Source organism: Phocoena sinus, chromosome 4 (genome assembly GCF_008692025.1).
Source record: "Phocoena sinus isolate mPhoSin1 chromosome 4, mPhoSin1.pri, whole genome shotgun sequence".
NCBI classification, from domain to species: domain Eukaryota; kingdom Metazoa; phylum Chordata; class Mammalia; order Artiodactyla; family Phocoenidae; genus Phocoena; species Phocoena sinus.
In genome coordinates this window covers 75,678,999-75,900,060 of record NC_045766.1, presented here as the reverse complement: position 1 = coordinate 75,900,060, position 221,062 = coordinate 75,678,999, and the positions used below count along the sequence as shown (strand labels likewise).

Sequence of the window (221,062 nt, the reverse complement as noted above, 5' to 3'; positions counted from 1 at the left end):
AGGGGGGAAAAGCAAGACCAATGAAACTGGAAGGAAGGGTGAACAAATTGCTGTTAGTATAAAATTTGATTCTTGAACTTCTTGGAAGTCAAGGCTAGAAGAAGGAAAACAAGTTTTGCCTTGATCTATATTCCATAAGTCAAAGCGTGTTTCTCAGAGGAGACATCTTCCTGATGAATTCAGGTAAAAATGTTTGCTCTTGGGGGTCCTGTGAAATGCTAAAATGAACAAAATCCTCAATTGTTTTACACACATTTCTGTGTTACGATTGTGCCTTGGATCCTCAACTTTGTACCAGCTTTCAAAGGCTTTCATTTCAAGGTTTTTTTTGTGTGGTTAATAGAGGATTTTGTTCCCATGAGGATTCTGCTCCTAAGCTAAAGACAAGTATCTGTGTTAAAGCTTGAAAATCCATTCAAGACAAATGCCTTGAGACATGGAAAACCTTTACCCAATTTTATAATTTTATAACTTATGTAAAATGAATCTGCTGTCCCTGGGTTAGCACATTTATTTGGTATTAAATATGGTCTTTTTCATAGTGGAATGCAGTCTGGAGAAACACATAGCTCCGTTTCTGTTGGGCTATGTCTGGAATCTCATTAGATTGCTGATTTGTCAAGGCTTCACAGCGACCAGCTTTGTCAGGTGAGTCTTTAACCCCCATATCACAAAAGGGCTTCCTCCTGGGGTTAGCTACCTACCAAAAAGGCAGTCGCTTGGCCTTTATTCCAGAAGGTTTACTGAGTAACCCAAGGACCCACTCCAGGCTGTTGGATTTCCAAGAGACACAGCAAAGTGTGTGTGTGTGTGTGTGTGTGTGTGTGTGTGTGTGTGTGTCTTCACTTTTTGTTATTTTAACAGACTTTCTGTTCACTTTAAAAGTTAGAGCTATAATAGTGTATGTGGTAAAAGAACAAATAAATTATTTCAAAATCAGCCACCACTCAGGCCAAATTGAACACTTAGCTTTACCACACATTATGGGTCACTCTTCAGGGCTGCATTCTTTGTCTGTGGTCAATTTGTATTTTTCTGCTTTATTATCTCTAAGGAAATGGAGTCTTTCTACCTAAAAATACTGTGGTAAAATCAAACCTGATTTTTGGTTTAAATTGGCTTTAGGAATAGCCAAGCCTAAAGTTAATGGAAGAAACCCCTCCAACTCCAAGGGTTATGAATGAATTGTGTATAGAAGCCATGTCAGCTGAGGATTTTACTCTTCTAGTCTTACTGATTAGGAGTAGAGGTGTCTGCTTATCTTCATCAGTGTTCTAAGACTGCTGTTGAATGCTGGCAGCCTTCTGTTTGAGCATTGAGCTTTTCAAAGAGAAGTGGTATCTGTGGCTGCCACTCTTGTAACATCCCTTCCTTGGGTGGCCAACCTTTCTAGGTTTCTTTATTCAGCAGATGAAATCACAGTGTTGCAGCACTGCATGGTTGGAAGCCACATGGCTTGTATCCTCCTTGCTTGTTTACAGTGAGTGGCATTGACACGTGTGCACACGTTTTCTTCTGTATTGGTGGTGCTGGTGTGTAATGAATAGTCTAAGCACAGTGGAGTCCGTAGGAAACTCAAGGAGAGAACAGGCTTCATTCTCAGAGTTCTTGAAATCAGTACCGTAGCCTTATGAATTCTTCCTGATGTTTTCTTGGCAACAAACGGTATTTTCAGCCCAACCCCACCCACGGTTCACATTTGCCCTTTTCTCCTACATCCCACAGTACAGCAGCGCAGCATCGCCTGCAGAAGCACATTCAGGCTCCATCTAACAGTAGGAAAATAGGGCTCGTATGTTTTGTTTCCTGTCGGGTCCCAGCAGCCCCTTCCCAGCTCTGCCTCGGTCACCTGCCTCCTCTGGGCCAATGCTTTTCTTTAAGGCTGGGTTGTCAAGGGGACCTTGCCTGAAGGTGAACAAAGAATATTTTGCCCTTGCACTTTGAATTCCTCCGTACCTAGGACTAATGTTGTAAGAAAGCTTGTTAGCACCTTTTGCGCTAGTGAGGACCTCCTACATAGTAGTTAATCCTTATGGCAGCCTACGGTGGCAGGGATGGGCACTATCTCATGTTCACTTGGGGAAACAGGCTCAGGTTCAAACCTGGGATTCAGGATTAAACGACTCGAAAATTGGTGCTCATTTTTCCATGCCAACAGAGCCTTTCAGAGAGAAAGTTCTTCGTGTGCTGACAACACTGGGCTCTTACTGTTACAGCAGCAGAGAGAACAGATGAAGCCATCAGGGAGGGGAAGATAGCACTGTGTATGCTAAGCATCCTCACAGGAAGCTTTATGAAGGCTTCTGTTTTATAGATGAAGCGCCTGAGCCCTACAGAAGTTAAGTGACCTGAACACAGTCACAATCTAACCTATGTGGTGGCACCAGGATTTCAAGCCAGATCAGTCTTACTCAGAACTCAAACTCTTTAACCACCCTGTAAATATTAAGCTAGGAGATATGTTGAGATATATAAGGAATATATATATACACAACACACATTGCTCTTAAAAGAGATCAGGTCACTGCTAATTCCTGCAGTATAGATGTCCTAGACTGAATAAAATTGTTTCCTAAAACTCCTACATCTGTAACAGTCACATAGGACAGATGGCTGCCATAGGTATAGTGAACCTTAAGTGTGCCTTAGATTTTAGGGCAAGGAGGTATAAAGTTTAGTCTTTCTCATAAAACTAACACGAGTTAGTGATTTTTTTTTTTTTTTTTGCGGTACGCAGGCCACTCACTGTTGTGGCCTCTCCCGTTGCGGAGCACAGGCTCCGGACGCGCAGGCTCAGCGGCCATGGCTCACGGGCCCAGCCGCTCCGCAGCATGTGGGATCTTCCCGGACCAGGGCACGAACCCACGTCCCCTGCATGGGCAGGTGGACTCGCAATCACTGCACCACCAGGGAAGCCCAAGTTAGTGATTCTTGATATAGAATGTTAAAGCTTCATTGGTGATTCATGTGTTACAAATATTTACTTTTTCTAGATGAAAGCCAGCATAGATTGGTTCTTTAATATGAAGTAATTTCATGGGAATTCTGCTTTAAGTAGTCCCTATATCTGAAAACATTAAACAAAAGATAGAAGGTAACTATTTGCTTTATCGAATAGTGATTATGAGTTTAGAGCCAGACCCCTGGCTCTCCCTGCCACTGGCATTGTGACCTCGACAAGTCATGTAACCTCTCTGCCTCAGTCTCCTCATCTTTGAAGTAGAGATAATAGTGCTTTGGGCAAAGTGTTGTGAGGATTGAATGAGTCAATAAATGTAAATCACCTAGAGCCTGGCGCAGCAAGTGCTAGGACAGCATTTGCTGCCTCGCTGTGGTCTCTCTGGTTGGTGTTACTATTACTTCCAAGATAATAGGAGTCTTTTAAATCACAAGTGCCCCCAAATATATCATTGCACATAGCTTTTTGGAAATTGTGAATTAAGAGAGGATCCTATTGAAATATTTAGTAGGCGGGTGCCCTGCCCTGGCAAGCTCTTGTGTGAAGATTTCTGGGCAGTGCACTGGGGATGCATTCAAAGACAGAGAAGGGAATTGAGGGATTGACATTTGCCAAATGCCTGCTGTACATCAGGTGTTTTACATACAGGCTTTATGTGAGCTTAACAAATTCCATTTGAGGTAAGTAAGCAGGATTAAGTTGTCACTTAATCCAGTGTCACTCAGCCTGGAAGAAGTAGACTGCTCTCCAGGACCCTGAAGTCTCCTAGGTACTGGAGCACTGCTGTCAAGCGGGGAAGGTACCTCTGGGAACCTCACCTTATACAGTGTGGCACCGGCACTATGGCCCCATCATCCTTTGCTTTGAACATCCAATTTCGGTCTATCGGGTATTCCTGGATGGCCGCCACCTAATATCCACTACTCTATAGGGCCCCCGTGGGTGTGTAGGTGCATGTGGTCTGTGTATGGATGAGAGAAAGGGGTGGGGAAGACAGCCAGCAGCCCTCAAGCGCAGTATGGAAATATACAGACGCTCAGGACATGAGAGCTCAAGGCACTCTTAAAAAGCGCAAATGCAGTGTGGCTCTTGAGAGTAATCGGAAGAGAATGCACCCCTCGCCCCTCCAAAAAAAAAAAAAAATCCCATGTGAGCCAGGGAAATGCCACTTTAGCTAACAAAGTCAAAGCAGAGAAGCAAATTTTGCAAAATTGGAAAATAGTCTAAGTTAGAATAACCAGAGATGCTGACAAACTAGAGATTACAGGCGGGTCTAAATTGGAAATTGGCTGGGAGGGAAAAAGTGAGGAGGCTCCCGATAGATTCTAGTGAAGTTTATTTTTTTGAATTTTATTTTTTTATACAGCAGGTTATTATCTATTTTATACATATTAATTATTTTATACATATTAGTGTATATATATCAATCTCAGTCTCCCAATTCATCCCACCACCACCACCACCCCCTGCTTTCCCCCCTTGGTGTCCATACGTTCTCTACATCTGTGCCAGTGAGACTTCTTTAAATTCACAGGCCTAATAGACCAGCAATATGAAAAGGGCGTTGGGGATGAATATGCACTCACCAAGGGAGAGGGTAGCTCAGCTCTGCTCACTAGAAACAGACGGTGAGGTTTGAGGCAGGCAAGCCAGTGGGGACAGGATGCCTACTTACCCCTCAGCCCCAAAGAATCCTTTTCCTTCTCTTTGTCTTCTCACCATCATCCTGCCTTTCTGGACCTCTGATTGCTCTGTGAACCTAGGTTGACCTCCATCACCTCTCCCCACTCCGTGGATCAGGGCTTTTGATAGAAAAGGGCATCCATCATGCATCACTGGTGCCGCTGCTGGGTTGGCAGGAGGAGGATAGAACAAAGGCTGCTTCCAACTTTGGTTTGAAGGTGATCTTCCCACAGAGCCCCCTTGGCAACATGCTTTCATCCCATTTTTGTCTCTGCTGTTGACTCTAGCATCTTAAAATCCTAATTGGACTGTGTTTTATGTTTTCACCATCCATGTAGTCTGGCACATGAAGATAGGCTAAAGAGTTGCACAAATATTTAGAGTTAGGGAATGCCAGAGGAGGAAGAAACCTTGGAGGTCAACCACTTTAATGGCCTCACTTGGCTTTGTTCTTGTGTCTGTCTTGTGAAGCAGTGACTTTGCCGGTAGGAAGGAAAGATAGGCTAGAGGAAGAGAGCAAATATATTTTTCCTCCCAAGACAGAGAGGAAAAAACCCACCATAGGGCCTTTTTGAAAGTTTGGAAAGATAAGAAAAGCTATATGGTACCACACAGTAATGGGATCTCATTTCACCTACTGTCAACCTTGAAGAGTGGCGAGCCCTCTGTTCCTGCCAAGATCATCGGTACTTAGCCAGGTGGGCCCAATGAACAGAAGTGCCCCTGGGCTAATGTCACAGCTTTTGTCCCCAAGTGTCCAAGCCACTGCAGGAGCTGCACCAATTTCTCCCACTGCCTCCTAGGCCTAGGGGGAAGCACAGTGAGAAACTGTACGTGAAAGCTCTTTATTCACTGTGAAGTTCATCCAAATGAGGGGACATGGTATTCTCTGGTCGTCTGTCCCCTCACCCCCCAGCCCCACAGATAACACCAGCGCTTCCAACTCTCCTCCTGACACCTGTGTTCCATGCTGCTTGCCACAGCCAACATGGCCCAGCCGTGTCACTCCTCCCTTCTGGACATGATGATCTGTACAGTATTCTCTTCATTGTGGAGTTGTTTCGATCTAGAAAAATTCAAAAGCTGTGGATTTTCATAGTGTGCTTGTCCCTACCTGTGCAGTTCTCTTGTTCAGGTGGCAGTGAGTCTGCTCAGCACTACTTTTGGGTGTGTACATCTTGTGCCTAAGAATGCTTTCTTGCCCTATGACAACATGAACTCAACGTCTCTTGCAGGCTCTGGGAAGCTCATTTTCTGTCGATTAGCAACTCATGGCCAGATTGCATATGGAAACACCCATGTTTTATCTTGTAAAGACTACAGTTCTGAGCATGATTTATCTATGTGCCACTCAGGTGAAATTTGCTTTAGGAAAAGTTCTGTAAATGTATTTGAAAGTCTTAACGTAACATGGCTACCTGGTGAATATTTACCTTCATCTTTCTCAGTACACCAAGGTTCACTGTGCCTTCCTGCTAACATTGCTACCTCCCTACCACCATCAAGTCATCCCCCTGTTGGGTGAAGTCAGATCATGGTTTTAGCAGTGTTTCCTTCTTTGCTGTCAGTGGGCATTAAAGTGGTGTTCAAAACTCACTCTACATAATAATGGTGCCCTTGCCAATTAACATTCTAGGTATGGATGTGCTTTTGAAAAAAAAAGTATAAACCTCTATGGGAGAAACGAACATGTTCTCTGAGATTAGCTCAATGGAGATGGGGATGGGAAGGTCTGAGATGTGTCCTTTGTTGTCGTGGTGTGCCCTGGGTGTGCACATGCCTGCGTGCATGGTTTCATGGGCCTGCCTGAGGCTTGGTCTCCACTACCCACAGCAGGGCGGGAGTGTTAACTGAACCAGGTTAATTTTGCTGGATGTGCAGCAAGACAAAATGCTGTGATGCTGAGGTTTGCAGCAAAGACAGGGTTTATTCGCAAAGCAAACAAGGAAACTACAGAACAAATCTCAAATCCGCCTCCCCCAAAGCAAGGGACTTGGGGTATTTATGGGATAAATAAAGAAGCAGGGCGGACTGTGGCATGGGGAGTGTGGGGAAAGATGATTGGAAAAAGGTGTGGTAATTGACGTTTTGTGCAGGCATAACTAGGCTATAGTCCTCTGCGTTTTCTGAAGATGGAGTTTTCAGCCCTCTGATGTCAAAAGGTCACTGAGAGGAGGCTTGCACGTGCCCAGTTGAAGGATTGGTGGTCCTACCTAGTCTTAACCAGCTCAGCTTGAACTGGACACAGCTGACTCTTGGCTAAGCTGAACTAGACACAGCTGCAAACATCTTGTTTTTTAGGCTCTGTGCCCCTTGGAAGGCATGCAAGTCTTAAAACTACCTTGATTAATGAAAGCAGGTGAAATGGATTTAACCCATGGTTTCAGTTCCCCCTAGCTTTTGATCATTCCTCAGTCATGGGGGAACAGGGGCTGTTACTGAACAGAACTTAGGTCTGCTAGCCACAGCACAGCAAAGCCAATATACTGACACCTGGCTGTGGTGGATAGTACAGCGTTTATTGAAGGGTGCCCCGTAAGGAGAACAGGCATCTTGTGCTCAAATGACCCAAACTCCCTGGTGGCTTTCAGGGGAAGGTTTTGAAAGGCAACATTTGGGGTAAGGGTTGCAAGGGGCATGACCTTCTTCTGATTGGTTGGTGGTGAGGTAACAGGGTAGTGTTTCAGGAATTTTAATCATCAACCTTCTGGTTCCAACCAGTCTGGGTTCTACTGCTTGTGGTCAGCATGTAGTCACTATCCTCAACCTAGGTGGGGATCTTAGTTTCTGCAGAACTCAGAGATATGCATCAGATCGTTATATATATATGTCCCTTGAGGAGGAACTAGGACTGTTTTGTTTAAGCTATCATTACTTGCTTGACTGCTTTTCTTTGGTTTCTGCATTCTCTCACTTCCCTAATTAGTAACTGCTTGAGTCTGCTCTTTGGAACTCAGGGAAGGCCTAGGAGACTAAAACCTTTTTTCTACAAACAGGAAACAGAGAACACAAAGGGTCTTTTGTACCTGGAATGGCCCTGCAAGGTCCTGCTCAGTTTCAGTCCCCCCTTTTCTTTGGTACTCCTCAATCCTGAAGGGAACAGGGGAGGGATAAGAAAGGGAATACAGTTTGGGATAGAGAGGTTAATCATAATCTTGGCAAAGGAACTTGGTTTTAGGGGAGCCCTGTTTCAGGGCAGTGACCATTCTGGCTACATCCTGCTGATAAGGGATGTAGACTAGACCTCATGAGGGCTTAAGGAATGAGTCTGTTTAGCACTCATTTGAAAATATTCTCTTGTTCCCTGCTTCAAGTTGACATTTTGACCCTGTTAACTGAGGAAAAGCACACCACCTAAAAGTTGTGAGTTAAGTTTAATTTGGGGACCTTACTGAGAACTATAGCCTAGAAGACAGTCTCTCAGGTATCTCTGATGAGCTGCTCTGAAGAGGTAAGGGAGGAGCCAGTATATATAGGATTTTTTGCTGGAAAAAAAAGTGTAGTTAACCATCAAAACATTACTCCTATTCACAAAAAAACCCAGACATCTCAGGTTAATGATTTTAGTCTTTTTCTGTGTATGGGAAGATGCAAGAGTCTGGGCTCATTGAAATTATTCCTTTGATATGCATCTTAATTATATAGGGCCAGTATTCAAAATACAGAATGCTTCCTGTATTGCTCCCTAATGGATTCCCCTCAGGGTGCACCAGCAGGGGGCAGCAGTGGCTGTTGGCTTGATCCTTGTAGAACTGGAATGGCAGGCAACATTCCCTTTCCACAGGGCCCCCTCTTCGTCATAAATTTGACCAAGGTTTGGAAGGCATTTCATGACTTATTTATCCCATGGTGCCAAGAATTTTCATTCCTAGGACAGATGAGGATTTGGTTGATAGTCCATGCAATGTGTTATTTTTGTTTTGCTTTTTCAACTTTTTATTTTTAAATTTTTTATGTAAAGGTTACATTTCTATTTACAGTTATTACAAAATATTAGCTATATTCCCTGGGTTATACATCCTTGTAGCCTATCTTACAATAGTTTATACCTTCCACTGCCCCACCCCTACAGTGCCCCTCCTCCCCCCGCCACTGGTAACCACTAGTTTGTTCTCTATATCTGTGAGTCTGCTCCTTTTTTGTGATATTCACTAGTTTGTTGTATTGTTTAGGTTCCACATATAAGTGAAACCATACAGTATTTATCTTTCTCTGTCTGACTTATTTCACTTAGCATAATGTCCTCCAGGTCCATCCACATTGCTGCAAATGGCAAAATTTTGTTCTTTTTTATGGCTGAGTAGTATTCCATTGTGTAGATATACCACATCTTCTTTATCCATTCATCCGTTGATGGACACTTCCATATCTTGGCTATTGTAAATAATGCTCCTGTAAACATTGTATCTTTTCAAATTAGTGTTTTTGGTTTTTTGGATACATACCCAGGAGTGGAATTTTGGGGTCATATGGTAGTTCTGTTTTTGTTATTTGAGGAACCTCACTCCTGATTTCCACAGCAGCTGCACCAATTTACATTCCCACCAACAGTATACCAGGGTTCCCTTTTCTCCACATCCTTGCCAACATTTGTTATTTGTGTTCTTTTTGAGGATAGCTGTTCTGACAGGTGTGAGGTGATATCTCATTGTGGTTTTGACTTGCACTTCCCTGATGATTAGCAATGTTGAGCATCTTTTCATGTGCCTGTTGACCATCTGCATTTCCTCTTTGGAAAAATGTCTAATCAGTTCTTCTGCTCATTTTTTTTTTTTTTTTTGGCAGTACGTGGGCCTCTCACTGTTGTGGCCTCTCCCATTGCAGAGCACAGGCTCTGGACGCGCAGGCTCAGCAGCCATAGCTCACAGGCCCAGCCGCTCCGTGGCATGTGGGACCTTCCCGGACCAGGGCACGAACCCGTGTCCCCTGCATCAGCAGGCAGACGCTCAACCACTGCACCACCAGGGAAGCCCTCTGCTCATTTTTTAATCAGGTTTTTCTTTTTTTGATATTGCATTGTATGAGCTGTTTATATGTGTTAGAAATTAGTCCCTTATCGGATTATCATTTGCAAATATTTTCTTCCATTCAGTAGGTTATCTTCTCATTTTCTCAAAGGTTTCCTTTGCTGTGCAAAAGGTTTTTAAGTTTAATTAGCTCCTCTTTGTTTATTTTGCTTTTATTTCCTTTACTTTAGGAGACAGATCCAAAAAACAACATTACTGCAATTTGTAAAGAGTGTTCTGCCTATGTTCTCCTCTAGGAGTTTTATAGTGTCCGGCCTTACATTTAGGTCTTTAACACATTTTGATTTTATTTTTGTATATGATGTTAGAGAATGTTCTAATTTCATTGTTTTACATGTAGCTGTCCAGTTTTCCCAGCACCACTTATTGAAGAGGCTGTCTTTTCTCCTTGTATATTCTTGTCTCCTTTCTCATTGATTAATTGACCATAAGTGCATGATTTACTTTTAGGCTTTCTGTTCTGTTCCATTGATCCATGTGTCTGTTTTTGTGCCAGTACCAAACTTTTTGATTACTGTAGCTTTGTAGTGTAGTCTAAAGTCAGGGAGCCTGATTCCTCCAGCTCATTTCTTCTTTCTCAAGATTGTTTTGGCTATTCAGGGTCTTTTGTGTTTCCATACAAATTTTTAAAATTTTTGTTCTAGTTCTGTGAAAAATGCCATTGGTATTTTGATAGGGATTGCATCGAACCTGTAGATTGCCTTGGGTAGTCTAGTGTGGTCATTTTAACAATACTGATTCTTCCAATCCAAGAACACAGCGTATCTTTCTGTTTGTGTCATCTTCCATTTCTTTCATCAATCTCTTACAGTTTTTGGAGCACAGGTCTTTTGCTTCCTTAGGTAGGTTTATTCCTAGGTATTTTATTCTTTTTGATGTGATGGTAAATGGGATTGTTTCCTTAATTTATCCTTCTGATAGTTCATTGTTAGTGTATAGAAATGCAACAGATTTCTGTGTATTAATTTTGTATCCTGCAACTTTACCACATTCATTGATGAGCTCTAGTAGTTTTCTGGTGTTATCTTTAGGATTTTATATGTTTAGTATCGTGTCATCTGCAAACAATGACAGTTTTACTTCTTTTCCAACTTAGATTCCTTTTATTTCTTTTTCTTCTGTAATTGCCATGGCTAGAACTTCCAAAACTATGTTGAATAAAAGTGGTGAGAGTGGACATCCTTGTCTTGTTCCTGATCATAGAGGAAACGCTTTCAGCTTTTCACTGTTGAATATGATGTTAGCTGTGGATTTGTCATATGTGGTCTTTATTATGTTGAGGTATGTTCCCTCTATGCCTGCTTTCTGGAGAGTTTTTATCAGAAAAGGACGTTGAATTTTAGTGAAAGTTTTTTCTGCATCTATTGAGATGATCATATGGTTTTGATTTTTCAGTTTGTTAATATGGTGTATCACATTGATGGATTTGCGGATACTGCGTCTTTGGGATAAACCCCACTTGATCATGGTGTATGATCCTTTTAATGTATTGTTAGATTCAGTTTGCTAGTATTTTGTTGAGGATTTTTGCAACTATGTTCATCAGTGATATTGGCCTGTAATTTTCTTGATTTTTGATATCTTTTGTCAGGGTGATGGTGGCCATATAGAATGAGTTGGGAAGTGTTCCCAATTCTTTGGAATAGTTTGAGAAGGATAGGTTTTAACTCTTCTCTAAATGTTGTGTATCATACACCTGTGAAGCAATCTGGTCATGAACTTTTGTGTATTGGGAGTTTTTAAATTACTGATTAAATTTCATTACTGGTAATTAGTCTCTTCATATTTTCTGTTTCTTCCTAGTTCAGTTTTAGAAGATTGTACCTTTCTATGAATTTTTCTATTTCTTCTAAGTTGTCCATTTTATTGGCATGTAGTTGTTCATAGTAGTCTGTTACGATCTTTTCTATTTCTGTAGTGTTGGTTGTAACTTTTTCATTTCTGATTTTATTGATTTGAGCCCTCTCCCTTTTTTTCTGATGAGTCTGGATAAAGGTTTATCAGTTTTGTTTATCTTTTCAAAGAACCAGCTTTTAGTTTAATTGATCTTTTCTATTGTATTTTTAGTCTCTATTTATTTCTGCTCTGATCTTTATGATCTTTTTCCTTCTACTATCTTTGGGTTGTGTTTGTTCTTCTTTCTCTAGTTGCTTTTAGGTGTAAAGTTAGGTTGTTGACTGGAGATTTTTCTTGTTTCCTGAGGTAAGATTGTATCACTATAAGCTTCCCTCTTAAAACTGTTTTTGCTGCCTCCCATAGGTTTTGGATCATCATGTTTTCATTTTCATTTATCTCTAGGTACTTTTTAATTTCCTCTTTGATTTCTTCAGTGATTCATTAGTTGTTTAGTAGCATATTTGTTTAGGCTCCATGTGTTTGTGTTTTCTTACAATTTTTTTCTTGTAGTTGATTTCTAGTCTCATAGCATTGTGTTTGAAAAAGATGCTTGATAAGATTTCAGTTTTCTTAAATTTACTGAGTCTTGTTTTGTGGCCTAGCATGTGATCTATCCTGGAGAACGTTCCATGTGCCCTTGAAAAGAATGTGTATTCTGTTGCTTTCAGATGGACTGCTCTATAAATATCAATTAAGTCCATTTGGTCTAATGTGTTATTTATGGCCTGTGTTTCTTTATTGATTTTCTGTCTGGATGATCTGTCCATTGATGTAAGTGGGATGTTAAGAGTCCCCCACTATTATTGTGTTACTGTCAATTTCTCCTTTTATGTCTGTTAATATTTGCCTTATATATTGTGGTGTTCCTATGTTGGGTGCATATATATTTATAGCTTCTTGGATTTGTTACAGCTTCTTCTTGGATTGATCACTTGATCATCTTGTAGTGTGCTTTGATTCTTATAACAGTCTTTATTTAAAGTCTATTTTGTCTGATATAAGTATTCCTACTCTAGCTTTGATTTCCATTTGCATGGAAAACATTTTGCTATCCCCTCACTTTCAGTCTGTATGTGTCTCTAGGTCTGAAGTGAGTCTCTTGTAGGCAGCATATATACAGGTCTTGTTTTTGTATCCATTCAGCCACTCTTTGTCTTTTGAGTTGGAGCATTTAGTCCGTTTACATCTAAGGTAATTATCATTATGTATGTTACTATTGCCATTTTAATCGTTTTGGATTTGTTTTTCTAGGTCTTTTCTCCCCCTTTTTCTTTTTTTCTTTTCTCTTATGATTTGATGACTATCTTTAGTGTTATGTTTGGATTGCTTTTTCTTTGTTGTGTGTATATATATTATAGATTTTTGGTAGGAAGTATCTGTATAGCTGTCTATGTATATATATGTGTGTGTGTGTGTGTGTGTGTGTGTGTGTGTGTGTGTGTATGTATATATGATTGTTTTAAGTTGCTGATCTCTTAATTTCAAATGCATTTAAAAATCCCTTTGATATATTTTACATCTAATTGTGTTGTGTATCCCTTCTTATTGAGGAGATAGATGATTTTTACTATTTTTGTCTTTTAACCTCCCTATTAGCTTTGTATATTGATGATCTCCTAACTTTACTGTATGTTTGCCTTTACTGGTGAGCTTTTTCATTTCATAATTTTCTTCTTTCTAGTTGTGGCATTTTCTTTTTCACCTAGAGAAGTTCCTTTAACATTTGTTGTAAAGCTGGTTTGGTGGTGAACTCTTAGCTTTTGCTTGTCTGTAAAGATTTTGATCTCTCCATCAAATCTGAACAAGAGCTTTGCTGGGTAGAATATTCTTGGATGTAGGTTTTTCCCTTTCATCATGTTAAATAATCATGCCACTCCCTTCTGGCCTACAGAGTTTCTGCTAAAAAAAATCAGCTGATAGCATTATGGGCATTTCCTGTATGTTATTTGTTGCTTTTCCCTTGCTGCTTTTAATATTCTCTTAATCTTTAATTTTTGTCATTTTAATTACATGTTGTGGTGTGTTCCTCTTTGGGTTCATCCTGTATGGGACTCTCTGCTTCATGGGCTTGGGTGACTGTTTCCTTTCCCAGGTTAGGGATGTTTTCAGCTATTATGTGTTCAAATATTTTCTTAGGTCTTTTCTCTCATATCCTTTTGGAACAGCTATAATGCAAATATTAGTGCGCTTGATGTTGTCCCAGAGATCTCTTAAACTGTCCACATTTCTTTTCATTCTTTTTTCTGTTTGATGACAGCGATTTCCAGTACTGTTTTCCAGCTCACTGATCTGTTCCTTTGTATCATTTATCTATTATTGATTCCTTCTAGTGTATTTTTCATTTCAGTTATTGTATTCATCTCTGGCTGGTTGCTCTTTATATTTTCTAACTCTTTATTGATAATTTCTAACTTACTGCTCTGTGCATTCATTATTTCCCAAGTTCTTTGATCATCTTTATGATCATTACTCTGAACTCCTTCTTGGGTAGATTGTCTGTCTCCCCTTCACTTTGTTGTTCTGGGGTTTTAGCTTGTTCTTTTGTCTGGAACATGTTCCTCTGCCACCTCATTTTGCCTAAGTTGCTATTTGTATTTTTATGTATGTGTAGGTTAGTTATGTGCCTCAACCTTGGAGAAGTGGCATTCTGTAGGAGACGTCCTATGAGCCCCAGCAGTGCACATCCCTCTCATCACCCAAGGTATATGCTCTAGGGGTTCCCCGTAAGAGGGCTGTGTGGGTCCTTCTGTTTTGGCAGGTGACTAGGTGGGCATTCTGGTAGGCTTGGTTGGCCCTTAGGCTGGTTGGTTGCCAGTCCCTTCTTTGGGTGGATGCTGCTGGCTGCTGCTTAGCAGGACCTGGTCACAAGGCAGCTGGCTGCAGAACCCTAGGGGGCCCTGGGGCTAGTGCTGGCTCAGTGGTGGGCAGAGTCAGGGTCTGGAAGACTCGGGCTGTTGTCCACCCACTGGCAGGTGAAGCCAGATCCTGGGGTTAGTGCTGGACTGCTGGCAGGTAGAGCTGGTTCTTGGAATCTGGCTGCAGGGCCCAGGGATCCCAGAGCTCATTTCAGATTGTTGGGGTGGTGGATACTGTTAGGGCAATTTCTAACACAGTTGAGTGTGGGGTCTGGAGTGTCCTGAAGCTTGCATTGGTCTGCTAGTGGACAGGGCCCAGATGGTCACAGAGTAGGGTCTGGCCTGCTGTGGGGTAGCTGGGTCTACAGGCTGCTGGATTGTAATTTTCCTGTGTCTGGTGTCTGACCCCTGGTGGGTGAGGCTCATTTAGAGGCTAGTGAAGGCTTCCTCGAGAGTAGGGCTGGTGCCTGCCCAATAGTGGGTGGAGCTGGGTCTTGGCCCTCTGGTGGGCAGGGCTGTGTCTAGGGATGTGTCTAGAGGTGGCTATGGGCTCAGGAAGCCTTTAGGCAGCCTTACTGCTAGTGGGTGGGACTGTGTCCCTGCCTAATTGGTTGTTTGGCCTGAGGCATCACAACACGGGTGCTTACAAGTTGTTGGGTGGGGTTGTTTTCTCCACATTCTTGCCAGCATTTGTTGTTTGTGTTCTTTTTGAGGAGAGCCATTCTGACAGGTGTGAGGTGATATCTCATTGTGTTTTTGATTTGCATTTTCCTGGTGGTTAGCGATGTTGAGCATCTTTACATATGCCTGTGGGCCATCTGTATATCTTTTTTGGAACAATGTCTATTCAGGTCTTCTGCCTATTTTTTAATTGGTTTTTTTGATCTTGAGTTGTATAAACTATTCATATCTTTTAGATATTAACCCCTTATTGGACATATCATTTGCAGGTATTTTTCTTGCATTCAGTAGGATCTTCTTTTCATTAATGGTTTCCTTTGCTGTGCAAAAGCTTTAATTAGGTCCCATTAATTTTTGCTCTTGTGTCTTTTGCCTTATAAGACAAATTGTAGCAAAATTTTTTCCGGATTTATGTTACAGTGTTCTACCTATGTTGTCTTTTAGAAGTTCTGTGGTTTCAGGTCTTACATTTAGGTATTAATCTATTTTGAGTTTTTGTAGATGGTTTGAGAAAATGCTTTCATTTCTCTTACATGTAGCTGTCCAGTTTTCCCAGTACCACTTGTTGAAGAGACTCTTTTCCAGTATGTATGCTTGCTTCTTTTGTTGTAGATTAATTGACCATAGGTACGTGGGTTTATTTCTGGGCTGTCTATTCTGTTCCATTTATCTGTGTGTCTGTTTTTGTGCTAGTACCATACTGTTTGTTTTGATTGCTGTAGCTTTGTTGTATAGTCTGAAGTCAGGAAGTGTGATTTGAGTTGTTCTTTAAAAATTGTTTTGGATGGATTGGTTCAAGATGGTGGAGTAGAAGGACATGCTCTTACTCCCTCTTGTGAGAGCACCAGAATCACAACGAACTGCTGAACAATCATCGACAGGAGGACACTACCTCACTAAAAAAGATACCCCACATCCAAAGACAAAGGAGAAGCCACAATGAGATGGTAGGAGGGGTGCAATCACAAAACTACTGGGTGGTGACTCACAAAATGTAGAACACTTTTATACCACAGAAGTCCACCCACTGGAGTGAAGGTTCTGAGCCCCATGTCAGGCTGCCCAACCTGGGGATCTGGCAACAGGAGGAGGAAATCCTAGAGAGTCAGACTTTGAAGGCAATCAGGATTTCATTGCAGGACATCAACAGGACTGGGGGAAACAGAGACTCCACTCGTGGAGGGCACACACACAATAATGTGCGCATCAGGACCCAGGGGAAGGAGCAGTGACCCCATAAGAGACTGAACCAGACCTACCTGCTAGTGTTGGATGGTCTCCTGCAGAGGCGGGGGGTGGCTGTGTCTCATCGTGAGGACAAGGACACTGGCAGCAGGAGTTCTGGGAAGTACCCCTTGGCGTGAGCCCTCCCAGAGTCTGCCATTAGCCCCAACAAAGAGCCCACGTAGGCTCCAGTGTTGGGTCACCTCAGACGAAACAACCAGCATGGAGGGAACCCAGCCCCACCCATCAGCAGACAAGCAGATTACAGTTTTACTGAGCTCTGCCCACCAGAGCAACAGCCAGCTCTACCCACCACCAGTCCCTCCCATCAGGAGACTTGCACAGGCCTCTTAGATAGCCCATCCACCAGAGAGTAGACAGCAGAAGCAAGAAGAACTACAATCCTGCAGCCTGTGGAACAAAAACCACATTCACAGAAAGATAGACAAGATGAAAAGGGAGAGGGCTATGTACCAGATGAAGGAAGAAGATAAAACCCCAGAAAAACAACTAAATGAAGTGGAGAGAGGTAACCTTCCAGAAAAAGAATTCAGAATAATGATAGTGAAGATGATCCAGGACCTCAGAAAAAGAATGGAAGCAAAGATCGAGAAGATGCAAGAAATGTTTAACAAAGACCTAGAAGACTTAAAGAACAGAGATGAACAATACAATAACTTAAATGAAAAATACACTAGAAGGATTCAACAGCAGATTAACTGAGACAGAAGTACGGATAAGTGACCTGGAAAACAGAATGGTGGAATTCACTGCTGCAGGTCAGAATAAAGAAAAAAGAATGAAAAGAAATGAAGACAGCCTAACTGACCTCTGGGACAACATTAAACACAACAACATTTGCATTATAGGGGTCCCAGAAGGAGAAGAGAGAAAGGACCTGAGAAAATATTTGAAGAGATTATACTCGGAAACTTCCCTAACATGGGAAAGGAAATAGCCACCCACGTCCAGGAAGCACAGAGAGTCCCATACAGAATAAACCCAAGGAGAAAAATGCCAAGAAACATAGTAATCAAATTGGCAAAGCTTAAAGACAAAGAAAAATCATTGAAAGCAGCAAGGGAAAAACGAAAAACATACAAGGAAACTCCCGTAAGGTTAACAGCTGATTTCTCAGCAGAAACTCTACAAGCCAGAAGGGAGTGACATGACATATTTAAAGTGAGGAAAGGGAAGAAGCTACAACTAAGATTACTCTACCCAGCAAGGATCTCATTCAGATTCGATGGAGAAATCAAAAGTTTTAAAAGCTAAGAGAATTCAGCACCACCAAAACAGCTCTACAACAAATGCTAAAGGAACTTCTCTAAGTGGGAAACACAAGAGAAGAAAAGGACCTACAAAAACCCAAAACAATTAAGAAAATGGTCATAGGAACATACATATTGATAATTACCTTAAACGTGAATGGATTAAATGCTCCAACCAAAAGACACAGGCTCACTGAATGGATACAAAACAAGACCCATATACTGTCTACAAGAGACCCATTTCAGACCTAGGGATACATACAGAATGAAAGTGACAGGATGGAAAAAGATATTCCATGCAAATGGAACTCACAAGAAAGCTGGAGTAGCAATACTCATATCAGATAAAACAGGCTTTAAAATAAAGAATGTTACAAGAGACAAGGAAGGACACTACATAATGATCAAGGGATCAATCCAAGAAGATATAACAATTAATATATATGCACCTAACATAGGAGCACCTCAATACATAAGGCAACTGCTAACAGCTATAAAAGAGGAAATTGACAGTAACACAATAATAGTGGGGGACTTTAACACCTCACTTACACAATGGACAGATCATCCAAACAGAAAATTAATAAGGAAACACAAACTTTAAAGGACACAGTAGACCAGATGATTTAGTTGATATTTATAAGACATTCCATCCCCAAACAGCAGATTATACTTTCTTCTCAAGTGCACATGGAACATTCTCCAGGATAGATCACATCTTGGGTCACAAATCAAGCCTCAATAAATTTAAGAAAATTGAAATCATATCAAGCATCTTTTCTGACCACAACACTATGAGATTAGAAATCAGTTACAAGGGAAAAAACACAAACACATGGAGGTTAACAATACGTTACTACGTAACCAAGAGATCAGTGAAGAAATCAGAGGACATAAAATACCTAGAGACAAATAACAATGAAAACACGACGATACAAAACCTATGGGATGCACCAAAAGCAGTTCTAAGAGGGAAGTTTATAGCAATACAATCCTACCTCAAGAAACAACAAATATCTCAAACAATCTAACCTTAGACCTAAAGGAACTAGAGAAAGAAGAACAAACAAAACCCAAAGTTAGTAGAAGGAAAGAAATCATAAGTGGAGGGGAAGATGGCAGAAGAGTAAGATGCGGAGATCACCTTCCTCCCCACAGATACACCAGAAATACATCTACACGTGGAGCAACTCCTACAGAACACCTACTGAATGCTGGCAGGAGACCTCAGACCTCCCAAAAGGCAAGAAACTCCCCACGTACCTGGGTAGGGCAAAAGAAAAAACAGAGACAAAAGAATAGGGATGGGACCTGCACCAGTGGGAGGGAGCTGTGAAGGAGGAAAAGTTTCCACACACTAGGAAGCCCCTTTGCAGGCAGAGACTGTGGGTGGCGGAGGGGGGAGCTTTGGAGCCGCAGTGGAGAGCACAGCAACAGGGGTGCGGAGGGCAAAGTGGGGAGATTCCTGCACAGAGGATCGGTGCCAACCGGCACTCACCAGCCCAAGAGGCTTGTCTGCTCACCCACCCGGGGCAGGCGGGGCTGTGAGCTGAGCCTCAGGCTTTGGTGGGAGCGCAGGGAGAGGACTGGGGTTGGCTGCGTGAACACAGCCTGAAGGGGTTAGTGCACCACGGCTAGCCGGAAGGGAGTCCGGGAAAAGGTCTGGAGCTGCTGAAGAGGCAAGAGACTTTTTCTTCCCTCTTTGTTTCCTGGTGCGCGAGGAGAGGGGATTAAGAGCGCTGCTTAAAGGAACTCCAGAGATGGGCGCGAGTGGCGGCTAAAAGTGCGAACTCCAGAGACGGGCGCGAGCCACGGCTAAAAGCGCGGACCCCAGAGATGGGCGGGAGATGCTAAGGCTGCTGCTGCCTCCACCAAGGGGCCTGTGTACGAGCACAGGTCACTATCCACACCCCTCTTCTGGGGAGCCTGTGCAGCCCACCACTGCCAGGTTCCCGGGATCCAGGGACAACTCCCCCAGGAGAATGCACGGCGCGCCTCAGGCTGGTGCAACGTCACGCTGGCCTCTGCTGCCGCAGGCTCGCCCTGCACTCTGCACCCCTCCCTCCCCCCGGCCTGAGTGAGCCAGAGCCCCCGAATCAGCGGCTTCTTTAACCCCATCCTGTCTGAGCAAAAAACAGACGCCCTCCAGCGACCTACATGCAGAGGCGGGGCCAAATCCAAAGCTGAGCCCCTGGGAGCTGTGAGAACAAAGAAGAGAAAGGGAAATCTCTCCCAGCAGTCTCAGAAGCAGCAGATTAAATCTCCACAATCAACTTGATGTACCCTGCATCTGTGGAATACATGAATAGACAACGAGTCATCCCAAATTAAGGAGGTGGACTTTGAGAGGGAGATTTATAATTATTTCCCCTTTTCCTCTTTTTGTGAGTGTCTGTTTCTGTGTGAGATTTTGTCTGTATAGCTTTGCTTCCACCACTTGTCCCAAGGTTCTATCTGTCCTTTTTTTCCTTAATTATTTTTTAATTTAATAACTTTATTATATTTTTATTTTACTTTATATTCTTTCTTTCTTTGTTTTTTCCTTCCTTCCCTCCTTCCTTCCTGCCACCATCCCTCCCTCCCTCCCTCCCTCCCTCCCTTCTTTCCTTCTTTCCTTCTTTCCTTCTTTCTTCCTTCCTTCCTTCCCTCCTTTCTTTCTTTCTTTCTTTCTACTTCTACTAATTCTTTCTCTCTACTTTTTCTCCCTTTTATTCTGAGCCATGTGGATGAAAGGCTCTTGGTGCTGCAGCCAGGAGTCAGTGCTGTGCCTCTGAGGTGGGAGAGCCAACTTCAGGACACTGGTCCACAAGAGACCTCCCAGCTCCACATAATATCAAACGGGGAAAATCTCCCAGAGATCTCCATCTCAACACCAGCACCCAGCTTCACTCAACGACCAGCAAGCTACAGTGTGGGACACCCTATGCCAAACAACTAGCAAAACAGGAATGCAACCCCACCCATTAGCAGAGAGGCTGCCTAAAATCATAATAAGTCCACAGACACCCCAAAACACACCACCAGACGTGGACCTGCCCACCAGAGACACAAGATCCAGCCTCATCCACCAGAACACAGGCACTAGTCCCCTCCACCAGGAAGCTTACACAACCCACTGAACCAACCTTAGCCACTGGGGACAGACATCAAAATCAACGGCAACTGCGAACATGCAGCCTGCAAAAAGGAGACCCCAAACACAGTAAGATAAGCAAAATGAGAAGACAGAAAAACACACAGCAGTTGAAGGAGCAAGATAAAAATGCACCAGACCTAACAAATGAAATAGGCATTTCTAGGCATCTAGGTCTACCTGAAAAAGAATACAGAATAATGATAGTAAAGATGATCCAAAATCTTGGAAATAGACAAGACAAAATGCAAGAAACATTTAACAAGGACCTAGAAGAACTAAAGATGAAACAAACAACGATGAACAACACAATAAATGAAATGAAAAATACTCTAGATGGGATCAATAGCAGAGTAACTGAGGCAGAAGAACGGATAAGTGACCTGGAAGATAAAATAGTGGAAATAACTACTGCAGAGCAGAATATAGAAAAAAGAATGAAAAGAACTGAGGACAGTCTCAGAGACCTCTGGGACAACATTAAACGCACCAACATTTGAATTATAGGGGTTCCAGAAGAAGAAGAGAAAAAGAAAGGAACTGAGAAAATATTTGAAGAGATTATAGTTGACAACTTCCCTAATATGGGAAAGGAAATAGTTAATCAAGTCCAGGAAGCACAGAGAGTCCCATACAGGATAAATCCAAGGAGAAATACACCAAGACACATATTAATCAAACTGTCAAAAATTAAATACAAAGAAAGCATATTAAAAGCAGCAAGGGGGCTTCCCTGGCGGCGCAGTGGTTGAGAGTCCACCTGCCGATGCAGGGGACACGAGTTCATGCACCGGTCCGGGAAGATCCCACATGCCACGGAGCGGCTGGACCTGTGAGCCATGGCCGCTGAGGCTGTGTGTCCAGAGCCTGTGCTCTGTAACAGGAGAGGCCACAACAGTGAGAGGCCCGCGTACCACAAAAAAAAAAAAAAAGCAAGGGAAAAACAACAAATAACACACAAGGGAATCCCCATAAGGTTAACAGCTGATCTTTCAGCAGAAACTCTGCAAGCCAGAAGGGAGTGGTAGGACATACTGAAAGTGATGAAGGAGAAAAACCTGCAACCAAGATTACTCTACGCAGCAAGGATCTCATTCAGATTTGATGGAGAAATTAAAACCTTTACAGACAAGCAAAAGCTGAGAGAGTTCAGCACCACCAAATCACCTTTACAACAAATGCTAAAGGAACTTATCTAGGCAAGAAACAAAGAGAAGGAAAAGACCTACACTAACGAACCCAAAACAATTTAGAAAATGGGAATAGGAACATACATAGCGATAATTACCTTAAATGTAAATGGACTAAATGCTCCCACCAAAAGACACAGATTGGCTGAATGGATACAAAAACAAGACCCATGTATATGCTGTCTACAAGGGACCCACTTCAGACCTAGAGACACATACAGACTGAAAGTAAGGGGATGGAAAAAGATATCCCATGCAAATGGAAACCAAAAGAAAGCTGGAGTAGCAATTCTCATATCAGAAAAAATAGACTTTAAAATAAAGAGTATTAGAAGAGACAAAGAAGGTCACTACATAATGATCAAGGGATCAATCCAAGAAGCAGATATAACAATTGTAAATATTTATGCACCCAACATAGGAGCACCTCAATACATAAGGCAAATACTAACAGCCATAAAAAGGGAAATCCACAGTAACACATTCATAGCAGGGGACTTTAACACCCCACTTTCACCAATGGACAGATCATCCAAAATGAAAATAAATAAGGAAACACAAGCTTTAAATGATACACTAAACAAGATAGACTTAATTGATATTTATACGACACTCCATCCAAAAACAACAGAATACACATTTTTCTCAAGTGCTCATGGAACATTCTCCAGGATAGATCATATCTTGGGTCAAAAATCAAGCCTTGGTAAATTGAAGAAAATTGCAACTGTATCAAGTATCTTTTCCGACCACAACACCATGAGACTAGATATCAATTACAGGAAAAGAGCTGTAAAAAATACAAACACATGGAGGCTAAACAATACACTACTTAATGACGAAGTGATCACTGAAGAAATCAAAGAGGAAATCAAAAAATACCTAGAAACAAATGACAATGGAGACACGACGACTCAAAACCTATGGGATGCAGCAAGAGCAGTTCTAAGAGGGAAGTTTATAGCAATACAATCCCACCTTAAGAAACAGGAAACATCTCGAATAAACAACCTAACCTTGCACCTAAAGCAATTAGAGAAAGAAGAACAAAAAAACCCCAAAGTTAGCAGAAGGAAAGAAATCATAAAAATCAGATCACAAATAAATGAAAAAGAAATGAAGGAAACGATAGCAAAGATCAATAAAACTAAAAGCTGGTTCTTTGAGAAGATAAACAAAATAGATAAACCATTAGCCAGACTCATCAAGAAATAAAGGGAGAAGACTCAAATCATTAGAATTAGAAATGAAAAAGGAGAAGTAACAACTGACACTGCAGAAATACAAAAGATCATGAGAGATTACTACAAGCAACTCTATGCCAATAAAATGGACAACCTGGAAGAAATGGACAAATTCTTAGAAATGCACAACATGCCAAGACAATCAGGAAGAAATAGAAAATATGAACAGACTAATCACAAGCACTGAAATTGAAACTGTGATTAAAAATCTTCCAACAAACAAAAGCCCAGGACCAGATGGCTTCACAGGCAAATTCTATCAAACATTTAGAGAAGAGCTAACACCTATCCTTCTCAAACTCTTCCAAAATATAGCAAAGGGAGGAACACTCCCAAATTCATTCTACGAGGCCACCATCACCTTGATCCCAAAACCAGACAAGGATGTCACAAAGAAAGAAAACTACAGGCCAATATCACTGATGAACATAGATGCAGAAATCCTCAACAAAATACTAGCAAAGAGAATCCAACAGCACATTAAAAGGATCATACACCATGATCAAGTGGAGTTTATTCCAGGAATGCAAGGATTCTTCAATATACGCAAAATCAATGTGATAAACCATATTAGCAAATTGAAGGAGAAAAACCATATGATCATCTGAATAGATGCAGAGAAAGCTTTTGACAAAATTCAACACCCATTTATGATAAAAAACCCTGCAGAAAGTAGGCATAGAGGGAACTTTCCTCAACATAATAAAGGCCACGTATGACAAACCCACAGCCAATATCCTCCTCAATGGTGTAAGACTGAAAGCATTTCCACTAAGATCAGGAACAAGACAAGGTTGCCCACTCTCACCACTATTATTCAATATAGTTTTGGAAGTTTTAGCCACAGCAATCAGAGAAGAAAAGGAAATAAAAGGAATCCAAATCAGAAAAGAAGAAGTAAAGATGTCACTCTTTGCAAATGACATGATACTATACATAGAGAATCCTAAAGATGCTACCAGAAAACTACTAGAGCTAATCAATGAATTTGGTAAAGTTGCAGGATACAAAATTAATGCACAGAAATCTCTGGCATTCCTATACACTAATGATGAAAAATCTGAAAGTGAAATCAAGAAAAGACTCCCATTTACCATTGCAACAAAAAGAATAAAATGTCTAGGAATAAACCTACCTGAGGACACAAAAGACCTGTATGGGTAAAATTATGACACTGATGAAAGAAATTAAAGATGATACAAATAGATGGAGAGATATACCATGTTCTTGGATTGGAAGAATCAACATTGTGAAAATGACTCTACTACCCAAAGCAATCTACAGATTCAATGCAATCCCTATCAAACTACCACTGGTGTTTTACACAGAACTAGAACAAAAAATTTCACAATTTGTATGGAAACACAAAAGACCCCAAATAGCCAAAGCAATCTTAAGAACGAAAAACGAAGCTGGAGGAATCAGGCTCCCTGACTTCAGACTATACTACAAAGCTACAGTAATCAAGACAGTATGGTACTGGCACAAAAACAGAAAGATAGATCAATGGAACAGGATAGAAAGCCCAGAGATAAACCCACGCACATATGGTCACCTTATCTTTGATAAAGGAGGCAGGAATGTACAGTGGAGAAAGGGCAGCCTCTTCAGTAAGTGGTGCTGGGAAAACTGGACAGGTACATGTAAAAGTATGAGATTAGAACACTCCCTAACATCATACACAAAAATAAGCTCAAAATGGATTAAAGACCTAAATGTAAGGCCAGAAACTATCAAACTCTTAGAGGAAAACATAGGCAGAACACTCTATGACATAAATCCCAGCAAGATCCTTTTTGACCCACCTCCTAGAGAAATGGAAATAAAAACAAATGGGACCTAATGAAACTTCAAAGCTTTTGCATAGCAAAGGAAACCATAAACAAGACCAAAAGACAACCCTCAGAATGGGAGAAAATATTTGCAAATGAAGCAACTGACAAAGGATTAATCTCCAAAATTTACAAGCAGCTCATGCAGCTCGGTATCAAAAAAAACAAACAACCCAATACAAAAATGGGCAGAAGACCTAAATAAGCATTTCTCCAAAGAAGACATACGGATGGCCAACAAACACATGAAAGAATGCTCAACATCACTAATCATTAGAGAAATGCAAATCAAAACTACAATGAGATATCACCTCACACCAGTCAGAATGGCCATCATCAAAAAATCTAGAAACAATGCTGGAGAGGGTGTGAAGAAAAGGGAACCCTCTTGCACTGCTGGTGGGAATGTGAATTGGTTCAGCCACTATGGAGAACAGTATGGAGGTTCCTTAAAAAACTACAAATAGAACTACCATATGACCCAGCAATCCCACTACTGGGCATATACCCTGAGAAAACCATAATTCAAAAAGAGTCATGTACCAAAATGTTCATTGCAGCTCTATTTACAATAGCCTGGAGATGGAAACAACCTAAGTGCCCATCATCGGATGAATGGATAAAGAAGATGTGGCACATATATACAATGGGATATTACTCAGCCATGAAAAGAAACGAAATTGAGCTATTTGTAATGAGGTGGATCGACCTAGAGTCTGTCATACAGAGTGAAGTAAGTCAGAAAGAAAAAGACAAATACCGTATGCTAACACATATATATGCAATTTAAGAAAAAAAATGTCATGAAGAACCTAGGGGTAAGACAGGAATAAAGACACAGACCTACTGGAGAACGGACTTGGGGATATGGGGAGGGGGAAGGGTGAGCTGTGACAGGGCGAGAGAGAGTCATGGACGTAGACACACTAACAAACGTAGTAAGGTATATAGCTAGTGGGAAGCAGCCGCATGGCACAGGGATATTGGCTCGGTGCTTTGTGACAGCCTGGAAGGGTGGGAGGGAGGGAGACACAAGAGGGAAGACATATGGGAACATATGTATATGTATAACTGATTCACTTTGTTATAAGGCAGAAACTAACAGACCATTGTAAAGCAATTATACCCCAATAAAGATGTTAAAAAATAAATAATATAGAAGTACTACATGAAAAAAAAAACAAAAACAACAAATAGAGCTAGCATATGACCCAGCAATCCCACTACTGGGCATATACCCTGAGAAAACCATAATTCAAAAAGAGTCATGTACCAAAATGTTCATTGCAGCTCTATTTACAATAGCCCGGAGATGGAAACAACCTAAGTGCCCATCATCGGATGAATGGATAAAGAAGATGTGGCACATATATACAATGGAATATTTCTCAGCCATAAAAATAAACAAAATTGAGCTATTTGTAATGAGGTGGATCGACCTAGAGTCTGTCATACAGAGTGAAGTAAGTCAGAAAGAGAAAGACAAATACCATATGCTAACACATATACATGGAATTTAAGGGGAAAAAAAAAGTCATGAAGAACCTAGGGGTAAGACAGGAATAAAGACACAGACCTACTGGAGCATGGACTTGAGGATATGGGGAGGGGGAAGGGTGAGCTGTGACAAAGCAAGAGAGAGGCATGGACATATATACACTACCAAACATAAGGTAGATAGCTAGTGGGAAGCAGCCGCATAGCACAGGGAGATCAGCTCGGTGCTTTGTGACCGCCTGGAGGGGTGGGATGGGGAAGGTGGGAGGGAGGGAGACGCAAGAGGGAAGAGATATGGGAACCTATGTATATGTATAACTGATTCACTTTGTTATAAGGCAGAAACTAACACACCATTGTAAAGCAATTATACCCCAATAAAGATGTTAAAAAAAAAAGAAATCATAAAGATCAGAGCAGAAATAAATGAAAAGGAACAAAGAAAACAATAGCAAAGATCAATAAAAGTAAAAGTTGGTTCTTTGAGAAGATAAAATTGATAAACCATTAGCCAGACTCATCAAGAGGGAGAAGACTCAAATCAATAAAATTAGTAAGGAAAAAGAAGTTACAACAGACAATGCAGAAATACAAAGCATCCTAAGAGACTACTACAAGCAACTCTGTGCCAATAAAATGGACAACCTGGAAGAAATGGACAAATTCTTAGAAAGGTATAACCTTCCAAGACTGAACCAGGAAGAAATAGAAACTATGAACAGACCAATCACAAGTAATGAAATTGAAACTGTGATTAAAAATCTTCCAACAACAACAACAACAAAATCTTCCAACAAGCAAAAGTCCAGGACCAGATGGCTTCACAGGTGAATTCTATCAAACATTTAGAGAAGAGCTAACACCCGTCTTTCTCAAACTCTTTCAAAAAATTGCAGAGGAAGGAACACTCCCAAACTCATTCTTTGAGGCCACCATCACCCTGATACCAAAACCAGACAAAGATACTACAAAAAAAAGAAAATTACCGACCAATATCACTCATGAATATAGATGCAAAAATCCTCAACAAAATACTAGCAAACAGAATCAAACAATACATTAAAAGGATCATACACCATGATTAAGTGGGATTTATCCCAGGGATGCAAGGATTCTTCAATATATGCAGATCAATCAATGTGATACACTGTATTAACAAATTGAAGAATAAAAACCATATGATCACCTCAATAGATGCAGAAAAAGCTTTGACAAAATTCAACACGCTTTTATGATAAAAACTCTCCAGAAAGTGGTCGTAGAGGGAACCTACCTCAATATAATAATGCCCGTACATGACAAACCCACAGCAAACATCATTCTCAATGGTGAAAAACTGAAAGCATTTCCTCTGAGATCAGGAACAAAACAAGGATGTCCATTCTCGCCACTATTATTCAACATAGCTTTGGAAGTCCTAGACACGGCAATTAGTGAAGAAAAAGAAATAATAAAAGGAATACAGATTGGAAAGCAAGAAGTAAAACTGTCACTGTTTGCAGATGACATGATACTATACATAGAGAATCCTAAAGTTGCCACCAGCCAACTACTAGAGCTAATCAACGAATTTGGTAAAGTCACAGGATACAAAATTAATGCACAGAAATCTCTTGCATTCCTATACACTAACAACAAAAGATCAGAAAGAGAAATTAAGGAAACAATCCCATTTCACCATTGCAACAAAGAGAATAAAATACCTAGGAATAAACCTACCTAAGGAGGTAAAAGACCTACACTCAGAAAACTATAAGACAGTGATGAAAGAAATTAAAGATGATACCAACTGATGGAGAGATATACCATGTTCTTGGATTGGAAGAATCAATATTGTGAAAATGACTATACTACCCAAAGCAATCTACAGATTCAATACAATCCCTATCAAATTTCCAATAGCATTTTTTTTTTTCTACAGAACTAGAACAAAAAATCTTAAAATTTGTATGGAGACACAAAACACCCTGAATAGCCTGAGTGGTCTGGAGGGAAAAAAAACAGAGCTGGAGGAATCAGACTCCCTGACTTCATACTATAGTACAAAGCTATGGTAATCAAGACAATATGGTACTGGCAGAGAAACAGAAATATAGGTCAGTGGAACAGGATAGAAAGCTCAGAGATAAACCCACGCACCTATGGTCAACTAATCTATGACAAAGGAGGCAAGGACGTACAATGGAGAAAAGACAGTCTCTTCAATAAGTGGTGCTGGGAAAATTGGACAGGTACACATAAATGAAATTAGAACACTCCCTAACACCATACACAAAAATAAACTCAAAATGGATTAGAGGCCTAAATATAAGACTGGACACTATAAAACTCTTAGAGGAAAACATAGGAAGAACACTCTTTGTCATAAATCACAGCAGTATCTTTTTTGATCCACCTCCTAGAGTAATAGAAACAAAAATAAACAAATGGGACCTAATGAAACTTAAAAGCTTTTGCACAGCAAAGGAAACTACAAAGAAGATGAAACGACAACCCTCAGAATGGGAGAAAATATTAGCAAACGAATCAAAAGACAAAAGATTAATCTCCAAAATATATAAACAGCTCATGCAGCTCAATATTAAAAAAAACAACCCAATCCAAAAATGGGCAGAAGACCTAAATAGACATTTTCCAAAGAAGACATACAGATGGCCAAGAAGCACATGAAAAGCTGCTCAACATCACTAATTATTAGAGAAATACAAATCAAAACGACAATGAGGTATCACCTCACACCAGTTAGAATGGGCATCATCAGAAAATCTACAAACAACAAATGCTGGAGAGGGTGTGGAGAAAAGGGAACTCTCTTGCACTGTTGGTGGGAATGTAAATTGATACAGCCACCATGGAGAACAGTATGGAGGCTCCTTAAAAAGGTAAAAATAGAATTACCATACGACCCAGCAATCCCAGTACTGGGCATATACCCAGAGAAAACCGTAATTCAAAAAGACACATGCACCCCAATGTTCATTGCAGCACTATTTACAATAGCCAGGACATGGAAGCAACCTAAATGCCCATAGACAGACAGATGGATAAAGAAGATGTGGTGCATATATACAGTGGAATATTACTCAGCCATAAAAATGAGTGGAATTGGGTCATTTGTAGAGACGTGGAGGGATCTAGAGACTGTCATACAGAGTGAAGTAAGTCAGGAAGAGAAAAACAAATACTGTATATTCAGACACATATGTGGAACTTAGAAAAATGGTACAGATGAACCGGTTTGCAGGGCAGAAATTGAGACACAGATTTGGAGAACAAACGTATGGACACCAAGGGGGGAAAGTGGTGGGGGTGGGGGTGGGGGTGTGATGAATTGGGAGATTGGGATTAACGTATATACACTAATATGTATAAAATGGATAACTAATAAGAACCTGCTGTATAAAAAAAATAAAATTCAAAAAAAAAATTGTTTTGGCTATTTGGGGTCTTTGGAGTCTGGGCTCAGTCAAATTATTCCTTAGATATGCATCTTTACTATATAGGGCCATCATCCAAAGCACAGCATGCATCCTGTTTTTCCATACTGAATTCCCCTCAGTGCACACCATGGGAGCAACAGGCAGTGGCTGTCGTGACTGGTAGCTTGATTCTTGAACTGGAATGGCAGACAACATTCCCTTTCCACAATCCCAGTAATCAAATACCACCTATGTGTCAGCTGTCAAGGCATTCATAGGCCCAAGACTGGTAATCAAAATTTAGACAAAAGACATATCGTGAGGGGGCACACAGAATGCCAGACCTATTATTAAGCTTTTAGGACATGGTCAAGCTAGGGATCAGTGTCTTACCTTTACAAATTGGACTTTCTCAGTCATTCTTAGTTTGGCTCAAATACTTTGATATTAAATATGGAAGTGACGTACGCTGGGAAATATAGGTACGCAAAGGTCTTTTTTTTAAATCTGAGGGCCAAATTTCAACTTAGTCAAAAAAACAGGGGACAGGAAATTCTGTTGATTAGCCTAACCTGATATGTTACAACCGAGGACTTTTTTTGTAAGTCACAGTGACGTTAGGGATGGTTGAAAATTCATGAGAGGCACAACCCAGGGGTCAGCATGTCAAATACAGAAAATAGTTTTGGATGACATATCCAACAGTTAGAGAGATTACCTGCTTTTGCCAAAATCTGAGAAATCCTCATTATTGAATTGTTCTTCCAAGCTTGGGAAGTTAGAAACAAAGCAGAAGCATAATAAAAGAAAACAATCATTCTGGTAACTAACAAGCTATTGATATTTAAATTGCCTTCCGAAAAGTTTTACTTTACAAAGTTACCACTGCAGCAATTCTGTTCACCTCAGTTTCTTTCTTGCAGCTTCCTTCTGAAAAGCAACTTAAGAACGGTTAGAGGTTCACTTGCCCACTTGGAGAAGCCTGTGTCAGGGTCTGAAACCAGCCATGTTTTGCATGATCTGTCAAAGTTCTCTCCTTCCACATGGTTTCCATTTCCTGTAGACAGATGTGTGGCTCTGTTGATCTCTGCAAGATGAGCTTACTGCGAGTGTGATGAATCCATGTCTTAATTCCGTTCTTAATTCCCTTCACTGAGGAATGGGTCACAAGTAGCACCTCATAAGGTCCAATCCAGCAAGTATGGAACGGGGTCCAGGAAGCGCAGAGAGTCCCATACAGGATAAACTGAAGGAGGACCACACTGAGGCCATGTTATTCAAACTGACAAAAATTAAAAACAAAGAGAAAATATTAAAAGCAACAAGGGAAAAGCAACAAATAATATACAAGGGAATCCCCATAAGGATATGAGCTGATTTTTCTGCAGAAACTCTGCAGGCCAGAAGGGAGTGGCATGATATATTTAAAGTGAAGTAAGTCAGACAGAGAAAGACAAATACCATATGATATCACTCATATGTGGAATCTAATTTTTTTTAATGATACAAGTGAACTTATTTCCAAAGTGTAATAGACTTACAGATATCAAGAACAAACTTATAGTTACAAAAGGGGAACCATGGAGGGATGAGAGATAAATCAGAAGCTTGGGATAAACATACACACACTATTATATATAAGATAACCAGCAAGGCCCTACTTTATAGCACAGGGAATTCTACTCAATATTCTGTGATAACCTATATGAGAAAATCTGAAAACAAGTGAATATATGTAATATGTATAACTGAATCACTGCTGTACACCTGAAAGTAACAACATTGTAAATCAACTATACTCCAATAAAAAAACAAGCAAAACTAATATATGAGTAAGGGGTCAGTAGAGTGGCTACCTTTAGGGAGGGAGATTAGTTGATGGGATGGTATATGAGGTCAATTTCTGGAGTTTTCTTGTATTTGACTAGGATGGTAGTTACATGAGTATGTTAACTTTGTATAAGTTCTTTGTACATTCATGATTTGTATGCTTTTTGGAATACGTTATATTTGAATTTTAAAAGTTTATTAAAAGGGAAACAAAACCCACAATGATCCAAAACCTATGGGATGCAGCAAAAGCAGTTCTAAGAGGGAGGTTTACAGCAATACAACCTTAACTCAGGAAACAAAAAAAATCTCCTGTCAACAACCTAACCTTTTACCTGAAGCAACTAGAGGATGAAGAACAAACAAAACCTAAAGTTAGTAGGAAAGAAATCATAAAGATCAGAGCAGAAATATTAATAAATGACAGATGAAGAAAATGAAAAGGATTAAACTAAGAGCTGGTTCTTTGAAAAGATAAAATTGATAAACCTTTAGCTGACTCATCAAGAAAAAAAGGAGAGAACTCAAATCAATAAAATTAGAAATGAAAAAGAAGTTACAACCGACACCACAGAAATACAAAGGATCATAAGAGATGACTGCAAGCAACTATATGCCAATAAAATGGACAACCTAGAAGAAATGGACAAATTCTTAGAAAGGTACAATCCTCCAAGACTGAATTAAGAAACAGAAAATATGAACAGACCTATCACAAGTACTGAAATTGAAAATGTGATTAGGAAACTTCCAACAAACAAAGTCCAGGACCAGATGGCTTCACAGGCGAATTCTATCAAACATTTAGGGAAGAGTTAACACCTATCCTTCTGAAACTCTTCCAAAAAACTGCAGAGGAAAGAACACCCCCCAACTCATTCTATGAGGCCACCATCACCCTGACAGCAAAACCCGACAAAGATACCACAAAAAGGGAAAATGACAGGCCAACATCACTGATGAACATAGACATAAAAATCCTCAAGAAAATACTAGCAAACCAAATCCAACAATACATCAAAAGGATCATACACCATGATCAAGTGGGATTTATCACAGGGATGCAAGGATTTTTCAATATTTGCATATCAATCAATGTGGTATACCACAGTAACAAATTGAAGAATAAAAACCATAAGATCATCTCAATAGATGCAGAAAAAGCTTTTGATGAAATTCAACACCAACTTATGATTTAAAAAAAAAAAAACCTCTCCAGATAGTGGACATAGAGGGAAACTAACTCAACATAATAAAGGCCATACATGACACACTCACAGCTAATATCATACTTAATGGTGAAAAGCTGAAAGCATCCCTCTAAGATCAGGAACATGACAAGGATGTTCACTCTTGCCACTTTTTTTTTTTTTTTTCTGTATGCGGGCCTCTCACTGTTGTGGCCTCTCCCATTGTGGAGCACAGGCTCCAGACGCAAAGGCTCAGCGGCCATGGCTCATGGGCCCAGCCGCTCCACGGCATGTGGGATCTTCCCGGTCTGGGGCACGAACCCGTATCCCCTGCATCGGCAGGTGGACTCTCAACCATTGCACCACCAAGGAAGCCCCACTCTTGCCACTTTTATCCAACATAGTTTTGGAAGTCCTAGCCACAACAATTACAGAAGAAAAAGAAAAGGAATCCAAATTGGAAAAGAAGTAAAACTGTCATTGTTTGCAGATGACATGATACTAAACATAAAGAATCCTAAAGATGCTACCTGAAAACTACTAGAGCTCATCAATGAATTTGGTAAAGTTGCAGGATACAAAATTAATACACAGAAATCTTGCATTCCTATACACTAACAACAAAAGATCAGAAAGAGAAATTAGGGAAACAATCCCATTCACCATCACTTCAAAAAGAATAAAATGCCTAGGAATAAACCTACCTAAGCAAGCAAAAGACCTGTGCTCCAAAAACTATAAGACATTGATGAAAGAAATTGAAGATGACACAAACAAATGGAAAGATACACTGTGTTCTTGGACTGGAAGAATCAGTATTGTTAAAACGACCATCCTAGACTACCCAAGGCAATCTACAGGTTCAATGCAATCCCTATCAAATTACCAATGGCATTTTTCACAGAACTACAATAAATTTTAAAATTTGTATGGAAACACAAAAGACCTTAAATAGCCAAAGCAATCCTGAGAAAGAAAACGGAGCTGGAGGAATCAGGCTCCCTGACTTCAGAGTATACTACAAAGCTACAGTCATCAGAACAGTATGGCACTGGCACAACAACAGAAATATAGATCAATGGAACAGGATAGAAAGCCCAGAAATAAACCCATGATCAATTAGTCTATGAAAAAAGGAGGCAAGACTATACAGTGGAGAAAAGACAGTCTCTTCAATAAGTGGTGTAAAACTGGACAGCTACGTGTTAAAGAATGAAACTAGAACATTCTCTAACCCCATACACAAAATAAACTCACAATAGATTAAAGATCTAAATGTAAGACTGGATACTATAAGACTCTTAGACGAAAACATAAGCAGAACACTCTCTGACATAAATCACAGCAATATCTTTTTTGGCCCACCTCCTAGAATAATGAAAACAAAAAACAGACAAATGAGACCTAATTAAACTTAAAAGTTTCTGTACAGCAAGGAAACCATAAACAAAATGAAAATAGAACCCACAGAATGGGAGAAAATATTTGCAAATGAAGCAACTGACAAGGGATTAGCCTCCAAAATATACAACAGCTCATGCAGCTCTATATCAAAAAAACCAAACAGCCCAATCAAAAAATGCACAGAAGACCTAAGTAGACACTTCTCCAAAGAAAACATACAGATGGCCGAACAGCACATGAAAAGATGCTCAACATCACTAATTATCAGAGAAATGCAAATCAAAACTACAATGAGGTATCACCTCACACTGGTCAGAATGGCCATTATCAAAAAGTCTACAAACAATAAATGCTGGAGAGGGTGTGGAGAAAAGGGAACCCTCTTGCACTGTTGGTGGGAATGTAAATCGGTACAACCACTATGGGGAACAGTATGGAGATTCCTTAAAAAATTAAAAAATACAACTACCATATGACCCAGCAATCCCACTACTGGGCATATGCCCTGAGAGAACCATAATTCAAAAAGATACATGCACCCCAATGTTCACTGCAGCACTATTTACAACAGCCAAGACATGGAAACAACCTAAATGTCCATAGACAGAGGAATGAATAAAGAAGATGTATGTATATACAATGGAATGTTACTCTGCCATAAAAAAGAATGAAATAATGCCATCTGCAGCAACATGGATGGACCTAGAGATCATCATACTAAGTGAAGTCAGACAGAAAGACAAATACCATATGCTATCACTCATATGTGGAATCTAATTTTTTAAAACTGATTCAAATGAACTTACTTACAAAACAGAAACAGACGTACAGATATTGAAAACAAACTTATGGTTACCAAAGGGGAACCGTGGGTGGGGGAGAGATTAATCAGGAGTTTGGGATTAACCTACAGACACTACTATGTATAAGATAACCAGCAAGGACATACTGTATAGTACAGGGAACTCTACTCAGTACTCCATGATAACCTATACGAGAAAAGAATGTGAAAAAGAATGGATATATATATATGTAAAACTGAATCATTTTGCTGTACACCTGAAACAGAAAATTGTACATCAACTATACTATAAAATAAAAATTAATTTAAAAAAGACTTGACACAGTTAAAGACTTGATTACAATGCAACTATCAAGGGAATTTGGGTATTTCTGTGCCATAAAATATTTCAGATAATAAGACATTTATATTAATGACATTTACCCATAAAATGTAATCAAATGTTTACCACTCATTTGACAGTGCTTCCCATGTAATTTAACATGTCATATAATCCTAATTAGTTCAATATCTTTCTTTGCTACAGAGAGAAAAGAAATCTCTTGAGGTGTTCCAGGGACCTTCTGGAAAACGCTAAATAAACTTTTGCTAGAGGTCAAACAAACTTCAACTGGAATTTTATTCTTTGGAAGTTTATTAAAAATATATCTGAGAAAAGCTTTAAAACGGTCAAACAGGCTCATAGTTCACTGTGAAATTATACTTATTCACTTAAGTGACAGAGATTTCAAAGACTTCAAAGACAATATAGAAAGTTACAACAGATCACTTAAAAAAGGTAAAGAGACATCAAATCTGTTATCAATAGCAGCTCAGTATTCCAAAAAAAACTTTGTTCTCCTGAGAGAGAAATCAAACTCCAGTCTCATTGGTTTTTAATAAAAATTCATTCACCATTGTATTCAATCCAATCTAACCAGCCCTGACCATGCACAAAACTCATCAAGGTTCCTTTTCTACAAACTTCTCATAAATTTCTGTATCTGTTAATTAATCCCTTATTTTCTTTCCTATTTTGAAATAACCAGCTTTAGGACAAAATTGCTTTCTTTTCCCTTAACACAATAGATTTTCATTCCTCATACCTTTTTACTGAACACATACATCCTACTTTCCTTGCATACTGAACCATTTCCCATATTTCTAGTAGTTTTAGTTACAATTTAACCCTTTAAAACCTTCATCTCCAGCAAAAAACAAGAAGTAATTGTGAACTGTCTGTCATACCAGCATTTCCTGATTAACCAACTTATGAACATATTCTATAGCCTCTAGAAACATTTTCTCACAGCATAATTTCTTTCCTCAATGTGGTATAAGAGGTGTGTCTAGTAAACCCAAACACCTTGAGTTCCTCTCTAGTAAGAGGACAAAAAGTAAACTTAGACCTGTTTAGCAATTAATGTTCTAACGGTTTCTTATTTGAAATAATCTGGATATTTAATGAATTTGTTTAATTTAGCAAAACTCTGAAGCTTCAAGTTACCAAAATCTGAAGAGACTATTTTTAGACATTCCAAAAACATAGTTATTCCTGAAGAGTTCACCTAAAAACCTCTTCTCATTTACATTTAACTTACTTAAGTTTTATCATACCAAGTTAATTTTCTTATTGAAACATTTTGTAACAAATATGAACTTGACATAGTAAATCTAGGTACAATGAAAGTATTATACTTAATGACTCTAAAGATATGTCTGTATTAAATCAACAACTTAAACTTGTTATTCATTGAAGAAATCCTAGATCGTGTGATCCTTTTAAAAATTTAGCTTAGTTTTTGTTGTGTTTTAGGATTCATATAAACTTTAATTCCCTTTAAGCCAATTAAATAGAGCTCACTTACAAGTTAATTTTGGTAAAATCCAGAGGTAGAGACATATTTATAATTGTACACATAGACATACATACATCCCTATAGACAGAGACAGATCTCAGTTTTCCTCCTTGAGTTTAAAAAGGCCTCTTTTTCTTCTCTCATCTCAGGACTTGGAGATAGTCTAAATAAGAGTAAGATGGGAGTTCCTGAGAGTCCTGGTTGAACACTGACATCTCAAAGGCACAGGGATAGAAATGCAAGTTCTTCCTAAAAAGATTTTCCTTTGGGTCAGAATTCTGAAAATGTTTTAATCAAGCCAGCTTTCTCTAACACATACACAAAACCAGTTTTGGAACGTCAAAGGAGCCCCATCTTGGGCATTTTTCTCTGGACTCTAAGGAGTATTGTGGCCATGCACTCTTACAAAAAAGTTTTTCCTTTGAAAGTCACCCAATTGTGGAGAATGCTCCAAGGGGAAAATCGAATTAAACCTTTTTTTTTTTTTTTTTTTTCTTTTGCGGTACGCGGGCCTCTCACTGCTGTGGGCTCTCCTGTTGCGGAGCACAGGCTCCGGACGCACAGGCTCAGCGGCCATGGCTCACAGCCCTGGCAGCTCCGCGGCATGTGGGATCTTTCCGGACCGGAGCACGAACCCGTGTCCCCTGCATTGGCAGGCGGACTCTCAACCACTGCGCCACCAGCGAGGCCCAACATTTCTCATTTTGAAGAGGTTTTTCCTCCAGGTGGCCACAGCAACAAAGTTTTGCTACTGTTGCAAAGGAACTCAGGCCCCCAACAGACTTTTTTTTTTTCTTTTTTTTTTTTACTTAAACAACAGAAATTTATTTCCTCATAGTCCTGGAGGCTGGAAATCCAAGATCAGTGTGTCACCAGGTTTGGTTTCTTTTGAGATCTCTCTCCTTGGCTTGAAAATGGCCACTTAGCGCTCACATGACCTTTCCTCTGGCTAGACAACTTTTTTTTTTTTAATTATTTATTTATTTATTTTTGGCTGCATTGGGTCTCCCTTGCTGTGCGCGGGCTTTCTCTAGTTGCGGCGAGCAGGGGCTACTCTTCGTTGCGGTGCGCAGGCTTCTCATTGTGGTGGCTTCTCTTGCTGCAGAGCACGGGCTCCAGGCACGCGGGCTTCAGTGGTTGTGGCTCACAGGGTCCAGAGCGCAGGCTCAGTAGTTGTGGCGCACGGGCTTCGTTGCTCCGCAGCATGTGGGATCTTCCCGGATCAGGGCTCGAACCCGTGTCCCCTGCATTGGCAGGCAGATTCTTAACCACTGCGCAACCAGGGAAGCCCCAAGACAGCTATTAATAACTAAGACAATGACATAGATGGACATGAACAAGACCAAAACAAGCAAACAAAACAATCCAGAGGCCGGAGCCTTTAACCCAGGTACTGAGTACCTCAGCAGCTGTAACCTTTCATATTATCTGCCAAACTCTCACCAGGTGGACCTCCAACCCAGGACCTGGACAGGACTGCCAAACAATCTTGGCACAGGGACATTTCTTTAACGAGGTTACTCACCCAAAAGACACCTTCCAACCCAAACCCCAAGCTGTTTTTTCACTGCAAAAGAAAAGTAAGTGCCAGAAGTCTGCAGTGCCTCCCTGGGGAATTCCAGGGGATGGTCCCTAGAATCTGGGAACAGCTGAGACTTGTCCACAGGCTCTCAATACCAGCAAGGGGCCAACAAACCATGGGCAAAAGCTCCATCTGGAGGTAACCTGGCTGGCTTGCCAAATTTGTTACCGAACTAGGTTTGTTTTGCCTGTCACACAGCAAGCCAAAATGCTGAGAACTGTTTACTTCAAACCTTGTTGATTCACAAGGCAGTCAGGAGAGGTGATGGGAGAACAAATCTCAGATCTTCCTCCAGGAAGGCAAGGGGTTCAGGGTATTTATGGGATGAAGAATAAAGAAGCAGGGCAGTCTGAAGCATGGGGAGTGTGGGGAAAGGTGATTGGAATAAGGTGTGGTAATCCACGTTCTGTGCAGGTATAACTAGGCTACAGGCCTCTGCATGTTCTGAGGGTGCAGTTTTAGCCCTCATGTCAAAAGGTCACTGAGAAGATGCTCGCACATGCCCGGTGGAAGGGTTAGTGGTCCCATCCAGTCTTAACCAGCTCAGCTCTATCTAGACACAGCTAACTCTGGCTCAGCTGAACTAGACACAGCTAACTCAAGTTCCTGGAAAACTCGGGCAAACATCTTATTGTTTAGGCTACATGAGGCTCGGAGGATATGCAAGTCTTGTAGCAACAATTAGAATGACCTTGATTAACAAAGGCAGATTACAGATGAAATGGAATTAACTAATGTTTACCTACTGTTTCAATCCCCTGAATCTTTAGATTATTTTTCAATCTTGAGGGAAGAGGGGTTATGACCACTCTGGGCTACTTCATGCTAAGTAGCATAGCCCTAACAAGGGCTTTAGGAATGAAACTCATTAGCATTCATTGAAAATACTCTTGTTCCTGGTTTCAAGCTTAACAAGTCTTGGTACAGCATTTAAGAGCACAGTTTATAGCTAAATACCCAAACAAAAGGATGAGAAGTATAAATAAACCAAGTTTTAATAGTCTCTGACATATAGATCTAATCTCTTGGAGAATCCAAGAAAATAGTCCTGAAAACCAGTCTGGACCCAATACTTCTGGGGATACTTATAGCCAGTTGCTGAATTGTCTATACTGTTTTCTGTTTCAGCAGTATCACCAATAGCATAAATCCTACTCTCTTGGGCCAGAATATAATCTAGAGCTATGCAGTTCTCTAGGATTACTTTGGCTAATGAGTCAATTTCTCTTTGTAGGCCAGTCATAGCTAAAGCATTTTCATTTGCTGTTTCAGCTAGCCTAGGGGTAAGGTTTCTGATCATGTGATGAGACTCCCCAACGTGGCAAAATTGCTCTAAGGAGCAATTCATCTTCTTGATACCCAAGCAAGTAGGTGGTCCTTTTTATTCTAGAGAACAATTTTAAAGACCTGGTCCAATGTTGGGTCTCATTTGGATTGTGGACAGAAAGGAGGTGACTAAGTATCCCAATAAACAAATACTACCTATGTACCAGCTGTCAAGGCATTCACAGGCCTAAGATTAGCAATCGAAACCACAGACAAAGATGTAGCCTAAGGGACACAGGATGCCAGATATATTGTTAAAATTTATGCTATTTTTAGGAATTTTATCTAGGACACAGTCAAGCCAGGGATCCGTATAAGGCAACATCCGCGAGGAATCATTTAATTAGCAAATAGGCAGAGGTGTGTGCGGCCCTTGAGAGTACGTTTTTTCTTGTTTTACCTTTTATATATTGAAATGTCTTTATCAGTTTGGGTGAAACACTCGGATGGTATGTATGGAAGGGACATAGACTGGGAAAAACAGTCCTGCTTCTACAATATCCTGACCAAGTAGAATTTTGACAAAGGTAGACACCAGGGTTTTGTTTGTTTTGGGGGGGGGTTGTTTTTCTTTGTTTTTTTTTTGTTTTGTTTTTAGGACAGGAGAAGACCAAATTTTGGCTTAGTCAAGAAAAAAACAGGGGGCAGGAAATTGTTGATTAGCCTAACCTGGTTATATCTGAGGGCTTTTTATCCTAAGTCACAGTGATGTTAGGGATGGTCACAAAATTGACAATTTTGACAAATTGACAGACGCGCAGGCTCAGTAGTTGTGGCTCACGGGCCCAGTTGCTCCGCGGCATGTGGGATCCTCCCAGACCAGGGCTCGAACCCGTGTCCCCTGCATTAGCAGGCAGATTCTCAACCACTGCGCCACCAGGGAAGCTCAAGAGACTAGTCTTTTTAAGGTTATGATTCATCTTTTGTTTTGCCAGTAGATTAGAAATTACATGCTTCATGGCAACCCCAACGAAGGTTTCAAGCTCTAGATGCTTGAGTTACTATAAAGGCCCCTCCACTGTCACTCTGAATGGACAGTTAACCCAAACCTAGGAATTATTTCTTTTAGTAGGGTTTTTACAACCTCAGAAGCTTTTTCAGACCAACAGGGAAATGCTTCTCACCAGCCAGTAAAAGTGTCCACAAATACAAGTTAAGTACCTAAGGTTTCCAGTGGCTCTTGGCATCACAGTGAAGTCAGTCTACCAATCTCGGGGTCTAGCACCTACAGTCTCAACTCCTTTGATTGGTGGTAGCCCAGGTTTAGCATTATTTTTAGCACATACCATGCATTTCTGTATCACCTTTTGAATTGCCCTTTGCATGTTTGGTCCTATAGTGAATTTCTTAATCCACTGCAGGGATTTTATGTAAAATCCCTGTATATAATTTATTATATCTTCCATAAAGTACTCAGGTACAAGCACCTTGCCTTGTCTATTCTAAACCCACCCTTCCTTGGTGTACCTACGTATAGTCAGCCTCCTGAGAACGGACAGGACTCCAGTCAAATCCCCATTCACTGGCCCTTTCTAAGTCTTCAGAAGACTACTTTGGATAGCATTTTGTCAAATCCGTTATCAGAGGTAAGGGCCAAATCGGGAACCCAGGTGTTTTAGTCCTGACTGTTAGCTTTGCCACTTGATCCGCTAGATTATTGCCTCAAGCAGTCAGACAACCAGATTTCTGACGTCCTGCACAGTGGACAACAGCCAATTCTTTTGGCTCCATGACAGCTTCTAATAAGTTTAAAATTTCTTGGCATGTTTAGTTTCCTTCTTTTCTGCAGTTAACAGTCCTTTTTCCAAACAGCCCCATGGGCATGGACCACCAAGAAAGCATATTTGGAATCAGTGAAAATGGTTATTCTCTCATCCTTACCTAGGTGGAAGACTCTCATCAGGGCTGTTAAGTTCCACCTTTTGTGCAGAGGTGCCTGGGGAAGGGCTTCAGCTTCCAGTGTCTTTTGATGAGTCAGTACCACATACACAGCTTTGCGTTGGCCCTGGTCCCTAAAGCTGCTTCCATCTATGAACATCTTGTCAACTGAAAAATTCACAACCTGAAAGTTGAGAATTATGTCTTATTTGGGGCATTACTGAGGATATAAGCCCAGGATACAGCCTCTTGGATAGCTCTGAGGGACTGTACTGAAGAGGTAACGGAGGAGCTAGGATATAGAGGAGTTTTTTCAGAAAAAAACAAAACAGGTAGTGGAACATTACTGCTAATTAAAGCAACAGACATCTCAAGTTAATGAACTCAGCGCTTTTCTTTGTATGGGAAGATGCAAGAGTCTGGGCTCACTGAAATCACTCCTTTGATATACACCATAACAACCTATCCCATTTTTCTCCATCCTGAATCCCCTCAGGGTGCACTGTCAGGGGCCGCTGCAGTGGCTGAGGGCTGCAACATTCTTCGCTGATACAGCAGGTGACATTCTGTGTCCAGAGTAGAGACTGCTTTCAGAGAAACATTAGGATTACCCAATCATATGGCCTGCTATTTTCCCCATCTTCCTGAAGTTAACCAGTATTCTCCCTTCTGTTCTAGGAGGGGAAGTACACAGTGAGGGGCATGCACAGTGGTAAGTTCTCCTAGTGTAAAATTCTCTGCTTCTTTTATAAGCTCATAGGTAGCTGCTGTGGCCAGAAGGCAAACCGGCCGTCCCTTAGTGACTGTATCTAAATGCTTTGAGAAATACTCAGCAGGCCTCCTTATGCTGCCCAGGTTCTGAGTTAGGACTCCAAGGCCGATTCCTTGCTTCTCAATAATAAGTCAAAGGGCTTTATGATATCTGGAAGACCTACAGCCAGGGCAGTTAGTAGTTTCTTGACCTGGAATGCCTTATGGCATCCCCAGTACAGTTTAGAGGTTCACTGTCTACTCCTTTAAGAGCTTCATAAAAAGGTTTTGCTATAAGTGTAAAGTTAGGGATCCAAATGCAGAGCCCGGCCATTTCTAGAAATCCCCACAATTGTCTCTTATTAGTGAACTACGAGATCTTCCCTTCTGTCAAAGATTAAGTCTCTGTCCTTGTGAAAGTTCAAAACCCAAATATTTAACAGGAGGCTGAGAAATCTGTGCCTTTTTATTAAACACCTCATAGCCTCGTTCAACCAAGAAGTTCAAAGTCAAAACTGTATTTTGGTCTGAGGTGTCCTTTGTCTTATAAGAAAACAGACTATTATCTACACACTGGAGCAGGGCTCCCTCATTTAATTGAGAGTCCCTCAGGTCTTTTGCCAAGATTTCTCCAAATATCATGGGGATTTTTAAATTCCTGAGTGATAGGGACAGAGTAGGTGATCAAATAGTTAATTCCATTAGGGGACTGTACGTAGAGAAAACAGTATGGGAGACCCCTGTAAGTTAATGACCACTCAAGAAAGGAAGCTTGCTTAACAACTAAGCCAAGCAACAGAAACACGAGACACGCCCCCGAACAAAACAATTGTGGAATGAGACCCACATCCTGCCCAGTGAAGTCAGCAAGTTAATGAACGTTGAGAAGGCGCTTTTGTTGCATGTACTAAGAGGAGAGATATAAGTGAAAGGTGACATTATACTGAAACCTGAGATGATTTACCATGTTTTCATACATGTTACCGCCTTTTTGCTCATTTCCTTAGCGCCCTGACAGTACCAGTTTGACTATGTAGGGACGAGAAGACTCCCCTGCCCCACGTGGAGGAGGGGCTGATGCTGGAAGTTTGACATCTACTCCAGAACAAGGAAGAAGGTGGTCTTCTCCCCCTCCCCACTTTTCCTCTGATTATAAACCTATAGCCCACTAAGTTCTCGGGGTGGCACTCCCTTGCCTGCCTGTTTGTATCTCTCACAAGCATCTTATACTAATAAATCACATCTTGCCTGTCCCTTTGCCTCTCGCTGAATTCTTTCTGTGCCGAGACAAAAGAACCTGTGCTTCATTAAGCCCTGAGATGAGTTCTGAGTTTTCAGCAACTTGTGCCCTACTGAGTCCCAAGACAAGTTGTACGGTTTCATGAGGAAGTATTGTCCAGCAGTACTGTTTAACTTTTGTATCTAGATCTTCCCATTCGAAAGCAGACAACTCTTGTGATTCAAAACTCAAGGGTACACCCAAAAATGGCATCTTTCAAATCCAAAATGGTAAACCAACAAAAATCTCCAAAGTAGTGAGCAGAGTGTATGGGTTAGGCACTAGATAAATATCTTCTACAGTCTGTTTTTGGTTTGTGCACAAACCAGTATTCCTCTGTGTCTGGTTTCTGACTGGTAAAATTAAGAGTACTAGAAGGTGACAGGCAGGGGTGTATTAAATCATATTCAAGGAGGGCCATTAGCAGGGGTTGATTTCCATGCTTTCACTGTTTCTTTAATGGGTAATGCTTTTAAGTTTGGAATTTTTGCCCCAGGGCAAAGCCTAACCTGTATAGTATAACTGTCTTTGTTCTCCCCGGTCTCACATCCACCCACACCTCTGGGCCTCCCACCTTCTGCCATATCTCTCCTCGGACAGTTGCTGGATGTTCTCTTCAGGGTCAGAGCAATAGAGCCTGCAATGTGTAAGCCTGCTCTGGTGGTATTTTAGTGTCCATTCATCTAGGTGCAAAGGTACCTTTGGCATTTAACTTAGTAAATCTCACCCCAGAAGGGGATGGGACCTTCAGGCATGTATAAAAAGCCATGCTTTAGATGGGTGCCCCCCATCTGACTGTCTAGCATCTGGAGAAAAGGCTTTTTCAAGGTCTCTCCGGATACCCTAGTCTCAGAAGACAGTTTAGAAAGCCGGGTATTTAAGACTTAAGTGGCCTCGGTATCCATTAGAAAGTCCAGAAGTTGACTTCCCACCTGGGGTTCCATATTGATGGATGCAGGATGTAAAGGAGCCCCTGGTCCCTGTCACTCTCAGTCACTGTCATTCTCAGCTTGCACATCTGATCTAACTCCTGTTTACCTTCAAGAGTCTTATTTAGGGGCTTCCCTGGTGGCGCAGTGGTTGGGAGTCCACCTGCTGATGCAAGGGACATGGGTTCGTGCCCCGGTCCGGGAGGATCCCATGTGTCGCGGAGCGGCTGGGCCCGTGAGCCATGGCCGCTGGGCCTGTGCATCCGTAGCCTGTGCTCCGCAGCGGGAGAGGCCACAACAGTGAGAGGCCCGCGTACCGCAAAAAAAAAAAAAGTCTTATTTAGGATGTGACAGTCTCTTTTCCAGTGTCCCTTCTGTTTGCAATATGCACATTGGCGGGGTCCCACTGTTGAGTCCCCATTCGAGTGGGAGTTCGGGACTTGAGGCCTCCTACCTTTTGCCGAGTCCCTTGTGAGGGTCCTCGATTTGATCTAGCTCTCCCCTGTGTTAAGGCAGCGGCCTATTTTGCTCTCCACTGTTCCCTTTTCTCCTGAACCTGGTTTTTGCCATGAAAAACTTTGAAGGCAATTTCAACAAGATGAGACACAGGCAGCCCTAGAGCCCCTTCCACCTTCTGCAGTTTCTTCTGTGTATCAGGGTTGCTCTCACCAAAAGTCATTAAACATCTTTTAAATTCTCATATCCACCAGGGAGCTACCCAAACTCAGGTAGGGCAATCCCACCTGGGTCTTAGGGTCTATATCTGCATGTTGCATATAGGCTTTAAAGACCCTTTCTAGAAATTCTGAAGGATCCTCATTTGGTTTCTGTTTTACCTCCCGTACTCTATTAAGGCCTCTTTGTTTTGGCACCCTCTTCGCAATCCTGCAAGAATGCAATCTCGATAATGTTCAGCATTCTCGTCCCAGTTAGGGTCCGTTGTTGCTATAGCTAGCTACACTTGCAGCAGCCTGTACTGGGTTACCAGGGGCTTCTGTGTGAAGCCCATCTACTTCCTCCCTAGCTTTATCCAGCACCATTCTATGTTCTTCTGAAGTGCGGAGGGAATTTAATAAACTTTCAACAACTGCCCGGGTTGTGGGTTTCAGAAATCAGAAAGACACTTTCCATTTTCTGGGGGTCATCTCTATAAATTGGCATACTGTTGTTTTTGTTTTCTTTTGGCTGCACTGTGTGGCATGTGGGACCTTAGTTCCCTGACCAGAGATCGAACCCAGGCCCCTGCAGTGGAAGCAGGGGTCTTAACCACTGGACCACCAGGGAAGTCCTGGCATGTTGTTCTTCTAATTGATTAAACCTGAAGTTGAAAAGGGGACGTGGACCCAGATCAATGCCATCGGCTGCTCAGTCTCAGCCTTTATACCTCCAATGGGGATTTGCCTTGACAGTGGGATTGCCCTACCAGAGTTTGGGTAGCTCCCTGGTGGATATGAGAGGGGGAGACCATTCCTATCTCTCGATCCTCAGAGACAGGGGGGAAGGGGGCCTGAGACTGTGGCTCAGGCACTGGCAGGGAAGGAGCAGCAGCCTCATGATATGGGGGTGGAGGAGGAGCAGGCAGAGTGTTCCACTGAATTAACAGCAAGTCGTCCTCCTTTTCATTGGGATAAAGTAAAACAGGCTTCTTTGCCTTCCCTTCCTATTGGATTGTAATCTTATTTTCTTTGTACAGGTTTACTCTGATACAATGACATAAAAGACTGTACATAAGGTATTTCATTCCACTTTTCTTCCTATTTACAAAATAAATCTAGCTGCAAAATTGTAACATAATTTAGACAGAAAGATAGACAAGATGAAAAGGCAGAGGGCTATGTACCAGATGAAGGAACAAGATAAAACCCCAGAAAAACAACTAAATGAAGTGGAGATAGGCAACCTTCCAGAAAAAGAATTCAGAATAATGATAGTGAAGATGACCCAGGACCTCGGAAAAACAACGGAGGCAAAGATCAAGAAGATGCAAGGGCTTCCCTGGTAGTGCAGTGGTTGAGAGTCCGCCTGCTGATGCAGGGAACACGGGTTTGTGCCCCGGTCCGGGAAGACCCCACATGCCGCGGAGCGGCTGGGTCCGTGAGCCATGGCCGCTGAGCCTGCGCGTCCGGAGCCTGTGCTCCGCAACAGGAGAGGCCACAACAGTGAGCAGCCTGCGTACCGCAAAAAAAAAAAAAAAAAAAGAAGATGCAATAAATGTTCAAAGACCTAGAAGAATTAAAGAACAAACAGAGATGAACAATACAATAACTAAAATGAAAAATACACTAGAAGGAATCAATAGCAGAAAAACTGGGACAGAAGACCAGATAAGTGACCTGGAAGACAGAATGGTGGAATTCACTGCTGTGGAGCAGAATAAAGAAAAAAGAATGAAAAGAAATGAAGACAGCCTAACAGACCTCTGGGACAACATTAAACGTAAAAACATTCTCATTATAGGGGTCCCACAAGAAGAGAGAGAGAAAGGACCCAAGAAAATATTTGAAGAGATTATAGTCAAAAACTTCCCTAACACGGGAAAGGAAATAGCCACCCAAGTCCAGGAAGCGCAGAGAGTCCCATAGAGCTTAAACCCAAGGAGAAACACGCCGAGACACATAGTAATCAAATTGGCAAAAATTAAAGACAAAGAAAAATTACCGAAAGCATCAAGGGAAAAACAACAAGTAACATACAAGGGAACTCCCATAAGGTTAACAGCTGATTTCTCAGCAGAAACTCTACAAGCCAGAAGGGAGTGGCATGACATATTTAAAGTGAGGAAAGGGAAGAAGCTACAACTAAGATTACTCTACCCAGCAAGGATCTCATTCAGATTCAATGGAGAAATCAAAAGCTTTAAAAGCTAAGAGAATTCAGCACCACCAAAACAGCTCTACAACAAATGCTAAAGGAACTTCTCTAAGTGGGAAACACAAGAGAAGAAAAGGACCTACAAAAACAAACCCAAAACAATTAAGAAAATGGTCATAGGAACATACATATCAATAATTACCTTAAGTGTGAATGGATTAAAGGCTCCAACCAAAAGACACAGGCTCACTGAATGGATACAAAACAAGACCCATATACTGTCTACAAGAGACCCATTTCAGACCTAGGGATACATACAGAATGAAAGTGACAGGGTGGAAAAAGATATTCCATGCAAATGGAACTCACAAGAAAGCTGGAGTAGCAATACTCATATCAGATAAAACAGACTTTAAAATAAAGAATGTTACAAGAGACAAGGAAGGACACTACATAATGATCAAGGGATCAATTCAAGAAGAAGATATAACTATTATAAATATATATGCACCCAACATAGGAGCACCTCAATACATAGGCAACTGCTAACAGCTATAAAAGAGGAAATCGACAGTAACACAATAATAGTGGGGGACTTTAACACCTCACTTACACCATTAGACAGATCATCCAAACAGAAAATTAATAAGGAAACACAAGCTTTAAAGGACACAGTAACCAGATAGATTTAATTGATATTTACAGGATATTCCATCCAAAAACAGCAGATTACACTTTCTTCTCAAGTGCACATGGAACATTCTCCAGGATAGATCATGTCTTGGGTCACAAATCAAGCCCCAGTAAATTTAAGAAAATTGAAATCATATCAAGCATCTTTTCTGACCACAACTCTATGAGATTAGAAATGAATTACAGGGGAAAAAACGTAAGAAACACAAACACATGGAGGCTAACAATACATTGCTACATAACCAAGAGATCACTGAAGAAATCAAAGAGGAAATCAAAAAATACCTAGAGACAAATGACAATGAAAACACGATCATCCAAAACCTATGGGATGCAGCAAAAGCAGTTCTGAGAGGGAAGTTTATAGCTATACAAGCCTACCTCAAGAAACAAGAAACATCCCAAATAAACAATCTAATCTAACCTTACACCTAAAGGAACTAGAGAAAGAAGAACAAACAAAACCCAAAGTTAGCAGAAGGAAAGAAATCATAAAGATCAGAGCAGAAATAAATGAAATAGAAACAAAGAAAACAATAGCAAAGATCAATAAAACTAAAAGCTGGTTCTTTGAGGAGATAAACTAAATGGATAAACCATTAGCCAGACTCATCTAGAAAAAGAGGGAGATCAATAAAATTAGAAAGGACAAAGTTACAACAGCAATGCAGAAATACAAAGCATCCTAAGAGACTATTACAAGCAACTCTATGCCAATAAAATGGACAACCTGGAAGAAATGGACAAATTCTTAGAAAGGTATAACCTTCCAAGACTGAAGCAGGAAGAAATAGAAACTATGAACAGACCAATCACAAGTAATGAAATTGAAACTGTGATTAAAAATCTTCCAACAAGCAAAAGTCCAGGACCAGATGGCTTCACAGGTGAATTCTAACAAGCATTTAGAGAAGAGCTAACACCCATCCTTCTCAAACTCTTCTTAAAAATTGCAGAGGAAGGACCACTCCCAAACTCATTCTATGAGGCAACCATCACCCTGATACCAAAACCAGACAAAGATACTACAAAAAACAAAAATTACAGACCAATATCCCTGATGAATATAGATGCAAAAATCCTCAACAAAATATTAGCAAACAACACATTAAAAGGATCATACACCATGATCAAGTAGAATTTATCCCAGGGATGCAAGGATTCTCAATATACGCAAATCAATCAATGTGATAAACCATATTAACAAATTGAAGGATAAAAACCATATGATTATCTCAATATTCAGGAAAAAGCTTTTGACAAAATTCAACACCCATTTATGATAAAAACTCTCCAGAAGGTGGGCAGAGAGGGAACCTACCTCAACATAATAAAGGCCATACACGACAAACCCACAGCAAACATCATTCTCAATGGTGAAAAACTGAAAGCATTTCCTCTAAGATCAGGAGCAAGACAAGGAGGTCCACTCTCATCACTATTATTCAACATAGTTTTGGAAGTCCTAACCATGGTAATCAGAGAAGAAAAAGAAATAAAAGGAATATAAATTGAAAAATAAGTAGTAAAACTGTCACTGTTTGCAGATGACATGATACTATACATAGAGAATCCTAAAGATGCTACCAGAAAACTACTAGAGCTAATCAATGAATTTGGTAAAGCTGCAGGATACAAAATTAATGCACAGAAATCTCTTGCATTCCTATACACTAATGATAAAAAATCTGAAAGAAAAATTAAGGAAACACTCCCATTTACCATTGTAACAAAAAGAATAAAATACCTAGGCATAAACCTACCTAGGGATACAAAAGACCTGTATGCAGAAAACTATAAGACACTGATGAAATTAAAGATGATACAGATGGAGAGATATACCATGTTCTTGGATTAGAAGAATCAATATTGTGAAAATGATTATACTACCCAAAGCAATCTACAGATTCAATTCAATCCCTATCAAATTACCAATAGCATTTTTTTTTTTTTTTTTTTTTTTTTTTACAGAACTAGAACAAAAAATCTTAAAAATTTGTATGGAGACACAAAAGACCCTGAATTGCCAAAGCGGTCTGGAGGGGAAAAAACAGAGCTGGAGGAATCAGACTCCCTGACTTCATACTATAGCACAAAGCTACGGTAATCAAGACAATATGGTACTGGCACAGAAACAGAAATATAGGTCAGTGGAACAGGATAGAAAGCCCAGAGATAAACCCACGCACCTATGGTCAACTAATCTATGACAAAGGATGCAAGGATATACAATGGAGAAAAGACAGTCTCTTCAATAAGTGGTGCTGGGAAAACTGGACAGCTACACGTAAAAGAATGAAATTAGAACACTCCCTAACACCATACACAAAAATAAACTCAAAATGGATTAGAGACCTAAATGTAAGACCAGACACTATAAAACTCTTAGAGGAAAACATAGGAAGAACACTGACATTAATCACAGCAAGATCTTTTTGGATCCACCTCCTAGAGTAATGGAAATAAAAACAAAAATAAACAAATGGGACCTAATGAAACTTAAAAGCTTTTGCGCAGCAAAGGAAACTACAAAGAAGATGAAAAGACAACCCTCAGAATGGGAGAAAATATTAGCAAACGAATCAATAGACAAAAGATTAATCTCCCAAATATAGAAACAGCTCATGCAGCTCAATATTAAAAAAACAAACAACCCAATCCAAAAATGGGCAGAAGACCTAAATAGACATTTCTCCAAAGAAGACATACAGATGGCCAAGCAGCACATGAAAAGATGCTCAACATCACTAATTATTAGAGAAATGCAAATCAAAACGACAATGAGGTATCACCTCACACCAGTTAGAATGGGCATCATCAGAAAACCTACAAACAACAAATGCTGGGGAGGGTGTGGAGAAAAGCGAACCCTCCTGCACTGTTGGTGGGAATGTAAATTGATACAGCCACTATGGAGAACAGGATGGAGGTTCCTTAAAAAGCTAAAAATAGAATTACCATACGACCCAGCAATCCCACTACTGGGCATATACCCAGAGAAAGCCATAATTCAAAAAGACACATGTACCCCAATGTTCATTGCAACACTATTTACAATAGCCAGGACATGGAAGCAACCTAAATGCCCATAGACAGACGAATGGATAAAGAAGATGTGGTGCATATACACAGTGGAATATTACTCAGCCATAAAAATGAGTGGAATTGGGTCATTTGTAGAGACGTGGATGGATCTAGAGACTATCATACAGAGTGAAGTAAGTCAGGAAGGGAAAAACAAATACTGTATATTCAGACACATATGTGGAACTTAGAAAAATGGTACAGATGAACCGGTTTGCAGAGCAGAAATTGAGACACAGATTTGGAGAACAAACGTATGGACACCAAGGGGGGAAAGTGGTGGGGGGGTGTTGGTGGTGGTGAGATGAATTGGGAGTTGGGATTGACATGTATACACTAATATGTATAAAACGGATAACTAGTAAGAACCTGTTGTATAAAAAAGTAAAATAAAAGTCAAAAAAAACCTATCAATTTAAGGATCCATTTTCAGGCCATTTTGGTCTTAGGCCTAAAGCCATGCAGTGTTACCAAAAAATAGCATCTTTTTCTTTCCCGTGGATTCATAACTGAGATCTCCTCAGTTTTGGAGAACGCAGCCTAGAAGGCTGCAAGAGGGAACTGAATTAACATTTCCGATTTTGAAGGGGCTTTACTGCCAGGTGCTCACAGCAACAAAATCTTTCTACCAGTCCTTGCTATGGTCACCAAGAAGCTCAATCCCCAATAGCCAGTTCTTAATAAGTAAGACAACCCAACACAGACATGGACAAACAAGACCAAGACAAAACCAAACCAAACCAAAACCACGGGAGTCCCAAGCCTTTAACCCAGGTACAGGGTCCCTCAGCAGCTGTAACCTTTTACCTCATCTGCCACAATCCTGCCAGGTGGGCCTCCAGCCCATGATCTGGTCAGGCTTGCACAGGTGTTTCTTTAACAAGGTTTCTCATCCAAAAGACATCTTCCAAACCGTTTCTTCACTCCAAAATGAAACTAAGCACCGGAGGTCAGCGGCACCTCCCTGGGTAAATCCCGCGTGGGGTAGGGGGTGGGAGACGTCGCCCCTGGAACAAATGGCCCAGGCAGCTACTTGGACTTGTCTACAGGCTCTCAATACTGGCAGGGGGCTGATGAACCACGGGCAAAACTCCGTTTGGACTTACCTTCTGGCTAGCTCACCAAACCTCTTACGGAACCAGGTTCATGCTCACCGAAGCACAGCAAGCCAAAACGCTGAGACGCCAAGGTTTGCAGCAAACAGAGGGTTTATTTGCAAGGCAGCTAAGAGAGGAGACGGGAGAACACACCTCAAATCCACCTCCCCAAGGCAAGGGGCTCGGGGTATTTATATAGGATAACCAATAAAGAAGCAGGGCGGTTTGAGGACCATGGAGTGTGGGGAAAGGTGATTGGAAAAAGGTGCAAAAATCCTTGTTCTGCGCAAGCGTAACTAAGCTACCGGCCTCTGCTCGGTCAAAAGGTCACTTGCGCATGCCTAGTTGAAGGGTTGGTGGTTAAGAGTCTTAACCAGCTCAGCTTGAACCAGAAGCAGCTGACTCTAAGTCTCTGGAAAACAACTCGGGCCAATGTTATTGTTTCGGCTACGTGCAGATTGGAGGACACGCAAGTCTTTTGTAGCAACAATTAAAATGACCTTGATTAGTGAAGGCAGGTTACAGGTGAAATGGAATTGACTAACAATTACCCACGGTTTCACTCCAGCCTGAAAAGATCTTCGAATTAAACTTTAGCTCTATGCAATTACATCCTTCACCACGCACATTTGAATTCCTAATGTCTATTCTCTTTGGGGCAGGAGACCTGCCTAGGACCAGGACTACCACATCTGTGTCCCCATGTGGCCATTGTTGCAATGAACCCCAGTGAAGTGTCTTTCAACGGTTCCTTCATTTTCACTTGTGTTCAATTTAATTTCACCAAGCCCCTCTGGTTTTATTTCCTGAACCCAAATATAACCCTGCATCTGATGGGTGCAGCAGCTGGGAATTGCTGAAAAGTGTCCCCTGGCTTCCTACCCCCCCTTTCCCTTCCTCTCAGGGGAGGAGGAGTCCTGGACACACATGAACTTACTTCCCTGCCTGGGCTTACCAGACAGGCCCGCTTTAATCTCATCTGTTAATTACCAGCTGTGTGGACTTAGGCAAGTAACTCAACCTCTCTGTTTCTTCATCAGTGAAATGCGGTGGCCAGGATGATTAAATGACGGCATGTTTGTAGGGTGCTTATCCCATGCTCTGGCACACAGAGTGCCTAATAAATGGTAGCCCTTGTTCTTAGCTATCCAGGTCAAGTCAGTTCACCTCCTGCCTACATCTCCCCCACTGCCACCTACTTGGGCCCTTTCGATGATCTGTGTTCCCTCTTGTATTTTCAATTTTCATTCCCTTAGCAAAGAAACATGTTTGGCTCACCTGTTTTAAAACATCCTCCCCTTGACCCTGGATCTTTTCTGGTTCCATCCTCCATCCCTTGTCCCCTTCACCCCTGGCCCCTCTCCTCATCTCTCCATCTCTCAGCCTCCTGCACCCTGGCATGTCAAAGGTCACCAGTCCAAGGTCACCAGCGTTCTCCCACCTGTTGCTACAATGACTGCAGTCTTCAGCTGACATTCTCGCCACAGCAGTGCACTGTGCCCACTCAGGGGCACTCTCCACCCTCTGAGGCTCCCTCCGCAGTGCCTCTCCTGTGCTGAGTGCACTGTTCTTCCAGCTGGAGCCAGGCCCACGGCCCACGATGTAAATCAGACCAGGACACGTTACCAGTGAAAGTGTTTAATAGTTAAATTAGTTAAATAGACTTTTCAATTTCCATGGGAAATCATAATTGTATTCATTTTTGCAAGAGCAGGGATAAAAAGTGTGCACACCCCTTGGAGGGAATGAAGAGCTAGCACTACACGTTGTCACCAGTCACTGCCGGGATGGGGAGGATGGGTCCCCACAAGGCCAGGGAGGCCATGACCAACAGGGGAAACACAGGAGAAACTCAGCACACACATTACTCAGGTTGGGAGCAAAATGAAAACCCAGCACCACTGGCGGGCCATATGGAGGGGTCAGGGACTTGAATACAACACCAGGGAGAGAGCCGGCCCCTCATGACAGATGCAAGAGGCGTGATGCAGAATTCAGAGGCTGGAGCAGCAAAAGCACAGAGAGACTAAGGCTGCCAGTTTTAGGTCCATAAGCTTTGCTTCTCAGAGCTGTGTTCAAACTGGGGTGGGAGACAGTGTGTGGAAAGGGGAGGGTGGTGCTAGTGTCCAGTGAGAGGTGGTGCAGGTGGGCATCAAAGTAACACTTCGCAGCTGGCACATAGCTGCCTCCTCACCTCCTTCAAGCCCATGTTGGAGGTAAGAATAATGCTGCCCTGAGAAGCAACGAGAAGATCTGGGCACAGGACCAAAGGATTCTGTTTGAATATGTCTCTATAATAGTATATCATTTCCCAAATGCCTCCCTCATAGGGTATAAAAAATAGAGCTTTTTCTTGGTATATCTGACTGCTTCCTCCCCCCAAAACAAAAATCAGACAAAACGAAATTTCTGCTAGCTTTGCCCCATGGACTCTGAAGCTGGCCTCTACTCTTTCCTCTGTCTGGTTTGCAGGTGGAGAGCAAGGCCACCGCCCTTTCCTTGCCTGAGAACTGCACATTACATCCCCAAGTCTGAGGGATCATCTCCCGAGAGAGCCACCTGCACCTCGGCCAACAGAGGAGCCAGGCAGGCGAGGTTTCCTCACACCCCCAACACCAGCTGAGCTCTCAGAGTTGCAGAAGCTGCCTCTCTGCAGGCAGCAAACGCTGACATCTCAGGGAGTGGAAGGGTGGAAGGTGGCCGAGCTGTCCACGGCAGGTTGAGGCTGCTTCCCTTGATTCCGACTTGGCCTGAGATGGGAAAGAAGCTTTTGTCTTCTTTTCATTTTGTTTGCATTTTACTTAGGCGAAGTGATATGTGTGTGTGTGTGTGTGAAAGAGAGAGAGAGAGAGAGAGAGGTGGGGTAATGTGTGCATGCATCTTCCTACCTATGGTACCCCGAAAGGACATGCTCACTGTTCTGGTTGGACCTGGGGAAATCTGAAGTGAGGGAAACAGGTGTCCTGAATGAGACCAGTTCCGCAGCATAAACACACACACACACACTCCAGTACACTGACATACGTACAGTACAAATGAGCACAAATGCCCTGCTGTGCACAGCTGTTTTCTAATATAGAGAATTTACAAAATATAGAATTTGGTATATTTGTTAGATCTCCAAGGTTTTCAATAATACAAAGTAAAAAATACAAAAAGACAAGTTGGGCTCCCCGCCCTCCCTCCCCAGTGGCATCCTGCTTTACCTGTGGGTTTCTTACACGCATACAACTAGCATAGTCTAAAGAAGGGCACAGAAACGTGTTTTGTTTTATTTAATAAATATTTTCTTTTTCTCAGAACCGCCACTCCTTGCTCCGGGGCCTCTGGCCTCCCCCTCGCAGTTCTGCCCCCTCCAGGGGCACCGGCTGTGTGTGTGGGTGTGGGAGGAGCCCGCGAGGAAGGCCTCGGTCCCTCCAAAGCCAGCACTCCTGAGCCGGGCCCCCTCCACCACGGAGCAGGGCCTCGGCCTCGGTCTCGGTGTGAAGTTTAAAGGTTCACATAGAAAAGCAGCCCCAGGGCCCGAGGTCAGGTGGCGCCGCCTCCCGCCCGCCGAGGCCGTGCTCCCGCGGCCCCGCACACAGAGCTGCCGCGCGCCCAGGCCCCTCCAGCGGCGTCTCTCCGCCCGCGCACGCGCCGCAGCACCCGTTAGAAAACGAGATTCCGACCGAGTCTGGCGGCATCTACTACAGGGGGAGACATCTTTGGTCAGCTTGGTGCTCGCAGGACGCTGGCACCCCGGGGCCTGGGACGGAGACCGCCCGCCCGCCAAGGCAGAAGCTGCTTCTGGAGTCAAAGTGGAAAATCTCAGGGCGGCTTCGTGGGCTGGAGCGAGGCTTCCACCGTTTCTCTGGAGGCCAGGCTGCCTGGCGTACGCAGCGGCTGCTAACTGGGCGGGGGCCCTCCGTTGAGGAAGTATGTCATCATCTCGCCTTTGCCCTTGACCTTGACCACACCCCGGCACTCCAGCTGGTACGTGTTGGCGGCCAGCACCTGGTACATGTCTGTGGTGACCTAGGAGGCAAACGAGGAGAGAGGACAGGCCATTCATGACCTGAGCCCTGACTGCCTCCGACTCAGAAGGATGGGCAGCGTGCCCCTGCGGGGCGGCTCGTGCAACGAAGGGCCTCAGAAACCGGAAGGGCGGCAGCACCCACCCCTGCTGCCTGGCGTGGCGAGCACCTCGTGTGTGCCTGCGGCCCGCAAACTGCCTGTCATCGTCCACAGTGGGAGAAACGCAGACGCTGAGGGGAGGCGCTCAGGAGCTCACAGCCGTCTGACTCCCCACAATCACTGCCCAAGGGTTTACCGAAGTCTCACTCCTGAGTGATCAGAAAGTTCTAGAAACCAGTTTTTCACCACAGACAGTTGTAGAACCACTGGTGATCTCATTTCATCCTTCTGTGAGGTAAGAACTATGACCTCAGGCTCATAAAATCTAAGTCACTTGCCCGATGTTACGTAGCTAATAAATGCTAGAGCCCGGATTCACTTCAGATGGTACTGCCTGTCTGCTTTGGCTTTTGGAACAAAGAGGAGCACTCACAGGTGGTTTCAGTAATGACACAGCACTACTGCAGGGCGAAGGGCCAGAGCAGGGGGCACAGGAGCAGGAGGACGACGAGTGCCTCACCCCAAGGTGATCCAAGAGCCATTTCCGAGCATAGCCAGCACCCGCCCCCCGCCAGCGCCCCCATCACACGCCTGCTGTCGGACCAGGGAGGAGGGGGCAGCATGTTCCGTGAAAGGTAAGCCCCATGCAAAGGCGAGGTGCTGGGTTGTCGTGTGGTTACTGACTGAGCCCCTCACACCTGTCTGTGGCTGGGGTTGGAGGCTCTGTAAACACTCATCCTGTCTCCCCATCTCCCTTGAGGACCCCCACTCCCATCCTGCTGTCCGTTCCCCCGCCCCCCGCTTTGGCACAGGGATGGAGGTGAGAGAAGGCCATCTGGCCAGGGCCCTCCGGCAGCACCCACAGGCCAGCCAGGGCTGTGCTGGGGTCAGCCCCTTTGTTCAGAGGCCCCCCAGGGGAGAGAAGTTAGGGGCCAGTTAAGCAGCGTCCGTGTGAGCAAGGACCTTAACAGTGGCCCCCGAGGCCGGGGAGGCTAAATGACTGGCCACAGCCTCACAGGGACCTGGGGGTGCCGGACTAGAGCCCAGTCCAGGGCCTCTCTGTGTCAGATTGGAGCAGAAAGAATCAAGGAAGGCCTGAGAAAAGCAAAGAAAAGAGGCTGAAGAGCAGCAGGCCTCGGAATCACAAGCACCAGACGCAAAGGGTGAAGACGGGAGAACGTCTCCAGGCCTCTGGCCAGGCGCCTTGGCTCCTGAGGCTGGTGGGAGCGCCATGCCGGGACCAGTGGCCTCGTCTGGTTCTCAGAGCTAGGCCCTGAGTGCTGTGGGCTCCATTTGGCAAGACCCTGCTCGTTGCGGCCGCCTCGTGTCCGCTCTGCGTGCCTGGTGGCCTGGCATCTGCAGCTGGCTGCCCTCATCCCCCCCAGTTCCTTCTGTGGCCAGTAGAGGGCTTGCACAGGGTAGAAGATCTGTCCAAGGTACCGACGGACCAAAACACAATTGTGTTCTCCAAGCTTCCAAGATTACCAGCGCCAACTGCCCCATCACCCTCAAATCTGGCTGCGGAAATTCTGACTGGGCACAGCGGGCGGCCTGCGGAAGACCACTTAGCATCACGCAGAGGTCCCCACAGGGGTGCACTCACCTGGATGCGGTCGGGCACGCCGGTGCTGTCCATGCGGCTGGCCACGTTCACTGTATTGCCCCAGATGTCGTACTGCGGTTTGCGGGCCCCAATCACCCCAGCCACTACGGGGCCGATATTGAGCCCTGCAGGGGACAGAAGTGAGAGTGCTCATCAGGGTTCAGACTGACGCTTGCCCTGCCTGCCCTCACTACCGTTCTCGCTCCCCCCGACTCTTGGCCTGAAGACACCCAGCGTCCTCCCGCCCTGAGGCTGTGCTAACCCCACAGCTGCCACTGCTCTGCTCCCATTGCATGCTTGCTATCTTGAGACCACAGGAACCCAATCACATAGCCGCTGCCCCTGTGTCCTCGCCACCCAGGCAACGTTCGGCTCCTGCAAACCCACCGCTAGACTGCCCTCTTCAAAGTTTCCGGTAACCTCTGCGTTGTCCGATTGCCTTTCCTTAATCCCCCCTCTCTCGGTGGCATTTAAGTTTTCACCTTCAACTCGGACTCAATATACCAGACTCGCCATTTTCTTCTTCCTTGCTCCTCTGTTTGTTTCAGGGGTGCCACCATTCTCGTTCTTAGAACCTACCTCCTAGCCCACCTCCCTGCCCCCAGAGTCTCCTCTCTCCAGGTAATCCTCCCTCAGGCCTCTGAGCCAGGGCGGTGATGCCACAGCACCGTCCACATGGGCTCTCCCTCTCCATCTCTCTCCTACACTTCTGCTCTGGTCTGTCTGCCTTCCCAGTCCCGCCCAAGACAACACTGAGCAACCCTGCCCCTGAGCCTCTGCCGTGCTGGTCTCCACCTCAAGTGTCCTTCCTCCTTCTCTCCTGGCGAAGTCCTTCCTGGACACATCTGCCTCACCCGGCATTCGCTAGACATTTCCTGCCCCATCTCCAAGCCCCAGGGTGCTCCCTCCTATTACATAAACTGTCTCTCACACTGGGCCTTATTAAGCCTCACTGCTGCTTAACTCTTGTGTGTGAGCGGCAGGACCACAAACCCAGCAGAAGCTCCCACATACACCCCTTGGCCACTCACTAAGTCAGAAATGTCATCAGTTTTCAAAACTGTTCCCTCCACGACCCTCCTCTTTGGTTCCATCAAACCACATGTAGCTTTTTACCTCACATGCTATTCCCAGGCTGGACTGTCGCCCTCACTGGCCAAAAGCCACGCTCCCCAGGGAAGACGTTCCTGAGTCTGTAGGACGGGATCTGCCACACAAGTCTCCCAACTGCCTGCCCAGCTACTTATCTGCCTGCCACTCAGTCCCCAGTCCTAGTCCAGTGAAGGAGCTGGGGCGGCTCACAGAAATAAGTACACACTGGGAGAAAAGTGCAGATCAGTGCGGATGAGGGAGATGGGGTGAAAGGAAAATAAGAATGGCAACATCTCAGGAAACCAAGAGTGACATTAACATAGAAGCACAGGCTGCCCGTCAGTTAAAGCAGGCCCCCAGCTGGCTCTGGTCTGGCTTTCCAGCAGCCGATGCAAAACGAAAACCTGGTCCAGTCCATAGGCATGTGTCCACGGGCCCACACGGCCAGCTCCTCGGGGAAAGCCCAGTTCCCAGCACTCGGGCCAGAACGAAAGGTCTCCTGAGGACATTCATGATCACAATATTGATTTTTAGGAATCCAATATTTCAGTCTAATGTGCTAATTTTTAGAACTGAAACACCAGTATTTTTGTTGGTGAATCTCTGTTCCTTTTTTACAGAATTTGAAACCTGAATAATTTTTGGCCTGAGATATTTCTTGGAGAGGGGGTCGATCATACAGTAAAATTTTGACAGGAACAAAGGCCTGCTCTTTTGGAAAGCATTCTTTACCTCCACCATCCTCAGAAGGAGGAGAGAGCAATGCTCGACAAAGCAGTTTCTTCTGAAAAAGGAACTCTTACTCTGAAAGCCTGGGCATCCTTGGCAAGACACATGCTAAAAAAACAAACTGCTGAGACACCTTGAACCTTATCAAGCAACACAGAGTTGTGACTCTGAGATCATTTTGTGGATATAGTAGGGGAGCGAACAGGCAAGTGTGCTGATGTACGTGGGTTTTCTCTGCGCTATTCTTTCAGCTCTTCTGTAGAGTTGAAACGTGTCAGAATAAAAGGTTGGGGTAATAAAATAACAAAATTGAATACCAAAAGGTGTACGGCACAGGGAATATAGCCAATATTTTATAATAGCTTTAAATGGAGTATAATCTATAAAAATATTGAATCACTATGTTGTACATCCGCAACTAATATAATCTTGTAAATCAACTATACTTCAATTAAGAAATAAAGTAATAAAATTAATACAAATAATGAAAAAAAACTATATAGGGTTTTGGTTCAAAGATTTTCTGAACAAGTAGAGTATGGCTCTGCCTGTTTTGAAACTGACCCAGGGCCTCTGCTCAGAGCTCCCCACTCTCTCCCGCAGCGGCCCTGCCTCCAGGACACCACAGCATCTACGAAGCTCCTCAAAGCCACACAGCGAGGGCCAAGGCATTTGACAAAGAAGGGATCCAGGGAAGGATATGTGGACTTGACTTATCTCCACATCCTCACCATTTCTTTCCCCAGTTCGCGTAGACCAGAAGAGCTTTCACGGCACCTAGAAGATCGTGCTCACGTGTGCACGGAAACCACTTGGAGCTCAGTGATAACCTCTCTCTGAGTTCCTGCCTCTCCCACTGGGTGCCCCTCTGCCCTTGGCGCACAGCATCCCCCCACAAAGCCTTTCTGGCAGGCACAGTGAGTGGGAGAGGCAGGAACTCAGAGAGAGGGTGTCCAGTGCTTACCACCATGCAGAGGAGGCACCTCCAGGCCCTGGGAGAACTCTGCTGTGTGATGGGGGCCTACCCCCACCCCTCGGGCAGGGACACACTGCAGTGTTAGCCTCTGCTCGGACTGGGTCATGGTGGCGGCATGGGGGATGGTGGGTGGGAGTCCCAACAAGCCCTCAGGACTCCAGGCTGGGCTCACCAATCTTCATCTGGAAGTTGTTGAAGGAGTGCTCGTTGATGTATTTCATTTGGTCCATCAGCTTCATGGCGAAGTCAGCCAGAGCTTTGATGTGGGTCTTGCCCACCTTGTCATAGGTGGAGTCGTTGAGGCCCGAGGCGGCCATGTAGGTGCTGCCGATGGTCTTGATCTTTTCCAGCTGCCTGAACCGATCCTCACTGATGATCTGGACAGATGGAGGACAAACTGGGTCACCCCCAAGTTGGGCACTGAGGTCTGCAGGGAAGTGCAGCAGCACGGCCCCTCTTGTCTCCTCAGTTCACACAGGGGGCCCATTTCCGTCACCAACTCAGTGCAAAGCCCTGGTGCTCCCCAACAGTCTGGTCTTCTCCGGCACTTACCCTGTGGCTGTCTAGTGGCTGTGGGCTATCTATGAGCCCAGCCCCGTACAAGAGCCCCTGGGGCCAGGTCACTAGTCACCTCTGGGGCTCTGTCCTCCGACAGGGATTGGCAGCCATTTTCCCCTTTCCTGGCTCAGGTCTCCATCCCTCCCAGGGAGACCTCCTCACCGTTGTCCAGCAGGACACTCTCCTCCTGTCTCCAGGACCTGCCGGAAGCCTGTCCACACCCATTGCAGCCAACTCCAGTTACCCCGCCGCCCGGGAGTCTCGGGGCCTGCTTCTGACACTGCCTGGTCCCAGCTCCACGCCCCAGCCCCTGTATTCCCGCTGGCTCGTCCCTCTCATGCTCACTACGCGGTGAGCTCCCAGCCCCGAGACTGCTCTACTGGTCACAGCATCCCCAAGGCCTGGCACACACTGGGTGCTCAACAAGGGAGTAAATAAACCAAGAAGAAAATGTCTTTGTTTCTGCCTCTGCTGTTCAGGGGTTTGCATCTTTGTCCTGTCTCCTCCTTTAGCCTGGGAACTCCTCCTCCCTCGGACTCTCTCAAATGCTGAGTCCCAGCCTGAGCCCCATCCAGTCCTAGATGGCATGAGAGGAACGGCGGGTGATGGGGGCGAGTCAGCCAGGCGGGGCTTCGATGGGGCAGCCAACGTGCACAGACTGCGAATTCAAACAGCTGGGCTGGAACTCCAGCTCTGCCGCTTGCAGGCAGTGACCCAAGGCAGGACGCTTAACGTGCGGGGGCCACGTCCTCCCCATCGTGACATGGTGATGGGGAGGAAATGTATGCAGATGCCTGGGACAGTGCCTGGGACACAGAGCGCCTGACGCCCCTGCTCACATCTGGTGATGGGAAAGGGGGCGTCGGGGCCCGGCCGCACCTCGTCAAAGTCGGCGATGATCTCGTTGAGCAGCCTCAGGCACTCGACGCCCTCGTTGTTGGCCTCCAGCTCCACGTAGAACTCGGAGAAGTTGGCGATGGAGGCGAACATGACGGCCACGCACTCACACGACTGATAGTAGAGCTCATCGTTGCGCCGCTCGCGGGCCAGGAAGTGCGCGGCTACGTCCTTGGGCAGGATGTTGTGCAGAAGCCGCCGGTTGTAGGCCTGCAGCTCCTCCATCTCCTCCTTCTCCTCGGTGGCCTGGGGCAGAGGACTCGGTCAGAGGGAGGGCAAGCATCGTGCTGCTCAGAAAAAGGCAGTGCGATCCGCCCACGCGCCAACGCAGGCCCAAGATTTCAGCAAGGGCTGACCTTGCATCCTCGCTGCTGTCTCTGCTTCCTGGTTTTCTATGAAGAGCATCTCTTACTTTGACCAACAGAAAAGAGAGATCTGTAGGTAGCTAACTCTTCCCGCCTACCTCTTGGAAAGCGACACCTATGAGAGCATTGATCCTGAAGGAGGGAACCCTGAGTGGACACAGGCCCCGGAGGAGAGGCCGGAAGGATCCTGTCTGCCCCAGATGAGGAGAAGGCAGGAGGGTAAAGGGATGGTCCAAAACCACACCCAAATGGCCCTCCGGCCACCCAAAGGCTCCTCGACTTTGCATTTTCTCCTTCATATCGGGAAATGCGATCGGAAAGGCGGTTTGAGAAAAATCACTTTAGCAGACTGACCACAGAGAAAAGGGCTCGAAGCGCTGCCCGTTCTCCCTGGTTCCCGGAGAGCTGCCTCATCCCAGGGCCAGACGCAACCCGCAGGGCCAGGAGGTGCACGTACCCCGAGGTTCCCACCTGGGCGGGACAAGGACATCACTGATGACTTTGGTTCTCCCCTAGCTTGGGTCCTGGGTCTGGGACAAGCTCACTCTCCAGGATAAAGGGGCAGTGCAGAGCCCTCGGGTCAAGAGGCCAACAGTGGCCCACAGGCTGAAGCACAGAGGTAGTCCTGCACCTCGGCATGCGATGAGCCAGATGACCAGAGTGTTCAAGGGACACGGGGGTACAGACTGGAGTCTGCAGGCTTCCTCCCCTCAATGGCAAACAAAATGGCCTCCTGAACTGGGGGTGGCCGTGTTGGTAAGGCAGGCAGGCAGGCAAAGGATCACTGGCAGGGCTGTTTAAAGGATCCAGCCAGCCCGCCTGGGCCTTCCCTAACTACACATGGAGGCCCTTCTATTCACTGCAACTAGAACATCCAAAAGGGCCAGGACTATTTCTCAGGGCCCCGGATCTCCCGGTAGGCGGTGGCTGCCTACAGGGAAGGAGCTGGCACACCTGCAGGACTGGGTCCAGCAGGGAAGGAGAAAGCTCAGGGACCCTAAGGCTCAGGGTCTAAGCCTTGCCTCTGAGGTGAGAGGACCCACTTCATTCCTGGAGCCACTGGAAACGTGGCCACAAGGATGGGGATCACACCCGAGGAAGCTCCTGGACCCTCAGGTGCCTGGGGGCGGTCCAGCGGGCATGTGCTGTCTTCCTGCCAGGTGACCTCTGCTCCTATGAGGTGGGACAGTCTGACCACCGCCCTCCCCATAAATAAGTAGCACCTGCTCCTACTCGGGAATGGGTGTGCCAGAGGGAGAAGGCTGGAGTGGGAATCCCGTACTTCTCGCCTGCTGTCCCGTGGAGGAGCCCCAGCTGGTCCATCTGCCTCTGAAAATGCACCTGACTGCCCCCACCCCTGCTCCCCACATGTCTGGGGACGCTGGAGCGCCTCAGCTCCTCGGATCAGCCTGCAGGTGGCAGAAATGTGACACGTGCCTTCCCAGAGAGCCTCTGCCCAACATGGCAGGCAGGGTGGCTGTGGAGGCTGTGGGTGGGGACTCAGGGAGCAGAGACGCGGCTGGGGACGCACGCCAAGCGCAGAGGCCCTGGCCAGGTATGGCTGCCACATCTGGGGAGCTCTGCCCAAGACATGCAGCACAGCCAGCTGCTTCTAGGGCTGGGCTCTGCCCAGGCAGGATAGCTTAGGGGTCCACAGACGCTTGCTGGCGCTAGTAAGTTCAATGCTGTGGGAGGGGGACAAGAACGGGCTCTCCCGAGAGCTGAGGCCGAGTGGAGGGGGCCTTGCGGGTTAGGGTGTGTTCCTCGTGCAGGTGCTTCAGGGAAGCTAAGAACCTCAGGCTCCCCACCTCCCCGCCAGCACCGCACCCACCCATCATGACCACAGACCCGACAGCTAAATGGGCTGCTGCATAAGACTGGGCGTGCGGACTGGACCATCACTCACCCATCCCGAGGACCTGCGTTCAGGTTATTGTTTATCCCTCCCCAAAGCCCTGGAGCACGAGGGGAGATGGAGGGAGGTGGACGCATCCTGGGCCTGTCAGAGAGCTTGAGTGGAGAGAGGCTGACACACCTGGAGCAGGTAGAGACACGCTCACCACCCGCCCGCAGACACACACCGTGTGCATGGCCTTCTTCATTGTTTTCAAAATGGGAAGTGCTCAGCCACTTCCCTTCCAATTTTCCCTTCCTTCCCGCCCTTGTGCAGAGCCCTTGGTGCCTGAAGAAGGAAGTGATCAGAGGAAGGGGTGCCACGTGCGGTATGTCCAGTGTGCAAGGAAGCAGGGCAGTGAGGGGGAGAGGGCATGGTAGGGCAGAGAAGGGGGCTGGGGTGGGTGGGAGGTCGGGTCCGTCGAGCAAATGAGTAAATAGATGAAAGGAATGGAAGGGGAGGTTCTCACTGCCAGAGATGATATTTGCATGCATGGAAGGGAGAAGGCTAGAAAGAAGCCTGAGGTGTTGCATTGGCAATGGGGGTGCTGCTATAAGCTCACGGTTTTAAATATCAACAGACAGATATTGGAGTAGTATCCATCTGTATGTATGTGTGTATGTGTATGTTGGTTTCTATGTTCCTCTATACATACATACATTTCCTGGCTTTGTCCACAGAGAGGACCTAGAACGGTGAGCACACGGAGTGCCCTGATCTGGGTTTCTAAATACCATTCTCCACTCAAAAGAACTGGGGCACTTTGAAGGGAAAGTACGTGACAAGCCCCAGACATCTTCTTGTGCCAGAAAGTAAGAAGATGCTCAAAGAATGATGGAGCCGACTGAAGACACACCGACCAGAGCCAGGACAATTAAAGCATTAAAATAAGTGGGAGGAGCAGAGTAAACCCCACTGAATCCGATAGGAATCTGGGAGTCTGTGCTGATGCAGATAAATGAATGACCAAGTAAATGCGAGGGGGAGGAGGAGAGCTCTGCCTTACAGGAGAATGCCGATTAACACATGCAGAAGGAATGACAGACAGAGGTCATCACTACCTGGCAGGCAGGAGTCAGCAATGGATGCTGAGGCTGGTGGGTGAGGTTTGCTGGAGATCAGAATATTGGCGTAATACCAGAGTATCTTTCCACAAAATGCTAATTGAGTACAAAGGGGAAGATGGGGACCTGACAGTGGAGAAATCTGGCAGACGCCCACTTGAGTGGGTGATCAAGGTAAATGTCACCACGGGTGGGACAGACCAACATAGAGGAGTCCCCAGGGTGATGCTCTGAGAAGTGCACAGTGTCATTTCCACGTTTTCCTCCAAGAAGGCATGGCCTGAGTCTGGACATGGGAAACATCAAGGGCTCTAGACTGAGGGTCACAGAGTAAGGACCTCTTTAAGACTGGCAAACATGAGAGGAGAAGAAAGACAGGAGACATGACAACTAAATGCATAGGGTACACCAGATGGGATCCAGGGCCAGAACTGGGACAGTTGACACAACGTGAACAGCTCTGTGGGTGGGATGGCATTGTGGGTGGACGGTGTTGATTTCCTGACTGGGAGTTCGCACAGGGATAATGCAGAGTGTCCCTGCTTTTGGGAGGTAGACACTGGAGAATTTAGGGGGTTGATGGGGCATCGTTTCAGAAAAGAGAGAGACGGGGTGACGGAGCAAATGTAGACAAATGGCTGGGGAATCTGATAAAGGGACTGGTGGAGTTCTTTATACTGTTCTTTTAACTATTCTGTAAGTTTAAAGTTATTTTTTAAAACTTCCATAAAAGAAGGTAAAAATGGGGGGGTGCATGGGTATGGGGTAGGAAGTCAGGGAGGAAAGATAAAGAGTGGAAATGACCTGCTTCTGCAGCCACATGTGGAGAGAAACACTGACAATACAAGTGCCTGACATCAACTGGGTCTCCAAACCTCCCCAAACCCTCAGCACAGCTGGGGTCGGTGGGGGGATGGATGGGGGCAGGCTGCAGCCGGGGACGCAGGAGGCAACGGGAGTGCTTTGGGCAGATGTTGGGGCCTCAGACCAAGGGGACTGGAGGAAGTCTTGTCCACAACACACCCCTTTTTCCCTGGCTGTTTTGGTTCAGGGGGGTTCACCCTGGCTGAAAGCTGGAAGGCTTCAGCTCTCTGGGAGAGACAGGCACCCCGCCTCATGGCTCCTCCAGGTCTTCCGGGGCTACAAGAAAACTGCTATTGCCTGGGCACCGGGGAGTCAGAGGTAGGGGCTCCGGGGAAGCTCCAGGCTACTCTGCTCAGCAGACAGGCGGCCTCGGTTTGACCCTGTGCCCTCAGGAGCTGGACAAGGCCCCGAGATGCGGGTCAAGGGGCAGCTGGTCACAAAGATGCGGAGTGGCAGGCTCACCCTCCCTGGCCTCCGCCCCCTTCTCGGGGCCTTTGTAACACAACAGGGTCACCCAACAGCAACCACCTTGGGAGGGGCTCCCTGGGGGCTCCTGGGGGGAGGCGGGGGTGTGAGCAGAGAAGTGGAGGGGCATTGGCCCTGGACCCCACAAAGCCTGGTCAGCCCCCAGGAGAGACTCGGGGACCTCCTGGGAGCTTCCCCAAGAAGAGAGGCATGAGTAAGTCGGGAGGAGGCTGGGAGGCTGCCCTCTGAGAAGAGAAGGTGCAGCCTCACACTGGGTAACCCCGAGGCCCCTCCCAACCCAGGGCATTCCGCATGGAAAACATGCTCCCCCAGCCTCAGGGCAACCCCACCAGAGACACCCAATAGCAGGGGCAGCCAGATGCCCCCGTCTTCACTCAGCATCCCGTGAAAATCCAGGGCCTCCTGCCCCAGCCCGAAGACTTTAATCTCAACGTTACTAGGAAGCAGAGGATGGAGGAGGCCTAAGCGAGTTGCAGATGAGCTGAAGAAGTGGTCTGCACACAGGGGCCAGGCCAGGGGAGGCAAAAAAAAGCCGGGCTAAGCTAGGCCTTGCAGGCGGCTGGGCTAGAATAACAGGTCTGAACCCCACCTTCACTCCCATCTAAGACCAGGCTTTCTCTTGGGGCTTCCCTGGTGGCGCAGTGGTTAAGAATCCACCTGCCAATGCAGGGTACATGGGTTCGAGCCCTGGTCCGGCAAGATCCCACATGCCGCGGAGCAACTAAGCCCGTGCGCCACAACTACTGAGCCTGTGCTCTAGAGCCCGCGAGCCACAACTACTGAGCCCGTGTGCCGCAACTACTGAAGCCCACATACCCAGAGCCCGTGCTCCGCAACAAGAGAAGCCACCACAATGAGAAGCTTGCGCACCGTAACGAAGAGTGGCCCGCGCTCGCCACAAATAGAGAAAGCCCCGGCACAGCAACGGAGACCCAACACAGCCAAAAATAAATAAAATAAACTAAACATACATATATATATAAAAGGCAAGACCAGGCTTTCTCATGGGCCCTTGGGTGCCCCCTCCTGCATCTTTTGAGGTGGTCCAGCAGGTCGGAAGGGGCCATAGGGGCTGCTGCTGTAGCACCTGGAGTACCCTGTGCATGGCCCAGCAGCACCCCTCCCGCAGGTGGACACAATCACGGCGCAGGGCACAGAGCCTGGAGGGCAGAGTGCTGGCTGGGTTCCAGCCCCACCGGGGCACCCAGCACCTCTGCCCCTGCCTGAGCCACCTCTCATCAAGGCCAGGGCACAGCCACCTGGCTGGACTTCCTGTCGACGATCTTTGATGCCCCTTCCAGCCATCTTCCCCTGGAGGGGTCTTCAAGCCCAGTTTAGGTCACATCGAGCCCTGCTCAGAAGCCTCTGGCACCAACTCCTGCACTAAGGCCTCCGCGGCCCCGGGAATGCACTTCCCCTACTTCTCTCCTCTCCTCCTGCCACTGTTTTCCCCCTGCCCTCCTGACTCCTTGCTGCCTCTGCCACAAACTGGGCCTGTCCATGCCTCCCCTCTGTCCCGGCATCTGGATGCCCACTGTCTTTGTGACTGAAGAGCCTCTCTCCCAGGCCCATCAGAGTCCCGGTACCAGGTACTGTCAAGGGTGGGTTTGTCAGGAGCTCCAGGGTTTTGCCTCTTGGCCCCAGAGAGCAGGGAGCAGACTCGCTGGGACGCGGGGCACCGGTCAGCTGCTGAGCAGGATGCCTTGTCAGTGCAGACCCCCCGCCCAGCCCAGCCCAGCGGATGAACTGCTCACTCACAAAGTGCCATGAGGCCTGGGGGTCCCGCCCCACCCAACCCCACCCCCGACCCCCAAGCCCGGGGCCACCCACCTGCAGTTTCCAGAGGAAGTCGAGGCGGGCGGTGGACTCCACCTGCTGGGCGTGCAGGTACAGGGCCAGCACAAAGACGGAGATGATGATGGGCGTCACCACCTTCAGCGCCACCTTGGTCGCGTGCTCAGGGCTGCAGGCGGGAGGTAGATGTCCTGGCACTTCATGCCGGGCTCTGAGTCCCCTCAGGCCTTTGTTTCTACCTCCCACTCCAGCCCCCCCTATCCTCACCCTCCTCCTCTAACTGCCTGAGGTGTGCCTCCTCCAGGAAGCCTCCTCAGTGGGCAGCCCCTGCTCAGCCCCGGCTCAGCCTGCAGCTCAGCAGCCAGCACTCTTCTCCTGATGGCTCCCTCTCCCCCATCACTGGGGCGCTTCCCTCTGGTTACATCAGGGGATGAACGAGGCCCTTGTAAAAGGCAGCATGTACATCTCAGTTCTTTCTCAGTTGACAAGACAGGGGTTGTAACAGGGGAGCCAGGCAGGCCATACTGACCATCTTTGGGCAACCTTGGGCAAGTCCTCTTAACTTCTCTGAACCTTAGTTTCCTAATCTGTAAAATGGGATAACACCCATATTTCAAGATTGCGGCAAGAATTACAGACACTGTATGCAAACTCCTTGTACAGTGTCTGACAAACAGTAGAAAATCCCAAACTGCTAGCTGTTATTGTCTGACTATATTTCTGTTAACATTATTAATCCTCCCAATAAAAACAGCTGTCCCCGACCCTGCTCCTGTCCCAGCAGAGAGCCCAAACCTTGAAGGCTGTGTAGACTCCCTGCCCAGGAGCATCCCCGAGGCAGGGCCTGACCTACACACCCTGCAGGCCTCTCCTCTGCTCCTCTCCTCTGGTGGCAGAAGGGGCACCTGTTCTCCTGCGCCCAGGATCTCATGCATGCCCCTGGGGAGAGCTTGAGGCCTGTGGAATGACGTGTGGATCCTGATGACCTTGGTCACTGAGTCTATAAATCATTTTGGGGTGGTAGGGAGATCATAAAAGAAGGGCACCTACCCAGTGAGGCCCCCTTGGTACCTAGGGAGGGGAGGGCCTCCTCCTCTATCACCCACCTTGCCACCAAGGCCCCCTCCCACCTGGGTACCGCTGGTGGCCTCTGGCTGCTCGGTGCCAAGGGCAGGCAGGGGTTGTATCAGGACACTCGGAGAAACAGCTTCAACTCACCACTGGGAGGTCCCGTTGTTGTTGAAGTCTCTGTGAACAGGAGTTGGGGAGGGCTGTTCAGGGCTGCTCCCTGCATCAGTAAGTAGTCTCCATGCCTGCTCTGCTGCCCCCCAGCCCCTGCTGTGCCCCTCGACACCCAGCTCTGCTTCCCCACGCCTCGTACTTCCGCCCCCACCACTGCTGCTCCTTTGCCACCCCCCCCCCCCCCCCAGCACCCCTCTTCCCAATCCAAGGTCACTTTCAGGATGGGAGGCTTGCAGAAAGGCCAGCCCCAATTAGCATCTGGTCACCACGACCACAAATCACCCAGCCCTTACCTGGGAGCCTGGGGCCCCCCCAGCACATCCACCTGGGCTGAAGCCTGTCCCCTCTCCTACCCCAGCCAGTCGCTGCCACCCGGAGAAGGAGAAACACTACACCTGCACTGTCCAGTATGGTAGCCACTGGCTACTGAGCTTAAAATGTGGCTAGTACAGTTTAAAATGTCCTGTAAGTGTAAAATAGATACTAGGTTTTAAAGAATTAGTGTGGAAAAATGTCAAATATTCCATTAATAATTTTAAACTGACTATATATGAAAATAATACTCTGAATATATTGGTTAAATAAATACATTATTAAAATTGCTTGTTTTGCCTTTTTAATATAGCTACTAGAAAATTTTAAATCACATCTGTGGCCTGCATGATTTATCTAGTGGACAGTGCTGCCCTAGAGCCACACCAGGGTCTCCCAACCCAGAAAGGACCTCCATTCTCTGTGGCTGCTTCAACAGGAAGAGTGGAGGGGCTCTGGGGAGGGGCGGGGCAGGAGAGAAGGAGGAGGCAAAGTTCCCAGCTCCCGCCCTGATCCACAGGGAGAAGGGTCGACCTCCTCCCTCTCCTGTCCCCAAGGGACTGCAGCCTGCACCGCTCACGATGCGACAGCGTCTCCCTGTCATCTGCCCACAGCCCTGCACAGCTGTGGAGAGATTCTTCCTTGCATCTGACTTAGATCCTTCACAACATCTTCCTTTTCTCAGGCGATACTCTGCACAAGAAGGTAACATTTCCGACCCTGGAGTTATTGCCTATTTTATCCATGACTGTACCTTCACTGCCAAGCTCAGTGCCTGGAACAGGGTAGGCCCTCAATAAATATTTTTCAGTGAATGGACAGATGGATGAATGGATCCCTTCCTCTAACTCAGAGAAAGTACAGTTCACTGCATTTTCTCAGGGGACACAGACCTGTCACTCACGTGTTTTGCTCTTCCTGATGTATGTGTGGGGGGGGGATGGTAATGGGAAGAAAAAGGTACTACATATCAGGCACTTTACATACATCTTACTACTGTAGGTATTATTATTCCCAGTTTACCGGGAAAAAATAATGAGGCTCAGGAAAAATAGCCAAATGTGTGTCTGAGGCTGAGATTCAAACTCAATTTGACCCAAAATCAGAGCTCTTTCCCCTCACGGAGCTACGTCCCCTGGAAATCTGACATCTGTCACTATATGACCAGGCTGACTGCCAGCTAGATAGCCTGGGGCACAACCCCCATACTTGTCACCTCTGGGCTGTAGGATTTAACTGCTCACCACCACAGCCAGGAGCCTTTGAGCAGTGCACAAACTACCCAACCGTCCAGGGTGGCCCTGCCTACTTTGCTGAGTTGCTATGAGGATGAAAGGGATAACGTACGTCCAACTGTCTGGTTCGAGGCAGGACAAGTGCCTACGAACAGCAAAGGTTGTTCCTTTGCTTGCACACACCTTGCTTTCCAGCTCTGTTGGACCTTAACCCCTCTGGGCCTGAGGCGCAATGGCAGTTAGGTGAAAATAGGTCATCAAAGGCTGCCCTGGACAGAGGAACAATTCACTGAAGCCTGAGGTCAGGACTGAGTAGGAGGCTGGAGGCAGAGGGACAGGGGACCTAGTAGCTCTGAGGCCACCCTCACCACTGGGGGAAGGATGGAGGGAAAGAAACAAGACACTGTGTTGCTTTGCCCCGGTGGTCAGAGCTGGGAGCAACAGAACACCCCCCTGGCAAGCCCCCTGCAGCCCAGGAACCCAGCCTCCCGCTCTTCCTGCCTCTCTGCAATGCCCCAGACCCCGTGCAGAGTGCGAGGCGGGTGCCACCTACATGGCGTTGGCTGTGACCAGTAGGTCGGCATTGTCAAAGAGCGTGACACCGGGCACCTCAACGACAAGCACATAGATGAGCTCGATGGCCAGCATGAGCACCAGCTTCCCGATGCAGCTGATCTGCAGGAACACGGAGCAGGCCAGCAGGCTGAGCAGCACGCTGTAGGTGAAGTACTGTGGAGAGAAGGTAGCGGCTTCAGCGCCCCGGGCCCGCCCCCCAGCATCCCTCCAGTCTTGAGCTGTCCTCAGGTGAAACCGGGGGTCTGGGTATGCTTCTGCTGATGCAAACTTGTACTGTGGTGTGAGTGGCCCTGGGTAGGAACCAGGAGGTGGGGCTCCAGGCTGAGGAGGACCACTACCAGCGGTGTTGCCTAATGGTTAGAGCAGGGCTCCAGGCTCAGGCAGACTTGAGTTTCAGCCCTGATTCATTATGGACTGTTTGTGTGACTTAAGCCATTTATTCAACCTAAGCCTCAGTTTCCCCATATGCAAAACCTTCTATCTCATGGGCTTACTGTGATGATTACACAATAGGAAGCTCCTGGCACAGTGCATGGTGCCCTCCATTACTGTGGGACCGCAGGCCTCAGCCCCTGATCTGCAACATAACATGTGGTGGCAACATCTGAACTGACCTTATTTGGTGGCCAAACTGACCTACTGATGTGATGCGAATTATCACCTTTGCCCTGCTTCCTGTGACTATTCATACATTTTGCTGCAGAATTATTTCTGTGTTTCATTATCAGGTGCTGCCCATACTGCACTGGGGTGTGAGGTAACCTTTTTAAACCTGAAAAATTCCCAAGTCCAAGACATATCTGACCCAAAAGGCTTCAGATGAGGGACTGTGCTCTTCCCCGTACTTTGGGGAAATCCTGGTCTCTGAACCTCACTTTTTTTCTCAGACAACCAAGGGGCCAAACCAGGTGATCTCAGAGGTCGACTTCTGCTCTGTTGTCCCCTGACACTAGTCCTAGTCAGGTCAGCAACTATTATTTCTCTCTTTTAGCTTTAGCATTGTTATTTCTGCATCAGGCAGAGTGACTCATTGTTCGCTGCTTCCGCCTTGGGCTGGGGGCCAAATTTGGTGGCTGGCAGTGGGGCAGTCCCTTCTGCCTAGGCCTTCAGGAACCCAGAGAGGGACGGCAGAGGCCCCTGGCGGTTGGGAGGGGGAGGGACCAGCCTCAAGTCACCAGCAGGAAAGGGGCAGAGGAAGGAGTAGGGAAGGCACAACCCGATACATCAGCCCTAAGGATAATAGTCCTGTCCTTGCGGGATGGGGAGGGGAACCCAAGCGCCAGCCTGGATTCCTATTCAGACCCTGGGCCCAGACATCCAGGAGGCCAAGGCTTAATACTGAGGTCCACCTCAGGGTCTGTGAGGAGTTGCTGAAAAAGAACAACACTTGTGGGTTGGGGCCAGCCGGAGGGGTCTGTAGCTGGTAGGGCCTGGGATCTGAGGGCCTGAAATTGATCGGGCTGGTGAGAGCTGAAGTCGGTGACCAGCCAACCATCTGCCACAAACGAGGAACCAGAGCAGGCCCTGACACCACTGCTTTGTTCCCCCATTCTCCCACGGGGCAACCACCAAGGGGCATGTGTCATGACCAAAACCAGCCTCTGCTTCTCAGCAAACAGCCCTCAGGCAGCAGCTCCCGTGGGCTGTCGGCCAGGTGTGAGAGGGAAGAGAGGTGGGGAGCAGAGGGCGGGTGCTGGAGCATGGCTGCCTGGGCAGAGGGAGGGCTCGGCGGGGGCCCAGGGACAACTGGTCTAGGTGAGCACCGGTGAGGGGGAGCCCTACCCCTCACTGAGTTTCCCTTGCCCATGTGTACAGGATCAGGTCCATTCCCTGGGGCGGGGGAGGGAGGCCAGCACTGTGACAGCCCACGGGGCCCTCACTGTGGTTCTGAACCCTTGTTATGAGTCATGGGCCCTTTGGGAATTGGATGGAAAGCACGGGCTTTCTCCCCAGAAAAGGGCAAAAACTGTCATCATCTTACAGGTTTCACGTGAGCCCCGTCAGGGAGCCGGGTTGTGGGAATCACCCAATGCTTGGAGCAAATACCCTGGGCTGGAAGCCTGGCCCTGCTGCTCGCTGCAAAACGGCTCCCTGAGGAAGCATGGCAGGGTGAACGAAGCAGCTCGCATACCGTAGGCGCTTAATGCACGCTGCTCTCGAAAGGTTCTCGCCATTTTTCAAACCCAATAACCTGTAGGTACATGATTTCTTTTTGGGGTGACGAAAATGTTCTAAGATTAGATGATGATGATGGCTGCCCAAGTTTGTGAATATACTAAAAGCTACTGAATTATACTTTGAATGGGTGAACTTGGCGGTAGTACTGGTTTGGGATTGGGTTCCCTTTGCTCCGCTCTGCTCTCTGACCCATGGCAGAGGGGTCAGACAGGTCCTCCTGAGGCCATATCAGGAATGCAGCTGAGGCTGAGGGTTGAGAAACAGCTCTGCCTTCAGGTTAAGAGCAAGAATTCTGAAGCTAGGTGACCTGGGTGGGAGCTCTGGCTCTGCCACTTACTAGCTGCGTGACCTTAGGCAAGTTACTTAACCTCTCTGTGCCTCAATGTCATCTGTATAAAATAGTATCTTTGTCATAGGGTTGCTGTGAGGATTAAATGAGTAAATGTGAAGCCCTTAGCACAGTGTCTGGCACATGGTAAATACCATATAAACAATAGCTATGCTATTATCGTTGTTACTGCTATACTGAGGAGGTCGGCCTTGTTCACTGGTGTCTGGCACAAAGAGTGAGAGAGACTGAGGGGGAAGGAGGTCTCTGTAATGGCAGAGGGCCCCTGACTGTCCATCAGAGTAGCCAAGGGCAGAGAGGGCTGGGGTGGCAGGTCCCCATCCGTGTCCAGTCCCTCCCTGCCCAGTACCTCGGGGAAGTTGCAGCTGGGCCAGGGGCTGCCGCAGAAGCCCCACTCATCACCCAGGCTGTAGTTGCCGGCTGACTCCACCACGTGGCACGCGCTGACCTGGCTGGCACTGATGTTGTGTTCGTCCGCCAGGCAGCCAATCAGGTCCTTGGAGTTGCACGTGAACTGGTGGGGGAGGAGAGGGTCAGCCTGTGGGGACCAGGCCAGGGTAGCTCATCTCCACAGGCAGCAGGTGCCCATCCCGCCTCGCCTCAGGTGCAGCCTGACACTGGCCGGGACAGGAGAGGAGTCTGGAAGAGGCCGAGGAACGGGTAAGATTTGCCCAGCTACCCAGGGCAGGGCTTGTAAACCTCCCTTGGGGCATACTTCCCTGAGTCTCTCTGGCTCCTCCAGCCTCGAGAGTGAGGACATAAGGCTGTGTAAGAGGCTTTAGGAGCTAAATCTGATCCCAGACCCAAGGTGAGACCCAAATAAGAACTTCCAGGGGGGAGAATGCCAGGGCCTGGGGGAAAGTCTCCTCCCAGCCCAGGCTTGTGAGGTACAGGGCTCCACTGGGTTTCACCCAACGGGCTGAGGAAGTGCTGGGGAGGTGGAGCCACCCACCATGTTGACAAAAGCCGACAGGAACACCAGGGTGATGGTGAACACGCCCACCAGGGTGCTGTTCATCTTGGACCGCACGATCTTCCTGGAGAGCCTCTGCAGCGGGGCCGGGAAGAGCTGTCACGGGGCAGAGGGAGGACAGACACGGAACAGAATTCAGTGGACTCCGCACACCACCACAGAGGAGCTCGGTGGACGCCCTCCCCACCTTTGTCTCTCGCCAACAGAACCACAGGGGCTTTCCTGACCCCCTCCCTGTGGGCGAGCCTCCAGCCTCGCACCGTTGCACCCCCGCTTCCAGGCCAACCACAGCACAGATTCTGCAGCTGGCCAGAAGGGGGTCCACCTGGGGAGCTCACAGGTAAGAGAGGTAGGACGAAAGGAAAGATGCTACCTTCACCCCAACGGGGAAGCAGAGAAAAAAGCACATGTACCCGCTGTGTGAATGCTGGGCCGCTTGGAGTTACAATCAGGGAGGGGCAGGAGGTGGGAGTGAAGGAGACATGGAGGTGCCCAGAACGTTTCCAGGGAGGGTCAGAAGGCTTCAGGGAAGTAGGGAGCTGTGGGTCTGAGGGCTTGGAGAGAACCTGGGGTCTGGAGGAAAGGGATGGGCACGTGAGAAGGGGGCAGAGCAGCGTGTAAGCGGACAGCAGGGCCCCAGTCGTGTGAATTAAGTGAGCTTTTCTTCAGCAGGATGCCCATGGATCTGCCATTTCCCTCACCTAATCCTCCCTGTATTTCCTTCAGCTAGACAAACTGTATGTCCACTCAAGACCCACTGCGGTTTTGGTAATTAAATGATTGGGTCTACCAAATCTGATATACTTGGCCTTGGCCCCCATGTGCCCTTCATCTCCCAAGCAACCTAGACTAAAAAAGAAGTTGACAGACCCCAGAAAACTGAAGTAGTGGATTTGTGCTCCCCTCATCCCACCTACCTTAATGCCTCCTGGTAAGGCTGATCTGCAAGCATGCCATGCGGCCTTTGGAAACCCCTAAGGGCGGACGAAGGTGGTGGAAAAAGCACTCACCAGAGCCTGGAGGCCCGGGTTCTAGGCGTGGCTTTTCCTGTGCGACCCCTGAGCACACCTGCACATTCTGGCTGAGAGTGCCAGACCTCTGATACAGAGCGTTTCTGTAGCTGGTCACACAGACAGCTAAGTAGGCAAGGGGACACAGTGGGACCACGGTGTAACTGCTCGTTCCCAGTGTGGAGAGGACTGGCTTGTGTGCCACAATGTTTAAGGCCAGCGAGTGCCGGGCCCTTGGTCCAGTGTTCCTCAGCTGTGACCCAAACTCACTACATGCAGGGCGTCTACACGGGCCCATCAGGTTGCCCTCATGGGCCTTTGGGAAACCAACACCAATATGCTGATGTTTGTGCTGTTTGCTGTGCTGTGAGTAATAAAGTCTCTTGTCTCTGACCCAGGGGTCTCGTGACGTCTGCCAGTATCTATGAAAGAGCAACAAGCTAATGTATTAGCTTGTAATTAGGGTAAAACCAAATCTCAGGCCCTTCATACTTCTTGACACCACGAAAGTGCCCTGCTTACCCCCTCAGTCTTGGGCTTTGGGTTGGGCATGCATGTAGGGAAGCAGTATATCTTTGCACCCCAAATCCTCCTCCATCCTTCCAACAAGGCCACTTCCTATTCAGCAGAGGGAAAGAAGGGACCACAGAGAAGGAATGCAGCAGTGGCAGAGGCCTGCAAGCCATTCAGGCTCTAGGCTGAGTGGTGAAGACCTTGGACCTCCATGTCCCCAGCAGGGGTGCCTCTCAGATGTGTTCATGGATCATCAAGTCTGTGGCATTCTTCTGAAAAAACACTTCCTTCTGGGGTAATAAAGGAGGCACTCTGACTGAACCCTCTAACATGGCAGAAGAAAAGACATGTGTGATTTGGAGAACATAAGCTTGGATTAAAATATTGCTTTAATAGACATAGAGATCAATGGAATAGAGTGAGAGTCCAGAAATAAACCCTTACCTTTACGACTGATTGATTTTGACAAGGTAGCCAAGAAAACTGAATGGGGAAAGAATAGTCTTTTCAACAAATGGTGCTAAGACAACTGTATCTCCACATGCAAAAGAATGAATTTGGAGCTTACCTCACACCATACACAAAAATTAACTTGAAATGGATCAGAAACCTAGATGTAGGAGCTAAAACTATAAAAGTCTTAAAAGAAAATACATAAGTAAATCTGGATTTAGGCAATGGTTTCTTAGATATGACACCAAAAGCACAAGCAAAAAGGAAAAAACAGATAAGTTGGACTTCATCAAAATTTTGAAGATTTGGGCTTCCCTGGTGGCGCAGTGGTTGAGAATCTGCCTGCCAATGCAGGGGACACGGGCTCGAGCCCTGGTCTGGGAAGATCCCACATGCCGCGGAGCAACTAGGCCTGTGAGCCACAACTACTGAGCCTGCGCGTCGGGAGCCTGTGCTCCGCAACAAGAGAGGCCGCGATAGTGAGAGGCCCACGCACCGCAATGAAGAGTGGCCCCTGCTCGCCGCAACTAGAGAAAGCCCTCGCACAGAAACGAAGACCCAACACAGCCAAAAAAAAAAAAATTTTTGAAAATTTTTCCTTCAAATAACACCATCAAGAAAGTAAAAAAGGTGTTGGTGAGGATGTGGAGAAATTGGGACCTTTGTTTGTTGCTGGCAGTTATGTAAAATGATATAGCTGCTGTAGAAAACAGTATGACGATTCCTTAAAAAATTAAACACAGAATTATCACATGATCCAGCAATTCCATTTCTGAGTATATACCCAAAAGAATAGAAAGCAGGGGCTTATACAGATATTGGCACACTCATGTTTATAGCAGCATTATTTTCAATAGCCAAAAGGTTAAAGCAACTCTAGTGTCCAGCTATGGATGAGTGGGTAAACAAAATGTGGTATACATACACAATGGAATATTATTCAGCCTTGAAAAGGAATGAAATTCTGAAACATGCTACAGCATGGATGGCACCTTGAAGACATTACGAAAAAAGCCAGTCACAAAAGGACAAATACTATATGATTCCACTTTTTTGAGGTACCCAGAGCAGTCAAATTCATAGAGACAGAAAGCAGAATGGTGGTTGCCAGGGAAGAGGGCAGAATGGGAAGTTATTGTTTAATGAGTATAAAGTTTCAGTTTGGAAAGATAAAAAAGCCCTGGAGATGGATAGTGGTGATGGTTGCACGACAATATGAATGTACTTAATGCCACTCTACTGTAAACTTAAAAATAGTTAAAATAAAAAATTTATATTATGTATATTTTACCATAAATTAAAAATGATTATGAAAAGGAAAATGAAAAGACAATCCACAGAATGGGAGAAAATTGTTGTAAACCATATATCTAATAAGGGTCTTATAACCAGAATATGCACAGAACTCTTACAACTCAACAAGAAAAGACAAACAACCCAATTAAAAAATGGACAAACAGGGAGTTCCCTGGTGGCCTAGTGGTTAGGATTCCAGGCTTTCACTGCCATGGCCCCGTCAGGGAACTGAGATCACACAGGCCACGAGGCGTGGCCAAAAACAAAACAAAACAAAAAAGCCCACAAATACTATGAATAGACATTTCTCCAAAGAATCTACACAAATGGACAACAAGCACATGAAAAGATATTTGACATCAACCGTCATCAGGGAAATGCAAACCAAAAACAAAAGGAACCACTTCGCATCCACCAGGATGGCTATAATCAAAAAGTCAGATAAAAACAGGTGCTAGTGAGGATGTAGAGAAATTGGAACCCTTGTACACTGCTGGTGGGAATGTAAAGTAGGGCAGCTACTTTGAAAAACAGCTTTTCAGTTCCTCAAAATATGACCCAACAATTATTCTCTTAGGTACATACCCAGGAGAACTGAAAACATAAGTCCATACAAAACCTTGTATACAAATGTACATAGCAGCATTATTAATAACAGCCTGAAAGTGGAAACTACCCAAATATCCATCAACTGATGAAGGAACAAACAAAATGTGGTATATCTACACGATGGAACATTACTTGGCCATAAAAAGGAATAACGCGCTGTCAGATAGATAGTACATCATGAACGAACCTTGAAATATGCTAAGTGAAAGAAGCCAATCTCAAAAGGCCACATAGTGTATGATTCCATTTATACAAAATGTCCAGAACAGGCACATTCATAGAAACGGGAAGTAGATATGAGGTTGCTAGGAGCTGTGGGAACAGGGAACAGGGAATGAGGAGTGACTGCTAAAAGGTACGGGGCTTCTTCTGGGGATGATGACAATGTTCTGGAATTAGTGGTGATAGCTGCAGAACTTTATGAATATAGTAAAAACTACTGAATTATAATTTTATAACCTTTATAAAGGTGAATTTTATGGTATGTGAATTATATCTCAATAAAGCACTTATTAAAAAAAATCCTGCTCAGCCTCTTACTGTGTGATCCTGGGGAAGTCATCAAGGGCTCTGAGTTTCCTTATTGGTAAACAGGGAATATATACTTTCCAGGGTGGTTATGAAATGATGCACTTGAAAGCGCTTTGAAAACTGTTAAAGTCCATAGAAAATTTACTTAATATTTGCATTTTAAAGAGCTATGTTGTCGATAAGAACAAAAGTCCTTGTTTCTCAGTAAAGGAATTTTTGGTTTCACAGCTGTGGAAAGTGTTTTGGCACTAGCATGAGGATCTTACTCTGAAATGGTATGACAGATGGCTTCTAATCGCTGCCTGCTTAAAATTTTGCCATTTCATCCCCCCATCCCCCGTGTTGCTTAAACCATTTCAGTCCTGATCACCCTATCCGTCAACTGAACGGCTTCTTTCATCGCCAGTGTAATGACTTGGTTTAGACAAAACTTATTAGAAGATGGTAAAGCCTTTATAGAAGGTGGTTGGGGAACAGTATATGCACACAGGCTTCCTGGTGAACCTGGGACCAGGAGCCCCACAGGGGCCACCCAGAGAAGAACTGCAGGCTATTAAACAAAATCCAACCTGGAATACTATAGCTCAGGGGTCCCCAACCCCCGGCCTGTTAGGAACCGGGCCGCACAGCAGGAGGTGGGCGGCGGGCCAGCGAGTGAAGCTTTATCTGCGGCTCCCCATCGCTCGCATTACCGCCTGAGCCGGCCCCACCCCCACCCCCATCCCGTCCGTGGAAAAACTGTCTTCCACGAAACCAGTCCCTGGTGCCAAAAAGGCTGGGGACCGTTGCTACAGCTCTAACATCTCATGAGTGATTACCTCAATGCATTGCCTTTTTACAAGCCATTTTCCCTTGTCACCCTTTCAAAAGACCTGCTCTTGACTTAAAGTCTCAGCAGGAACCCAGGAATTGCTGCCTTTTTGAAGTCTCCAGAAGATCTGACATCCTGCCCTGGCACTGGTTTATAGAGTATCTCATCTCCTGTAACAAAAAGTTCACCTGTATGTTGACCCCAAATCCCACCTTTACTAACCCCGGTGTGGACAATAAAATTCTTCACCTGGAGTAGAATCTCCTCGCCGGGCTGCTCTACAGCTGCATACAGATCCTGGAGAGCATTTTTCTGGAAGGATAATTGTGTCTGTGCAAACCAATTGCTCAGTGCCTGTTCACCATCAGAGCTCAGAAAAAGAATCAATTAAAAGAAAAAGTTCCAACCCCAATATGATTAATTCAAATCAATTCAACTTGAAAAATGGAAATGGCGACACAATTAATAAACCATGACTGGGGTGAGGGACAGTTTTGATCCTGGCCTCTCAGGAAGTCTCCAGGCAAATCAATGACCTCCCTGGGGTCCTGGCTCCCTGTCTGTCACGTGGGACCAGGGTATTGCAGGAATGAAATAAGGTGATGAAATCTGACAGCAAAATAATGTAAGAAAACAGACTTTCTGACAAGGAGTTAATAAATGAAGCAGTGGCTCCTACTTCAGAAAAATATTTTTAAAGATATGAAAACTTCAGAACAAGACAGGAAGATGCTGACCCATAGTAGACGCTGACTACTGCTCTTATCACCTGGCCTTTCAGCGGTCAACTGGACATATTAACAGAGGCAGTGTCCTGGAGGGCAAGGACTGTGGGCTCTGGAGTCAAGAACAATCTGGGTTTAAACCCCGGCTATACCACTTCTTAGCTCCGGGACCTAGGGAAAGCTGCCTAACTGCTTGGAGTCTCATTTTCCTCACCTGCAAAGTGGATATAATAAAAGCCACCTAAAGGTTTGGGAAACGCTAGTCAAGGTGGCATGGCTGGGCTCTGGACCCAAGATGGCTTGACTTAAAAGCCATGGGAGGAACCTAAGATCTCCTTCCTGAAAATGAAGCCTTCTCCACCCCCAAACGAACGTGCCTGACAGCAACACATCCTCTTCAAGTGGGCAAAGTGTGACCCCGAGCCTCTGGAAAGCGGAGTGTGGGGATTCTGGAGTCGTCACAAGACAGAAGCCAGCTGGGAGGTGAGAGGTACTGGTTGAGGAGTAGGGCCCTGTTTTAGAAGCTGTGGAAGGGAGTCAGGAGGGCATGGTAGGAAGGAGGGCCGGCAAGACGGGACTTGGCTAGCTTCAGGCTTCGGGGAGAGGAGAGGAGGCTTTTAGGTGACTGCACAGAGCAGACGAGGGCCTAGAGGAAGCCCTGGTCAGTTTCCAGGAGGTCAGACAATCAGGTCCAGGAGGTCAGTGGGAGACAAGCCAAGAGGGAGCTAGCAGCCTAGAAGATGAAAGAGATTGAAACATACACACACACACACACACACACACACACGCACACGCACACGCACACATGTGCGGCCCTGTAGCTGAGTACTCCTTCTGGGCCTGTCTGTATCCAACCCCCAAACCGCAGGAAAGCAGAGTTTGGCCTTCTGAGTGAGAACGTGCTAATGAGCCACAGGAGAGAAAGGGGGCCCAGTCAAGTGCGGGGACAGAAGGGAGCCACTCTCTTCCACCTACTTGGGCGGTGGTAGCAGAAGTGCTGGCACTGTCAGGGGCAGGCCTGAGCTGCCTCACAGGATGAGGGGGCAGAAGCCACAGGGGGACTGACAGAGCAGTCAGAGCTGGCCAAGGAGGGAAGGGGCTGTACTCAGGAGACATGAGTGAGCTCGCCATCCCTGGAGCTGACACAGCAGAGGCTGGCCCACCCCTTGCAGGGTTATGCAAAGAGGTTCCGGCCTCAGGAGGGTGTCTGGGCTGCCTCACTGTTCGGGCCCCTACCAATCTGAGATTCTCTGAGTTTGGGGACCACATGTGACGGCAAGAAGGGATTTAGCATGGTTTTCTCTGACGAAAGCAGCTCTGGAGCCCAGATGAGCACCGATGCCAAGGGAAGGAAGGAGTGATGTGTGCAGATGTTCAGACCGGCCCTCTAAGACAGCTTCACCAGAAGGACACACTCAGGGGATGATCCCTAGGACAAGGCATCCCAGAGACAGAGGGGCTCCAGAGGGCAGCTGATGCTCTGAGAAATCTAGGTGTGTGTGTGTGACCTGGGCCAAGCCGTGTCAGGAAAAGATCATACAGGCCCAAGATGGAAAAAACAATCAGAGCCTTCGGTGAGCAGTACATTTCAGAAAAGCAGAAAGGACCCAGGAATTGCTCCCTGACAGACAGCTAAGACAACTCTGTTGACTAACTCAGACCACACTTTCTTCACGTTTCTCTCTTCGAAAAGGATAAAATATGGATGATTTAAGAAAGTAAGTCCAAGTTGTTTTGGGAAACTGGAAAATTAAATGAAACAGAGAAAGAGACCATGTCTGACAGGACCGCTTGGCTTTGGATCTGCGGAGCCCATAGCAGGCAGGGGTAATTTAGGAACTGCTGTATCTCATCGGAAAGCCACTAGCCATGATTTCTGAGAAACTGTGGAAATCAGATGAAAAATGTCTGAGTTCTGGCAAATCTTTTCACAGGAAGAAACAGAATGACACTGAAAATTCCAGTCCAGTCAGCTTCACAGCAGTACCTGAAAAGGTCATACAATCAACTTTCAGTCAGTCGGCCTCAGGCAGTGTGACAGGGGAAGGGGAGCCAGGCCGCCCTGCTGCAGAGATGCCAAAAGGGAGACTTACCCCTTTCACATCTCACTATGCAGTTAATCCACAACACAAAGAGGAAAGAAGACTGATTATTGACTGGAAGAGGAGTTCATGCTACAAACAATTGCTCAGGTCGGGGTCTACTTTCCAGAGAGTGGATAAATGCTGAGACAATGGCTTCTCAGAGGCTGTGAGAGAAGCACACAGCTAGGAGCCCAAGATGGGTATTAGTGTCTCTTCAACTCTTGGTCCAGATGAGCAGGTTTCAGGCTTGGTAAGTCACAGAGCACTTTTTTTTTCTCAACAAACTCCTTACAGAAGCTCTACAACTGCAAGATGGAAGAAGCAGGCTCCTCTGGTGGGAAGGGTGTGGGGAGGTGGGCAGAATGGAGTCGAGGCAGGGAGGGAAGTGTTCCATCCACCGGCCCCCCCCCTTGGGAAACTGAGGCCTCAGAGCCGTCAGAAAGATCACTGGGCTGGATGAAGGAACTGAGAACAAGATTATTGACTGTGACACTGATTACAAAATAGGTCGATTCTATAAAACACAAGGAGGCAGGAATGACTTTTATAAATAATCTCTGACGGTGGCAAAAAGGATTCACTAGACCAAGGAACTAACTTAAAATGGCCAGTGCAGGCGGGGCCCGTCCCCTCCCCTCCGCACCTCCTCCCCCTCTGCTTCCTTCTCTTCTCCCACCAGCAGATACACACGCAAGTCAGGCAACACAAACCAAATGCAGTCCATGAGGCTCAGGTTCACCAAAGCAGCTAACAGAAAAGAGAGAAGCTCGGCTCCAGTTTAAAACTTGTAAACAACAGATAGCTTTGATTCTGACTTGAATAGCCTAATTAAGTGCCTCAGATGAACAAACAAAACAGTGACTTTGACTCAGTTTATAACTTAAGATTCTTGTTGAGTGTTCAGCCAAAGAATGTTTAAGAGGGCCTTTTAGCTCTGGTATGCTTTTTGTTAGGTTGTTCTACTGTGGTAAGATATATATAACATCAATGTGCCAATTTAACCACTTCTTAAGCGTACAATTCAGTGGCGTGAATTACTTGCACAGTGCTGTGAAACCATCACTGCTATTTATTTCCAAAACCCTTTCATCACTCCAACGGAAGCTCTGTACCCCGGAAGCAATAACTCTCCACTCCCCCTCCCCTGGCCCAGGCTACCCTGTAGTCTACTTTTTGTCTCTATGAATTTGTCTAGAATAGATATTTCATACAACTGGAATCATACAATATATGCCCTTTTGTGTCTGGCTTCTTTCACTTAGCGCAATGTCTTCAAGGTTCATCCATGTCGGAGCATGTGTCAGAATCTCAGTCCTTTTTATGGCAGAACAATATTCCATTGTACAGACATAGCACTTTTGTTTATTCATTCATCTGTTAATGCAGCGGTCCCCAACCTTTTCGGCACCAGGGGCCGGTTTCGTGGAAGACAATTCTTCCACGGACGGGGTTGGGGGGGGATTGCTCAGGAGCTAATGCAAGCGAGGGTTCAGGCGGTACTGCGAGCCATGGGGAGCCACAGATGAAGCTTCGCTGTCTCACCAGCCACTCACCTCCTGCTGTGCGGCCTGGTTCCTAACAGGCCGTGGAAGTCCGAGGCCCGGGGGCTGGGGACCCCTTTGTTAATGGATACCTGGGTTTTTTCCACCTTTTGGCTCTTGTGAATGTATGGCGTGCTTTTACAGCCATGAGAGGAAGAAAGTGGGACTGTCCACTGGGGGAAAAGCAGGCCGGGGTGCCTGACAACGTCAAGACCAAAAGGCAAGAGAGACTGAACACAGAGCAGGAGGGAGGTCATAGCCTTGAGGAAGGAGCTGGTGGAGAGGCAGGGAGCCAGGATTAACCCCTACGATGCAGCGAAGGAACTGGCTAACCACACTGCTCAACTTGCCGAGTGACCCCGGCCGGTCCTGCCCCTCTCTGGGCATCCACTTCTGCACCTGCTCAGGGGCACAGTGCAGCACACCAGATGCTTCTAAGGTCCTTCCAGTTCTGACAATCAGTCCACCAAGATCTTGACCATCAGGTGATTAAACAGTTTACAGCCTAATGAAGGACTCTGTTTGGAGGATGGAGTGAGAAAGGGGACTTGGGAGACAACAAAGGTCCAGTCCCCCAGGAAGGAGAACACGGTGCCCACCACAGAGGGTGTAGGGAGTGCTGGCAGGGCCTGGGCCCCCCAGGGGCTTGGCTCCAAGTGAGTGTCAGGGAGGAGCAGAGAAACGGTTACAGCAGAAGCTAGAAAGAGCTTGTCTCTGCTGGGACAGAGAGGTTTCTGGAACCAGGCTGGCCCCATCAGGGAATTCTTTTTTTTTTTTTTTTTTTTTTTTGATGTGGACCATTTTTTAAGTCTTTATTGAATTTTTGTTACAATATTGCTTCTGTTTTTTTGTTTTGGTTCTTTGGCCGTGAGGCACGTGGGATCTCAGCTCCCGGACAAGGGATCGAACCTGCACCATCCCACGCCCCTGCCCCCGCCCCCCCGCCCGGCATTGGAAGGCAAAGTCCCACCACTGGACTGCCAGGGAGGGCCCATGGGAATTCTTAAACCAGTGGCGAAGGAACTGAGGAAGAGGCTTGGTGGGCAAGGCAAACAGGAACCTGAGTGATTTCTACAACAGACCCTAATGACCTGTGGTCAGGTCCCCTTGAAGGACACAGCTTGGATGGCGACACAGCACGCCTAAGAGGTGGCATGGGAGAAGAACACAGAACAGGGTCTCACGCCCATGCTACTAGCTGTGTGGCCCTGTCTGAAACAATGAACCACTCTGGGTCTCCCTCTCATCTATATGATGGGCAGCTCAAAAGCCATAATCTCTATGGCCTCCCTCCAGGGCCATTTCCAGGGCACACTGGAACAGAGAAGGGGTGTCGAGAGCGATCCCTTTCACACTCATTCTTTCAGCAAATGTTTACTGACCGCTGCTCTGTGCCAGGCATTGTGCTACGTGCCCTTCCTTTGGCCTACCTGATACCCAGGGGACAGACAGAAGAGACAGCAACAGTATCTTCTTGCAGAGATTTGCAAAGGCTAACTGAAACAGCCAGAACAAATAAGCCTCCTCGGATAAACTACGCCCCCTGCAGTCTGGCTTGCTGCGAATGCCAATCAAGAGTTGTGATCCAGCATCAGGCACCTGGATCCCGGGTGTGACTCTCCAGCCCCTGGGAGGGGCCCCATCAGTGGGCTGGGAAGGGAGGGAAGAAGTCGACCGGGGTTCAGGTATAAGCTGGACTCACCTTCACGCAGGAGTAGATCACGGACACAAATACCACCAAGGTCAGCAGCAGGAAACAGGTCAGGTAGAAACTCAACATGAACACGGAGCTGGAAGGAGACAGGAGGTGGGGAATTCTGGGGCTCTGAGACGCCCCACGAAGGAAGCGGAATTTGCTCCATTTCTGCTGCACCTCCTGCCCAGTCTTGGGTGCCTGGCCCCGGACTCACTGAGGAGGGATTACTGAGCCTTGTGAACCGATTCGGAACCTGCCTCCGTAACGGTGTGGCTCCTGCCCTTCCTCCCGGTCTTGTCACTTTCGTGGGGGAACATAGCCCACACAGGAGCCAAACGAAGAACGGGGTGACACCTGCCCAATATTTTGCCTAATTCTTAGCTATCCATAGACTCACTTCATTTAGCCTGGAAGGACCCATTTTAAAAATCACCTGGCTGTTCCCTCTAGGTAGTCACTTATGGCCTGACAAGTAACTCTGAAGGCTGGTTTGATAAATGGCCATCCTTTATAGAAATGCATTTGTCAACAGCCCAACCAGCTACTCTGAGAAACAGCAGTGACATGTCCCTTTGGAGGGCAGAGTCCCTAAACCCTGTCCCCTTCCTACTTGCCAAGCCGCACAAGTCCTGTTCAGTTTCTGTTCCCCTATTCCCACCCAGCTCAACAACAACCGTAAAAACTGCAAGGATCTCCTGCTGCCCCTCCTCACAGAGGCAGATCACAGGTGAGCTCAATGTTCACAAAGGGCTAGTATCCTCGGGCGAAAGAACTGCAAGTGACTTTCCATCCGGAGCCCACCGTGGCCCTCCTGGGGCAGGGGCTGGTCGAGGCACAGCACTCCCAACCAACCACAGGAGGCCCCAGAAACCCCTTCTCCCTTTCAGGAAGTGAGACAGCCAGACATGACAGGTGTTGTCAGCAGGTTAAAGGCAAGTGGAGGACACAAGAAGGCAGGTGAAGGCCTCTAGGGAGGCATCTTTGTTCCAGGCTCCCCCAGAAGCCAGCACTTAGCTGCCTGAAACAAACAGAACAGGGGAAAGAACTCTCTTCAGAGGGAAAGAAAGACCTTTAAAGTAGCTTTTAAGGCTTCCCTGGAGAGAGGATGGCCAGAGAACGACCTCCATCCATGCCTTAGCAGCTCGGAGCTGTGGCCAGAGGAGGGAGTGAAGCTACTGCGGGCAGAGCAGGGATCTGGAATAACCCAGCCCCAAGCCACGCTACAGAAAGAGAGAAGCAGCAAAGAGGCAGGATTATGCACCCAAGTGAAGGGGACTCTCAGCTGCAATGGGACGGAAAGTCTAGGTTGCTTGTTATACCTATAGCTCCATTTCAGTACAGAAAATGAGTCCCATGACAGTAAAGACCCACAATCCCACCAGCTCTACATGGTCTCAGTGCAGGGGGCAATGGACATTAACTGCATAACCAGGGTGCAGCTGGCTGCCAGTGTCTGGTTTTCACCTGTGGTATCCTGACAGGGTCATAGCAGATACAAACGCAAGGGCCATCTCTTCAACGATAAGTGCCATTAAAAATAAAAGGCATTGAGTAATAAGACGTGCCAACGTCATGTACCTCCTGATATGATGCCCTGAGAAGGACACATCACTTCTGTGGGATTCTTGTGAAAAATACACAACCTCCATCTAATCATGAAAAAACATCAGACAAATCCAATTCGAGAGATTCTACACATTAATTAGCCAGTACTTATCAGAAGTGCCAAGGCCATGAGAGGTAAGTAAAGGCCAAGGAAGCATCACAGATTGGAGGGGACTAAGGAGATACAGCAGCTAAATCCAATGTGGGGTCCTGGCCCAGCTCTTGGAACACAGAAAGGACATCTGGGGGAATGCCGATGAAATTAGATTAGTTCATGTATCATTGCAGGGTTATTTCCTGATTTGGAGTACTCTACTGCAGTTATAGAAGTTGTCAATAGCACGGGAAACTGGATGAAGGATGTACAGAAACTCCCCGTAGTACTTTTGTACCCTTTCTTTAAGTCTATAATTATTTCAAAATGAAAAACAGAAGGTGCTGGAGTGAGGGGACTCTTCCAGATTAAGTTAGATTTATGAGACATAACCAAATGCATCCAGTGGATCTTGAGTAGATCCTGGCTATGAGTAAACGAAGAGTAGAAGACATTTAGGGGGACAATTTGCGAGATTTGAATGCAGACTTGGTATTAGATGATTATAGAGGAACTGGGGTTAGTTTTGTTTGGTACATAAAGCATTGTGGTTAAGAAGCAAAATGCCATTAAAACAGGTGTCTATTGACGTGTTTAGGGGGAAAATGTCCTTGTGTCTAAAATTTACCTTAAAAAATCAGAAATATACCTGTAACTAACACAACATTCTAAAGCAACTATACTTCAATTAAAAAAATCAGAAAAAGATAGATAAAAAAATCTTTCAAAATATTAACAATTGTTCTGGGACTTCCCTGGTGGTGTAATGGTTAAGAATCCACCTGCCAATGCAGAGGACACAGATTCAAACCCTGGTCCGGGAAGATCCCACATGCCGTGGAGCAACTAAGCCCGTGCGCCACAACTACTGAGCCTGTGCTCTAGAACCTGCGAGCCACAACTACTGAGCCCACGTGCCACAACTACTGAAGCCCGTGCACCTGGAGCCCGTGCTCTGCAACAAGAGAAGCCACCGCAATGAGGAGCCCGCGCGTTGCAACAAAGAGTAGCCCCTGCTCGCCGCAACTAAAGAAAACCCCCTGCACGCAGCAACGAAGACCCAACACAGCCAAAAATAAATACATTAATTAATTTTTTAAAAAAAGAACAATTGTTCTATCTAGGGGATGAGTGTTGATTATATTAATTACTGTATGTTTAAAATATTGCATAATAAAAAGTAAAAAAATACGTATATATATATATATATATATATATGTGTGCATATATACATATATATACACACACATACATACATGGAGAGGTTATCTTTCTCACTTAGCTGTGACCCTACTGTGAATGACTACCTAACAAACGCTTCATGTCCAACAGCCCATTTCAGAGTGGTCCCCTCAGAAGCCACAGGCCTCTCTCAGTGACACAGCCAGTCCTCAGAAGATTTCAGGAACACCTCTTAGAGAAAAGTCTTCAGAATCTGAAATCCATTCTTTGAAATATCTGGAGTAGCATAAAACCCTTATTTTTTGAAGATATACTGTTTTTTTGCAAAAACCAAAGGTCATGCAGAAACCAGCTTGGTGAATACTTTGGGTGACTCAATGGGCAACAGTGGTCTGCGTTAAAATGGGATGAGAGGATGAAGTGGAGAGAAGGGGTCTCCCGTGCGCCGGGCAGTGCCCAGACAGAAGTTTTCCACCTGCAATGAGCACATGGCCTACCCATCATGGGGGAGGCAGACTCTTGGCTTCCTGGTCTCGCTGAGGACAAGACTGTATACTTTTCTCCCTGTCTGAGCAAATTCAGCTCAGACTCCCGCCTCTGCTCTCCTACATGACCTCCCCTCCCACCCTTGGAGCCCCAGCAGCCAAAGGAGGGAGCCTGGGTGGTATGGGGTACTTACTGGGGCACAATGGTGATCTGGACAAAGCAGATGAAGAGGAAGACGAGCGAGGCACATGCCACATAGGCACCGAATCGGTCATCCACCTGCTTGGAGTACTGAGAGGACATGGGCAGGGTGAGTGGGCGGAGGCACCTGGCCCTGTCTGCTCCAGCTCCCCTCCACCCCAGACACACCTGGGACAGCACACTCCCAAGACTTGTTAGACCCAGTCGAGAATCAGCACAGGCCTTAGCTCTCAAGAAACCAGTCCACTCACTACATGGTGGTTCCTGTGGGGAGGGCTGTTGAATTATGTTAAACCAGAAACTCTGCAGGCTGGGTCACCATGAGAATAATTCGTAATGATCATGGCTCACATTCCTGAGCACCAGCTACACGCCAGAACACGTGCTGGGGCTTGCAACCATCACTGCACATCCTCACAAGAGCCCCAGGAAATAGGCACAGGACTGCTGCTGTTTCTACTTCAGAGATGAGCGAGCTGAGGATCAGAGAGGTCACTCAACTTGTCCAGTGTCACAGAGCTCATCTCCAAGGTCCTGACTCCCAGCCCCCACCCTCCCCACGACACCAACCAGCTACACAGATGGCCGTGCTGGCAGAGTCACCCAGAGAGGGTAATCCATGAGTCAGTTCCATTTATGCTGGTAAACAGACTAAGTTCCCTTCCCATAATTCTTCCCTCCTGATTAGGCGTGCCTCATTTGACCACGGCATGAGTTCACAGGAGCCCATGTTGACGGAACACATGGGAGACCCTGTGACATGTAGCAAAGACCCTGGACCAGGGTCTTGTTCTGGCTCTGTCACTACTTCACTGGGTGGCCTAGAGCAAGTCACCCAGATACTCTGAGCTTTACTTTCTCAGTCACAATTTAAGGAGACAAGACAAAGAGCTCTTGACTGCCCCTTCCAACTCTAATACTCTGAGTTTCCAGTGTGCCAAAGGCAGCTGGATGGTCCACTGGAAACTATAATAATAATAATAATAATAGCAATAAAATAATACAAATAGCAGTGTTTATTGAACATCTACTATGTGGCAGGTACTGTTTCAGGTGTTTTACATATATGGATGTTTAAGCCTCACTATGACACCATGAGGTAGGTATGTTAAAAATCCCCATTTCCCAGATAAGGAAACTGAGACACAAAGAAATTAAGATGTATCCCTTTCCACCAAGGAAGTCTCCCTAAAACCCCCATTTCCTGGGTAGGGCAGCATCAGAGCTGGGAAATGGAAGTGACAAGAAGGAGCTCTTTCCGGGGCGGAGACAGGGGAGGGAGCCGTCCTGTTGCCTCCTTTCCCTCCCCTTGGTCCTGGTTCTGCACCAGGGTAGGGGGGTGGGGGGTGGGGGGCGGTCCCCCCCAGGGTGCTGTACCTTCTTCTCTAAGTCAGGCTCCCTGAAGGTCAAGAGGAACTTGCGAACATGCTCAGATCGTAGCCTGTCGATGCTCCTGGCGTCAATGGCACGGCCCAGAAATTCATCCACTTCATCCTCGGGGTTCGCACTTTCCTGGGCGTTCCTGGGGAGCAAGGGGCGCAGACACAAGACAGGCTGACCACCAGGGGGCGCCGCTAGGGGGCCGGCTCAGCCCGCACACCCGGACCCATCAGAGGGGCTTGATCAGCTCTAATAAGGGGTGGGGAAGCTGGGATTGACACCAGGACGGGCCAGAAGCCCGAGTACTCACATGCGCAGAACACTGCCCAAGGCTCAGACCTGCGGGCTGGGGGGGCCTCACTGACAATAAGGATTTTCTAACCCTATTGATGTATTATTAAATGATAATGATAATATGAATTATTCTCAAGGGTTTGTTTTTCCCCTACAGGTAACAGCCTCTGCTCTTCACTCTCTAGCTGTACTGTCATCCTGAATTGAAGGCTGAGACCAGGAGGCAAGACCTCTGCCGCAGGGCCTGGGAGCCACCTGGCTGCTCTCGCCTGGCCCAGGGGACTCTCTGGGAAGCACGTTTCACAATCTTTGGGTGCTGAACTAAACACTCTACTTGTAGCGTGGAGCCCAGTCCTCGAGTGGGATTTCTGACAGCCCCTGAGACTGGGGAGTGGAGGAGAGAGACAGGCACATTCCTTCAGGGTGCTGGGACGTGGCCAGGCGCTGGCGACCAATGTGCAAAGCCTGCATCTTCCTGGGAGCCGTGTGTGTGTGTGTGTGTGTGTGTGTGTGTGTGTGCGCGCGCGCGCGCGCATGCGTGTGCTGAGTGTGTTGTGTGTAGTTGTGTGTGCATATGTGTGTGTGTGCGTGGAGTGGAGATTATAAATGGGGGATGCCCAGGCCCAGCCTCTCTGCCGGGGGCCTGGGCTCCCGGGCTGCTCGTCTCTCAGGTGCAGCGGGCTCTGTTCACTCCCAGCCAAGACTGCGAGACCTGGGCTCATTCTCCATGGAGTACGGAAACTGAGCTCCAGGCAGATTTGGAGACATCCCCCAGGCCGAGGGAGCTGAAGTGAAGAAGGACAGGTTACTCACTTGTCCTTGGGATCTTCAAAGCCCTAAAAGAGAGGGACGGAGAGAGGAGAGGAGGATGAGAACCAAGGGGATGAAAATGGGGAGGCTGCAGCTCATCCCCTCTCACAGGTCACCAGGAGCTTGGACACAGAGAGCACTGTCACTCAGTCATCTCCTCCTTTCTTCATTTGGCAAATACAGCTGGGTTTGGGACAGGCTCCATGCTAGATGCTGGGGGCACACTGTGATTTTACTTCATCCACTGGCAAAATCCATGAGTCTAAGCTCTTCGTGTCCCCCTACCCAATTCCTTGTCATTCCCCAAACCTTCCTTCACCCTCCTCCTGGACCCTGGGCTTGGTGGGTCCCCTCCCAATTCTGCCACTTACTCAGATGGAAATAAGGGAAACTGCCAGGCTGATCAATCCCCACACGCCTGTGCACACCTGTGCACACACACACAGCTCATGCACACTCACCCCCCCCAACTCCCGCCAAGCACACATAAAATCTCCTGGGACTTCACAAGTTTTGAGCTTAAGAAAACTAAACTCTGGTTACCTGCAACAGCTTTTCTGGTATCTGAGAACCAATGCGTTCTTCTAAGGCTGGAGCTGGCTGGGGACCCAGGAGGTGAGGAACCTGCCTGCCCCGGTTTGATTACTGTTCTGATGTTCACACACACAGGGCAGAGGTGAGGGTGGGAAGGGCCCTTACTGGTTGCCAAACTCAAGGCCCTACCTAGAGTTCATCTATAAAGGACAGAAGTGTGTCAGGGTCTGACCAACTGTGGCAGAATGGAGGGAGGGGCCCCTAAAATGGGAAGGGGTGGGATCTGGGAGGCAGTGGGGGAGGCACAAGCACCCCAGGACAGGTGGCTTCAGGTTGCCAGGACAAGGACAGAGGGTGGCCTCTTGTCCCTGTGGCCCAGCATGGAACACGCTGCTGGGCAGTCAGGGGGCTTGGCAAATGTCGGGGGAACCCAAACCCCAAATGAACACAGCTCTCTTCATTCCCACTGAGGAGTGGGGTTTATGATGCTCTCCGCGAGCCGGAGCTGCCGGGCTCCAAAATAGACGTGGGGCCCGTGGGCACTGAGGTGCTGTCTATTCTCCTCACCACCTTGGCAGCCCCTAGTGCCACATCCAAGTGCCCAGCCGTGGGCTCTGAGCTCCTCCCGGGCTCCCCAGTGGCTGTCTTCCTTTCTCCTCGTCCTCTGAGAATCACCAAGCCCTCGGTCCAGGCTGCAGGGCCCCGCCCACCTCACTGTCCCCACTCGAGGCTAGAGGAGTTGGGGTCTCTCATGTGAGTGCCCCATCTGGGGGCAGGCAGGATCTCTAGGGCACAAGCTCGAGTGGGCGGCAGAGAGTCCGGACAGGCCAGTCTCTGTGGACCATGGCGAGGGGCTGGCCCGCTGATCTCCACCACAGGGGCCAGCAACGATTTTACTCGGAGGACATCCAAGCCACATTATGCCTACGCTGGTCTCTACAGCTCAGAACTATACCCGAAATGTGTCTAATGAACCTGTCTCTGACTTCCTCCAGTGCTCCTTTGGTGGTTTGCAGGGGCTGGTGTTGGGGGCCAGGTCTGCTCTAGGCTTCCTGGGTGCTGGGCTGGGGTGGTGAACTGACCGCAGTCAGGGAACACTTTGGTGGATAAACCATGGCAAAGGGCCTTTAAGAACACAGGCCAGCAGACTGGGTTCCAGTCCCCTGACCTGCTTTCTAGTCCTAGGACAACGGTCCCCAGCCGGCAAGGAGGACACTCAGATGGGTTCCTGCCGTTGTGCCTCGGCACTTCCGGAGAGCAGCTCAGCTCAGTGTTTCTGTTTGGTCCCCGAGTCCTCTCCTTCTGACCTACAGCAAGACCAGAGGCCATGGGCCCCTCTGCTCATCCACAATGAGGTGCAGACTCCAGTTTGCACGCCTGCCCTGGCAAAGCTGCTGTGGGGAACACTTGGGCCCAGCCTGCCACCTCTGAAGAATGCACAGCTTACCCGAGCCTGGTTAGATGAGCAGGAGTCCGCGTATGATCTCCCGTCAACCTTTTTATTAATAAAGAATCTTAGAGGAAGTCCCTGGTGGCGCAGTGGTTAAGAGTCTACCTGAAAATGACTCTACTACCCAAAGCAATCTACAGATTCAATGCAATCCCTATCAAACTACCACTGGCATTTTTTCACAGAACTAGAACAAAAAATTTCACAATTTGTATGGAAACACAAAAGACCCCGAATAGCCAAAGCAATCTTGAGAATGAAAACCGGAGCTGGAGGAATCGGGCTCCCTGACTTCAGACTATACTACAAAGCTACAGTAATCAAGACAGTATGGTACTGGCACAAAAACAGAAAGATAGATCAATGGAACAGGATAGAAAGCCCAGAGATAAACCCACACACATATGGTCACCTTATCTTTGATAAAGGAAGCAGGAATGTACAGTGGAGAAAGGACAGCCTCTTCAATAAGTGGTGCTGGGAAAACTGGACAGGTACATGTAAAAGTATGAGATTAGATCACTCCCTAACACCATACACAAAAATAAGCTCAAAATGGATTAAAGGCCTAAATGTAAGGCCAGAAACTATCAAACTCTTAGAGGAAAATATAGGCAGGATACTCTATGACATAAATTACAGCAAAATCATTTTTGACCCACCTCCTAGGGAAATGGAAATAAAAACAAAAATAAACAAATGGGACCTCATGAAACTTCAAAGCTTTTGCACAGCAAAGGAAACCATAAATAAGACCAAAAGACAACCCTCAGAATGGGAGAAAATATTTGCAAATGAAGCAACTGACAAAGGATTCATCTACAAAATTTATAAGCAGCTCATGCAGCTTAATAACAAAAAAACAAACAACCCAATCCAAAAATGGGCAGAAGACCTAAATAGACATTTCTCCAAAGAAGATATACAGACTTCCAACAAACAAATGAAAGAATGCTCAACATCACTAATCATTAGAGAAATGCAAATCAAAACTACAATGAGATATCATCTCTCACCGGTCAGAATGGCCATCATCAAAAAATCTAGAAACAATAAATGCTGGAGAGGGTGTGGAGAAAAGGGAACCCTCCTGCACTGCTGGTGGGAATGTAAATTGATACAGCCACTATGGAGAACAGTATGGAGGTTCCTTAAAAAACTCCAAATAGAACTACCATATGACCCAGCAATCCCACGACTGGGCATATACCCTGAGAAAACCATAATTCAAAAAGAGTCATGTACCAAAATGTTCATTGCAGCTCTATTTACAATAGTCTGGAGATGGAAACAACCTAAGTGCCCATCATCGGATGAATGGATAAAGAAGATGTGGCACATATATACAATGGGATATTACTCAGCCATGAAAAGAAACGAAATTGAGCTATTTGTAATGAGGTGGATCGACCTAGAGTCTGTCATACAGAGTGAAGTAAGTCAGAAAGAAAAAGACAAATACCATATGCTAACACATATATATGCAATTTAAGAAAAAAAAATGTCATGAAGAACCTAGGGGTAAGACAGGAATAAAGACGCAGACCTACTGGAGAACGGACTTGAGGATATGCGGAGGGGGAAGGGTGAGCTGTGACAGGGCGAGAGAGAGTCATGGACATAGACACACTAACAAATGTAGTAAGGTAGATAGCTAGTGGGAAGCAGCCACATAGCACAGGGAGATCAGCTCAGTGCTTTGTGACCTCCTGGAGGGGTGGGATAGGGAGGGTGGGAGGGAGGGAGACACAAGAGGGAAGAGATATAGGAACATACGTATATATATAACTGATTCATTTTGTTGTAAAGCAGAAACTAACACACCATTGTAAAGCAATTATACTCCAATAAAGATGTTAAAAAAAAAAAATCTGCCTGCCAATGCAGGGGACACGAGTTCGAGCCCTGGTCTGGGAAGATCCCACATGCTGCAGAGCAACTAAGCCCGTGAGCCACAGCTACTGAACCTGCACTCTAGAGTCCGTGAGCCACAACTACTGAGCCCGTGTGCCACAACTACTGAAGCCCACACGCCTAGAGCCCGTGCTCCGCAACAAGAGAAGCCACCGCAATGAGAAGCCTGCACACCGCAAGAAAGAGTAGCCCCCGCTCACTGCGACTAGAGAAAGCCTGCCAGCAGCAACGAAGACCCAACGCAACCAAAAACTAAATAAATTAATAAATTAATTTAAAAAATAAATACATAAAAATAAAAATAATTTTAAAAAAAAGAACCTTAGAGACCTTACAACACTCATGCCTAAACCAGCACAGCTCATTACTACATCTTAAAAGCTGAGTAAAAGTTGGAACAAGATTTAAAGAAATAAACTGCTGACTACAAGTTACTCCCCTCTAACTGCTCTCAGTCACTGCTTAATGCAGTCCCCTCCCCTCCACCGCATCTTCAGTGGAAGTCGGGGTAGAAGCTTTCTCTTTGCATATCTTTCCCAAGGGTTTCTGGGCGAGTTTAACACCAAAAGCCAATGGTGTGCCTGGCGGCTGCCAGATCCCATCCCATCCCTGGCCTAGACACTGGGCTGGCAGGGGCCCAGGGGATGGTACTTTGATGGTGGCCCCTCAGGTGACTCTGCCCAGCAAGGACGGGGACGGGGAGCCTCTTCTCTCCCTCTACAGGGGTGTCCCCAAGCTTTCTGATCACTTTGCATTCCTTCCCCACTGGGTGAAGCAACCAACACCACGGAGGAGCCTTTCCGACAGCCAGTCTCCCGTGAGACTGTTTCCCCAGTTACAGCCCTTCTGCTAATTCTTCCAAGGTTTCTTGTCCTAACAATGATTAATGTCTGCCAAATCGGTGCTTATAGTCCAAACTGCCCCCTTGGAGACTCTGAAATACCTAAAGAGTCCACCTACACCAAATATCGCTAAAGAAAAAAACTTTCCGAAGATTTTAAACGGAGAACGTACAAGCAGGCACCTTTCTTGCCTGCTGGTGGTTCCTCTCCACCTCTGTCCTGCCCCATCTTTTTATTCCCTGTTTTCCCTCATCTCCTGCTCCCCCCCCCCCACCGCCCGCATCTCCCCCTTACCCTCTCTGTCCTCCCGCTCTGGCCTTCCTGAGACCTGTCCTCCTCTTTCCTCCCACCTGGATGAGAGGCTCCCTCCTTGCATTCTGCTCTCAGTCTCCCCCTTTCCTCTCACTCCCTCTCTCACCTCTTGGCTGTCCTGGTCAAGTGGGTAGAGAGTCCACAGGAGATGATTCAAGAACTGGGGTGAGAACAGGGGGGGATCCAGCAACTGCTCTTTGCTTTGGGGAGGGGCCTGGAGGGAGCGGGAGTGGGGCCTGGAGCCCTGGGTGGCACTGACCAGGCCTGGGACGTCTAAGTTCAAAGCCCGGGGGCAAGGCCGACCTTTCCCACTCTTCGTCGCTTAGGACCTTGGTGTCCTGCGAGTTGTTTCTTTACCACCAGAAGTTAAAATGGTGATCTTGACTCAATTCACTTTTTTCTTCTGTACATTTTCCTTAAACCTTTGTCATATGCTATTTGCTAGCTGGCAAGGAGCAGAATGACTGGTCCCTAGCCTGTCTCCTCCCTCAGACCCCTGGATCTGTCTGCCGACTCAGCTGGACTCCCATGGAGTCTCTCTCTAATCCCTGCTGCTCCAGCTTAAACCCAGTCTGATCCACAGGCCCCCGACGTGGGGATCCTAGTGTCGGCATGGCCCCCCACTCCTCTACCTGGATCTGTGGGAACTCAGTGGACACACACACACACACACACACACACACACACACACACACACACACACACGGCTTCCTCACCCATCCCTCCCTCAGAGCGGGCAACTCCTGCCTGGGTACCAGGCTGCCCTTGACCTGAGGAGTGCGCTCAGATGCAGAAGCCAAGATCTCAGATAAAATAAATTACTGCTTCAGACTGACTTCTTGTCATCCCTCATTCTCTTCTTCTCACCCTCTGAAGTCTTCTTTCTAGCATTACTGATAGAACCCAGGCAGGGCATCCTGAATTAGCCCGTCCCTGCTGTGTGCAGGGGTGGCTGAGGGTGTCTGTCCTCTGAGGCCGGCCGGGTCCCTTGAGATGGAGGCAGCACCCCTACCACGGCCTCTGCTCACTCAGCCTGCATGCTCCCACAGGAAGACTGGAATGAGCAGGGCGTTTCTCAGCACAGAGGGCAAAGAGACCATCACCTGGCACTTGCCAAAAAGCACTGGGATGGTTTCTGAGCGACTGGGCCAGAAGATGTGTTTCAACTGCCTGGGAAATGCAACAGATGCTGGAAGGTGTCTGACAAGCCTGTGCCCACCCAACTCCCCGGGGCTCCCCAGACAGTGCCAAGAGGCCCTGGAGGCTCTGTTTGGACCGAGTCCAGACAGATGGGTCTGCTTCCAGCCTACACCAGGAAGGTCTGCCAAGGGGGAATGAAGAAGGGGCTTCACCGCTCTGCTCCAAAGCCAAATCCGGCCTGCCAAGAGATGGTGGGGCCCACGGAGAAAGCCCAGGGTCGGAAGTCAGGCGCTCTGTCTCCTGGTCCAAAGTCAGGGTGAGCCCCCTTCCAACGATTCCTTCTGTGGCTCTCCAGATTCCCTGGGTAACAGGAGGGGCCTGGCCCAGTCCTCACACCCACTGGAGGCCCCAGCCCTGGAGAGTGTGGCCCACACACTGCCCTGCCAGCTACTCACCATCCGTTTCATCTCCTTGGACACCTGGTTGCCACCCAGGTGGTTGTAGAAGGGGCGCTCGGCCCCCCAGTGTGGTGGGTTGTGCCCTATCGAGTTGGTTCTCTGGCGATTCATCTTGGCAATCATGGCCTTCTCTTCTTTCTGGGAGAGCAACATAGATGCATCAGCCTGTGGGCAGGGCCCATCAGGTGAGCCCAAGTAGGGAGTTTCTCATTCCTCCCAGGTGCCTGGCCAGGTAGGGGTTAAGGCACTGCCTCCCTCCCTTCTCTGCTCAGCCCGGAGCCCTGAGGTCTGCCAAGATCCTAAAGCTCACCCAAGAAATCATCCTAAATCCCTCCGAACTCCCCAACGCCAGCCCTGGCTGGGAGCTGGGAGCCTCAGGTGGGAGCAGCAGAACAGGAGGACGAGGTTTGTCTTGTTAGAAAGCCAAGGGGCATGGGAACATCTGTCGCTGGCATAGAATTTTAGATGTGGGCAGAGCCTGGGTCTGAAAGTGCTTGGGGGGTGATGGACGGAGAGGAAACATGAGATTCCAGTTTCCACCCCAAAACAGGCATGTTCTAGCAGAGCGGGTAGTAGGACAGGCCCTGCAGCTTCTGGAGGTTTGGGTCATTAGAACATGAGATGCAAGGGCTGACGCGCATGGCACAAATACACCAACGGGGCCTCAGCCAGCTCTCCATGTGCCAACCACAACCTATCTGTCCATCCATCCAAATGAGCTCGAGGTGGAGGGTTGGAGAGGCCCTGGAGGGACCTGGGTGGCCTTCCCTTCAACTCCCTCCCTGAGCCTGGGAAGGGAGCCGGCCAGATCAGAGGCAGAGGGGAGGGGACACAGCCTGCTTCAGCAGACACTGCTCTGGGTCGGGGCTGGAGGGGTGGGGGGGTGTCCTTTTCTGTCTCCATTTCATCTTTTCTGAACCACTTGTCAAGGTAGAAGAATCAAGACCCAGAGAACCCAGGGCAGAGGGTAACCCTTCAGCCTGGGCGGGGCAGGAAGGTGAGGCTAGAGGCGTTATGGGCCCAGCAGACAGGAGAAGTGTGGGAGGGGGCCTGGGAGGATTTCGGTTCATTTATACTACAGCCAAACAACAAGCAAATGCTTTAAAATGAGTCAATTAAGCCACTAAGTGCTTTCCCCAGAGTACCTAAATCCTCCCATCCCTCTTTCCGGATGTCTGTGGCAGGGCCTGATACCGCTCCCTCAGAGGCACCCCGTAGTCAGGTCCTGTGTGCTGGGATGTGCTTCTGTGGAGGGTGAGGTGTCCCTCTGATGTCCCTCTCAGGGTGGACACCTGCCTCAAAGAGCTCTGCCCACATTGAAGAATCTACTTTTGCTGTCTCCGAGACTTTCTCTGAACTTTTCTCGCAGCTTAATTTTGTCTTCAGTCTAATTCCTTAGGACAGAAACAGGGAAGCTTTTCTCTATCAAAGGGCTCTGACCAATAGATAAATTCAATTGAAAGATTTATAAGTAAAAGGCATTATAATTAAGGAAAAATGTAAAATATAAAATGTTCTCGTTTGCTTTAAAAATTAAGAACGTGGAACGTGACACTATTAAAAATAGAAAACTGAAGTCTGCCAATAATTCAGTTTTATATTTTGGCAAGTGTGGGCTGAGACAAAAGAAGGAAGAAGAAAGACTGGAAAGTGCAAGAGGGGAAAAGACAGAGTTTCAAGAAGCAGAGGTATATAAGTACAGGCAGAGAGAGAGCGAGATCCACCTAGTTTAGGCAACAGACAAGGAACGAGATGGAAATAAAGGACGTGGTATACACAGAGTTCCCTGATGCTTCTTTTCCATCTCGTGGCCTTCTGCTGTATTGTTACTAACTGATCTGAGGTCTGTTGCTTTTTCTGCAACAGAAGCAAAATGAAAACCTCCCCTCTTTGCCACCAGCCTTTACAAAGCCTCTGTAGCTCTCGCGTCCTTCCTGAGATGCGGAACCACGACTGCATAAGAAATTCAGGACTTGCCTCAAGGAAAGAGTAAGAGGAGAAGGAAGCAGCAGGCTAAGCAACATTCCTCCCCAAAGAACGAAGCCCTCCCACCCCCCCGCCCCCCACCCCAGCCCTCGGTCCCCGGACCCGCTTCTGGGTGCAGTGCAGGATGAGGAAGGTCTCGATACTGTGCTCTTTGAGGTAGGCGTTGCGCTCGCCCCCACCGCCCGGCTCCACTTCGTAGTCGCCGTTCAGGTAGTTGAGTGTGGCCTTGGTGATGTGGATGCGTCTACGGGTAGGGGCGGGAAGCAGGGAGAGGAGGGCAGCAGACGTGAATGCAGAACCCCCGCTCCCATGCAGAACCAAACTGTGAGCGACTCGGTCAGCATTTGAATCCCAGGGCCCCAAACTCTGACTCAAATGCTAACCCCTACCTGGATCTCTCAATGGACTATCCCTCCAACCTCATCAGGATGGCAAGGTGGGCCCCTCACCAGCTCGTGTTCGCCGAGACCACACCGCATCACCTCGGCACCACGTTATTACGGTGACGTAACACATCGGCCTGCCGGGAGAGCACGGCCTCCCGTCTCGCAAACTTTGCAAACCTGCTCAGGAGCCAGCAGTGGCTCCTGCTGACTGCAGGACTGCGTCCAAATGCCCCAGCCTGGCATGCACGTCCTTAACACAGGCACTGTTTCCTCCCACTGGTTCCTAAAAGGCCATCTGCTCTACTTGCGTTCCCCGAAGTACTGTGTTTTCCTCTGCCTGTGCCCGTCCTCAGCCTGGCAGCTCCCCCGACCCTCACCTTCCTCACCTGCCCCCATCCTGCCCCGTCTGCCAGGCCAGCTGACCTTCCACCTCCTGGCCACCCCCGGAATTATCCCGGGGTCCTCCCTCCTCTAGAAGCCTACCCTGACCTCCTGTGTCTCACGACAGGCCGCCAGGTTCTGTGTAAATATCTTCTGGGTGAAGACTGGGTAAGGTTGGGGCCACGCTCCCTACAAGTTGCCATGTGTGGCGTCAGTGCTTGGTTACTAGAGGGATTCCACTTAAATTCTGCCAACCCCAGGGCTGCAGCTACCAGGTCCTGCCCACCCTAGCCCTTTCCCCATGACAGCCACCTGGGTGGGCCGGGCGGGAAGCTGCCCTCACTCACTCACCCTGCCTTGCCTCCAGCCTCCATGTGGTTGGCCAGCGTGACATCGTTAGACCAGACGTCGAACTGCCACTTCCTGAGGCCAAGGACGCCACAGTGCACTCGCCCGCTGTGGATTCCCACACGCATGTTCACGTTGACACCTGTCACCTCCCGGACCAGCCTAGGGATGGAGTAGGGGTAAGGCCGGGAGGGGGTCAGGGCCAGGCGCAGAGAGGTCAGGGTGCGTGAGAAGGTGCAGGGGTCAAAGAGTCATTTCTCTCCAGGCCAGCCCAAATCCAGAGTCTGAGACTGTGCATCCTGAAGGGCAGGGCTGGGCCCTGGTGCCCAGGGGCTGAGGGTTGCGAGAGGCGCTGCTTCCCATCTTGCCCGCAAGGTGGCGCAGTGCCTCACACTACGTCCCAGGCCCACTGCTTCTCCCCAGCGAGGGCACCTGAGCCAGCGCTACCCTCAGTCAATAATTAAGTTGTTCTGAAAATGCAAGCGCACGTTAGTGCCGATTTGAGTCGACAGGAAAGTTATAGTCACTCCAAACCCCACTCATATAATTCTCGGATTTACCCATTGCTGCTTCTTCGACATTAGCAGGATAATGGAGAAAAAGAGAACACAGGCCCTGCCCAGGAAAGATAGGGGAGCTGGGGCAGGGGCAGGGGACCAGGGGTGCTCCACGTGCTAGAAGACAACGCCAACCCCATCACATGCACCACGCACGCATTCGGGGCGGGCCGCCTGTAGGAGGGGGAGTGGGATGGAAGCTCTACAGCTCTGGGTATGTGTCTGGGGCCCGGGGTCTGTGGAAAAGGGAGCCGGTGCTCTGGGGGGAGGGTCACAGTGTGCACTTCTTAGGGACCTGGACCCTCCTTGGCTCCCTGGGGATGGACCCACTCAGCCAGCCATGGGGCCGGCGGTCCGACTTGGCCTGGTGGGCAGGACTACCACGTGGGCTCCAGCTCTCACCCCACCCCACCACTGAGAGGCTGACACCTACCACAGGGAATATTTATGTCATCCACGTATTTCTCTCGTCCTGGGATCAACTCTGCAAATACCTCTGCTGGAGCTGTGCCTTCCATCCACAGGGCCTCTGGCCACTGGCTTAGGTTGATATCTCTCATTCTACCTTTTTGGCTTCACTCCAAGGCCACCTTCTTCATGAAGCCTTTCTGGGTCCTCCCAGTGAAATCAACTGCCCCCTCCTGGCCCCTCCCACCGCAGTTTGCCTCTCTTACCTGATGGTGTCCACTGGGCATGCCTGGTATCAGAGCAACGGGAGTCCTGGCCCCTCAACAGGCTCTGTGCCTCCGGGCAAGGGACCCCCTGTCTAGCCCGGGCACACAGGGGCACTCGGCAAACACTGCCGAAAGGAACTGAGCCAAACAGGATGGACCCGGCCACCTTCTGGGCCAGTTACTCTGACCTCTGACCTTGCCCACTGTGGTTTTTCCTTTGCCCCACCCACTCTACTTCTAAAGCTCAGTTTTGGAACCTGGACGCAGTCTCTGGCCTACTCCCTTGGCTGACCTGTAAGCTTGGCTTGTCCATGTTGCTTAATGACTGGGGCTCCTTCTGTGGTCAGCAGTGACCAAGAATCGGCCAATGATCCTGGCTGCTATTGCTGGCAGGGAGGATGGATTTTCTTAAATGGGAACACCTGTGTTTGCATCCACCTGCCTAGCAGTATTACCCTGGGGAGCCGTTTAGCCCCTGTGAGCCCAACCTTTCTCATCTGTGAAGAAATGGGACTGGTGACTTCTACCCCTGGCTGGGTGGCTGTGAGAAGACATGAGGCCTGGAGTGCAAGGCCCTGCCATGGCACAGGGTACAGCACAGCTGCCAGCCAGTCCTCCTTTCCTGGAGGGGTGGCTCCATACCTCCTGCTGCCCTGGAGTCTGCAAAGCCCTCCCTTCTTCCAGGACATGTCCCTCTGTGCAGAGCTTCCCAGGCTGCTGTGAGCACAGGAGCCTGGGAGAAGGCTCAGAGCCTGGAGGTATGAATCAACCCTCCGGTGTGGCCAGGGTCCTTGGGAGGTGGCTTTGCCCCACTATTTCCCTGCTTCCATCAGTCCAACATGAGTCAGTTCTCGGGATATGGGACAGTCCCCCTGCAGACGGATGGTCCCACTGGAGATGGACAGTGTCCCCACAGGCGGGCAGTCACCCTGGAGACGGGCACTTACGAGATGGCCTCAATCATGTCCATGCCCATCTCCACGCAGCAGTGGGCATGGTCAGCCCTGGCTTCAGGCAGCCCTGAGACGCAGTAATAACAATCTCCCAGGATCTTAATACGTAAACAGTGATTCTCCTGGAAAGCAAATTAATTTTAAAAATTAAAAATAGTAGGAAAGAGAAGTGGGAGGGAAAGAAACAGGAAGCAAACAGATTCACCCCATGCCTGGAATAACTTGCCTTTTAGGGCAGCGAGCACAGACCCAGTGCCGGCATGAGGTGTGGCCCCAGCCTGGGGACAGGCTTATCGGGAGCCGTGGGGGACGGAGGACAGGCTGAGCCGTGCTCGGGAAGCATTCCAGCCACCCCAGGCTCAGGAACTCACACTTTTGGCCACAGCTGAGGCCCAAGAAGAATAGAGCTGGTCCAATGTGGCAGCAAATGGGGCAGACTCAACAGTGTGAGAGGCCCCGAGCTGAGAGTGAGGGGTCCATCCCACCCCCAGCCCTGCGACATGCTCCGACTCTTGGCCTACGGTTCTACTAACAGTTTTATGACTCTCCTTTTATGAAAAGACTGAAGCAGAAGTGAGATTTAACCAAAGCTCGCCTGACCCCCAGCCTGAGATTTTTATCCAAGACAGTTCTGCTAAGCCAGCAAGCACGTGCGTGCTAAGACAGCCATAGAGCGGAAGCACCTGCCCGCTGCAGGGTCACCCCTCGGGCCACAACCGATGCATAACTGGGATTGAGATGGACTGTCATTAATCACCAATTCTGAGCTGTCCAAGTCTGCTTCCCAAAGGTTATTTCGTGAAGCTGGTATGCTGGGACCCAAGTATCTGTGTGCCCTGGACTCTCCTTTAAGGCCCTTCCAAAACCCAAGGGCCGAGCATGTCCCCGTTCACCTCGCCCACACTCGGTGATAAAATCAGTAAGGTGTGAGGCCCACCATCAATGCCCTTGGAGGCCCTTGGCACCGTCTCTCATCCATGATCTGCCTGGTGTCCTGTGGCGGCCCAGGGGACATGTCCACCTCTCGGTGGACATTGCAGTAAGTGGGCCCCGACATAGGACTCTCCAAAGGCACAGAGCATCGCTCAGAGCCACAAAGGCTGGGAAAGGACGGCAGAGTATAATATAGCAGGGACTAACGAACGTGTGTCCTTCACCACTCCATGCCCGGGGCTGGGGGGGTGGGGTCACTTCCAATCTGTCCCAACGTGGAAGAGTCCTCTTTCCATAAGTCTCTTGGGTGACACACAGCTGTCTGCAGGCCAGCTGAGATTCAGACTCATATTATTTTTTTTTAATCACTCTGGCCACCCTCATCAGCAACGTGGCTCTGTGGCACCGAATTTGCTCCTCCAAACACGAATTCCACAAATTCAGGGGTCAGGGCAGCATTTCCTGCAGGCCTCACCACCCCTTTCCACCGATGGAGGGCTTGTGACCGGTGACACTGTGAGCATCTCTGAGTGTGCGGCGGGGCTGACGTGAAGCGTGAGGACACGCAGCCACAGCCTGTACGGCCCCACCTCCCCAGTCCCCGATGGCGGACTCTGCAGCACCCTACCCCAGGCAGCCCAGATCAGGCCACCCTTCCGGCCCCGGCTCGGGCACACGGGGTCCCCAGGGCAGTGGGCAAAAGGTGACTCACTGCAGCCAGCTTGTCGAAGCGGGCGAAGAGCTCGTTGAGGGTCATGACGAGCTCCTGGGCAGTGCACTGGGACGCCAGGCTGGTGAAGCCCTCGATGTCAGCAAACAGGATGCTAGAGAGACAGGGGGCAAGACCCCCGTGAGGAAGCAAGGTCAGAGGGACGCAGCTGGGGCCACCCTCCGCTTTAGGAGGGCTGCCAGCCAGCAAGAGTCCCGGGAGCTCGAAACGGCTGCTGGGGAGGGGAGAGAGAGAGCTGACGCTGGTGGCTTCTCCCAGATGGTAGGGAAATGCCGGGCCAGCCCTCCTTTCTGTAACTCCCTGCACCCTCGCTCCCACCCAGGAGGAAACGGGGGCCGAGGCGCCTGAGGCCATGCCAACAGGGCCTGCTCCCCTCACCCTCAGCCACCTCTCAGGCCTGCCCCCCGTTTGACTCCTGAGCAGCCCCCTCAAGGTAGCTGGGTCCAGGAGAAGGGTCTTTGGTTCATCTTGTCTGGAAAGTGTTTCAGGCCCTAATGGCGGCCGTACAGAGGTCTCACTTCCCAAACCCATACACAAGGAATCCAACCCCAGGCCCTCCATACCGAGGGAGTCCTCTAGAAGAGACAGAATAAAGAGGCCCAGGGAGGAGGGAGAGGAAGACACAGACAGCAAGTGTCTCTGGAAGCCCCCCAACTTGTCCTGCCGGCTCCTTCGGCCTCATCCCCGGGGCCCTCGGGTGCACCCGCTGGTCCCTGCATTGCATGCTGTGATCTTTCATCTGTTCCCGAGACTGAACGTGTCTTCCTTTTCTTTCAAAACAGACTACCAGAGGTGAGGCCCCAGGGCCAGAATGTGTAAGGGCCCCAAGAGTTTTTTCTTAAAATGGACACAGAAATAAATGTACTAACTCTTGTGGGCTGAGATGCTCCTGGTGGCTGGGCACGGGGACTGGGGTTTCCGACCTGCCACCTCACTGAGCCCTCCAGGCAGCCCTGAAGGGGGGCCTGGTGTCCCCATCCCAAGATGAGGAGCCTTGGGGAAGAGCCACGGACGGTAGCTTGGGGGCTCTTCCCCACGGCCTCTGCTCTCTCCTCTGATCCACGCGGCTCCCGAGCCTCCAGACTGACGGTCTCGCTTCAAATTAGAGTGTAGAACTAAACATGCCTTGTCATTTTATTTGGAAAATGTGTGTTCATGCATTAAGCACATCTTTTCATCCTGCTGTCTGACATCCGGAGTCTTCCTGACCTGGGGAGCCTGCCTCTCCCAGGCCAGCCAGTTCCTAGAGATGGTCAACCACTTGCCTTGGAGTCCAGAGCCTCCCACCCCAGTCAGGTTCCCACACCTGGCCCACCACTCCCCTGCCCTACTCACCCCAGGGACAAGTGCCAGGTAACTCGGACAGTCCTACGCCTCAGAGCCCACCGACATTTTCCAAACTAGCCAATCCCAAGCCTGCTTGCCCTGCCTCACCCATTCCTTCCTGCAGAAACTTCAACAGAGGCTCTAGCCCACGTTTCCCCTCACGCTGCCTCCTCACTGACCCCTGTGCTTCCCCGGGCGCCCCCCAGCCCATGGCGTAACGCATCCTCTCCTCTCGGGACCTGTGAGTAACACACTAGCTTTTCAGTGGCAGCCGTCTCCTGATCTGCTGGTCTCACCGAACCTGGATAATAATAACACCTACGTTTTAAAATAGTTGGACATTGCTCTAAGCACTTTACATGTATGAACTCATTTAAGCCTCACAACCACCCTTTGAGGTTGGAATCCTTTTCGAGGTAAGAAAACTGAGGCACAGAGAGGTCAAGTCACCTGCCCAAGGCCACACAGGCTCGTGTGGGTCCACAATCCAGGAGTTAAGCCAATAAGTACTATGCTGTCTGTTGGCCCCATAGTCATCTTAAATGAGTAAAAGCACAGTTCACTGGTCTGGCATTGTATACGGGGCAGAGGGAGGTGGAGGGACAGGTGTGGGCTGCCGTAGGCGGGCAAGTACAGGACTCCATCGTGAGGGGACATGCTCTGCACCAGCTTACACGAGGGGAAGTGGGAGCGCATCTCGGGGCTTGGGCTAGGCAAGTACAAGAAAAGTACAGGAGGGCAGCCCCCAGGCCCCAAGCCCAGTGCTGTTTCCTGGCTCCGAGGCTCCTCTGGCCACCCTGACCCCAGTTCAGACCAGCAGACAAGTGCAGGAGGAAAGCCAAAGAGGGTGGGAGAAATGGGGGAGCTGGCAAGAGAGGAGACAAATGAGGGGGACGGAAGGAAAGGTAAGGAGGAGGAGCAGAGAGGAGAGACTGTCAGCCCACAGGACTCAGAAATCAGACAAGCTGCTCCAGAGTGGCAGCCACGGGGCCAGGGCTCAGAAGATGAAAGGGAGCCGGAGCCCCCATCAGGCTTTTTTTTTTTTTTTTTTTTTTTTTGCGGTATGTGGGCCTCTCACTGTTGTGGCTTCTCCCGTTGCAGAGCACAGGCTCCGGACGCACAGGCTCAGCAGCCACGGCTCACGGGCCCAGCCGCTCCGCGGCATGTGGGATCTTCTGGGCCTGGGGCACGAACCCATGTCCCGTGCATTGGCAGGCAGACTCCTAACCATTGCGCCACCAGGGAAGCCCCCCCATCAGGCTTTGATGCCTGGTGTCTGGCAGACAGGCTCAGCACCCCGCCCGGGGGCGTCTGTGAGCATCCACACTGGTGAGAGAGAAGCACGTGAAGGGAAGTGGCCATGCTCCAGATGCTGACCCCGGCCCCCAAGGAAGTTCAGACCCCTAGCCCAGCCCACCTGCCACCTCCCTGGCTCTCAGTCTCTCAGAAGCCCCACCCCACCCGGGAAGAAGGGAAAGGTCTCTCCTGGTCTACGTGAAAGCACCATGACATAGTTGTTCTGGAAATTCTTCTTTAACTCTTAGATAATCAAAGCCAAGGGGAGCTGGGGTCAAGACAGCTGCTCCAGAGTCAAGAACACCTTTAATAAGTGTCAGTATTTCGAATGTAAAGCCGCAGACACCAGGCCCAGCAGCCGTTCCACACTGGGCCCCAGGCTACAGAACAGAAGCCTGGCTTTGGGGGCTGATGAGACCCCCCCCCCCCCAATGGTGGGAAGGAAAAAAATCTCCAAACCCGGCAGAGGCAGGAACGCTACTGGGCAGGGTGACCCACAGCACCAAGCCAAGGAGAAGAGGGAAGGAGGAAAAGAACGGGCCGCCCCTAGAAGCACTAGGCAGACGTGTGTGGACCAGGGCTCGGGGGCCTCGCTTCACTGAGCCCTGAGCCCTGCAGCTGCTTGAGCTCACCTAGCCACTCAGCCAGGATGGCCTCTGCCTGCCACGTGTGGACATGGGCAGGCCTGCAACCCTTCTCCTTCTCCACAGGGACCTGGCTGGGCCTAGGAGAGCACTTTCTCCACTGCAGCTTTCATCTGCTAGACCAGTGGTTCTCAGAGCTGGTGTCCATCAGAATGCCCCTGGAGCTTTTATATGGATAAGTCCCGGAGCCCCATCCCCAGAGATTCGGACTTCATCGGCCTGGGGTGGGGCTCTGCTACTGTCTGGTTTTGTTCTGTTCTGTTTTGTTTTGTTTTATTGTAATCTTCCCTGGTGATTCTAATACGCAGCCAGGGTTGAGAACCAGGGTACTGGTTTAAATGTCACCTTCTCAAGGCTTCCTCCACCCTATCTAAATCTACAACCCCTCCCATATGTCTAAGTCCCTTGTCTACTGTATTTTTCTCCATTGCACTTTTCACCATTTAATATATTATTTATTATTGTTGTTATTTATTATCATGCTCCTGTCTGCCTCTCCCCACTAGAATGTAGTCTTTGAAGGAGTTCTTTTGTTTTTGGCTGCATTGGGTCTTCGTTGCTGTGCACGGGCTTTCTCTAGTTGCGGCGAGCGGAGGCTATTCTTCGTCGTGCTACTCTTCGTTGCGGTGCGTAGGCTTCTCATTGTGGCGGCTTCTCATTGCAGAGCACAGATTCTAGGCACGCGGGCTTCAGTAGTTGTGGCATGTGGGCTCAACAGTTATGGATTGCGGGCTCTAGAGCGCAGGTTCAGTAGTTGTGGCTCTGCAGCATGTGGGATCTTCCCGGACCAGGGCTTGAACCCGTGTCCCCTGCATTGGCAGGCAGATTCTTAACCACTGCGCCACCAGGGAAGTCCTGAAGTAGGGATTTAGTCTATTTCTTTCAATACCACATCCCGGCCCCTAGTACAATGTCTGGCACACAGAGGAACTGCTCAATACACAGCACATAGTAGGTGCCTGTTAGTTTCCTAGGGCTGCTATAGCAAAGTACCACAAGCTGGGTCGCTTAAGACAACAGAAATTTATTCTGTCCCAGTCCTGGAGGCTGGAAGTCTGAAGTCAAGGTGTTGGCAGAGCCACGCTCCTCTGCAACTCTGGGTAGAACCCCTCCTTTCTTCTTCCTGCCTCCAGTGGTGGCTGTCAATCCTGGTGCTCCTCACCTTGCAGCTGTGTCACTCCAACCTGTCTCTGTCCTCATAAGGCGTTGTCCATGCGTATCTGTGTCTTTACATGGCATTTTCCTCTTCCTATAAGGACACCACTTATATTGGATTAGGGGCCCACCCTCTCCAGCATGACCTCATCTTAACTTGATTTCATCCACAAAGACCCTATTTCCAAATAAGGTCACATTCACAGATACGAGGGGTTAGCACTTCAACGGATCTTTTAGGAGGGCACAGTTCAACCCACACAGTGTCTAATATATATTTGTTGAATGGAAGAGAATATTCATAGTGTAAAGCAAGGAAGAGGCAGGACCAGTAACTCTAGTAGCTCTTCCTTCTACTCCACTGGGCCTCTTGAGGTCCCAAGCACGTTATCTGAGACACAAGTGTAGGGAGCCCCGGGCCTGGCACCCAGCAGATATCCAGCAGTGTTCACGGAACAAACGGTAGAATAGTGATGGAGGCCAGGCATCTTCCTGGTCTGTGCCAGAGGACATCGGAAACAACATCCGTGTGGACGGGACTTCCAGGTGCCTTAGAAAGCCTGACCCTCCGGGACTTCCCAGGTGGTGCAGTGGTTAAGAATCTGCCTCCCAAAGAAGGGGACACGCGTTCGAACACTGGTCCGGGAAGATCCCACATGCCGCAGAGCAACTAAGCCTGTGGGCCACAACTACTGAGCCTGCGCTCTAGAGCGTGTGAGCCAGAACTACTGAGCCTGCGTGCCACAACCACTGAAGCCCGCGCGCCTAGAGCCCATGCTCCGCAGCAAGAGAAGCCACTGCAATGAGAAGCCCGCGCACTGCAACGGAGAGTAGCTCCCGCTCGCCACAACTAGAGAAAGCCCGCGCACAGCAACGAAGACCCAGTGCAGCCAAAAAATAAATAAATTAATTAAAATTTAAAAAGAAAACAAAAAGAAAGGCTGACCCTCCCTCCAATCTGCTGGGACCTATTCTTCCGTAAGAGAAGTTCTTTCGACAGCTGCTGAGGAATCAGGGAGGGGCAGGTTGCTGGTTCCCTTCCTTCAGGTGGTGTGACAGCAACCAGCAGCCAGGGAGCAGGTTGCTCCAAGCAAGGCTTCTAGCTGGTGCGGAGCTGGGACAGGTCCCACGTCTGAGCCCTGCAGCCTCTGCTCCACGCTGGTGGAGACTCTGCCACCTCCACATTCCCCCACCTCCTGCCACAGGCAAAGTCACCCTCCTCTGCCTCCTCGGGGGAGGATTCTGCTGCGTGTCTGTCACTTCTGGAGGCTCCTCTGTTTTACGAGGTTTACCCAACGGCAGGTTGTCTGTTCTGCTGGCCAACAATGCCCGATCCGCTCCTTGGTAATTCCGAAGGCCATTTTACAACAGCGCGGGGCCCAGACACGTGGCACAGTACTAACTCATCGATTAGCTCCCACTTGAGAGCTTGTCTTGGCAACGTGATCGGGCCCTCGTGGTGGGTCTGCGGAAGCTGGGTAGGCCCGCTCCGGCTGTGCGCTCCTCCCTAATTGCCTGCCGTCCATCACTCATGGTCGCCTGCATTCTGTTCCAGAGGCAGGAGCGGGCAGGCTCTTCATCCCAATTACCACAACAGGCCCTTCAGCTCTGTCACAGCTTCAGCTCAGCCTTCCCATGTGCAGTTTTGGTTAAGTGCCTTTCCTCACTGTTGCTCCCTCTCACTGCCAACAGGCTCTAGGACTTATGGAACTGCCGGCATCTGATCCCGTTCCTGTGCAGAGCCACATTCCATAGCATCTCTGAACAGCCAGGAGCTAGGGGCCTGGGCGGGCAGCAGCATGAGGGCCCGTCTGAACTCCAGCACTCCCTGCCTGGCACGGAGAGGGAACTTGAGAAATGCCAAGAAGCAAGCCATCCGTCCAGGTGGGACCAGGAAGAGCAGGGGCCTGGGGAAACAGAGGTCATGCGGTGGGCCCGGGAAGGGAGCATGGCAAGGTCTCAGCCCAACTCCTGGGACTGTGGGCCCAGAAGGAGAGGAAGGTTCTGGGGAAGCAGGGCAGGAAGTGCCCTGGAGGCCCCCAGTGTGTAGCTTAGGGAAGCCCAGCCACAAGCCAGGGGTCTCTTCTGGACCAAGAGAGTCCAGGGTCAGCATCGCTCCATTTGCTCCAAGCCCCACCACCCAGAAAGCCGCCCAGGTCCATGCTCCTTGTAAGATAAAGGAGGGTCAATGGGCCTCTGCCATGCCCTAGGTAAGCAACACAATCAGGTGTGGTCCTATTACCACCCGGCTGAGAATGGGCTCCAGATGACTGGGCATTTTCTGAGGGGTGGTGGAAAACGATCAGCGGGGCATCTGAACTGGGTGCAGCCAGAGGACCATCTGAGGACACAGGCTGTGAGAGGCAAAGGGGGAAAGCCAGCGAGAGGATGCTGAACGCACTGGGTGGTGGCACACATCCACCTACAGGGAGAATCTGCCCTGGGACAGCCGTGCCCTCTCCACTCCCACAGAGACAGGACACCTTCCTTCAGGAAGCAGAGGGTTCTGTGACAAGCCTGACCACCAGGACCAGGTCCAGGGGGTCTGGGATCAAGGTATGTCCTGGGATCCCCACTGCCGGCCTCAGGGCCTCCTGCAGACCCCATTCCAACGCCCCAGCGCCTCGCTCTTATTTCTGTCCACCAAATCCTACTCCCCCCACCCAGACAATGAAGCCTCCACGGCACTTGCAGGCTTTCAGTTTCCAGAGTCTGGGGAGAACTGGGGAAATGCTTCCTAAAGGAGAAACACTGAAGGGAGGGGAACTGCCCCAGAACCAAGCCGTAGTCGGGACCTCTCAGTGGTGAGAAGATGGGTGCTTTTGATTTTCTTCTCATGCTGCTCTTATTTTCCAAGTTTTCTATAAAGAACCTACATCCTTTGCATAATAAAGTGTTAATTTTTAAAAGATGGAAAATAAATCACATTCTTCTTTCAGGCCTTCTGAAAGAAGATTCTAACCCTTCCATCTTCACAATGCCTTCTTTGACTCACCCTGCCCAGAATCAGCCTTCCTGGGTCTGAATTCTTATTAGAATCAGAATCACAAGGCACAACTGATTCCAGCTGTTTCCAAGACAGCCTGACATGTTTAACTGGCCAGTGACCCTGTGCCCCGAATTCTCTCTCTTCTAGTTTCCCCCAGGGCCCCCCATTTTGAGTCCAGAGCGGTGCTGGCTCCATTCCCCACTGATCCCCATTCTGTGTCCCAGGACAAACTCAGGTCTGTTGTCAAGACCCAATCCCAGGCAAGGATGTAAAGAAACTGGAACCTTTGTGCACTGCTGGTGCAGAGGTAAAATCGTGAACCACTACGGAAAACAGTATGGGGCTCTTCAAAAAGTTAGAAATAGAATTACCATATGATATAGCAATTTCACTTCTAGGCATATACCCAAAAGTTTGAAAGCAGGGACTCAAGGAGATATTCGTACACCCGTGTTCAGAGCAGCACTGTTCACAACAGCCAAGAGATGGAAGAGACCCAAGTGTCCATCTATGGACGCACAGATAAACAAAATGTGGTAAATACATACAATGGAATATTATTCAGCCTTAAAACAGTAAGGAAAACATGATACATTCTATAACATGAGTGAACCTTGAAGACATTTAGTGAAATAAGCCAGACACAAAAGGACACATACTGTATGATCCCATTTAAATGTGGTACCTGGAAGTAGCCAAACACATAGAAAGTGGAATGGTGGTTGCCAGGGGCTGGGGGAAGTTGAGGAATGGGGAGTTAGTATTTAATGAGTAAAGAGTTTCAGTTCTGCAAGATGAAAAGGCTTCTGGAGACGGATGGTGGTGATGGTTGCACAGCAATACGAATGTTCTTAATGCCACTGAACTGCGCACTTAAAGTGGTTAAAATGGCACATTTGATACTATGTATATTTTACCACAACAAAAATAATTAGTTAATTGATTGACTGATTGAAAGAAAAGACCCAACCCCAGTGGCTCCAGCTGGGTCGTCAGCCACGTTCCCAGAGCACCAGGCTCAGCCCTACCTCACTGGTGAGGGCTGGATATTCCTTAAGGGGCAAGCATGGTGTCTTTTCCATCTACTCTTGAGTCATGTCTGGCACACAGTAGCAGCTCAATAAATGTTTGTGGAATGAATGAGAGGATAATATAAGACCACTTATATCTATAATTGATACAGAAGATGACAAGAAAAGAATACTTTTCTTAATATCAGGTTGGAGACAGGAAAGCTGCATGTTTGTGGGCCACACCTCTCGTCCATCCGCTGGCTGGGGACGTGGGGAGGGTAAACATTTTCAATCTGCGCCCACAGGGTGCACAATCCGCCCGCGGGTATCAGAGCATCGCAGACATTGCGGAGTGGTCATTATAATTCAGAACCATGCTGTAGCTGAGCCAGACGCCCGGAGTGACCTGGGGACTCAGCCAAGCCCTTGAAGGAGACAGGAGAGGAGCCGATAACCTTAAAAGGGGGAGGTTGGGGAGAGACAGGGAAAGAAGGGAAGGGCGGGGGAAGGGCAGCCCTCCCCAGACCCTGCTACACCCACCCTGTGCAGGGCGAAGGTGTAAGCTCACTTCCACCCCCGGGACAGCAGCTCCTCTGCCAGGACCCCAGCTCCAGCCCCACAGGGCTCCTGGGTCTCTGAGAATGAGGCTCTCATTCAAGCCAGTGAGTCAAGACTGCACCCCCGCCCCGACCCGGCACTCCTTCAGCAGAGGACCAGCGCCCCCACCTGGAGGAGGTGGCCTTCTCTCCACCCCCACAGAGAGCAGAGTCTGGAATGATCCCACCATCTGCAACCTGTAAAACCTAAGGGCTCCAGCGTACTGGCCAATCAGGTACAGGTCTTCCTCATCCAGCAGGGACCCTTGCGGAAGCAGGGAACCCTTCAGTACCCTCTCAGGCCTGGCTGGGTGTTCCCTTCCTCCCGAAACCTCTGGGGTTACCTGACCTTGACTCTCACCTGGTAGCCTGCCCAGGAGCCTGCTCTGCTTCCGCAGGGCAAACAGTGTGCAGCCACCTCCTGGGCCTGGTGCTTTACACACTGAACGCTGTAGCTGCCCTACCCTTCCAGCACCCCGGCAAGAAGCCCCAGGGCCCCCCTCCTACAGGCTCTGCTCCTCAGTGACTGAGAGGTGGGTTGTCTAGCACTGCATTCTATCAGAATGGAAAGTCCGTGTCGCCAGGGCACTACCCCGCTCCCCATGTGACGCAACCCCAATTTACTAATTAACCTGTTGTTTGTGTGTCCTCCCAAACAGAAGAGGAGCTTCCCCATGACAGAGACGGTGTCCCCCCCCCCCCCGCATTGCCAGCACGGTCCTGCCTCTGGCTAAGTGTCTGAGAGCACAGCTGGTGATTCCCAGCGATGGAGGTAGAGGTGAAACCTCTGCTGAATGGATGAATGGAAGGACATCACCATTCCCATGTCACAGATGAGGAAACCGAGGCTTAGACTAGGTGACCTGCCCAAGTGCCCACAGCTACTAAGTGGCAGAGCGGGGAGTGAACTAGCCTGCTCAACACAGACACTCATCTTCCTCCACAATGGTGACCTCTCGGCAGGGGTAACCCGGTGGCACCTGGGTTCTGGCTGCATCAGTACCTTTACTCTGCTCCCCCATGTGGTACGTTCTCTGGGTGTCCCTTCCTCCAACCCCCATCTCCCTCCCCTCAGAGCAGAGCACCAGGAGCCCCCAGCCCAGAACAGCCTCCGCTGACATGTCCCGGAGGCCCTTGTCCCAGGAGTAGGGACAGCACGGCCCTCCTCTCACCCTGGCGCTGTGGCTGCAGCAGGGCCAGATGTCTGGGGGGAGGGGAGGGGAGGCAGGAGGGCTCTCAAGTCACAGGTCTGAATCCAGCCATGGCCCCAGCCCCAACTGAGCTGTCCAGCAAGAGGGGCTGAAACATCTCCACCCGACACATCAGACAGGAGAGGCATCTGGGGGGCTCCACGGGGGTCTTGCGGGTTCCTTGGCCTCTGGCCTGCCTCAACCCACAGCCAGTGGTGGCCCAGCACCAGAGCATCCAACAGGCCCCCCGGAATCCTGAGAACTGTATACTGTGCAATGATCCTCCTCGGGGCCTGGGGAGAATGAGGCCACGGAAAGTGATGGGCACCTGTCTGTCCCCCTTCCCTGCCCAGGCCAAACTCTCTGGCCACCCATTAGTCTCTTCTCTCCCTTAGATCCAGGCCCAAACTGTCACACCTCAGAGTTGATTTATTTTTCTTGTGGCCTTGCTCTCAGTGGGGTTAGAGAACAGCATGTCATCACCCTGTCTAAATATTACAACTCCACAGAGAATTGACAAATGTGACTCATCACCCTTCCACTCCAGACTGAGAATCCCCAGGCCTTTCTTTGCTGATAGGAGTGTGGTAATAATCATAATGATAACAGTAACAATAGCTGCTCCCAATTAGTGAACACTTGTTCTGTGCCAGATATTGTGCTAAGCGCTTTCCTCATATTATTTCATTTACTGTTTTTCTTTTTTTTTAAATAAATTTATTTATTTTATTTTTGGCTGCGTTGGGTCTTCATTGCTGCGCACGGGCTTTCTCTAGTTGCGGTAAGTGGGGGCTACTCTTCGTTGAGAAGCACAGGCTCTAGGTGCTCAGGCTTCAGTACTTGTGGCTCGCGGGTTCTAGAGCACAGGCTCAGTACTTGTGGCGCACGGGCTTAGTTGCTGCGTGGCATGTGGGCTCTTCCTGGACCAGGGCTCGAACCTATGTCCACTGCATGGGCAGGCGGATTCTTAACCACTGCGCCACCAGGGAAGCCCTTCATTTCCTCTTTAACAGACCCTGTTAAGTAGGTACTTTTCCTATCCTATTATGCAGATGAGGAAACAGGTTCAGAGTGGCTCAATGCCTGTAACTTGCCCTGGCCACACAGCAGAGACATGAAGGGCCGCCTTGCCTAGGGCCCCAGGGCTAATCACTGGACCCTGAGCCAAGCCCCAAAGTGCATTTCTACGCTGTGATGTCATCCCTCCACCTACTACTCAACCCCCAACCCAAGCCAAAGGTTCAGCCCAAAACCAGAGACCAGAGCAAGCAATGCGTTTCCACCAAGAGCAGCACACGGAGGCTGATGAACAGGGAAGGGGCCCCAGCGGGATATTTGCATATGATTGCTTGCGGCTGGCCTCTGATGTGTACCAGCCACCCCTAGTCCTGGCAATTTCAGAGCCAGAATTATGTCTGTCCCCATGAAGACGATGGCATCTTAGCTTTTCTGTCCTTTCATCTCTTTCCTGATTGCTCTTATTGATCCTGAGCGCATTCTAGAACAGATAATCCCCACCCCCCATGGCTGGGGTCTGATTCTGATTCTTGCCGTGCCGATGCTCTAGCCACTCTTGTGATTCTTGTATTGACCCGAAGTCACAGCCTTTGTGGGAGTGGAGGGGTGAGGGGGTGTCACCCAGAGGGTGGGCCACTCCGTAGGGCAGTCACTGCGGAAGAGGCCTGAGTCAGCCTCTCTGACCAAACCCTTTTGCTGGAGGGCTGTGGGCCCAAGAGCCAGCAACAGAGGGACGGGAAGTGAGACGAAGCCCCCCATTTGGGAGGACAGAGGGGTGAGAGGGCAAGGTACTGGGCAGAGATGCAGAGGAGGCCAGACGTGGCAGCTGTGCCAGCCAAGCCAGGCTGAGAACCTGTGCCTTGAACGCCAGATGGTTTCTGGGTGGGGAATTTTCTGGATTTCCTTTGGGTTCCACTTTTTAGTTCGGTAAATCTGCTGAAAGCTCTGCTGTGCTAAGAGCAATCAAGGAAAGCACCTTTCGTCCATGCTCTGCCTGGAACAGAGCAATGCCAGGGCCAGCGGCGTGGTGAAGACAGGACCAAGAGAGAAAATTCCAAAGGGCGGAGCTCAGGGGTTTGTATGTGTTGGGACCACTTGGCGGGTCACTCCTTCCCACCTGAACTTTGGACCTCTGGGACTTGTTCTGATAAACAAGGCTGTTTCTTTACATGTCCTAAGGTGGGGCCCCCCAGATTTGCGGGGCAGCCAGCAGGCAGGAAAGGCCCCGTGGCTCCTGAGTCACACACACGCAGGTGGGAAGCCAAACCTCTCTCCTCCTCTCCTCTGAGTCCCCTCTTCCCTGAGGGCTCCCCAGGCCTCCTTCCTACAGAGTCATCCACAAACCCCTTCTGCTGGCGTATAAAATAAATCTGTCAAGTAGTCAGACCAGGTAAAAACTCCATTACCAAAAAGCTTTCTGGGGGCGATTCCCTCACTTAACCAGTTATGGATCTTGGACAAGTTAATCTCTGTGCCTGTTTATTCACCTGTTAAAAGGAGATAATAACAGTACCAACCTCTTGTATTTGTTGTGGGGATTAAGCGAATATACAAAAGCGCTTAGAACAGTGCTTGGGTTAAAGAAAGCCCTATACAAGCATTAACTATTGCTAGGGATTATTCCACCATGTGAGGACAGAGGCAGATGTGACGAGCCGAGGACGGAGACCTCGCATCAGCACCACCTACCGAGGCCTGGACCCCACCTCCCTCTTGAGGTGAGCCCGCAGCCCCTCGGGACACCTCCTCGGCGTGGAGACTCGGCCAGGGCAGCTTTCTTCCCGAGAGTCCAAGGCTGCTGCTGGCCACACCCTCCCTGCCTGACAGTGGAGTGTGGGTGGGCGTCGTGGGGCTGGGATACTCTGAAATCTGAGAACAAATGTATTGTCCAGGTACTATTTTCTCCCAAAGGCTTCAAATCTGTCTTGGGAGTTGGATGGAGGACACACGGGCAGAATCGGCAGTGTCGGATTCCGGGGCACCCTGGGGACTGGGCAGCTCTGTCCACTCTGCACGACAACACATGCCCTCCCCACTCCCGCTGCCATCAGCCTCATCTCGAATGTGTGTACTTGTGTGTGCGGGCACGTGCACCCACGCACAATAATTTATATTATTCTCTTTAACCCAAACTTGAAAATTCAGCCCAAACCTCCAAAATGTCCTCTTTACACCAACCTCAGAGGACTCATGGGTCCTAGGAAAACTCGCCCAGGGAGGAAGCAACCCTCTCGAAGGCAAACACAGCAGCTCCTTTTCTGGGCATGTGGGAGAATTAGCAGGCTCTCCAGGAAGCCACGCTGGATGAAGGCCACTGTATCGCTTCATGTCCCCATGGAACACAGAAGCAGATTTTGCACTCTGTTTGCCCATCCCTGCTGTCAGAGCTTCTGTCTAGGGAAGCCACAAACACGCACTAAAAGGAGCGTGGGCTTCAAGGTGGGCCGACCTGGGCACACACCGCTTTACCACTCCTGGCTGAGTGACCTTGGCCGGGGGTCTTAGCCATTCTGAGCTGTCTCTAAACAAGGGATGTTACTAAGGGTCCCCACCCTGCAGGGTTGTCAGCCTCCTGACAGGATTAGCAGTGAGGTGGATAATGCCTGGTACAGTGCCTGGCACACACTGGCTTAGAAGGCATGGAGGCTGCTGGGCGGTGGTGAAGATTGAGACAATGATGGTGACATGTGGGTCCCAAGTTTGTACTTTCTGTCTCCCTTGTTAGGCTAGGAGTTTCCCCAAGAGCTGGTGGTGTTGCTTTCTCCTTCCTCCTCCTTGCTGCAGCCTCACCTCCTCCCCACCAATACTAATTCACTTAACAGACCTAGAGGGGCGGGGCTGGGGTGCCCCAGACAACACACGTTCCAAAGCCACCAGACCACCCCGTTGGGCTGTGCCCTCTTGAAGAGGAGGGAAGGGACATGTCACCTCTTTTGGGGTTCAGTCTTCCCACCCTGCCTTTGCCCCCCAGCCTCACCCCTACCTCACGTTGTCATGTTTCTGGATGTAAATTTTATGGAACATCATATCCTCCTGTTTGGCATTGATGTCTGCTTTCATCTCCATGGCAACGTGACGGGGAAGGACAGACAGCAGGAGCCGCTCCTGGGGAGGGAAGCAGATGCTTTCATCACAGCTCCTCCCCATGCCTGGCAGTCCCCTCCCCTCCCCAGGCTTCACTCCTCCCCACCTGAGCCCCCACCCACAGGGCCCTGGAAAACTTTTCAGGCTCTCCGGAAACTCATGGAGCTAACGCTTGTATGTGCTGGGTGTGGAGTCATGTCCCAGGGCCACCTGGCCCCCATCTCCCTGGGACAGCTCCTGGTTCTTCCGCGTACATGGGGAAAAGTACTCCTGGTGAATCTGTAGTACCAGGCACCTGGGGTCAGAATCCTGGGTGTCACCTGAGACTTTGGGCAAATGACTGAACTTCTCTGAGCCTCCAGCTCCTTATCTGTAAATAGGGATGGGGTTGTTGGGAGCTCTCGATGAGATTCGTTCAGTCACCAAATATTCACTGAGCACCGCCCATGTTCCTGGCGTCATGCCGGGTGCCAGGAGTGAACGAGACAGGCAAAGTTCCTCCTTCACAAATTCCCAGTCTTGTGGGGCTACAGGTACTACAGGGCACTGAGCAGGGTGACCTGACGCAGGCTGGGGAGAAGCAGGGTGGTCACAGAAGGCTTCGTGGGCACCAGAGGATGACCTGCGAAGGAGGGGGCTCCATTTCGACGTAGGGGATGGTGGCCCAGGAGGATGGGAAAGCTTGCCGACTTTGAGAAACCAAGAAATTAAGACCGGCTGAAGGGGAGGTTGGAGAATAGCCAGGAGAGGGGCCAGGGCCACCCTGTGAAGTTGGGTAGGGTCACGGCAGCCCTTGATGGGGTCTGGACTTGGCCCCCTTTCTGTGTTCTCCTCCGGGGCCTGACTGCTCCGAGAGGTCCAACCTCTACCTGCACCCTCTGTAGCCCCCTCCCCACACCAGGAACTCTGCCAGGCTCGCTCGCGAATCCTCTCATCTGGAGCCTTTCCTCCTGGCGGTCTCCAGCCGCCCTCGTTCTCTCTCCACTCCTTCAGCACCGGAAGCTGGGCCGCTCTCTCACGTGGCCCTAAGACTCTCCTGCTGCTCCCCTCCCTCCTCCTGGCCTCTGGGAGCAAGGTTTCCATCAGCGCCTCCTCTGCTCACCTCCCACACCCACTGCCTCGGCCGGCTGCCCGCCTTATGTCTTGCCACCAGCAGATGACATCATGCCCACACCATGCTCACCATGCCCCCGATGGTCCTTCTTCTCAAGTTCCCCGCCTTTGTGCCTTTGGCACCCCCGTCCTCCTGATCACGAAGGTCAAGGCCTTGCTCCTCAACTAGAATCACCATCCTCAAGTACTGCTGCTAACCTACCTCAGGCTCAGCCCTGTCCCAGGAGGAGGGTCCTGGCTCCAGCTCCCAGCATCCCCTTGCCACCCTGGGCCTTCTTATAGAGCCCCTGATCACTCTGCATTTCAATGTCAATGGTCTGTTACTGGGGTCTCCCTGAGGGTGGGAACTGCGTCTTGTTCAGCTCCAGAGCTGACAGCCTTATGCTTAGGAAACTCTAGTGGACTAGTGAGGAATGGTGCTCTTTGCGGGCTGGTCTGGCCACCCCAGACATCAGCGCACACGGCCATTAAAGGCCATTTCATATTTACTGAACTCTCAGTGAACAGTTACTGGTGATAAAAATATCAATACAAGCTAAAGGACAATTCTGTGGAAATACAGGATGACTGGGAGAAAGTGTGCTACAAATTGTATAGATTCATGAGAGACCTTCCTACATTTGTAACTAGCTCTGGGGCTGAGGGCCAGGACGAGTGGGCAGGGGCTGGCTGGGGAACAGTGCTGAGTCCCCTCATCAGCACCTAGAAGCATCCTCAGATCTAAGAGCATCCTTTTCTGCAGAGGGCAGGGGAGGCTTGACTCTGGGCCCCGGCTAGGTGAGGAGTGCCTGTCCCCTGGAGGCATGCCTCCCCTCCCCAGTACCTTGGCCTGAAACATGGTATGGCAAACATATTTTCTCCCCCAAATCCCTGTGGAATTTCTGGAATGTCCAGCCTGGCCAGGGCCAATGCAAGTAAACTGTGAGGCACTCTAAATGCTAAATTTTTTTTTTTTTTTTTTTTGCGGTACACGGGCCTCTCACTGTTGTGGCCTCTCCCGTTGCGGAGCACAGGCTCTGGATGCACAGGCTCAGCGGCCATGGCTCACGGGCCCAGCCGCTCCGCGGCATGTGGGATCTTCCCGGACTGGGGCACGAACCCGTGTCCCCTGCATCGGCAGGCGGACTCTCAACCACTGCGCCACCAGGGAAGCCCTGTAAATGCTAATTTTACTCGAGAAGGGACAGGACCCAGGAGTGAGGGGGAACATTCTCTAATCCAGAAGGGGAAGGAAGGTGTCCTGATCTCACGTGAGAGATGCTGGGGTCTGGAACAGGGATGAGAGGGGGGCTTTTGAGGCAGGTAGAAGCTTGGGGGTGAGCAGGGTGCAGAGAGGTGAGGTAAGCTTGTCAAGAAGAGACAGTGGGAAGACTCAGGGACACCCCTGGGAACACATTTCATTCAAGAGGCTGGACCTGGAGCCCAGATGGGGCTAAGAGAGCACATGGGAAGGCCAGGCCTCAGATTGGACTGCCTGAGCTGGGGACTTAGCCAGGCACAGCGTCCGGGCGCGGGGCTGGAAGGGAAGCAGGGGCAGATGGTGACTGGGGGAGGGCCTGGAGAGGCTCAGCAGAGCTCTCCCCCCGGCACAGCCATCTGGATGTCACCAGCCGTGGGCTGAATCCAGACAGAGGCAGAGAGGCCCTCACACTGTGGCAAACTCTGTGCTCGTGGGGTGTTCACAGCGCACACGCCGTGCTGGGCGGGAGGGCACAGATGACTACTGCCGTCCAGGCCTCCGGTTCCCTGTCCTCACGACTGAAGGCAGACCTCCGTGTTTACACCTGTCGTCTGCCGACACGGTGTGCAGCACAGAAGAGGACTCCTCCACCAGTGTTCGTGCAGGGTTTGGCGAGACACGAACCTAAGAAGAGAGGGAGGCCCCTCCGCTTTGGAGTAACCTTATCTCTGAGAGCCAGGACGAGTCCAAGTCCAGTGGGAGCCCCAGCACCCTGCTGACCTGCCCACTCTCCCCCGGGGTCTCCCTCCGGGCCTGCTGTCTGGGAGCCATGCACAATCTCAGAGATCCCAACTTCTATCTGGTTCACACACAGAAGAAGACACAGTGGTGAGCCAGCCAGACCTGAACCCCAAACAGGACACCCCCAGGATGCCAGGTAGGGAACCCTGACAAGTCCTCAGTCCTTGCCCCGCCTCAGCCAGAGGAGTACACAGGGGCAGGTCCCTCTGCCCGGGGCTCACGGGGAGAAGCCCCCGAGTCTGTGAGCTGCATGAATGGCCTGCCTCCCGGCCCAGGAGTCTCCTGAGGGTGAGGTTTAGGGTGAGACACAGTCGTCTTCCTTTCTCTGAACTAACCAAACCCCAGAGATCATCACAGAGGAAGTGCCTAGTGAGGGTGTCACAGGGGCTGACAGCTTGGCCTCCTCTCCTCCTCCCTCCCCCCTCGCCTGGCGGGCACCTCGATCCCAGGAGGGAACGCTGATGCTCTCACCACCCCAACTCATCAGCCCCGGGGGAGAGGTGGAGGGCTGCTTCCTGCCGCCCGAGCTGCTTGGTTTGCTTGCAAACCCCAGGGAGACTGAGGACGCAACAGGCAAGGGCAGGGCTAGAGCTGGTGCTCCAGAGCTGCCCCTAGAGCATTCCCACAGAGCTAGGAACGCCGGGCTCCCTCCAGGGGAAACGTTCCCCGTAGGCTGGGCACCCCCCCAGGGAGGCGGGGCTGGACAGCTGCCCTGAGCACAGCTGGTGGGCAGGCAGCAGCTGGGCCGAGGCAGGCTCCCTGCCAGCTGTGCTCAGGGCAGGAGGGCCTCACTCACCTGCTGCTGGTTCTCCCGCTGCGAGTGCAGCCGAGCCTGGATGCACTCCCGGGTCTCCTGGAAGGCCTGTCTCTGGGAGACCTCAGCCGGGTAGTGGGTGCAGACGCCCACGATGTTGGTGCAGGAGAAAATGAGGACATTGGAGACGAGCTGCAGAGGGAGAGAGGAGGACACGGAGCTCAGGCCTGGAGCAGGCACCAGGCACTGGAGCCTCAGCCATGACCCTCCCAGTCCCAGAGCTCGGAGCCCCCCGGGCCCCACGGTAGCAAACGCACACCTAGCCGCCCGCAAACAAATGCCAAGGGCACCCACCCGCAGCCAACTGCTGGGAGTAGCCAAGTGTCATCAGTCAGGCTCTCTGATGTCCTCAGAGGCTAGAGCTTGGCTGGCCTGTGACAGAATATGGCCCTAAGGATGCTGAGTCACTGAGTACTCGCACTGGCCGTGTCCACGGTACCAAAGGCTAAAAGGTTAGGTGTCTTGGGGATGCTGTGACAGAGCTGTGTGTGTTGGGGGCGGCAAGAGCACGGCAGGGAAGGCTCCTTGAGGGGGACAGGGTTTCATTGTTTGAAAGTGCGACAGGGTCCACATAGGACAAAGGGCTGCTCTTCCACAGAGAGGCCTTAGCTGGCTCTTCCCCAGGAATCAGCTCCAAGAAGCAAATACTTGCTGATACCCAGCACTGCGTGAAGTCCTCTGGGGACTGAGGGAAGGATGAGGTCCCTGGCCAGCAGGGATGTGTCCACACGGCTCTCATCTCTTTCTCTGCACCAGCACCAGGGCCTCCTGACGACCCCACCAGCACACCTGTTGGCAAGCACCCACCATTACCCCCACTCCTCACGGATGCCCTCCTTGGTGCAGACAGAGATGTGTGTGGAGAAAGACCACTGTCCCTCGGGTCAGAGACAAGGCTGCAATTCTTTTGAAAGCAATACTTACTGAAAAGCTAAGGGAAAACACAACTCAACCCACAAAAGCAGGGTTGACATAGCACATTCCAGGCCCTGGCAAAGGTACTGTTTGGTCAGAACTTCTCTTGGCAGGTACAGCTCCTGGGGTATCTGGGTAAACAGATCCTGGTCCTGCCCTTGCCTCAGGCCATACCGGACAGAAGCCACACAGAGGCTCAGCTTTCTAGACCTCAATCACTCCCTCCAAACATTTAGTTCTTAGTCCCAACTGCAGAAGGGGAGCCCAGGCCGACCCCTGCGCCTCCCACTGTGACTCCTCCAGCCCCCAGGAGCCCTGCACTGGTCTCTAGTCCACTTGTCTATTGGGATCCCAAAGGGCCTCCCTCTGGGACTTCAGCTGCCTGGCAGTGACTCTTCTTCCAGGGTGTCTCTGGACCTAGAGGTCCTGTCTTTGGCTCTGCTCTGCATTCTACCTGAAGGCTTTCCCCAGCCCAGCTCTGAGGTGGCCCTGACCTCCGCCCAGGCTCTCAGGCCCAGAGCCATGTGGGCTCCATACCAGATGTGCTGCCATCTTTCCCTGGAGATGTCCTATACCATGTCTGTCCCAGTCCATGCACAGAAAGAGACTTCTTCTCTCCCGTCTCAGTCTTGCTCTCTCCTCGGCTACACAAAAAATTCTGGTTTTCTGGCTGAAGGACACTGTGGGCTCCCCTCAAGCACCTCCTGGCTCCCCTCCAGATGCCTCCCTGAGGAGCCTTCAGGGAAGGGGCAAACTCAGATTACCAGCTCCACCAACTCAGCTGCTCACTCCCAGCGCCCCCACCCCAACCTCAGCCACCCCCGAATCCTACCACTGTCATCTTATGTAAACGCACTGCAGAGAAAAACCCCAACCTATTTATCACAAGCAAAGAAGACCCCTGCTCTACAGAAGCTTACAGTCCAGTTGAGGAGATAAGCGGTCAAGACTGACAGAGAACCAGCAACAGGAAGCAGAAACTGACTCATGCCAAGCAAGAGGGAGCGGAAGAGAGCACAGAGTGAGGAGAGACCGCTGGGCAGGCCCGGGCTCCCTGGGCCTGCGGTTAGGGGCATGTGTGCCGAGGCTGGCAGACGTAAGAAAGGGCGTCCCTGGAGAGGGCATCCAGGAAGCTCAGGCTTGCGAGGTACTCAGGGTCCTTGAGTAAATAACCCAGGCTCTCTGATCCTGAGGGCAAGTCCACAGAGAGGAGCTGGAGCTGGAAAGGCAGACTGGAGCCAGAATGAAGAGGCATCTGAATGTTAGGCTGAGAAGTGCTGGCACAATCCTACAACAGGAGCCACGAACACTGCTGAAGCAAAGAACGGCAGGATGAGCACACGGCTTCAGGAAGGTTCATCGGGGCAAGAGGAATGCAGGGCGTCGAGGGATGGGTCGGGAGGCTACCACAGAAGCCCAAAGCATGAGGGAACAAAGACCTACATGAGGCTGGGGGCTGGCAAGGCAGAGCTGACTCAGAAAGAAAAGCCCCCAAGGGCAGGGAAGGAACAGACTGCAGCCTGCAGTAGGAAGCAATGCAATGACTCTGAAGGGAGAGCCCAAGGGCACACCTCCTGGAAGTCGCTGGGGACCACTGAGAGAGGGCTAAGGAGAGAGAAGGAGATGAGGAGGTGGAGGTGAAGGTGCAGACTACAGGGAATTCTGAAGAATGTTCTCTTTAGGGGATATCTTTTGAAAGGTGAGAGGAAGGTGCCAGACGATAAAAAAAGGAGTGAGGAGAAACTGGAAAGGAGAATATGAAGAGTTACCCTCAGACAGAATAATGCAGCATGATAACCAACATGGCCAAGTGGGGTTTATCCCACGAATGGAAGGCTGTCTCAACATCAAAAATCAATGTAATTCACCATATTAACCGACTAAATAGAAAACCATACGGTTATTTCAATAGTTACTGAAGAAGTATTTGACAAAACTTAACATCTATGCAAGATTTTTAGTTTAATTTAATTTTTTTGGCCGCACTGTGCAGCATTGGGGTCTTAGTTCCCCGACCAGGGATCGAACCAGTGTCCCCTGCACTGGAAACGTGGAGTCTTAACCGCTGGATCACCAGGGAAGTCCCTGTACAAGATTTTTTTTTTTTTAACTCCTCACAAATTAGGAATAGAAGGGAAATTCCTCAATCTTGGTATATGCCAATCAATGGCATATACAAAAACCTATAGCTAACATCATACTTAATGGTGAAAGACTGAATGTTTTCCCCTAAGATCAGGAACAAAGCGAGATTGTCCTCTCTCATTACATGTATTCAACATCATATTGGAGGTCCGAGGCCATGCAATAAGATAAGAGAAAAAAATAAAATGCATACAGATTGGAAAGGAAGAAATAAAACTGTCTATATTTGCAGATGACATGTTTGTCTGTGTAGAAAATCCCAAAGAATCTCCAAAACAGCTACCAGAATTAATAAGCAAGTTTAGAAATACGAAGATACATGATCACAGGAAACAAGGTCAATATACAAAAAAGCAACTGTATTTCTACAGGCAAGCAACAATCAGAAGTGAAATTTTTTTTAAGTGCCATTTATATATCACCAAAACTATGAGATATTTATCCATAAATCTAACAAAATATTACAAACCTGTTCACTGAAAACTATAAAACACTGATGAAAGAAATTTTAGAAGACCTAAATAAATGGAGAGACATACCATGTGCATGTATTGGAAAACTCAGTATTGTTCAGATGTCAATTCACCCCAAACTGATGTACAGATGCAACGTAATCATAATCAAAACCCAACCAGGGTTTTAAAAAGAAATTGACAAGCTGACTCTAAAATTTATATGGAAAAGCAAAACAACTAGCACAGGCAAAACAATTTTGAAGAAGATGAACCAAGCTGGAAGACTCATACTACTCAATTTTAAGACTGACTATAAAAGTACAGTAATCAATCTAGTGCAGTACTGGCCTAAGGACAGAAATATAGATCAATGGAATAGAATTGAGAGTCCAGAAATAAACCCTTACATTTATGGTTTGCTGATTTTTAACAAGAGCACCAAGACAATTCAATGGGAAAAGAATAGTCTTTTTAGCAAATGATACTGAGATAACTTCATATCCACATGCAAAAAAATGAAGTTGTACCTCATAACTCATACCATATACAAAATTAACTCAAAGTGGATCAGAGACCTAAACATGAGAGCTACAGTTATAAAACTCTTAGAAGAAAATATAGGAATAAATCTTCATGACCTAGGATCAGGCAATGATTTCTTAGACATTACACCAAAAGCACAAATGATAAAAGATAAAAAAAAAGAGATAAACTGCCCTTCATCAAATTTAAGAAGTCCTGTGCTTCTAAAGGAATCATCAAGAAAGTGAAAAGACAACCCACAGAATGGGAGAAAATATCTGCAAATCATTTATCACACCTTTATTTTTGACAAATATACAAAGGCAACTAAATGGAGAAAGGAAAATCTTCTCAACAAACGGTGCCAGAAAAATTGGATACCCATATGATTAACGCAAAACATACAAAAATTTACTCAGAACAGTTCATAGGCCTAAATGTAAAACCGGAAACTATTAAACTTCCAGAAGAAAACACAAGACTTTGGGTTAGGCAAAGATTTCTTATATACCACAGCAAAACATGATCCACAAAAGAAAAGAAATGATAAATTGATAAATCAGACTTCATCAAAATTAAGAACATTTGCCTTCAAAAGACACTGTTAAGAAAATGAAAAGACAAGCAGCAGAATGGGAAAAATTATTTGTAAATCATATATGTAATAAAAAGACTTGTGTCCAAAATTCATAAAGAGTTCTCAAGTCAAAAATAAGAAAACCAACAACCCACTTTTTAAAAGAAGGACAAAATATTTAAGTAGACAATTCACTAAAGAAGATATAAGATGACAAATAAGCACAGAGAAAGATGTTCAAAATCCTTAGCCATTAGGGAAATGCAAATTTAAAACAAACAATGAGATACGACTAAATGCCATTAGAATGGTTAAAATAAAATAGAAAACGAAAAGAAAAGAAGAAAGAACTGCCAACACTGGCACAGGTAAGCGTGTGTAGCAACTGGAACTCTCATACCTTGCTAGTAGGAATGAAAAATGGTACAGCCACCTTGGGAAACATTCTGGCATTTCTCATACTTATGCCTGCCATATGACCAGCAACCTCACTCCTAGGTATCTGTCCAAATCAAATGAAAAGTTATGTTCACACAAAAATCTGTGCAGGAATGTTTATGGAATACTACCCATCTGTAAAATGGAACAATCTAGTGGTAACACACAACATGAACGAGTCTTAAACACACTATGCTGAGTGAAAAAAGCCACACTCAAATCACACCTTATGATTCCATTTCTACGGCATTCTGGAAGAGATAAAACCGCAGGGACTGAAAACAGATCAGTGGTTGCCAGGAGGCAGGGGGAGAGGTTGGCTAAAAGGGGCAGCAGGAGGAAATCTTTCAGGGTGATGGAACTGTTCCATATCATGATTGTGCTGGTAGCTGCACATCGATATGCCTTTGCCAAATCCACAGAACTGTACGCCAGAGAAGCTGAATTCTACTGTATGTAAGTTATACTTTAATAAAGAAAGGACAGGACTAAGATCCAGGAGGGACTAGCGGAGAGAATACGAGGAGCCGGCTGGACGGGGAAAGGGCAGCCTTTCCCCTCTCTGAGGCCAGAAAGAGGGACCAGACTCTCTTCTGAGACATGATCTCCGAAGTAATTATCAACTGGCCGATGCTGTATCTCAGTACTAATCCTCCTGACCTCTCCTGCTGTAACCTTACTCCTCCTGCAGCCAGAAGGCCAATAGCAACAGACGGTGCAAATCCAGGTAAAATGATGCTCCGTAACCCAATAGGGTCCAAATGGCTTGGCTAAGCTTAGCACGCCTCAGTGTTCCCCTCTCCCATTCACTAAACACACAATGGGGTGAGGAGGAAGAGAGTGCTGGGTATGAGAGAGGGGTCTTGAGCAGGGCCCCACTGGGAAGGGTGATTTCAGCAAATTGGACCTGAGAGTGAAAAAGAGAAGAACACATCAAACAAACACACACACACACACCACACACACTCACACACACACACGCCACCCATCAAAAGAGCAGGAATCTGTGTGCCAGGTTGTAATAGACGCTAAGGCCACCGTGCAGACACTAAGGTTATGAATGGAGAGGAAACGTCAGTAAAGTCTGATGGAATTCTGCTTACGGCCGTCCAGGAAGGAGTGTGTAGCTTAAAACTGATCTCACACCTCAGGCACAAGGGTCTAAATGCTGACCAGCTTTCTTCGCTACTAAAAATAATTATCAAATATTGAGCCCCTTCATATGTCCTTATGTAAAATACTTAATTAGTAAATAATAGCAGGTATCATTCACAAGTAAGCAAGGCCTAATTAAGGGTTTGTTGGTTTTCCTTGTGCCGGCCGACCTCACAGGACATGTCCAACCACATGGAAGAGGCGCGCGCGCGTGTGTGTGTGTGTGTGTGTGTGTGTGTGTGTGTGTGTGTGTGTGAAGGGATACCTACATTACACCAGGTGGAGTAACAGGGACACCAATACAGCAAACCTCAGTCCTGGCAGTGGCCTCAGCATTTGCTTTTAAAACCAGGCCTACATATGGTTTGGGTCTGGGAGGTCCCAGGACCACACCAGGAGAAACCCCGTGAGTGGGGAATGTTTGGAATTCTGGTCTCCTAGTGGAAACCCAGAGGAGATGCCTAGGCATATGTACAACTCCGCTGGCGTTTCTAAAACCCCAGCACTTCAGAAACCCAATCTTTGGCTGTCTGTAGGCTGCAGGTTTGATTTGGCCACAAGTGAAGAGACAGTCCTCAGTGTGTGCAGTGTCTCCATGGCAAAGGTTAAAAGGACTCCCAGCAGCTTGCCTTGGGCACTGCCATCCTCGCTGCCTCTTCTCTCTGAGTTTTCAGGGGGGACCCAAGGGCCCGCTGCCATAGGCCTGCTACCAACCAGTCTTGAGAAAGGCACACAGCAAAGAGGAATGAGGAACGAACAGTTTGGAATAGAAGGAAACAAGCTGGGGAAGACCTCCTCACAATCTGCTATTTTGCACGAATTCTGTTCTGGACAAGCCAGCTTGCCCTTGCAAGTTGGTTCACAGGGTGGATCTGGTGGTGGTGGTAGGAGATGGGGAATGAGAATTCCCCAGGGAGCCAGATTTGGTGACTGGGGAGAGGGGGCAAGATGTTCAGTTATATTTGAATTTCAGATAAACAACAACTTTTTTTAGTATAAGTATGTCCCATGCAATAATGGGGATATATACGACAAAATTATTTGTTTATCTGAAATTCAAGTTTAACTGGGCAACTGTATTTTCATTGACAATGCTAACAGGGAGCCCTTTCAAACCTGCCCTCCCCCAGCTGACACCGCCCCCCTTGGCTGAGCCCCAGCACACTAAGCGTGACCCAGTCCCCACTCTTCCCCACTTCCTCTTCCAGATCCTCTTCCACTCTCAGTGGCTCCTGCACAGATAGACTACAGTAATTCCTCTTCACATCAGGGCCTGAAATCACCCCACTTAAGTGCAAGTCAAAGCTGAGATCTAATTTTCCAAATCCACCCACCTGGACCCAGGGGGCTAGACCAACTCAGGGCCCTGGGGGCTGAGGACCAGCTCCCCAGTACTCTGCAGCTGTGACCTGGGACTCCAGCCTTAAAGACAGGCAGAACCCTTTCTGTTCTAGTCCTTTTTCTGTTTACAAACACACAAAACTAGCAACCAAATGAGTCCCAAATAAAAGGAGCTGACAAGCAGGACAAGGGTTCCTTCTGCCTGTCCCAGATTTCATTTCTCCTGCGTGGTGCTGGTGGGAAGCTTGGGGGACCTCGGTGGAATCCCATTATGATGTAAAATAAATCAAGGAAGGATAATCTTAAATTATATACTGAGAAGGCATATCAGCAGGGTTTCTTGTATACCGTACCATGCTCGATTAGGTGCTAAATGGCTTTTTAAAAATATTACATATATTAACTTTTTTTCATCATAGTGGTGCCTCTTTTAAAATTTTTCCTTTACAGAGAATAAAGATTGCTGTACTTTTTTTGTGATCAAAGCCACATTATCTCTGCCTGAGGGTTTCTGTGACGAGGCCCTCTTTCATAGAGGTGGCTGGTCCATCTCAATGGCTCTGGACAAACAAGACCAGGGTCTCCGCTCACTTCATTCCTGCTAGGGTTCTGCCCAGGTGGCACCCCCTCCTCCTCTCCATTCCAGCCAGGATCTAGCTGCTCGGTGCTTGTCAATCTCTCCTGCACTGGAATCCTCTAGGCAACTATCCTCTATGTCAGTGATCCTCATATCCCCTTATATCATGACACTTTCCTGCTCAAAAGCCCACCAGTAAAATAAAGCCCACACTCCTGTGCTGGTATTTAGATTCTACAAGTCTCATCGTGGGCCACGTTCCCCTTCTCCTCACTACCCCAACCATATGGGCTACTCACTGCCTCTGGAAATACCAATCTACAATATGATTCTAAAAGTACAATGTTTGGGACTTCCCTGGTGGCGCAGTGGTTAAGAATCTGCCTGCCAATGCAGGGGACACGGGTTCGATCCCTGGTCTGGGAAGATCCCACATGCTGCAGAGCAACTAGGCCCACATGCTGCAACTAATGTAGCCCGCGTGCTCTAGGGCCCGCAAGCTGCAACTACTGAGCCTGAGTGCTGCAACTACTGAAGCCCCCGCCTAGAGTCCGTGCTCCGCAACAAGAGAAGCCACTGCAATGAGAAGACCGCGCACCACAACGAAGAGTAGCCCCCTCTCGTCACAACTATAGAAAGCCCGTGCACAGCAATGAAGACCCAACACAGCCAAAAATAAATAAAATTCTTAAAAAATAATAAAGTGTGTAATTCAATCGTTTAAAAAAAAGTAATCTATAAAAGTACGATGTTTATTTAATACAATTTTACTATTACTAAAAACAAATGAATAATTAGCATCTGCTTAATCCATATTTAGGAAAGACAACGTAGACTAAAGTAGAAAAAAGACAAGTACCTAGGAATGATGGGGGTCAGCAGTTTACAGCCTTCAAAACACCTTCACAGGTAATATTTCATTGCATCCTCATTGCATCCTTCTAAGATAAGCAAGTTGGGTAGCATCACCCCCTCCTGCTGATGCAGGAACTAAGGCTCGAGGCAGGAGCCTCAAAGGCAGTCACACAGCAAGACGGCAGCAGAACTCAATCGGATTTTCATTCCGAGTTCAGAGCTTGTCCTGCTCTACTGTACAAAGCTGTTATTTATCCCAACTTAATTTAGGTCCACTTTTGTTTTATTCTATTTAATAAAGAGACACTCGACTTTCTTTCACCCTCGTCCTAAGTGCCCCAGGCCTTCTTCATAGATCCTGGTCACATAAAATGCTGCTGATTAGGGCCCTCCTCCCAGCTGCTGCCTCCAGCCCAGCTCTCTCCCAGGAACTCGCCACTGCGGGTGAGAAAGGCCTATTGCCTGTCTTGTGAGGCCAAGCCTTACCCTCGTAGAGTGTCCTTTAATTATGTTTTCAGCGAGATACAATTCATATACCATACCATAGAATTCATCCGTTTAGAGTATACAATTCAGTAGCTTTTTTTTTTTTTTTTTTTTTTCCGGTACGTGCGCCTCTCACTGTTGTGGCCTCTCCCGTCGCGGAGCACAGGCTCTGGACGCGCAGGCTCAGTGGCCATGGCTCACGGGCCCAGCCGCTCCGCGGCATGTAGGATCTTCCCGGACCGGGGCACGAACCCGTGTCCCCTGCATCGGCAGGCGGACTCTCAACCACTGCGCCACCAGGGAGGCCCAATTCAGTAGCTTTTAATGCAATCTCAAGGTTGTGCAACCCTCACCACTAACTCCAGAACATTATTAACATCCCCCCAAAGAAATCCCACACCCATTAATCCTCGCTTATTTCCCCCCTGCAGCCCCATCCCCAGCTCTGTCAACTACTAATTTACTTTCTGTCTTGATGGACTTGCCTGTTCTAGACATTTCATATAAATGGTATCATGTAATAGCCTCCCATGTCTAGCTCTTTTCACTTAGCATAATATTTTCAAGATTCATCTCTGTTTAGCATGTATCAGTACTTCATTCCTTTTTATGGTCAAATAACATTCCATAGTACAGATATACCACATTTTGTTTATTCATCCATCAGTTATGGACATTTGGGTTGTATCTACTTTTTGACTGTTATGAATAATGTTGCTATGAACATTCATGTACAGCTTCTTTCAGGGACATCTGTTTTCAGTTCCCTTGGGTATATACCTAGGAGTGGAATTGCTAGATGTCATGGATTGAATGTTTGTGTCCTCTTCCCCTAAACGCATACGTTAAAATCCTGACCCCCAGTGTGATGGTATTAGGAGGTGGGGCTTTGGGAAGATGATTAGGTATGAGGGTGGAGCATTCATGAGTGGGATTAGCACCCTTACAAAAGAGATCTCATAGAGTTTTCTAATCTCTAATTAAGTGAGTACTCTCTAATCTAAGTGTGTACACAGTGAAAAACTATGAACCAGGAAGTGGGCTCTCACCAGACCCAAATCTGCTGGTGACTTGAACTTGATTTCCCAGCCTCCAGAATGTGAGAAATAAATGTTGTTTAAGCCACCCAGGCTATGGTATTTTGTTAGAGCAAACTGGATGGACTAAGACGCTGGTCACATGGTAACACTATGTTAAACATTTTGAGGAACTGCCCAAGTGTTTTCCAAAGTGGCTGCACCTTTTATATTCCAGCCAGCAGTGGCTGAGGGTTCTGACTCTCCACAATCCCCCCCGACACTTGTTTTGTCTGTCTTTTTTATTACAGCCATCCTAGTGGGAGTGAGGTGGTATCTCATTGTGATTTTGATTCCCTTACAATTTAAAGCAAATAGTGACAAGAAAATGTAAGGTAGTCTACTCTGTAACTTAAACAGCTGTGCCTTTAGAGAGAAATGGCCACACTGTACACTTTATTTTTGTCATCTTTGGTCACTTATTCCTAGGAAGACCCCAGACCTTGTGTACACAGCCAGAGAAAAACAACAGCTTTCATATAACAGTACTTATTTGAACAGGACATCCTCTTAATTCGCTCAAAAAGCATTGACTAAGCATCCAGTGCAGAGCACCATACTGGGGCACTGGGGAACCTCAACCCCGGCCACCCAGCCCCTGTGCCCTCCAGGACTCCAGGTCTGGTGGTGGAGGAAGGCATACGCACAGAAGCATCTGAGAGGACACAAACTCTGCAGGCCTTGCAGTGTCGCTAATCCCAAGTTAGTTCCACAAACACTCAACAAATATGGCAGAGGAGATAATACTGTTATTATATGAAGTGGTTTATAAATTAACAAAGAATAAGTAAAATTTCACAGAAAAATGGATAACGTAGATGAAGAAGCTTTTCAAAGAAGTAAAATTACAAATGACTTATAAACACACGATATGAAAAATGTGGACCTCACCAGTAAGCAAAGAAATACAAATGAAAACAATATTTTGCCTATTAAACTAGTAAAGCTTTTTTTCATGGTAACAATGATGGCAAGAATGCAACAGAAGAGGCACCATACCATCAGTGGGGATGTGAAGGCACAACCCTTCTGGAAAGCAATCTGGCCATGTGTATGAAGAGCTTTAAAAATGTTTATACTCTTTGACCCAGATTCAGTCTCCTCTCAGGAATCTGTGCTACAGAAACTCAGTAGCTTGGGCAGGGCTTTATAGCCAAGGAGAATTAGAAAACTTAAAAATGGGGAACAGATAAATGTCGAACAACTAGAGGATAGTTAAATAAATTACGGTGCTTCAATACCCTGGAATATGTCGAGGCCTTTCAAGAAGGCCTTTGAAGAAGATTCAACATCATGGGGAAGTCTGCAGAATATAATGTCAAGTGGGGTAAAAAGACAACAGTGGTAGACTGTCTCTAGGTGGTAGCATTATAAGCATTTTTACCCTTTTTCTTTAGACCACTGAATACTTTCCTACTTTTCTACCATACGTATGAATCTTAAAAGAGAAAAATGATGAACTTATTTTAAACAGAGGAAAATCTTACATGCTTTGCCTCTGAGCGTGGCAGGCTGAAGGAACTTCTTATCCTAATTGAAGAGATCAGAATTCAAATGCCTACAAAACCAGCCAGAATAAGTCAAATGGGAAAAGAGATTCGAACAAGAAAAAGACGTCACGTCTGGGCAGTGGGGACCAAGAAGGCTAGAAGTGTCTGGGGATGGAACCTGCAGCGTGGGCAGCATCCGGGCAGCCAGCATGACAGGGGAGGGGTGTCCAGGTGGCAGAAACAACCTGAATAAAGGGGTGGAGGGAGACAGGTGCAAGGCTGCCTGTGGAATGCGAGGAAGTCAACACTGACTGGGACAGAGCCAGCAAGGGGAACTGGGCAGAGACAGGGTGGGGTTCGTGGCTGGATCACGAAGGACATCCTTGTCAGGTAAGGAGCTGGCACACGACCCAGGAAGCATTAAAACCTCTTGGTGGCTGCATTTCCCAAAATAAAAAGTATATTAATTCTTCAGCTTATAAAATGTGCTTTCATTAGAGAAAATTTCAAAATCATAGAAAAAAAATCAATTTACCCCCCAAAGACAACCAGTGCTGTCTGGTTCCTTCCTTCCTTCCCTCCTTCCTCTCTAATCTACTCACAGTTTTTTGTTTTTGCTTTTGTGAAGCTGGGATCTTACTGTTTCTGTGATTTGGTATCCTGCTTTTTTCACTCAACGCTGTAGTGTAAGCAAGTTCCCCTGTTATTACAACTTCTAATGCTGCAGGCTTTCAACAGGGAAATGTGATCAGAGATGCACTTCAGAAAGATTAATTCGACAGCTGGGAAAGAGGTAGTCAAGAGGAAGGTGCTAGAGATGGAGAAACCAAAAGGAGAGGTGGGGAAATGGCACAGATGAGAAAGGCCAGGGCCTGAGGGGGGCTAGGGGCCTGCAAAGGGAAGGGGGAGCCGTGTTGGGAGGTCCCAAGCAAGACATTTGCCAGAAGTGGCTCTCCAGGGGAAGGGAAGTTTCCATGGTGAGTGGAATGAGTGAGACAGTGTCACGAAAGCTAATTGGAAGAGAGAGATTAAAGGAAGAGTTGGAGGGCCAACCGAGTCAAGTCTGTGGAAGAGGCTGACAAGGTACCATGAATCAAAGGTTGTTAGGGCCCTCCCACAGGTGACCACTGAGGGAGACTGGGTAGGAGACGCGTCAAGACTGCAACGGATTAAGTCATAGGGGCTGTGAAGGTGACTCTCTCTTAGGATGCTTGAGAGGGAGCGTGGAATGAAGGGAAAGGTGGGAGAACCAGGTTTATCCAAAGGCAGAGGCAGGGGAGGACTACAGGGGCAAAGGAGGACAGAAGTCTATTGAGCTGCAGGACAGCACTGTCCACAACGGCAGCCGCCAGCTGCACGCAGCTGTGAGCACTTGAAATGTGACTAGTCTGAACGGCAGTGTGCTCTAAGTGTAAATACACATCAGAGTTTGAAATAATTGTTTAATTACTTGTTTAAATGATCTACTAAAGATACTGGGTGAAGTAAAAATACACTATTAAAATTAATTTCACCCGTTAAAAAATTTTTTTTAATTAATTATTTGTTGCGTTGGGTCTTCGTTGCTGCACGCAGGCTTTCTCTAGTTGCAGCAAGCAGGGGCTACTCTTCGTTTGCGTTGCGCGGGCTTCTCACTGCAGTGGCTTCTCGTTGCGGAGCATGGGCTCTAGGCGCACAGGCTTCAGTAGTTGTGGCACGTGGGCTCAGTAGTTGTGGCTTGTGGGCTCTAGAGCGCAGGCTCAGCAGTTGTGACGCACGGGCTTATCTGCGGCATGTGGGGTCTTCCCGGATCAGGGCTCGAACCCGTGTCCCCTGCACTGGCAAGAGGATTCTTAAACACTGTGCCACCAGGGAAGTCTAAATTTCACCCATTTTTAAAAACTTTTTTGGCTACTGGAAAAGTTAAAATTATGTATGTAGCTCTCATTATATTTCTGTTGGACAGCACAGCTGTAGAACAAAGGGGAGGCAAAGCAAGAGGGACTGGGAACACGGTAGACATGGGACAGACCACAAGCTGATTTGCACAATATCAAACTGCTGTTTTTGAAAAGCTGACACAGTGAATTGACCTAGAGCCCCACCTTTGGGCCACAGAGGGACTGGCCTCCCTCCCTGCCCTTTAGGGGATCATTTTCCAAAGACTCAGATTCTTTCATCTACTAGGCTCAGAGCAGACTTCAGATGGTAGGCCCCAAGACAGCCACTCTCTCTGGCTTTTGGGACCATGAAATGTGCAGGAGAAAAGGGACAGGGGTCTCTGGGCGCTGAGGCTCAACCATAAGATCCCAAGGGACCAGAAAGTCTCTCACGGGGGGCTCAGGTATAGACTGAGGTATTAAGACCGTATTAAGACAGGATGTCAACATTTCTAGCATGTCATGAAACTTGGGGGCTTTGGGAAAGTATATGAATTTAAAACCATGGGGAGAAGGGGCTGCCCGAGAGCAATGAACAAATGTCTGGAAGCAGCACAGTGTAAAGAAAGTACTAGGGACTTAGGAGGCTAAGTTCTCATCCTGGATTTGCCACAGAAAAAAAAAATAGCACTTTGGGGGCTTACCTAGTGGCTCAGTGGTTGAGAGTCCGCCTGCCGATGCAGGGGACGTGGGTTCGTGCCCCGGTCCGGGAAGATCCCACATGCCGTGGAGCGGCTGGGCCCGTGAGCCATGGCTGCTGAGCCTGCGCGTCCGGAGCCTGTGCTCCACAACGGGAGAAGCCACAACAGTGAGAGGCCCACATACCGCAAAAAAAAAAAAAAATAGCACTTTGGCTCTAAGCAAGTCACTTTTCCTCTATGGGCCTCAGCTTCCTCGTCTATAAAACCGGAGAGGCAGTGGGTGATGGCCAAGGTCTCTGCCGCCTGGGACAGTCCATGGAGTGGCCGTGGCCTGGGGCTCTGGCAGTGCAACCGCCCTGGGCATACCACTATGAATAGAGACACCACTTATAGGGTCTTCTGGGAAATCTGATTTCAAATATTCTGTCCCATGTTCTTCTGAAATGCAATAAAATGCCCAACGTTTCAACATATAAGCTGCAGCTTCAAGACAGCTGGTCACACCTGGAAGTCATACAAAAGTCTCCCGTCTGATCCATGCTGAATTTGTGGGGAATCCCAGAGGAAGCCGGAGTCCTTCAAAACCTATGCCAGGCAACAACCCCCCTCATGCACCCCCAAGGTGTGGGAATCACACGTACAAAGCAATGTGGAAATGCAGATACGTTCCCACACAAACCAAAGCTATGAGTTGGGGCAGAGGGGTCGGGGGTGATGGACAGGCTAGCTCAGTGGGAGTGCCTTGGTAAGGCTTTCTAGAGAAGCTGGATGGGGCTTCGCCACCCATAAACTGCTTCCCATGCAGTTCTCTGACCTCTGCGGTAAGGGAGAGTTTGTTCTGTGGCCTGACAAGAAGTTTTTGTGGGCTAGAAGTTTATTTATAATCTGAGTGCAAACGAAGTTTCTCTCCTCCATCCTGGAGAACAATTATCCAGCCCCAGCTCCCCGGGTTCCTCCACCCTCAGCATCCTCCTCCCCCTTCCAGGAAAATCAGACAAGCCTTCATTGTTCTAGGTGAGCAGTGGTGACAGCTGAGGGTGATGCTGGGCTGTGTAGGTGGAGGGAAGGGGCTGACAAAATGCTGGAATCAGATCCCGCGGGAGGGAACAGAGCAGCCCCTCCCCAAACACTGAATTCGGCTTTCCACCCTACACAGGTATAGCACGGCTTTCCCTCGTGCCTTCCCTACCCACACCTCCTCCCTCCCTCCAGTCCTCACCTCCAGGGGCCCATTTTAGGTCTGCTGAATTTGGAAGGAAAAAAGAAACACTAAAGAGAAAGTGAAATTGCCACCAAGCTGCTTACCTAACCTCTGCTTGAGTGCAGAACATGTATGGGGCTGTGTCTGTCTGTGTGGCAGGCTTGGGCACCCTGTGAACGACCCAGGATGGAGGGTCACCCTGCAGCTGCTCGGGACAAGGCAGGCTTGCCCAGCTCCGTCAGGTACCGCAGCAGGGATTCAGGGGGCTCCAGACGTTACCCCAGAGGTTGCCTGGAGAGAGAGGCAAGGAGATACCATGGAAGGAGTGCTTTGCTGGGAGTCAGGGGACCCGGACTGACCTTTGCTGGCCTTGTGACTTTGGGCAAATCACGTAAGCTCCAGAGCTAGCTCTGAAACGGAGCTATGGATGCCTGCTGACTTTACCAATGCACACACATTACAGGTGTAAAGCAATACAAGTTGGTCTAGCGATGCCCGGAGTGGCTGGGAGGGGTGAGAACTAGATAAAAGCCCTCCAGGGGCTGGCCACGCCTCCTTCTGCTCACTATTCCATCCTCATCCTCCAGGACAGGCTGATACATATCAGGCACCAATAAACACTTATTAAACGAATAAATGGATGAAAAGGACATTGAGGGCTACAGGGTACTTTCAAGGCCTTGAATATTCCAGCTCATGTCAGAAGACAGTCCAGACCCCCAGCCATCTTTGCCTCTGACGCTGAGCACCAAGCACAAGGCAGGAGAGGGGGTTACAGGACCCCATCCATGGGAATTCAAAGGCCTGAGTTAGAATTAAATAGAACACAGATGAAGCCGAGAAAGATGGACAAATGAATGTGGCACTAAGTGCCATGGCCGCTAAGGGCTTGGAGACGGTTTCTACCAGACAGATGAGCCAGGAGGCACGTCTATGTGTCCCTGCGAGCGGGTGCACAGCTCTGCTGGGCTGGGACCTGGGAGACCCACGTGTGGTCTTGGTGGGCCCCTGACTAGCTGGCTGGCTTTGAGCAGATCACTGGGAAATCCCTGGAGGCTGGACCTGGGAGGAGAAATGAGATAATGTGGAAATGAGGCTTGTGAAAAGGCTTGATAAACCATAAGGACCTGGATTACTGCAGGGCCTGCCCTTCTCCTCACAGGCTGGGCTGCCTCATGAGGTTTCTTCTTATGTAAAACAGGAGAACACGACCCCACGTCTCTCAGCTGCTTCACAAGGGCCCTGACATCCTAGGACTCGGGGTGGGGGGGGGGGCTTCTCTGTGATGTGAGGGGGGCCTTCTCTGTGATGTGACTCAGCCTCCCAGAGAGAAAACCAAGAGTTGGCCCTGGTCGCCACTTACTCCCAGCTGTCCTGCTAACGAGAGGTAGGAAGGTTGACCGGGGCTGGCACTGAGACTAAGAGCCCAATTCTTGGGACGAAAGAGTTAAAAAGAGTTAAGTCTTCTTCCTCACAAGACACGACCTGGGTGCCAAAGGGTGAGCCATTAAACTCAACCATTACTGATGCAAGTCTATAAAAAGCACCCAGTGGAAAGAGTGCAGCAAATGTTCATTTGCAAACTGAAACCCCAGAAACGTACTTTCAGCTCGAGGGCCATCTGATGGACTACAGATTATCACACCACCACCTCCCACCATGTCCCTTTAGAGTAGATAATTAGGATTAACCCTTTTACTTAAAAATTAATTTTACATTTGCAACAACATGGATAGACCTAGAGATTGTCATACTGAGTGAAGTAAGTCCCACAGAGAAAGACAAATGTCATATGACAGCGCTTATATGTGAACTCTAAACAAATGGTACAAATGAACTTATTTACAAAACAGAAATAGTCACAGATGTAGAAAACAAACTTATGGTTATGGGGGAAAGGGGCAGGGGGAGAGATAAATTGGGAGACTGGGATTGACATATACACACCACTATATACAAAACAGATAACTAATAAGGACCTACTGTATAGCACAGGGAACTCTTCTCAGTACTCTGTAATGACCTATATAGGAGAATAATCTAAAAAAGAATAGGGCTTCCCTGGTGGCGCAGTGGTTGAGAGTCCGCCTGCCGACGCAGGGGACACGAGTTCGTGTCCCGGTCCGGGAAGATCCCACGTGCCGCGGAGCGGCTGGGCCCGTGAGCCATGGCCGCTGAGCCTGCGCGTCCGGAGCCTGTGCTCCGCAACGGGAGAGGCCGCGACAGTGAGAGGCCCACGTAACGCAAAAGAATAGATATATGTATATGTGTAACTGATTCACTTTGTTGTACAGCATAAACTAACACAACATTGTAAATCAACTATACTCCAATAAGAACTAAATTGAAAAAAATAATAATTTTAAGGGCCGTGACAGAGACTGTTAGTTGTCCACCTAAATTCATTCTCCCCTTCTTCCAAAACATTACACCGTAGCTGGACACATGGCTGCCCAGCTAGAGTATTTTCCAGCCAACGTTGCAGCTAGGTGTGGTCATGTGACTATGTTCAGGTCAAAGGGATGTGAACAGAAGTGATGTGTGCAACTTCTATGCCATCTCCCTCTCCATCATCAGACAAGCCCCTTGCCCTACCTGGACCAGCACCTTTTTTCACTTTCTTCTAGGCTGGAACATGGATAGCCCCCAAACGCAGCTTTGACGATATAGGTGAGGATAATGGCCTTTTGGGTGGTGGAGCAACCTCATGGGACCAGACCGGGTCACTTTGGGACTGCTACCTGAGAAAGGAAGAAACTCTCATCTTCTGAAAGTGACTGTATCTTGGTGTTTGTTTGTTACACTAACGTGCCTGCAAACAGCAGAGGTCCATAGACTGGAGCGTCCAATGACAGCCTGGTCCCGTCCTTCCCCCTCCTCTCCCATCACTTCCTCCAGTGCAGAAGGGAGAAACCACAACACGCAGAGCACAGAAGATGAGGGAAGGCAGGCTGGGGTGGGAGGTGTGAAAATGGGAAGCCCACTTCAAAAACAATGGACGGTTTCCGAGGCAGTGGTCCTGACAAGAACTGGGCCTGAGCCCAGAAACCAGACCAGAGACAAAGCAGACAGACTGGCTGGATTCTCAAGGGCAGGAGGAAGTAGAGTGGCTGTACTCCACAAGGTGGGAAACGGAGGCCCAGAGGAAAGAAGGAACGGGCTCTGCGTTATCTCAAGGAGATGAAGCATGGTGTGGGAAAGAACACGGCACCTGGTATCAGAAGACCTGGGTTCAGGTCCTGGCTCAGTTACTTATGAGATGAGTGGTGCGGACTGAGTCATTTCACCTTAGAAAGCCTCAGATTCTTCTCCTAGAAAATAGGGAGATACTACCTACTTCTCAAGGACTATCGATAAACTAAATAGGGTAATAATATAAAATGTCAGAAAAGCAGTTATTCTCCCACTGCCTACCTGGTTTAGTTATAGTGAAAGCGAGAAACTGAGAACCGCGACCAATCTATGCCCAGTCCCAGCGTGGGGAGTGGAGCGGGGAGGATAAGAACATCGATCAGTATTTGTCAGGCACCAGGAACGGGGCTGGGAGTGTTTCTCAGAGCATCTCCCAGGGAAAGGGACACGTGGCCAACTGCCCGAGAGTTCTAGTCTGGAGCCTCAGGACCCTGTGCACAGGCAGCCTGGCCTCTCTCACCCACGCTTGGAGGACCAGGCAAGGGCTAGGGCAAGGCTGTCACTCCCACAGCCCTGGGGGCAGAGGCCTCCAAAGATGAGAGGAGCTGGAGAAGGGAGCTCCTCTCCTCTGTCCAGTGGCTACTGCAGGCTCTAGCCTGGCGATGACAGGCCTTGAGTGGGAGTGAAAGCAAAGACCAAAGCTTCTCTTCTCAGGGGGCTCTCAGCAAACTGTCAGGCATGCACCAGCAGAGCCGTCTAAACCTTAACTTCCTGCCTCATGGTCACTCGGCATTTCCACACAGTGAAGCACAGGAAAGCAAAAGGTGCCTGAGGGCCTCACCTCGGGAGCAGCTGGGCCTTGGGCTGCTCCTCAGCCAGACTTGGGGAAGAATGAGGGATTTTTGAGAGGGTGGGGCAGCAAAGTCTCTGAGGTCTGTAGTGAGACTAGAAAGAGGGCCTGGGACCCCTGGCCCGGTGGTTCCCTTCTCATCTTTGAGCCCTTTTTCCTCCTTCTCTTCTAATTTTATTTTATTTTATTTAATTTATTAAAATACAGTTGATTTACCATGCTGTGCCAACCTCTGCTGTACAGCAAAGTGACTCAGTTATACACACGTAGACATTCTTTTCCTCCCTCCCTTCTATAATCCAAGCTCTTTTCTTTCTTCAAAAAATTATTTGAGTTGGTGGAGAAAAGTGCACTCAAGCTCAGCCCTCTCCCAGTCCTGGAGGGGTCCCTGATACCCCAGCACCACCATTGGATGACCACCCTGCAGACTTTGCCTCTCTGTCCTGGGGTGCGTCCAGGAGCCTTGAAAGGCGAGCTGCCACGCCAGTCCAACGCCTCTCCTCTTGCCTCGGTTTACCCCCATGCTCCCTGCTAGAATACCAAGCCTTCTCTGTCCCACTTGCTCACACCTACTCCAGCCCCAGCCCCGTCGTGGCTGGTCCTCCTCACCTCTCCCCAAAGACTGGGCAGCAGTACTCTGCTCTGCCCCCCAGAACACAGGCAGAGAGGGCATTTCCCAGGAACACCGCGGGATCCGGAAAAGCATCGCGATGCCCTGTGGGGCAGGATACCAACCCCCGAATGGTACTCCCATTCTGAGAGGGCCCCGGGTGAGAGGAGCCAGGAGAGTCCTTTCTCCTCTTCATCTGGGGGAAGGAGAGTCCTTCCCAGGGATCAGAGGTGGATGGAGAGAGCCCGAGTCCTCGGAAAGGGATTCTGGAGTGGAACCTGAGCCAGCAATACCAGATGCTCTCCATTCTCTGGCCACGTGCATGTGCCTGGAGTGACAGAGCGTGAGAACAAGAGAGGAGAAGAACATAGCAGCCTGCTTCCCCACCAACCCCCGCCCACCCCCCCGCCCTGCCTCACGCCAGCAGTGAGGGCAGGAAAGCCCAACCAGGCTTGTGTCTGGCAACAGAGCCATGTGACAGTCCCCTGTGGCTCAATGTCTGCACCAAGGGAGCTGCCACGGTAAGGTAGCCTAGGGCGCACCCTATCTGAAGCAAAGGGCCACTCCCCTAATAAATCAGCTTTGCAAGTCTGGATGTTTGTCAACTGCGCTCTCTTAAAAAGGGCCACAGCTACAGCAGAAAGCAGAGTCTGGCAAAGCCACCTTGGACCCCAAGCAGCCTGAACCCTGACAAGCAGAGGCCAGAGCAGAGGTGCTCCGAAAGGTGGACACTGCACCACTCGGCCTCCTGTTCTCTCCTGGTGAGCTCAGGTGCTCATCCACTGTGGGAATTATCCACAGCAGATGACTAGCCCGGGTCAGCCAGGCTGCTCTCTGGGCACAGGGACCGTATCTCGCAGAGCCTCAGCGCCCCACACTGCGCTTAGCATGCCACAGGTACTTGATAAATGCTGGGTGAGCAGGAGAATGGGAAAACACGTCAAGGAATGACTGGCTCGTCCTCACCGCAGCCATTTCCAGGCAGCGATATGTACACAAGGACTACAGACTGATCTGACCTCAGCATGAGCCCAAAATAATTAAGAGAGGAAGTCTGCTACAAATCATCCAGTGCATTCCAAACTATCAAATGCATTTAGAAATCCTCTGCTGTTTGGAATTATCCATGCCTCTGGCTCCCCAGCTTAATGGCGCTAACTGGATGAACGCTCAGAGGGACAGAGGACTCTCTTGGAGCTGACCAGTCTCAGCTGGGCTGCTCCAGCAGCCAGACTGGGACTGGGAGAATGAGGGCTGAGGGGGCACAAGATCTCCCCACCCCAACCCCATGGTCTCACAGCAGTGACCCCCCTGCCCTGAAGGGCCCTGGGGAGGGAGTTGGGGCAGGAGTCCTGGTGAGCACCTCAAGTGCTAGCACAAGCCAAGTGAGCTAAATCGCCCTGTCAAAACAAACCACTGCAGGCACTTGCAGGGCTGGTCCCTGCTTTCATCTCTGCCACTTGCTGAGCTGTGGAATTCGGCCAAGAAGCCAGAAGCCCCCAGGTAACAAGGGATCAGGGCTGAGGGAATACAGGACCTGGGCTGGAGTCCAATCCCATTTCATCTGCATGGTCACTTGGGAACTTTAGGATACACTTCTTGACCTTTTGGCTCCTATCAAATCAGGATAGGACTTCCCTATATTTGATGGACAAGTTTCTACTGATCATTATGGTCAACTCCCAACTCTCCACATTAGGGGAGTCAAATCAGTACGTGGCTGGCCCCATGAGACAGGCTGGAGACATTCAAGATGTGGCCCCTGCCTTCAAGGTGCTCACAGTTAGGTGGGTGACACGGGAGAAATCACAGGAATAGATGATGGAGAGCAAGATGGCTGGGTTTAGACTGCAAACACCTCTGTGGGCCACAGACGCGAAGACAGGCTTCGGGGAGGGGGCGAGGTTTGGGTGGGGAGCTGACTAGGGTTTGGATGGGGAGGGGAAATTTTCAGATGAAAGTGACAGCCCTGGAAAAATTCTGGCATGGCTGGGGCGGTGAAGAGGCTGCCCAGCAGGATCAGAGAGTGACCGGTGATAATGCTGCACCCAGCTGTGGCCCAGGTGTGAACCAATGTCTACCAGGATGGAAAGCTTGTCTTGGGATCACAAGCAATAAGGAGCCACTGAAGGTTGGTGGGGGAGGGGGGAGTTTCACGATGAAATGATTTTTAATAGCAACTACTGTCCATTGAATGACTACAATGTGCAGATATAACCTCCTATAATCCTATGAGGTGGATGCAATTAGAATTCCCACTTTACAGACAAGGAGACTTGTGAGGCATGGCAAAGTTAAGCAACGTGCTCAAGTCCACACAGCTAGGACGTGGCTAACCACTACGCCACCTGGCCCCCAAGAAGGAAGAATACATTGTCGGCAGTTGCAAAGAGGCATGGAGATGGCAAAAGGGAGGAGCCGCAGCATCCATTGGGAACCTGGGTCTGCAGGCCAGGAATACTGTTACGTTAGGGAGACCAGGATAGGGATGGGGCTGGAGAGGAGAGCTGAATCCAGGAGAGTCCATGAGGAAAGTACTGACAAAATTTGGGACAAACCCATGCCAAGCCTCAGGGAGACTCAAATGTTTAGGGGACCCTTGACAGGAATGGAAAAGTTGAGAAAGGCACCAAGTATGGGGCAGATGATGGGTTCAGTCTGAAGAGTAGTGAGTTGTCCACAGAGTGGACACTGCCGTCTCACTCCTCGTTGAGTTCTTCTCCCACATAGCCTAACCTTCACCTGCAGCTCAGGTTTTCACAAGTTACCCTCCAGGGGACTGAAGCTCCCACCTTCCCTCATCCCTTCCACAGGTCCCATCTCAATGACACGTCCACCCCTACCAGAGTCCCTTCTCCAGGGAAGCACATCTATCCTCGGGGGAAACGGAAAGGATCTGGTTAGTGTCTGTTCACTGCCATGGAGTCCAAAGTGGGGGACTTATTATTTCCAAGGCTGTGCGTGTGAAAGCATGCACGTATGTGTCAAGATCCTGCAGATATAAACAGCTCTGCCTCCAAGAAGGAAGCACACTCTCATTTTCCCTCAGTGGACGACAAACAGAGATAAACCAGGCACTGAGCTTTCCTGGGTCCTGCTGCCAGTAATCTCAGCCAACAGGGCTCTGCATAGGGTGTCCTTCCTGAAGACTCTGGGCCCTGACAGTCAAGTGTCAAGGCATCACCCCAACAACCAGCCTACTCCCCTCTGGGCTCAGCCACACATCTGGGACAGGCCCCTCTGTTCCCAGTTTTCAGAGAAATCTGGAGAACGAAGGATATTTACAACCCAAGGTCAGCAGGCGCCATCTTGCTTTCTCGAGAAAGAATGTCTGCAGCTAAGGGTTTGCCCCAAGAATGCATGAGGGGTCAGAGGGACATGAGGCTTCTGGCAGGCCAGCCATTCTAAGAGCTGGTTTCATCCTTCAGTGTTAACTGAGGGGTCCCTGTGAGCCGGGCACTCTGGCACCTGGGGAAGCTGGATAGGGCACTCACACAGCAGGGGATAGCTGGGAGGGTGACTTCAAAGGCCTTGTTTAACCCCGAGAAGCGAACACCTTGCTCACCTGTCCACATCAGCGTCTGTCCTGGCGATTCTTAGGCACACACAGTGAGGAAGCCTAGCAGAGCCCCACAGCTGGGCTCCATGCAAAGCCTTCAGAGTGGTGGTGGGAGTCATGATGGTGATAGTGATACGGGGCTTTTAAGCCAAAAGTTGAGTTCCTTCATGGCTGTTTGGGGGCATGTGTGCAGCAGACCTGGAATTCCTCAATCTGCCTGCTCTCCAGGGCAAGGGGCTACGGTGGGGTGAGGGGAGACTCAAGGACTGCTTGGCAGTTCTGCTTGTCTCAGCCCGACTGTGGCTAAGGTGGTCACAGTTAAGCTAAGGGGTCCAGGGGCAGGCTCTGGACCTTGGCACTTCCATAAGAGAAATCAGAATTTCTTCTGAGGACTGTAAGTCCTTTCTGCCTGGGGCTTCCCAGTCCAGGCTATATGTTTTTGAGAAATGTCTCATTAGGAGGAGGGGAAACTTGTTCCTAGAGGCCTTTCCTCTACTCGAGGCCTCAGGACATAACCTGCTAAGTGAAAATCACGATCAGCCCATAGCCAGTCTGCCCACTGTTTGGATGCCCAGGGAGGTCTAAAATAGGTAACAATGGGGACTCCCCTGGTGGTCCAGTGGTTGGGATGCGGCGGGGCCCAGGTTCAATCCCCAGTTGGGGGACTAAGATCCCACAAGCCGCGCAGTGCAGCAAAAAAAATAAAAAACAAAAAAATAAGTAACAATAAACCCCTCATCCTTAGCTCCAGAGCAGAGGGGGCCGGGTGAGCTAAGAGGATGAGGAGAGGCTGGAGAAGAGAGGTCTGGGCAGGCAGGAGGGAGGAACCAGCACCAAGCCCTCAGCAAGGAAAGGTCAGGAAGAAGTTTCACTGAAATATTCCCAAAGCCTAATTTTAGACAATAGTTCCTTTCTCCACCAGCATTCTTCGCAGAATTAGGATCTGCTTCTGGTGAATTCCCGTCATTCCCTGGGGAAGTTTCATCCTCTGGTGTTTCAAGCATGGAACACATCTAATCTGTGCTGAGGTAGTCCAGGGTGAGATGTGCACCAGCAAGAAGCAGGCAACCTTGGACTGAAGGCTTTCTAAAATCATATGCATGTTCCGCCCTCCACACATACACCTGTCCACCTGCAGCTGACGAGGGCAGAAGAGACAAGAACTGGAGTTGCACACAGCAGCCAAGGTGATCTTTTCAAAACACAAATTTGATCGTGTAAACTACACATCCTCTCCCACTTCAAACTTCGATAACTTCCAAGTCCCTTGGAATAAACTCCAGTCTCCCAACTCAGCTCCCTGGGCTCGTGTCTTCTGCCTCCTTCTGCATCTCCAGCCTCATCTCACATCACCTCTTGCCATCACTACCTTAAGTTCAATTCCACTCCATCTGGCTATAGGGCTTCTGCATATGCTGGTCCCTCTCCCAAGAAAACCACATTCCCACCCCTCTCTACCTAGTTACCTCCTACTGTTCTTTTAGTTTTTAAAATATTCATTTATTTATTTCTTTGTTTTGGCTGTGCTGGCTCTTAGTTGTGGCACACGGGATCTTTGCTGCGGCACGCCGGCTCTTAGTTGCGGCATGTGGGCTTCTTGGCTGCGGCACGCAGACTTCTTAGTTGCAGCATGCATGAGGGATCTGGTTCCCCAATCAGGGATCGAACCCAGGCCCCTGCATTGGGAGCTCGGAGTCTTACCTACTGGACCACCGGGGAAGTTCCCCCTCCTACTCTTCTTTTAGATTGCAGCCAAATATCCAATTCCTCTGAAAAGTCTTTTCTGACCTCCCAAAGTGACGTCCCCCCAACAGCTACCAAAGCCCATGTCTCTGTCCCTTTTGTGTCGAGTACGGCCGGAATTTTACCATTACCAGTGTGATTTCTCATCAGTGTACAACTTTCCCACTAGAGTGAGAGCCCCATAAGGGTAGGACCTGTCTGCTCACCAGCGAAACATCAGCACCTAGCATGGTGCCCGGCACGTAATAAATGCTCAAGAAACTGTGCATGATGAATGAGCGGATGAATGAATGGACAAGAAAATCAAATCACTTACGAGCTGGGCATTCTCCAAAGCTAGAGCCATTCATAATCCCACCTGAGAATAAAGCTGAGAAACAGCTTGGGGATAGCAGCCACCTGCCCTGCCTCTTTTCACCCTGAGCCCAGGAAACCTTCCTTCTCCAGCATGTTTTCTCAACTCTGATCTTCACAGCCTCTCCAAATTTCAGACCCTGAGAGGGCTTGACGCTCTACTTTTTCAGATGAGGAGATGGGTTCAGTGCCTCAGATCACACTTTCAGGCAGCAGGACAGCAGGACTACATCAGGCCCCTTGATTCTAATATGCTGCTGTGTTAGTCAGAACAGGCAAGGCTATGCTACACCCCGGCAACTCCAGCACTTAGCTCCGTACAACTTGAGTTCTGGCTCATAAAAAATGTGATACAGGCCACATTTGGACCGTGTGGAAGGTCCATGTCAGGTCCCTGTGGAAGGGGCAAAGAGAAGGCACTGGGTATTTTCATAGACCAGGCCTGGAGGTGGTACACATCGAGCTGTACATGGCTTTCGCCCACATTCCACTGGCTACCACTCAGTCACGTCGCCCCAAATTAATTGTGAGGGAGGCTCAGGAACACAGTCTTCCCAAGTACCCACAAAGAGAGAATGATGTGGAGAGCACATCTCCACACTGCTGTGTGGCCCTAACTAGGGCTAATTCTGTCCAGAGTCCCGAAGAGTCCTGCAGCCTCCACTGACCTAGTGGCCCCATGTCCCTGCTGCGAGGACAAAGCCTCGTATCCCAAGATGACACGCTGGCTAGGAGCCCAATTTCCCAGAGCACAGAGCCCCAGGCAGAGGTCAGCACGTGGTCCTCCAGACTGGTGTGGGCGTTGCTACGGAAGGACTGCGGTGGTAGGGAGACCACGCCCTCCTGCTCCAATCACCCTGACCTCACGCCTCAGAGGCTCCAGAAGGTCCAGCTGGTCCCATCCTGCAGGAGGGCAGCATGCCACTGCCCTAGGGAAGCCCCACTACCGTGTTGAAACGGAAGGCTCTTATCCCCGTCATCTGCCAGAGATGCCGAGGGCCGCTCTGACTGGACAAATGTCTTTAGTTGTGTCTCTTCGTGCCTTTGTTTCCCCAAAGGTAAAATGGAGATGCTCAGCACCAACTCCACCCTATCCTCCACGAGCCGAGGGTTAGTGTGTGGATTCAAGAGGAGAGGGAGGAATGATGTCCAGATGAACGTGACATCAGTTACTATAAACAGAGAAAGTCCTCTAAAGCTCCAAGGCAGCTCCTTCTCTTTGGCCATCCTCTGACTCTGCAAAAAGGCCCATGTTGTCAATGCCCGTCCCACACTCTCGTTTTCAGGGTACCCGTCCCCGGTTTCCAGGAACTCAGGCCGAACTTCTCCAGGTGAAATGAATTCCTGGTACTGGCTATTGTCCTATGGTCCGTGGAAAGAGCATCAGGCGCAAATGTTTACTTTCCTACATGCTTCACTCGCCCACCCTCTCACAGACAGGTTCCACCACCTCCAGCCGAGGGACACAGGACCACTTGTGGCACTCGACCGCAGTGCTTGGTCTTTTGCTGGCAGAAGTTCCGGTGTTGGAGGGCAGGGCTGATAGAGAGGACGAGGGGTGTGGTGGGGAATGTTCGAGACCCCCAGGAGGCTGAGCCTGGGGCACGCTTTGGCTTCCCTGGGTCGAGACCTCCCATCAGCTCCCCTCACGGAGGACTTCTGAGGCAATTCTCTCTGCCTGTTTGAAATAGCACTGAGTCTCTCTGCTCTGGGGAGGGGAGTCTTATGAGGTAAGAAAGGAACTGACACAGGGCAGGAGGGGAGAGGCTGCAGGCCCACAGAGCAGGTGGGTTTACAGGAACTCTGGGAGACTCCAGGACAGCAATTACTGCGGGGGGCGAGGTGGAGGGGGGTTGCTTGGAAGTGGGGGCAATGGGAACGGGGCGGGGGGGGAGAAGGTGTGAGAAGAGAGTGGGCGAGGCAGACAATGGAGGCTGTCAGGAACAGCTCTGTGACAGCACAGAGTGTGGGAAGGGTGTGTGGGTGAGGGTAGGGTCGCCTCACGGGGGCTCAGAGACATGGGGACTTCAGAGCGGGGCGGGGGGTGGGGCGGAGCGGCAACGGCAAAGTTGAGAAGCCCAACCTGAGGCCCCAGGTCTCCGCCAACTTCTGATCAGACCTTGTCTGAACAGCAGAGAGACTCCGGGCTAAAAGCGTTCCTAGAACTGCATTTCTCCTTCCTGTCACGTATCTCACCCCAGGTCTCTACAGCAACTTGAACAGATTACCCTAATTTTTGCAGAAGAGGAAACCGAGACTCAAAGGAGAAACCAACTCAACCCAAGGACACGCAGATAAAATATTAAATGCAGGGTGAGAATTCAAGTCCAGGTCCTTTTAGCCCAAAGGACACAGCCAGACATCTGGGTCTGAATTTCCTCTCCCATCAATAGGCCAGACTCTCCTAGTTAGGACTAATTCCCGAATTAGAAGAAATTAGGGGACTTCCCTCGCCTCTCTTCTCAGAAAGAGTGAATCCAGGCTTGAGTACATTTCGGTTTCCCAGGAAAAAATAAGCCAGAAAAGTCCCGGTTACAACGACCAATGCCTTGGTATAATTATCAACCACAAACATTTACAGGGAGCCATATAAATGGGGAACAAGCCTAGAGGTGGGTGGGAAAATGACTATACTACCCTCTGCCCTCAACAGGACTCTGGTCCTGTCAGGCAAAGCCAAGGTCTGAGCAGCATTTGGGGGATTGTGAATCCTGGGCCCCAGAGTGGGGAGTGCAGAGAGAAGAGGGGAGACCTAGGTGAGCTTTGTCAGTTCACTTACCAACCAAAACCACGCGCTGCAAACTGCCCCCCACCTGCCCTCTTTATAAACACGAGCATTGCTGGCTCCCTTTCTTGGAGTCAGGATGCCCCACAGGGGCCCGCCTCCCTAAAGTTAGGGTGGGCATATACCCACAGTGCCAGGCATGGGGTCACCACCACGGGCCCTCCTCATATCCCATCCTTCCCCCATGAGAAGTGCAAACAGCATGGTGCCCCTCCTGTGGTGCTTCATCTCTACCCAAGGGATGAACCTGACTGTGCCTCAGTCTCGTCTCCTGTGAAATGGGGACACCTTCTAGGTTAGCATGAGGATTAAATGAGTTACTGTATTATAAAGTGCTAACAGTGCTAATAAATGTAGCTCTCATGCCACTCAGAGTAAAAGGAAGGGCCAAGTTGTGACAGTGGTCTTGAGGCCTTTCACAGTCTACACCCTTCTCCTCCCCTCACTGACCAGGCACATTCTAACCCCAGGGCCTTTGCTCTGGCTGTTACCTCTGCACAGGACACTCTTACCCCAGATATCCTTCCCCAAACAGAGGACCAAACATCCCTTTCAAGTCAGAAAAGTCCTCTAAAATCATACCTATCCCTTTGTCCCTAAGCTGGACTGCACTTAATCCAGCCTTTAAAAAGCACAGAGTGTTGGTGAGGATGTGGAGAAACTGCAACCCTTGTGTATTGCTGGTGGGAATGTAAAATAGTGCAGCCCCTGTGGAAAAGAGTATGGCAGTTCCTCAAAAAATTAAACATAGAATTACCACCTGATCCAGCAATTCAACCTCTGGGTATATACCCAAAAAAATTGAAAGCAGGGACTCAAACAGGTATTTGTACACCCATGTTCACAGTGGCATTATTCACAATAGCCAAAAGGTGGAAACAACTCAAATGCCCATGGATGGATGAATGGATAAACAAAATGTGCTATATACATAATGTAATATTATTCAGCCTTAAAAAGGAATGAAATTCTGACACATGCTACAACATGGATGAACTCTGAGAACATTACGCTAAGTGAACTAGGGCAGACACAAAAGTACAGGTATTGTATGATTCCACTTACACGAGGTACCTAAAATCAGTAGAATTCATAGACAGAAAGTAGAATAATGGTTACCGGGGCTGGAGAAGGAAGGAATGGGGAGTTATTGTTTAACAGGCATATGGTTTCTGTTTAGTATAGAAAAAGGTATGGAAACGGAAGGGGGTGATGGCTGTACAACATGGTGAATGTGTTTAATGCCGCTGAATTGTACACTTAAAAATGGTTAGAGTGACAAATTTTATGTTATTTATATTTTGCCGTGATAACAAAAAGTCGAGGAACAATCAAGAGGTTAAAAGACTCAATTGCATACGGAACCATTCTGGACCTCGCCCTCCCTCCTGCCCCCTCCGCCTCCTCCACACCTGCCCCAGGGCCTGATGCTGCTACCAGGTGACACTGACCATCATGCACAGTGGGTGGCCGAGTGCTGCCCTGCCCTGGAGAGGGAAGGGGGTGCTCCCGGTCTGCTGCATCCCCTAGTGATACCCTGTGAGGGACGCTCAGGCACAGATATACACGGTAAGTCTCTTGCCGAGGAGATGGGGCTTTGTGAATGGGTGGAAAGTGCAAAGGGAAAGGCAGTTGCTGGTGAGGCGTCTGGGGGCCTCTGATTCTGCCTCCAGGACTGTGGGCTTCAGCAAAGCCAAGTCAGGGGCACGCATGGCCACAGTGTGTGACAGAAGGAAGGGAGGAGCCCTCCGTCCCCTCCGCAGCCCAGCCCGCTGCTGCTGCAGGGATGTGAAGCGGGTCGGCACGACCCTTGCACTCAGCAAGCTCTCAGGCCCACTCTCGGCTCCCCCTTTGGCTTTACCAGCCATCGGTCAAGGATGAGAGGCGAGAGACAGATTCTTCTGGTCTCCAGGGAAGCTTGCGATGCTCACAGCTCTGCCCCAAAACCAGGGTGGGATGGGGTTGCCCAGCTGAGCTCCAGGCTCCCACCTTCTGGAGATGGACAAGCTCTTTAGGGAGAGGAAAGCCAGATGGAAAAGTGCCTGCCCACGGGGCTAATTTTAGGCTCCACGCAGCAGGGACAGCTCCCTGTGCAAAGGCTCCTGTTAAAGTCAGCTAGGGAGGTTTACACTATGGGGCCACACAGAAGGGCAAGAAAATACACACACACATGCACGCATGCACCCATGCACGTGCACATACAACCATGTACACGCACAGGCGCCCGTGCACATGCAGGTGTGCACACGCACGCCCTTCCACCCCGTGGGCCTCATGAATTCTCCTTCCCGCCCTGTGAGAGGAAGGGAATCTGTCAATCCTTTACTCCCTGCAGTTCTGAACCCAGTAAGGCCCCACTACATAGTATTAACCACGTGACCATATGACTCCCAGGTCAGAGGTGGCTAGGTCCCAAGAAAAGACCCTGAGGGAGATTTAATAATAAACAGCCTTTAGACCGCAGCTGCAGATGGGACCAGCTGTCCCCGCTGAGAAGAGAGCAGGACAGCTCAACAGTACATATTATCAAGGAATTTGGTTGGACTTGAGGATGAGCCGTCCAACCAAGGGAAATCTAAAACACTGAGTCACGGAGTCTGGTCCCGGAGCATGAGTGCGTCACAGAAGGCTGCCTCTTCCCTTGGGCAGGGTCAAGTGTGGCCCACCTGTGGACAAGGGGTGGCGTAGATGGCCTTTGGAGCCCTTGACCAAACCAGCTGTATCTGCGCCATCACTGGCTGTGCCCTTTCCATACATTACCTCAGAGATGCTGAGAGCCTTGCCTCAGGGCACACGGTGCATAAGGGCCAGAGCTGGGACTTGAAGCCAGGTGTGTCCTTGTAAAGCCTGTCCAGGGTCACACGCACTGCCCTTTCTCTGACCCCAGAACCAAGCTCCAGGGGCCATTTAAATTCGCTGCCCAAGAAATTGCTCCTTCTTTGCCCCTCCCCATTAAAGCCACAGGAACTGGCCCAAAGCCCCAGGGCACCTCTTCTCTCCCGACCTCCCGCTCTGGTGCTCGGCTCTGGGACAATCTGTGAGCCCCAACTTTTCTAATTTAAGGAGTAGAGAGGCCACCGGTAACCATCTTGGCCTCCCTGCTGCTCCTAAAGGCACCACTCCTTCTGTGACCCTCAGCTCAGAAGAAGGAGTGGACAGTAGGACTTCAGAGACGCAGCCACCAAGTGCAGGACCAGCCCTTCAGTCTCCTTGAAGTCCCTGCGACCCTGCCCCCTCCTCCAAGTCATAATATTTACAGGGAACACTGCAAAGCCAGCCATCCAGCAGCTCCGCCTGGCTGGCAAGTTACAGCAAACAGCAGATGCCTCTGAACAATGTGAACACGGGTCCCTCTCCTTATACTCCGCACCCCCCCACAGCCCCGGTAAACAAACAAACAAGCAAGACACTGGAGCCAAGCTAGCTGCCCCTCCCGCAGAGGTCACCCTGGAGCCTGCGCTGCACTCGAGAGCACGTCCTTCTAGGGGCAAAAAATGTCCACCGCAGACGTACACACACACACACTCATGACCAGGGTTATAATCTCTGTGTGTATGTGTCTGTGTGTGTGTGTCTGTGTGAGAGAGAGAGGCAGGGGTGGGGGAGCAGTGGAGAAAGGAGAGGGAATGTCAATAGAGCCAAAAGGCTTATTTTATTAAAACCTTTTATAAATAAGTCCCACTTAGCCCCAGCCAGACATGCAGTGTCAGTGCCAGAAATCACGACTCCTCTACTTTCTGGAGACCTAGCTGCTGAGACAGAGGTGTGCACAGGGTGGGAGGGGAGACCTGCTAGCATTCTGTCAAGAACCCTGAGTTCCAGGGAGAAGGATGCCCACAGTCTCCCAGCTCGCACGCCAGCTTCTCAGCTTCCCGCCACACTGCCCGTGATGCCCCAGTCTGCCTGGGGCGCCCTCTGGATGGAACTGAAGAGCTCCCAGAGCAGGCCTGTCTTCCATTCAGGAGGCCCTCTGTTCTGATTTGCCCAGGACAGTCCTGGTTTATGCCTGATGTTCTGGAGCAATTATTCACGGTGTTCCCTCCCCTTTAACTGCCAAAAGGGTCCTGGTTTTGATGCTAAATTATATGGACACCATACTCTGACTCCCCACGCACAGCTCCGGAGCCCTGGGCCTAAATCTGCCCTTAAGGGGGGCAGCCCACCGTCCTTGGGCAGTTCCAAGGACCTTTAAGAAATGCCCCTGACCAGCTTCCTTGATTTTCCAGGCTATAGAAACTTTCTTCCCACACTGCCTGCCAGCCACCCATGCCTGTGACTTCTAGAAGGGGCCCGGCTGGGCCTTCTCAACACCACATAAGTGACCGAAGGTCATAAGCCAGCAGAAAATGGAAAATGGCCACTCCAGAAGAGAGAAAGGAGGCGGCCAGAAGTATCACCCAGCACTGCTCACGGATGCGCTAGGATCCATGAGAAATCACTGTATCTTCAAGGAGAGAAACAGATACTCCCTCAAGCTCTAGTCTGTTTGTTTGTTCATTCATTCAACAAAAATTGATTAAACATCAACCAGGCTCAAGGCTGTGTCCTATAGTTAGTGGAATCAGAACCCACAAAATTAAAGTATATATACAACCTATAGAATTAGGATGGAGATACACACACATATGCATATATAGATTTAGTTATTTGTGCTTGTGAGTTGTGAGCTATCCCAGGAATCTGAAAATCACTGGAATCAGGCTTTGAAATGCATTAGGTGATTTTTTTTTTTCAATACTTTTCCTCCTTGATGATGTTTTAGCCCATATGATAGTACATTGTTATTCAAATGAGCCTGGATTCCGAGACCTCTTCTACATTCTCAGAAAATGCCTGGGTTTGAGGAAGCTAGCCAGGGGAAATAAAATCAATTTGGCCAAATTTATCAATCTGGAAGTATGGATTAATTGCCCAGGATGTGACCAGCATGCAGGAGGCTGGGGGTAAACCAAATGCAAACAGAAGGCGAGAATAAAAAAACATGCAAATCCAACAGCCTGCAGAGTGAAGCCTGAGGACAGCTGAGGAAGCCTGAGAGAAGCTGAGGAGGACATTGATCTCAGCCCAGCCCAGTCACAAACATGGGACATTCAAACCAAGTGACATAGTAACCTCCTTTAAAAAGGTCTATCAGCAGAGGCAAGAGAGAATTTATCTTCATACAACATTAATTAGACAAACATGTTCTGAGGCCAATGGCAGGCCAGGCACTCTGCTAGGGCTGGAGAAATCAGCAATAAATAAAGCCCAATCTCAGATCTTGAGACACACCTAGTCTAGGGGGAGAAAGAGAAATAGAACCAGGAGGGCACAACAGCTGGGTGAGTGTGGTCAGAGAGGGGTCCCAAGGCAGGAAGGAAAAAGCCTAACCCTGAACTTGGGGTGTGGCCCAGGAAGGCTTCCTGGAGGAGGTGAAGTTTGACTTGGATTCTGGAATGCAGATGAGTAGTGGCTGAACAGGAAGCAGTTGGAGGGACTGAAAGCCTTCCAAGAAAGCTTGGAGAGGGAGCTATGCATGGCAGATGGGGGCGGGGAGGCGCCAACATGCAGAGCCAGAATGGCCTGGAAGTGATGTGCTCAGTCCTGAGTTATGGAAATGCAGCATTACAGCTGTGTGGAAGGTGCGCCAAAGAGGGAAAGAGACAAGTCTGGGTACCCCGTTGAAAGGCTGTTGCAGTGGGGTAGATGAGAGAGGATGAGGGCTAAGCAGGGCAGGCTGGGAGGCGATGTGGGAGGTGGAGGAAGGGCAAGAGGGTTTTCAGAGTCACAACCATCAGCACCAGATGACCAGGTGAAAGTGGGAGGCAAGGAGAGGGCGTGGTCAAGGATGACTCCCAGTTTTCAACTGGGCACCAGGGGAGGGTGATGCCAGAAAACAAGATGCAGAAGAGAGGTGGAAGAGAAGCTGGCCTTGTTGGGAAAGTGGGGTGGATGCATCAGGCAGTGCCACAATAGGTTTTTGAGGTACCCAGCGACAAACGGCCTGGGAGCAACAGACAGCTTGAAATCTGCGAGTGGATCTCCAGAGAAATCGGGGCCAAAGGGACAGATATGGGGGACAACTAACTGAATCACAGAGGCTGGCAAGATCAGCTGGAAGCGGGCCCACTGCGGGGCCTGGGAAACACCTCAGTGTTAAGGAGGAAGGAGAGGACCGCAGGCCCAGATAGGAGATGGAGTGAGAACCAGCAGTGTCAGGAAGGAGGCGGGGCCAGGCTGACGAGAGACAGGAGACAAGCAGCTGAGGGGGCTCGACCACGTGGTAGCCAGGAGACCCCAATATGTGAAGCAAGGGCTTCCTTTATCGTGGGGGGGATTGCTGAGTTTAGGGAAAGGGAGGGCTGGTGGTAACAGAGAAGAGAGAGAACGTGAGAGGTGGAGGCCTGAAAGAGACTGAGGGTGGGTTTGATGCGGGAGAACCTGTGTCCTCACTCAGCATCTGAGGGAGCAGAGGCTGAATGACACTAGAAGCGATGGAGAAAGAGCAGAACAGAGGCCAGGCCAGTGGAGGGAGCACCCCAGGCAGGAGAAGGTCGGGGCTGGGAAGGGCACCCAGGAGGTAGTTGAGACAGAGAGGCACAGGGGTTGAGGGGTCCTCAGGGAGGCAGGAAGTTCATCTGCAAACAATGAGGGCTTAGCGGTGACACAGAACTGGAAGCCAGAGAGAGACAGTGGGGAGGGCTCCAGCTGGCTACTCTGGGGAGGAGGATATGGATAAAACTGTGAACCTCATTAGAAAATCCTTGCAAGAAATTATGGCCCTGGAGGGGAAGGGAACTGGTTCAGAAAAATTAGGAACACAACTTAAAGGAGTTTCCTCCGGGCTAAGATTTATAGTCTTGTCCCTAAGCCTTTCAGTCCCTTTTCCCCAATATAAGTAGGGTCCTTTTGCACATGGGGAGCTTTCATAAAAGACAGCTAACTGGGGGCTTCCCTGGTGGCACAGTGGTTAAGAATCCGCCTGCCAACGCAGGGGACACGGGTTTGATCCCTGGTCCAGGAAGATCCCACATGCTTCAGAGCAACTAAGCCCGTGCGTCACAACTACTGAGCCTGCGCTCTAGAGCCTGTGAGCCACAACTACTGAAGCCTGGACGCCTAGAGCCCGTGTTCCGCAACAAGAGAAGCCACTGCAATGAGAAGCCTGCGCACCGCAACGAAGAGTAGCCCCCGCTCGCCGCAACTATAGAAAGCCCGCACAGAGCAACGAAGACCCAACGCAGCCAAAAATAAAGAAAATTAAATCTTAAAAACAAGCAAACAAAAGACAGCTAACTGCCCCCCCACACACACACACACTCCCTGCACACCACAGCCGGGACTCCAGTCCAGGCCCACATCTGTTTCTTGCTCTTGGTGACGCCCCCAGCACAGCACCACATGTAGAGAGGCATGTGACAAACAGATGAGAGGGACACTAGCCCTGAGGTTAGAAAAACCTATAACTTTCCCCCTCGCTGACCACAGGGTCAATCAACCCTCCCAGAATAAGTGCTTCTCAGTCCATGGCTCGGAGCAGGATAAACTCCAGCGTGAAGTGAATACAACCGGAACCTAATTGCATGGAGGGTACACAGATGTCCAAAATGGCCCACGTCCTTCCTCAAGAGCAGGCCAGGGTGGGGGAGTGTACAATGGGGGCAGAGCCAGGGGAGGGGCCTGGGGAGTCGTCCTTCAGACGTCTGGACACTGGGACAGAGCAGGTGGCCCTAGGTGATGGGGGTGAGGGTGGCTGCCAATCCCTGGGCCATCAAGCTTCCAGCTTCAGTCTCAGGCTGGGAAGCTGGACAGACTTTGAACCATCGGCTCAGAAAACAGAACCCGTCCCCTACTGCTCATCCCCAGCAGACACAGCTCACAGCCAAGCCTGACTTCTGTGCTGCTTGTAGAAAAAGGGGGAAAGAAGAGGGAGCTGGTGGTCCCTGAATGCTGTCATTGTGGCAGAAGCAGAGGAGCCTTCAGAATCTGCTTGACCACCCAAGTTGGGCATCCGTCCAGTGCTTACTCGCGAGGTCTCCCACTGCATCTTCAAGCCTGTTTCCCACGTGCATGCTAGTGGAATGGGCCACGGAGGGCCAGCCTCTCTGTGAGATCTGGTTAGCAGGGGCTCTACCTGAGGCTTGTACAGGTGGTCTTCAGGAGCCCAGGTCTCCCTAAAATGGTACATTTCCCTGCAGGGAGGGTTAATAGCCTTCCCTAGATTGTTCCGAGGGGCTGAGACATAAAGGAGGATAAAAAGTTGCTTTAGAGAATTGAGAGGTGCTGTGGAGTACAGAACGAGGGCTGGTCCTGGACTCCTGTGGATGTGGGTAAAGCACCCTCCTCATAATCCCCTGGTGGTCCTGGGCCATCAAGGTGAGGCCACCCAGTCACATCCTTGGAATGGACTTGTCCTGTTCCTTCTCTCCCCTTCACCTGCTCAGGACAGCAGGCTGGAGTTTGCATCCACGAAGGTTCACTTCTGTGGTCTGTCCCCTAAAATCTCTACCTGAGAAGAGAGTATTTGTTCAACCTTCAACCGTGCTACAGAGACTTGGGGCATGAAGGGGGCATTTCGAGCTGCCTCTCCTCCCTGGAATGACTTTGGAAAACCAGAAGCAAACACTAAAGCACTTTGCGCTGATCCAGCTGTGGGTAGGGGCCAGCGCACCTCCCATCCGCCCCTCCAGGGGCTTGGGGGCCGCCCCGTGCACCTGCACACAAGGACCAGCTGCCCAAACAGACTGGCCGGGCTGCGCGGAAGCTTGAAGGATGCACAGGCACACTGAGCCCTCCAGGTGGGTGAGATGGGAGGATATGGATGGGAAATGAAGCCAAAGTATGTGGGTCTGAGATGAGAAAAGCGAGCTACATTCTCAGAATTTCAAAGCATGTGCCACCCCTGAGGCCGCTGGGCCACTAAACTAGGCCAAACCCACCCTTGCCGGTCGGTTCGTGGGGCCACTGCGTGAGGACCACAGACTGTCTAAACACTTCCAGATGTCCTTGAGGGCCTTACAGGGGACAGCAAGTGCAGCTCAGACGAAACAAAGTGAAAGATCATCTCTTGGGAAAGAGAGACTATAAATGACAATTTTGACTTCCCACCCAGGAGGGAGAGACCCCAGGGCTGAGGCCTGAGGGCGGAAGATGGGTATGTCCTTCCTGAGAGGAGGCAGCCTCCACCCAGCCCAGGAGGCTGAGAAGCAACAACGCCCCCGAACAACCCCACCGGGGCTATCCCTGGTCTCCTTCTTCCAGCCCAGCTCCCACCCCCCAGCTCCCCTTCCCAAGGTCCAAAGGCCACGGGATGGAAGCACAACGGAAGTAACCTCGCCCTGTGAAATGTGCTGAGCCATTTCCAGGGCCCAGGGCTCCTATTAACTCACAGGAGTGACACAGGCTGTCCCTCGGGCTTTGGTACAACCTCTCATTGCACAACTCCAGGGGGGGCCACTCAATGCAGATTATGTGTGAACAGCTCCCTCTGCAGCTACAGGGCTTTGCCCCATAGCCCTGCAGGCAAGCAGGTGGCCAGGTGCCCCTGCAGTCCCTGCCATGGCACCTCTGTCCTGGTCAGTCCTGGCAGACCAGGACTCCGAGGCTAAGGGCAGGGCCACAGGTTTCCAGAGGCCTCAGAAGCGCAGCTGCTGACACAGGCCGCTGAAGGGCAGCCAGCTCCACCTCTTCCTCAGGTCTAATTTGCTTCACATTATTAAGAAAGATGCACTATGTAGTGGCAGGCATGGGGGAAGCAAGTTACAGAACAGAATATCCTGTATTATACTAATTTCAGTTTTAAATGATTAGAAGGAAGTATCAAAATGTGTAGAATTAAGGGTGATTTTCCATTTTCTCCTTTATACTTTTTTTTTAATCTTCCAGATTTCTTCAAAGGATATATATAGCTTTTATGATCAGAGAAAGAAAGCTATGCGTGCAGTAAAGATTTTATTCCTCAGAGAAACCTCGAGTGGAAAATTCTGTGAGTTCCAGGTAGGACAAAATCTGTCGGGTTTGTAGAAAGTCTGAGGAGCGGTGAAGACGGGCTGGTGTCTGCAGTTATCACAGGTGAGGGCGTGTTCCTTGAGATTCTCATACACCACAGAGTTAGAGAGACCAAGGAAACCATTTCCAACTCACTCAGCTTATGACTGGTTGCCCGAGGCCCAGAGGGCATGAGGCTGGCCTAAAGTCGGTTAGCCAGGAGGTAGCGGCCAAGTGGAATCTGAACCCAGGGCTCTCAACCCCCAGGCAGAGAACATTGTTGTTACCCTGCTCTGCATCTCTCTGTCTCTGTTTCACAAACACACACACACACACACACACACACACAAAGCCCTTACCTATTCTACTCCCCCAATAGAACAAGCTCTTTTTTCATGTTTGTGGGAGGCCACCAGTCTCCCCCATCCCAGGTGGCTCAAGGGACATGTGACTCTAAATGCACTGGGCCTAGACAATGGTACCCAGCAGGAAGACTCAGGACTTCAGTCCCTGTAATCAGGCCACATACCAGGCAGACAAGCGAGTAGCCAGGCACAGAAATCCACGCACCTTCTGCCTGAATCGCCCCCCACCCCACCGTACCGACACGGGCCTTGGTTCAAGCTGTTTCACTCAGAGCTGAGCTCTGCGGCTGTGGGCATGTTAGTCCTCTTCTCTGAAACCCCGTGCAAAATGAGGACAAGAACTTTTGCTCCTAGGGGCGTGGTATCACACGAGAACTAGATAACATGAGCCAAGTGCCCATTCGAGTTGGCCTGGCCAGGTGCTCACTAACTGGCAGCTACTGTTGTCATGAACTTGGGCCTTCTGCAGACCCACCTTCCACCCCCATACCAGCCGCAGGCCCGGGCTGGCCCATTCCCAGTTCTCCCTCCTTCCCTCCAGCGCCAGCTGCTGAGGACCCTCATGTACAACAACCACAACTAATTTTAAGATAGTAACATTTTAAATTTACTTTTCTAACTTTAAAAAGTACTTACCTTGTCTTTATTCTCTTAATTTGATTAAAAAATATTTTTTTCTCACCCGAATTAGAAATAATAAAGGACGTTGCCTCCAATACTTAACCAATCAACTGTTTTCTGTTCCCTTCCGGGGACCTGACCGTTTTTGAATGAATAAAAAAGAATGCGTATTTACACTAGCCTTCTATAGCATAGCTGAGAACCCAGAAATAGCCAAAAAGATACCCTATGGGGGACAAAACAAATGCACTTAGACTATGTACTCACATTCATAAAGTTTACCCATGAGCGATCATCTCAGGTTATCTCTAAGTACCTGATAACTGTTAGTTTCCACAAATTCTAATAATATAGTTGGCCAAGCTCATGCAGTTTAGAAATAGCAAATCAGAAGTGGTGGTGGGATAAGGGTGGGAGAGGTGAAGAGCTGCTTGGGCAGGCGCTGTGATAACTTTGAGAAGTGACAAGTGACAGTCTATTAACCAAGGAAGAAGACAGAAAATGATTTTTTTTAAGTATGAGTAAGTTATCAAAAAAACCCAGTACTTGGACTATTTCACGTAGGAGCAAACATCCCTGCAACCCCCAAGCACGTCTGCCCTGTATTATAGCAGAAGACAGTAACTTACACAGTGATGGCTGGAGTTATCCAGAAAAGGTTACATTGTATCAGTGACTATTTAAGGAGTGGACAAAGTACATATTTTAGGAAGACTTCCATCAGAAATAGTTATAATAATAAATGCAGCATAAATACTTAATTATCTGCAAAAGCAGGCCACACGAAATGGCGTACTCCCCAAGGGTTCTGGAGAAAAGGGGGTTACCGTGCCAACTTTATTTCTTAAGTGAATTGCCCCTCAGACTCTCCCCACTTTGAGCAGCCTTGTGCGATGAGCAGAGGGGCGCCCCAGCTCTCAAGGCCATAACATAGACTACTCCCCACTCAAAGGGCCCATCCGGCCAGTGCCCAATGTCTAGGCGGAATCTCAGTCTATGCAACATCCCCAAACTGGGCTCCGCTGAGGCCCCAGGAGGGCCTACCGTACCCACGCTCCAACCCCAGTCTGCCTGCTCTCCCCTGACCATGCCCACACACCCTCACGCTGCCAGCCGCGTTTGCCCATGGTGTTCCCTCACAGAGCCTGCCACCACTCTCGCCATCAAAGTCCCACCTGCCCTGCAAATCCTCCTCACGTGCCCTGGCCTGGACCTCCCCTCGAGCTCCTTTCCATCCTGTGCTGACTGGTGCTGCCTGTACACCAGCCTCCCCCCTTGGCTTGACGGTAAGCTGTGTGCAGACAGCATGCAGCCTGTTTGGGTCCCCACAGCTGACAGCATGCTCAGCACCTCACGGGCGTTCAGTAAACTTTTGTCAGATGTGAAGACCCGTGTCCACACCACAGCAGATCAGGGGCCCTGCTTTCTGGAGCACACACGGGTGTGCATGCCTACAGGCACCCTCACACACATGCCTTCCCACCACTTTGGGGAAACTCACGGAGGATGTGATCTCCTGGAATTGGGAAAGGATGACAGGAGGTCCAGCTGGGAAGGAATTCCCTCTTGCCCAAGAAGGATTTTATGCTAATTTTTTTCTCCATAAACTCTGAAAAATAGAAGGGCTAAATTTGTCTCTGTCCTGGTGTTCCTGAGAATGGGTGGAACTAGGTGGAAGGGAAGGAGGCCCTGCCAACAATTTCCTCTGTGCCTTGCCTAACTGACTTTTTCCTTACTCTTTGCTGTGGCATAGTGGGGGGGATAAGCACAGAAACATCCAGAATCACGCAGTCCCTCTTTTCTCCTACTTGACCAGGCAGGAGTCTCCCTGGTGCTCAGACTGCTGAGAAAAGGAACAACTCACTCACCCATTCCAGCACCTAATCGTCAGGTCTGGAAGGTCTTCCTGACATCTAGCTTAAACCTCTTCTTCCGTTCTGTGGGAAGGATCTTCTTTCCCACTCTCAACCATTTTTTTTACCCTCTGATCTTAAGTGGTGGGCTTTTCAAACCAGAGATGAAGAGGGATGAGGAAAAGGGGGCCTTAGTTAAGGGTCTCTCTGGCTCAAACTAAAACAGTGAAGGAGGTACGTAGGGGAGACCCGGCACAGAGACGCCACTGTGGAGAGCAAAGAGGGGACAGGAGAAAGTAAGAAGGAAAGCTTAAGGGTTAACCCTCCTGTTGCAAAGTCTAGCTGACTGTTGGGCACCAACAAAGCTGCTCACAGGTATCTTGGGGTTCAGACACCTCCTCATCTGGGTTCCCCCCCCCTCAGCCTTGTAGCACCCAAGCAGCCGTCTGCTGCCCTCCTCCTCAGAGCATTGCCAGCCTGTGCCCATTGCCATGGCAACCAGCTCTCCCAGCACCTGGAGAGCGGGGCTCATCAGCAAAAAGGCCCCCAGTTGACCTCTAGCAAAGCCCCCTTCCCTCTAAAACCAAGGGCTTTACCTGCCCCTCAGCTGGGACCCACACATCCCGGCTACACAGTGATGGGAGAGGCCCACGTGCACCCTCGCTCAGGACATCCGTACAGGCCACCACATGGTCTAGGGGGCCTGTCTCAGGGATCCCCAGGCTGAGGGGATACTGGGAGGTGCTCAGTTCTCTGAGAGTTTGCAAGGATGGATCCAAATGTACCTTACCATCCATCATCACCACACTGTCTACCGCCCTCATCACCTCTGGTCCAGATTCCAGGCCAGTCTCCGGTGTTCTAAACCATCGCGCTCACAGCCACCACCACCAGGATAATCTTCTTCAAGTACCATTTTTACCCAATCACTCCTCAGCTCAAGCGCCTAAAATAGCCTGCCCCAGCTTATCAGATCGTATCTAAACCTTTACACTATGTACACACCCCCACACTCCAATCCCAAACCCAGGGCCTTGCCTTTCCAGCCACACCCGTCTCTTCTCTGTCTCAATTTTCTCGTTCCTGCCATGTTTTCTTTGCTCATGCCATTATCCCCCTCCTGCCATGTCCTTGCATCCTGGCTCACGTTCCTCTCCTTCAACAAGCCATGCTGTATCCTGTCACTATAGATACTTGCATCAACCTTGATGTTGCTATAAATGACCATTTGATTGTGGGTTCCAAGTTTCTAACTTCACTGCAAACTCCTCAAGGGGGGATCTTCCTCTTTCATTAGGCTGCGAGATCCCCCTGTTAGACTAGGGGCTCCCAGAGGACGCAAAGAGCTTCCTCCACTAGACTGGGCACTCACTAGACAAGCACCGCAACTATCCCATTAGCATTCCCCAGGGACAGGGCTTGGGGAGCCATCTCTCCGCCTCCCCCAGGCCTCAGCCCCTCATGGGCTTCTCTATATCGCAGCCATAGCTTCCAAAGCAAGGCGAAGGGTGAAAGTGTAGAGCAGAGCTATTCACTGGAACTTCCAGCAGCACTGCAAATGTTCTGTAGCTGAGCTGCTCACCAGTCGCACGTGGGTATTGAGCACTTGACATGCGATGAGTCTAAAATGAGATGTACTGCAAGTATAATACAGACACCAATTTCAAAGACTTAGTAAAGATGCAAAATAGCTCATTGATCATTTTCTATATTGGCTACATATTAAAATGATAATACTTTGGATATGTTGGGTTACATCAAATATAGTGCTAGTATAAATCCACCTGTTTCTTTTCTTTTTTTTTTTTTTTTTTTGGCCGCGCCGTATGGCCTGTGGGATCTTAGTTCCCCGACCAGGGATTGAACCCAGGCTCTCAGCAGTGAAAGCGCCAAGTCCTAACCACTGGATTGCCGGGGAATTCCCTATTTCTTTTCAGTTTTTAAAAATGTGGCTACTGGAAAAAATTTTAATTACACATGTGGTTAATGTTATGTTCCTACTGGACAGTGGCAGTCTAGGGAGCTCTGGGTTTACTGGTCTGTACCTTTTAGTTAAAATAGTCTCTCTTTGGGGCTTCCCTGGCGGCGCGGTGGTTGAGAGTCCGCCTGCCGATGCAGGGGATGCGGGTTCGTGCCCCGGTCCGGGAGGATCCCACATGCCGCGGAGCGGCTGGGCCCGTGAGCCATGGCTGCTGGGCCTGCGCGTCCGGAGCAAAAAAAAATTCACATAAAATAGTCTCTCTTTGACCTCTGAAGGGTATAATGAGTGTTCCTTTTGAACTGTCCCCATGTCTCACTTTTCTTTCTCCCTCTCCATATTGCTTAATGTGGTAAAAACCACATAACATGAAATCACGTTTTTAAACAAAGTTTTATGTGTACAGTACAGTATTGTTAACTTTATGCACTTTGTTATACAGCATCACTTTTCTTAGTTTTATTTATCTTCATGTATACCCTCTCTGATAGATGCTTCATATTCTCTCTGGAACAAACTGGTATTATAAATGAGTTAATTAAGTTAGACCTTTAGTGTCCTAATGCTGAATCTCCCACCCCAGGAATACTTTCAGAATAACCATAATCATAATAGCATGTTTCGTTTGGATTGTTCCTTACTGTATTGTGGTGCTTTCTGCACACTGACCCTGTGAAGCAGGCAGGTCAGGCACTGACAGCCCCGGAAAAGAGGTAAGGGGACAGAGGTCAGGGGGGTTAAGTCAGGTGTGTGCAAAGGTGGTGTCAGGACTAGGACCCAAACCCTTGACACCCAGACGCCTTCCAGTGCACACATGCAGGAAGGGCAGTGGACACGGTTCAGAAGCAGCAGAACTATATGCTCTCCTTGCTTCCATAGGAAAGACTAGGACATAACTCAAAAGAAGGAAAGGAAACATTAAAACAGGAGTAGGCAGTGAGGACAGTTAAGAGGTCTAAAGTGGGAGTCTATGGGCCTTGATTCCAGGATCACCTCTGCTCTCAAGGAACGGTGCGCCCCTGGATCACCACTCCTCTCACATCTCTGCACTTCAGTTTCCTCATCGGTAACACAGGAGCTGGATGCTTTGAGAAGCAGCTGGATAGGCACCCGCTTACCCTGCTATCGGGAATGTAAACCAGCTCAATCCTTTTGTACAGCAATTTGGCAATATGTGTCAAGAGCCTTAGAAGTGTTCAAACTCTTTGACCCAGTAATTCCACTTCCAAGAACCCTAAGGAAATAATCCTAAATAAGCAAAAAGCTTTATGTGCAAGGACTTTCATCTCAGCGCTACTTCTGACACTAAAATACTAATAATGAGCTAGAGTCTAATAGTAGGAGAATGTCTAAACTATGATATGGCAATTTCATTTAATGAAATATTATGCAGTTATTTGAAAAAACAGAGCACTGACATAGACTGTGCTTTTGGCCACATGAAAAAAAAAACAGGATATTAAAAGGCTGGTACTGTATAACTGTAATTAAATTTTTTTAAAAAAGAAGTTTTGGGCTACCCTGGTGGCACAGTGGTTGAGAGTCCGCCTGCCGATGCAGGGGATGCAGGTTTGTGCCCCGGTCCAGGAGGATGCCACATTGCCGCGGAGCGGCTGGGCCCGTGAGCCATGGCCGCTGAGCCTGCGCGTCGGGAGCCTGTGCTCCGCAGCGGGAGAGGCCACAACAGTGAGACGCCTGCATACCGCAAAAATAAATAAATAAACAAATAAAAAATAAATAAAATAAAAAAGTTTTGCACCCCTATATGGGGGGTGCAACACCTATATGTTCACAAAAACTCAAAGGAAATTCACCATAATGCAAACAGTGACTATTTAGACTGATGGGACTATGGGTGCTTGTTTTTTTCTTCTTTTCTCAGTTTGCAAATGTGCATAAATAATTTTGGGAAAAAATACATGATGAGGGTCCTGATTTGAAGTTCCCCAAGAGTACTCGTGGCTCCAACGGGTGGCTGGATCAGACAGATGGGGCGGGAGGTTCATGCTACGCCCAGGCACATGCCTGGGTTGGTCACGGGAAACCCAGCGCCTGAGGACTCCTTCTCAGGAAAAGCAAAACACCATGACACCAGGGCAGCATAATTCATGTGCAAGTGGGGAACTACCGTCCCGACCCCACCCCTCTACTTAAAAAAAAAAAAAAGACCATTTCATGGCTATTGGCACTTAGGGTAAAAACAAGCATATGTCTGATCCCTCTACAGCCTAGAGCAGATGATTTTCAACCTGTGCTCCTTGGAGCACAGTTAGTGGCTGGGGTCACGGTGGAGGAGCTGGGCAGAGGAAGGGGAGATGGCTACCCAAATGATTATAAACTGTTTTTCCCAGAGAGACCTATATAAGATTTCATTGAAACACGTGGTGGCAAGATCAAGGCAACTTTTCCTGAGGGGGTGGGGAAGAAAGCTGGGATCAACCTGAGCCCTGACCTCTCTCTGGTCAGCATTCTTCATGGCAGGAACAACTTTTTCCCAAACTTTCCAGCTGTTCTCTGGGGCCCCTGCTGTGACATGTGGCTATAACTAAATGAACCTAGAGAACGTGGCCTGTCCCAGAAAGGGCCTTAGAAACATATCAGGAGGGACTTCCCTGGTGACGCAGTGGTTAAGAATCCGCCTGCCAATGCAGGGGACACGGGTTCGATCCCTGGTCCCGGAAGATCCCACATGCCGCGAAGCAACTAAGCCCATGAGCCACAACTACTGAGCCTGTGCTCTAGAGCCTGCGAGCCACAGGTACTGAGCCTGCGCACCACAGCTACCGAAGCCCGCGTGCCCTAGAGCCCACGCGCCACAACTACTGAATCCTGTGCCCTCTAGGGTCCTTGTGCCGCAACTACTGAGCCCGCGTGCTGCAACTACTGAAGCCCACGTGCGCCTAGAGCCTGTGCTCCGCAACAAGAGAAGCCACTGCAATGAGAAGCCCGCACGCTGCAACGAAGAATAGCCTCCGCTCGCCGCAACTAGAGAAAGCCCGCATGCAGCAACGAAGACCCGACGCAGGCAAAAAAAAAAAAAGAAAGAAACATATCAGGAGACTGAGATGACCCCGGATGACCCCACGGTGCCTGCCCCTGGCCCAGAATCCACAGGCAATGCCTCAGACAAGGCCTGGCCAGGCTGGAGCGGGTCCCCAGGGGAGAGCCGAGTAGACAAGGGCCATGAAAAGGCAGACTTTTTGCGCACCTAAGACCAGGGCTAAATGCCGCTGAGAGCTTAAAGAAGCACAGTTAGACATAAGAAGGAAGTGCGTTCTACCAAGATGGACGGGAACCCCTGGTCCCCATCTCTCTTAAGAGCTGAGATAGGCTGAAAACAGAACAGGCTCATGGAGGGTTCAGATAAATTAAGAGAAGGCAAAACCACGACTGGATATCAAGGGACCTGAGGGATGCCTGGACCACAAGCAGGACCTTTTAAGGCTGATGGCAAGGAGGACAACCCTCCGCTCTCCAAATATATAGCTTGGGCTGGGCCCAGAGGTAGAATGCTGGGGCTGCAGAGCATGGCTCTAACCCAAAGTTACTATTCTTGGGATCAAATCTGGCTGCTGGACAGCACTGGACTGCTGGTAACCCTGGTGACAGCGTGATTGACAATGTTGGCAGGATGTTAGAAGGCAGGGGTTGCGGGGGAGGGCTTGTAATGCAAGCAAGGGTGTCTTCCAACCTCTCCATCCCAAGGCAGAGCAGCTCATAGGACCATGGTTGGGAAAAGTGTTCAAATGGGGCTCTAGTCACGTCTACAGTTTTTCCTTTTTGGCAGGGGAGATGTACCTATATTTATTATCTAATTAAAGACTGGCAATAAAGAAAAAAAAGAAACCATTAAAGCATCCCTCAATACAGATGCGATGAACAATGACATCAAAAGCTTTCTTTACCATGTCTTGCAGAGTCTTGAGTAGCGTGAAGAGCACAGATTTAGAGCCAGAGAGACCTGGTTTTGACTCGTGTCTCCACCACCTACAGCACGTGTGACTTGGGTTCAGTTTTCTCGTTGGTGAGATGGGGATGGTAGTAACATCCACCTACCAGGATCACTGTGAGGAAAATCTCAGGCCATGTCCCAGTGCAGTGAGGAACCCATTCTTAGTTCCATCGTCCTAAGGACGCCACCTTCTCCTACTCCCAATCCTCCCCATATGACCACCAGGTGAATGAACCAACCACGACAATCAAAAGCTCCCAAAGGGTTCCCGCTGTCCATGAGATTAAGAATGAACCCCTGAGCCATCCCTTCCCAGCCCACGGGGGCCTCTCCTCACACAGCCTCCCTCACGGACCCCGGGTCTCTCCTTCCTGTGTGTCCTTGTCACATTCCTCCTTCTATCCTTCTGCGTCCAATCCCATCTCTCTGTGGAATCCATACCCATCTATAGTCCCTCCCCCGTGAGGTCTCCTCTGACACTCCAGCCAGAAGGGAATCTCTCTCTCCCACCACCTTCTCACATGCTGCTTGATTAGAGTCAGCTACGTGGAGGTGTTCACCTTCCTGATTTAGCGAACAGTTTGAGTTTGGTTAGTTTACAAGAAAGGAGTAAGACCCACCCCTCTTCCCTCAAAGGATCTGAAACACAGTGAGGAAGTACAGAGCTATGCCCACCCAGGAAACACCGAATGAGGCAGAACAGCCAACTGCAAAGCGCCAGCAGAAGCGACACAATCGGCGCTGTGTCTGAGTCACAACCCTGCCCGCCCCAGGCAGAGAGCCACTGCTGCCGGCTTCGGGAGGGGACTTGTAAATACAGCGTGAACCCCGGCTGGTGAACAAGCACTGCCAAGCACCCGAGTGCTGAGAACACGAGACCCCAGTGAAGACACGGTTCCTCTTCCCCTAGCTTCTGACCTTGGACAAACACTGCCCCTGCCAGACCCAGGGGATGGACATGGTCACTCTGGAGCTGCCAGTCAGTTCTGAGCATCGAGCAGAGGGCCTCCTGGTACCTCCGGCCCTTGACTCACCACCCCCCAGCCCGGACTTTGTGCTCTACTGAGGCCTGGTTCCTGCCTTGCCCCCGTCTCTCCAGCTGTGTTCTGGAGAGAAGAATGTGTACTATGCCCAGAACAAACACTCGCACAGGCCTCCCAGGTAGGAAGGCAGCTCGGAAGAGTGGGAGCCTCCACCCCCATCAGACAAGGGCTCCTGGCAGCTCTGTGGGCCGCGTGTATGTCCCCAGAGCCGCTGAGTTCAGCTCTAGGGGGTTTTCAGACCAGACGGAGCCTGGTGGGAGAGTCACACAACCAGGGCTCCCCGGAGGAGTCAAGCGGAACCTGGACTCGTCTGGGCACGAGTGACCCCAAGCTGCAAGAGAAGGTGGCTGACAGACAGATTTCTGTCTTATTCCATCTTTTTACACTCCATCTTCAACTGGCTCTCAGAGAGAAACCCTGTCCGAGGGGTCTGGTAAACGTGTTTGCTTTGGGGCTTGGGCCCCCCATTCTGGCCTCCTCTGAGCCTCCATTTTCGTGTACCACAGAGAGAACTAGACAGACCCTCCCTGCCTCTGGGGTGCTGCTGGGACAACACAGAGACGACAGAGGGCGGGCAGCGGGGAACGAGCGTGCCAGAACCACCAGAAATGTGACCTATGACGGTTGCTGCTGATTGGCCAGAGCAGCGTCTGAAAGAAGAGCTGCCTGGGACAGGCCTGAAGGCCAACCAGCGCCAGCTCACAGGCCTGCCTTCCTGCTGCCGTGGCCTTGATTTTGTGGCCAAGTCCCAGACCCTCAGAGGCCCGCAGCGCCCCACCCCTGCACGCTCCTCCTTGCGCCCCTGGGTGAGGCTCTGAGCGCCAGCCTAGAGCTGACAGAGATGGACAGGCAGACACCAGTCATCTCGGGCCGGAGCGTGAACAGCTTCCAAGTCCTCTTCTCCCCGGAAGGCAAACGCTTCCAAGAGGCCACCCAGGCAGAGAAGAGGACTCCAACCTTCTTCTCTCCTTCGGTACCTGAGAGAGCTACGAGAGGCAAGGAGGAGAGCAGGACGTGATGGGAGAAGCACCCCTGCCGGGCCTGAGTAGGACTGTGCTGAGAACAAGGTCCTGAGGTTCCCCACTCTACCAATCGTGCCTTTTTATTTTTCTGTATTTCAGACGCTTCCACACCTTGGGGTCTACCTGGTCAATTCGGAGACAGAGTCAATGACTTGCCTCTTGCCTGTGTGTGAGCCTTCCTCTTTATCAAGCTCTTACACTCCCACACTCCGGCCCACCACTCCCCTGCCCTACTCACCCCAGGGACAAGTGCCAGGTAACTCGGACAGTCCTACGCCTCAGAGCCCACCGACATTTTTCAAACTAGCCAATCCCAAGCCTGCTTGCCCTGCCTCACCCATTCCTTCCTGCAGAAACCTCAACAGAGGCTCTAGCCCACGTTTCCCCTCACGCTGCCTCCTCACTGACCCCTGTGCTTCCCCGGGCGCCCCCCAGCCCATGGCGTAACGCATCCTCTCCTCTCGGGACCTGTGAGTAACACACTAGCTTTTCAGTGGCAGCCGTCTCCTGATCTGCTGGTCTCACCGAACCTGGATAATAATAACACCTACATTTTAAGTGTTTTAAACTTAAATAAGTTTAACCCTACGGTTCTTCAGTCAGTTACGAAGAGAGCTGTCTGGTGCCACTGACCAGCAAAGTGGTGTTTCATCTGAGTTGGAGCGACTGTGGGGGAGAGGAAATGGATTTTTTTCCCTCCTGAAACCGTGCTCTTGAGACTCAGGGTTATTCCATTTCTCCCATGATCACTCAAATGGCACAAACAACGCTCTAATCAACACTGACTGTTGTAATGCTGGGAGGGACAAGAACGCCCGGGTGACCTGGGGTTGAGCAAGCTGGCATTCCCACAACTCCGCCCAGCTGGGCTCCTTATAAGGCCCCGCTCCTCTCCTGTCCCACACCACTCCTCTCGGGGGTACGCCGCCATGCTCAGCCAGCCTGTCACTCCCACACCCGCCCAGCAGGCCAGGCCACAGCTATTGCTCCTGTTTCCCAGGAAATCCAGGACCTTTTCCATCTGGGCACGAGGTCACGCCTTGGTTTTGGATCAAAATTCCTCAACTTGAAGCCATTCACCTGCAGGCTTGGGGACATCGTTGGAGCTCAACCACCACATTTCCCTGAACTGACTACTCCTCTGTTCTAGGGATGTGACACCCGCTCAGCTGCCCCTCCATGCCAAGCTCCACCATCCTGCTCTGCCCCCTTGATCCCTCAAGGGTACATACCCAGTCCCACCTCTGACCACCAACTCTACCTTCTCAAGACTCCCTACCACTCTCTCCCATGTCCCATGCAGCCCCCATCAATAAACTCCTCTTGAGACCCCCTTCTCTTCTCAAAACATTAGCATCACACTCCAGAATCCAACGTTAGCCCTTGGATTTCCCTGGTTACCAAAAAGAATGGGACTGGATAAACAAAATGTGATACATCCATGCAGCTGAATTCAGCCCTAAACAGGAACGATGCACGTGATATATGCTGCAACGTGGATGAACTACAAAGACATTATACTAAGTGAAAGAAGCCAGACACAAAAAATACACATATTGCATGATTCCATTTATATGAAATATCTGGAAGAGGTAACTCCATAGAGGCAGAAAGCAGAAAAGTTGTTGCCAGGGGCTGGGGGAAGGGGAGAATTAGGAATGACTACTAATGGGTATGGGGTGCTCTTGGGGGTAACAAAAATGTTTTGACTAGACAGAGCTCATGAGTGCACAGCATTATGAATGTACTAAATGCTGTTGAATTGTATACTTTAAAATGGTTACTTTTGTATTATGTGAATTTCACCTCAATTTTTAAAAAAGAATCAGATCAAATCATCCATGATATACAGTGTACAGCGGGCACGTAAAAAGAAACATAAGAGGTGGTATGGGATGGTACAAAGAGCGCTGGACCTAGAGTGAAAACTCCAAACACCAATTCAATGTTCATGATGCTTGGGAAACATTAAGCAAACCACAGAACATCACCTCCATGGGATATTCTACTCCATGAAAACAGTCATAATACTTACCTTCAGCGCTGTTGTGAGAATTAAATGAGATAATATAGGGCCATCACACGAAAGACAGTCATTTGTACACTCAGCAAGAAAATTAATACGCAAAATGTTAAGTTTAAAAAAAAACAGTAGACACAAAATTCTAGCTATGCAGACTGCATTTACATATACACAATGCACCTCTGTAGATATAGGAAAGACTTAAGAGAACTAGCTGGTGTTTTAAGCTTACGGACTTTTTTTGGTAAAACTGTCTACACAGAGAGCATATAGTAGGAGTCCAGGAAGCTACGTTCTAGTTCTGATTCTGCCCCTAACCAGCCTAGGAGGCCTCTGTGCAATGCTCTCCCCAGCTGAACCTTGATTTCCTGGTTTTGAGAATGGCTTAACCATGACAATGGTTCAGTTTAACCAGACCCACTCTGCCCCTAGTTCCTCTATGTGCCAGGGCCTGTGCGAGGCATCACAGGGGCCCAGGGATTAGTGAGAGTGACTCGCGGTGTTCAGGGAGTGTGCAACAGCACCGTAAAACCGGGCACAATAAGGAAGTGAGGACAGACGGCCCAGTACACGTGGCTCTCAGTGTGGCCGTGGGGGAAGCTGTCCTCTGAACCAGGGCCTCACGGCAGGACGCGGCTTTCTCAGGCGGAGAGGGCGAGTTCCGAATCACAGACCCGTCTAAGAAGCAAGGTGGGGTGAGGGAAGAGTAACCATAAACTCTCATTTGAGTGTCTAGCACCACGGCTCTCAAAGTGGGATCCCCAAGCCAACAGCAGCTGCATCACCTGGGAACTGGCTAGAAATGTGGATTCTTGGGCCCCATCCCAACCTTGGGAATTGGAAACTCTGGGGTGCCCCCCGCCCCACCCCGGAAAGCCCTCCAAGTGGTTGAGGTACTGCTCCTCGAAGCACCTGCTTTCTTAACAGTGTAGAAACTGCCCCTGAAAGACACTCCTTCCTGGCCTGGCCCCGCCCACCCCCCAGGCCCCAGTCGGCTGAGCTGAGAAAGTTTCCTGGGCTCAGAGGAGCTAATCTATCAGCTGGATATAGATTAACTCTTCCTCTCTTCACCAGCTCACTGGCCTGGGAAACGCAAACACCTAAAGGGAGAGCCATCATAAATCTGTCTGCTGTCACACGGCCCCAGCTTTTTCCACAGCCCTTCCCACACCCACTCCCCCACCCCCAGACCTATGCTCCCCAGGGCAGTGGCCCCATAGCCCGGAGGTCCCCAGACAGGAGGAGGCAAAGGGACATTCCACTGTTCTCCCCACACAGCCCAGGGCCCGGATCCTATCAGCTCAGCAGGAAGCCCCCATCTGCTCCCAGGGCCCCCTCCAGAGCTGGGAGGATGAGGGAGGGAGGGATGGGGGCGGGAACACAAATGATCACCCTTTTTTTTTTTAATTAATTAATCTAATTTATTTATTTTTGGCTGCGTTGGGTCTTTGTTGCTGTGCATGGGCTTTCTCTAGCTGCGGCGAGCGGGGGCTACTCTTCATTGTGGTGCGCCGGCTACTCATTGCGGTGGCTTCTCTTGCTTCGGAGCACAGGCTCTAGGCGCGCGGGCTCAGCAGTTGTGGAGCACGGGCTCTAGAGCGCAGGCTCAGTAGTTGCGGCGCACGGGCTTTGCTGCTCCGCGGCATGTGGGATCTTCCCGGACCAGGGATTGAACCCGTGTTCTCTGCATTGGCAGGTGGATTCTTAACCACTGCGCCACCAGGGAAGCCCCCCCCTTTTTTTTTTTTTTTAATTTTTAAAAAATTTATTCAGCCCATCACTCTTAAGGGCGGCAGAGTGACTGGGAGTTTCCTCTCTAGAACTCCCCAGGAAACAGCTCGCGAAGACTCCCTTCCGGGGCATCTCTGCCCTGTGGAAGAGTTCTCCTCCCCTCCTCCTTCTCCTTCTCCTGGAAGGAGCAGCCTGGGACCACCACCACCTCCCAGGTGTCAGCTCTCCCTCCGTTATTCCAAGGCCCTTGGCCACACCCTGCACCTGATCTGGCTCTGGAATCACACTTCCACCGAGTGCTAGTTGGGTGACCTTTGAGACTCGGTTTTCTGGAAAACCGGGATAACAATACCCTCCTTAGAGGGCTGCAGCGAGGATGGAATCAAAGGACACAACACAAAGCACACATAGGAAAGGCTCAATAACGGAAGCGCTTACGTTCATCACCTCCATCACGCCCGTCCTTTATTCAAACACCTTCAGTGGCTAATCCACAGTTGCTTTAAGTCCTGGCTCCCACAGAGTGCCAGCCCAGCACTACCTGCTCTGCCCCCAGGACTCAGCCCAAGTCCTAAAAGCAAAGCAGGGAGGAGGTTCAAGCTGCTCCTGAGCTCAGACTCTAGCCTGGGGACCCAGGCCTCCGGGCTCCGGCATGCCTGTCCCCAAACGGCTCAACCTAAAGGGACAGCCGGGCTGACATGTCAATACAGGTGAGGGAGTCCATGCACGGCTTTCAGCCCACATTGACTGCACAACAGAGTCCCAGGTGGACAGACTACAGCCTTCATCACCCTTCCCCACACACGGCCCAGTTCCTGTCCCTTCAGCCTGGGGGCCCCCACTTAGCAAACCCACCCAAACAGAACTTCCCATCTTCTGGAGCACGCCCTCCCCCCACAAAGTCCAGCAAAGCTTCGAAACACCAAGCCAGGAGCTCGGGATACCTGCCCTCCTCTCTGGAAGGTGCCAAGAAGGCTCCCACTCACAAAAATCTTCCTCCACTTAGGGAAAGCTCAGAAGAGACAACAAGAGGGAAGGAGGCTAGACTTCGGGGAGACTTCCTGACCAAAGGGGAATATGCCACGGAGGAGAGAAAGCAGCTTCCCCTGTGGGCTATACTGGGCCAGCCTGGCTGCCCTGTCGTAGTTCAGATCCCTGCCAGCAGGCGCTTAGAGAAGACATTCTCCCCGCTAGAAAATGGGGGCGATGGGAGGGATAGGACCAGAGTGACAGAGAAAAAAACCTGATAGGACTGTCCCCGTGTGTCTCCCTCTGACTCCAAATAAATGTCAAATAATGCAACCACCATGTCCCCCACATCCGGGCACTCCTTAACGAGTGATTCCCAAAGGGGCCAGCGCCCCCGGAGGGCTCTTGGGATGATGTGTTAAGGCAATGAAGATGGCAGTTCCAGTGCTAGTGCAAGAGAGCTCTGAGAGAAGGTAAAAACAAAAACCTAAGAGGGGGACATACTCAACAGTCGGGCTGAAGGTGGGAGTCCAGGGCAGAGAGAATCTGAGCCCCCATGGAAGACAAATTATCAGCTGGTTATCTGTTACGTGGGAAGCTCTGGGACCCACCTTCCCTGCATCTGTCATTTCCTATCTCTGGTCTTCAGCTTTACCACGAAAAACATCTGGAGAACTAGAAACATCTGGATCCTTCCTCAGGCTAACAAAACAAACAAAAACTAAAAAGGGCAGTCATGGTCACGTGCTCAGGCGATGATTGCCCTAAACAGCCCCGTCCATGCACACGCCTGTCACAAAGGCTGGGGACCGTCACTTGCCAGGTACAGAGGCCCACTAGGGCCTCCAGAGCAGGCCATCAGAGCTCAGACTTGGACTTTGTTTCCTGGTTAAATCCAGATTTGTGAGAAATCACTGCGCCCCCGGAGACGTACTCGGCGTCAGAAGCAGACTTCACGACACAGGCTACGACACAGGCTCATCCAGGAGACGATGAGCCTCTCTCCCCTGTTCTGTTTTCCTGTTCTCATCTGAGAAATGCTGCCAGCCTATGGGAGAGGAGCTGCAGACCTTGCTTCCGGGCAGATAGGCCAAGCCCAAGACCAGGCTGTTTTCTTAAGCAGTGACCTTTCCGAAGGCAGGCGCTGAGCGTGCCTAAAACACGTCACATTTCCCCGAACCCTAATCGCACGCAGGCAGGCAGGAGCACTTCCCGTCCCTGATGAGATCCCAGAGCTATGAGCTCAGACCTATGGGTGGGCTGGGGCCCGAGGAAGGTTGTCTGTTCCTGGGAGGCCTCTGATCTCAGTCCGAGGAGGGAGGGAGATGCTCCCTCCCAGACAGAACTTGTGGAGTAGAGCCCCAGAAAAATGCCCATGGGGAGGGCCTCCCGTCAGAAACTTGAGGCCTGAAGTTGGGAGGCCAAGTCAGGGGTCAGCTCTGCATCCAGACCTGCCTAGGATTCCTCCAAACCACCCCCAAACCAGTGTGACTCTCAGCAGAGGGGACGACTGAGTCCACAGTCTCCGGAGACTGGGGCAGCGGGGCCACCGCAGGAAGCGGACCTGCCTGAGCCTCGGGCTGCAACTTGAGGGATCTCTTACTCTCGCCTCAGAAAGGACAGAGAAAGCAGTTCCCTTCCCCTTTGATTTGCTCGACGAGTATTTATTAAACATGATTGTGTTGGGTATGTGAGACAGGAACCCCAGGCTCTGTCCCGAAGGAGCGTAGACTAGGCAGCAAAGACCAAGGAGGGGCAGGGCCGTGTAGTGGACAGAGCAATGCCTGGGAGTCACATCCCAGCCCCACTGGAGACTGTGTGCCCCTGGGCATGTCATTTCACCTCTGTGCACAGAGCCTCCCTCTCAGACAGAGCTAGGGGAGGTGACCCCCAAAGTCCCTGTCAGCTCTGGTTCAAATAAAACAAAACTCAGAGAGGAAGAGAGAGAGAGATTGAAAAATGGTCCAGACAGTATATGGCCAGGTAAAGGCATACAAACTGCTGGAGGATCTGCCCAGGATGGGTGAGTGAAGACTGACTTGCAGGGACACTGAATCTTCAAAGGCCTGAACCACTTCTCATTCCACCCCCAGCCTTCTCTGCTCCCGGGTGGACAATCCTGGCCCTCTGGCCACTCCACACCAAGTTCACCCACTAGCCTGTGCCCCACCTGAGCCCCACCTCCACACTTACTGTGCAACTCTGTACAATCCTCTTATCCTCTCTGAGCTTCAATTTTCAACTCTACAAAATGGGGATGATGATAATAATTCCTACTTCACTGATACTCCAATGAGATAATGTATGGGAAATGGTCCTCAGAAACTGTATCAATAATTTTTTTTTTTTTTTTTTTTTGCCAATAATTCCCTGCGTCCAGTACCGAATGCCAGAGGGACATGGGAGCTCCAGGTCAGCGGGGAGAGAAAGCAGCATCATTTCTGAGGACCAGTACTAAGCTAGGGATTTGACTTGACAACCCTTCCGAGGATTTACAAATGAGGAAACTGAGGCTATGCAAGGTTAGGTAACCTGTCCACGGTCACATGGGTAACCAAGGCGGGAAGCAGGATTTGATGTGGGTCTGTCTGACTCCAAAGCTTCACCACAGCAATCTCTGGGACCCCCAGAGAGAAGAGCTGAGGGGTGAGCCACAGCGGGGCCTGCAGCCCCCTCCCAGTCAACAGGGAGCAGACCTGCAAGTCCTCCCACGGTCTCCACTGGCCCTTGGGTCTGACAGGAAGTGTTTATTCTAGACTCTGATATTTTCTGTAAACATGGCTTAGGTTGCCAAGAGAGGGAGAGAAATTCATTTGTTAGAGAGGAATGAGACGAAACCATTAAACTTCCTTTGACTCAGCAGGGGACCAGGGGACAGGGTGGAATCAGCCCTGGACAGAACCCTAAGCAGCCTCTCCCCAGCCGTGCCATCCACTAGTACACCTCCACGCCACGTGCCAGTGTGCCTGGGGTCTCGCTGGTCGGGCTACTTCTCTCCAGAGCCCTGGGGAGATCGTCATGGTACAAGATAAGATGACCCAGATTCTTTCTGAGCTGGGCCACTTGTCCTCCCAGGGGTGACAGCGGTCCCTGGGAGGACTAATGAGCCTCTCTTCAGTGTCTGCGGGACCGTTTAGAAAATGATTACTTTTCCTGTGACCAGAGAGAGGGGGTGGCACATCCCACAGTGCCTCTGTGGCCTTAGGGAGGAGCTCCAACCAGGGATAACGCAGTCTAATTACAAAACCCAGGTCTCAGGTTTAATCTGGCACACCTTCTTACTACACTGTTGTTCTTTCTAAGTTCTCCTTTATTTTACCCAATACCACACCCTTGGGAAAAATTCACAGTGAAGAAACTGAGCAGTGAGAGCATCACTGACTGACCTGGGATGGCACAGAGAGGCAGAGATCAAATTCGGATGCACATTTTTTTTTCAGAAACACTAAGTATATACAGGTACATGGACATGATGGCTAGAATTTGCGTTAATAGATTTCAGCAAGAGGAAAAAAGAATAAATGAAGTAAATGTGGGAAAAATCATGCTAATTGTCGAATCTGAATGATGGGTGTGTGGGAGCTCACTATTATTCTCTCTACTTTGCCATGTTTCATATTAAAAAAAATTTGAGACAAAGGTCCCACCCAAGGGCAGGAAGTTATAATGCAGGACCCAGGTGAGGTGCCCAGGGAGGGCACAGGGAAAGGGAGACGGAGGGACAGAAAGAAGGAAGAGATGGTGCAGGGGGGCCAGAAGCGGAGATGATGTTGTCCCTTAGAGAGTGGTGTTCTCCAGGACCCGCTGTCTTGTTGGGCAGGTCACCTCCCCCCACAACAGCTCTCTGAGACTTCATTCTTCAGGACTCACTTCCAGACTTTTCCTACAAAGGACCAACAGCAAGAATCTCCTTCTCTGGAACTTTTATCATCAGGGCATTTTGTCCCGTTGGGTTGGGGTTAGACACCAGGCTGCCCCACAGTGAAGCAGCCTAGCTGGCCTCCCAAAGGTCCTCCCCGACCCCAATCTGATTGAGAAAGAGGGGAGGAAGCTTTAAGGACGAGGGACACTCAGACTCTGCCTCATCATCTGAGGTAACTGACAGGATGTGACAATTCTCTCACAGAAATTTGTAGAGACCTTGAGATTTTGAGCAAATTTCCTACCAATCAGGTCTTTCACACCCATGGACAGGGCACCCTGATGATGAGGAAGATACAAACCCATGGCTCTCGTTCACAGATCTTCTCTGTTATGGACTGAATTATGTCCTCCCAAATTGATTGGTCCCCCCCCGACAATGTGACTGTATTTGCAGATGGGGTCTTGGGGAGGTAATTAAGATTAATGAGGTCATAAGGGTGGGGCCCTCATCCAATAGGGCTGGTGCCCTTATAACTAGAGGAAGAGACATCTGAGATCTCTCTCTCCCCAAGCTCATGCACAAAGGAAAGGCCATGTGAGAACCCAGCAAGAAGGCAGCCATCTGCAAGCCAGGAGAAGAGTTCTTACCAGAAACCAAATCTGCTGGCACCTTGATCTTGCACTTCCAGCCTCTAGAACTGTGAGAAAATAGATGTCTTATTTAAACCAAGTCTGTGGTATTTTGTTAGGGCAGCCCAAACTGACTAATCCTTCCCCTCAGAGACATGAACCCCAAAGGCACACTGTGGTTCCACTGACCCAATAAGCACACCTGTCTGGCTCAAGTGCCCCTGATTTCCTAGCATCTCCCAAGGTACAAGTTCCCTCCTTCCTCCTCGTCCCACCACGCATGATCTGGGCCAGGAGGCATAGAAAGGCCACAGTGAGTCTGCCTTTCCAAGGAAGAAAAGTAGCTGTACCAATGAGAGCCCCCCCCTCCCCCTCGGTCCTCTTCCCAGGCTCACCACAGGGCAGTGAGGGAAACCACTGCTGGATGGCCAAGCCAGCCAGAAACAGCGAGCCCTCCTCCCTCACAGGCCATGGGGGGCTTCATGAAGGAGCCTCTGAGGCCCCAGCATTGCTGCCGGGGGCGGGGAGGAAGCACAGGCCCGGAAGTTGGAGCGGGCAGGACGTGTCTGGTACACTGAGTCTTCCCAGTGACCCACGTGCAGGGTCCTCCCTGGGGCAGGTGGGAAGTGAGGCTTCACATGCTGGCTCGAGGCGTGTCTGTATAATGTAGCCATCAGAGGGGATTCCTTGGGGTTTGTGGGCACGGGCACATGGTTAAGGCTGCACCTTAGAAGGGAGTAGACAAGGAGAGTGTGTGGGGTGGGGAGCATGTAGCCGGGGGTGCCCTGGAAAGAGGCTGAAGCAGGTCTGGGAGAGTGGGATGAGCCCTGACGCAGGTGAGGGAGCATCGTGGGAGTTGGAAGAAAGAGTGAAGGGAAGACTTTTCTCTTGGAAAATTGACAGAATTTGGCAAGTGAGGAAGAGGAGGCATGGAGGATGAGCCAGGGTGAAGGAACAGTGTTGCCATTCAAAGAGAAGTTGGGGGTGGGGGAGGGTGCCTCCCTGGCCTTGGCTCTGTGCCGTCCACCTGTGCAACACCAGGGCCTCTGGTGTGGTAGAGGGCAGGTCTCCGGAGAATCACTGTGGGACAAGGGGGATGCAGGGCCCTCTCTGGGGCACCCGGAATGGAGGGAGCACAGAGCAGGTGGTGAAGTGGGATCCTGGGGTGAACATGTGCCACTGGCCTTTGTGACCAGTGTGGGTCCTGGCTCCCAGGCCCCTGGCTGCTTGTAGCTCAGACCTGCCAGTGGGCCTAGTGGCCAGGGCTCTTCAGGGAAATGAACCCACTCTGATTCCTGAGAGGAGCTATCTCCTTGCCCACAAAAGAGTTGGTGGCCATGGCTAGTCCAGGGTCTTACCGTGCTGGGGGACTACTCTGCATCTTCCTCCACCCCTCCGTGGGACAAGACGTCCCCGACTGCCTGTGCTGAGTTCCTCCTCCTCCACAGCCCCCTCCTCCACTCTCAGCTTGCACTTCTCCGCACTCCTTGCTTTATTCCCCTCGGATTCAGAGTTATTTTGTGCTTGTCTTAGACGCCCACCCGCCCCTCCGCCCCGGCAAATGACAAGCTCCCGGCGGGCGAGGCCAGCACCTTCCTCGTCGCTGGATCCCCATGCCATGCAGACAGAGACACATAAGACCTGTCTGTTCCCTCAAGTGATACTGCACAGCCCGTTCTCTGGAGGGAGCAGGCAGGGGCGGGCTGCCGAGGTGCGCTTCGGGAGCTGGCATCACCCACCCCGGGGACAGGTCTCCTCCGTCCAGCGCAGCCTGATTGTGCATTCATGAGTCATGGTCACGAGGCCCACAGAAGCTTAATGAGGGACATTCTCAGTACACACACTCACACACACACACACACACACACACACACACACACACACACACGGATACACCCCAGACAGGCAGACCATTTCCCAACTAGAGATCGAAGCTAAAGTTCCAGGAGACAGGCGAGGAGAGCAGCAGAGATGTTCAGGCCTACATCCCACTGTGGCTTGTCCTCTCCAGGGATTTATTACCTCCTTTCTCCATGTCCTCCCGTCTGGAGCAGGGGTGAGGTAGGGAGTGCTCCAAGAAGCAGAGGCGAGAGGCAGGAAGGCAGGGTGGGAGGCGAGGGGTGGGCTATCTGCACCCCAGGCCCTACGAACGGCTCCAGCTCCATTTACCTGCATGGCCAGAAGCCCAGGTCATCTGAGATGCCAGAGCCTCACAGCCAGCCAAAGCCTGACGGCAGGCCCCGGACCCTGGCCTGCTTGTCCCACCTCCATTCTTCTCCCCTGCAGGTGGCAGGCAGCTCGGAGGAGCAGTGGGAAGCAGGGGGCCATACCCCTATCAGACCCTGCCTTCATTTCCTAGGGCTGCCTTAACAAAGGACCACAAACCGGGCGGCTCAAATGACAAAAAATAACTGCCTCACAGTTCTAGGAGCCAGAAGTCCAAACTCAAGGAGTCAGCAGGGTTGGTTCCTCTGAGAGCTGTGAGGGAGACTCTCTCAGGTGTTCCTGGCTTGTAGATGGCACTTTCCCTGTGTCTTCAGGCCATCTCCCCTCAATGTATATCTACCTCTAGGTCCAAATTTCCCCTTTTTTCTAAGGACACCAGTCACATTGGATTAGGGCCCTCCCTAATGACCTCATCTAACTTGAGTACCCTGCAAAGACCCTGTTTCCAAATAAAGTCAAAGGTACTGTGAGTCAGAACTTTAACATCTTTTAGGAAGACAATTCAATGCACAACAGATCCCAAGGGTGGGAGCTGCTGAAGGTACTGGTATTGTTCCTACTGAGAAAAGAGTAACTGTAAAAGAGCTGACCCTCGTGGGCGTACCATGTCCCACATACCATCATAAGCGTGGATAAGAACACTGTGAAGTTACTTTTATTATCTCCACTTCCTGATGAGAAAGCTGAGGCCCAGAGAGGTTAGGGAACTTCCCCAAGGTCACAGAGTTTACGCATGACAAAGCCAGGATAATGCAGGTGTCCTCAGCCATTGTACTGTAATGACCATAGCGTTTGTGCCAGTCCTGGGCAGCACGGATACCATCTCACTCTGACACCTTGTCCTAGATCCAGAACCTGGGTGTGGTCCACTCTGGCCATTAGATTGAGCCAGGGAGAGTTCTCACAGGGCAACTGCCCCCTGACCCTGGCTCAAGTCACCACCCAAGAGAGCAGACAGGCCTGCAGTGGGGCACTACAAAGGTGGGAGGAGTTCCGAGTGGGTGAGTGAAGAGCAGGGGGCAGGGGACACATAAAGCAAATGGAGCCCACTGCCTCCCTTTCTGGGACATCCCCGCCCGTCCCTAGATGGGCATAGGACCACACTGTGCTCTACTGGAAGGGACTTACTGATTTGTCCAGAAGGCTTTTTCTTTAATAGGGGAAAGCTGTGGGAGAGAGAGTTGAGCATGAAAACCCTGAGATCTGCTGCCTTCAAGCCCCAAGGCCATCCCTGGTACACTAACCGCGGCCCTGGCCTGGAACCAGGCCCTCAAGTCTCAGCCTTCTCCATAACTGTGTGTGCTTGTCGATGTTGTTGCTATTATTATTACTGTTGTACTAATCATAATACTCGGTGTTTCTTCCCTGGCTACTCTGGGGACAGCACAGACATTAGCTCATAATAATGGAGTCTTTACTGGGAGGCAAAAAACCGTGCAGTCACTGGGACTGCCAGCTTCCTCCCTGGCAGAAAGGGGCCCTCGAAGGTTCTGCCCAGCTCCTAATACGGCCACACTCTCTCCAGTTCTCTCAGCAAAGTGGCGCCAAAGCTGAGTCTAGATTTAGATGAGTAGTTAAAGCAGCCAGAAGTTAAAGTACACAAGACCGGGCTTCCCTGGTGGCGCAGCGGTTAAGAATCCGCCTGCCAATGCAGGGGACACGGGTTCGAGCCCTGGTCCGGGACGATCCCACACGCCGCGGAGCGGCTAGGCCCGTGCACCACAGCTACTGAGGCTGCACTCTAGAGCCTGCCACAACTGCTGAGCCCACGTGCCTAGAGCCCGTGCTTTGCAACAAGAGAAGCCACCGCAATGAGAAGCCTGCGCACCACAGTGAAGAGTGGCCCCTGCTCACCGCAACCAGATAAAAGCCCGCGCGCAGCAGCGAAGACCCAACACAGACAAAAATAAATAAATAAAATTTAAAAATAAATAAAAAATTTAAAAACGTAAAGTACACAAGACCATGGAAAACTCAGGGCAGCGCAGTGGCCAGAGGAGCTAGACATCTCGTTGACCCACCTCCTCTCTCGGCCTGTCCGTGGGATTTCCGTGGGCAGTGGGGAAGGCCAGGGTGTTTTATACAGATTAGAGCACAAGTCTCACAGCAGTACTGTGCTGTGGAGAGCGACAGCCCCAAGTGGTCAGATGGGGACACTGAGGGTCAGACAGCTGTAGCCACTCATCCAAGGTAACCTGTACACAGGTAGGCGGCAGAGCTGAGTTTCAAATCCAAGCCTGCCGTTAAACCACACAGCCACTGAGTCATGACCTGCACATCAGGGGCAGTGAGCTCAGCTCACAACCTGGGGGCTGCAAATCTCCTGCCACCGCCCCCACCGGAACACCCAGCCAGGAGGACCCACCTCTTCCCAGACCCTAGGACACTGGCCTCCAGGAGAGGCCCACCAGCAGCAGGCTTGGCCCCCCTCCTTGTGCTGCTGGGAGCCCTGAGAAGCTACTGCACTCCAGAAGAGACCAAAGGTTGAGTCCAGGAGAGGCGCGAGCACACAAATTAATGAGACAGTCCCTTATCAAGTAGGGGAGAAAGACAGACACAGATACATCAGTCTGTCAGGGGTTGGCACAGTCTGGATGCACAGACCAGAGAGGACTTCCCAACCATCCCTCCCAGGGAGAAGCATCAGCACTGACCTCGAGGACAAGGAGATGATACTTCCCTGCACCTCAGAGGAGGGGACAGGCCAGTGACCGGGGCTGCCCTGGCCCTCAGCTCAGGAGTAGGTCACACGAGGCAGCAGCTCAAAAGGGCACTTAGTCTTAAGGCCACCAGGGGCACCAGCCCAGCCCTCTCTGACTGCCCACCTGTTCCACACCTGTGCCTGCCTCTCGGACTGCCCTGAGCTTATTAGCACAAACCTTTAGTGCCCAACTGGCTCTCAGGCTTGTGAAATCCTGCCCCCGACCCCAGCTATAAAACCCATCCCTACCCCACCCCTGGGAACAAGGGGAAGTGGAGGGAAGCTCCTGATTAAGGGGATGGAATTCTTGCCCCTGACTTCCTGCAGGGAGATGGGAAGTTTCTCATCTTCCATATCCCCAGCTAAGGCTGTGTGGCTCCCCAGCATTCTACCCTCTTTCCAGGCACCCAGGCGCACCTTTGTGTCCCACAGCCAGGAACTGGGTCCTGAGTGGTGGAAGAGGGCCCTGATCCCATTCTCAGGGAGCTCCCAGTCTGATGGGGGAGATACAGTCCTTGTCCTCAGGAGCTCCGAGTCTCAGCGGAGGAAATGCAGACCCTGGCCTCACTCCCAGTCTGATGGAAGGGGCAAACCCCTGCCCTCAAGGAGTTCCCTGACTCCGAGAGGGCTGGCATTGAGTCCCAAGGCAGAAAAGCCCCACAGGACATAGCCCGGCAGCTGGCAGTCCCTCTGCAGTAAGTATCCAGTCCCAGGAGTGCAGTGTCTTCCTGAGGCCAAGAAAGGGGTCTTGAGGATGAGGAAAGTGGATGGCACGTGCCCTAAGACGGGAAGGGTGGGGTTGGCCAGCTGAGTGGGAGAAAAGAGGGAGCCATCCCGGGACTCAGGCCTGGTCGCCACCACTCCAGCCCCCGATCCCCTCACTCACTGCCTTGGACACGGCAAAAGCATCATTCGCAGTTCTCACAAGCACACACCAAGGCCCAGGTAGGGCACCAGGCAGCCGAAGGAAGCAGGAAGGTCCCTATCGCTCGCTCTATTCTCCTGTTGGTCCCATGCTGGCCTTTGGGAGTCCCGGGGTCAAGGCTGTCAGGGGGAGGGAACATGGCCAGGGCCCCAGCCTCAGAGCAGACAAGCCGGCCCTGAGGCAAGGAGACTGGACGCAAGTGTGGGGATCATCTCACACCATGCACACAGTGCCCTGCACACAGGTCTGTGTGGGTGGCGGGGCTGGCGCCTGCTCTGCTGCCAGCAACCTGCTCTCAGAGGGATCAAATGGTGGTCAGGGCCATGTGCACGCTGCCCCTCAACGGAGGCCGGTTCCTCCTGATGCTCTCTGCTCTCAGACGGTGGCACCTCTTCATCTCACGACCAGAGCCCAGGGTTGTCCCCACCAGGCTGGGAGCTCTCTGAAGGCAGAAGCCAAGTTTCCCTCCTCTGGAAGGTGAGGGTTTGGTGGAGCAGGGCAGAAAAGCAGGCCTCCTGTAGGAAGGAAGCAAGGGCTCTCCTGCCTCCTAGCAAGGAGGCCTTAGATCTCCCAGGTCTCCCTGCTGATTTCTCTGGAAAGATGGTTCAGGCAGGATCCACAATCCCCTCCCACGTGGCTCCTTCCCAGGGCTGAACACCCCTGAGAGCGAAAGAAGGGGAACAGAAATGGCTTGGGGGTAGAGGTGTTTCTGGGGAATGATAAGGGTGGGGAGGTCGCTGTCTCCCGTCACCCCCACAGCCCTTCCTCCACCCTGACTCGGAGAGACCATCTTTTGGTCATTTCCCCCTTTTGCATCCCATGTTCAGCCTGGTGGGCGCAGGATGGCTTTTCCAATGGGCTCTGGGTTGAAGGGCGTGTGTGTGCGTGTGTGTGCGTGTGTGCATGCGCACGCCCATCTGTCCTGGGGAGCAATAATAGTTAATAAATAAGTGAATGGCAAAAATAGCCTCAAAGGAGCTGACAGGCAGAAGGCCAAAGTGGCCGGGCATTGGGCCAGCACCCTGAAATGCCAAATGTTAATTTAGCCAAAAAGAAAAAAATGTCCATTTCAAGACCGCCTCCATTAGCCAGGATCAGGGGCTGTTGCGGTTTCTGGCTCTGGCACAGCCCCTCCCCACACACCCTAAGTGCAGCCCAGGTGCAGGGGGCCCCTCGCTCAGTGTGAGGGTAACAGCCCTGGAGAGAAGGGGCCCAGTCAAGGGCACACAAGATTACGGATGGGCAGAAAGCCGGCAGGCCACATGCCAGCAGTCCTCCTACGGTCCACCCAGCTGGCCAGCCCTGTGTCCAGTCCCAAAGGTCCAACCAGCTGGGGGAATATTCTGGACATCATCACAATCTCTTGCCCTGGGCATGGGCCCTGCCCCACCTAAACACTCACTTGGGGGCGAGGGATTTGACTCAATGTCCTGGTTGTCGCTCGACCTCGGCCAGGCCCCTCAAGGGTCTCATCTGATTTCTCTCAGGCCCTTCTCTAGGCCTCACCTGCTCTGAGCGTTCTCCACCCTGAGGCCTCTGGGGTCCAAGGGTGCTTTTGTTGTCCTCTGTGCTGGGTGTGCATGTCATAATGAAGTTACAGAAGGAAGCACATCTGGGAAAAGCAGATGTTTGCCCGTTCTCTCCCCTAGTGGTTCCAACCCTTTCAAAACCGTCCTCAGTTTATTTACTGGCCTCTCTAGAATGGTCCTTGGAGAGGATGCTGGTCACATCCCTGAAGCCTCCCTCAGCTACAGCCACCCCCAAATTCAGGGGGACCTGGCTGAGCCCATCCCCCATTCACACTCACCCAGGGCACTCCTGGCTCCAGCTCCCAGGCTGGTCCCAGTCAGTTCTAGAGGCTGCCTCACTCCTGGACAGTCTGTGCTGGACCTTGGTGGCCAGCAGCCAGCATAAGGATGGGGGGAAAACCCATGGCTCAGGACCTAGTCCTTCCTCCAGTCAGCCTTCTTTGCGGATGTAATGCAATTTTCTCCTACCCTGTTTACTACTGTCCAAACACAAAGGCCTTCAAGAGAAACACTAGGCTCTCCTGTAACGTGTGGGAATTTGAAAGCTTATACGTAGCCAGGACAGACCTCAGGTCGTTTACGGAGGGCGTTTTTCTTGGCAGTCCCTGTGCTAAGTGCTTTGCATACATCATCACATAGAATGGTCAACACAACCTTCAGGGGCAGCAATTCTTACTATATCCCATTTTGGGGAGTACACTTGGGCTCAGAAAGGACAAGGAGCCTGCCAAGGAGAAACAGCTGGGACATGGCGGAGCTGGGATGTGAACCGTGTAGGCACAGAGAACACAGCCATGAGCATGAGGAGTCCCTGCCTGGGGAAGCTGACGTTCTAGTGGCGGAGGGGAAGCGGGCAAGCAATGAACAAGGGGCTTAAATGTGCACTTTGTCAAGTGGCCCCCGAGAAGGGGCAGTGCGTGGAGGGCGTCATATTGGGCCTACAGGAGCACCAGGAGCTCTGCTGGGGGTCAGGGTGGCCAGGATGCCAGCGGCCCAGAGAGAGATCAGAGACTTGGGATCTCTGGGCAACGGAGCTGGTTGGGGTGGGGGCTCCCGGGTTCCAGAGGGAGGAGGAGCTCAGAGGTTGAATGTCTGGGCGCTTAACACCTAGATAAACGCAGAGCCCCGGGCATTTGAGGAGAGGAGGCTGACATGGGATATTTAAAGCCCTAGAAAAGGTAAGGAGGAGGGCCCTCAGGATCCACCTCAGGTCCCCTGGGAAAAAGATGGTATCTGGTTCCCGGAGGCTGGGGAGCTGGTCTCCTAGTTAGGGAGCACGAGGCTGTGGGTTTGGCACCGCTGGTAATCAAGGCAAGGAGAAACTAATAGGGAAAGGCCCTGACCCTCAACCCCCCAGCACCCCCGGGACTTCTCCAGCCTCCCCAGACAACGGCAGCAGCCTCTGCACTCGGCACCAGCTCTCCCTCTTCCAAGAGCCTGCTCCCTCCAGATCCACACACTAGAGCCACCTTTCCAAATACAGATGGGGCCATGAGAACCTTCTGGAGATCCCCACTGCCTCCAAAAAATGCAACCCCCTTGGCCCAGAAGTCTATACTCTTCCCAACCTAGTCTACATACTACAAGCCTCACCTTTGGCACATACCTCTTCCCATTCCCTCCCTGGTATAGGCTGCATGCTATCTCTGCTGCTAAAACCACAGGTGTCATGCTGCGCCCGGAGAGTGTGAGTGCCCGTCTGTCCACTGCACTTGGGAGGTCAGAGCCCAGACTTGGAGCCAGGCTGCCCGGTTCATTGTGTGAGCTTGGGCCAGTTACCTAACCTGCCAGTCTCAGCGTCCTCATCTGCAAAATGGGGGTGACAACAACGGTGTTCACCTCCTAGGGCTGTTGTGGGGATTAACTGAGTTAACAGAGCAAAATACAGCTCTTAGAACAGAGTCAGGCGTATGGGAGGCACAACGCACAGGCCTGCTCTTGAGGGCAGGGTCTGCAGCTCTTTCCTCTTCGTTTCCCAGTGCCTAGCACATGGTAGATATTGTTAAATAATTCAGTCCAGCAAACATCTAACACCACTACCTAGGCAAAGAGAGAACTGACATGACAAAAATAAAGCCAATTTAGGGATCATGACGGATTTTGTTTGGGGACCTACCGAGTTCGAGGAGCTGGAGGGACTCTGACCGGGAGGATCAATGGACAAGGACCATGAGGGCCATGCACTGTCTGGCCGTGTGACTCTCAGTCCCCCCAGGGTTGTATCATTTTCGTCCCCATTCTGCTCCCCATCCAGGCCTCTGGAGTGAAGTCCTTTCTCATTTGGGCCCAGTGCCCCCGTTAATGTACACACTGGAAGGACCTTCAGAGAATGTCTGATCTGCATTGTCCAGATGAGGAAACTGAGGCAGGCGCGGATGTCTCCCGGTCAAAACTTCTGCGCCTGCAATGCCACAGCCGGCGTCCCTGCCATCATCTGAGAATCCCTTTGTCTGCCTCCTTTCTCTGGCAGTTGACATGTGCTCTCTCCCGGACCACTTCCCAGCTCCCGCCCCCCAGATTAGAATCTCTCCCTCAGTTCTTCCAAAAGCCTCCTCCAGCTCTGCCCCCTGAGACCCACCAGGCACAGGCTCAGCAGAAAGGGACCTCCTACCCTCAGTCTAACCATCTCATTCTGCCTTCCCCAGCTACCTCCTGGGGAAGTCAACACAGAAACCTCTGTCTCTGCGGGTGGCCAGGCACCGCCCCCCATCACTTCAGCCTCAATCCTTTCTCCACCTGGGGAGGCACTGTAGGGTGGAACTGTGTCCCTGGGGCACCTACCTCAAATTTTAGGGGGCCTACTTAAGAGGTAGATTCCTGAGGTCCACCTTAATCTTACTGGATCAGACTCTCTTGACAAGGGGCCCAGGAATTGATTTTTAAATAAACTTCATGGGGAGTCCTTGCACACACTACTTTGGGAGCTGCTGGTGTACCGGCGAGCTCTGGAGCCCGCTGTACCGCTCTCTAAAGGTACAACCTTACAGGAGCCACTTACCTTCTCTGGGCCTCAATTTTCTCATCTATAAATTATCCTCTTCGAAAAAAAAAGCAACACCTACCTAAAGGGAGATTACGAGGATCAAATAAGTTACCAAGTGCTCAGCGCTTCCTGGCACACAGTAAGTGCATGATAAATGGTAGGAATTAGCAACACTGTCCTATCTTTAAGCTGGGTATCTCAGAAAGGCAAAAGATTTCCATCAGACTGAACATTCCCCCAGGGGAAGGACAAAGCCCCCTCTTTCCTCCCCATGCCCAAGGCCCCAGGGCTTCATCAGGATGGCAGCAAAGACTGGTGAATGGAAAAGAAAGAGCTGCTGTTCCCAGTGGACAGCCCACCCTACTATCAGGACACCTCCAAGTCCAGAGGGGTCCCTGGAGAAAAGGAAGAAGGAGGAGTGCCCCCCTCCCCAGGGAGTGCCTGAGCTCAGCCCCTCCCCAGCCCTCGATGGAGGCATATCCCAAAGCCCTCCTCTCCTCAGAGCAGGAGCCCAGGCACCTGGCCCTGCCCACTTCCACCTGCCAGTAAGGTAAGTTCCCCAGGCTTTTCACTCTGGGGGCCTGGAGAGGTCAGAGTTCATGCAAACACGAAGGGAGGCACTTCTGAGACCACCTGATACCCATTGCCTGGAAGGGCGGTGCTGCACAAGGGGGTGGGAACAGGTGGGAGAAGTCAGGGTGGCATATGGCACCTGCGTGTGGCTGGCCCGGTGGCTTCTTGGCTTCCTGGAGATCCAAGGCTCTGAGCCTCTGTGCCCTACTCTACACCTGCACTCAACTGCAACAGGTCCTCTGAGCTCACCTGCCCACAGCCACTGCCCTACTCCCTCCAGGCCTCGAGTTGTCCCTCTTAGATGAATTACAACTGGAGGTGTGAAGACCCAGCAGAAAATGCCCTGCACATCACTCCAGGGCCAGCCTTGGCTCTTCTCCCCACCTCTCAACTGAGTTTGCAGGGATGCCGCCTCTGTCACCTCTCCCAGTGCCTCCCCCCGCCTTCCACCCCCTCGCAGTACAGAGGCTCCAGCGTCTGCCCTGAGACCCTCTTCCTGCTCCACAGTGGAACCAGAGATGACCCTAGGGGAGGTGGGATGGAACAGTCCTATATTTTTGATCCCTTAAGAGAAACCCAGTCTGCTCTTTAAATACAGGCTTTGGGTGGTTTTCCTTTTACTCCCTGCAGACTATACAGAGTAAAATTAAAGAACAAAAAAACTACTGGAGAACACAGGCTGGAACCAGTCTTACAGACCTGGATGTGGCAGGGTAAGGCCTCACCTGGATGCCATCGCCCCCTCCAAGGAGAAGCAAAGAGCAGCGCCAGGGGCCACTCCCTGTCACCCAGGATCAGAGCAGAGGATGACACCACTTAGATCCAGCAGGACTTCCCTATAGATCTGTTTGCCAGTGAAATCACCCCAGAGGCCCCCGAGGGAGAGGATTTAAACCAGCCCCAGAGACATCAGGTGGGAAAGAAGCAGGGGCAGCAAACACCCCACATGGGGAAGATGTCAGATGGTGACTAACTGGCTTTTCTAGGCCATTGTCATCAATGCCAGAGAAATATTCCACTTTAAAAATAAATGTAAAGCAAAATCCAAAATTAACTCTCCCCAGATAACCCTTTTCCAAAAAAGACCACGTCGTAATCCACATGTGGCCCTTCATAGAGGATTTAACCCAAGGATGTCTCTCGGTGCTGGATAGGGATGATTCCCAGGCCTCAGCCCACACACCTGGTGATTTTCAATCCTTCCAAGTCCTCAGATGGACCCTGATTTCATGTGCATCTCTCAGTACCCCCAGAGCACAAGGGCTACAGCAGAATCCTGTACCTTTCTAGCCAAAGGTGCTAGGAAAGAAGTAGCTTCAAAGTGCACAGGAAGGAAATCCTTTCAGGGTGCAAGCTCCATCCCTTCATCACCCTACACATCACCTTTCTTCACTCTTTTAGTCTTTGCCACACATGCTGATAACAATACGTGCAAATGGGGAGTCACTAACTATATAATTCCTTACATGTCTCATGAGCTTAAGAGTCGAAGAAAAAGTAATGGCGGTATTAGTGCTGGACTCACATTGCTATTTACCTGCTGTGAGCAAATTCATTCATTCCTTTAACAAATATTTATTGAGCATCTACTACAGACATTTTCTAGTTTACATTCTAGTTGGAGGGAGACTCACAAAGACTAATGTACAATTTCTCCTATTCAAAAGGGAAATACCACATAAAAAAGAGAGAAGGGAAGAGCTCACACTGATCACTAGGCATTTGTTTGTAGCTAAGAGGCCGTCAGGAACGTTGAGTGAGATTTGCTGCTCTGCTAAGATGGCTCCACTGAACACATGGTATAGCACTCATTTTCTAAAATATCCTTGCAGTTATTATAGCACTGCACTAATCCATTTATCGAGCCATGTTTGGGACTAATTGCTGGTGATAAGAGGAACATAAACATACTGAGCCACAGCCTTGCCTGACAAGATTTTTTACACCAACCAAGTTTTCTTCCCCTATTACATGCCTGTAATAATTTTTAGTGGCCATCGCTCTTTACTGAATCACCACAATAAACCCCTCTCGATATAGGCAACTTCCCTTTCAATACAGCCATAAATCAGACTCGGCGTCACCCTTGTGAGCCCTCTGCTGATGAAGGGTGGCTCAGGACAGTAGCTCTCGTCCCTGGGCACGTCAGAATCGGCAGGAGCATTCCAAAATGCTGGTGCCCAGGCCCACCCCAGATGAGCCTGGATACCGGGGTTATGTACAAACTCCTAGATGTGCCTTCACCTCCCACGCCTTAAGCTCCGTAGGGTGACTGGAGGTTAACCCACCCCAAAAGCTGAAGTCTCAGCCTTGGGCGTCTGAGGTGAGAAAGGGAGCTGACACATGCACGGTGATACAGGGCCATCAACGGTAAGGAAGTTTATGGCACGGTGAGAACTGCCGTCCCGTGGGATCACTTTGAAAAGAATGAAGAATACTGTTTGGAATTTGTGAAGTCATCCAGGCTTATATTTACTGTCCTTACAGTTGAACTTGCCTCCTGGCAAGTCTCTGAGGTCTTTCCCACATCTTACAGCTGGAAAGAGGGAAGCGGGAGGACTCAGGAGGAGGAAAAAGATACCAGACGAAAGCTGAGAAGAAGAAAGGCGACCGAGGATGGGAGAAAGAGGCAAATGGGGGCAACAGGGACCCTTCCTGACATCACCCAACAGACCAGTAGGGAACCCAAGGGAGGGAGGGCAAAGGTGGAAAGCAGTATTTTCTAAGACCACACCCCCAGGCCCAGAGCCCCTTGCCAGTGGAGGACAAGCTTGCCTTGGTCCAGGGAGGGGGCACCATGAGGGACCCCTGGCTGCCAAGAGTCAGCATTCCCTGTAGAACCTGAGAATGGGAACTGTCCACCTTCTTCCCACAGTGCTGGGCAGTAGCGGTCGGAAAGTCAGTAACATTCAGTAAATATCTGAGTATTCAAACAGACAAGGCCCCTGTCCTCAGACAGCTGACTGTCAAGCTGAATGACAGAGAGATAAACCTACAGAGATAAAATTATAAATCAGTATGAGTGCCACAGAGAAAAAGAAGAGGGTGTTTCAGAGTGACTCAGATGTTAGATGCAGAGTGTCAGATGTTGCAAAGGCAGGGCGCCTCTCCCTCGGCAGGGAGGGGTACAAGCCTACCCTGCTCACCTGGGATTCAGTGATGATCCCTCTCCCTCGGCAGCCTCCTTGGCTGAGATGTCAGAGCCAAGGCACTTCCGAGCTGGTGTTACCCGCTGGGAGCCTGTCAGGATGGCTGGGTCCCTCCCAGATGGCGTGGTGAAATGCTTACAGGAAAAGGGACTTGGCCAGAGGAAGACTGGGGGCTTGGGCATGTTAAGTGAACAAATAAACAGCCTTCCCATCCCCAAAAGAGAATGCGAAAATAAAACCTTGAAAATCCACTTAGCAAAAGAATTGCACTTGGGTAGGAGTTACATTTTCCTTTAGTTTTCTTGAGAAGAGTGACAAGGACAGAAGTGGATTTGAAGCAGGATGTTTGGGGTACTTTTTAGGATGTTGATGGTTGTGGGGAGCTGGGCTCTAAAGACATCCTAGAGGGACTTCCCTGGCGGTCCAGTGGTTAAGGCTCTACACTTCCACTGCAGGGGGCGTGGGCTGGATCCCTGATCGGGGAACTAGACTCCTGCGTGCATCACGGCATGGCCAAATAAATAAATAAACGAAACAAAGACCTCCTAGAGTAAGCGCTAAACTGCACCATCTACTAGATGCAGCTCTACAGAAAGACCCCAGGTCTGACCTCCGAGAAGTGATCCTGATGTGTGTCCCCAGCCACCTCCTTCCCACCCCTGTTCCATGTACACCACCAGAAGCCTGGACACGAGGCAGCCTCACACCCAGACCTGAGCTATCCCAGCGTTGAGTCTGACCCATCTCCTGGGTCTCGGTCCCTCCTCACGCATCCAGAAGACCGCGCGGGGGCTCTTCACAGGTAAACATCTGATCCCAGGTGTCCCCTGAACACTTCAGCGTTGCCCCCGCTCGCAGCATGACTGCAGGCTCAGGAAATGACAAATCATTTAACGCCCATCTGAGCCAGACACCACGTGGGAAGGAAGGCATCACAAATAAGAAACCACACATTCCACAACCACCCAAGACAACTGCTTGATAGCAGCTGTGCCTTCTAATTTAGGCACCATGGGATGGACTCAGGGCTGGGTCCAAATGTGAAAAGAGCACTGGATTTGAAGTCAGAGATCTGGATTTGTATAGCAGCTCCTAAGCTAACTGGCTGTGTGACCTGAGTGAGGTCACTCAACCTCTCTGAACCCCTACTTCCTCCTCTCCAACACAATACCAGCAGCACAGGTCTGTAACTATGAGTACCCTTGCGTGCATTACCTTATCGGCACCCAACAACAGATCCTGTCCGTCAGGGAACTGACTGAGCGAGAGTAAGGCCACTCAGCCAGGACCGTATAACCAGGGACTTCTCCAGGGCCCCTGGGCCCAAAAGCCAATGCCTGCACCTTCTTAACTCATCACCTCCTCAGAGCCGTCATGAGAAGCAAGTAAGATCACACGTGGTAAAGTCCTGTGTCCTCTATAAAATGTTAATCAGGTGTCCAAGTATTTGAGTCTTTGGCTGATATTTGAGCCACTGTCTAGGTGAAAGGAAGTCATACATTTTTAAGAAGCAGAAATTAAATATATACATATATATATATATATATATATATATATATATATATATATATATATAAACAAAAAATACATATATAGTTTTTAAATTTTCACACCGTTCCACTAGTCCAGAAACCACTCTACTGGTGACAAAATATGTTATCAGATAGCAATGAGGGGCCAGGCAGGACTAGGGTTCTGATTCTGCCACAGAGTTCTGCACTTGATGCATTTTGCCCTAGCAAAGCGGCCACTCCCCTCCCTAGTGTTCAAGTCAAACCCAGATTAGAATTCCAGCTTCTCCACTCTCAATCTGGATTGTCCCTGGAAAAAGATGCTGAGACAAGGGTTTGAAAGAAGTGGTTTACCTGGGAGGTGACCCCAGAAAACATTAGACAGGGAATGGAGAAATGAGACAAACAAGGGAAGAAAGAGAAAAAAAAAGAAAGAGAGGAAGGAAGAGAGGGAGGGAGGGAAAGAGGGAGGGAGGGAGGAAGGGGAAGAAAAGAAAAGAAAAAGAAATGTTGTCACGCCTATACCACTGTGGGCAACCGAGCTGAATCCTTCTGCAGGACTAGAAGCCAACAGAGAAGGCTTGTCTCAAAGTTATACTCCCCCCACACCAGGGTCAAGGGAGCTGGGGTATTTATCCACCAGCTCCCAACAGTCATTGGTTGAGGACTGCTCTAGGGATGGGCGCTCCCTCCCCAGCACTTCTGACCTGTCCCACAAACAGGCAGCTGGCACTCTGGCTGGCAAGAGAAGAAAGGTACATGCCCAGGGAATGTGGGCAGGCGCTGAACCATCTGCCATGTTCACTCACTGAGTGACCTTGGGGAAGTTACTTACCTTCTCTTATCCCATTTTCTGCAGCCCTGAAATAGGGATAAAAATATCTTTCTCGAAGGGTTAATATTAAGATTAAGTGAGGTCACATATGTAATGGATTAGCCCAGTGCCAGGCTTACAACAAAAACTCAATATATACTCATTGTTCATAATCAATATTCTTTAAGGTCTTCCTCCTTTTGGAGGGTGGGAGTGCAAAGGATACAAAGAAAATGTGGGGAAGAAGGATGCTCTGAAATGGCCCATCACGACTTCCCCATGGGCCAGGCCCTCAGTGCATGGCGCCCAGCCCCACCAGAAGTCATATACAGAGCCCAACAGGCTCCTTTGTCTAATGACAGCAGAAAACCCCTAAAGGAAACTGAAACTAGATAAGGAGGCATCTCGCTGGTCCCTCCCAGCCCCATCGTCTTACTTTATAAAGGATTTCAGATGCAGACACAGAATGAGACTTTAAAGCAGGTAGCCAGCCAATGCAAGCTGAGTAATCTCCTTCTTGAGGGAGGAAAGCCCCCGAACAAACAAATGCCCCCCCGCTAGATGACTTTGCCTAGCCTACCCCAGAGGCAGGGGGCTGGACCCTGAGAAATTTCAACGATTCTCCCAGCCCCTGAAGCAGTGTGTCCCAAAAGGAGTTCCAACAAACACTAATGCCTCTGTTATGTTCCTTCAAAAACTGGTTCTGGGGTCAAATATGTTTGATAAAGGCTTCATGCAATAGCCTCCTCTTGGCAAATTCTACTGCATGCTAACATATTAAAAGCTTTAAAGTTCTACGATAAAGAATTCAGTTTAACCCAGTATTTCTTAAATTTATTTGACACGGGACTGAACGTGTGTATGTGAAACATCTATTAACATCCCTCCAAAGGACAGTCACTGGGAGCATCTGGGCGCTGGGACCCAGGCTGAGTCATTTTTGGACCCTCAGGGTCTAGCACAGTGCCTGTAACACTGCAGGCATCTAATAAACGGTTGTTGTCTGAAGGAATGGGGAAAAGGCTGAAAGAAGGACTTAATAATGGTTTTCAAATCTGTGAAGGGATATAGTACCGGCAGTGCCAGGCAACAGCTTTCTGTTTCCAAGAAGGCACACGTTTTAAATTGCAGCAGGAGGGATTTTGGAAGCCCCGCTCAGAGTGTAGGATAACAATCCACCAAAATAGGCTTCCAAGCCGAGCTGTATCGCTTCCTTCTGTGGAGGTGTTGGTCTAGCACTTCGGTACAGCTGAGAGTCTGCATGCAGCTGCCCACCCACCCCACCACCCGTTCATTCATTCATTCAAACTCTCACCGAGCACCTACTATGTGTCGCGCACCAAGGTCCCTCAGGACCCCTTCCAAGAGCCAAGTGGGACTGTGGTGATCTGTGTGATAACCTCTAGGGAGCCCCTAACGGGAAGGGAGAGGAGACCACCCAAGTGTGAGGTCAGGATGCCTCAAGCCCAGAAGCAACAGCTCATAACGCTCTCAGAGCAAGAAGTATGTGTGGGAGTCAGGGTGTGGGGTGGGGTGGGGGGGTGTCCAGGCTGACACATGAGGCTGGGCTAGAGAATAAAGCTATTACTGTCTCCCCGGTGTTTGTTTGTTTACCCCCCTTTTCTGTGACTATATCCCATTGTTCCCAGAGAGCATCCCTGCCCCCACTTCCAAGCTTTTCCCCTCCCCATACCCACAGCTCCAATCTCCTCTTCCCTTCCTTACAGCCTACTCCTCCTCCTTCAAACCATCTCCTAATTCCCGACCTCTTGCCTACCCCTTGATCTCCCCACTTGCCACGTTCTGTACCATCCATTGTGGACCTGGGGTAGCCTCAGTGTTTTTCATATTCACTTACCACATGAATGAATAAACCAGGAGTCAAACTAAGGTCCATCTTTCTGCTGACCCCTACCACCACCAGTGTTGAGCCACAGACTGCTCTGCCTCAAACAAGAGTTGGGGGATGGGAACAGCTGGGAGGCAGGATGAGAGGAGAATATGTGTCCAGGTCTGGGCCAACCTTCCCACCCTATGTCACCATTACCAACCGCCTTCCAGCTCTGCATCCTACATCAGTCCACTTGCCAGCCCCACCTGGACATCTCCTAATGGGCCTGCAGGTCTGCAGTGACTTTCTTTTAAACAGAGGCTGAGCTGGGCATGACGATAGGGCACCCCAACAGATTGCAGCAGGCATTCATGCTGTGGTAAGACCACAGAATCCGAGGGTTGGGTGTGACCTGAGCGGCTATCTTAGCCAATGATCCCAAACCTAAGAGTTGATCAACAATATCAGCTGGAGAGCCTGGAAAACTAAATCCACGCTGTTGAAAAAATAGACCCCTTCCTGGGACCCGCCCCAGACCTTTGGAAGCAGAGCCTTCCACCTCCTCAGTAACAAGCTTGGCAGTCAGCCGTCCAGTCTCCCCTTGAACACCACCACTGACACAGCTGGCTACCTCAGGAGGCATCTGGTTTGATGGCTGCAACCCCAAAGGCTAGAAAGGTATCTTCTACCTGGAGCTGAAATCTGTCTACTGTTTCCACCCATTTGCCCCAACTCTGCCCTTGGGAGTAACCGAAAATAAATTTAGTCCCTCTTCTAACATGTGACAACAGGGATCCCAGCAATAAATAACACTTTGCCCATGTCTCTGCCTTCTTACCTTTGTACAGTCTGCTGTCTTCCCAGCTAAACATCTCCCACCCTTTCAAGCGTTCTCTCAGAAGTCAAGGTTTCCAGTCCCCTTACCAATCTGGTACCCTCCTCTAAATTCTAGAATCAAACATAGTATTTCAGATCTGGCCTCAATCTTCCTATGAACCGGATATGCCCATAGCCTAACCAAGACCCCACTGGTCTTTTCTAACAGCCAGACCAAAATGCAGGTCCACATGAAGCTCATGGTCCATTAACTAGAAACTCCTAGATTTTGTTCACAGTGCTATAAAGAGAGTTCTCCCCTGCCCCACGTTTGGACATTGCCTGGAGAAAATGGGCCGGGGCGGGGGAGCGTGGGCGAAAGTAGGGCTTTCCGATCATCTTCATGGAGTTTCGTGTTTGGGAGAGAAAATCAACACTAGGACTTGCCTAGTGCTGCAGTGATTAAGAATCCACCTGCCAATGCAGGGGACACGGGTTCGAGCCCTGGTCCAGGAAGATCCCACAGGCCGCAGAGCAACTAAGCCCAAGAACCACAACTACTGAGCCTGTGCTCTAGAGCCCGCGAGGCACAACTACTGAAGCCCGCATGCCTAGTGCCCGTGCTCCGCAACAAGAGAAGCCACCGCAACGAGAAGCCCGTGCACCGCAACGAAGAGTAGCTCCTGCTCACCGCAACTAGAGAAAGCCCGCACGCAGCAACGAAGACCCAACGCAGCCAAAAATAAATAAATAAATTTATTTTTTTTAAAAACCAAAAAACCAACACTGACCCTGCCCTCCACTAGCGAGCTCCCCCCACCTCTCACAGGCAGGGATGAAAGAAGGGTACGATACACTAAAGTGTGACTTATGTACCTGCACCCGAAGGATTTATGGGCACCAGCACATTGGAGCTCCTGGGGCAAACTGTTTCCATTCCCAACACAGGCGATGCTCCTGGCAAGTAAACGACCACAAACTGGACCCACCACAAGATAAATAAAGTTAACGGAGGTGCCAAGCGGACAGCCGTGGACAGGAAGTCACCCAGCAAGAGACTGGTACGGTCACAGAGAGGCTCCCACCTCGGTCCCCTCTCCCAACACTCACCCCACCCCTGGCTGGAACCGAGGAGGGCGCTCCATCTGCACCTCTCGGGAGAACACGAGGCCAGGCCCAGCAGGGGCCACAGCTCTGCTTCTGCTGCCAGCTGCACCCTCTGACAGAGTGACCCGTGGCCAGGGCCTGTCTGCACAGGAGAGCTTCTGTCCAGGCCTTTTACACTGATATTTAAAACTCTTCTGTGAGGCTGGGCAGGTTTCCGAGCTGGGGTTTAATACATCGTCTGTGTCCTCCTTATAGACACACATGAGCACACTGTTCCGTGTTGCACAGCACACAGACCTCATGCTCTTGCTCCAGATCAAAACAGTCAACATTGCCACAAGTACAGCAGCTTATCGTTCTGCTCCTCGGCTGGGTCTCTGCCACTCCTGAAGTCCCCCCCCACAGGCCGCGAGGCACCCCTGAGATCCACAAGATGACCCTCCATCTAGACGCTCTGCTCGACCCCCACCCCAGAGGCTTCTGCTCCCCTCCAAGCACCCCCTTCCCGCTGCATAAAGAAGAAGGCAACATAATAATTGAAAATAATTAGCAAATATAATCGGCAAATACAATTAGCGTCGAGGCAAGACAAGCAGACCCTCCCCGGCTACAAACTCAGAGCCCGCCTCCCACCCCAGCCTGCCGTTGCTGCTGGGGTTCACCATGGCCAGATTTCTCTCTTCCAGAAATGGGGGTGATGGGGGAAGTAACTGGCGGCAGACTATTCCCGGAGTTGTGAAAGTGTGTGTCCTCTTCCATACCACCACCCCGTCCTCCCACCCCTCCGTGGGCAGGGAGGCAGTGGCTGGAGCAGTGCACACAGTAACCCACTGCACAGGCCTCTGGACCAAGTTCCAGAGCGAGGGGCCAGCTCTCCACGGGGCTCACCGGATGGCTGAGTGGGTGGGCAGCTTGTGTTTTTGAAAGGGAAGGGCGGGACTCCATGGAGCCATGGGACTCCATGGAGTGGGCTGACCACTCGAGTCTAGCCCCCAGCCTCATTATGATGGGGGGGGGGGGGCGTGTGCATCCAGGGTATTTCCCTGAGGAGCCAGAGGTCAAGGTCGGAAAGTCAATCAAGGCCCAGAATCAGAAATGCAAACAGCCATAGGAAGCCAGCCACCAACCGAGAATAAACAGGACAGAGCTGTGATGATCTCCTTTCAAAGTCAACACAAAGGCTTCCCTGGGCCCCCCTCCACCACCCAGGCCAGCCCACACGACAGACAGATAGATACACACACACACACACACACACACACACACACACACACATACGTCCATATGCACGTACACACTGGGGCCAGCCCACGTGACAGACACACTCCCACACATGGACCCAGGCACCCACCCCTCAGCAGCCACAGCAGTCACTCCTTGGTCTGCTTCCCCACCCCCATCCAGCCCCAGACTCCTCAGTTTAGACACTCACACGTGCTCATGGTCACAGAACATCACCCACACAGCACCTGTGCCTTTCTGATCTCTGGAACAACTGGTGACCATTGTGTGTTCGAACAGGCACAAAGGCAGAAATGCAGGAAATCACTGATTTTCTCCAAAAGGGTTAGGGGGAAGAGAGGAAGGAGCTGATGATAGCTGGGTAAGGATGGGTCAGCCCACACCACAAAGGCAACCTCTGACAGCACTCCCAAGCTCACGGGGACCCACACAGGGTCGGAATCTTCTTTTCAGAAACCATGTCAGGTGAGTTTAATGTGGCTGCAGAATAATACCCCACATCTGAACAGGACTCTCTACTTTTCAAAGAGCTCCTGCATCCATTATCACCTCCTAGGGTAACACTGGACAAGCAGAGACGTTCATCTCCTTGGCCAAATGACTGCCCACCCCCATGGGGCCCAAAGATGTTTTCTCCAAAATAATCTCTAATAGTTAAGCATGTGCAATAGTTGTGTGAGTGTACTTGTTTGTGTGTGAGTGCATGCAGAGGCTTTATGTAGCAGAGTGGGATACAGTCAAACAAAAATGAGGTTGCCATGGCAACAGGCTCCAGCATCATTGCAGCCTATTAACACAAGTGAGGAATGTGTTTGGCAGATGCTTGAGTGTTATTTATGGTATGGGTGTAGCAGAGGGACTTCTAACAGGCAAAGAAGGAGAAAAAAACAACCCGTGACGCCCCTACTGTACCCCACCAAGGAGACGACAGTGAGGCGAGCAGAGAAGGCGAGGCTGAGAGGCTGCAAATGGGAAGTAAGAGATGGGGAAGCAGAAAAGCAGGCAGGCAGAGGAGAGGAGAGGTAGGCAGAGAACAACAGGGGACTGAAGGGGGAGGCAAGAGAAAGGAAGGGACAGAAAAAGAGCAGGGGGAGGGGGATGAATACCAGGGGAAGAGCTAGATCAGGAGATGTAGCAAAAGGAAGAAACATCATCCCCCAAAAGGGCTGCCCCACCTTGCCTCTCCGCTCTCTCAAGAGGCACCAGACGAGATACTACATGTTTCTCCTCCTAATTGGAGCAAAGGGAAGAGCCCCAAAGAGAAGAGGGGCCAGGGGAAAAAAATAATCCAGATCAGATACTGATGTTGACGATCTAGGCTGTAGGAGCAAGGGGGCCAGCCTCTCAGAAGAAGTGGAAAATGCCAACACAGTTTCCTGAGGGCCCAAATTCCCAAAGCCCCCGCATTAGAGACCGCGTACTGCTGCCCCATTTCCCTGGATGCGTATCTTCACCAAAGAAAAGAACAAGGCATCTAACGCAAGCCATCTTCTAACACCTGCTGCTCTGGGGTAACCTGAGGCAGAAGGTAATGCTCGACTGTCCCACTAAAATTTCCCAGCATCCGATAGGGTTTGCTCAAGAAATACAAAGTTTATATCAGACATACTCATAAAGGCAAATCAAATACAAACCAAAAAAGATAGTTTTCTCTGAAGTCAAATAGAAAGAATGCTTGCATTCTGTTATCGTAGACCATTCCTAACAAGCTCTGCTACACTCAGCAGAGTAGGTCATGAGAAGTTAAGTGCAAACCCACCCAAAAGCCTACAGACAAGGGAAGGTCTGAAGACCATAATGGGTAAAAGAAGTATGGGGTGGGAGGTGGTGGAGGTGGGGGGAGAAGGGAGAGGGACAGGCCTGAGGAACTAGATGGGGAAGTCAGTCAGCCAACTCCTGCTGCTGCGATGGCATCTTCATGCTAAGATGGAGACGGAGCTCCCTAGTCCAGCACTCCTGTCCTGGCATCTGACTCCAGTCTCCTAAAATCACACATCTAGGATTTCCTAGGGCTATACTCAGATCCTGAGTCCCAAGTCTGGTTCAGTAAATACTCTGAATGATCCTGGAAATCTCTGCTGCTCCGTGTGGACGTCATGCCTTTCTTTCTGTAGAAAAGCTATATCCACCCAAGCAACCTGCCTCCCATCCAAGCCAGGAACAACCCCCAAAGGTATAAATACTCATGTGAGAGCTTGGGTCCCAGGTCAAAACATTTGGATCCTTTATAAGCACTAACAATAGTGGTTAACTTTCTTTTAACCAGCTCTCAATAGGTTGTTCTCTTAAGTTCAAAGCTGATCTCTAAAGATTTTATTTCCTTCTGATCCCAGATCAGAAAAACTTTAAGTCAGCATCAACAAGCCCAACTACTTCACCCACTGGAACACAATCAAATCGTTAAGCAGTTATTAAATCCCTACTAAGTACCCTACACTGTGCTAGACAAGGGAGAGAGGGTAGAGAAGGAAAAACACACACACCTCAGGATTCCTGCATCCAAGGAGCTTACATTGGATGGGGAATAAAACCAAGGGGCACTGGGGAATAAGTAAGTGCCCCACTCTGTGGCTCTGACTCCATTGTTGGCCATGCAAAAGAGGGAGAGGCCAGTGTGGCTGGAATGCAAGGAGGGGCTCCTTGCAGAAGGTGAGGATTGGCACAGAGGGGCTGGAACTGGAAGGGGCATGCATAAGCCTCTCATTTACTAGGCAAGGAACCCGGGGCCCAGAGAGGTTGTAGGCTCCCTCGCTCCCAGTCACAGAGCACCTTGGAGGTGCAGCGAGAGCCCAGCGCCATGAAGCCCACAGTATTCCCTGTGGGAGAGTATGATACCCAGGAAGCCAGGGGGCACGGGAGAACCCCTCAAGAAAGACGCAGTACCCAACAAGACTGAAGTCTGAGAAAAGGCACTAGAAGTGGGGAGAAGGAAGGCAATGACAATGGAATAGAGTTAAGAAGTTCTGTTAGAGGATGCAGTTGCCTGGAGAGAGGTCGGGGGATGCACTAGGTTCCACAGTCAGGAGACTGGCCTGCAGCAAAGGCCCGCTTGACTCTCACAGCCAAGTAGGTTGCGCCGCAACCAAGCAGGCTCAGCAGGGGCCAATGGATGAGGCCCATGGAGCCACAGACAAGGGGACCGCTAAGGGGAGAAGGTGTGCATGTCAGAGGAGCTGGTCTCACCCAAGGTCGCCATGGCAAGCACACCTCTCTCCCACAAGTCTTCTGGGGAGTCACCAGTTAACCAGGGAGTTTTATTTCCTCCTAAGCCTACCGTTCAAGGCTCGCCTAACCCGTCCCAGGAGGGTTAAAAGCCCCCACCATAAGCAACAACCAGGAGCACCCACATGAAGGGGTCACAACTTCCAACACTAGCTTTCTGCTCAGGCCAGGAGGGGGACCGTCACCACACACAAAGGTTCCTTCCCACCTTTGCTGAAGGCAGCTTTTTGGCTTGGGGCACTTTCACAAATGAAACAAACTTGTCAGTCCTCCCTCAAGTTCAGAAATATCTCCAGCTCCCGAACCCCCAGTCCCAGACAACTGGCAGGATTATATCATTTCCCCTCCCGAAGACTGGGCAAGGGGCGCCCAGGGTCTCCCCTCCCCTACCCTTCATCCAGGACATTCGGTTAACAAACCATCAGTGGCCCTCAGGAGCAGGGAGGCTGCTACAGGGGCCAGCCACTTTTGTCAGGGGCCTTTTATATACAGAGACAGAAGCACAGGAAGAGAAGGGGACCGACCTCTCCATAGCATTTTCTCCTCCAAGTCTTCCTCATTAGCATCCCTACGATAATGGCTAAGATTTGGTATGTCTTCTACCAGCGGGAACATTACATACAAGAGCACTTTTTGTAGAGGAAGGTGATGGGGCTCAGAGGGGGTTCGGGGGCTAGAAGACACCACACAGCTGACACAGCCATGTCTCTCTGGCTCTTTTCACCACTTTAAAAGGGTGAAAGTGGGTTGCCTTTCTTTGGAGTCAGGCCTAGGCCTGCGCACCCCACTATCCAGTCCCTATGCCCAGGTGGGCCCCTACCTGCTTGAGCAGGAACTGGTCCTGGGCGTTGGTGCGCAGGGCGATGGCCAGGTGGAGGGCAGACAGGAGCACCCCGCTGAGTACCGCGGCCCGCATGCGCACGGGCAGCAGCGTGTAGATGGTATAGATGAAGAACACAGTCCACCAGATGCCCTCGGAGGCGCTGCGCGGCTGAGGCAGCAGCAGGCCCACCACCTGGACAGCCAGCACCACGGCGATGAGCGCGTAGCAGGCCAGGCCCATGTGGTCCTGGTGGAAGGCGGCGCGGTTGCAGAGCACGGCCATGACGAGGATCACACCCACGGCAGCCGCCAGCACGGCCAGGTAGGGCAGCTGCAGCGGGGGCCGTGCCGCGTGGAAGGCCAACATGACGAGGCACACGAGCACCAGCACAGCCATGAGCATAGTGAGGCTGCTCTGGTTCAGACGGAAGAAGTAGCGCTGGTACAGCCGCTCCAGCTTGTCCGACGGGAACTTCTTCGAGCGGAATATCTGCAGCAGTGCCAGGCAGCAGGCGCCCAGCGACAGCACCGCGCCAGGCCCCGCGCCCGAGCCCGCCAAGCTGCCGCCATCTCCGGAACCCTCGTCTTCCTCGACGGCGCCGGCCTCCAGCTCGTCGGCCGCGCGGCCCTTGCCCCGCCGCTCCTCCAGACCCAGCTCCACAGAACGGGGGCGCACCTCCGTCCCGCCAGCTGCGGCCGCCGCCGCCGCCGCCGAGCCGCCGCCGCCGCCCGCAGGGGGCGCCCGGGTGCTGCCCCCGCCGGCCGCGCCCCGCCGCTGCCGCCGGCTGCCGCGACCGCAGTCGTCGCCGCCGCGCTCCTGCCAGGCCGACTTGGAACGGAAACTGAAGCCGAAGCCCCCAGCCAGGGGGTCATCGCCACTCAGAGGAGGATCGTCGTCGTCGTCGCTGCGCCAGCGTCTGGCCAGGCGCTGCTGCTGCTGCGGGGTCACCGTCCCCCCGGGTTTCTTGGTGGAGCCGCGGGCCGAACCCCCGGGGGCGTGGGGGTAGCCATTGGCGCGGGAGTCGGCCTCGCCCCACGCCGAGCGGTGTTCCGGGCCTCCCCGGGACGCCGGCGCCGCCGCTGTCTGCGCCGCGTAGCCCGGGGGGCTCACGCTTTTGGAGCTGGACATCCCCCCCTCGGCCTCGTCGTCTTCTTCCTCCTCCCCCGGGGGCCGGGCCGGGGTTCTCCAAGGGGAGGGCGGACGGCCGAGCAGGGGGACCAGGCTGGGGTCACACGTCGGGGGCGGCCCGGGTCCCTGGGCAGTAGCGGGGCATCTTGGCACCCCCGTCCTGAGCGGAGAAGGAGGGCAGCGGGAGAGCAAGCGGGAGGCAGGCACAGCCCCGAGGTGAGAAGTGGCTGAGAATCCGCGTCAGGAGTCCCAGGTCCGAGATGGAGTTGGCTCCGAGCTGGGGCAGCGGGGACAACTCGAGCTGCTGAGCTGCGCGCAGAGGGACGTCCGGACTCCTGGCTCGCGTCGAGCTCGACAAGGACCGGAGTTGCGGACGAGGCGGGACGGAGAGGTGTCCTTGCGGGCGGCGCCTCCCCGGAGCTGGCAATGCCCGGGCGCGGCGCTCGCAGATTCTGCCTAAGCGGAGCCCAGCGGCACACGCGGCGAGGCGGCAGCTAGGGCGGCTCGGTAGGGGTCCCGGCGTGGAGACCAAGCGGGCGCCCTTTCCTCGCGGCGGACTGAGAGCGACTGGGAGGTGCGGGCGCCAGCCAGCATTATTTTCTTACGAGGGGTGGGGAGGTGGGATGGGGGGGTGGAGAGGACGGGGGAGGGGGCGGCGGGCGGAGCAACAGCTCCCGAGCCCTGGGGGGAGGGTCCTGGAGCCCAAGGGGGCCGTCGCCCGCATCCCCCACCTCCCGCGTTGAGAGTGGAGCTTGGCCCCCTAGAAAGCCGAGCCCAGCCTTCAGCGTGTCCGCGCAGGGGGGCGGGGGCGAGGACCGGCTCCTGCAGCGCGGCCCTTCCCCTCTCGCCTCCCCCTTCCCCCAAAACGGAGCGGAGCTGGCCCGGACCCGCTGGCCCAGGAGGGCTGTCGCGCCGGCTCCGCAAGCTCCAGGCTCCTCGCCGCCGGCTGCGGGCCCGCCGCGGCCGGGCGCAGAAGGACTAAGCTGAGGGCGGAATCCGGCGCAGCACCGCCGCCGTTCCGCCCCAACGCAGGCGGGCTTCTCCCAGGGAGCACGGCATCCAGAGATCGAGGGCCGGCGCTCAGAGGCAGCCGGCCGAGAGGGGCCGGCCCAAGAGCCGCTGCGCCCCGGGGGCGCTGCGGGGGAACCCGCGGGAGCCGGGCTCAGGGCGCGCCATGCACGCCTCGGGCCCTGCGCTGCTCCGGCCGCTCGCGCCGCTCCTCCCTTCTCGCCCGGTTGCCGCCGCCGCCGCCGCCGCCGGAGCGCCCTCCGCATCCCCTCCTCCCGCCGCCTCCCCGCCCCCCGCGCCGCTCGGGCCTCGGCTCACAGCGGCGCGCGGCCGCCTCCGCCCCCGGCCGGGCCGCGGCCCCCGCCTCGGCGCCCCGCTGGCATCCTCAGGCCCGGCCTCGTGAGGCGCCCGGTACCGTGGGGGCCCCAGCTCCCCTTCCTCACCTAAAATTCTCGCCGCGCCCCCTCCCTCCCTGGCGCCTGGAGCCGCGTCCAGCCCGTGGTCCCTTCGCCGGACGTGGCTGCCGTGCGGTCCTCCCCCGCCCCTTGCTTGGGTTCCTGCGCCCCTAGTCCTAGCTCCCCTCTTTTGTATCCCCCTTTAATCCCCATCCCCCCATTCAACCCAACTTCAGCCCCCGCGCTGCGCCCCCCTTCCCCGGCCCGGCTCGATTGGCCGCTTCCTGAGCTGTCATATTTGAGTCCGGCGCTCTTATTGGGCGATTCTCTGGCCGGGCGGCTATACCAAAGGAGGGCGCACCGGCCTGGGGGCGCCCAGGCAGCGACTGCCGCAGGGAGACGGAGACCCAGAGTCTCTGGAGGGCCGGAGGGGCCCAAGAACCAGACCCGGAAATGGACGGTGGAGATGGAAAGACTGAGTATCTCTGAGGCGCAGGAAGACAGTGACGTGAAAGATGGAGATGCAGTGGGTGAGGCCGATGCAGCTAGGGCGGGGCGGACAGGAACGCTTTGGTGGAGAGTTACCCAGAGGGAACCCCACAGACAGCATTACGAACACCTGGCGTTTGTGAAGAGCTCTTTGCTCGTTCATACTTTTTTTAATCTCATTTGATTCCCCTCAATAACCCTGGGTTGTGACAGGGGACAGGGCCCGTGTGATTATTCCCGGTTTATAAATGCGGAAACTAAGGCTTCAGAGCCTAATTAACTTGCCATGGGCCACACAGGTCTCCGGACTTGCAACCGAAAGATCTTTCGTCAGCGCCAGGCTGGCTCCCTACCTAGCAAGGTGTTAGCCTACCTAGCAAGGTGTTAGCCGGAAGGATGCGCCCCACGGCAGGGTGGAGAGCCCCAGGGCAGGGTGGAGAGCCCCGGCTGAAGGAGGACGGGGGAGAGGGCAGAGAAGGACAAGTTACTCCTGCACAGCGCCAGCGACAAACAGGCAGGAGTGGAGAGGACTTTACTTCGGGTCAAAGAGGACCTAGGCCTGTGGAATGATGTACCTATCCAATTCCCCTTGGCCCTAAGCTGTCCTGCTGGAAGCTCCAGCAGTCTAAACACTGGGGTGGGTGGGGACGTGTCACCTCTACTCCGGGGGGGGGGGGGGAGAAACAACCTTCACTTTACTCTTCTTCCTCCAGCTCTCTCTGCAGAGCTTCTGACAAAGAGGCTAGAGGTCTGGGTGAGCTTCTCTTTCTTTCTCTGTTGGTCATCTCTTTGCAAATTGGAAGATAAACCTTGCCAGAGTTACAAATTGGGAGGAGAAACATTCCAAGAGATCTGAATAAACTAACCCTAGAGTATTCCAGCCTTTGAGTAATCAATCCAGGATTAGCAAAGTCATAAAAAGCACCATGAATTTAGTCAGCAAACATTCATAGAGCATCCCCTGTGTGCAAAGCACTGTGCTAGGTGCCTTAGGGATAGAGAGGTGACTCAACTCAGGTTACAGTCAGGGAGGGAGAGGAGCTAAGCCACTAATTCCAGTTCAGAGCACAGTTCAGTCAGTGTTCAATAGAGGTCCAAAGAGAGCGTTTTGGGAGTTTGGAGAGAGGAGGCATTAATTCCCACTGTAAGGGCCAAAAAGACTCTAGAGGTTGAATCTGGGGCCAGCAGAGAAGGAGGAGTCAGAAGAAAAGGAGGATGGACTAATATTTATTAAGCAACAACAATATGTCTGTGCATCTTATTGTCGCATAACAGTTTTGAGGAAGATGTTATTCTCTCCACTATAAAGGTGAGAAAACCGAGACTTAGAGAATCAAAGTTTGCCCAGGGTCCAGAGTTTGTAGTAGAATGAAACATAAGTTCAGTCTGCTCCTTGCACTCTGCCACACAGCCATGTAGCAAATACGATATGGGAGGAACACTGCATGGACAGAAGCCAGATGGCCTTCAATGTGATGGGGTTACATCATTGATTCCCTCCTCATTCCCTGAGCTCTCCCTTGGTCATTCCTTTCCATTTTATTCAAAAATTTTAAGTAACCATCATCTTACAGCAAAAGCTATGTATGATTAAGTGTATAAAAACTAGAAGAGAGAAAGACAAAAGAAAACACATTCATAATTACAACACCTAGAAAGAACCATTAACATCTTAATTCTTTTCTTAACAAAAAATGGGACTTTACAAAGAGTTTTAGAATCTGCTTTTTTCTACTTAGCAAAATATTGTGTATATATTTTTATGCCAATAAGCATCCATCTACAATATCCATTTTATTGTCCAAACAGAATTCCATTGCATGAATATAGCATAATTTATTTAACCAGTCCCCTACTCTTGGACATTTTTCACTGTCTTGGCAGTTTGTAAAGTTTCCACTGTTTTACTGTTATAAACAATGAGCATTTTTGTAGATAAATCTTCACACACATCTTTACTTGTATCCTTAGGAGAAATTCCTACAAGTAGAATTGCTGGGCCAAAGGATAAACATTTTTTCGCTAAGGATTTCTGAAATCTGAGTCTTCAGCCCCTGCCTCCCTTCCCAGTTCCAAGCTTACCCCCGTCTACTGGAGAACTCCCCATGGATGTTCCTTGGTATCCACCAGCACCCCAGATTCAGTTTGTCTAAAACTAAGGTCATCCCCCAAGAAGCTTGCTCCTCCCTCTGTTTTCTCGCCACTGGTGGAATTACCATCCCCCAAACTCCCAGATCTTAGAGTGGTGAGCCCTCCTATCCCAGTTCCCAGAGTCCTGCCACCGTGCCCTTGTCTTTTCACTTCTGTCTCTTCTTCCACATTCTCTGGCTATACCTTCGCCCAGATCCTCTCTACTCATTGCCTAGACAATTACCAACTCTCCCTCCTTGCCCTCCAGTCTGTCCTCCACTTTGTCCCCATCTCATCATGCCTGTCACAACCCAACTGAAAACTGTCCCCCAAACTGCCTCTTCCTACCTGCTAGCTTTCACTATCCACCACTTCCGCACATCATCCAGCCACCGTAAACGGCTCTTTAAATCTCTGCAGAGATCACCCTTTTCACATGCACCCCCAGCACAAGCCAAATCTGTAGCATCTCTGTGATGCCTCTCTAATGCCTTTTCCTCCCCCCCTACCCCAGGGTGCTAGGCACTCCTTCCTCAGTTCCCAGCACACCTTGCTTTTATCTCTATTATAGCACTTGTTACATTGTATTATCTTGACTTGTTTTCAGAGCTGTCTCCACAGTCTGCTGAACTCTCTGAGGGCAGAATTGGTATCTTACGCATTCTTGTGCCCCATACCTGGCACATAGGAGGTACCCCTTGGCTGTTTGTTGGATAAAGAAATGGTACATCTGGGGATTAATGATGGGAATTGAGTCTGAAGGGTGGGGTGGAGTGAGGGGACTGACTGGCAACCATGGGTGAAGGTGGGTTGGGCTCTTTAACGCTATGTGGAGGAGGGTGGGCCTCAGTTTAAAGACAATGAAGAGTCCATGAATTGGGGGACAGGGGTGTCAAGGGCCAGTATGTTTTGGGAGGCAAACTCTGGCAATGTTGTAACGAGATAGGAAAAGCAAGATCCAAGAGCAGAGGGGACCAGTCAGGAAGTTATGGCAGAGCAGATGTATTGATTGATGGAGCCCAGAAGTGACATGGTGAAGGGAATGATGCCATTGGCTGGAGGACACCTGTGAAGGGCTGACGAGGAAACCCAGGGGTCAACCACCATGTAGAGGAGGAGTCCCAAAGGTCAGATGAAAACCAAGAAAGGTGGGGGTCACAGGAACAAAAGGCAGAGGTTTTGAAGAGCTGCTCCAGGATGTGCACCTGGCCGTTGTCATCAGATAGGGGCTGACCACCTCGGGCCTCTCTCTGAAGTGAGTACTTGGCTTGCAGAGGGGAGATGCCTATGCACCTCAGGACATAGCAGGCCCTTTGGGAGGTCTGCAGACCACCCACCTCCAGCCATCTTCCCCTTGTACCTCAGTTACCCTTCAGGACTTCATTCTTCATTTCCCCCAGACATCTTTTTGGAAGAATAGCTCCATTTTGGAAATTAGAATATTAACATTTTAGAATGTTTAGAAATATTTGTACAAGTGGGTCTCAGTAATACTCTTGTACCTAAAAATACTTTCCCCACAATGCTGAAAATCCCACCATTAGATAGTCATGCTTTGGGATGACAATTATTCCCTAAAAATGAATGCAGAAAATCTAGAGACAGAAAGTAGACTAGTGTTTGCTTAGGCCTGGAGGAGAGGAGGAATGGGAAGTGATGGCTAATGGGTATAAAATTTCATGACCCTCCTTCTTTGGGAAGGTCATGAAAATGTTCTAAAATTAGATTATGGGGCTTCCCTGGTGGCACAGTGGTTGAGAGTCCGCCTGCCGATGCAGGGGACACGGGTTCGTGCTCCGGTGCGGGAAGATCCCACATGCCGCCGAGCAGCTGGGCCCGTGAGCCATGGCCGCTGAGCCTGCGCGTCCGGAGCCTGTGCTCTGCGACGGGAGAGGCCACAGCGGTGAGAGGCCCGCGTACCGCAAAAAAAAAAAAAAAAAAAATTAGATTATGGTGATCATCACACAACTCGAGAAATATACTAAAAACCATTGAATTGCACTTTAATCCAACGGGGTGAACTTTATGGTATATAAATTACATTTCAAGGAAGTGGTTGAAAAAATGAATGCAGATACCACTGGGAGATTGAGGGACTTTTGCCAGGACTGCCAGTCATTACTAAGTTAGTGTGGATGGGTTTAATCAGCAGGCTTCCCCCTCTAAGGCCAAAACAAGTTTCTCTCACTGAGAGAATGGATGCTTGCTCTTTTTTGTTTTGTTTTTAACATCTTTATTGGAGTATAATTGCTTTACAATGGTGTGTTAGTTTCTGCTTTACAACAAAGTGAATCAGCTGTACGTATACATATATCCCCATATCCCCTCCCTCTTGTGTCTCCCTCCCTCCCACCCTCCCTATCCCACCCCTCTAGGTGGTCACAGAGCACCGAGCTGATCTCCCTGTGCTATGTGGCTGCTTCCCACTAGCCATCTGTTTTACATTTGGTAGTGTATATATGTCCATGCCACTCTCTCACTTTGTCCCAGCTTACCCTTCCCCCTCCCCATGTCCTCAAGTCCATTCTCTAGTAGGTCTGCGTCTTTTTTCCCATCCTGGCCCTAGGTTCTTCATGACCTTTTTTTTTTTTTTAGATTCCGTATATATGTGTTTGGATGCTTGCTCTTTAGGAGTTGGAATGAGTTAGGGAAAGGAAGGAAAGAACAGTTGGGACCACTAAGCAGTTCCCAAAGCAAATGGAACCAGAAAAGGGCACAGGTGCCTGGGAGCAGGAAGGAGGATGGCAGACATGACAGCAAGTTAGGAATTGGAGGTTAAAAATGAACTTTGCCTACTGCCTAGGAGAGCCCTGCCTTGTAATGAGTTCTTCACAAGGAATTAAAGAACTCTAAGAGCCCTAGGTTCTCTTAAGGGTGAAAGAATCTTAAAGATCATCTAATTCCCCAAAGGTGTGTCAACCTCCCCTGGATATTTGCATTTTGAGAGCAAGCCCGACACCTCAGACTAGATGACTTACCTTTCCTTTGAAGAACTAACTTACTCTCCCCAAGTCAGAGAGTAGCTAACAGGATGGAACATTGTGTGTCTTGAGGGTAGGTCATCTGTGGAGGCTTGGGCCCCAGTGTCTTAGCCATTGGGCACAGATGGCTGAGGTCCCTGGGAGCCGTCCTCCACCCTAGCCCGTCCCCCACCAGGAGCTCTGAGGAGGAACCAAGAACACCAGCCATCTTACTCTTGACCTCTGTCTTCCTTGGCTTGGAAATCAACGATGATAAAAGTGTGCAGTTGGCCATAGGGAACTGGGCCCTAGATTTTTCCAGACTCTACACTCACCTCCAGACCTCTGGGCCTCAGGGAAGAGGAAATGTTCAAAGAGCTCAGATTGTAGCTGAGGTGGAAATGGCTGATAATAGCTCAATCTGCCACTCTCCCAGGTGTTGACCTTTGCATTGTAATGGAGGCAGTTAACGCCATCAGCTGGAGTGACTAATATGTTCTTTCAGTTGCTGCTGGAAGTGGGAGACCCTTTGCGGCCCAGGGCCTTCTAATGCCCTCTAGTCACAATACTAGATCACTCCTGATCCACAGCTGCCAACCCTTTGGATTGTAATGCCTACATTCCACGCTTTATCTTTGTTCCTGTTCTTGACTTTGCTTTCTTGCACTTTCTCCTGAATCCTTTTTTCCTAGAAGTATGGGAACATCCCCATGAGTCACTTATTCTTTCAACACACATAAACTGATTACCCATTTCGAGCAGAAAACGATGTTGCACATAGTCGAGTGGGGGGAGCCCAAGAAGTATACCAGCAAGATGCCATCCCCAAGAAGTCAGAGGTGAGGAAATCACAGAAAGAGCTGGAGAACAGCACAGTGCCAGCAGAGATGGGCTTTGCAGCTCATGCCAAGTGCTTCTTGAACAAACAGACGGCTGAGAACTAATAGGAGAAAGTATTCTTATAGGCGGGGGAGCAAGAGGCTTCTGGGTGATGTGAGAAGGGGACAGAAGTATGTGTGGGAGTGGGATATACAACAACTGGATGGAGTTTTGAGGATTCAAAACATTCCTCTAGTCACAAAAGACCATGTATTGTATGATCCACGTATTATATGAAATGTCCCAAAGAGGCAAATCTATAGAAACAGAAAAGAGATCATTGAGTGCCTAGAGCTTAGGGGAAATGGGTGTAGGAGATGGGGATTAATTGCTAATGAGTACGATGGGATGGTGAAAGCTGTTCTAAGATTGTGGTGATGGTTCCACAACTCTAAATATACTACAGAAAAATTGAATTTCATACTTTAAATGGATGAACTTTATGGAATGCAAATTATACCTTAATAAAGCTGTTTAAAAATGGGGGAAAAGTGGGATCCAAAAAGACCATTCCTTCAGTAATCCTGCTTAGTTATAGAAGGAACACCCTAGTTTTAAGTTCCTAGTCTTTTCCTGTATGAAGTCTCTTTTTCATTTTCTCCTGGCCGTACCGCATGGCTTGTGGGATTTTAGTTCCCTGACCAGGGATTGAACCCGGGCCCTCAGCTGGGAGAGCATGGAGTCCTAACCACTTGACTACCAGAGAATTCCCTGAAGGCTCATTTTTAAGGTAAAAAACTTCTGAGGACCTCAACATGGTCTATATGTACTTTTAGTTAAGAAAATACATAATGGGGCTTCCCTGGTGGCGCAGTGGTTGGGAGTCCGCCTGCCGATGCAGGGGACACGGGTTCGTGCCCCGGTCTGGGAAGATCCCACATGCCGCGGAGCGGCTGGGCCCGTGAGCCATGGCCGCTGAGCCTGCGCGTCCGGAGCCTGTCCTCCGCAACGGGAGAGGCCACAGCAGTGAGAGGCCCGCGTAACGCATAAAAAAAAAAAAAAAAAAAAAAAGAAAATACATAATGGTAAAAAGCTATTATAAATTTAGATTTTCATTTAGTAAGTGAATTAATACTTTACTCATCCCAGTAGTATTTATATACAGTAGAAAAGTAGTTTTGTATTTGTACGGGAGCATTTTATATGCCTACAGACAAGGCTTAGTGGCCCTCTCTCAAAATCTCCTTGGTCCTTTGGGGTGCTCAACCCACAGTTTTAGAATCCTGGTCCGTGTTCTACCAAGGCGTGTTTGATTCAGCTTCTCTGTCGGGTGAATGCTTATGGGTGGGGATCCATTAGCAGAAAATGTGATACAGTTTCCATCCCGTGATGTTTCTGCCTCTTCAGCTGCTCAGGCAAAATGGCACCCTTTCTCCTCCCAAACCAATGAGCTTTGCTGAGAGCAGATCCAGCACAGAAGACAGCCAGAGCCATGCCGGTTGTCTTTAGCAAATGTAATTAAAGGCAGCAGCAAGTAAGTGCCTATTAATTTTTCATTAGAAAAGTCAAAGGCAACCTTCTTGGAAAGCAGCATCATTGAACTTCAGCCTTGGTGTTAAAACCAGGCTTTCCCCCACTGTGTATATCTTCTTCCACGAGTACATACACACACACACACACACACACAGAGTGAGTCCACAACCTCTTCATAGAGCGTGGGAGAGAGTCAGAGACCTTCACCCCTATACCCTTCAGAGGTTATTTTGTCCCATCCCGTTTCAAATTACCCCAACGTCTATCTGCGTATGTAACTGCCTATGTATATGAACCTTATACAGTATACTGATCTCTCCCTAAATTGTGTTTACGTACCGTTTGTGTAGTTTGAACCGGATCTTAGATGCCCTTGGGGAGATGACTATTCAAAGCTCTCTATGATGATTCCTTTTGTAAAGAATACACAGTGCTTGCACTCTGACCTGTTGTTTTTTTTTTTTATAAGCCAGGGGCAATATGTGAGTCAAGAAGAGGGGATTCGGGACTGAGGCCCAATCTGGCCCTATCAGGTGGCTCTCTGTTGGTAGGCAGAGCCGATTCAGCTGGCTCTAGGCATCAGTTAGCTCATCTCTTTCTTTTCCTCCTTGTACTTCCTTATTAAGGCATCCCACCTGATGAGAAAACAGTCTTCCACTCAACACAGAGGACTGAGGGAAGAGCGCTAAACCTGGGGTCAGAATACCTGGAGGTTCTACACCAGCTCTACCACTTTCCAGCTGTGTGATATCCGACAAGTCACACGTCACCTCTCTGAACTGCAGTTCCAGCAAGGGTAACTGCTCTCCTACACTTCACGATTTGTTATGAGGAACCGGACAACGATGTGAAATTCCTTTTCAAATTATTCACCATTATGTAAAATGGGAATCATTCTTAATAATAGCGAATTAATAAAGTCATTCTTAATAAATCCAGATATTCATTTAAGAGGTTAGCATGGAATGAGGTACATCTCTCAGGGTCTCAGGCTCTTGCATACATTTATAGATGACTGTGATAAATATTTTTATGTCTGTGCTGCGTGCGTACCAGCTCGTCTAGTAGTCTGGGAGATCTACCCTTTCATCTCTGCTGTGTTCAAAGCAGGGCCCCCAGGGCCATGCAGATGAGGTCTCTGTTCTCAAAGACCTTCCCTCTTTCAGGATTCTGACAGACTGCAGCCTGTCTGCCCTGCAGACTGGAGAGCTGCGCCCTCCCACAGGCGTGGGTGGGGATTAGAGTGGCCTGCGAGGCGCTTGAGTGGTGCTGAGTGTTGTTTCTCCTCTCACTGGCCAGTCTGCTTGGCCTTGGAGTGGTTTAGTCCAGTCTCTGTATCCCTGACTGTGAATCTGTGGTTAGGGATGGCAAGCTAAGCCGTGTTAGCAATCGTACTGGGGCTGGCTGACCTTCCCCAAGCCAGGATAATCTCTTTCCCTGGCAACAGGCAGAAGCACCAAGGGA

At 49.6% G+C, this 221,062-nt stretch overlaps 1 protein-coding gene and 1 long non-coding RNA gene across 2 annotated transcripts; one reads left to right on the top strand and one right to left on the bottom strand.

Moving 5' to 3' along the window:
• Positions 1-54,028: 54,028 nt before the first annotated feature.
• Positions 54,029-210,383, bottom strand: ADCY5 (adenylate cyclase 5). The gene is made up of 21 exons (XM_032630779.1): positions 209,134-210,383; positions 124,824-124,973; positions 120,833-120,954; positions 106,606-106,717; positions 104,955-105,082; positions 102,780-102,938; positions 101,764-101,905; positions 99,673-99,813; positions 93,029-93,051; positions 91,919-92,063; positions 90,534-90,631; positions 86,980-87,067; positions 75,684-75,800; positions 75,081-75,245; positions 72,182-72,357; positions 70,058-70,087; positions 68,876-69,008; positions 62,355-62,618; positions 61,090-61,294; positions 58,121-58,245; positions 54,029-56,418 (listed from the first exon to the last, which is right to left on the bottom strand). The coding sequence occupies exons 1-21, from the start codon at positions 210,262-210,264 to the stop codon at positions 56,290-56,292; spliced, it is 3,783 nt and encodes a 1,260-aa protein (XP_032486670.1). The 5' UTR covers positions 210,265-210,383; the 3' UTR covers positions 54,029-56,289.
• Positions 210,384-211,989: 1,606 nt separating this feature from the next.
• LOC116753225 lies at positions 211,990-220,538 on the top strand. The gene is made up of 2 exons (XR_004349718.1): positions 211,990-212,197; positions 220,225-220,538. It is a non-coding gene; the product is annotated as an uncharacterized LOC116753225 (long non-coding RNA).
• The last annotated feature ends 524 nt before the right edge of the window (positions 220,539-221,062 follow it).

Excerpts from the sequence above, each read along its gene's own strand:
- ADCY5 (XM_032630779.1), bottom strand. The coding sequence starts at position 210,264 with ATGTCCAGCTCCAAAAGCGTGAGCCCCCCGGGCTACGCGGCGCAGACA. Across the intron at positions 75,246-75,683 it reads TGTCGGCTTTTGTCAACATG|TTCACGTGCAACTCCAAGGA; the intron begins GTGGGTGGCTCC and ends CTCCCCCACCAG. Across the intron at positions 72,358-75,080 it reads CCAGCTGCAACTTCCCCGAG|TACTTCACCTACAGCGTGCT; the intron begins GTACTGGGCAGG and ends TTCTCTCCACAG.